Source organism: Lutra lutra, chromosome 14 (assembly GCF_902655055.1).
Source record: "Lutra lutra chromosome 14, mLutLut1.2, whole genome shotgun sequence".
NCBI lineage: Eukaryota > Metazoa > Chordata > Mammalia > Carnivora > Mustelidae > Lutra > Lutra lutra.
Window position 1 is genome coordinate 84,425,755 of NC_062291.1, and position 284,118 is coordinate 84,709,872.

Consider the following 284,118-nt stretch of genomic DNA (forward strand, 5'->3'; position numbering starts at 1 on the left):
CCCTATGCAATCTGGAGAAGTCTGAAATAGTCCATACAAAGGAGGAAGAAGGTATAGAGTAAGTTAGTGTGTGATTGGACTCTTACAAATGACTGGAAAAGGAGCCCTTTTCTGCTCTGGTCTTTTTCTGGAAGAGTCGGTGGATAAAGCTAATTCAGAACGAGCACACCCAGATCTTTGTCCTGTGTTTTTGCTCTTCCTGGGGCTAGTTCGACCTGCCTACACTGTTATCTCAGGTTTTCACTGATGGAAGAAGGATAAGAAAGAAGATAAAAGTCAATTTCTTGGTTCTCCCAAGATCTGTGTAACTTCTCTGTAAGCACACAGCAGAATTCCTTTAACACTTTCTGCATCATATGCACCCCACTGTGGGGATCGAAAAGCTCTGGAAGATGCAGCCGTGACCTCCTGACAGCAGCATGACATAAAATGTAAGTTTAAACCCCAGCCTTCTCCTGTCTCGCTTCTCCTGCTCCAGGCCCTCAGCTCTCAAATGTCTTAGCAGGACGAAGGGGCCATGAGATCTGAGCCCTGAGAGCAAGGGTGATCTAGCAGGAGCAGGGTTTCTGTGCAAAATAACTGAGTCTCAACGTTCCCTAAACTTTACTCTGTGGAAAACCATGATCAGGAGCTCAGGAAGTCAACAAATTCTCATTTAACAAAAAAGTCTTGGATGTGTTCATCACAATAAAATGAAACAATCCTGGGAGAGATGACTGGCTGGGACCGCAGTGTGGTCCCCAGGATTTAAGGAGTGAGGTTGGGGTACGCCATGAGGTTTTAGGAAGCGTTCACACATTTGGTCAGGGACTCCAGCACAGACGACGTCCCTGGACAGTGACCTGGCATCCCAAGGAGATTAACGCGGAAGACTTACCCTCCTCAAGCCACTCCTGGTGAACAGGGGTTCTCGACTGTTCCAGAAGAACTGCTGCACCCACTTCACAGCGATTTAAATGAAGGATTCCGAAGGGTCTGGGCACTTTGAGTCTGAGGTTTGGTTCACTGGACACACTCCGCACAAAGGGGCTGCATGGGAGCTCCGTGTTCAGGGTTCCGGGCCATCCCATCTCTCCTAGTCCATATTTCAGACTTTGCTCGGGATTGCTGTATTTACTAGCCAAACAGTATGTATAGGGTCTGTTTACGTAGGGTGTATAATGGAGGGTAGGTATTAGCTACTAGATCCTTAAAGGTAGGATTAAAGTCTAATTTTTGTTCATTCATTTATTTATTCATTCACTTATTCATTTATTCAGCAAACATTAGCTAAGTGTCCGTCACAGGAGGGAACTTTGTAGAGTTGACATCCTTGCCTGAGTTCTACCTCCCTCTGATCATGACTGGCCAAGCTAATAATTTTCCAAACACGTCTACTCACACCCTCCTTTCTTTGTTTTATTTTTTCTTCACATATGCAAAAAACCTTTATCTTACTTATTAATAACTGAATACTTTTTTAGTTCTTTTTTCCTTTTTTTAAATTATATTTGGTTAGCCGACATATAGCACATCATTAGTTTCTGATGTAGTGTCCAACGTTTGGTTAGTTGTGTGTAATACCTAGTGCTTATCACGATATGTGCTCTTCTTAATACCCAACACCCAGCTACCCCATCCTCCCATCCCCTCCCTTCTGTAACTCTCAGTTTGTTTTCCAGAATCCAGAGTCTCTCATGGTTTGTCTCCCATTCGGTTTTCCCTCCCTTCCCCTCTGGTCCTCCGTGTTATTCCTTATGTTCCACAAATGAGTGAAACCATATGAGAATTGTCTTCCTCTGCTTGACTTATTTCTCTCAGCATAATCCCCTCCAGTTCCATCCATGTCGATACAAATGGTAGTTATTCATCCTTTCTGATGGCTGAGTCATATTCCATTGTATATATGGATCTTTTTTATCCATCTCTCTGTTGAAGGACATCTCAACTCCTTCCACAGTTTGGTTATTGTAGACAATGCTGCTATGAACATTGGGGTGCATGTGCCTCTTCTTTTCACTACATCTATATCTTTAGGGTAAATACCTACAAGTGCAATTGCTGGGTCATAGGGTAGCCCTATTTTTTATGTCTTGAGGAAACTCCATACTGTTTTCCAGAGTGGCTGTACCAGTTTGCATTCCCACCAACATCAGTGGAACAGAATAGAGATCCCAGAAATTGATCCTCAACTCTATGGTCAACTAATCTTCAACAAAGCAAGAAAGAATGTCCAAGGGAAAAAAGACATTCTCTTCAACAAATGGTGCTGGGAAAATTAGACAGCCACATGCAGAAGAATGAAACTGGACCATTCTTTTACACCATATACAAAGATAAATTCAGAAGGTATAAAAGACCTCAATGTGAGACAGGAATCATCAAAATCCTAGAGGAGAACATAGGCAGTACCCTCTTTGACATCAGCCACAGCAAATTCTTTCAAGACCCATCTCCAAAGGCAAGGGAAACAAAAGCGAAAATGAACTTTTGGGACCTCATCAAGGTAAAAACTTCTGCACAGCAAAGGAGTCAGCAAAACTAAGAGGCAACCCACGGAATGGGAGAAGATATTTGGAAATGACACTACAGATAAAGGGCTAGTATCCAAGATCTATAAAGAACACCTCAAACTCAACACCCAAAAAACAAACAATCCAGTAAAAAGTGGGCAGAAGAAATGAACAGACACTTCTCCAAAGAAGACATCCAGATGGTCAACAGACACATGAAAAAATGTTCACACCCTCTTTTCAACCACCTTCCCCATCTTTGCTCTTTCCCTAGACCAGACAGCGATTCGTTCCATAAAATGTGCACAAGGCATAAAACCCACAGATTAGAAATATCCATTCAATCGTGTCCGCGGGGTCTGTCTGGTTTCTCAGACACACACGGGCCCCATTAGGACAGACTCACAGCAGGAGAATTTCGTTTTATTTTTATTTATTTTTTTTTTCCTGTTTTGCCCATTCTGGGCATCAGAATCTTGATTTTTATAGTTAAATGGAGATTCCTTAGGTAAAAATAGAAATACTTCCAGAAGTTCTTATTTAAGGATTCAGGGGTGAGGACAGAAGGATCTGTAGTTGCTAGTAAGGCTCCAGGCAGCTCTCACTGAGAACCCTGTGTGTTTCGCTCAGTGTCCCTTTATGTGGGGTGGTGTGAAGGTGACAGCAGGTTCTGAGGGAAAATCTGTTGCTTTCTCGGAGGACCCATGCTAAGCCTCACCAGCGGTGGAGGACTCTGTGCTGTGTACTCTGTCTGGGCCTCTGGACTTGTAGGCACATGGCAAGGGCCTCTCAAAGCACTACATCTATATCCTCACTTCAGGTGACGTGCGTGCTTCTGTCACAGCAGCCCTCTGGGATGAGCCCTCTCTCAGATCTGCTGTGAGCCTGGTTCTGTGTGCTGTGGTGACAGGAGAGACACCGTGAGTCGCCTCAGAAATCTCTGTGGGGTCCGGGTGGAAACTGGGCTCTGGGCTTCACAACTTAGGCAGCTCATAGAACTTTCTGTGTCACCACTACACTCTCCTCCTGTCCTGCCAACTGATAGCTAAGGGCCATTCCTTCTTTATCATCGCATGTCTCCTTGGTGCGATGGGATGGAAAATCCCATCGGGAGCTGCTGGACCTTTTGCAGAATGAAGAAATGGGGAAAGAGCACAGAGCAGAGCTGTTATTGGTGCTCCAGGCCCCGGGACCTTCAGTTTGTAGACATGTGACATCACATCTTTGCCAGCCAAGTGCACAAGGACCGAACTCCAGAAAGCTCATCTCTAGCTCATTTTAAATGGTTAATGTTGGTAGCTGTGTGTGTGCATTACGTGAGGCTTGAAAGGAACTAGGTGTTAATGGAGCTGACCGTGAACCAACATTGCCCTGCCTTATGCACATGAGACACAGGCCATGCCTACCAGCCACAGTGAAGTTAGAGACTGGATTGTGAGCTTGGTTGTGTCATGAGGGAGGTTCCATAGGGCAACAGCTACAAGTTCAGTCTGGTCAGTCTGAGGGTAGGCTCTACTTCTTCTTTTTTTTTTTTTTTTTTAAGATTTTATTTATTTATTTGACAGAGAGAAAGAGATCACAAGTAGTCAGACAGGCAGGCAGAGAGAGAAGGGGAAGCAGGCTCCCCGCTGAGCAGAGAACCCAATGCAGGACTCGAGCCCAGGACCCTGAGGTCATGACCTGAGCCAAAGTCAGAGGCTTAACCCACTGAGCCACCCAGGCGCCCCGGTAGGCTCTACTTCTTAAAAGCCGCACAACCTTGGGCGGACTATTTAACCTTGTTTTCCCTAACCGTAGAACCAACATGAGACACGTGGGGAAAAGCACTTAGCTCAGAGAGGTGGATTTAGGAGGCTCTCAGTGAATCTTAGCTCTCTAGGCTGTATTTAGTGTTGGAAGCCAGTGGACTATTTCCCAGAAAAGACATCCTACTTGATTTCTCCAGCAAACTGCTCAGACTCTTCCTGAGTGATAATATCTTTCCTTTCCCCCTCCGCCAGTCTGATTCCTACCCACCTCCCCAAGCCCTGCCGGGGCCTTGCCCTTGCTCCCTGAAGCCCCTCTCACCATACGAATGGTGCTCGCACGACCCCACCCACTGGAAGCACCTGGGTCGCTGTTGGTGAGTCTAGACCCTTGTGCAGAATTCTGCCACAACCAGGCAGCAATCGTCCTGAGGGGTTCACGGAAACCCCTGCGGTCTGTGGACAGGTGAGGTTTTGATGAGGAAGCCCCCATGATTCTCATGGTCCATGATAAGGGAAAGGCTAATATTCAGGGGCCGCCTTCATGAGTCACAGATACAAATGGCAGCGTGAGGGACCCGTGCCAGGCACGACGACAGTGGCAGTTTGGCTGCCATCCTCTCTGTCATGATGTGTGATGCTCCCCTGACGGGCAGCTCAGTGGCTCAGAGGGTGTCTTGCGCACCTCTCCATAGCTGCTTGCCATTGTGGTATCTCTGCAAACATTGCTGAAATTTAAAGCCCAGAACAATCAGTTCTGTTTGCTAAGATAAAAAAAAAACAAACAAACAAAAAAACAAACCAAAAAACAAACAACAAAACAACAACAAAAAAAACCCTTCCATCATCACAAAGGCAAGTGTGACCTCTGCTGGAAGATTCTTGAGACTGACCATTATTAGGAAGGAAGGAAGGCAGGAAGGAAGGGCAGGGACAGAGGGCAGGAGAAAGGAAGAAAGGAAGGGAAAGAAGAGATGGGGAAGAAAGGGAGGGAAGGCAGGGAGAGAGGGAAGGAAGGAAGGTGGGAGGAAGGGAGGCCCTTGATTCCAACCCAGAGTCCATTCCATGTGAAACGCCAGGCTGACAAGTCTGTCTGGTTGACCTCTGGCCCCTGGCCTGTGTGTCTGCTTTCCCGGAGCCCCTGGCACGCCTCCCAGAGGTGAAACCAGCTTTCAGTCACCCCCAGGAAGCAGAGTTTCTGTAAGCTAATCCTAACCATTCCCTACTGACCATTTAAAAGCCTTTTTTTTTTTTTTTTTTTCCAAATAAGGTTTTGGGGCAAACCATTTTATTACTGAATTTGGTGGTGGGGGGGGTTGGCATGCAGTCAGGAAACACAGCCTTTATGTGCTGAAAATTATGCTAAATTTTTGAAGTTTCTTGTCACCAAACCTCCTGGGACAGGGTGTGCGAAGCAGCTGCTTTCCTTTGAGAAATTCAATCTTCATAAAGAGCTCTTCCCACGTTTTCCTGCATGATAAGTGGTCAGTTAACATAAATGCCATGAGCATTCCAGACCCTAGGCTCTCAGACACACCTCACTTCCTTGATCACTGAGACGGCAGGACTTCTCAGGTGTCCATCAGCCAGGAGCCCGCAGAGTCTTGGATTCAGTTCTACCTTCTGGTGCAAAGACAATAGCCCCAGGAAGGTGCCCACAAGTATCTTTGGAAAAGAAAACCCTTTGTTCCCCACACAGACCCTTCACATCTTCTGGGTCCTCTGCGTCTAGAGAGCTGTCCCCTCTGTTTGCAATTCCATGCATATCATGGTGGGCTTGCTTCAGAGCCCCAGTCTGACAGGCAAAGTGGACACAGGAAATAGGAGAGCTGTTGCTGTGGGCCGTTAAGAGGCCCCAGTTTGAATGTGGACGGGCGTAGGATTGTGGAAGCTTTTGCAAACGGAATACCTCCATTCTGGAAGCTAGATGCCACTGGGAGATATTGGACTGCTAAGATGAGGGGAGGAAAGAGTCACTAGCCAGAAGGTTAAATGCCCCCCAAACTTTAGATGAGCATAACCTGGGAAGGTTGAAGCCTTATTGCTAAAACAATTTCTCAGATCCCTGTGTGGCTCGGGTGTATCTTTCTGCTGACAGACTCCGGTCCCCGAGGTGAGCAGAACAGACACAGGCAACCAGAAGGGGGGGCCCCCATCCCATAACTGGAGCCCACGGGTCAGGACGGTCACACCCTGGCCCCACTGGTGTTCTCCCCTCTTGTGAATGGTTTGCACCCACACATGCTTTCCCTCTGTGCCAGGTTTAGAAGGCCGTGTGGACTCAGGGCCTAGGAAACAGACAGAATAGGGAGTGAGAAACAGGGAGCAAGTGGCCTACTGCCCAGACCCAGTTTCCCCTTTTCTCAAGTGGTGACAATCACAGTATCTACTTTGTAGTGTTCTGTGGGTACTAATGAGATCTCGTCATTACTTTGATTTTGTATTTGTTATTTGCTGATCTAGTGCCTGGCACTACATCAATGTAAGCCATTTTTGTTTTGTTGCCGTTAACCTCTGTGTCTCTTGCCGAGTCGAAGCCACCTTCCTCACTCCCCTGGAAGCTCCAAGAGGTGGGCCGCCGAGCCTCCATCCTGCTCTGTCTTTGCAGCCCCTGCATGGCTGTGGACGATGGGCTAGAGTAGGTGCTCAATAAAGGTTTATCAACTCAGATATGCTTCTTGGCAGCCACTTTTCAAACTTCAGAAACAAAAGTAAAACAGCTCTTAAAACAGTACAAAGGGAGGGGGTGACTGCAGCAGGAGAGGGAGGGACAGGCAGCAGCAGGCCCCTACCCGCGGAGAGCTGCCAGCTCGGGAGGGAGCCCGTTCCACCCGCACTCCGGGCTGGCACGATGAAGGCTGTAGATCAGACCCCGTAATTACATTCCGCTTCCTGAGAGTGCAAAATTGATCACCAAAATAACTCCCTCTCTTCCTGGCATGCATCAAAAATGTTTGTTTACAGACAGCCGAGGGGCTACTAATTACCTCCTGACACCTTTTGACAACACTCATTCATTCTCCATGCCCGCCCCGACAGCCGTGAAGTGTATCCCTGTCACCCGACGTGGCCAAGTAGCGATGTCCCCCGTTGGGGCTGCCAACCTCGCTCTCCTTTGAATGACAGAGATCAGGGGGTTCCTCACACGCCCAGCCCGACCCTCACACAACCTAATCTGTTTTTTGCAGAATCCTTTCAGCTAATGAACACTGTGCTTACGGGGCTGCGGCCTCCCCATAATTGCCGTGTGATTGTACATCACAGCCCTTGGCACCTCATTATGAGAAGGAGGAAAAAAAAAAAAAAGGAAACAAGCCTCAGGATCTGGGTGAGTCCCACATCGGGCACTTCTCATTTTAATTGTCACATTGAGCACTCGTGGTCCATAAAGTATTTCTCACCATTTAAGGTTATAATCTTCCTCTTAGCCTATTTATAACCTTGCCAATTTTGACGTTCTGCCCCTCATCTTAAAGTAGTGGATCTAACAGAGAGTTAATTCGGGCGGGAAGGGGTCTTCAGAAGTCCCACCTGTTTCCTAACTAAGGGATGCCCAGGGAGCTCACGGAGATTGAATGCCCGCCATGAGCCGGGCGTTGAGTGGCACCTTGGATACCATCTTGGATGTCATCTCAGCCTTGTCAACTGCGACTGGTGGGAGTCTAGGTCCTTTGGAAATATGCCCTCGTCTCTCACCCTTCACTGACTACTGTACAGAAGCATGCCCTGGGCCAGTGTTTGGAGTCTTGTAGAATCACCCTGTTCTTGTAGACCTTCCTTCCACTGAAGGTCATTCAATCTTAACAAATATTCCCTGAGCACCTACTGTGTGCCTAGCACTGTGTTTAGCCCTGGGGCTCTAGCAGAGAACAAATCGAAGCCTCTAACCTTAGAGACCTCCCAGTCCAGGACAAGAAACAAGCGTAACAGTGTGGATCCTTTGCTATCAAGAGGGAGTCCGTGTTATGAAGAAAATGAAGCGTGTTGGAAAGACCAAAACAACGCCTGAAGAGGGAGTGAACACATCAGGAGTATCCGTCAAGGTTCTGGAAAGAAGCAGGCAGAGCTCGCAAACAGATTTAAGGAAGGAAGGGGTTCGGAGTTGTCGGTGGGCTGAAGGGACCACAAGGAGGCTGAGGATCCAGCAACGAGCAGGAGTGGGGAGCCAGAACTTTCCAGGGCCTGTAGGAGTGGAGAGGGTAATGGAATCAGCAGGGCCAGAGGAGAGGCTGGTGGTGGAAGTGAGAGCCCTGGGGCCCAGGGCAAGCACACAGGTCAAGGCCTGCTCACCTTTAAAGGGATATGTCAAGCTAACAAGTTGTTAAATAAAACGTTTTCTATCCTCCTGTTATGATAAATTTATCTTCATGATGATGAAATAGAAAAATACATGGGGAGTTATGGTTGTTTATGTCTGAAAACCAACAAACTACAGGTCATAACTGAATTTAGTTATCTGTCTCTGGGCTCTCTGTTGAGGGGTTAGCAATATTTGGATGAGCGGCAAAATGACTTTAATATATATATGTTATCCACAAGTGTATTACACTTGTATGGAAATACCTTCTTTCCAGGAAAACCACAGATTGTATTTTACTTCAAGACTTTTCCATCATTTGTGTTCTATTGACAGTGATCCCAAAACGGACAACATTTCTGGAGTTGCTGTCATTCCCGGTTATGTCTTAAGTTGAATTTCAAGGACGCTCGCCCTGCTGAAGCAGAAGCAATTGGAATTGGCAGTAAAAATTTAAGCATTACTTAAATTCACAAGTGAATCATGAATTTTACACAAACATACTCAATAATTTATGATGGGGTCTCATACGATAAATGATTATTACAGAAAAAAATAACTCAAAATATGTTAGATTGACCACGTACATCATTAAGTAATGAAGCAATCAAATGAAGCAATTTTGCGGTCTCGTGAGCAATATCCAGATATGTGTTTTATCAAAATGTTCCATCGTGGACAGATGCATGACATGCGATTTATGACTTTCGAATGGCGCCCCGTAACCAGCGTGGTTTTGGCAAAGCTGTGGCCATATCCTGGTAGCAGACGTGTGGGTGCCTGCTGTGTGAGGCCCAGCAGAGCTGGGGATGGGACAGGAGGAGAGGCGAGAGGAGAGGTGGGGGACATCGCCGATCACTCCGGCTATCTTATGCTGGAATGTCCACATTGCCCCACTTGACAGGAAGGACTTGATAGGAATTAACCTGTTTTTTCTCAGTCTGAGAGCTTCTCCCACCCAAGACCCCCGGTTCTCTGAAGCAACATCCATCTCTGCTTTGATGATGGCCCAGTTGGCAAATCCAGATGGTGGAGGCCAGGGCTGTCTTCCATTGGGGGAAGGGATGTGGAGGTGTGTCCCCTGGGCCCGTTGGCTGCTGTGCAGAAATGCAACATCTAAGCCTGGCTCAGTGCATCATTCATTCATTTGTTTGTTCGTTCACCCATTTCCTTAATACTTTCCATCATCCCCCAGAGCCACGTGGCTGGGGCAGCAGCGGGGCTCAGAGCCACAAGGCCTGTCTCATAGCATGGAGGTCACACAGCCCCGTCTAGGTATTTCCCTCTGCCTGGGCATAGGAGAGCCTGTCACAGGGGAGGAGACAGGAATTTTTTTTAAGTTTATTTATTTATTTTGGAGAGAGAAAGAGAGAGAGATAGAGCACCAGTGGGAGGGAAAGGGAGAGGGAGAGAGACTCTGAAGCAGACTCTGTCCTGAGTGTGCAGCCTGATGTGGGGCTTGATCTCACAACCCTGAGATCATGGCCTGAACCAAAACCAAGAGTTGGACACTTAACTGACTGAGCTGCCCAGGCGCCCTGACTGGGACGCCACTCCTAATGGAAGGTGGTCAGATGAGGCTTCCCTGAGAAATTGATCTTTGAGCTGAGTTACCTGGCATCTGGTGCCTTTGTTTCCTTGTCTGAAAATGGTAATATAATAATCCCCACAGTGACACCTGGAAGGGCTCCCCAGAACTTCTGCTGGGAGGGGCTTTGCAGACCAACTTAGGCCCCCTGGACACAGAATTGCTGAGGCTTGGGAAAGAATGCAGGATCAGGGGCCACGTGGGTGGCTCCATCGTTGGGCGAATGCCTTCAGCTCTGGTCATGATCCGGGGGTCCTGGGATCGAGCTCTGCATCGGGCTCCCTGCTCAGTGGGAAGCCTGCTTCTCCCTCTCCCACTCCCGCTTGTGTTCACTCTCTCATTTATCAAATAAAAAATACAATCTTTAAAAAAAAAAAAAGAATGCAGGATCAGAACTTCATACCATCTTCTTCAAGGCCCTTTGAAATACCTTCTCCCACCTTCCCTCTTCCACACACCCTGAGCACATCCGCTTCAGAGACTGGGCTCTCCTCAGGAGTCTCTGTGAGGGCCCTGAACCCCAGCTTCATCTCCACCGTCCTCCCTTGGTCTCTCTGTGACTTGATCCTCAGGCCTGGGCTCTGTAATTTCCTGTTCCCTTTCCTTCAAGCACTAGGTGCCCTCAAAATGTCCTTTCCCACATACATCGAGGAATCTGGGGACCCCTTACCCTGTCACGTGCTCTTCAGAGCCTGAGGGGAGGGGATCCCAGGTGTTTACAGCCTGGTCCTTCCTGTCAGTACCACTGCCTTGAGCCCTGTGGCTGCTGGGTGAGTGCCCTCAGCGGGGAGGTCAGCTTACATCCCAGGCACCCAAGCCAAAATGTGGAGGACTCCTGCCAGTCCAGGGTTTCCAGAGACACCCCTTCAGGACCCCCAAAGCACCTTGTCTCCCAAAGAGGCTGGAAAGGCCACCTGAAAGCCGCTGCACCCTCCCTCTGGGTGAAGAACAAAGCCCCATTGGTTTGAGCTTTATTCCTTTAGCTTAAGAACTTGTTATCCCTGTGATGGTTTCAAACTATGCCCACAGGGTTGTTAACATTTCCCTCTTCAAGAGTTGGAGACTAACACTTTTCTTGAGTGTGGGCTGGACCCGGTGACTGGCTTCTAATGAATGGACCAGTGGATGTGACTAGGTTATGAAAGTCATGAAGAACTTTCTTTTTTTGTTGTTTTTGTTTCAGATTTTTATTTAAATTCTAGTTAGCTAATATACAGTGCAATATTGGTTTCAGAAGTAGAATTCAGTGATTCATCACTTACATACAACACCCAGTGTTCATCACAGATGCCCTCCTGAGTACCCATCCTCCCTCCAGCCCATTCCCCATCCACCTCCCTCCATCAAACCGTCAGTTTGTTCTCTATTGTTAAGAGTCTCTTATGGTTTTCTTCCCTCTCTCTCTTCCTTTTCCCCCCTTCCCATATGTTCATCTGTTTTGTTTCTTACATTCTACATATGAGTGAAATCATAATAATGTTTGTCTTTCTCTGATTTATTTCACTTAACGTAATACTCTCTAGCTCCACCCACCTCCTGCAAATGGCAAGATTTCATTCTTTTTGATGGCTGAGTAATATTCCATTGTATGCATATCTATCTATCTATCTATCTATCTATTCTACATCTTCTTTATCCATTCCTCAGTCAATGGACATTTAGGCTCCTTCCATATTTGGCTAGAGTTGATAATACTGCTGTAAATATCAGGGTGCACAGACCCTTTTGAATCTATATTTTTGTATCTTCTGGATAAATACCTAGTAGTGCAATGGCTAGATCACAGGGTAGCACTATTTTTAACTTTCTGAGGAACCTCCATACTGTTTCCCAGAGTAGCTGCACCAGTTTGCATCCCCACCAATAGTATAAGAAGGTTCCCCTTTCTCTACATCCTCACCAACATCAACTGTTTCTTGTGTTGTTAATTTTAACCATTCTGACAGATGTGAGGTGGTATCTCATCTTGGTTTTGATTTGCATTTCCTTGATGATAAATGATATTGACCATCTTTTCATGTGTCTGTTAGCCATCTGTTTGCCTTCTTTGGAAAAATGTCTATTCATGTCTTCTGCCCATTCCTTAACTGGATTATTTGGTTTATGGATGTTGACTTTGTTAAGTTCTTTATAGATTTTGGATACTAACCCTTTATCTTGTATGTCATTTGCAAATATCTTCTCTTATTCCACAGGCTGCCTTTTAGTTTTGTTGATCATTTACTTTGCTGTGCAGATGTTTTTTATCTTGATGAAGCTCCTATGGTTCATTTTTGCTTTTGTTTCCCTTGCCTCTGGAGATGTGTCTAGTAAGATGTTGCTATGGCCAGGGTTACAGAGGTTGCTGCCTGTGTTTTCCACAGGATTTTAGATGGTTTCCTGTCTCACATTGAGGTCTTCATCCATTTCAAATTTATTTTCGTGTATGGTGTAAGAAAGTGGTCCAGGTTCATTCTTCTGCATGTTGCTGTCCAGTTTTCCCAGTATCATTTTTTGAAGAGACTGTCTTTTTTCCACTGAGTATTCTTTTTTTTTTTTAAAGATTTTTATTTATTTATTTGACAGACAGAGATCACAAGTAGGCAGAGAGGCAGGCAGAGAGAGAGGAGGAAGCTGGCTCCCCGCTGAGCAGAGAGCCTGATGTGGGGCTTGATCCCAGGACCCTGGGATCATGACCTGAGCTGAAGGCAGAGGCTTTAAGCCACTGAGCCACCAAGGTGCCCCTTTCCATTGGTTATTCTTGTTGGGGGTTAGTTGACCATATAGTTGTGGGTCCAAGGGATTTCTTTGTACTCTCTGTTGTATCACTCACACCAGGAAAGACAACTGCCATATTGTGAAGACACTCAAGCAGCCCTGTGGAGAATTTCAGGAGGTGAGGACCTGAGGTTTGTGCCAACAGCCATGTGAGGGTACCATCTTGGAAGCAGCTCCTCCAAACCTAGAAAGGTGACTACATGCCCCTGTCAATCCATGAGATCTCTGTTAGTCTCTACAAATTTCTGGAAATCTTGACTGCAGCCTCAGGAGAGACCCCAGGCTGGAACCATCCAGCAAGCAATGGGCAAATTCCTGCCCCACAGACACAGTGTGAGGTAATAAATATTTATTCAGATTTAAGTTGCTAAATATGAGGTCAATAATTGATATGTACCAAGTTAAAAGAAAATTCTGGACAAAGTTAGCCTAAAACATTCCTTTCAACATTCCTTGAGGAGTTGTCACACTGGATACTAATATACCGTCTTTCTGAAGTAATTTGGCATTTCCATATTCCCCTAGAAGGGGGACAGAGGGCTGGATGGATGCCTGAGCAATGCCTTATGTTCATTGTGCCACATCAAACAACAATGCATCTGCAGGTTCAGAGACCAGAATCCCACAGCTCTCCCCCAGTGAGAGGCCTGCAAGTCCCTGGGCTGTCTCAATGCCTACACTCTGGAGAACACATATGGGAAGAGCCTGGCAAGAGGCATTACTCACACTATCCTTCTCTCCTAAAATGTTTTTTTTGACTGAACCCATGTAGTTACAGTCCATATAACTTGCATAAATTAAGTGCTTGCTAGATAATATGCAACTGTAGTCAAATATCTTGAAAATATATTTTGACACTTTAAATACTGTGATGTTTACAAAGTGCATACTCCTTTATCAACACCAAATTTTAACCTGTTGGTATTTACCAAAATATCAAATTTTTTTTCTAATTATTTGACTTTGTAATAAATAAATGTCAGGGGGCCTGGTTGGCTCAGTCGGTTGAGTGTCCGACTCTTGATCTCAGGTCGTGATTTCAGGGTTATGGGATGGAGCCCCGTGTTGGGCTCAGCTTTCAGCATGGAGTTGCTTGGGATTCTCTCCCTCCCTCTGCCTCTCACCCTCCCTCTTGACCCCTCTATACTCATGCTTTCTCTTCCTCTCTAAGAAACAAAAATAAAATCTTCAAGAATAAATAAATAAATGCATTCTCATTAAAGACCATATTCATTTCCTAGGGCCTATAAAAAAGGACAACAAACTGGATGGCTTAAAATAACAGAAATGGGTGGCCTCACAGCTCTGGCTGCTAGAAGTGTGAAATCAAGGTTCAGGCAGGGCTGTGTTCCCTCTAGAGTCTGTAGGGGAATCCTTCCTTGACTCTTCCTAGCTTCTGGCGCTTGCAAAGGCCGGCATTCTGGGGCTTGCCAGGGTGAATCCCAGATTCTGCCTGCACGATCACATAGCATCCTCCCTGAGTGTGTCCTGTCTTCACGTGGCCTTCCTAGAAGGACACTGGTCATATTGGGGTAGGGGGTCTACCCTACTCCAGCAGGATCTCATCTCCACTAATCACACCTGTAATAACTGTTTCCAAATAAGGTAACATTTTGAGGTCTGGAGCGGGGATTTCAACATCTTTTCTGCAGGGGATACAGTTCAACCCATGACAAATACTCTTTCTTTTTTTTCTTTTTGTTTTTTGTTTGTTTTCTTTTCTTTTCTTTTTTTTTTTTTATGTGAGAAAGCTTTGTTGTTTCTGCTTCCTTCAAGTTTGACAATCACTGATCTATTGGGAAAATCCTTGGGAGAAGAATGGGCCCCCAGTAAATCATGGTTGAATAAATGTGTGGACGGACATCTCAGCTCTGTCAGAGCCCACATGCACTAAACGAGTCTTGGTCTGCTCCAGGTCTTGGCTCATGACAGACAAGATGGGCTAATTTCCTTTTGTAGGATAAAGCCAGGTAGCAGCATGTGTCCTGGGAAGAGATCAGGAGTCAGGTCTGGTCTGCCCTTCCTGCTGGAAAGAAATTCAGGAAATCATTCAACAGTTTATTAGATGCCTACCGTGTGCAGGCAACTGTCACCAAAAGATTGATCAAACATGGAAACGCATGTGATGTCTTCCCATGTGGAGATACAGTCTAAGGGGAGAGCCCCTGGTCACATAATCCCACTCCACAAATATCGCACCTGCGAAGTGCCTTGAAGGACAGAAGCTTGGTGCTCTGGGTGCCTCCAAGTGGGCATCTGCCCTCCTTGGGGTGCACTGAGGTCTGAGGCTGAGTGCAGTTTACATGATCCTGTGACATATGATGGACTGGATTTTTCCCTCCCCATCAAATCCAAATCCGTATGTTCAAGTCCTAACCCTCACTTCCTGAGAAATGTGACTGTATTTCGATCTCACATCTTTAATGAGGTAATTAAGTTAAAATTAGGTCATTAGGACGGACTTGAGCCCATCATGGATGGTGTCTTTAAAGAAGAGGAGATCAGGACACAGACACATACAGAGGGGTGACCGTTTGAAGACACAGGGAGAAGGCAGCCATCTACAAACTAAGAGAGGCCTTGGAAAAAGCCAATCCTACTGACAACTTACCCTTGGACTTCTAACCTTCCGAACTATGGAGAGATAAATTTCTGTTGTTTAAGCTGCTCAGTCACTGATACTGTGTTATGGCTGTCCAAGGAAACTGATACACATAAGGAAGGAAGAAGAGAAGAGCCTCTTGGTCATTACACAGCATCTGCTAAGGCCCTGGGGTAGAGGGAGGATACAGGGATTCAAAGAGCACTGTAACTGGGGCACAAAGAGCAAGGAAGGCTACAGCACAAGCTGGCAGGGAGAAGTGATGGGCCCGACCGACTCTGTGATGGGGCCCAAGGGCATTAGTAAAGAAACTTCTAAGAAGTGTGAGAGTGTCGGGTGTCGTGATGAAAGAGGACAGGCAGGATCCGCTTGCACGTAAGAGGTCTGTCTCCCTGTGGCTGCTGCATGGAGAAGAGGCAAGAGAAGGCAAATGTGGGAGATTGGTGAGGCCCAGGCTGGGGGATGAGGATGACGGGGAGGGGTGAGAAGTCAGGTTTGGTTTCCACTTGTGGAATGAGGGAAGTGGCATGCCTAGTGCTTTCTCCAAGGCAACTTCCTGTATAAAAGGCCCATTTGTGATTCATTTGCTTGTTTGAACCCATTAGAGAGGGAATGGGGTCTTTTTGGTTTTGTAATGTATAGTTAAGCTATAAATGAATATAAATGTTGATATTAGCATAATTGAGATAATCTTAGAAACGTACACAAATGTCTTAGGTTTTTGTTGTTGTTGTCCTCGTTGTTTTTACAAATCCCCTTTTTTTTTTTTTAAGATTTTATCTATTTACTTGACAGATCTCAAGCAGGCAGAGAGGCAGGCAGAGAGGGGCAGGGGCAGGGCGGGGGTAGCAGGCTCCTTGATGAGCAGATTCCAGGACCCTGAGACCATGACCTGAGACCATGACCGGAGCCAAAGGCAGAGGCTTAACCCACTGAGCCACCCAGGCGCCCCAACAAATGCCTTGGGTTTTAAGCTTGACAACTACTGAGTCACCAAACAGGCCAAGAAAGTGTTGGGTTTGGGTGAATCTGGCTCCTGGGAAATCCCACTCTGTGTCCATTGGTTCTTTCTTTTTATTTGGGGACTGCAGGAAGGCTGGATGCTCCATTCCCTAAGTGACGATGACCAAGGTTTCCACATTTTACAGACCGAAATCTCATCTATTAAACACATTCACATCAGAACTTATTGACCAACTCCACCTTGGTCAAAACACTGGCTGATTCAGTTAAGAAATAAATAAATGACCTTTCTTAGAGGCAGTGTGGCAGGCCAGGGTCACCAAACTGTATTCCAGAGAACAGTGATGTCTTCCAAATAATAGCGTTAATAACAATTCACTACATGTCCACTTTAGGTTGAATTTGCATTTGGGGTCTGCAAGCATACTTGTTGTCGACAGGCAGTTTTCCTTTGGAAAAAGTGTTATAGAACATTTTCAGTTTCCTCTTGGCAAATTCTTAATGCAGTTTTTTCGGAAGAAAATATATTTCATTTTGTTTAACTTGCTGTTGTCCTAAAGAACACAGTTTGGGGGAAAAATGATGTTGGATCCAAACACTTGGTGGCTTCACTGAAGGTCTTGCTTTATATCAAGTCGCATAGGCTTTACTAAAATGGATAGCACAGCAAAAAGCAAAGGGAAATAAATTGTGGGTGGATAATTTTGGAGATGGCCCAAGCAAGTTTTCCTCGTGCAAAAGCAGAGACCGAGAGGTGAAGTGGCCCATTCCAGCTCCTTGGCAGCTGGTCACAACGAGGCTGAGCCGGACACCCATCTCCCAGGCTGCAGCCGAGGGCCCTCAACTACCCCCCCAGGGTGACATTAGGGGCTTCCCTCTGAGTCTGCTGAGGCCAGGCTCTTGGTGAGGGTGCACATGAAACTCAGGATGCCTGAATTAAATTGAAATTTTTATAAATTTGAATGTGTTTTTTTATAAATAACGAAGGATTTTTAGTCTAAATATGTCTTACCTATTATTTATCTGAAATGCAAATTTAATTAGGTCTGCTGCACCTTTTTTTTGTTCAGTTGGGCAACACCACTGCTCAAGCTTTGGGCTGGCCAAGGCCTCCAGAGGCAAAAGACTTTCCATGTGAGCTGTGTAAGATGTCCCATTCCCACTGTCCTCTGTCCCCTGACCAAGGCACTGCCTTAGATGAGACCCAGACATCAGCCCCCGGGGAGCAGGGATAAGGAGAAAATCTTCATGATTTATAGATTTACAGCACGTGTAGCCATGCATACTCCCGCTGGTAGTTAGACTAGTAATTCCTTCTCTAAACAGCCACTTGCATTCCTCAGCAGGGCCAGCGCTGCCCTGCAGGGCCCTCCCCCGGGGAGCACAGAGAGACCTGGGTCTCTACCCACCAGGCTCAGATCCCCCGCCGAGCTCGTCCAGGCAGGGACAGGGAGCTGACCTCACCAGGGGTTGTGGCTCTGAGTTACCTTCCAGGCTGTGTGCTGGAGGCCTGGTCTCCCTGTGGGAGGGCTTCTGAGAGGGGCCGGTGCTATCTGTCTTCCCACCTCTGCAAGGGGCCCAGCGTCGGGCAGCCGCGGAGCAGATGGTCTACCCACACGCCCCGATCTCCTGATCCCTGAGCCCCCGCATCCTGGTGCCTGGCACGATGCCTGGTAGACAAGTAGTCTACGACTTGCCACTCAACTCTGGATGGATCAACGAGAAAGGCCTGTGGAGACGCATCTGGGCCTTCTCACGCCTTCCCTCACACCCCACCCCGTCTGCACAACGTGAAGTTCCATCTTCAAGGCTGGGACGGACGCTCACTCTGCTCTGTTCTGGGGTCCGGTCCTCCAAGAAGACGCGGCAGGGAGGGAAGCCCAAGGGGAACATTCCGTGTGCCTTTTTTCACCTGTAGACAGCGCCAATCTCCGGCTTTGTGGAGGCCAAAGGGAGACGGAACAGGTCACCTACCACGGCGAGGCTGCCTGTGCTCCCGGCGCGGTGCTGACTGAATCCAGGGCTCAGTTTCCCTGCCCAGTGCTGACCTTTTACAGCTTTATAACCCATAGTAACAGCCCTCAGGAGTCAGAGTGCACATGGCTCTTGGGGCCAGGAGCCTGAAAAATGGTGGCCTGGAGCCTTCCTCGTTGGGTCTGCGAGAAGGCCAGCTGGCCACGGCCCCGAGGAATGCGGGATGTGAAGGCAGGGGCTGTGCCCTGAGGCAAACTCTCCCTCATCCATCAGGAAAGCGGTGTCAGGTGCTATGGGAAACTGGCCAGGTGGGTTAGGGCCGAGGCGGGGGACCCAGGTGCGGAGTCCTGGGAATGGCCCACGGAGCCCCTTGAGCTCATGTATCTTCCGAAGTCAGCGCTCCTGTCACCATTGTCCCAGAGGTTCCTGGACCAGGTGGGGGTCCAGGAGAGGGACTGAAAGGGCAGAAGGCAGAACCCTGAAGGCAAAGTGAGCGGAGCTTCTTCAAGATGGATCTGATTAATATTTCTCAAGACACCAGCTGTCCACCTGTTTTGTCAGGTAAACAGGAAAAGAGAAACGGTCCTGAGAACCACTGTCCCTTAGACAAGTACCAATTGGCTTGGAACCGACCCCACGGAGGAGTGTCTGGGGTATGCGTGCGGCTGTGTAACTTCCCGTCACGAGTAGCCCACATTCACACGCACACACACACACGCACACACACACACACGTCTCCACACGGTGGACTGCACTCGGGGTGAGTTTGCCCTTCAGGGACATGTGGCAATATCTAGACACGTCTTTGGTCACCATGACTTAGGTGGCAAGGGAACGCTCCCGGCATCCAGTAAGTATCAACTCAGGGATTCAGGGAGACAACCTGTGACACAGGACAGTCGCGCCTGCAAAGAATCCTCAGACCCAAAACGTCAGCTGTGCACAGGCTTAGAAATTCTGCTCCACGGGGCGTCTGGGTGGCTCAGTGGGTTAAAGTCTCTGCCTTTGGCTCAGGTCATGATCCCAGGGTCCTGGGATTGAGCCCCACATCGGGCTCTCTGCTCAGCGAGGAGCCTGCTTCCCCCTCTCTCTCTGCCTGCCTCTCTGCCTACTTGTGATCTCTGTCTGTCAAATAAATAAATAAAATCTTAAAAAAAAAAAAAAGAAATTCTCTCTAAAACAATGAACCCGCCCACAGACTTCTGCTGGAAAAGACCTCAGGATTTCCTGTCGGCTTTGCTGGCTAGACGGCTCCGAGGCTCTGTCCACCGTCCACCTGCCGTTGGGGTCAGGTGATGCAGCTGCTCAGGAAAGCTGCTGCTTTTGATGAAGCCGCCCTCCAGGTCTCAGCTCTTCCGCCAGTAAAGATTCTACAGGGACACACACAGCCCCGCTGGCTACGCAGAGAGTGACAGCAGAGGCACCTTCAGAATGCTCAAAGCTGCCATTACCCTAGGAGACCAGAAACACGCATGAAGGACACGTGTGTGAGGACGTCGTGGCGTCGGCCCTCACGCAGACTGGAGACAGGATCCTGGAGCCCTTTTTCTCTCCGGTGTTCAACACCTCGTCTCCGTTTTGAAGCACCGAACTTTAAGAGACAGACAATAATGTAAATGCATTTGAAGTGTCACATGATGGATGGCAAAAATGTGTCTTTTCAGTAATTTAGGCTAATTTTTCACCACCATTGTACTCCACGCTCCTGGGGACTCTCGCAGGGGTCCCCCAGCTGTTAGTGCCAGGGAAATATTAGTGCAAAGGGAAATATTCTGCCTCCCTAGCTGGCTGACCTCCCCTCCGCGCATCGTCTGCGAGCCTAGGGAAAGGCCGAGATGCAGCGGCGAACAATTTCCTTCACGGAAGTGGGACACAGATTTTACAAATCATGAAAGTGCATTTAATTTGGGGAAACCTGGAAGAGACAGTCCATTCCTTCTCATTTCTGCAAGCTGGCAGGGTGGGTTATGGCAGGGGACAGAGGCACGGTGGACCTGATGTAGGCTGGTGGTGATGGGTTTCTGATGAAGGAGATGCACCACAAAGGAGCCCGCAAGCTGTCTCATTTGTCTACTTTTCCGTTGCTGACAAGCTTGTCAACTCCTCAAGACAGCAGTCGAGAAAGGCTGAGGAAGCCGTCCTGCTGAAATTATGCAGCCCGTAGGTCCTCGGATGCCTGCCTATGGTCTCCCTTTTAAGGAAAGAAATGTCTCCTTCGCTGGACCTTTTTTCCTGGAGCACAGGCCCACACGGGGGGCGTCTGAGGAGGGTGTTTTCCTGCCCTCTGTGCTAGCAAGTGACACAGCAGCCATCGGGGTGGGAAGAGCAGGACGGACCCAGACGGAGGACGGGATGGCTTCCGTTCGATGGGAAAAGTGCACTCCAGTCCCCAGAGCTGAGCCTCCCGTGAGGCAGTTGGCTGGGTCTGTGTTGAGGAAAATAGAGGATTCAAGGGACCACCGGGGTTGTCAAAAGTTGACACCGAATAAAACCAGTCAGCCCTGTTACACAGCGGGCAGGTGTGGGTCAGCTCGCCGCCTTCCGCCGATGCGGGTGCCCCCCCTTCACCATCCCCCCCAGCTCACCTTGCAGCACCGCAGTCTGGGCAGCACTCTGGGTAGCTTCTGCTCTTGTTTTAAAACAGCCCCCATTCCACAGGTTCTCAGCCCCAAAGTGTTCGTATCAATTTCACAACACTAACAACCAGGCCTTGGTCTGGGAAAAAAAGATGTCACTGTGTTCTACTAAATGGTCTTATTAACATCGCATCTCAGCAAAACGATCTTTACTCAGGAGAGCATGGAATTGTAAATGTTTGCTTCGTAGACCTTCCTCTTAGGATAGGTTAACTATGATATTCTTAAATATAGATTTAAATGTTTTGAAAACATTCCTCGTCTCTCAATTTGTAATAGGAACGGTGGTGTATTTCCTGAAGATTAAAACAAGGAGTGGCATGAAATTAGTGGAACAAGAGGGACTATTTTCATTTCACTGTGTCTGCGGGAGAGTGCAAGCCGGGAAATTATGTGAGCAGTCACCATCAAAGGTTTTGTTTTGTTTTTTTGGGGGGGGGGAGGGGGCTTCTAAAAACCACTTATGGGGGGGAGGGGCAGGATAAGCTGAGGACCCAGGCTGAGTGGTTCTCCCACATTGTGAAAGACAAATGAAGAATGATGAGGGAGGGTGGGCAGGTTCTCCTGTCGGGCTGATGTAAGGTGCCACGATGTGGCCTTTCACCGAGCGGCCAGGTAAATCAAGCAGCACAGGTCGATAAGGACATCGGAGGGACTCCCTGGCTCTTCATCCTGAAGCCATTTGTCTGCTAACTGCTGATGTCTGTCAGGGTTTGGGGAGGTGTTCACAGAGCTGAAGCTGGGTTTGCTTTCTAAGTCTTATTATAGAAATAAAACTTCATTCCCTGGAGGACTCAGCTGGATCCTAGTTCCATAAGCCTTTGATGAGTCAAGAATGGCACCCGTGGGCAAATGGGTCATTGATGGTTTTCCTAGGCGGAGGCCTCACCTGTTGCCAATCAGTGTCTCAACAATCAGGAAGCCGGCACCCAGGTCTACAGCACGAGGCTTCCTCAACTCTGCAGAGTGAACAAGGGGAAGGCAGGCGAGTTGCTCCAGAACATAAAGCCAGGAAAGAATGCTGGAACATTAGTAACCTCCTTTGGTCAGTATGGCCCCAGCAGCAGAGGGGGAAGCGGTCCCACAGGAGCACCTGAGAACCGTTGAAAAGGATGTGTGTTCCGATCGTATACCCAGGATTTGGACTCACGCCTCTGAGAGCAGATCAGCCCCCAACAAGGACTCTCCACAGGGAGGGTGGTCTGACTCTGGGCCAGCAGCTGGAATGCTCCTGAGCCCAAAGCCCGGGAGCCCATCTGGGGAGGAGGGATGCTCTCTCAAGGGCAGCTCCTGGACATTTGGGGAATGCGCTCGGCTCAAGGCATTGACCGCAAGCGAAAATTCTTCTTGGAAGGTGTCATGCGAGTCGCGTTCCCTGTGAGCAGCCACGGACCACACAGCTGACTCTGAAGTTCTACCGACCCCGTGGCTGGCTTCAGGGCCACTCCCCTCTGAAGACAGGCGGGAAAAAGGAATGAGCTTATTTCGTTGTGTTTTGCCAAAGGCCCAGTTTGGACAAAGACCCCGGGGTGATGAAGCCAGTTTAGATCAATAGCTTTCAAGGCAAATGGGAGGTCACTGGGGAGGGACCAAGGGCTGCAGGAGCCCAGGCGGTGGCTGCATGCGGACTGTGGGCCCCCGAGTGAGCCGTGAGCAAGGGTGGAGACGGACACGCAAGACATACATCCAAAGCTGGTTCGGGTCCTCTTCGGATTCACCCCATTGTCATCCCGCCCATGCCTGTCATTGTGGCTCCTACAGAGAGATCCTTGTAGAAAGCCTGGGTGCTTCTCTGCTCCGCTGCTCCACAGGGAGCCACGGGAGCTTGTGTGTGCCACTAAACCTCTGTGGGCCTCAATTTACCCATGTGGGGATTGGAGATCATTAGAACACATGCATCACATTCATCATAGGTGACATCACACGTAAAACGCTGAGGGTGGGGCTAGGACCTAGGAAGAGCTGTCTAATTGTCAATCATCATTATTTTAATTTGTTGGTGTCAACCAGATGAGAAAACGGCATTGCTGGAACTGACCCTTAATTATATCCACGGGAAAACATATGGGAGCCACAGAATTGACATGCCCAAGGTTCCAGGCCTGGCAGTCGGCAGACCCAACACCAGACTCAAGGCTCAGTTACAGTCCTGGGCCTTCCCAGCACGGCTCCTTCTCCGCGCCGCAAACCCTATTCTGCTTGTTCTGTCCATAGGAAGGCTCCGTGGGGAGCCAGCGGCATCTCTGGGCAAATAGCACAGTGATTTTAGAACTATGCCTTCTCCACGGGTCAAGTCTCCGTCCGTCAACTACTCTTTTCCAGGTAGGTGACCCATCACTCCCTGGCATTCTGTGGACACCTGTTTCCATCTGCTGATTTCACTGCAGCTAACATCAGTGCTTTGGGGGTTGGGGCCTGATTGTAAATATCATCTCATCAACAAGGTGGTTCGTCCCATGAGAATGGAAAAAGAGCCTGCTTTCGGGAGATGGTGCAGGATCACCCTTGAGGGTCCTAAAATGCCCTCTCGCAGGAGCCAGGGCGGTAGCTCCACTGCACAGACCACAGCCCTGAGGTATCCAGGGCTCAGCTGGGAGATGCCCTCAGGAAGGCAGGGTTGGTGGTGCTGATGGGCTGGAAGGGCTGTGAGCAGGTGTGAGGGGGTATGACCTGCCCTCTTTGCGTCTCTGCGGTAGAGTCAGGGGTGAGAATCCTCTGTCTGAAGCTCTGGAGAGGTGATGGGCATCTCCTTTGGACACGTGAAATGTCCCCCCAGGTCCAGGATGCCGATGATGGCTGGAAGTCTGTAAGCTGAAGGGCCATCGTCCCTGGGTGACCTTCAGAAATCCAGTGCCCCAGAAGAACAGGTGTGCTAGATTTCCCACACTGTGCAACCTTGGGGTAAAGCCAGTCATAAGCAGAGTTCCCACCTCCAAGCCCAGATGGCGCGGGTGATCACACCCACAGATCCACAGACACACATACAAAATGGCAGGGGGTGCCCTGTGTCCAGCAACTACTGTCCCCAACAAGGGCTTCTCAAAGTCCCCAGGGGCCCTGACAAGGAGCTAGCCAACCAGGAGCTAGCAGAGTTTGTAACCAGGCACGGGTGACCTGGCTCATCCACGGGAAGCCTTAGCTGAGCGCACTTGGCCTTGTGTCCAGTGGTCTCACTTGCGGAAAGACATCCCAAAGCAGGACAAACTTCCCTGTGTGCGGTGGTCCCCAGTCAGCTCAGTGGGGTGATCCCCTTCAGAGGATGGACGTGAAATGGGGTGTGACCATGTTGTGGGGAGCCCAGCAGAGACGTCCCTGAGACACAACAAAGTCTCCCAGTGTCTTCTCTGTCCCTGATGAAGAAAGAGAGGGTGTCCCACCTGGTGGAGGTGAGAGAGGGCTACCTGGGCAGGCCACCCGGAGCCTGGAGACCTACGAGAGGGAGCCCCCACCCGAGCACATGCTACAAGGCATTCTGCCAACTTAAGAGGCTGTTGGCTTTCTCCTTCGGCACCTTCTCCAGCGGTTCGCCTCCAGTCCCGTTGGCATATAGACCAGGAGACAGGATCTCAGGCACACACAGTCTTACGATTGCTCGGGACTAAACCGGGTCTTCGTCCTCCTCTGGGAAAGAGGACAGCCTGTGCTCGTGTTCGTTTGTCCACGACCGAGTCTCAGCACTAACCCTGGCTGGGGCTCTGAGGCACAGGTCAGAGCCTGGAATCAAGTCCCCGCTGGGGGCTGGTTTCCAGGCACCCAAGACTCCTCCAGGAAAGGACAAAGCCCCATGTGCCTCTCACCTCTCTTGGGGCCTTCTGATCCCTGTTATCTTCTGCTTAAATGAAGGGGCCTCAGAGGAAGAGATTAGTGGGGTACTCAGTCCCTGCGGGTTTCTGCTGACAGGTAAATAAGGAGAGATCTCTATCAAGGCCTGTCACTCATCCACCGGGCACTCCGTTTGCCAGTTTGAAACTGATCTGGGGAGACTTTCAGGCTTTATCTTTCCTGGGCAGTCAGGGTGGGGCGGGGGCACCCAGCACTGGGAAGTTCCCGGGGTGGGGGGGCTGGAGGGCGCCTCCCACTCTCTGTCCCACTCAGGGCTGCAGTGCCCTGGGGCTGCTTCCTGGTAGCTTCACCCCAGAACCAGGCATAGGGAAGGAAGTCTGGTGATTTCTGGGCTCAGCCCTCAGCTTGACCCCCTTTCATGCTCCGTGCTTTTCCAGGCATATCTGGTCCCTCCCTTCTCTTCCTCTGTTGCCTGTCCCCAGATGCATGACTCCCCAAGCCTCAACCAGACCCTTCTCTGGGCTCCTGGCTGCCATAGCCAGTTGGCTCCTGGATGGAGTCCCTCCATGTCCCAAATGCCCCTAAACACTGCCGTCCTAAATTGAGTTCTTCCCCACTGACCCATACCTGCTTCTCCTTAGGAACCCCTTCTAAGTGAAGGGCCTCCCGCACCCCCTTTCCCCCGTCCCCAGAAACCACGATGTGGTGTTGTCCTGCCTTTGCCCTCCAACCCACTCCAGAACCTGTCAGTTCCATCTTCCTATCTTGCTGACTTACAGTCTCCCCTCCCCCTCTGCATCCGTCTGTGGCTCAACCATCCCCCGCTGTCCAGAGACCACGGCTGCCATGTCCTCATGGTCTCCTGGCGCCTTGCTGTGTTCACTCTGCCCCCCCATCCCACTGATTGATGGCCACAGTGTCTGCGCAGACCCCCAGATGGCCCATCGTAATGAGCCACTCTCACGGCCACCCCTCCCAGGCCGGATCCTCCCCCTCCTCACTGCCCCTGTCCTCACACCTGAGTCCAGCCACCACCAGTCCCCACCACATGGACCTTCAGAATCCCCCCTTTCCTCAGGGCTCTGATCCTGTGGCTCCTTCTACCTGAGTGTCCTTCCCTCCCTTAACTGCCTGGCTGGCTTGACCAGCCTTCACATCACCTCCTCCAGGAAGCCTTCTCTGATATGCCCCTCCATCCCATCCCACCCTCCTTGTCCCCCAGTGTGCTGCACTTTTGCCTTCTGTGCCCTAAAGTGTAGTAGACACCTTCCAACACTAAGTTAATCTAAGCGGGGGCTTACACACTAGGCCACAGTTCTGCTGGTCCTTGGTTTGCGGGTAAGGGAGCCCATCATCAAGGTTAATATCACTGCAGCTTAAAGGATAACCGTGTTTTTAAATTAAACATTTTAAACAAATCATGCATTTAAGAGCATAGCTGTGACCGTGGTACAGGGTTTGTATATTATGTGTGTGCTATCTTATTTTCTTATATGTTTACATATGAGGAATGGTTTATTATAGCACATCTTTATTATATATATTACCTATATGCTTATATATAATGTAAACTATATATACATATAAGTATAAATGCAAAACAAAACATGTATGTAATAAAGATGGCCTGCCAGGAGCTCTGGCTTTGAAAAGCACAATTCTGTAGTTTTGTTCCTTTATGCTAAAATCTGAGTTCCTTTGTAGAGCACCTCCTCACGGTGGAACGTGGGGGGAGTGGTCTGTGCCCCCATATCTTCTTGAAATCCCACATACTCTTCTCAGACCCCAGTGTCAGGTGCACGGCAACTTTCATCCAGCAATTATTGAATTATATTTTGCTCAGCGAGTGATGCTTCTCCTGTTTCCCTCTCTAATGATTTTTACTCAGGTCCCACCTGTACGGGAAACTGGGAGGCACGTCCCTGCGGCAGAGTGGCACAGGGCTGCGTGTCCCCTGGGAGCCACCAGAGGGCTGGAGCGACAGACAGTGGCCACAGGCTCCCCTGGAGGGGAGAAGACACAGCTCTGCTGGGAGTCCCTGGCTGTGTTCAGAAAGGAGGCCCAGCCCCTCTCCCCGCTGCTCCCCGACGGCGCACAGACACGGCGGCCGCAGGACCCCCCCCCCCCGCCAAACATGTGCTGATTCAACAGCAGCTGGCGGGGCCTCCTGCCTGCCCCCCGCTCTGCTGGGCACCAGGGACACAGAGATGAAGGAGACCCCAATCCTGTGCTCACGGAGGGCGGGGGGTCAACACCGATGACATCGCTGTGTGACATGGGTGCCCCGCGGTGAGCCGGGTGTCCTGGGAATCTGTGGAGAGCTGTCCCCTGGAGATGAGCCCTCACCCCTGTCGGGGCATCCGTCACCCCCCCGCAGAGGGCAGGGACCGCTGTCATCTCTGGAGCAACTCACTAGCCCCCCCGCGCCGGCTGGCAAGACAGGGTTGAGATGCCAGACAGTTCACCCGAGCATCAGAGGCTGCAGGGCCAACCTGAACTGGACCCCAAACCCGCTGCCCCCACCGCCCCCCGTCACAGGGCATCGGCTGTGAAGCCGGGTCGCAGTGGGGGCCTTCAGCCCCAGGTCTGCCCTCACAGAACTTCTATTTTAGGACGGAAGGTGGAGATGGGGAGTCAGACAGATCCGAAAATGAAGAGCCAGGCACTCGGAGAAGGGGGTTGGGGACACAGGGCAGGTCGGGCGGGTTCTCTCGGCGAGGAGGCGAGGAGCAGGGCTGGGACGGCGGGGAGGAGCACGCCCAGAGGCCCGACCCAGGGGAGGACGTGGCCTGTGGGAGCAGGAGCACCCAGCCTCTGTGGGGGACAGTCCTTAGGTCTCTCCCAGGGCCAGCTCGGAGACCTCTGACAGTCACAGCACGTGGATTCCAGTAAGACACTGTCCTCCGGACACTGGGAGACACAGGTGAAGCCCACGCCATGTCCACGCCCAGCGTCCAGGAAGGGTCTGCGATGTGACGGCAAGGCTCGCTCTTTAGCGGACATTGTTTATAGAATTAACCCACCGTGTTACTTCAAGTAAATCAGAGGCAGACATTGAACACCCAACAAGAGGGGCAACAACAAAAATCTACCTTCTTCCTAGAGTTCTCTTTGAGAGGAAGATAATCTTACTTAGCGACTGATACTGACGCTGTCCAAGAGCAGCAAATTTACGGGAAATCCCTGTTGAGAAAGGATGTAAACGGTCTGCGAGAAACCATTTTTCAAGAAGAAGAAAAAGAAAGAAATGTGTCTCCCCCAGGCGGTGGGATGTTTCCGGACTGACCCCGCCAAAGGCCATCGGTCAAGCCTATTAGGTGAAACGGAGCCCCAGCAGCCCCAGTAATCCCATCGAAGGGGAAGAGGGTTGACGGGCCCGTGTGGCGGCCCCCCCAGGGCAGGAAGGAAGTTTGCTCAAAACGCAAACAGGGCTCCGCTCTCGGAAGGGTTCAGCCCGCCCCCCGCTAGCCCGGAGGTCCCGTTAGGCAGCCACCGCAGCTCTCATCTCCTCGGAGACGGGCAGGGCCCTCGACAGTGTTTCCTTCAGGAAAACCCTCAGCTTCATGAGATTCTTCCTGATTATTTTCTTTTAAAACCAGGGAATTAATTATCAAACAAGTTGCTGTGTGGCCTTCCCTGGTCAGCCCTCAAGCGGGGCCGGGACACAGATCCCAGCCGGAGACAGTCACTACCATGTGAAAACTCGTTCTGAAAATAAATCAGAAAAATTGGCCAGTGGTTGTTCTTCTTCTTTTAAGTCTAATAAAATTATTAACTTTTACATCTCAATTTCCACTGCCAGAGAGCCTGTTTCTCGAAGCAACGCTCGGGGTGGGGGGAGCTCTGCAGGGGGGTCGGGAGGGTGAGAACCACAAGGGGACGCAGAGGCAGCCCCCAGCAGGGGTGTCTGTGCGCAGGGGCTCTGGGGCTTTGTTGCTGGGGAACGCACTGCTCCGGAGGCCGGGGTCCAGCCATGGCCGCCGCTCTTCAAGGCAGTAAGAAAGGGGTTTTTTTTGTTTTGTTTTGTTTTTTAAAAGATTTCATTTATTTATTTGACAGACAGAGATCACAAGTAGGCAGAGAGGCAGGCAGACAGAGAGGAGGAGCAGGGTCCCCGCTGAGCAGAGAGCCCGATGCGGGGCTCGATCCCAGGACCTTGAGTCCATGACCTGAGCTGAAGGCAGAGGTTTGAACCCACTGAGCCACCCAGGCGTTATAACTGTCCTTCTCTGAGACGGATACCGTGAATGCGCAAAGCTGAGTGTGAGCACTGACACACTCCTTAAGTGCGGTCTGTGAACCCTGCCTGCTAATTCGGGGCCCTGCCTGTCCCTCTCTGTCCACAGGGCATCATGGGACGTGGCCAGGCAGGAGGACACGGCTGAGCTGGGCTGGGTTGGCTGGTGGGGGTGAGGGCGGTAGGTCCCCAAAGTCCAGAGCACTGGGTGGCTGCAGGTGGGCAGGCCCGCCCGTGAGGAAGCGGCCCCCAAAGAGCCCCCAAGAGCACCCCAGGGGCTGCATCTAGTCCCGAGCTCCGGGGGAGGAAGATGGAGGAGGGGCAGGCAGGCAGGCCAGGAAAATGCTCCCGGACAGTGTGAAGTGGGTGGGAGAGGGGAGGGCCAGAGACACTTGTCTTGGAAACGGAGCCCGCAGGACATGGAAAGCTGGCTTGGGGACACGGAGCTGATCGTCTCAGCTGAGAGGAAGCAGGTCCGACAGGCTGGGGTTGGCCGGGGAGTGTGAAGGGCGGCTCCCCTTCCCCAGGCTTCTCCGACTGGACCTTCTAAAGAAGAGCGTTTCGTGACTCCCACTTAGAGCGGTGAGATTTCCCAGAGGAAGGAGAGGGGACCAGCGTCTGCTTTGGCGGGGATGTCCAAGAAGCGCAGGAAGGAGGGACGGAGCTGTGGCCAGCAGGAGAGGCCACAGAGGAAGCCACAGGGACGGGCGGGCAGGAGCCGGCTGCGTGGGTCCCTAAACAGGAAAGTGCAGGAGACGTGCCAGGCCGAGGGGGAAGAGCTGCCCAAGGTTGCGGCGGAGAGCCAAGAGGAGCTGTGCCCCTGCCTGAGGTGCGACCCATCCAAGGGGAGGTTGGCCAGGTGGGAAGGGGTGGGGGCCTGGAAAGGAGAGCCCAGTGCCGTGACGCTCACTCTTCACCGGACAGGAGATCCGCTTCCTTGAAGAGGGTCTGAATACCTCCTCTTGCTACTTACCGAGGCTCTGGTGCCTTCTGGCGGCTGCGAGGAGTATGTCCCTGCTTAGCCATCACCCAGTTCCAGGGGAAACAAATAATTTCACTGACGCATCCTTAATTGAACCCACTTAGTCTGTACAAGAAGGATCCGGTGCTGGGATCCCCAGCCTGTCCTGGGGTAGGATGGATGGGATGCCAGAGCCCAAGAAATGCAAAGAAAATGCTGAGGGTGAGCAGCAGAGGGCACTCTGGAGGGCTGCATGAAGGAGGTGGCCTGATCTCAGGGCCTAGAGCAGCACAAAGTGGGAGAAGTACGTAGCTTAGGTTGTCACGGGTCCGTGGGTAGGGTTGCGTGGAGGGGTGTTTCCCACACTAGGAATCTACAAGGATGTAATATGCTTGGAACTGAAAAGGATTTCAGCCAGAAACAGTGTGGTGACACTTGCTGACGATGATGGGGACCCTCACTGCCTGAGTGACCTTCCTCATCATGGAGTAGCAAGGTTAATGTCACTGCTCAGGGCTTGCGTTTCCCCCCGGCTACGTCCACCCCAGGATCTCGTCCTACAGCAGGGGACTGTGTTCTCAGGCTGGGGGTCGGTGGAGAAGAGGACCGCCCCACTGGGCCCCCCAGCCTCCAGCCCAGAAGCCAGTGGTCCAGCAGCGAGATGCACCCACTCAGAGCCTAGATCTGGGGCCTCTGCATTTCTTAAATAACTCTCCTGGGTTAGAGTTATCAACACTTGGCTGTGTTTGTCAGTCTGCCCAGACACGGGGTCCAAGGGAGACCCAGGGATCAGAAGAAGCAAACTCGCCCACAGGTGTGACAGGTACAGTCCCAGTGCACTTAGAATCCTTGGACCCCTGCCCCCCCCCGCTCTGGGCACACACCCCTTCACCCCGAGTCTGCTCAGTCCTGTGGGGGAGAGGCAGGACTCTGTGTGGGGAAACCAATATCCTTACTGGCAAAGATGGCTTGAAAATGAACAAGATCCTACTTTAAAAAAAAAAACAAAACAAAAAAGGACTAAGCCAGCATTTACCAAGGCCTGCTTCGTGGCCTAAATAGTTGCTACACACACAGGCTCCCACAAAGAACCCGAATGTCAAATAATTTGGAGAAAGGGTCAGTTTAGCTGAGTGCGCAGATTTCTTTGTTGCCTGGAACCAGGAGTACGCAGGTGTGCACCAGGGCGGCGGGAGGGAACGGGGAGGCGGAGCCCTACGCGAGGGAGCGGCTCCGAGGACAGGTGCGTCTCCCTGGGGTGGGGGTGCGGGCGCAGGACATCCAAGCACCGGCAGCGGGCCTGCGCCTCCCCCATATTTATCACAGACTAGAACATCTCTGCACGGTTCGGACCCCCGCTCCGAGGCCCCGGACTCCTGCTGAGAGCTCGAGACCAGGCCGCAGGGGTCTCGCCGCACCCCCGGGCGCCGCGAGGTCCGCGCTGGGCGCGGCGGGGGCTCCAGCCGCGCGCGCGGGCTCGTGCTGCCCTCTCGTGGTGGCGCCTGGAAACGGCCGCGCTGACGCTGATGGGGCCTTTGTCCCCGCGGTCTGAGGCTTCCTGCAGGGGAGAAACCCCCTTCACTGCCTCCGATGACGTCCGTCGAGACTGTCACCTGCTTGGGCCCCAGATCTCAAAGATAAATATGAAGACTTCACTCTCCATGAAGTGGAACCGCAAGAACGAAAAAAGTCATTTTTTGAGTTTCTATTACTATTTCTGTTACCCATGGGGCCAGTTCACATGGAGGGGGGGCGTTATGTTTGTCCCAGGGGCGCGATCTAGTGATTCAACAATTCTATATATGCTCAGTGCTCGTGGCGACAAGGACACTCCATCCCCATACCCGGTTTCTCCCATCCCCCACCTCCGACCACCAGTGTGTCCTGTAGAGCTGAGTCTGTTCCCTGGTTTGCCTCCCTGTCTCCCGCTCTTTCCCCTTTGCTCGTTTTTGTTCCTTCAACTCCACGTGTGAAAGAAATCGTGCGGTATTTGTCTTGGTCGGACTTCACTTAGCCTATAGCCTCCAGTTCCATCCATATTGTTGCAAATGGCAAGATTGCATGTTTCTTTTTATTTTGGGGCAAGATTTCGTTTTTAATTTTTTTTATTATTGACGTATGGTTGGTCCGCAATGTTATATTAGTTCCAGGTGCGCAACGTAACGATTTGGCAATTGTGTTTTCGGAAGATGCCACAAGGACTATTTCATGGACTCACCAGACTGCAATTTCCAAGTCTCCCACCAGGAGGCGGTGTTGCTCCTGTAGAGACGCGCTCCGCTAGAGCAGGGGTCCCGGGAAATGATTAACGGGTTTTGGGGCACAGGCTCTCCGACAAGCTATTCCACCTGCGGGGTGCCCCACAGCAGCTAGAGACCCTGCGTAAAGCACGGGCGTGGCTGGGTTCCAGGGAGGCTTTGTTTACAAAAGCAGGTAGTCTGGCTGGATTTGGGCACAGATCGCCGCTGTTTGCTGAGCCCTGGCCTAGGGCAGCCCCTTCAGCTCACAGGTAAACATGCTGGGGTTGGGGAGGGCAGGGGGTGGCAGAGAGTGGCCCAGGCTAGGACAGGAGACCCTGACCCAGTAAGAGCAAAGCCAGGTGCCCTGACCCACCCACCCTGCGTGGTTCCTTGCTGAGTCCCCATGCCGTCACTCCTCAGCTGTGTGTGGGGTGGGGGAGGGTAGGGAGATGGGGGGACGGGGAGGGGTGGTGGGATGCAGAGAGAAGACTTGTGGTCAGCTCTGACACCTGCGGTTCCCTCCAGCTGCCCAAACACTCACTCACTCATTCATCCTCCATGGATTCGTTCGAGTCACGGCTGAACGCCTGCCCGCCGCACCCCACAACCGTCCCACCAGCCGCAGCAGCCATGGGGAGCCTCCCCAGGGCAGGGCCAGTTATCTCAGAAATGCAGCACGAAAAGCCATCTCGGTTTTCCTAGAGAGCCCCGCTGCATGGCTCTGGGTCTCTCCTATTTGTCTCTCTGGCTCCCCAGGGCATTTGCTTCTTCCCTTTATGTCCACAGAATGGGTCCTGTGAGGGGCACTCAGCACCAGGGCCAGAGGACAGAGCCCCATGGGGCCAGGTACCTTCAGTCATACCCCCAGGGTCCCCTGGATCTCTGGCAGCTGCTTGTCCTTGGGCCTGGACGCGAGAGTTGCACCTGGAGCTCTCAGCACCTGCTGCACCGGCCCCGCCAAGGTGAGCGAGGCCCCAGGTTCAGGGCAGGGAAGCTTCCTGCCAGATGGAGGCTCGTCAAGGGCAGGGCCTTCATCATCAGAGGGGCCGGAGGCCCGAGGTTCCCCCAGCTGCCTGACTCCTCACCCCGTCCTCATCTCAGAGGTCTGGACAAGCGCTGGCACCAGATTTCTGGAGAGAGAAGGCGGCAGGGGACCAGGAAACATCGGGATGGTCCTGCAGTGACTGGGGCTGGCTGCGGCCAGGGGCTCCTAGGGGCCATGGCATGGGCACCTTCCATGAGCCTCTTGGGTCCTGGACATAGCTGACCGGTGTCACAGGCCTGGGGGACTCTCCTGGACCTTCGACTCAGACCCTATGATTAGTCAGGAGGTTGATGGGACTTGATTCTGTGTCCTGTCCGTGACAGAGCTTCTCGGAGAGAGACCACAGACAACTGTGGGGGCAGAAACCCAGGATCCCATCTTGGGGGCTCTCCGAGGGGCTCTGGGGTGAATCCAGGCCAGGTTCGTGCAGACAGGGAGTGGTCCCAGGCTCAGGAGCGGGGGGCAGCCTAGAACAGCAAGGGCGGGCAAGACTCAGGTCCAGGATCCCATGCTCCACAAAGAGAGGGGTGCCTTCAGCTTTCTGTGGCCCCAGATGTCCCTTGGCTGTCATCTTGTCACTCCAGGCCCTGCCTTGGTTCCACGTTCTCTCTTGTCCCAGCATCTGTGCCTTCATGGAATGGTGGTCCAGATTTCTCTCTTCTAAGGACACCAGTCGTATTGGACTAAGGGCCCATCCTCCTCCAGTCTGACTTCCTATTAACTGACCACACCTGTAATGATCCTATTTCCAAATAAGGCCACCCTCACAGGTACCGGGGTTAGGACTTCATATCTTACTGGGGGACACAGTTCAACCCATAACAACGAGGTTCTCACCTAGATTGCCCCGGGCAAAGCTGGGTTCTCTGGCCAGTAGCTCATCCACCAAACTCCATGGCCTGAGATGCACCCGTGAATTTGTGTGTCTCTGTTCCCGGGTGTAAAGGGTGTCTAAAAAACCCTGCTACGGTTCACTATTATGGGCCGGCTTTCAATAGGAAGCAATTCGACATCAGTTAATATGTAACATCACACGGGAGGCAAGGGCCAGACCTCGTTTGTCATTGTGTCTCCCATGACACTTCGCAGATACGGGGGACCCAGGTACGCTGGTAGGCTCCGCTGCTCGTTCCAGGGGCTCAGGGCCTGGTTTCTTAAAGCAAGCGGTGGAAGTGGGGCGTCTGGCGTGTCGGCCTTCCAAAAGAGTTTACGTGTCGACTTCTCCCTTTTGTCATGGCTCCGAGAAGGTCCGTTTCCACCATGACGGGGTGTCTGGGATGCAAGTCATCTCTGCTCCGTGCTGCTTTTCATCCTTTGCCGACAAAAGCAGTGACATTTTCAAGACTCATAGGGAGACTTGTGACATTTGCGGGTCTGGGACGTGAGAATTAGTTGAGTTCTGCTTAAGAAGTCTAGACCGTCTGCTCGATCTGTTCGGAATAGCGATTTTTCACCTTTTAGACAAGGACTTATAAAATCACCTGGGACTATAAAAATGTTTCCTGGAAAATACCAGAGATGCTTTGGGATTTCTGAACACAAGTATTCACAGCTAATGTTATTTGCAACGTTTTTTTCAGGGACACAGATTGATGGGGACCATTTGTGAGGTTTGGCCAAAGAAGCTCGCTGGGAAACTAGGGAATGGAAGTTGGGTTTGTAACACGGAGATGGACCAATAACATCGGCCCTGGCCACCCTGGCTCTTTGACCTTGGGTAGCTCAGGTGCGACCTCTTTCACACCAGTTTGCTCATCCGTCCAGTGGAGGTAGACGTGGCCCAGTCTCACAGAGCTCTCGTGGTGGTTAAGTGAGAAAGGGAAGCAAGGGGCATGGGGCACCTGACCAGTGACCCCAAGAAGACCGGAAGGGAATCCACGCTCCCGGTAGCATCAGGATGAGGGCAGTGCAGACAGGGAGGGACAGAAAGCGGATTTGCACGTGTTTAGCAATATTTTGTTTTGTTTATGTGAAAACGTTGGAGGAGAATATTGTAGACTTTTAAGTAGCTTTGTTGGAGATAAAATTCACATACCGTTCAACCCATGAATGTGCTCAATTCAGTGATTTTAATTAATTAATTTATTTATTCATCAGATTTAATTTATTTATTTGAGAGCGAGAGAGAGAGCACAGGTGGGGTGGAGAGAGAAGCACACTCCCCAGTGAACAGGGACCCCGATGCGGGACTCGATCCTCGGACCCTGGGATCATGACCTGAGCTGAAGGCAGACACTTAACTGACTGAGCCCCCCTGGGCACCCCAGTTCGGTGGTTTTTAGCCTGTTCCCAGAGAGGTGCAACCATCACCACGGTCAATTTTAGGACACTCCCATGTCCTCAGCAAGAGCCCGGCACCTTCCCCAGTCACTGCCCGGTTCTCCCGCTCCCCTCCCCTGCTCTAAGCAAGCCCTTTCTATTGTTCCCGACTTCCCGATTCTGGACCTCTCACAGGAGCAGAATTACAGCATCTGCGGGCTTGTCTCTCCGAGCAGCATGTTTTTCCCATCCATCCACGTCGTACGAGGCTTCAGAACTTCCTTCCTTTCTGTGGCCCTGGGCACGTTCCATTGTGTGGCTGTGTGACATTGTTTATATGTTCCTCACCCAACGGACAGTTAGACGTTTCCACTGTCTGGCGACGACGAAGGATGCTGCACGGACACGCACATACGAGTCTCTACGTGGACGTGGGCTTTCAGTTCTCTGGGGTGGCTGTCGAGCCGGGCTTGCTGGCTTGTGTGTGACTCTCCTTCGTTGTCTGAGCAGCTGGCGGACTGTTTCTCGAAGTGGATGCCCCGTTTTGCATTCCCACCCGCAGCGCCTACAGATTCCAACCCTTCCGCATCCTCTCCAGCTCTCCCTGCTGTCTGGCCCTTGGATTTCAGCCCGACAAGGGGGTATGAAGTGGTATTTCACTGTGGTTTTGGTTTGCGTCTTCCTGGGGATGAGTGATGTCAAGCAAAGTCTTCTAACATTTTGAATTCGAAGTGGTGGGAGCAGGGGCTTTGGGCACATTTATTGTCCGTATCGTCTGTGTGTCTGTGTGTCTAAAACTGGGTTGCTTGTGCTCTGCTTTACAGAGTGTTTCTGCATTGCCTCGCCCAGAAAAGCGGAATGATGCACTGCCTGTGGAGAAGCTGGGGTGCGAGCCAGTTCCCCACACTTGCCCTGGTTCCTCCTCACGTGGGGAGGAAGCTCAGTGAGGGTCCTGCAGGGCCCAGGAGCACCTGTGGCTGCGTCTCTGCGCTCCCCCCCACCCCTCGATGGCCCCACGGCCTGCCCCAAACCACAGGCGTGGAGGGAGGGAGGACCCTTTGGAGGTTGGGTCTTCAGCAATAAGGAGTCAGCGCTATGGTTTTCCACCTTCCTCCATCGGCCCCTCTTTGGGCTCCCAACGGCCCTCAGAGCCCTGGCCCCACCTGGCCCTGCGTCCAGCCCCCTCCTCCCCTCCTTCCTTCCGATGGAGACCCATCTGGAAATGAGTCAGCGGCGGGGAGGGCTGGAGCTGATTCACATGGGAGCCGCAGTGGTTTCTCAGGACTGTGTACGCTGGTAACAATAGGCCTGCTGCGTCAGGGGCTGGCCATGGGCCAGGCCTCCCCAGGGACCGTCCCATGGAACCTTGTACAACGTACAACGGTCTGAGGAGGGCCTGCTCTTACCCCCTCTTCCCAGATGAAGAGATAGGGCCAGCATGAGATAACCCCAGGGCATCCCTTGAGGACCTCCCAGGGATATGGCTGGGACACAGGCTCTCGAGGACAGAACCAGGCTCACACTCAGGGCTGCAGAGCCCCAAATTCCAGATGGCCCACACCCGACTCTCCTGCTCCCTGTATGTGAGTGCCAAAGCTGGCAAAAACACTTTTAAAAAATCTCTTGTTTCTCTTCATTATGTTTATTTATTTGTTCCAAAGAACACTCTTGGCCCCACTGTCCGCCTTCAGCTAGACAACAGCCATCGCCTCCCACCTGAGGTGCCTCAGCGGGGACAGAGGACACGGGCTGCAGCCACACACAGACCCCCTGAGAGCCTGTCCATTGCAGGGCCTGATGCTCCAGCGCCCTGGGAGTGGGACGTCCGTGGGCCCTGGGGTTCCGTCTGTGCACGTGCGGGAGGCAGAGTGAAGTCTGACCCTGGGCACTTTCCCCATCATCTGGAGGCGATATGTTATCTCGGGGAGGTGCGGTGGGTGCACGTCAGGCAGGTCCTACGAGGAGAGCGTTGGCCCACACTGCTACCTTCCCTCGAGTCCCCACACAAGAGGGACGCGTGGGTGCTGTGGGCCCCTCCCGCGGGGAGCCAGACGCCAGCTGTCACCACCAGGGACAGCCATGCTACAGCTGTTCCTCCAGCTTGGTCTCCTACTGACTCGGGTCGAAGGGCATCAGAGCATGACATCTGGGTGAAGTTAGGCCGATTGTGGTCGTCCCAAAGTACAGGTGACAGTACTTTGACAGTAAGTCTTAGGCAAGGAAGCAGGACTGTTCCTCGGAGCGGGTATTCCCAGGGATAAGGAGCACATGGACTGATGGGCTTCTCCACACCTCTGGTGAGCACATTGCTAAGGTGACTTGCAGTAGCCACGACGAATGGAAAATGCTTCCCCTGCCACCACCCTTGGTATCTTGGTCCTGCAAAAATTGTGGCTGTCTCTCCTCATGTCTAGCTGGTCATGATCAAGATATCCAGTCTCCTTTGGAAGCTCTTGCTGGATTTCCTTTCTTCCCTCGTTGGGCTCCAGGCAGGCACAAGCCCTGTGCTCTGTCCTCCTCACATGCTCACAGCTCAAACAATGGTCTTTGAAAGGCTTTATCTCTCTTCTCCTGACATGGGCACTAGCTGCCCTCCCTGAACCTGGGCTGAGTCATGGGGACAGATAACAGCAGCCAGGTGTCTTCTAAGTGACACAGGGGAGTACGTGCCAGCTTCCGGAGCTAGCATATGCTGCTGACCGTCTACCTGCATGGACTGTTCTTTTTCCTCTTCACTACAGTCTGTCCTCACTTGGAGGATACGCGCCTGGGTTAGCTCCTTGCTTCTTCCCTCCGTCCCACTCAAGGGTCACAGGCAAGTTCAGTGCTTTCCTGCACCTGCTGCTACTTACCTATCGGTGCTGATGGAAGATAGTTACCTCTGAGCCTGCCTTCTGCTCAAGTTCCCTGTGGCTCCTTTGGTGAGCGGGTCCAAAGAGCCCCCGTGGTCAGCTAGGGCTGCTGCCACCAAGTGCAGCGGACTCAGGGGCTGGAAGAGCGGACACTGGTTTCGCACAGCTGGAGGCTGAGATGTCCAAGTTCAAGCGGCCGAAAGGCTTCGAACCAAGCCCAGATTCATTAAAAACATTTTCTGCCTTTTAAGGAGTCCCTAAAATGATCTTTTCTTTGTTTTCTTCATTTCCTGCATTTAAAGATAGAAATAAAAGAGATTATGGATTACCTTGACCTAAAACAAAGCTTACAGAAGCCAGAGGCTTCGGAGAACATTCTGGAAGAAGATTTCCCTCAAGTTCCAATGAAAATCTCGTGCCAGAAGGTCTTTGGGTGAACCTCCCAGAGGAATCATCCGCTCCAACAGAAACTGGCTTGTGATTTTAAAGCCTAAAATCAGGTTCCACATGTGAAACGTGGCTGATTTCTACATCACTCCATACACTTCCCATTAATTCCAGGCAGGTTCTTTAAGACAAAGGAGTTTTGACTGTAAATACTTTGCCACAATATGAATTTTTATAAAAACATGCCAAAGCCCTCAAAAAGAAAGTTAATTCTACTTTACAGAGCAGAGCCTTGGGGTGGTAAACACACAGGGACTGACAATGTCGTGGAGCAAACCCACCCGATGGCGGCCAGGCCCCACAGACTGGACGCACCCAGACCAATTGGAGATGTTTGACTTCACGTTTCTGTGTTGGAAGTAATGAACTGGTTTTCTCTAAATCAATGGACAACTCCTCAATGCTTTTGGAGATCTAACTTCAGGTCATCAGACTAACTTGGATTCTTGACTGGTCTTCATGGACCACCTTTTAGGGAAGGGGCATTTGCCCAAAGGCTCAAAGACACTTACTTACCCACTGGGACGTGAATAGCAACAAACTAGATAGAAGATTGTCTTAAAGATCCAGAATACTTTCAACTCTCAAATCAGTCCCACACTGAAACCTAATCAATGGAAGACCAAAATCAGATGTGTGACATGTATCTAATAAGTTTTAGTCAACTCACTTGTTCTCAAATGGCAGAGTTTTGATGGGGAATATCTACAGAGGCAGTTCTCAAAGAGTGGTCCCAGACCACTCAGGTGGTTCCTGAGACTCCCGCATGGGGTCTATGAGGTCAGAACTATTTTCGTGATAATATGAAGACATTATTCGCCATTTTTTTTTTTTTAAACTGGGTTGATACTCGAGCTGATGGTAGAAAAGCAGTGGTGGGTCAAATTTCTTACACCTCAGCCCAAATCAAGGTGTGTGCATCCAACTGCACTAGAATCTGTGTTCTTCGCCCCCATACATTGTGTGATTTGTTGAATTGTGAGCTCTGCTGCCTTTTCCATGGAACTCCATTTTTGTTTGGATGAACGACTAACAAACTATGGTTATTCAGCATTGCGTACTTGGCAACATTTTCTCCAAAATGAATAAAGGGAGTCTGTCACTTCAAGGAAAACAACTGACAGTATTTGTTGCCAATGATAAAATTTGAGCTTTCAAGTAAAGACGGGAATTTTGGAAAATGCGTAATACCTGCCAAGCTGAACTCACAAACTCCCCAATACTTACAGATTTTTCTGATGAAATTGGCGGCAGCATTTATAAAAGTGAATTTTCCAAGTTTATAATGAATTTATCAACTTTTGGAAGATCCACGTAATTCAGTGAACTGGTATTTTTTAAGTGATCACTATTTGGTGTTCCAAAGTCATGCATGGCTGAGCGGTCCTTTCACAGCACAAGAGACCAATACAATGTTTGCATGTAACAGAGAAGGAAAAATTTGCTCATGTGGTTTCAGATTTTACATAACAACTGACCTTTAAGCAATGACCCTTTGTCGAGTTTTGGTGTAGTATCAAAAAAGGATATCTGTGGTTTTCTAAAAAGACCAATACTCCTCCCTTCTCTGACTATATCTCTATGTGTGGTCGGATTCAAAATAACTCGTTATGACAGATGGAAGAAAGAGCAGACATGAGAATCTAGCTGTCTTCTTTTTATTAAGCCAGATACTGATGAAATTCATGCTTTTTGTTTTAAAATTTTTCACATTTTTCATTAAAATATATTAGCATTTAATGTGTTTATTGATTTTATTTTTATCCTTCTAAAGATTTTATTTGAGAGAAAGAGTGAGAGGGACAGAGTATAAGTGGAGGGAAGGAGGGGGAGAAGCCGACTTCCTGCTGAGCAGGGAACCCGACATTGAACTTGATCCCAGGACTCTAGGATCATGACCCGAGTGGAAGGCAGATGTTTCACCAGCTGAACCACCCAGGTGTCCCTGTTTATTGATTTTTAAATAAATATTATTGTGAATACTTATAATAATTTTGATTCCTAGTGTAAATATTGGCAGAACCAACCCAAGCACACAGAAGCTTTGCAGGGTCTTCAATGCCACCGACCTCTCCTGCCCTCTCCTGAGGTGCTGCGTCGCCTAACTTGGTGCCAAACCTCTGTGCGCAATTCTGTGCGATTGGACAAGTCCACGATGGACACATTTTCGTGCAGGTATTAAGCTGGATACTTGACATTGGGTGACACTGGACTTGGCTGTTTCTAAGCTGGTGTGGCATTGATTGACTTGGTCAGAGAGGAGCTGTGAAGGGCTTGCCAAGAAGCTGCATTTCGAGCTGGCCGTGAGAGGTCCGAGGGTTGGGATGCTCAGTAAAAAGCCAGGGAGCTCCGTTTCCCAACAGCACATGTGCCACTAGCTCTGGGTGCCTAAGCAAAAGTGAAAAATGAAGGAAGAGTCTGAAAAACAGACTCTGTTTTTTTTTTTTTTGTTTTTTTTTTTCGTTGTTGTTGTTCAGAGATCCCCTCCTCTGGAGCATAAAAAGAGCTTTTCACATCCTGTTAATTGTTGTTCCTTCCTTCATTCACTGTTTTTGTTAGGCAAAAGCTGAAGATGACAAGCACACTGTGAAGGAAAGTAGATCCCCACCGCGTAGGCTCATTATGTCCCTTGTGGAATGACAGCATTCGTGAAAATAAAATTTTAAAGGAACATTCTCTGGAACACGCCTATTCCACCTGTGTCCTCCATATTTGAAAATCGGACCCTACCGCATTTGGTGTTTTTATAAATGTTTCTTTAAAAAATCAACTCCATGAAATAAAAAGGAAAAAAAAATTTAGAGGTTCCTAAATCTTTTTCTACGCACGTTATTTTTATTTTTCCAGTGAGGAAGCAGAGACAAAGCAGTGCCTTAGCTCACCATGTTCCAGCTCCCCCGACTCCATGCGACTGGCAGCTTGGGTTAGATCCCTTCCAAAGTCTGTTGCTGTCCTTGCTCAAGGTCACAGAGTGTGGAGAAGAGCGAAGGCCATGACTTTCTCAGGGAAGCCTTCTGGGTCTCCATCAGGATGCTCCCACGGCACTCAGAGTTTCTGCTTCGAAAGCCACCTTGTGATGGCGGACTTGTCCGTCTGTCCAGCTGCACTGAAGCTCCAAACCCATCGTGCCTTGCAGGGTCCTGAGCTCCTGCTCCATGTCTTACGTCAACAAAACCTTCAGTAAATATCTGTGTGCTGCGTCTTCACTAAAACCTCGGTCTGTTAACACAGAGGCATGTTCTGTACTATCCTGCCCGCCTTCAACAGAATCCTTAATCCTTGCTCACAACTGTGATGGGGCCATCAGCAAGAGGTGAGTCTTACCATAAGTACATCAAGGTTACACGCAGTGTGTAGTGAAAATGGTTAAATTTTTTATCAAAAGGTGAATGATTACCCAATTAAACACTTGGAGAATCCAGCAGACTCGGTCACCCTAAATGCCACATGCCTGGGGGACGCCCAGTGGAGGCCAAGCTCTAACGGTTGGAGGCGCCCTTGAGACTTCTTCCAGCCCTCCCTGCGCAGGCGCGGTGCCCTGTAAGATGATAGGTTCCCAGCCACGTGCAGACCTGGGCTGAGGCTTCAGGATGCAATTTCTGCTCGGCCTCCCCCAGTTGCCTAAAAAATGGGATTAATTATAAACCAACCCATGCGTCTGCTGTGAGGATCCAGTGGAGCCTCGTGGAGAGCCCTTCGGGGAGGACACGCTCGGACATAGTCACAAGGACGGTCATGTTTGCTGCGGCTGCTGCTCCCGCAGACCCCGGAGGCCCCTGACCCAGTCGTCCCTGAGCTCCGCCTTGCTGTGCGGAACTAGAGAAGCCGCACCCACCCCCCCCGACCCTTCTGGAAGAGTGACTTGCCCGTTGAACACTTTGTTGAAGTAGCGCGCTGCCGCATCACCCGACCAGCAGAGCATTTCACAGAGGGTCAAGGTTAAACAGTAAAGTCTAACCCTCTTGGTGAGGAGCGAGGTGGGCGGCAGGAGGAGCGTTCCTTAACTCAGAGTCATAAAAGGAAATGCACTTCTACCTAAATTTTTCTTTCTGACGAAACAATGAAAGCTTCTGGAAAGCGGACCTGAAGGCCGGCGCAAACACAAGCGCAAACACGGGTGCCTTGTGGCCGTAGTAGGAGGCTGTCGGACATTCTGCCGGCATAACTCATTTTCAGTCACTGGGCTGGGTGAGAACACGCTGCGGGAAGAGCATGGGGAACAGGAACAGAATGTGGGCGTTCTTGGGGCTTCCCGCTCCGGGCATGCAATGTGTCAGGCTTCCTACATATCTCAGTTCCTCCTTGAGCACAGCTGTAGGAGTCAGTGACCCTGGTCATCATGAGTAAACTGAGCCTCTTTCTATTTTTAGGAGCACAAAGTCCCTTGGCTGCAGGATGTGCTGGCTTCTCAGGGCGTGTCCTGTCCCCCCACACCCCACCCTCCCCAGCTGGAGTTAGCACCCAGCCCTGCGGAAGGTTAGCGCCCTGTGCTGGAGCCAGCCAGCCACCCCTTTTGGTTCTGAGCCAATCAGATCCACCGTGGGACTCACACATGCAGAGAAATGTGCTGGGCACACCCAGGACGCCGGTTTCTGTGGGAACCACGCTGCTTTCCCACTGTTGTCCCTGTGGGCACCCCCCAACACCCGCCACCCTGCACACCTGGGCCACCAGCCCGATGCGAACAATGCTCGTGGAACTGAGTCAAATACAGGCAAAAAGAAGAGGTGTCCGGGGTCTGCTCTGACCTCTGCTTTGCCACCTGCCGGCCTCGGACGCTTGCTCAAGTTTCTTAACTTCCCTGGGTCTACGTTGTTTGTTGCTTGCTCATCGATGCTCATCGACAGAGTAAGAGAGTCGTGGGGCCCGCAGTAGCTGAGGGAGGCAGCATGAGCTCCCCTTCACACGTGATCACGTCGCTTACGTACTGAAGGGTCCGTGACGGAGGAGGACGGCCGCCAGCTCTCAGGGCCCGGGAGCCCTTTGCAGACCTTGTCAGGTTCCTTCCCTCAGCCCAAGAGCCAATCCTGCTTTGTCAGCCCCTCTCACGGATGATTAGGATGACGCTCTGGGAGGTAACTACCTTCCCCACCACTGGCACCCTGCCTCCAGCATTCCCTCTCCGTCCTACTCCGGAGGTCATTTCTATTACTTATGTTTTATTTTTTAGTCATGAGAAAACAAACTGAAGTTCAGAAGGGGCCACAACGGGGCTGGCCCCAGAGGACAGGGAACAGGGCTGCGATGGAGGGATCCGCCTTCCCCACCCCCTGCCAAAGGATTTATCTGCCCTCTGCTCCCCTGGCAGGGTGGGGGGTGCTTGGTGCCAGGGTCAGGAGGGCACAGTGTGGGGCTCAGGGACCAAGGTCTCTCCGTGCTGCAAATTCAGAATCAGAAAGTCTCCTGCCTCTGAACCATCCATCCCCACACGCGACGTGCCCATGTCCTTATTCAGGCTGTTTTCAGAAAGACGTCGGACCAGGCAGCTAAGAACCCGGCTCCCAGTCTGCACTCGGTGGTGGGTTTCACTGAAGGAGGACGATGGTCATTGGGCGCATGAGGTACAGGCAGGGGGACCCGCTCCGGAGTGTTGCTTGGTGCCTGCCTGCCCTTTGCAGCATCTGCAGTCTCCCAGGACTTCCAAGAGCACGAGCAGCCCCCGGGGAAAGAAGGCCACTGATAGGTCTACCTTGACGGCCCTGGGTCACTCACAGGAGTACCACGACTGTACGGCCATGTGGGGCCGGCTGCTGGATCGCCATAGAGACCCCAAAAAACGTCACATCTGAGGAGACAACGCTTCCTGCCCTGCTTCATCCACAGGATATTTTGAGATGATCAAATAAAATTACCATAGTGGCAGCAGAGCTTACCTGGCGGGTATCCCTGTTTCCCATCGGGCTTTGCAAGCATCAACTCACGGGGGTGAGGCATTAACCACATGGACATTAGTGTAGAGAATGAATTTCTCTAGAATTATCATATAGACCCTGTGTTCTTGCAAAATCTTAGAGCACAATATTCTATAAGGTTTATTTATTTTGCAAATGTGGATGAACCTTGTCATCCAGCTCATCGTAATAGGGCCACACGGGTTGATTAGTGGGTCATATCATGACTGCTGGAACATTCTAATTCCACAGAATCGTTCAGACTTTGAAAATGGTGTTTTACGTGGTTCCACTACAGCAAATGTAATGTACTTCTATGAAGTCACGTCTGCGTCTCTGAGTAGTCTGCAAACTTTGTTCTTCCTTAACAGAATTTCTAAGGAACACACACACACAGTTTCATTACCTTCTACCTTCAGACACAGTAAGAGAGGGTTAGGCTTGTCATCTCCAGAACTGTGAAACGTACTTCCCTGTAGCTGTTCTGAGTGGTTCCCTAAAGGTCATCTGTGGTATAAGGATTGAGACAGTTTGTGCCCTAAAGAAACCGAGGGCCGCTCAGACTCTGAGACGAGTAAACATGTTTTCTGTATCTTGTAGTGTCCTTTGCACTAACCTGGCCTACTCAGCGATCATTTGCACGGATTGTCACCCATACCCGTTTCCTCTTCCATTACTTTTCCACACTATCAAAATCTGATCCAAAACGCAAACTTCAAAGAACATAAATGTTTTTAGCTTCAAAGAATTTAGAACTATTTTCACTGTTGAGAATCGTAATTTTAATAGGTTCCAAGTTTCACAAGTTAATTTATTAGAGTGACCTTGACTTTGGGGTGGGCGGTTATAGAGGACTGACCTTTCAGAGGATGAGCACAGTCTGGTGACTAAGTCCCTGTTTGATGTGGAATTTAACAGCTGCTCTTGGAATGCCTGTCTTGACTTCTCCACAGTAAGCCCAGCCGCATTAGCACACGGCTAATCACATCATATACATTCAGTGGGCGTTTCTTGAATGAAGAATATTAATTCTAAGACAGATTGTTAAAAAATAGTAGATAAGAAGTTGTGAATCCCAAATAGCTTCATAAAGGAGATCTTTCTGTCCAAAGAGCAGCTGCTTTGTAAGTTAAACTAAGAGTGTAAATTACCCTAAATTTCCGCTCAGTTTGACTTTGGTTCAATCAAGACATGACAGGTCATGATTTCAGAATCCTGTCAATGTTCAACCGGGCTGACTTGGGGGAGAGTTAATCACAAAAGATCCTCAAAGGGACTATCTGGAAGTATATCCTACCAGCAAAGTAGGTCTAATCCATTCCAGAGGTCTTTAAAATTTTCCTGGTGGCCCACTGAGTTCTTTTGAGTCTGCAAACCAATCTGACCCACCCGTTCTTAGAGGGCAGTCCAGAATCTGTGTTCTCCATCTGCCCAGACTTCACTGCAAACCCAGTGCTCTAGACTTCTGGCCGGACTGGAATTCGCTGATGGCTGATCTACTCCGGCCAACTCTACCATGTCCACAGCAAAGGCTTATTTCCTAGAACTCATTGCAAGGTTATATTTCCCTTTTGACTATCTCACCATAATGCTTTTAAACCAAAAATACATTTAGCTTCCCTAGTGTGAAGGCTATAGGCTTATAATTTTTATCTTAAATCTTCTCACTTCCTCCTCTCTTCCATACCAAAATCTGCTCCTTGGAACCTCAAAAATGGGTTTGAAGGTCATATGTCAGCACTTCTACCCACCAGTGGGTTTGAATTATGTCAGGAACCAGGGGTCCAGAGGACCACGGTGTTTATTCCAGACTTTCGCCCACCTTTTGCCTCCAACACCTGGTCCTGGATAGACGAGTTCTGAGTCTCTCTGTACCTGAAGTCTTTATTCATACAGTGGAATAAAAGTACCTGGTCCCTGCTGAGGAGAAAGAGGTGCTAGGTGCTCACATGCTTTGAGCTACTTAAAGGGAAGGTGTAGGCCACCAACCTTTATTGTCTTAGAGAGTGGGACCAGGTTGGGGGGTTCCATAGCCTTGGGGTCATTCTACTGCACTGAACGCTGCGTGGACTGGAGAGATTTCCCCTTCATCTTCCCCACCCCAGTGGGAAGAACCCTTTGCAGGGTGACATCATTTATGGGACGTCATGAGATACAAAACGATCACAAAGTGGCTGTCAACCAGGGCTGCACTTAACCTTGCTGATTGTCCAGACAGACAAGCGAGCCAGTCACCGCTCCGGAGCTGACGTACCATAGAATAGACCTAATGACTAAATAACATAATGTCAAATTCAGAATAAAATTCCATCTCTTGGAGCACATTCCATGGGCTTTCTCTGCTCCTGCTTTCGCTGGTATCTGGCTTTCTGGTAGAAAATGACGATGACCACGGAGATAGTACTTAGAAGAATGACGAGCAGCGTGAGCCAGAACGAGTACCCGTAGCTGTGGGTTGTTCCTCCGTAGGCGGCTGCTGGATACAACGGGTACAGCGTCTGGGCCAGGTCTTCGGAGAGATGGTTGGATTGTGTGTTCCCCACGAACAGTATCATGGCCACGAAAACGAAGAAAGCTGGAAAGAAGATTCGGTCTCGTAAATTATATGGTGATATCTTTTTTAATGTCACTTTCTTTCTTAAAGGAACCTGTGCTCTGTGGGCACGCATGGAATCTCTACACGGGGGTTATGGTCGTCTAGGTATTGGAATGCAAAGCAAGTGTAAGACCGGAGCTAGATTCTAGGCACAAACCGCTAAAGACTGAGGGCAGCGTCCAGCCAAGAGCAAACATATGGCTCAAGTCCTTATAGCAGGGGATGTGTGAAATGAACTTGAGAATGAGAAGACAGGAGAATCAAGCTTTCTAGAGAGGACTGGATAGATGACAAGGACTTGAAGGACAGAGCACTGCAAACAGAAGAGGCAGCCCATGCAAAGATTCCCCCGGTGGGGTGGGCTGTGAGCTCAGAGCCCCTGGGACCCCAGGACAAGACCTGGCCCCTGAGAAGCCTCTCTGAGGGTCCTGAGCACTGACTACGGAGGAGGAGACCACCCTGGAGAGCCTCAGACACTGGCTCAGAGCCTGGACTTTCATTCTGCTCACAGTGGAGTGTGGCGTTTAACCAGGAAGGGTATCTTCGCTAAACTTGTGTGAGAAGAGAACTTGTTAATTGTCTAATTGTCTTCTCTTCCTTTTTTTTTTTTTTTTTTATTCTTCACAATGTCCTCCCCTGGAGAGTGTGTCTTGGTAGTGACTTTGGACAGTCACCTTGACCCAGCTGGAGAACACAGTTCTGGAGTCAGAGAGAGCCGGGTTCCGCGGATCCAGCCACACGGCCCCCGGGCCTTCTCTGGACCGTATCCTTCCTGACCAAGGCAATGGGCAGATTCGGGGTTGGTTGGAATGGGGCTGGGCTAGCAGTGGAGAGGCGGCGGTGGTCAGAGGGCACGGGGTGTTCTCTGAGCTGATGGAATGTTCCAAGACTGATGGAGGGGACGGTTGCCCATCTCTGAGAATATTTACCCACAACTGGAGAGATATGTTGGGGTCAACGTGTGGCCATCGCCCACACCCGGAGACTTTTTCCCAATTCTCCAAAGGCCCTGCCATGAGGGCTTTTGTGTGAGGAGAACACTCAAACTGTCCTTGATGACAGATTTTCATGTTCAGGGTGATGGTTTTACTTCTCAATAATTTGGACGTACAAGAGCCTCTTCCTCTGATGCTCTATGCATCTCACACTCCTTAATTATCCTTCATTATGCTCTTGTGAAATTTCTCATAAATGGTTAGTCACAAGGGCCAGGGTGAACACAGGGTTACACACTTTTCTCTGCAGTGGGATGGGCTTGACTTTGATCTGAGTCGGGAGGGGCCGCCGCTGATACTTGACCTGAGCCCCTGCGGGAAGCGGCTGCCTCTCCCTGTGGCTTCCTTGGCTCTCTGGGACGGGGGATTTACAGAGGGATAAAGGGGGCTCCTTGGTAGCAGGGGGAGCTCATGAAGCCTCAGGACGCTGTCACCAGGCCTGGCCTGTCCGCATGAGACCATGTGACCTGCCCCATCACCTTCTGCTCTCGGGTTCCTGGGCTGAGGCTCAAACAATCAGCAAAGTCCTGTCAGGCCCCAACATTCTCTCAGTCTACAGTTACATCCCCTGTGGTCAGGGTCGGGACACTCCAGGCTGCTGTGGGGCGAAGGGCAGGCCGGGGTCAGAGGGCACAGGAGTCTGGGAGGCTGTGATGTTGTGTGTTCCTCCAAGCAGAATCTGATCCTGTTCCTTCCAAACCACACCAGGAAGCTCACATCCTCTTCCCCGGAGCCAAGAGTTTGTTCAAATGCAGCCTCTAGAAGGATTCACAGCACTTCCCTCTGGTCCAAGAGCCCCTGCAGCCAGCCTGACCAGGGGGACCAAGTCCACAGCCAAGATGACCCAAAGCAAGGTTGTCAATGACATTGTTGTGTGTAAAAGCCTTCTGCAGGCCGAGCCTCACCTAAACAGAGTTTCCACTAGGTTCTGCACACTCAAAGCTCATGTGAAGAAAATTGGGAGTCCCCAGAGGCAAACTCAGGGCCAAAGTCTGGCTTCTCAGAGCCCTGGGATCAAGAGGCCAGGCCAGGGGTGTCCAGAGGAGGCTGGAGGAGAAGCCCAGTGCCACAAAGATCTCCGTGACCCCTGCCAGAATGCAGCCTTCCTCCTTACCCTCCATATCTCAGGTTGTTTCTCTGCCCACCTGACAACCCCTTCTGTGTGCTGGAACTTGTCCAAGCCCAAAAGGAATGCCACATGAGCTCTCTCACTGTCAGAGGATTCTTTGTTGTTAGAAGTAGGTAGGGGCGCCTGGGTGGCTCAGTGGGTTAAGCCTCTGCCTTCGACTCAGATCATGATCCCAGGGTCCTGGGATGGAGCCCCATGTTGGGCTCTCTGCTCAATGGGGGGCCTGCTTTCCCTCTCTCTCTGCCTGCCTCTCTGCCTACTTGTGATCTCTGTCTGTCAAATAAATAAATAAAATCTTTTTTTTTTTTTTTTTTTTTTTTTTTTGGTCAGGGAGAGAGAGAGCAAGAGCGAGAGTGAGTACAAGCAGATAGAGTGGCAGACAGAGGCAGAGGGAGAAGCAGGCTCCCTGCTGAGCAAGGAGCCCAATGTGGGACTCGATCCCAGGATCTGGGATCATGACCTGAGCCGAAGGCAGCGGCTTAACCCACTGAGCCACCCAGGCGCCCCAAATAAATAAAATCTTAAAAAATAATAAAAAGAAGAAGAAGTTGGCGGGGACAGAGGGGAAGGCCACCGGCCCCGTGTTTCTCACGTTTTCCTCTACAGACGCTCACCGGCCTCTGCCACATGCAAAGTCAGCTTATCCTCCACTGTGGACACAAAGAGCTGGAAACCCCAGGCTTGCGGAAACAGGGTTTATGAGGCAATGGGCTTTGAGCCCCACGGGCTGTAGTGGGGCGAGGTCATCCCGTCTTGTCCCTGCGGGCCCACGTCCAAACGTCCTTTGGTGTTGGAACCTGATTTCCCTCTTGGGGCTGCCCCAGCTCCATGGGGTCAGGGGTCCCAGCCATTGGGTGGGTCTGCCAGTGAGTTCAGCACCACTGACGGCCATGGAGATTGTTCCAGGGGCAGGGGGAGGAGGACAATTCCAGGGCAAGTCAGATTTGGGGGAAAAGGAAATAAAACCCTGGGGTAGTTGGCCACCATCCTGCCTCTGCGGGGACCAGCCCTCTGCTTAGCCCCAGAGAGACCACTGGGAAAATCAAGAGACAAGCACCAAAGGGAATCAGACTGCTGATTGTGTGGGCCAAGATCCAGCCGTACCCGAAGCTGCCACTTTCTTTAGCTGCTTAATTATATGAGCAAAAATTAAAATAATCCATTTTTAACCCTGGAAGAGTGCCAAGGAGTCTTGCCTTTGGTTTGACTGAGGTGAGCTATAATCCTAGAAATAGCTTGGGGAGAGGAAGCCTGGCCTTCGGGAGAGGATGTCTGAGTTTGTAACCAAGTCCCTCAGCCTGACCCCTGGTGCGTCTGGGAGGTCAGAGCGCTCCACAGCACTGTTGTGACTGGCCCACCACAGGTGCCCAGTGCACTGGGGGTAGGGGCAGGTTGTTTGTTTTTACCACCAGGTAATAAAACCACAGGAGGAAAGGAAAGTGCAAGTCATGTGTGGATGCGACTAACCCAGCCCGACCCCAGATCCTCAGAGCCTAGGAGCCTGCATGCAATGTGGCCAGACCTGTGGTCCCAGGTCCCACCACTCGCCTGGATGAATGATTATGAATTGCATCCCTAAAAGTATCCCCCTTTGTGGAGTGAGTTGCACAGACTTCCCTTGATCCCTGCCACCCGGGGCTGGCTCTCAACTCATTTCCACTGTTAGCTTCCAGAAGGCCAAGTGCTACCCGCTGGGCGCCCCTCCCCCGAGAGCCGGATGTTCCTCTTCTCCAGGGCCACACTGCGGACGGCTGAAGCACAAAGACCGGGGATCCCTTCCTACCACCTGCCCTGGGCTTGTGCAAGGACGGTCTCTCACGGAAGGACAAGCTGCCCAGAGTCCTGGAGGCTTCCTGACACCTTAATGTCCAGACCACCTTTCCTGTGCTTGAAAGTTCCTGGCCTCTGTTAAAATGCTCTCCCTGGCCCGGACACGAAGCCGCCTCCAGAGGCATTCCATAGGTGGGACAGGCTTCTTCATGTCCTTTCTCAAGATCAGGTTTTCATGGTGGAGAGCAGGAGAGAGCAGAAGACCTCTGGCCGCCTGGCGAGGGCAGAGGGCCCCCCACTCGGCCACACCTCTGGGCACTCACGGTCGCTGCTGAGCCTCGCGACACCCCAGGGAGAGCCACACATACTGTGACCGAAGCTGGGGTCTGCTTCCCACCTGCGCTGCACCCCCACCCCAACTGTGACCAGTGCATGAATAGAGTAAGCTAGCCACACCCCAGAGAGTCCCCCGGAGCTCACAGGTCACCCACAAGAAGGGTGTTGCCCCAGTTTCTCTAAATGACCTTCTTTGTGGCCCTCTGAGGGACAGTCACAGAGATGTGTCATGTTTGGATTTTGACCCACACTGACTGTTATTTGGAGGTGAGGAGAGTAATTATGTGTGCATGTATGCCTGTGTGTGCGTGTGTGTGCATATGTGTATGTGGGCGCCTATGTGTGTGTGCGTGTGTGCGTATGTGGATGCATGCATGTGTGTGTGGGTGCACGTGTGTGTGCATATGTGTGTGTGTGTACGCACGTGTGCGTGTGTGTGTGTGTACTTCCACATGGTATGTGCACCCTGATCTGGCGTTAAGAACACAGCAGGAGTTGCCAACAGTGAGTGTCTCGTGGAGTTAGGGACATTGCATTTGACTCCTTACAGTTCCATACTCAACAGCAGGAGCTGGTGTAATTATGTATTTTAACACCTAACACCCAGCCCGCATGTCACTGCCCGCCTCTCCACCAGGGCAGTTAAAACCATTTTATCTCCAAGATGCTTCATAAATGCTGTTGGTTTGCAGACATAAATCCCGGGCCCTGGTGCACAACTTGGCAAGTACCAGGTCTGCGTAATCTCCATGGCTCCCCCGGGATTGTGTGCGTTCCTATGTGGGACCGAGCTGCAGAGGGACAGAGACCCAGAGGCCGTGCCCTTCAGCAGTGGTGTCCCCGGGGATACTCACCACCAAGTCCACTGCCGGTGTACACGCCCACGGGCCCCAAGAACGTCTGATAGGGGTTGCTGATGCTGTTGTAGAAGGTGAGCCCAGAGCTGAGCAGCAACGTGCACAGGCTGAGGACCAGGACCAGGATAACCACCAAATGCAGCGTTCTTTGGGAAGAACTGTTCAATTTCTCTAGAACTAAAGCAGTGTGTGGTAAGCATGTAGCACAAAAAGCAGACACCAGTCCTAGACCCGAGGGCTATACCCTGCCACCCTGGCAGTCCCTTGCACTCTCTCTGCCTGGACACTGGGGGTAGGAATTGCAGGAGACACCTCGCAGGTGTGCAGGGGAACAGGAAGAGGTGGGAACTCGGGGTACTCATTCCTCCTTGAATGTGTGTAGCACAGGACTTCGGGTAACTGACCCTCCACCCCAATTTTAGTTTCCCCAAGAAAAGAGGGTACCCTTCTTGATAAGCTGCGGCAGGGCTGGGCACCCCTCCTCTGTGCATTCTGGCCTCAGAGGTCTGCCAGCGGGCATCGCCACTTTTCCCCATGGGTGGTGTTCCTTTGCTCGGAGCACTGCTGTGCTTCCACTCCGGGACACTTACTGAAAACCTGCGATCGAGAGGATCTGGTACCCCTGGAGATTTTGGAGGTGAATCCATTACACAGAAGGCAAGGAGGGGAGGGAGACAAAGACAGCCTTGGGGACAGGCAGATGACCGCTGTGGGTGCCCCTGAGGTGTCGGCCACACTTCCCTCGTCACTTCCCTGGAATCAGAGGACCTAGTGCCCGTGTGGCTCAAATGCAGAAGGTGATCCGTGGGTAAACGATCAGAATTCTTCCCAAGCTCAATTCCTCTGAGCTCAAACAGCATTTTATAAAATGTGCCTATTTCTTAAGTGCAAAGGAGCCCCAGGCATGGATACGCACTTGTGCCAAACAGAACACAGATGCCCTGGGCTGGTAGCCCTGAGTTCCAGCTTTTGCTGTCCTCCTGTTTCTAACCACAACCCGCCGCCGTCCCTATGCATCAGCTTCCTCTGCTCGCTCCTGTGTTTATAACACAAGATGACCACACGGGAAGGGCACGCTGGCCCCACACTTACCTGTAACCCCAGCCACGCACTTATAAAACATCCCCAAAGGTCGCCGTGTGTTTTAGGGCAGTAGGCCGTTGACAACACATTAAGTAAACTGTTTACCGCAACAATATACAGCAAAAGTAATCAGGGGAAAAGACTTCAGACTTCACGGTAAGGGCAACGAAGTCATGGGGAACTGTGAGACTAAGAACCGCGATGGGCGGGGAGGACGGTAGGAGAAAGTAAAAGGCTTCTTCTTTCCATTCCTGTTTCCCAGGCCTCTGGGAGAGAGTGAGGAGCCCCTCCCAGCCTCACCGCAGAGCCACTTTAAAGAACAGAAACCAGAAAGGCCAGGAAAGATGGCTTGTTCCAGGGCTTGGGGCTCCTTCTCTCTCTCTCTCTGAACCCGAGTGCTCCAAAAAATGGGGCCCCTGTGAACTGGAGGGGCCCCCGGGACGTGGTACGCACCAGGGGAGGAACTGCCAAGCTTGTGCCTGACACGTGTCCTGGCAGCCAGGGGCCCTCTCTTTGCGAGGGTGGCCCTTTTCATGCCGTGCTGCCTTTGTCATTTAACAGCTCTTCGCTGAGTCACTGAGCTCGACTCCAGAAACCAGCATTGCCCTGTATGTTAGCTAACTAAAACTTAAATAGAAAAAATAAATAAATAAATAAAATAAAAAACAGCCCTGCCCACACAAATAAATAAATTAAAAAAAAACGCAAGCTCTTCACTGTGCCGGACCCAAACGTGCGTGTCTCCGATCCGCCCGGCGTCCTGCTGCTCCGTCGGGAGGAGTTCAGTGTCCCCTCGCTCCGCTCTGCTGCAGCCTCTCTTGTCACTGAAGGGAGGCCTGAACCCCAGCGCGATTAACAGCCCGCATCTGCAGAATGCGCTTTGCGAGGCACGATTCCAAAGCTCCTGCCCACCTGTCCCTGGCTCTGTACATACTTGACTCTGACTCCCAGCCCCAAAGCACACGGGCCAGAGTGGCACAGCTCCCCCGGCTCGGAGCGGATACGACCTGCACCGGGTCTCTCCCCTCTTCAGTCCTGAGCATCTAGATTGTTCATTCTGATTTTTATTTTTAATCGGCAGTACTCTAGAAGGGGGACAGATTTCCTGCCATCGGAGAGTGGACAGCGGGAGGCTACAGAAAGGGAACTGGTGGGAAGAGGAGAGGGCACCGAGACCTGCAGCCACCCCCTGGGAACTGCCTGGGAGAACACAGAGGCCAGAAGAGGGGAGTGACCAGCCCAGCAACGTGGGCCCAATGACGTCACCTCCCTTGGCCCGAGAACATTTTGCTCCTCCATGAGAGGCAGTCCTGGGAGCAAAGTTCAGCTCACAGGGACCCAGCAGTGACTGGACTGTTCACAACATCTGCTAATGACCCACAGGCTGGCTGGGCCAAGTCCTCAGCACAGCCCCGTGGGATGCATCCCAAGGAAGGACTCTGAGCACAGAGTTCAACTAAAACTGTGCCCCTGCCTGCCACTACCTATGGCCTGGGCGAGGAAGGCTGGGGTCTGATGGGCGACCTGCCCTCTGGGAACCGCGTGGGCTGGGCTGTTTGGAAGGCCCTGAGCTCAGGCTAAGACTCTCGCTCTTCGGCTGACCGTGGGGATGCCAGGGCGGGGCAGTTCTCTAACGGAGCACACGTCTGTCTTGACACGAGCGGATCATGACCCCAGAGGAGCAGGGAAAAGCCGGAAGCAGGACGCACCTGTCTGACGGTTTCCAACCCTCACCGTGAGGAAGGACCACTTCCCATGCCACCCATCCTGTTCCTTCCAGGCCACCCAGGGGGAAAGCTGAAGCTCTAATCAGAAGTGTGCTGGGGACCAAATAAACTCTGGGTTTAGCCAATAAGAAATAATTTGGATACTTAACTAGAAAATAGACATTTTGGTGTGGGGAGAATGTCATCTCTGGCGTGCCCTGGAGAATATTTCTGCTCTGTACACTTACTAAAAGCTGTAAATGGATGTTTGTTTGCAAATGGTGAACATTCCACTTTTTCAGAGTAGACCAGAAAGTGACAATTAGGTTAGGCTTTGTTTTTGACTGTTGGTAAGACCTAACAGACACGATTTTCCAAAAGGGTGCCCATTTGGAGCCTATTGACTCATACTTTTCTTTGTATTAATGCAACATTTTATCTTAATTTTAACAGCCATCTTTTAAAATTCTTTTTCAGCATCTGAATTTCCTGCCACACAGGTATGACAGCTGTATCTCTCAGCCCCCTCCCAGCTCAGAACTCAGACAATGAAAGCTGGAAATTCAGGGCAAGTTAGCAAGAATGAAACAGAATAAAGCCGCCCTAGCATCTGACAGCTGCTCTCTGCCTACAAAATTAGCAAATACATTCCGTTCTTTCCCCCTTCCTTTTCAGGGCCAAGCGTTGGAATCAGGAAAACCACCTCGAAATTGGAACTAATTGCCTGGCTTCTAGCAACCTCTGGAAAGAGACCATGTCTTCCGCAGCTGGGAGGCAGAAGATGTGCTGGGTACAGTGCTTCGCGTATGGAAATGGGTCATCTGGACTTTGGGCTTTCTGTGCCTGGAGATTTAACCCTTTAGGAGCCGCTTGCCGCAGGGTCTTCCTAGCTCCGGTTTTCCACCCGTCCTCAGACCTTGAGGGAGAGCCAGTGGCTTTGCCGGTGGGTGGGAACTGCCTTCCCCTTCTCAAGCATCTGGTCATCAGGGAGCCTGACCTGGTGGAACCCTCCACCCATGGACCCCAGTACACCCCTGAGAAGCTGAATGCTTGAGGTCTTCCAAGAAGTCCCAGGTGGCATGCCCAGCCTCTGGGAAATGTATCTGGGTTCTGTCACAGAGAAGGAGGGGGAGCGCATTTTCCGCCCTGTTAAACTCCATCACCCAGCGTGGTCATGTCTCTGGGGACAGAAAATAAGGTGCTCCTCCTTGGAAAAGTATAATGCGTATTGGGGGGGTGGGGTTGGTGAGTAGGAATACTAAGGAAGAAATAAGTCTCTTTTGTTTGTCTCCTTGCAATTAATTGGTTTTTGCAACAGATTTATTATTCTAATTATTATTATTATTATTTTTTTTTTGTCTTGGGCCAATAGTGCAATTTTGAGCCCCCTGAGAACAAACAGGGTAGGGGGAGAAAAGAGACTGGTGGGTGGGGTGGGCAGGCAGACTGGGCAAAACCCCTCCTTGCTGTCATAGCGACCTCCATTGTCTGATTTAACTGAGGGGGGGGCCTTTCTCTAGATTATGGTGATTCACATAATGTAATAAAAAATTATTTTTTTTTTTTTTAAAAGGAAGCTATGGTGAGTTCACCAAGCCCAGGAGTCATGGGCAGTTCTTCCTCGCAGTGTGCCAGCCCCTCCTTCAAGGAGCAGCGCTCCGGGGAAATGTTTTGGACCGAAATTCAATATCCAGAACTTTTGGAGTAGCAAAATCAAAGTGTTTACTGGTGGACAAAGGGGCTGTAACTTTTTATCTGGATATTAGACAAACCAAGAGGCCACCAGATGAAGCTAGTAGATCTCCTGGTCAGGCTGAGCTGGCCACATAATCTGGTCACATATGGGAGAGTTTCCTTGCCAGGTCTGACGGATTATCTTCCCCACCGGTGGACCTATTGGCGGCTGGATTCTCTTGGCGTGTTGAAATCAGCCTCGGTCACTTGGTACTGTGCTGTCATCTCAAAATCTACAGCCAAAATTGGCACAACGTCCTAAGTCCTATTCAGAAATAGAGGAGAACTTTGCGATATTCACGCCTCTTTGGAAATTTTCATTGTGACCTCATCCTGGGCAAGAAGCTGATATGTTACCGTCTTAAATGGAAACCTTAATGCATCATTGCTGGGGAAGGAAATGGCATTTATACAGATTTTATTTTGCTGCCAACAATCAGTTTCTGACCGGAGATGAGCCCCATGCGGCCCCAAGAAACCAGCAGAGCAGCAGCTGGACCTCAGCCTCTGGTTCTGCTCTCCAGGGAGAACATCCACGGGTCCGCAGCAGCTGAACCCAGGGTACGCCCGGCTCTAGTTCTGACTTTCCCCTATCCTAGAGAACAGTTAATAAATGTCCCTCATCCAGTGATGGCTAAAACCCTCAGCAGTGAACATCCCCTCGACTCTGTGGAGCCCTGAGCAGACATCAGCCAAAGCGAGTTGGGGTGCACCCTTGTCTGATTGTGGGCACAGCTTATCTTCTGGACGCGGGGCAGTGACTTCAGAGAGCTGACCGTGGCTCTGCGGTGACGAAGAATATAGTAGGGAGCCAGGCAAAGCAAATGCAAATAGTGTGCCTCATTCCCGCTGCCGTAGGGTGCCATGGGGCCCCCTTGGCCCTGCGCCCTCAGGGTTGGTCTAGGCTACGCCTCTCCCTGCGATCTCCACGCCATCCCAACCCCCCCCCCGCCCCCCAGGGCTTGAGAGCCAGGCTCAGACCTTCCCCAGCCTCCCCGAGCTTTGCTGATACAGGTCACCAGGGCTGTCCCTGAAGCCACGTAGCTCAGATGGGAACCAAGTGGTTTCAACCAGACAGCATGAAAATCAGAAACTTCACCGGCTGTTATCTCATAGTTAAAATTTTTTTTTCAGTGTGTCTGGAGGCTCAGGAACTAGTACACATTCTGGTTTTGCAAATGCTCTTCACATATTGAATGTGCGACTGCGTGTTCGAAAGTCTCTGTTTCGGGTTGCAGCAAGGGGAGTCCGCCTCCAATTCCCCAGGAGCCGCGGCAGGGCCTGGAGGAGGCGGTACCATTACTGCGCGTGACTGTGCAGCTGGAGGACATGCTGCTTTCACTGATGTCTAGGAGACAATTTTCATAACTTGGACGTACACCTATGTTGCTCAGGGTTTAAGGCTCAAACTCAAACTGAATATGACATCTTATATGCGGTAGGAAATGATGCCCAATTACAAGACAGCAGGAAATGGCTGAGTCATGGCTGATAATTCCTGTCTATCCGTATGCAATGCTGCTCCGTGCAGAGTCCATCCCAGGGGCTAAATAACAGACAAATGTTGCTTTTAGGGGCACCTGGGGGGCTCGGTCAGTTAAGCGTCAGTCTGGCTCAGGTCACGATCCCAGAGTCCCACATCAGGTTTCCTGTTTGGCAGGGAGATCTGGTTCTCCCTCTGCCCCTCACCCAGCTCATGCTGTCTCCCTCTCACTCTCTCTCTCACATAAATAAATAAAATCTTTAAAAAATAAATAAAAATCTGCAGTCAGTACACCTAAAAATACTGTTCCTACTATCCTCCTATGTTGGATACCATATTCCTGCTAATTATTTTCTTGTCAGTAAACTTGGGAATGCTGCTTCCACAGAGCGTTTGCCAGAATTATTTAGACTGAGGTGCTAACAGACACAACCAGAACCGAGCAAGCTAAAAGAATAATGTGGGTGAATTTTCAAAATTAAAATATATGTTCATATTAATTAAATCAATTAAAGTATATGTTCATATCTGTAAGCCATCTCAGAGCTTATGAGGACATCATTGATTGGAGGAGCTGCTATTTGGCCCAGACAGAGGTTGACATGAGTCTTAACCCGTTAACGCACTCTCGCTGTACCCACTCAAATTAAGTTCTCATTTACCTCCAAAGCCCTTCTTTGACTCCTCAAGTCCATGACTGAATTCCTGATGACCGTTCCCACGAAAGAGTCCGTAGACGATAATGAGACTACCATTTGAAGATGAGTCGCTGACGGCGATTCTGCTGCTGACCCATTCTTGGGTCCCAAGCATAGCGCAGACTACGATGAACGCCCCAAAGCTTGTGAGAAAGCTCGATAAGAACGTCAGGGTCTTCTTCGCTGTAGGCATTCTTCTCAGGAAAGGAGGGGTCCTCTGGTAAACAAAGAAAGCAACGATCTTTTTGTATTATGTTTGGACCTTATCATTTGGAGTCCAGTATTTAGAAATGGAGTCGAACGGAGTGAACGCTTCTTGTAAAATATAAAAGCTTGCTCTTCAGGGGACAAAATACCTCAAGGAACATTGGACTATGAATATGGTCATAAAGATTTACAGTGGCTGAACTTTGGTCTGGAGCTAGGGGTTGCTGTGGTGACAGCCAACCAGCAGAAACAAGGGGCAGGTGCGGTATTCCTAGGGACTTCCTCGATCACACAATTAATTTATAACTCTTTGTCACGTGCTGCGAAGCACACTCAGCCTACCATGTCAGGACTAGAATCCCTAAAACATAAATGAGGTCCTGTCCTCTGACCATCGCAGATACTGTGGATTCTAGCGGATTCTAGTGGATTCTAGCAGCCAACCACCTAGACTAGCTTTACCTGTTAAAGACATGACCCTAACAACAGTTCAGAAAGGAACGCTCAGAAGATCAAGCCTTTTCTGAAAACGCTGTGAAATGAAATGAGTAAACTTGTCCTTACTTTTAGACCTTATTAGAGAGGTGCACCTTTCCAATTCCCTCCTCCAAACCAGATTATATTTGCAAATTTTATTTTATTTTATTTTTTTAAAGATTTTATTTATTCATTTGACAGAGAGAGACCACAAGTAGGCAGAGAGGCAGGCAGGGAGAGAGGAGGAAGCAGGCTCCCAACAGAGCAGAGAGCCCAACATGGGGCTCAATCCCAGAACCCCGAGACCATGACCCGAGCCAATATTCGCACATTTTAGATGATAACTTGGGAGGGTACATCTTTATTTGTCCTTAGGGCTCTGATGGACATGGTTCTGAACATTCTTGCTTTAGGTCTTCATGCCGCCTCTCCTTCCTCCCTGTTGAGTGGCTAATGGTTTATAAGTGGTTCTTTCTGTCTCTCAGAGACACTCCTCCATTCGGCAAGCACGTCACTTCTCAAGATAGTAAATAGATGTTCACAACTCTTTTGCACTCTTTTTTAAAATTTCATTCTTTGATTATAAAGTAATAGCGTGTATGCACATTTGTGTCCCGTGGTTTCCTTGAATAACATCTACCTTATGTGGGGTGCAATGAGCCCACCGTCGGACGTCCCCCTCCGAGGAACTGGACTATGGGCTTCAGGAGGTGCGCCGTGTTTGTTTTGCTGAACGGTAGACCCCAGGGTCTGTCCAAGAGCAGACACCCAGCGAGTACTTGTTAAATGAATTATTGGAGACATACAGACCAATGTTCCAATGTCATGGACATGTGTGCTGTTTCGATTTTTTAATACACGATTAAAAAACGTGTACGAATATCCTTCTACATAACCCTTGTCCATATCTCTGGGTATTTCCTGCCTCGGATTTCTGGAAGTGCGTCAACGCATGTGAACCTTCACTGGCGCGGTTGCTACGTCTTGCTCATCGGCTCTTTAGAAAAATTTGTACCGATTTGACCGCCCACCTTTATGCGGTTGAATGCCCTCTTTACCCTTTTTTCACAACATTGTATATTATTGGGAAAACTGATTTTTTTTCCCAAGCAAGTCTTTATTCTGACTACATTTTTAAGCAGTTATTTCAGTAGTTTCAGGAGTTCTTTCCTTGGAGTCCATTTCCTTTTCTTTTTCTTTCTTTTTTTTTTTTTAAGATTTTATTTAGTTATTTGTCAGAGAGAGAGAGAAAGAGCAAGCACAAGCAGGGGCAGTGGCAGGCAGAGGGAGAAGCGGGCTCGCCGCTGAGCAGGGAGCCCGCTGTGGGCTCTGTGTTTGTGCAAATCTAGAGATGCTTGTTCCTGTATGATTATACGGTCAGGAGAGTGACCTGCGTCATCTCCACGTGAGCGTCATTCCGTGGTTTGTATTTCACATATCGGTGAGGGTTTTGTTTTTTGGTTTGTTTTTTTTTTTTTTTTTTGTTTTTTTTTTTACATCTTTATGGATGCTTTGCTGCCTACAGTTACAAAGGTCTATGTAGTCAGTCAAATATTTTAGTCTTACACTGTGAGTCCTGGATTCGGCATCTCAACTCCAAAGCCAGAAGTCTGTCTACACATTCAAACCAGCTCAAGCTTGCTTACAAACATAAAAACGATGTACTCGTAAGGGTACACAGTTACTTCACAGGTCCCGAGGGGAGGGTGACATGAGGACTCTGGGAATCCCCCAGACTAGCGATTTCCATTTTCTCTGCTCCTTTTTACACATATTCCATTCTTCTGGGTTTATTTTTTTAAAACATTAAAAGTCATTCTTGTCAGTATTGAATTTCTGTCCTCACATTTAATTTGCTTTTCTCTTTCTAAATTTTCTGAGGTAAATGTTTTGTTTCCTTAATTATTTTGCTGTTGGATTAATAATGAAAGTATTTAAAACTGAATTTTCCTCTCAATATAGGATGTTGGCCAAGTCCCACAGGTTTTATGCAGAATCTTTTGTAAACTGATTTGTAGTATTTTTTTTCTTCCTTATTGAAGCATAAGTTTGTAAAATAACTGAATGATAGGATTGTTTCTATTTTTCATTATTTATTTTTAAAATTTTCTATAATTTTATATTTTACTTTTCTATAATTTTGGTGAGAGGTTGTAGTTCTCATGATATTTACTCTCTGATTTTATTGATATTTTCTGTGCAGGCCCATTTAGAAGCCACTTTTATAAAGGCTTGTAGCATTTCATGTCACTTGATGCTAACCCATTTTATGGATTTACCCTCGTTCATTTAACAATGTCCTGTTTTGGACATTTAGAGTATTACTATTTTTTTTTTCTTTTGCCCATATAATCTTGTTAGATTATGGATTGTTAATAATAGCCTCAGGATAAGTTCCTGGAGAAAAACTGCTGGTTCAGATAGCCATTTCAGGATTTTTTTATACCAAACGCAAATAGGCTTTCTGAGTGGTCTCCAGTTCATAATCCCACCAGCAACGTTTGAGAAAGCTCTCTTGTCTGTGGTGCAAGAAAAAGCTAGCTATTAAGGTTTTAAATTTTGGTCTTTCTTTTAGGAAATCTTGCATTACCTATACATTTTACCTATGCAACAATACTACGATCCACTTTTCTGGGTCACTACAGTTTTGCCTTTTCTAGAATTTCATAGAAATGATATACTACAGTATGCAATCTTTGGTGTCTGCCTTGCTTTGAGAGTCATCTGAATATTCACAAATTTGTTAATCCATTCAGCCATTGGTGGACATTTAGATGGAGTCAAGTTATCAACTATTACGAATAATGCTAGTATGAAAATTTGTTACAAGTCTTTGGGTGGTCATTTTCTTTCCTTTCTCTTGGATAAATACAAGGAATGAAATTGGCGGGGCCCATGACAAATGCATTTAACTTTAGAAGAAGCTGATGGAACATTTTCCAAAGGGGTGGTGCTAACGTGCATTCCCAGGAGCCATGAGCAGGATGGTCCCAGTTGCTCCATATCCCCTCCAACACCTGCTGTTATTGGTCCCTTATAACTGGGCATTCTAATGAGTGCTTAGTAGTGTCTCACTATGGTTTTGATTTGGATTTTGTTAATAGGAATAATTGAGCATCTTTTTATATGCTTATTTGCCACTTGTATGCTTTCTTTGGTGAGGTATCCATTTAAATCTTTTGCCCATTCTCTTAACTTGATTCGTCTTCTTATCGAGTTCTATGAGTTCTTTCCTTTGTTTTTTCTTTTTTTTTTTTAAGATTTTATTTTATTTATTTATTCGACAGAGAGAGATCACAAGTAGGCAGAGAGGCAGGCAGAGAGAGAGAGAGAGGAGGGGAAGCAGGCTTCCTGCTGAGCAGAGAGCCCGGTGCGGGGCTCGATCCCAGGACCCTGGGATCATGACCTGAGCTGAAGGCAGAGGTTTAACCCACTGAGCCACCCAGGTGCCCCTCCTTTGTGTTTTCTGTATGTCAGTCTGTTATTAGATACATGCTTTGCAAGTGTTTCCGCCCCAGTCTCTGGCTTATCTTCCCATTTTCTTAACACTATTTTTGGAAGAGAAAAAATTTTTAATTTTGGTGAAGTTATATTTACCAATTTTTCTATTTATGAATTGTGATTCAAATGAGATACTTAGAAAATATTTTTCTAACCTAGGATTGCAAAGATTCTTTTCTGCTATGTTTTCTTCTAGAAGTTTCATCATTTTAGCTCTTACATTTATGATTATTGCATATTTTAAGTTATGTTTGTATATACTATAAAACAAGATCAAAAGCTCCTCCTTACACATGTGGATATGCAACTCTTCAAGGCTGACGTCATGAAAAGTGTATTTCCTAGTGAATTGCCTTGGCATTTTTGTTGAAATCCAATGATCACATTTGCGTGGGTCTCTTTCTGGATTCTCTGTAACGAGGCCTTTCTTCCCAGCTCTGCATAAGCTTCAGGAAGGCTTGTCACCTGTTTTTCAGTGGGTCTTTTGCTGGCCCCAAGTAGCTTCCTCACAGGTGCAGATCAGCACTCCACCAAAGATTCAAGGGACCCCTCTCTCCACGAGGACTGTACTACCAGTTCTAGCCACTTTCGCCTGCCCACTTTCTCACTTCCCTCTCTTTGGTCTCGCTATGGTTCCCCTCTTTCCTTGGAAACCACCTGGGGCAGTGGGCAGTCTCCGCTCATTTGTTTTTCTCTCAGGAATCACAGCCTATTCTGCCTGATGTCTCGTGTCTAGAGACCTTTCCTTTGTATACCATTTTCTGTTCTATTGATTTCTTTTTATTTCACTCTATCTTATTTTACTTAAAGATTTTATTTATTTATTTGAGGAAGAGAGAGACCAGGGGGGAGGGATGGAGGGAGAGGGAGCTGCAGACCCCCCACGGAACAGGGAGCCTTACACGGGATTCGATCCGAAGACCTGGGGGTTACAACCTCAGTTGAAGGAGATGCTTAACCGAATGAGCCACCCAGGCCCCCTGTTCTAGAGATTTCTTAAGTCCGGAGGGCCATTCTGATCCCTGTTACTCCATCATGGTCAAAAAAGGCTTTATTTTTGAATGATGACACGGCGTCCACATTGTCTTCCCCTAAGGCTTTTGTACATGTTTGTCTGTTGTCTTTTGACATTGAACAGCAGTTGTGGAAGAGCTGGAGGTCAGCATTCTTTCTTGCTTCTGACTGGGACTTACTTGTCCCAATAGCATAGCTCCGGAAGTCTTCATTTGTGAGATCTAGTCAGCTGGTAACCTGGGTAAGTTTTGTACAGATCCTTCTGTATAATTCTTTTTCTTTTTCTTTTTATTCATGGGTTCTCTTTTCACTCTACTCACACAGTTCATTGTAAAGATACTTTTCTGTGCTATTTCTCTGAGTCTTGAGCGGCCGCTGCTGAAATCTTACCATAGGCTCCCTGGTTATTCTTGAGGTGATCTTTGACTCCCCTTTCTCTCTGATCGCTTCAGTGGCCCGTCTTTTTCTCTGAATGCCCTGAACTTCCCTCCATAATGATAACTTGTCTTTTAGCCAAGCCTTTTTCTAATTTATGTGAAAATGTGAAATACGTAAATCTGAAATTGGGTGGTTTGGAGTTCTAATTTGTTTTCTTTGCTCTGAAATTTCCTTTCCATCTCATCTCAGTTGTTTTATTATCTATTACTCCCTTATTTTATTAAATTCTTCTTATTATAAGTTCTTACATAGCACAGTGTATGCACGGGGAACTGCTTCTGTTCATGGGATTGGGTGTTTTCTGGCCTGAAGAGGGTTTACTCTGCCTTTTCTCTTGCTGTATAGTCGCATTGTTCCCTTGGTGTTTTTTCCCCATTGCTTATACTGAAAGTGGGCAGTCCTGTCTAATCATTGGTTCGTTTCATGGATTTTGAGTGCTTCTTCCTGACTCCTGCTTGCCTTATCTGGCCTACTTGGTCGTATCCTCTCCAAGCTTCAGTTTTGGGCTGGATGTCTTTCTATCTTGTTTTTCTCCAAACGCATCCAGGAAGGAAAGAAGGTCTAGAGCTCTGACCCAAGTCAGGTGGCTTCAGCTCATGTTAATCTGGGGCAATGGCAGCCTCAGGCGGCACCTGCCACAAGGCCCCAGTCACGGTCACCTCATCTGACTCTGTTTCCACCGGCGGCTTGAGTTTCTTGAGCCTCTGCTCCTGGGTTCCCCGGCTCTCACCCTTGTCCAGAACTTCTGTCAGCTTCAAGTTATTGCAAAACAAAACAAAGCAAAGCAAGCAAGCAAACAAAAAACCCCAGAACAAGGAGCAGCATCCCCCTCATATCTCTACCCCAGAAATCTGTTGGCATTTTATTAGCTTGAATGTTGTCAGACACCTGCAGGTCCGGAGTTCCGGGGAGGAGGTCTTGTTAGTGGAATTGCATTTGACTCATTTTGAGTTCGACGAGGCAGAAGCTGGGACCTTGTTTCAAATCCAGAACCTTTACCAAAAACGTTTGGGAACCCCCCACCCCCGGGGTGTGATGTGTACATGATCTCACCTTTTTTTAGGGAACAAGGAGGCCTGGCACTCCTTTGGAAAGGGGTAGGGAGGTTACTTAAAGGCAGACCAAGCCTGGGCAAGGGGGACAGGCAGAGGAGGCCACTGCACATAGAACACAGAGTCTGCAGCACGAAGCCCTCATGGGTGGGGGCAGTGCCAGACCCAAACCCAAGATGGTGGTTTTGGAGCAGCGGCCGGCAGGTGGCTCTGGGCTGGTCATTTCAGCTGCACTCTTGTGTTCTTTGACACTAGCATCTCTGTATCCTTAACGTTTCTATCTACATGAATTGCGTCTAAATTAATCGAGGGTGACACATGACTGTGACACATCGACTGTAATACATGAGCTTAGTCCTAGCAAAATCTCAAGTGGTATTGCCAATAACAGTTTTCTAATACCTGAAAACAAATACGCAACTTGCATACGAAATAAAATTTCTAACATCCTCCCCATACAGGATTTTACTTTGGGAAATGCTAGTCCAGATGATACGAAGAAGGAAATGCCCTCTGTGTGGCCACAAGGCACCAGGACAAGCTGTTACCTTTTTTTCTTTTTATTCCAATTTGAAGCTGCTGATTCCTTTCGCTGTTCATCATGGGGGTCATCAAATTTGAGTGGTGTTGTTGTTTTAATCACAAATATGCACCTCGTGGCACACAAAGTTCTAGAACATGTGATAGGATTCGTTTTACTTTTTAATTCATTCATGTCCATGTTGCTTTTCTTATAGAATGTGTGTAGTTCACACATACTTTTGGGATATTTCCATAGAAAGACAGCCTTGATATGATCCGAATGTTCCATTGAAGAGCCAATCTTTTTTTATACATAAAAGCCTTTCTTACCATTGCAATGCTTCAAGGAATCAAATATTTAAAATTTTTTATCTTGCTTCAACCACTGATAAGAAATTGCTACCGTATCCTATTTGCCAAGAGTGTCTCCCTAGGACCTCAGTGCCGCAGTATGTCTGATCCCCAACTTTTCCCTCAATTCCCAGAGCAAAGGGAAAATACACACAAAGCAAAAACTAGAGGGAAAATAAACCATTTCCTACGTGATAATGTTCTGCGGATTTCATGGTGAAAATGAAGCAATGAAATCATTTCCTTTTGTTAAAAATCTTGTTGCCTGTCTCTCGGATTTTCAAAGAGGTTGAGGGAAGAAATACACTTTGCCAGAATATAAACATTTCTGAGAGACCGTGATCTTTCCGTGAGGAATGGAAGGGTACGCCGTGCAGTATGAAAGTACGAAACTACTTGGAGCATATCACAGAACTTCTGTGTGGGATTGTGTTATTTTTTGGCCTTCCAATGGTATCAAGCACGATTTTTAGAGATCAGTTTACTTATGGGACTGAATCAAAGGCTCCTAATGACGTAGGAAGTAAAGTAATTAATGGTATTTTTTACTGGGAATGGAACCCTAACCTGCCCTCATACTTACATATGTGAAAACTTGTTTCAGAAGAATCACACATGCGCGCACACACACTCACACACACACACGCATGCGCGCGCACACACACACACATGCACACATATGATGTATTAATCATCTCTTAAAAAAAACACAACCTGTATTCTCTATTCACACATACTCTCATATGCGGGAATGACACAGGGACAAGAAGATTCCTCACAGAATCTTCACGTTAGAAAACGGTTGCGAATCACCTATGTGACTTATAACAGAAACGTATTTGAATAAATGTTGGTGCATCTGCATATCGACATTGGTGATTAAAATGGGCATGAGTATGAAAAATACCGACGGAGTACAATTTAGGTGGCAGAAAATTCATATGTATATAGGTTTGTAAATGCCTAGGATTTTTCTGGAAGGATAGAGAAGAAAGTGGCTACTGACCTTGTCTCAGGAGAGGCGAACTGGTTGTCTGGGGAGCAAGGAAGTAGGCAAGACTTACGTTTTTTCATTTTCACTTTTAAAAAATTCTGTATTTTGAGCTGTGTCTATGTATTCCCTATTTTTTAAGCATAACATTAACTGCCATTTAAATGACATAACACATAACTTCACTGTATATACTAATTGCAAATCTGAGCAGCATGTAACACAGAACTAGAATTGCTACATACATGTTTAATGTATATAATATTACATTTAAATTATTTAAAATTTACATGACTTAAAATCTTTCATTTGGTGCCATTTAAGGTGCTTGCCAAGTGTTAAAGATGCAAAACTGAGGGGGACTCAGCCTCTGGGGAAGTGATCCATGTCAAGAACCACAGACCAATGTGGTAAGTGCTTGAAATAAAGGTGGCATGGGGCGCCTGGGTGGCTCAGTGGGTTAAACGTCTGCCTTCGGCTCAGGTCATGATCCCAGGGTCCTGGGATCGAGCCCCACGTCGGGCTCCCTGCTCAGTAGGGAGTCTGCTTCTCGCTCTACCCCTTCCCCTGCTCGTGCTCTGTCTCTCTCCCTCTCTCAAATAAATAAATAAAATCTTAAAAAAAAAATAAAGGTGGCAAATACAGTTACAACCATGATAAAGTGATAGGTACCAAATGTATCCTCCTGCCATTAAAAAGTATGAAACAGGAGAAAAAATATCTGGTAAAGGGTTTTTGGGTCGATGGACTGCTGTGATCCTTGAGAGGAACAGAACAGGCAGATGGGCATATTAACCCCTTCGTGCTGCCAGGGACGGTCTCTGAAGAGGCCACGGAGAGGTAAACTCATCCAGGGAGCAGCTGTGTTTCTGAGCCGAAGACAGAAATCCAAGTTTGCAGCCAGGAAGACTGGCATGTGGGAGGCAGGGTACAGAAGCAGAATGAAGCTGTGCAAAAACGGAAGCTCCAGTGTTCTGCACAAGACCCCCTAAAGTCTTCCATTTCGTAAGAAGCAATGCATTTCCAGGATGAAGTAGCACGTCATCAAGGGTTTATGGTGGGCTGAGAGGTTGGGAGATTCTAGGAGTTCCAATCAGAGAGTGGAAAGACCTTGCCAATGCCTCGCACATTCAGCTCAGCCCTCAAAAAGGCCATGCCCTAGGACTGGGACCACCCTAGCTCTGGAGAGGGGTTTCTATTGGCATATCCCTAAAGAAGCCCAAACCAATCTAGACTCTCAAGAATGTTGCATCCAACAGACAATTAAAAAATTGGACGTGTAAAGGAACAGGAAAATAGTCAAGATGCATAGATGACACAGATGTGAAAATTAGCAAAGAGCTTGGAAATGCTATTGGAAGTACATTCTTGGGGCATTTGCCTGGCTCAGTCGGTTAAGCTTCTGCCTTAATGCTCAGATCATGATCCCAGGGTCCTGCTTCTCTGTCTCCCTCTGCCTGCTGTTTCCCCTGCTTGTTCTCTCTCTCTGTCAACTAAATAAATAAAATCTTAAAAAGAAGAAGTTTAAATCCTTATTCAAGGATTTAAAGGAAAAGATGAATGAACGTGGAGAATCTTGACAGAGAAATAAAAATTACTTTAACACTAACCAAATAAAAATTCTGTGACCTAAAAAAATAAAATATCTAAAATGAAAAATTCACTGAATGGACCAAACAGAGGATAGAGCAGTGTGAAAGGAAAGATCAGTAAACCTAAATATCCAGAAGTAGAAACTATCCCAACTGAAACCCAGAGAGGAGGAAGGACTTAAATGTTTTAAAACCTTGATGACCTGCGGGACCGTATCAGGAGGTATCACGTACCTCTTATTGGAGCCTCAGAAATGGGAGGAGGTGGAAAACATTTAAAAAAAATAATGGCTGAAAAATGTCCAAATCTGACAAAAACCGTACACTTAAGAACAAAGCAGCATAGTTCCAAGTATGATAGATACAAAGAAAACCACAGGAAGACACATTTTAATCACATTTCTTTTTAAATAAATATTTATTTATTTATCTTAGAGGGGAGGGTCGGAGGGAGAGAGAGAGAGAGAATCTTCAAGCAGACACCCCGCTGAGCATGGAGCCCAATGTTGGGGCTTGCTCTCATGACCCCGAGATCACAACCTAAGTGGAAACCAAGAGTTGGATGCTTAACTGTACACCCAGGCGCCCCTTAAATCGCATTTCTAAAAAACAATAGGGAGAACGTCTTAAAAGGAACTAGAGAAACCAGATACAATACCTGAACTACTGGTATAGTTAATAAAGCATGAATCCCCCCCCCCAATTTTGCTACATGAAAGAAATCGAAAGTAAAAAATTCCTGTAAAAAAATAAAAAAATAAAGGATAAAAAAATCATAAAAATTTATGATTCCATTTATATGAAGATCTAGATCAGCTGAAATTACCTAAGGTAATAAACATCAGAGCAGGGGCTGGTTTGGTGTGGGTGGGGGATTTTCTGGGGAGGAATGGGGGGCTACATTCTAGAGTGATGGAAATGTTCACTGTCTGTGTAGGATACGTGTATTTCACTTTTTTATGTATTTGTCTTTATTCATTAAACTGTCCACATAGGATCTGTATAATACATGTATATTATTCATCGTGAAAAGTAATCCAAGGGAAAAATAGTTAAAATTCTCTGAGCACCTGAAGGAGGGGACAACTACCCGTTTTGGGGGGATAGTAGAGAAAACTCCTCGCACAAGTCACTGCTTAATAACTCTTATTACTTGGGCATACCTTGGAAAGGATATTTGGGTAATGTGATAATAGGAGGATTTGTACCCATTGGAGTTGTTCATTCTGGAACATTCTAGAGATCAGAGGAGCCATCCTGCATTTCCTCATTTTGTGCATAGGTCCTAAAGTCAGTTTTCCTTGCTGCCCCTGCGCTGTAGCCCATCAATCATGAAAACCTTCTGATTTTATCACTTAAAGTCGTGTGAGTTTATGCTAATGTCTCTGTATGATATTTACAGGCAAGCTCTGATGTGATTTCAACATACCAATTCTACCTTTCTTGTTTGTCTTCCGGGAGAGCATTTCTGGCCTGAGTGTTTTTAATTTTCACTGACATCTATCTGGCCCTTAATGTGCCAAGAGCACAATCTGGGTTACCCAGCCTTGAGCCCAAAGCCTCAGTCCTGAAATAGAAGACATGATATAAACATGAAATAGAAGACAAGTTGCATTGAACTATGGTTCATAGCAGCAGTCTCAGGAACACTGCCCCAGCCTCCTGCCTGTTCAAGGAAGGGAGCTGCGGGGTGTGGTGGAGAGGAGGGGCAGGGAGGGCCAGTGGGAGCACGCTCCAGCGGGGAGCAAACAGGAATGCAGAAGGGGGATCGTTTAGCAAGGGCCTTGGCCTGGGGTCCTAGAAGAGGAGGATGGCTCGGTGGTGAGAGGTCCTTGAAGCCCAGGATGAGAGTAGGGGAACTGACTCATGGGTCAACAGGGGCCTTGAGCTGGAGAGAAGCAGAAGGAAGGGAAACAGAAAGGAGAGGTTAAGAAGGATCAAGGGGCTTCCGTATGGGGATCAGCCCTACCCTGGCATCCAGGCCTCTGACAACATGCTTTTGTGTGACAGTGATGAATGTAGACTTAAGAAGTTAAGGGATATTGCTTAATTTCTGGAAGAATCCAACAGAGAGGATGTTACCAGGAGAGAGGAGCAGTCTGGCCCTCCTCATGTTACCAGGGCTGTTGACTTTCCAGTAGCAGATGTCTCACAAAGGCAACTTGCTTCTCTCTCCTTGCATTACAGACTGTCCCCGCAGTCCCGCAGCGTTAACAAGCACATCTGTGCTCACCCGAGCTCTGGAAGCCTGGCCTTCATGGGCACAAGCCTGGCACCCTAGGCCTCTGCAGCAGGCCAGTTGAGAGCTGGGTGAGGTCACCGGCCTACCTGGCTCCTCCCAACCTGGGCTGCTCCCTGCAGGCACCTGGTGGGGTGGGAGCTGGGGAGCTCCCTGCCCTGCTGGGTTCTCAAGACAAGGCTGCCTGGCGCTGTGTGTGGACGCCCCCCCAACCCCGCGATCTGTCAGTCCACATGCTTTCATGGACACCTCCTGGCTATTAGGGTTGTGTTAGGAGCGGGAGATGGAAAAAGGATGTAGTCCAGCAAGGTTGGACCGTCTTGGAGCTCAAAGCCCTCATGGGGCTGGCGGGCCAGAATGACTGCCAGGAGCAAATGAACACCCGTCAGCGAGAGTAGCAGAGGACAGGAGTGCGGGGCGGTCTTGCAGGGGCTGTCAGTCAGAAGGTGCAAGCCAGGTGAAAAGGGGGCAGAGTCCAGGTGGGGAAGCGCTGGGCTCCCGCACAGAAGTCACGCTGAGGGATGGGTCACAGCTCACAGAGGTGTGGGCTCAGAGCAGCTGAGTTGTCATGCAGGCAGAGCTTTCTGGGAGTCTGGTTTTATTTTGAATGGAGGCTCTTACTCAGGGGACTGGCATGACTTGGTCCCCCTGGATGGCCGGTAAGGAACGGAGTATCTGGGGGTGAGTCTGAGTTGGGCACCATTGCAGTCACTGGAGAGATGAAGACAGTGGAGAGAAAAGAAGGGGTCAGAATCAAGAGGTATTTCAGAGCTGAGCAGGGGGTAGGCTTGGGGTGAATCAGAGGTGGGGGGAGAGGGAGAGACAGGGATGCTCGGGAAGAGGCTGAGTAAGAGCAAGGCTGGTCTGAGATGGCGAGAGAAGGGACAGAACTTGCGGAGGGAGTTGTGCTTTATTTGGGTTCCCTGCATATGGCTGGTGTATGAAGCCCGGAAGTGAGATGGGGTCCCCCAGAGACAGTGTGGGCAGCGCAGGGAAGGAAAGATGAGTTCAAGATCTCCACTGGTTTCAGGGGTCTTTACCGCCTGTGGAAGGGAAGTTGCGCTCAGGTTGACTGTGGACAGTCTCAGCCAGTAGATGCCCATCACTCCCCAGTCTTTTGGGGTCTACAGCTCTGCCTGGAGCAGACCCTACGGCCCTAGGAGCTGCTTGCTGCCTCCTGATGCCAGGCGGGCTACCTTGACCTTACCTTCCCATCTGCATTCACAAACTCAGATGAGTGAGGTCCCCACAGCAGGGAAACCGGATCCCTGGGGGAGGCCAGGTCTGGGACCAGCCCAGAGGGCAGGTGCAGCACACAGGTTCAGAACCAAAGGGGTGAACATGCATCGTATCTGCTCTTCTGACAGAACCTTCTTTACCCTGACACCTCCCTACACAGCTTCCAGGAGGTCACCTGGAAAGCAGTCCTGGGAGAGCAGCAGGTTCAGACCCTTCCTAGGAGTCGCTCTTCCTCCCATGTGTAGATGCGTTTAGCCTTTGCCGCCTTCAGGGCAACTGAGCCCTTCAACACCCGCGGGGTCACCCCCATCCCCTCCTTACGGAGGAGGGCACCGGCTCAGGAGGGTTCACGGCTCTCTATACATCTTGGAGCCAGAAGTGGTGCAGGGCGCCCCACGCTCCCCTGAACCGACCGCAGGAGCCAAGGCTCGTCCCCAGCCAGGCCACTTCCTGGTGCCCAGGGCCAAGGCGGGAGTAGGAAGGGCCTTTCCCGCCTGTAAGAGTGCGTGTCGCACCTGCCCCCCTCGGCTGGCGCCCGCGTCGGGACAGCGGGGGCCCGGCCAGGGCCTCCCCAGAAGGGGCACCGGCCTGGGAAAACGGCCGTGCAGGGCGGCGGGGGGCTTCCCGGTGGGGCGGGCGCCGGGATGCGCTCCCCGCGCCGGACACCAGGCGTCGCCCCCGCTCCTCGCCGCGCCGGCCCCCGCCCCCGCCGCGGAGCCCGAGCCGGAGCCCGAGCGGGAGCGGAGGCGGCGGCGGGACCCGGCCGGACAAATTTCCTGCTCGGCTGCGGGCGGCAGGAGGCGGCGCCAGCGGCGCCCGGACCCCGCGGCCTCCGCGCGTCCCCACCACCGTCCTTCGCGCCGGCGGGGACCCAGGGGCGCCCCGGAGGGCGGCGGGCGGGCGCCCGGGAGATGCGGAGCCGCCGCGGCGGCGCGATCGGCGCGACCGGACCGGCCCCCCCGAGGTGAGCGCGCGCGGGGTTCGGGCGGGGGCCGTGCGCCCCTCGGGTGGCCGTGCGCCCCGGGCGGCCGGAACAGGCCAGGGACGCCGCCTCGGCCGCCGCGGCGGGAGGGAGGGGCCGCGCCGGGTGCGGGCTCCGGGACCCGGGTCCCTGGCGGCCCCGCGGCGCGCCGGGTGCCAGAGGCTGGGGACCGCGCGACCCTGGCCTCGGCGCCCGGGACCCGCCGCCGGACTTGGCCGCCGGCTCGGCAGCTCCCGCGTCCCCCTCGGGAAACGGCACACAGAGAGCGTGTCTGCGGGTGGCGACGGGCTAGGGGTTGGTGACAGGGACGTAGGTGGAAGCGGGCTGAGAGCGAGAGGGGGTCCCGCAGGGTGTGCTGGAGGGCGACACGATGCAGAGGTGGAGACAGGAGCCTTCTGAGAAAGTGACTCGGAGTTGCGCCAAGTCTGGGAGGGGCGGGGGCCTCAGTTCCGATGCTGCCCCGAGGGTCCCGCGCCCTTGCCCGGGCAGGGAGCGGAGCGTGGAGTGGGGGGGGGGGGGGGGGGTGGTGTCTCAGACATGTTGCCGGGAGGAGCCCCCGGTGGCGAGCGCGCCGCCTGGCCCAGACAGGAGCGCCAAGATCTGCAGTGTCAGTGGTGTGGTTGACCTGTCAGAGCTCCTGGACCAGAGGTCAGCCCGGTGCCACGCCTGCCGGCTCCTGGGGACCAAATGGGGAAGGCTGGAAAACCCATCCGGTAGAGAGGCAGAGCCAAACCCTGCCAGACCCTCCTGGACCTGACCTAAATTCCTTCTTGGTGGGCAAACCTTTCTAGAAAGGTTCTCGTTCCGATTGCAGAATTGTACTGATTTGTCTGGAGTCAGGACCACTCTCCACCTGAGTTTCAATGCAGGAAACTCAAGCAAAGAACGAGGCTCTGTGCTCGTGTTTAGAGCGAGGTGAATGGTGCCCCGCCAAGGGTGGTGGCGTGTTTCAGAAATCAGCGGGTCTGTGTTCGGTCAGCTCTTGACCCCAGGTGCCCCTTGACACGGAGTGCCTGGAGGTCTGCCTTTGTGTCCCCACGATGGGTGAAATTCTGTGTCTGTGAAGTAAAGACTCCTTCCTGTTTAAATGGTGAACAGAGGGAGATGTGTATGGGGCGTCTCCCAAACCCATGCACTAAGCCAAAGGAGGGGATGCCATGGACATGACGTGGTGGGGGGCGTGCGATGGCTAAGGCTGGCTCCTGACGGCCATGGTCATCCAGCCTGATATGGGACAGAGCTTTGTGTGCAAATAGCGCTGGGGTGTGTGCTTTCTGAGCCCAGGCTCTGGGCCTTCAGGGAGGAAAAGGCTGCTGCTGACATAGGAACAGGCCCGAGAGATGGGACCACGCTGTCAGTAAGAGGGCACCCGGCTCTTCCCAGACATGGCTTTGCCTCTGACCGCGACCTCAGGGACAGAGGTCTTTTGATACTGATACCTGTGGATCAGTAACCCCTACGAGGGAAAAAACAAAAACAAAAAGACCTCGACTCCCCGTATGCTGACATGAGCTGGGGGCTGCAGTGGTGCCTGGAGGAGGCCAGGTCACTGCGTGAATCGGTGATTTTGATTTGAAAACATACCAAAACCCATCACATCGGCCCCCTGCACCAACTCAGTTGGGAGATGTGGATGAGGGAATGACTGTCACCGTGACACTTCTGGGACCCCTGGGAGGTCCAGAGTGAGCATGGGGCGGTGTAGCCTCGTTCCCATGCTGTGCACAGAGGCCACTTCTCACACGTGTGTGCAAATCATCAACCCCTGAGAGGGGCTGTAGCAGCCGTGGGAGGGGGCGTGGGGGCCGAAGGTGCGTGAGGGGCACAGGGAAGGCAGATGCCTAGGAACCCACAGCAGTTGCTGGGTGGTTAGTAATGAAGCCAGAGTGAGTTTCAATTGGTCAAAACCTATGGTTCCTTCACACTACGCCCCACTGATCATCCTGGCTCTGTCTCCACGGCTGTCATCCTGGTCCAAGGTAACCCCTTTTATCAAAACTCCCTCCTTGCAGGTCAGAGGTGAGTCTCTAGTCCAAACCACTCCTCGGTAATTCCCAGACCCAGCAGCCCCCTTGACACTTCTTCTGGAATATCCGCTGCCCCAACTCAACAGTTCCCAAAGTCAAACCCCGACCCCCACCAGCCCAACACTTTCCCACCGTTTCCCCACCTTATCCATCTGACCACACCAGCCTCCCCAGTGCTTTGGAAAGACGGGCTGGATTGGAGTTTCCCCGAGGACAATATTGTACCCTCAGTACCCAGCCGAGCACCCACCAGTAGGCTCTTCGTAACGGTCATTGGGCAGATGAACAAACGGCCAAGTGGAACATTCTGAGTTCATCTCTGAAGTGGATGAATTTTACTGGATGTCCGCGTGTTTGGTAGGCAGACGCACACTTCTGCTGGTGCAGATCGGACTGGGTCATGGAGAGATGAGAGAGATCCATCTAGGACTTTGTGGCCAGCTCTTCTGGTGATACTGAGCACGTGCCGAAATGACTGAGCTGGACCAGGCAGACTCCAAATGACCTGTTGGAGGCAGGTTTGGAAGCAGGGAGGGAACGCCATGGAAGCCTCCCCCCATTCCTTTACTAGAGTTACACTTGCAGAGCTTCTGCAATCAAAATAGGAACAGATGTGTCCATTAGGATAAAGATGGGCCTTCTTAATATTTGATTATCGCTAAGGAAAAAACTGTTTCAAGAGCATCTCCAGTTCTTTTGGCGGGCTCTGTCCTAGTGAACCAATAGCTCACTGCTCCCCGAAGGCACTCCCCCTCCGCCCCCTGCTTTCCAGATCCTCAGACATAGGCTGCTCTATCTCCTTCCCCTTTTCTTCTTAGAAACTCCTATTCACACCTCACAGCCCACTTCAAATGCCTCAGGCTCCTCAAAGCCTTCCAGACCCCTCGACCTAAGAAAATCTCTCTTCCCTTGAGTTCTGTAGAAACTTAACTCTACCCATCCTAGAGCACGTATCAGACTCAATTTTGTGTCCGCCTGACTTCTTCAAATAGTTTCTCTCTTCCACCAGCTGGTCAATGCTTTTAGGGTAGAAGGTGTGTCTTTGAGAGTTTGGATTTGAAGTTGAGGTATAGGTTGACATTAATCATGGCTCTGGTGTCACCTTCCCTAAGCTCTCCGAATTTGCTGCCGCAGTGTTCTCTGTAGAATGGGAGTGAGAATCTGTACTGCGCGTGGCTATTCTGAGAGTGACGGGTGATCCGTATAAAGTATAAGGCAGATGACTGGCCCTCGGGAAATCATGTCAGGCTAAAACCCTAAAGTTGTGCCCTGCATGCATTAGGAACCAATTTGAACGAATAAATTAACCAAGTCAGAACTCATATTAATAGATAGGTTTTGCTTGTCGTCCAAAGCACTAGGTCAAATCAATAAGGTGTGACGTGCTAGCTAACTTTATTTTTTACATGATAATTTGAATAATTATGTAAATTATGTAAATTTCGTGTGATGAAGTGTTTTAATCTCATAATACCACCACTTACTTGCGCTTCAAGACCAAGTCCGTCCTTTAACGCGCACCATCGACTCTTCGGTGTTAGCGTGGTTATGGGGCCGAAATGCAATTGTTTATGCACATTATTACCCTGTGCGCATGGACTGAATGAAACCAGTCTGTGGAAAAGACAACACAAAAGGGAGCTAAACCAGAGCGCAGAAGCAGGGTGGGCTAGCGCCCAGGTGTAGACCCAGGCTCAGAAGAACGACTTCTAGATGGGAGCGCTGGGTTGCAGGAGTGAGGACCACCCCCGACACATTCCCAGGCTGTGGAACACCTGGTGGTGGGAAGTGCGGCCCGGAGCCACCTCCGAGCCCCTCGTGGCTCCCGCGCACTGACCAACCTCACCCTCGTCATGGCTGCTGCACGCGTATGTGATGACGCCGTGGGACTCAGTCCATGGCTGGGGCCTCCTCCCGAGCCCAGCTCATCCCTTCAGCCACAGCTTTCTCCACTCTGGTCCTGGAGCTACCGAAAGGAACATGTGGCTCGTGGGAACATTGGGCATGCTTACGTTTCGAATACTGACCCTATAGCTACCCAAACTTTATTCTGGAAGGGGAGCTTCACATTCGTTTGTCACCTGTATTTTTCCCCAGAGCAGAGTGCTGGATGAAATACTAGCAGGTGGAGGTTTTGGACCAGCTTCCTCTGAGCTAATAGGGGTTTCGCTGAATGTTACTAATGCTCGAGCAGACACAGGTGCGCGGTGTTGGGGGTTTCTGCCAGATGGAGGCTGGGAGATCCCTAGTTTGGGGATTACCAAGCCAGCTTCCTTTTCTCCTCTTGGTCTGGCTGCTGTTCCCCAAATGTCATTTGTCAAGGTCCGCCCCATCCAGGTGTTTTACTCGGGGAGTTTTGATGTGGTTCACGGGCTCTTTGAACTTGAACAGCACCCGGCTCAAAGCCAGAAATGTGAGCATTATGCCTTTCTTTCAACTCCACAAATACTTCAAAAGGGCTGATGACGCTTATGAAATAGAAAAAAGTTAACACTGTGTTTCAGACAAACAGCTTTTCTATTTTTCCCCATGAAATGGGAACCAAATAAATATTTTTAAAAGGATGTCTATTTTAAAAGGTCTTTCCAATACAAATCAAGACTTTCTGATTCATATGGCCCATGAGTGTATATTGTATGAGATAATCAAAAGGATGAAAAAAAGTCTTCTTTTGCCCGGAAACAGATATGAACTCCATCAGGAGGTGAGGAAAAGTTTGCGGGGGGCGGGGGGTGGGAATCCTTGATTATATGCTAAAAGCCTGATGTGTTTCTTTGGGCAGGCATTTTGATGGCAATGATTCTTGGGTGGAGAATGAAGACTTGATAGGAAAACTTGCGGCTAGACCCCAGGCTGGGGTTCTGACGCCACTAAATTCGATCCAGCAAGTGGCTCATGCTGGAGTGGGAGCTCAGCATTCAGACGTGCTCCGGAGGCTTCGTGGTCCTCTCCGGGGGTGGGGGGGGGGGGCTATGTGATGCCTGGGACTCCCTGGCATCCAGCACTTGGATGTGACATGTGGACGGTGGCGGATGGAAGAGACAGACCGGGAGCCGTACCGAGGGCACTGGAGGATGCTTGCAGAGGGCTGTCCCCCTGAGGATTTTATTTTGTCTGAGCACCAGCAACAAATGTAGCCAATGGGATTTTGCTTTTCAGTACCAGGTTCCCAATCCCAGGCTTGGAGCGCAGAGCATCAGGGTGGGGGCTGGGGTCCAACTGAGACTTGTGGAATGGAGGCTTTGGACAAGTGACTGACCCTTTCTCAGTGAGATTTCTAATCTCTCTAATGGGTACAGTGACACTTCCCAGACAGGGTTTTCGTGTTGCTGGTTTGAGGTCATGTGTAGGGAGCCCAGCCTACAGCTCGCCGGTCAGCCCGTGGCCGGCTGCCGTATCTAGAGTCCGGGGACGGCCGGCCTGCAGTCAGGGGACTGGCAGAATCTGGGCTCGTGTTCCTCCTTCGCCACGTTTGCTTTGTCCTCGGGGCAAGTCACTTAATCCCCATTCTATAAACGCAGACATAATTTTTGGTTATTAATGTCCGTAGATCTATTTGGACATTTCCAGCTGAACATTAGTCACAGAGTTTTGTACCAGGGAGCAAATTAGTTCCATTTTTCTCCTCACTCAAGATTTTAGAATGTCCGATCACATGGCTGCTTGATTACAATGTATTATTCAAAGTGACCTTTGTACGAAGCCTTTTTATTTTCTTCCTCACTCCAAAAAGACTTTGGATTTTTCAGGCTGTTTCCCTGTAGTAGGACTTCCGCGGGCCTGTTCCCTGGCTTTCGGCAGCCTTGGCCCAGACTCCTTTGCCAACACACTCGAGTGCCCGAGGAAGGTGGGGGCACAGCCCCTGGCGCAGAGCCCAGGGAAGTGGGAGCTCCTGTTCTGGCAGGTTCCTCGTTAAACTGCGGGCACTCTGGTCTTCCTTTCTTCTCCAGTTCAAAAGGCCAGCCTCAAAGGTGGACACCCACTTGCCTGATTTGATGTCATGGCCCTGAGGCCAACCCCCACCTCACCTCCCCTCTCCGCGTCTGCTTGTCTGGATTCTTGTCATGGGATGAAGCTTTTATTCTGTTGTGTAAAATATGGCATAGTTGGAAGTCCCGCCATGGGAAAGACTGTGACTTCGGAGTGGGCTCATGTTAGAGGTCTGGTGCTCACTCACTTCCCGTTTCGGGGCTCGGGGCTCGGGTTGAAGGAGACAGAGGAGGAGAAGGCAGTGAAAGGCAGGGCTCTTTTTGAGGTAAGATGGGATGGGTCTTTGGTGATCCCATGTTTTCTCCTGGAGATGAAGTAGATCCTTCCTACAGAATACTCTGCTCATTTTCTAGATTCCAGAAACAGGTGCTAGTGAATTAAGCTAAGAGCTCAGTATTCAGCAGAACCATTCCTACAGATGTCCATATTTCTTCCCAGAGCTTTCCCGTCTATAGCGCACTTCTCCACTGTTGTACAGTTTCTCAGAAGAGAAAGTAAGAGAGGAGAGAGAGACAGCAACAGAGACAAAGAGAGACACACAGAGAGACACAGAGAAAGAGATAAAGACAGATTCAGCAGGAGAGGCACAGTGAGGCTCTCAGATACCGAGGTTTCTTCTTTTGATACTTGTCATCCGCGGCTACCTCCAAAATCCTGGTCAACCCAGAGTGGGAGCTGGCGATCCTAGACTCGTGTGGTCAAGAGTTACAGGCCAGGGCAGTTTCAGAGGGCAAAGGGGTGCCATGCTTGGTGGCATCAGCATACAGAGCTAATAATCAGAGCCAAACACGGAGTCTCTGAAGCCGAAGCTTGCCTATAGTAACAGGACAAAATTGGTATGAACGGACAAAAGCCAGAAAATTTGGGTCTCTTAATTACATTCAGGGATTTATAGGAACTCTATCTGGGCTAACAAAATGTTGCCTTAGGGCACCTGCTTTAATGACTAGAAACCATGCAAATGCTCTTCCAAAGAGATCAGAGTTTTCCAGCTTCTTAAACAGGTAGATTCCACCCCCCCACCCCGCCCCGTGCGATTTTGGCTGCCCCACGACGTTTGCTAATCAAACAGAAACTGGCCTTTGCTGCCAAATTAATTCAAGTCATCCTCAACCCTGCGTTGTTACTAGTAAAAGTATTCCTTATAATTAGTGCTTTTTTTTTTTTTTCAGGATGTGGTTTTTCTGGCTCTGGGAATAGCTTTGGTTTCATAAACAGCTGAATGTTTAAGTACTCGACGTAAAAATCCTTTGAAACAGGAACCCAACCCTGTCCTTAATTTTGGAGTGAGGCTGACTCAGCGGTCCGTCTCCCTAAGCTGGTAGCAGCAGTTACAAAGCCCATCGGTAATTCAATAAATTACTTTTTGCTAATGTTGCGAACATCAGCTAAAGTTCAGCCTTCCATGGGAGATGTTATCCGTCTGCCCATTTAGATTCCGTTGAGCAAAGGCCTGATGTTGGCCCAATGTCACATAAGAATGCAAGAGCCAGACATTTAATGATTTTGTACTGCTTCGTGCCAAGCGAGGCCCGCTCTGTGCGAGCCAACAGTATTCTTTCAAAGGATATTTCTTGGTTTTCACCGAATGTGTGTAGTATTTACAAGAGCCTGTAAGGTCACTTAGAAGGGACAGTTAGAGAGGTTAAACGCGTGATGAGTACCTACAGTGTACGTGCTCTGTGTTTAGTAGCGAAGTTGCAAAACCAAGTCACAATGCCTACCCTGTGGTTGTTCCCACGGACACGGGAGGCTTGCAAGAACTCGTCACTTCCATGGTGTGTTAAATGCAATGCTGGTTGCAGAGGTGGGCATGCGGAGGGGATCCAGAGGGGGTTCACCAGGTAGAACAGGCTTGGTTTCCAAGGATATTTTCTTGGCTGCCAACAGGGCTAGAACATTCAAGACAGAGGGGCTCCTAGGCACTTGTCCAGAAGTGAGGAGTGACATATACTGTATGGGGAGCAGCAGGTGTCTGGGGGCAAATCTGGAGCTGGGGAATGGAGGGGATGAGAGAAGAGGACTGGGAAAGTCTTTGACTTTCCAAACCCTCTTAGGCCATTGAGGAAGGTGGGTCTGCTTGATGCATTAGTAGTTCTAACCTGTTGGACATCGTGGCCGCCGTTGAGACTCCGAGGAAGACTGCAGATTCGTTCCATAGGAAAATGCATGTGTGTACACAGGCTTTTTGGTTTGGTTTGGTTTGGTTTGGTTTGGTTTTTATGGTGTCAAGAAAGTCTTGCCTGACCAAAGCCCACTGGTTTTCAGCTAAGGAAGATGGCATACATCTGGACCAGACCCAGATTTAAGAGATGATGGCCTCAGATTTTGGGCTGAGTTTGAGGTGCCTTAGGGGAGCAAGATACACTTCTCGAATACAGGCACTTGACTCTACTGGGGGCTCTTCACACTGGCAGGGATGATGTCCGGGCTTCACTGTGTTAACCATTGTAGTTCTTCTTATTAAAACTTTGGTTACCGTGTACATTCATGGGTACTGGATGGTATTCCCAACACGGTAACATGGAAAAAGTCATTTAATTATGGCGCTTGTCATCGGAAGGGCCAGGAAGTGGACTGAGAGTGAGCTCCATGGGTGGGCCATGTTGGCCTCTGCAGGTCCAAATTCATTTCTAGTCATTGTCTAATATCCTTGCTTGTAAGTAACCGAAAATATCTCTTCTGTACCAGCCTTTCCGTTCCTCAAAACCCAAAGTCGGTTCTCCCTTTTCACCTTACATGGCATCTCTGAGGTTTGGTGGACAATTGGACATCCCTGTGTAGAGTCTGAATGTGTCACCAGCTGTGACGAGGAGCCTGAGACCTGCCCAGGGTCACATTCTCTGGTGCAGGTGCCACGGTCCCGACCCAGACACGCCTCTTTTCCTGTTCTCATTGCCTTGGTGGACCGACCCTTCATCCTCCCTCCTGTGTCTGACACACTGTCTGTGTGCGGTGGGCGCGGGGGGTGGGGGATCTCAGGACATGGAGGGCCCGCGTCTGCTTCCAGGAGATGAAAGCCCATCTTAGCTGTCTGTCTGGGTGGAAGGGCGTCTAACCTGGAGCAGGACCCAAAGGTGAGGTGTTCCTGGCTCACTGCTGTGCATCCGTCTCTGTGGTTTCTGCCTGGCAAAGTGCTTCCAAGGGGTATCTTAGGAGGCCGTTGCATGTATGTCTCCTGTTTGGCATGCTTTGGTTTAGCCAGTGATTTATTATTTGTTGCATGGAAAGGCACGTCCTGAATGGACGGCCAGTGGTCGCGGGAATCGATGACGTCGATTCTGGTGATTCTCCTTTGTAATGGAGTCTGTTGTTTCGTGCGCAGCAGGGATCTATAAACATTTTGAGAAGGTGATGCTTTTCTTCATGGCTTGGCATCTGGGCAGGTGGCGCAGCCTGAGATCCAGCTGGGGCCGAGGCTGGGGTGCAGGTCTCGGGAGCAGACGGTGTGAATGCCGCATGGCCTGCAGCCGGGCTCCCCCTCCCCCACCCTCTTCTGTCTGTGCAGTTGTGGCACTGGGCAGACAGCATGAGCATCCCTGACCCCTTTGCTGGAAACCTAACTTCGTTTTAAAAATTCAGACCTGAGAACCACCAAGTCTGGAGACACAAAGCCCAGAGTGGAGCTGGCAGCACCCCCTTCTCCAGGTCCGGGACTCAGTGAGAGGGGTGGGGAGCGGTCATGGCCGTAAATAAAGCAGCAGATGTGACGATACTAGTAGCTGCTGTATTAGCACTTCCTCTGGACGGTCCTATTCCAAGGCCTTTCGTACGTGAACGTGCTGCACGCGCAGCATCACACAAGGCCAGAGGAGCATTAGGATTGCTCTGGAAAAGAGGAAATGCAGACCCAGAGGGGCGGGGCAGGGTGGGGACTAAATCCACGGAGGAACCCAGTGGTCCCCAAAGTAGAGGAAAGGTGTGGGGGGCACTGGGGGCTGCAGGGAGGTGGACCCCAGCTTCGCTCAGGGAGCACAGTGATGGGAGGACACCCAGCCTGCCTGGGAAAGGTCTCTACCTGAGGAGGGCCCAGACCCCATCTTGGGGCTGGGGAAGCCATGAAGAGCTCTGAGGAGGGAGGGGCTGTCACACAGGATGGATGGGGACGGGCTAGTAGGGGAGAGTGGGGCCGTGACAGGCTCTCTGGTGCTCTCCTCTGCTGGTCGTGCATCAGAGTCACGGGGAAGGTCCCAGTGTGTGTGTGCAGTGAGGTTGGGGAGTTGTGTGTCTTCCAAAGCACCTCCTGGGAATCCCAACACCAGGGAGAACAGTGGGGCTTTCATAGGGGCCCAGGAATGAGGTCAGGACTTCCCACCATGGCGGTGGGCAGGAGGGAGGCATGGACGTCTCGCAGGACCGACCAACACGCTGGATGGTGCCGACCGCTCTCGGGACCCAAGTGGAGCCATCGGGAAGGGACCAGCTGAGTGTCTCAATCGAAAGAGGCTCCGTCCTGGCGAGTCTCCTGATGCTCTCTGCTCTCCCATAAGCTTCTGCTCTGGCCCCTTCTGTCCCAGCAGAGAGCTGGTGATGGATTACATACCATGTGGTGTTAGTGACTTCACCAGGGCCGGTTCAAAGGGTTGCTTTCATTTTAACTTAAAGATTTTATTTATTTATTTATTTGAGAGAGAGAGAGAGCACGTGCATGTGCAAGTCGTAGGGGTGGGGGAAGGGGGAGAAGCAGACCCCCCCCCCCCCCGCCGTGAGCAGGGAGCCAGAGCTCCATCCTAGGACCCCAGGATCATGACCTGAGCCAAAGGCAAATGCTAAACTGACTGAGCCCCCCAGGCGCCCCCAAAAGGTGGCTTTTAGAAGGAGGACAGCTTGGGGCAGACGAGGCCTGAACCAAAGAAGCAGAGAGCTGAGGCGGAATTTCTGCACCGGTTGCTCCAGGCAGGCTCCTATCCCCGGGGGCGGCCAGCGTGGTCACTGACACGACGCCCATGCATTCGTTCCGTCACTCAGCAGATACCAGTGGGAGACCTGCCGGGTGTGGGGAACAAAATCCCCAAGTCCCGCTCGGCCTCCTTTCCCTGGGGCCTGGCATTCGTGTCTGTCCAAGCATCTGCCCCTGGGATTCCCCTGGAAGGCTGGTCATGGAGGTGGTGTGTGGTGAGTGGGCCGGGGGCACTCATCGTGGGCGGCCCTGAGGCCCTTGGGCCATGGAGGGGCACCAAGAATGGCTTTGGTGCTGGGACCCCCTCCCTGTCCCCTGCTGTTCAGACCCTGTGCTCACTGGGGGTCCTCTTGCCACTGAGGTGTTCACGACCGAGTGGCCGCCCTCGGAGCCAGCAGCACAGATGAAACCTGAGTGCGGGGCACTCTGACCAGCCTTTCTCTTAAAGCCAGCCATCGTCGGTCTTGTGGTCAGCTCGCGCTCCTGTGACTCTGCTCCTGACCTTAGCGTACAAGGAAGACTGAGGCCAAGGTGGTAGGGGGCGGCAGCATCACGGAGACGGGGTGGCTTGGGGCCGTGGTCGGGGCCTGGCCTCTCCCTGGCTCCCCTCCCACCTTCCCATTCCCCCTCCTCTGTCTGGTTTTCCCCATTCACAGCCTCACGTCTAGGGCGTCTTCTTCCAGAACCCCAGAGCCTGCCAGGCTCCCACTCCTGCAGATGGGACACTAGAATTGAGGGGTTACTGCAGCGACCCCAGACGCTGGCTCCTGTGGCTCCGGCGTGGCTCTGCCAGTGGCTGTGGCCACCGTGGGCCTCCGGCAGCTCTCCCCGCCCCTGCACTCCAGCCCGGGCCCGAGGCCTTGAGAGCGGGTCCCTCACCCATCAGAGCCGCCGGCATGCCGTTGTTTTGAAATGAGTAATAGGAAAGCTAGTCCGAGAAATAGCCAGTGTTTTCTTCCTGCTGTTGCCCAGTCTCAAGGAGATAACCCAGTTGCCTCATCGTGTGACGAGTCCAGGGGATGGAGAATCAGCGTCCCCCACCCCTAGTGCCCAGGGCCAGTGCTGCAGGTCTGTGAGGAACAGCACAATGGGATGATTTGCCCTTTTGCTTCTGATTGAAAATCATTTTGAATCCTTTTGAAGGGCTCTGTAGAGAGTTTCTGTTTGAGAAAAGTTCTCCCAGGACCCCACAGTCTTTCTTCAAGGTGGTGTCCAAGCCACATGCATTTTACTCCTGGGTATCTCCTTTTTAAAATTTTTTTTATTGATCCATTTTCTTTATTTTATCCATTTTTGATGGTTTACGTATAATACCCAGTGCTCCAAGCGATCCGTGCCGTCCTTAATACCCATCGCGGGGTTCAGGCATCCCCCCAGGCCCCTCCCCTCAGTGTGTTTCTCCAGAGTCCACGGTCTCACGTGTTTCGTCTCCCCTGATCTCTGGCAGGAGCTGGACGGATGGGGGTGGGGATTGACCCTCCGGCAGTTCTGCCTACTTCCAGGTGCTCCTTCCCCGCTGCTTGATTTCTGGTGGGTGGACGCCAAGTGCCTTGAGGTTGCAGAGCAGGTCCCTGGAACTCTGTGTGAACACTGCCTTGTCTGGCCGCAGGGGGATGACTTCTCCGCGGGAGGGCTTCAGCGCATTTTGGGAGGAGGTTTAAACACTGCATCGAGATGCATGAAAATCACATTAAGTGCCAGGCACCAGGCAGAAAGGTCTCTGGGAACCTGGGTGTCGGAAAAAATTGCAGGAAGATGTGAGAACGAACTGTGGAGGGTTTTTATTGAGAAAGAGTTGGTGCCTTAAATGGGGATGAATTCTAAGGGCACAGAGAGGGCTTCTCTTGTCAGAAAGGCCAAGGGATGGTGGGCCACATAGTTTTACGACACAAGGTCACATAGCCGGGGGACAGGTCAGCTGGATTTCGCCATCGGCCTGCAGTCCTTATGTTTCCCTCTGCCCACCTCCCCTCACTGTACTCGAGGCGTGCTTCATAACCCGAGCCACGAGAACTGCGGGGTTAACCAGGACAGCCTGGGCGAGTGTTCATAGGGTCCCACTGGGTAACAGACCATGGAAGACAAGGCACGAACCCACTTAACTTGGTGCTTTCATCGTTCCTAAAAAACTCTTGGTTAATATATACCTTTTAAATCGAGAAGTTATGGGTCATTGTTGCAACCATAGCCGAGCTTGCTACAGAGGAGCTGTTGTGAAGAATCAACAGCCAGAAAACCCCACTCGACAGCACCGTCTCCGTGTTCCGCAGAGGCCTTCAGAGGGGTCCCTGGGATTCTGGGAAATGCACATTCCCAGGTGTGGAGGAGGCTGTTCCTCTGAACGAGGCTAATGAGGTTTTCCGGCCTCTAGAATGGAGCTGGCCATCTTGCCCCATCCCACCCTACAAAGCCTTCACACCTGAGGGCCCACTTCCGTGACCGGCAAGCTGAGGTTGGCTGTGGGCAGGGGGCCCCGTTTCTGCCCCCACCCCCTGTGGATCCACCCATAGAACTGTCTGAGCCTCCTCGTGACCCAGCCAGAGAGAGAGCGATCCCAGGGGAAGCCAGGCAGAAGCCAGGACATCTTTTGGGACCTCATGTCAGTAGTCCTGGTGTCTTTCCTGCAGTGTTCTCCTGGTCACGCAGGTAGGTCGTGTTCACCGGGGGAAGAATGAGCCGCCCTTCCCAGAGAGCACGTGGTGGTGAGGGGCCCTCTCTAAGGGTCTGGGAGTTGTGGCTTTTAGCTGGACAGCACTGAATCTGACTCCGGTTAACTTCATGAGAGCAGGAACTGGACAGAAGGTGCCTGGGTAGTTCAGCATCAACCGGAAGTCTGGAGAACGCGGCTCAGGAAAGGGACAGGAGCCCAGGAGGCTCTGGACCACAATTAAGGTGCGGCCACCAGAAGCTTTTGGTAAGGATGTGGCCTGTGGTCTGTGGCACTGACGCTGCCGGGCATGGCCGGTGGCAGATTCTCGGGGCCGTGGCTTCCGTGAGTGCTTCTGGAATATCCTTGGATCTGTGACTCCCCCTAAAGAGCCGAAGCCTTGGATGGGACTGATGGTCGGACCCCCATCCACGTCCCTGCCACAGTTTGGCTCCAGGTATGTGGAGGGTGGGGCCGGCAGGCGGGATCCTGCCCCGGCAGGTGTAAGGGACGCCAGGAAGTAGGAAGAGAGTGTAGACAGTGAGGGCAGCCCCCAAACAGCAGACGTTCACTCTGCCTGCTTTGTACTGAGCTCGTGTTATTTTTCATCTCAATACCGTACCCAGTAGTATGACATTAATATATTCCTGAAAAGTTACATTGATTTGATTTGTGGCTTATAGACATTGGCTAAGCTTAATACCTTTTAGAAGTCTGCAGATAATCCTTTTGTAAAGCAGCTAATCCTTTTAGAGAGCAAATAATCACTTCTTAACCCTTTTATTTTTGAAGATCAAGACTCTATATATTGGGTTTTCTCAAGGCAGAGTAGCCAACACTTAAGCTTCCTCTTCTGCTCACAGTGAGGAAGTGTTTCAGGTTTCTAGATAACTGCTTGAGATCTCGCATGCTGTGTGAAACACACACATACACACACACACACTGAGGGTTTTTTTGTTTTTGTTTTTTCCCTTCTCCACTGTAATTGATTCTTGTCTGGAAGGAAGTACAGGCTATTAAAATTTTCGAAGAGCTTCTATTTATTTTATCTTACCTGCAAGGCTCTTTAAAGAGCCAATTTAAGAAGTAAGACCTCGGAGCATTTGCATGGGTAAGGATGCAGGCGTTGTTATACCTGGGAAGTCACATTTGGAAGCGTCACCTTGCACGTTTTTTTTTTTTTTTTCCTTCTGTAAGAGGCTTTGGCATTACAACAGAAATATTTTTTTCCATTTGCTATTTTTTTCCATTTCCTCGAGCTGCTTCCTGGAAAACAGAGAGGGACCCCCAGGTGACAGCGGGGCAGGAGCCTGGATGGGGTGGGCGTGGCAAACCAGGCTGGAACTAGACGCTCCGATCCAAGCTGGTGACAGGTTCTGCAAGTCTGGAACGGTCCTGATGGCCCTGGGAGCACAGAGAACCAGCAGATGGGGAACTAGAAGCAGGCAGGGAGACCAGTGGGGCAGCTGCTCTCAAAATGTAATAAAGACATGAGAGAGAGTGTCTGATAATGGCTGCCATTCAGGCGCCTCCGTGGGTCAGGTGCGTTCAGAGTTCTTGTTGCTTTTTGCCCAGTAACACGCAGGTGGAGTGGACTGGCCTCCCCTCTGGTAGGTTCTCACACATGAGACTAATTCGACTCCTTTTTTCTCCAGCCTTAGAACCTATAGGGGTTAGTGGTTGATAGAAATGAAGTGCTGGCTTCTATTTTCAGGGGCTGTGTTACTAAAGTACACGAACCTTTAACTGCTAGAATCATACTCATTGTGGTGAGATGTCCCCCTATGAGAGGGTGCAGGAGGAGACTGTGGGTTCACTCAGTGGGACTGAGTTGTCTTCAGTCTAAGGGTTGCATGAGTGTGAGGTATCAGTCCATTTTAAAGTTCGTAAATGGAGACTTGGATGAGTGAAATGAGTTGTTTGAGGCCACGTAACTCTAAGGCAGCAGGGCTGGGACTCCAGCCTGGGGTCGTCTGCTTGCCAAGCGGGGCATGTGGCCAGAGCTGGATGCTGGGTCTCCCCGAGGAGAAACAACTTGGAGGGGATGCTGCCTGGGAGTCCGGGCAACATGTGTGCGCCTCCTTCTGTCCTTCCAGACCACGATTCTGAATGGTCATGTCTCGGCATAACGTATATAGTTAAAGAAAATACAAGTAACATTTTTGAGTGAGGTGTTTTAGTCATTTGTATCAGAACACAGATGATTCTGATTCTGTGGTGAGGCATAAAGTGAATCACTTTCCTGACTTACTTTTATTATTAAAGGAGAATGATAATTCCTATGTACCTGGTGCATTTTAATGTACTTTGTATTATTACACTTGATCTTGGTCGAAAGGCTGAGAAGCTATGTACTATGTATTATTATTGTGTTACCATTATTATTCGAAGCATTATGGCCTTTTTCCCTTTAGGTGGCTTTCCCCATATTTTAGATTGTATTTAGCCATAAAACACAGAAAGCACCATCATTTTTTAGCTAAGAAAATTGATGCACTCACAGAAACTATTAGAGAGAATATTGATTTCCTACATACGGTAATCCTGAATTGCTTTTTTTCCTCAAGATTCATATTATCACATTAGTGGTAACCTTCAGATTTATGGGTAAAACAGAACTTCAGTGAAGATTTATTTGGGACATTTGCCGGTTTTCACTTATTTTCAACCTGTTACAAAAGCATCTGTACAAAGTTTAAACTTCCCTTCACCGAATGAAGAAACCGCATGATGACTCTTGTTTTGTGGGTCTGGGTGTCTTGCCAGCGCCGGCTTCCCGGCCTGCTCCTCTTTCGGTAAATTACGGCTGTTACTATCGACGGGACGCTGGGTGCTTCCTTAGAGCTTGGACTTTGTGAGCAGGAAGGAAATAGTCAAGAACTTCGTGCAGATGGAGCAGCGCTTGAGCTGTTTGGAAATGCACACATTATCATGGCTTCCAGTCGATTCCATCCGTCCTTCTGGCGGAGGTTTTCCCTGTGCCGATCCTTTTCCTTTTTTCATGTTTTTAATGGTCTTTCGCAGTGCACTGAGAACCATTTCTTCTGGGCGTGTGACAGATTTGCTGCGCTGGGTTAGATTAGCATGCTTGTCTGATCCCGAGTCCATCTGCACTGACTGCCTGATGAAAAGGGAAAAATAGTAAACATCCTGTCCTGGATACAGACTTGGAGGTGTGTGCTGGGAATGCGCGTCTCCCTTCGAAATAACATTTTGGAAAGCACAGTGTTTGGTAGATAAGGGCCGCACTCATCATGTCACACCAGAGAACAATTGTAGCATTTAGTTCCATATCGTCTTGCTTTCAGCCCGACTTTCATAGCCGAACAGAACACTGAGCGCTGTGTGAGAGGTCAAGGTCAGCACAAATCAGCTTTCACCCTGGGAAACGAAAATGAGCTGGATAGCCTTGCAAAGTGGCATGTTTATTAAATACAGCGATTGTTGTGAGTAGATTTATGCATTCAATTTGTTTGCAGTTGTCAAAACCTCATTAATTGTAAGCCTGATGACATTGTTTGCTGTTTCAAATCAGTTTTAAATTACACATGTACTGCTTAATCTTGAAAGCAAAATTAAACCTTGGATTGGTATACATTTCAGGTTACAACACTAAGCCATTCTATTTGGGGGATGGAGTTTAATACTCGTTATAGAATGAAATCAGGAGGTCCTTTGCATCCACGGTGGCTGGTGTAATTAGGTTCTGTCAACTATAAATTTTCAGGTTAATTTCTTCCACAATGTATGCTGTATAATAATAAAGCCATAAATCCCTTTATACATTCAAATTATTATATAAATCCTTAGTATTAATGCAATAAAGTTTTTAAAGCAAATTTCTTGGAAGTATGGGTTGTATGGCAAGTAAGTAAAATTGATGTGTTTTTAGAAGTCCGTGAAGATTGGTATTTTATTTCTCTAACAAATATGGGGATTTATCAAGTCTCTAGGCCAGGTGCTAGGGACGCAAAGGTCATGTGGTCACTGCCCCCCAAGAACCTGCTAATGTAGCGTGACCTTTTCTAAATGTTTCCTGGGACAAGCCTGCCCTAAGGCTTTCTGCCGGGCATGGTCAGATAGGGTGAGAGCTGTGGCCTGAAGTGGGGAACCCCTGAAGGTACAGGGAACACCAGCCGTTTTGGCCTCAGGTCTCGATTCCCTGTCCCATTTGTTGGTCTGGGCTCTGGAATTCTTAACCTGGGGTCTCTTGAGAGTTTGTGAATAAAATCCAGCAGGACTGTAAATTTAGATGGTGAACAAATTTACCCCTTCCTTTCCAAATAATTAACTTCCTTTGCCATCTTATATCCCTTGTACCCAAGCCCAGCCCTAACCCGTGGTGACCACTGGTCTGTTCTCCATCCCTCTAATTTTCCTTGTCAAGAATGTCATGTTCTTGGACTCACACAGTACGAAGCCTGTGTACTGGCTTCCTTCCCACGGCGTATGGATCTCAGAACCATTCTCGCCATGATGAGTATCGATAGTTCATCCCATTTATTTTACTGAGTACTGTCCTGTTGTACGGAAGGACCGCCGCACCTTTCGTCTTCCCCCCAGCTGGAGGTCATGTGGGTGGGTTCCAGTTTGGGGCACATATGAATAAAAATGTCTAGAAATGTGCATGTAAGTTTCTGTGTGAACCTAGATTTTCAGTTCATTTGGATAAGTCAGTAGGATGGGTTTGCTGGATTGAATGTCATGCGTGTTTAATTTGGTAGGAAACTTCCAAACTGTTTTCTGTAGCTGGTGTACCCTTTGCTTTCCCACCAGCAGAGACGTGAATGTTCCCATTACTTTGCACCAGCATTTGATATTGTCAGTTTTTCCTTTTTTTTTTTTTTTTTTTGTTTGTTTTTCTCTTTTTTAGTTTCTGCCTTTGGTATGGGTGAGTAGTGGGGTCTCACGGCAGCTGTAATTTGCATATCATTTGCATATCCCTAATGACTGCCCGTGTTGAGCATCCTTTCCATGCTTGTTCCTTCAGTGCTTATCTTTGGTCGTGTCTGTTCAAATCTTTTGCCCATTTTGAAAATTGTGTTGTTACTCCTCTGTATTTTATTTTAGGTCATTGCAAGGAGTATTCTGAGAATGAGCTCACTAGCCGGCCCAAAGGATCCATGTCACCAAAAAGGTGAAGAGCCCTTGAAAGACACACTATCCTTAAAATATCTTTATTCTTTACATTTTTGTACTTGGCCCATGTTCTTGTTCAGAGTCTGTCGCACACCATCTCCAGGGTAGCAGCCTGCCTGGAATAGACTATCTTCCTTCCCCATCATTCTTTCTGCTCTGTGTACATGAAATGGGATTTCAAAACATCACCCTCAAGTGTGGGCGGGTTTCCTTACGCCCCCTCCTCTTCAGTGAGCAGGGAGGCATTTCTTCTGTTTTTATTTATGAAATTCTTGGCCCTCTTGGATTCTTTTCTCAAATGGAAGGAATCTTAATTTGCAGGAAAAATGTGAACCAATATATTCCAGGAAAATGGTTTTATTCCAGCGTTTGGATTAGGAGCTCTTCGTGCAGGACATGAGCGTTACTATGTGCTTGTCTCTGCAACCCTGGGCACGGACAATTTTCTGCCTCATCCCTGTGTTTCCGTCACAGCTCCTCAGCAGACCTCAGGTCCCAGCAAAATGCTTTGTATCTGCTTGAAATATTTTTTAAAAGTCTCTTATGGACTCTTAAGTGGACAGCGAAAGTGTGACTTCGTCATTACTGAATCTGTGACTCAAATTTCAATACCGTCCTCCATGGCTAATATGTGTAGGAACCATAAGCTTATTTAACAACGACACATTTGTTTTGTTTTGTGCTTCTTCTGTGAAGGAGCACAAGGTACAGAAATGTTGTGTTCTATTATTTTATTTTAATTTAACGAAAGGCCTGACAGAGGAGTCTCTTCTTCCCCATCAGAAAGAAAAAAAAGAAATTGAATGAGAAAATTAAATGTAGTGTGTATGTTGAGAATTCATGTTTGGCATAGACGTAAAAATATGCCGCGGTGGGGAACTCTGCCATGTGTTAATTATTGCTTTAGAAGGCGCACTCGTGATCAATTGATACTCTGAATTTTATATTTGGCACACTCAGCCTATGCAAATGCATGTTAAGTGCTTATGATTTGGGGAGTAAGAGATAGCAAAACGCTTCTCACCTTCCGCCTGTGCGCAGTCCCTCTGTGCCAGTGAAGCTCTCTGTGGGCACAAAGCCCGGGACAGTTCTAAGGAAAGAGGCGCCCCGGGAGTCCATTGCAAGTCCTCTGAACTCAGTAGGCGGTTTCCATTTTGATGCCACTTCTATGGTTTTTCTGTAGCCTGCAGAGAAAGGAGGGTGGAGAAGGCATCTTGCTCCTTTGCACAGGCATGTGCTCATGGCCACTCTCCCACTCAGCCGTCTCAGGTGCCCGTTGCTGCTGTGACGACTTTGCACACAGGCAGCAGCTCGCAGTGATGCCAGTGGCTTCCGGCTGGTTCCGGAGGTCAGAGCCCAGCCGAGCTTCTGTCTGCATCTTGCTGGCTCACTGCTCAGAGGCTCACAGGATGAATTTGGGGCTGCTGGCAGGGCCCTGCTTCTTACGGGAGGCTCGGGGATGAACCATTTCCAAGGTCAGTTGGTGGGGTCCCTGTTCTCACACAGACTGTCGGCTGGGTGACCCTCCGGTCTAGGTACACCCTCTCTGTGGCACCTGGTCCCCGTCCTCCAGCGTCAGGCCAGCACGTAGGGGAGTCCCCTTCCTGCTCCCCGCTGCCACATCTCTCTCACTAGTGCCCGTGAGGGGCACACAGGGCCCACTCCATAGTCCAGGATGCTCTCCTGGGTTAAGGTCAGCTGATCGGGAACCCTAATTCCATCTGCACTCTCTCTTCCCAGCTGCACCGAGGTTAGCATTGGATGGAGAAAGCCGAGGGGTGGGGATCTTAAGGGATGTTCTCAGAATTCTGCCTCCCAGCACCCCACCCCTGCACATTAATAGAAAATCACAAAACTCAAGGTTCTCCTGAGTGACTGTTTGCAGCCGAGGGATTTGTTTCCATTTCTGAGACAATATGTGCTGAGATAATTCTGTGATATTTACACATTTGGTGTTTACGCCTCATGGACTCCATTATACATATCTTTAGGAATTCTCTTTACATAAATTAAGATGATTTTTCTCCTTCCTGAAAACATGGCAACATGCTTCATATTCTGGATGAAAATGAGGAATTGTTTACACCATGAGCCAAATTAAACTCTGGGAGGATTCTGATGCACAAGAGATGAAACTGCTCAAATGTATGGCATAATTTAGGTTTCCTAGGGATTTCTTTGCAAGCACAGCACAAATTAATATTAAGAAGTGATTTGATTATAACATCAAGACTATGTCTGAGGTTCCCTGGCATTTAACAGAGAAAGTAATTTTAAACACACATCATTGTTTTTCTCCGCGGGGCTGCCCAGGACACCCTCTGCCACCTGGGAAAGATGGGTCTGCCCCATGTGTAGAGTACAGGAGCTCAGGCTTAGAGTGTGGGCTCTGTCCTCTCTCCCTGCTCCCCACTCCTCCAAGCTGGGCCATTTTGGGTAAGTTCTGTGGTTTCAAGCGTCACTGTTCCTGCTATGGGGATGGTAATCTTGCCTGTAGGATTTAATGAAGTGACGTCTACGAACGTAATCTGTAGAGCGCCTGGGTGGCTCAGTTGTTAGGCACCTGCCTTCAGCTCGGGTCATGATTCCGGGGTCCTGGGATAGACCCCCGTGTCAGGCTCCCTGCTCGGTGGCGAGAAGACTGCTTCTCCCTCTCCCAGTCCCCCTGCTTGTGTTCCCCCTCTCACCATCTTTCTGTCAGATAAATAAATTAATTAAAAAAAAAAAGAACATAATCTGTCACTTGGGGACAGCCCGGTACTTGCTGTTTGGACAACTCAGTACGCATGCGCACACGCACATGGAGGGGGGTGAGGGGGAGACTAGTGACCGCAACTTAGTTTTCTCACACTTGTTCTGAGAAATTTGGGAACCACTGTAGAGAAATGAGGTTTTTGCAATAAAGGTTCTTTGCAGGGGATAATCTTGTAATTGAAAGCAAAAAAGATGAGGCTCGCCTTCCCCTTTTTCTTAGTGCTATTAGCAGGTTCCTGGAGCTGCCGGGCGCCCGCCCAGTCTGCAGCCGGGGACGTAGCTCACAGGGCCCATCGTATCGCGTCCCCATCGCCAGCCCAAGTGTGAACACTACTGTGTTAACATGATGGTCCTGTCCTTCAAGGGGTTGGAATATTAATTTGCTTTGGGGACAAGGTCACACACATTGGCCCTTTGGGACGTGTCTGTCAAATCCACCCACAAGGGGTAAGATGCTCTCTGTCCTCGAAACTTGGCCGTGTTGTCCAATGGGAAAACCTAATCGTGGCTGACTCGGTGGTGGTTCGAGTTTCCTGGGATGCTGTGTTCCTCCCCAAGCAGAAAGCACGTTTTTAGGATGTGACGGATGCTGGACTTTGTCACTTCCCCAGCTTACCCTGACTCTGCCCAGCTTACACGGGACATGTGCAGTGTGCCCTGTCCTTTTCCATGGGGAAGGAGGAGAAGCTGGTTGCCACCCCATGGTCCAGCGAGATTTGGCAACATGGTGACACAGTGGCTGCCAGCGCTGGGGGTGGTGGCCCGTCCCTAAGACACAGCCCCAGGAGGCAGCCAGGTGTGTCCGAGGCATGGGGGCAGCACCCCCTGGGAGGCCTCCTTCTTTAGGTCTAGATGCAGAGAACCACCGTGTCTCTCACTGGCAGTGCTGAGCACGGGGCTGGTGTCTGTGCCCCCGCCCCCAGACACCCTCCTGAAAGGGGATTTCCTGCTGACCCTGCATCCCACTAGTTCTGCCCTCCTCCTCACTATCACTGCCTCCACGAACCTTTGCAGTGCTTGCAAACCCTCCAGTTAGCGGGGGCGCCATCTGTGTCTGTCCCCCTCTCCTCCAGTTTCCATGGAGAGGCTGGCAACGGGGACATAGGACTGACAGTGTCATCTCCTGGCCCACCAGCAGCCCTTCCGGCTGCTGTCGGGTATAGGGGCTCCCCTCCTCCTTCCTCTGCCCAGGAGGCTGAGCTTTCCTGCTCGCATGGTTCAAAGGTGGCCCTGGCCGCAGAGGGGTTGCTGTTTGGCCATGAGTAAGGCAGAGATTTTGTGATGAAAATCCACCCAGGGGCTTCTCAGGCTTTGGGTGTGAGATCATCTCAGGCCTGCTTACTTCTGAGACTCACACCCCTGTGCTGGGGCAGCCCTGCCCTCCTCGTCCTTCCTCCTGATGACAGATGCTCACTGTGTCCAGACATAACTGGCAGGTCTGCATGCGCTTCAGCATGGAGCCGTGTCTGGGCCCTTCACCTTCATCTGTGTGTCTTAGTTTGGCCCAAGGTGGGGGGTCCCCTTCTTTGGTCAAGGCCATCTCCACACAAGGGCACCTTCTCTGACCTATTTTGCAAAACACTCTGGGCTTGGAGATGCTCCCCGCACCCCACAGGGTCATGCTGGAGACACTGAGGGCTACAGTCTCCCACCAGTGCCCAAGAGAGGGTCTGCTAAGAACCCAGGAAGTCATAGCACCTTCCCTAGGGCCCTCACCAAGGTAGGAACCTCTGGAAAAATCTCCCGGTGTCATTCATTTAGACTAAGCCTCAAAACCATGTGATTCCTTTCTGAGACCATGAGGCAAATACATAGAGATTTTGCTGCTTAATGTTGTGACCTTCTTCCCTCTGCCCTTCCTCATCTTCCTCCTTGACATGCACAAGGCCTCTGAGTCCCAGCAGTGTAGCTTCTAGGACCCATTCCCCTCACAAGACCAGAAGTTTGCTCGTGGGGCAAACGACACTTTTTCTGCAGCCCCCTGCCCCCACAGCCCAGCCCCACGCACTCTGCTGAGCACAATACACCTTCCAGTTCTTACTTAAATTTGAAAATTACTCTCTATTTATAAAACCTCCCAGGGGGTTGATGTCTACCTTATACTTAAAAGCAAAAGTGGGAGCTACAGGCTTTCAGTTACGGAATGAAGAAGCCATGGGATTAAAAAGCACAGCAGAAGGAAGAGAGTCCGTGGTACTGTCCTAGTGTGGTCTGGTGACATGTGGCAGCTACGCTTGTGAGCATAGCGACACTTATAGAGAAGTTGAATCACTGTCTTGTACCCCTGAACCTGATGCCCCATTGGGGGCCAATTACAATTATAATTAAAGAAAAAATAAACATAAGTGTACCAACCTCACTGATCATGGCCCAGCAGAGGCAATCCCATGGTCAAGTTTGTATCAAGACTGTTTTGTAACCTGACATTATTTGAAACTTGACATTATTTGAACTGTTTATTCAGTGCTATGGTATTGAATTAATGGTGGCTAGTTTATATATATGTAGATACGTCTGGGCTTTCCTGGATCCATCACCTTACGGAAGCACTGATTCTGAAACCCAGCCCAATGGGTGTTGCGATTCCCCAGCTCACGGAATGTTTACACTGTTCCCCCTGCTGGTATTCTCATGGCTAATTAACTAAGTGCTTCTAACTTCAATTCCGTTTAAAGATTTATTAATTTATTTGAGAGAGAGAACGTGAGCATGGTGGGGGAGGGTTAGAGGGAAAGAGAGAACTCCAAGCAGACACCATGCTGAGTGCTGAGCCTGATGCAGGGGTTGGTCTCATCGACCCTGAGATCAGGACCTGTGCTGAAGTCAAGAGATGGATGCTTCACTGACCCAGCCACCCAGGAGCCCCCAGTTCAGTTTAAAGATGACCGTGTGTTTGTTGTTGCTGTCCTTTTAAAAGATGTAATAATGATTCTTGGTAGTGCAGTCAGGTTTAGCTCTCTATCTAGGAGCTGATAGAGGTAGGAGGAGATCTGGACTCCGAGAGTCTGCAAGCCCGTGCCCTTCCCTCCAGAGACAGTTGCATTCTCCAGCAAGCAGGATGCTGAAGTTTTTATTCCTGAAAATACTTGAAAAACAAACAAAATGCAGAATCACATGAAGGTATTGATTCCAGTGACCTGGCTCCAAAATTTTTATTAATGGGAATCAAGGTTTGAAATACTTGACTTATGCTGTATTTCACATGACGATGCCTTTTTAAAAATCTGCATTTTCCCCCACCTCAGGAAGAAATAAAAGACACCTCCTCGTGAATCATTTGATTAAAATTCCTCTGCAACACCCGTACTGCTCACTCATCGTGGAATTGTTGACAATCGGGTGATTTGCAACTCTACACTTGCCCAAATGAAACCAGAAGTGTGATTGATCATTAGAATCCTGGACTCTGTGAACTGAAACAATTGCCCAAACCAGGAATGGCATTTTGCAGACAGGGAAACAGAGGTCCTGGGGCCGTTTTTCATCCAGGTAGAATCAATATCTCAGGTGGGAGAAAGGGAAGAATTCCCGACTTGTGCTTTTTTTTTTTTTTAATAAACTACTTAGAAGTGTGCGTGTGCTTGTGAGTTAACCCTATGATTCTTCCCTGGATGTATTAATAAAGATGTATGAATCATATTCAAGTAGGTAATATGATCTCACATATATATAATTTTTAAGCTTTCATTCCCCTGGACGTCCAAAAAGCACCCTTGTTGGATTCTGGCTTCAAGTCAGGAGACCAGCCCTCTCCCCATGTCTGCCATCACTCGTGTGCAAAATCACTGTCCTGTTGGGAACTCAGTTTCTTTACTGTTAAGGAAATTGACCACATGAGATCATCGCTGCACGAGCCGGCACAGCAGCCCCTTCATTAGAGGCCTGTGCCAGGGAGCTGCACAACTTTGGCTCCTCGGGGAGTCCGGCTGCGTCATTTGTTGCTTAAACAGACATTTTGTAAAGAGTAATTTTGTATTTTCTTCAGCTCATGGTATTTTTAGAATTGATGTTACTTTTTATTGTATCTGTTTGAGGAGTACAACTTGAGGGTTTGATACACATATAATGAAATGATCACAGTCAAGCTGATAAGCACAGCCATCGCCTACCATCCTTACCTGGAGGAGCATGTGGTGAGAATACTTAGATCTGCTCCCTTAGCAGCTTTCGAGAATATGGGTTCAGTAGTACTGACTGTAGTGGCCGTGCTGTGCAGTCGTCCCCAGAACCCGTTTGTCTTATGGCTGGAAGTTTGTCCCCTCTGAACAGCACCTTCCGCTCCCCCCAACCCGAGCCCCCAGCAGCCACCACTCTACCCTTTGCTTCTGTGAGGTTGACTTTTTAAAACTCCGTGTGTAAGTCAGATCATGCAGTATTTGTCTTTCTGCGTCGGGCTTATTTCACTCAGCATAACGTCCTCCCGGCCCATCCAGAAGTGGTAGGGTTTCCTTCCTTTGAAAGGCTAAATAATATTCCGTTATATATAATGTATGTACGTGTACTGCATTATGCACATATAATGTATATGGGTATATAAGATATGTGTAATATATTACATGCATGTAGCGTATTATATATATAATGTACATATAACAGAGACACGTATGTGTATAATATATAATGTCATATGTCTGTCTGTTTCACATTGTCTCTATCTATTCATCCGTCAACACACACTTGGGTTTTTCCTGCATCTTAGCTATCGTGAAAAAAGCTGCAGTGAACAGCAATGACACTGGGGATATAGCTGTCTCTTCCAGATAGCAATTTCATTTCCTTTGGCCATATACCCCAAAGCAGGATTTTTGGATCAATAGTACTTTTTTTTTAACTTTTTTTTTTTTTTTAAGTTTTAAGATAGAGTCACATGATGTTACCTCTTTATATTCTTCTTTTGCTACTGGAGGGAAGTGTGTGAGTTAGTACAATTCCTACTGTAAGTATTTGGAATTGGAAGAACAGGAACAGAGCCAGAAGGCAGTGATCTCCATCCTCAGGCCCCCAAATCTCTCCTCCCCGGCCCTGTCCGGACCTGAAGATCCCAGGGTGCTCCGCACTGGGGTGAATTAAGACACCGTGTTTCAGATCTTCTGCAGAGCTGGAGGAGCCCGGTTGCGCACTAGCTGCCTGATGTCGAGAATTGCTTCCCTTTCTGCGAACCCAAGTTCTTGGATGGCTTTCTGAACAAAGGCTATGAACTAATCCCTATCATTCATGATCTTTAAATAGCCTAACATTCCAGTGAAATGCTTTTCCAGATGTTTCAGCAAGTGAAATCATTTGTTTGTGGTTCACATTATAGCTTTCTCAGTGAAGTATGACTTGAGAACTTTTCCCTCACGCTCGCAATCCCTCCATCAGTTACAGAGTTCCTGGGACGACCCTTTCTGGATTCCTTCATCGCTCTTTATTTTTCAATTTCATACTTTCCTAGAGCAAACATCCAACGCATGTTAAGTTTTATCTTTGGAAGATGAATGCGTTTTGCGGTCTCTAAACAGGCTTCTCACATTTTAGGTCTAGTGATTCCAGAAAGAAAAGCAAGCCAGAGGCCCAAACACAAGATTCTTTGTCATCAGGAGCAGTTGTAGCACACATTTCGGAAAGGTCAGCTGGGTGCAGACCACTGTAGGTCCATGTGGGGTGGTGGCAGGGGGATACGGGGAGAGAGGAAATATGGCCCAGTCTTCCCTGGGATCCCAGGACAGATGGAGGGGCCATTCAGATACACGGGAAGGGGAAGAGCAACCCAAGGAGACGTATTCCATATGCCAGGACTGGGACCAGGGCCCAGATGAGTAGAAGGAAGAGATGGGTCCCAAAGTAGAAGCTGTTGGAGGTGGGCCATGTGGAGTGGCTGACAGTCCAGCCCATCTGGGGTTCTGGTCTATTCTATACAACCATCCCCAGGACATCTTTCTATCAACCCTGCTCTGACTTGGATGTCTCCTTGATTCAGTACCCTAGACGATCCTTGGTGTCTTCATCCATTTGCTCAGCCTAGAGAACAGGCCGTACCAGATCCTAGCCAACCTCACACCTCCCGTCCTGCTGTCCCCCAGCTGTGCTCTGGTTCACACCCCTCCTAATGAACTGAACTGACTCACTGTGCTGTCCATGCAGCCTGGGAAGGCCCCATGCCGTGCAGCCCTTATCCAAGTCTTGGCTCACATAGCACCTTGTTCCTTCCTCCAAGAAGACCTCAGGGACTTCTTCCCTCACCCACAGAACAGGGTTCCTCCTGCTGCCCGTGCCTCCAGGACATTCCCTCCTTCACTGAGTCTTGCTGTAGCTCCTGCTGTGAGCCAGGCATCGTACTAGGAGCTGGTGCCCCAGAAGGACTCATCTAGTGCTGGAAGACAATAAAGAAGTGTACAGATCTGCTCTCTGTCATCGTTCCTGTTCTGCATCGTATGACCCCCAGTTTGCTTCTCTGTGCCCCTCAGAGACTGTGCCCTCTGCCCTGTACTCCCAGGCCTGGCAGCCCCTGGCACTCAGAAGGGCCCCAGTGTATGCTTGGACGTGAACTCATGAAGGGCTTCCCACCTGATCCTGTGCAGAACAGAATGTGGAGCCAGGAGGAGGCCCTGAGCTGGCAAAGGCAGGGTAGAATAAAAAAGAGGAGCAGGGTTGATGGAAAGAGGAGGCCCCACAATGTCTGAGAGGTCAGGGTCAGTGCCACTGAAAAGGCAGGGCTTGCACTAGGCTGTGGACGGTGCTCTGGATTTGAATCGTTCCGAAGGTTAAACATAACTTCAGATTCAACTTTCCTTCCAACCAGAACTCAGCCTCCTCTGTCTCCATCCCAGGATCCTCAGGCAGCCGCCATTCAGCGATTGTGGGAACAACACATATTTATGGAGTGGCCGTCCAGTTCCCCGCACTGGCACAGTAGCCCCGGCGGGGTCACAAACAGATGCCCGGCAAGCAGGTGTGGTGGGTGGCCGAGGAGAGCCAGGCAGGCCTAAGCTGGGAGGAGCAGCACTTGCCGTGGCCACAGGGGGCGCTGCTGCTCAGGTTTCCCCACCCTCCCCCACAGGTGCACAGACTGCAGCCCCAGGGGGTCCGTCTGGTTGTTCCTGTGAAGTTGTGTTTGGGAAATGCTACAATTTAAAAACGTGGGCAACTAAATAAAAATTTTCTGACACCACATGAGCTAAGGAGGGAATGCTTCCTGCTGCACTAGTGTCTGGGCAGTTAAATTTCCACTCTAGCTGATGCATTCTTGGTTCATTTCTTATTTCCAGAAGATACCTATTTCCATTTCGTCCATCTCCCCAGAACTACGTGAGCCGAGTCCCCTTCGGCACACCTGAGGGCTCTGTCTTTATGTCCAGGCTTCCTGGTTCGCGGACACCAGCCCTGGAGCCCTCACCTATGGCCACATGATTTGCAGAGCAGGGAAGAGATAAGGCAGTGGGACCCGTCTTCCCTCCGGGCCATGGGCAGAGCCATGGCAAAAGTGTGGATACATGTGGATCTCATCAACGCACCCCAGATTGTGTCACCAGTGGGGAAGAATGAAAAGAAAACGGGCAAAATGTCAGTGCTTCTCTCCAAAGCTGAGTGTCCTTTTATAATATCTCACAGGGAAAAAAAATAGGTCAGCATCACCCCAAATGCAGGCCAATTTTCCTGCGGCCCAATCAAGAGTCTGGAGATATGCTGCTTGACGTGCCAGAAAGCTTGAGATCACCATGTCAGAAGTAAGGAAGATGGGTGGGAATGGAAAGAGAGCCTTGAATCTCAGGGAGTTATTTTAAGCGAAAGGGACCAAGGAACCCTGCTCCATCTGCTAGCAGTCCGAGGCTATAAAAATCATTAGCAATGAAAGAATCCTGAGGAAATGAAGAAGTCAGAGGTTAGGGTACTGTTGGCCTGACTATCTAAAATGAGATTTTAGGAAATGAAAATTTTTCTTTACATTGTACAATATCCTTGATTTAGAAAATCTCCTCAGCTAACAAGCCTACGCGTTTGACAGGCCAGCTTAATCAAACTCAGTTTAGATCTGAAAACTACATCATAGGAAGGGCCCATCAGCAGATGAAGGGATAAGCAAAATGTGGTCCGTCCAAACAATGGAACATTATTCAGTCTTAAAAAGGAAGGAGAAGCTGCCACATACTCAGTGTGGACAAACCTTGAGGACGTGACGCTGAGTCAAGTAAGCCTGTCTCAGAGACACAAATATTGTGGGATTCTGCTTACATGAAGTTCCTAGAAGCAGGCAGATTCACAGAGACAGGCAGCAGATAGAGGTTGCCCGGGAGGGGTGCGGCGGATGCTGTTTGATTTCAACTTGCTGCAGGAGCTCAGTTCGGGGGGTTGGAAACGTCAGATGATGGTGGCAGTAGTCACCCTGTGAGTGTACTTGGGGCCGCCGAATGGTACACCCGGAAAAGCACGAAAATGGTAAATTTCGTGTTATACAGACTGCCTCTGCGCTTACAGGCCGAGACTGCTTGAGACAAGGAAGTAATTTTTATCACACGGGCCAGGATACCTGAGTGACTTACTGCTTTATCTCTTGGGTCTAACAGAAACCCTAACACATTTTTCATAATTTTGTCTGTCATTAACCCTGCCAGGCATCGGCATAGTCTATCCTAATGAAAATAATGGGGTTCTTTAAACTTGAGGGGTTATTTAAGGAAACCATCCCTGGGCGTGTAGTTCACGTATATTCATGGTGTCTATATCAAGTACTGTCAGTGTGTATTTTTCTGAGTACTCCGGCGGTCCACATTCATCTCTCGAAGTCTGGACTACATCAGGATGATTTAACATTTTTCCCCTGGCCTGTCTCTGCCCCTCTGTGGCCTCTGAGTCTAAGGAAAAAGACTTTGCTAGTCCTTTCCTAGCATGTAAGGCCTTGGGGATTCTTCTGAAGCTCCTTGATTCCTGACTTTTCTTGGCCCATGGAAGGATGTTTGGGAGCAGCCTGTGGCCTCCTGCCTGCCATAGAGAGCCTCACACTCGCCAGCCCCAGCTTCGACATGAGGGCTGGGCATGGCCATGCCCAGAGCTGAGCCTCCCCACTGGGGCGTGCGGTGTTGGTTGGGGTGTACGGAGGAGAGGGGATCTGGTCTGACCTGGCTGCAGACTTCGAGGAAGGAGGAGGAAGTGGTTCCCATTGGTACTGGGCAAGGGAATCTAATAAGAAGTCATGGGGTTGTCCCAACAAATTGGGAGTCTCCACACTATGGAACCCCAGAGCGGGAGAAGGTGCTCCCTTCAGGGAAACAGGTCAAGCCCTGGGGGAAGGTTGGAGGGCAGCAGCCGACAGGAGCCCGGCTGCTAGAAGGGCCGAGTTCCAGGGTGAGTGCCTGTGTAGGGGCAGGATGAAGATCCAGGAACAGACTGGGGGATAAAGCAGGGCTGGGGATGAAGAGTAAGACCACAGCTGTGGTGACATAGTGACAGTGTGTGGTGGTGACATAGTGACAGTGTGGTGGTCAAGGCTGGAGGAGCAGCGCTAGGAGATGTGCCGTAAGGATTGAGTGGATGGTGGATGAGTTGGTGGATAGGTGGATGGATGGGAAGATGGGTTGGTGGGTAAGTGGGTGGATGGGTGGAGGGTGGATGGGTGGGTGGATGGGTGGGTGGGTGGATGGGTTGGAGGGTAAGGGGCTGGGTGGGTGGGAGGGTTGGTGGGCATGGATGCCTAGGTTGATGAAGTTACTAAAGTAGACAAAGATAAGACCATGAAGGCCTTATGAGGAGCTGGTACAATGTGGAAAGCCACTTAGAGTTTAAGCCGAAGAGTGACAAATGGAGCTGTGTGTATGAAAGATCCCTCTGATTTCATGTGGATAACAGGGTAGTGCAGGCTGCAGGGCTACAAGTGAGAGCCCAGTTGGACCTTTGCTGCAGCGGAAAGATAAGAGTGCCTTGAAATCAGGTGATTGACAACAGGATAAAGAAAGTGAGCGAATTCCACAAATTTAAAAAAGACACAATTCTCAGGAAATAGTGACTTAGGATTTCAGGGTATGAGGGTGGGCCCCAGGATGACCCCAGGATGAGGCAGCTGGGAGGATGACAGCACCTTCCATCACGTTTGGGGGACAGGGAGGGTCAGGTTTGGGAAGAGGGAGGAATTGTCCTGGCAGTCACAGTGCCTGTGGCGCCTGGTGGCACTGGTGTGTCTGCAAGCCGTTTCCTCCACTGGAGCTGAGGGCAGGCCCCACGGCATCCTCACCCCTTCCCTGCAACCCCGGAGCTCAGCACAGTGCTGGCACGTGGCTGGTGTTCAGGTGGTTGGACTGACTGGTGAACGTGGAACTGGGATCGGACAGTCTCTAAAAGCCTTCCCCTCTTACTGTGTCCCTTCTGCGGCACATACACAGAGCTTGACGGGGGGCGAGGGGCTTGAGGAACTGGCAGGTCAACGTGGAGAAGATTCCAGAGCAAGCTGGCAGTGAGGAAATGGTCCGTGTCTGGGCTGTGTCTCAAGCCTGAGGCCAAGTGCCAGCCAGACTTCCTGCTCGTTGCCCCTGGGCACCGGTGTTTCTTTCTATCTTGTCTGAGGAAGCCTCTCTCTCATGACAAATGTCACAGACGCTGAATGTCACCCTTGTTGCGAAGGAAGCTGATGTGGATGGACTCTGTGTTGCCTTCCCCCGACAGGAACAGGGTTTGGCAATAAACCAAAGACTCACTGTTACAACATATCCTCGGGGAAGTAGGTCATGTGTCCCCAGGAGAGTCAGAGGCCAACGAGAGGGAGAGGCTTGGGCTGAGAGGGGCTTTCTTTTTCTCAAAGCTCCATAGGGGGTGGGGGATAGGAGCCATTTTGTTTTCCTGTCAGTGGCGTGTTTTTGTCCCCGAGATTGGTCAACCCTGTCCGCACCTCTTGCTGTGAGGTAAATGAACACAGAAAAGCACTCTCTGTCTCACCCATAGTCCTGGCTGACCCTGCCGTTGTGGGTGCTTTCCTGGCCCCACCTTGTCGTTGAAGGAGAGAGGGTGGTCGATCACCTCTGCGGGACATTTGCTGTTGATGTAGTGTGACTCCATGGAGTGTCCACTGGGGAACTTTCCACATGTTTCTGAGAGAGGCCTCGAGGGGGGCAGGGTGAGTCATCACCTTGAGGTGGGGGTGGCCTGAGATGGACCCAGGAGGAATGCAGCGGACCCAGGGAGATGGTCAGAGGACCAACTTCAGATGCTGTGGGTCAGTTCGAGAAATGTCTGTGGAGCTGAGGTCGGACAGAGGCTGGTCGAGGGGCACAGGAAGATGGCTTCCTCCTGCTGGGCTTGGCCCTTAAGGGTCAGGAAGGTGGGTGGTTGCTTCAACAACTGGCGTGTGAAGGGGACTCAAGCTGATAATTCAGTGTGGTGATGGGAGAAAGGGGGACCCTTCTCTTGTTCTTTGCCATTGTTCTAGAAGTACGTTTGCTTCCTTTGCACTTCTGAGACAGTCACGGACAACTTCTGGGGTCACCGACTCACCCTCAGAATGAAGGAGGTGTGTGTGCTCTTGCATTCTGCTGTCAGACTCCAGTTAGAAAGATTCCAGAGCCCGGACCGTTTGGAACGAACCCACAATAATAAACTTTCCTTATGTTGCCTCAAAGAAATTTCCATTTTCTTGATATACTGTTCCCAAGATATCACGTTGTGGGTGCTCTTTATTGGGAAAAGCATCCCTGGGACAAACTATGGTGGTATAAAGGAAATGATAATTTTCCCTCTAAACGATTCCAAATTTATGTTAAAGGATAAATACATAAAATGCATTGAAGTCCTCAAGTGACTGGAAATAAATATGTGTATTTACTTAATTCAGTTTTTTTTCTTAAGATTTTATTTATTTATTTGACAGACTGAGACCACAAGTAGGCAGAGAGGCAGGCAGAGAGAGAGGGGAAGCAGGCTCCCCGCTGAGCAGAGAGCCCAGTGCGGGGCTCGATCCCAGGACCCTGGGATCAGGACCTGAGCCGAAGGCAGAGGCTTTAACCCACTGAGCCACCCAGGCGCCCCACTTAATTTAGTTTTTAAATAAAATAATTTAATTGGAGACTGCACCAGGGCCAAAGCAAAAAGACAAAACCTGCGTTAAAACACACAGGAGAAGGTCCGTTCGTGCGTATACCGCTCTGCCGACACCGGTCACGTCCTCAGTGTCTGATGCTGCTTAGCTGCTGGGAAGAAAGAGATGACAAGTCAGACTCTGCCCTTATTCCAGGGACAATAAGTAAAGACATGTACAGGGATGTTTATTGTGGCAAAAGAAAAAAAAAATCAAGTAAGAAATGCGAAGGCCCATCCATTCGGAAAGTTAGGAAAACGTTCGGTTCCACTGACACGTCAAGGAGCAACAGGCAGCCCGTGGGGGCCAACTTCAGACCCAGAAGGGCCGACAGGTGGGATTCCCACGAGGCATCAAGACGGGAGACGAACAGGATGCGCGAGCCCGTGGTCATCTCCCCCGAGCCTACGTCTGGGGGCGCGAAGCCGTCGATCCTGTGCACGGGGAAAGGTGTGCTGCGATACGTTGCGAGTTATCACGTAGATTATTCAGAACATGCAGTTACGTGCTCGAGAGCGAGGGCGTGCGGCGATGCGCCGCGGGTTGGCACGTTTGTACCGGCCCGCACGTGCTCACGGAGAGCCCCTGCCTTGAGCACCGAGTATACGAATCAAAGCGGCGTTACCCCAGAACTGGGCTTGCCAGAAACATGGTTGACAGTGGCTCGCTCAAATTCAGTGTCCCTGGAGTTCAGGGGTAATGGGCTGTGGGTGTGCAAGGGGCTGTGCTCGTGGCAAGCGTGCGATGATGGCCCCATCAGGCCACACCCAAGGCTCCGGGCTTTATCCTGCGAAGGCGTGGCGAGCGGTGGAAAGGACGAGTGTAGAATCAGGAGACGGGCAGAGAGTTTGAGGACGTGCATCCCATCTGCTTTAATAGATGTTCTTCCTAAGGGAAGTTTTACTTCCACAGCAAAACGGAGTGGAAAGTAAAGAGATTCCTCGTACAGCCCCTGCCCCTGCCCCCACGCACACCGTCAGTCAGCGCCCGGGAATCAGAGCGGTGCACGTGTCAGCATCGGGGAACTTAACCTGGACTTTGACTCTCAAAGTCCGTGCTGTGCTTTAAGGTTCGTGCTCGATGGTGGGTTTCTGTGGGTTTTTGACAAACGCCCAGGGCATGTAGCTATTGTTTTCCTGAATCATGAGATGACTCACCCCTCCCTCTCTGCTGACCTCTGGCAACTGCTCTTCTTTTTGACTCTTTTCATAGTACTGCCTTTTCCAGAAGCTCAGACAGCTGGACCCATACTACGTGTGGCCTCTTCAGACTGGCCCCTTCACTGAGCAGTGGGCATTTCAGGGTCCCCCGTGTCTGTTCTTGGCTTGGCACCTCACCTGTTTTTAGTGCTGAGTACTATTTCGTTGCCGGGGTGTTCCGCAGTTTACTTATCTGTTCACCCACCAAAGGGCGTGTCAGTTTCTCCCTGTTTGGGCAATTATGACTAAACATTCACAGGCAGGTTTTTGTGTCCATGTAAGTTTTCAGGTCCTTGTGCTCAATACCAAGGAGCGTGATTGCTGGATCGTACGATGAAGGTTTTGGTTTTGTTTTGTTTTGTTTTGTTTTGCTTTTTTGTTTTCAGAGAACATTGAAGTGTCTTGCAAAGTGGTTGTAGCATTTTGCGTTCCCAGCAATGCCGGAGAGTGTCTGTTGATCCGTATCCTTGTCCGCACTCGGTGTTGTCCGTGTTCTGGGTTTGGGCCGTTGTAGCACGTGCACAGTGGTGTCTCCTGTTTCGGTTTCCATTTCCTGGTGGCGTTCGTGTGGACCCTGCTCTCCTGTGCCCATCCGGCATCCATCTGTACTCCCTCAGTGAGACAGCTGCCTGGCCTCTTCCCGATTTTTCAATCGGGTTGTTTATTCTCCTGTCATTGAGTTTTGCGAGTTCATTGTGTATTACTGATAGCAGTCTTTTATCAGATACACCTTTTGCAAATGTTTTTCTCCCAGTCTGTGACGTGTCTTCTCATTCTCTTGATGTTGCATTGGGCAGTAGAAATACTTTACTTTTAACAAAGTTCAGCTTATCCATTCTTTCTGTTGTGGATTGCACCTTTGATGGTGTCTAAATAAGGCATCACCACACCCAAGGGCATCTCGATTTTCTCCTGTGTGATCTTCCAAGGAGTTTCTGGTTTGCAGTGTTACATTTAGTTCTGTGATCAGTTTTGAGTTAATTACTGGGATGTGCATGAGATCTGAGTCTGCAATCAGTTTGGTTTTTTTGTTTTGTTTTGTTTTTTTGTTTTTCTGTTTGCAAATGGATGTCCGGTTGCTCAAGCACCATCTGTTGAAAAGACTTTCTTTTTTTCATGGCACTGGCCGTGTTCTTTGTCAAAGATCGGTTGACTGTATTTACGTTGGTCTATTTTTGGACTCTGTTCTGTTCCTTTGCCCTGTTAGCTCTTGTGCTCACCTCACATGGTCTTGATGACCATAGCTTCATAGCACGACTTGAAGCTGGGTAGTGGCAATCTCTCAACCTTGTTCTTCTCCAGCATCACATTGGCTACTCTGGGTCTTTGCCTGTTTATGTAAATGTAGCATGAATAGCCACAAAATAACTTGCTGGGATTTTTATTATGATTGCGTTGGATTTATAGACCAAGTTGGGATGAATTGTTGTCTTAATTACATTGGCTCCTCTGATGGTGTGTGCTGGCACCTGGGGACTTGGGTGCCTGCCCCTCCAGGGTCGGAGGGTGGCATCTGAAGTGGACATTGAAGGTGGAGGGGGATGCCCATGGGAGTGCAGGCCTTCCCCCCTGCGGTCCCCAGCGTCTACACTCTCACGCCCTTGGAGCAAACACCTCCTAAGCCATGCTGGGTTGAATTCCAGGGCGAGGGAACAGTTCAAGAAAATGGACTATGAGGAAAGCCTCCACTGTTTGCTAAGAGCCATGATTTCTTATCTGCTCATTTGAAAGATCCTTTATCAGCTTGTGCTGCCCTTAGGCCCTTGTGTAACTTCTTTGCCTTCCCTACTCGGGCCTCATGGGATTCTTTCTGCTCTGTTTCATCCAGGCCCAGCAGTCCTATCTCCTTGGGGTCTGGTCTCAGCTCTGACTTTACTCGGTGGTCTCTGACCCTGAGCTTCTAAGGATACATACACACACACACACACACACACACACACACACACACCTTTTCACAACCTTAGCTTTTGTATCCCTGGACCTCTGCCTTGTAAGTGTGTGAATTTGCCATCCCCTACATCTTACTTGAATGTGTGAGCATTGGGCTCCATTAGCCCCCAGATGCAAGACTTTCTCTATCCCCTCCTGTCGCCCCTCCTCCTCGCTGTGCGTGTGCATTCAGACGATGCCAACAGATTGGCTTCTCCAGGCAGAGCTGTGGGTCGGGAGAAGTCTCTGCTCAGCCTGCACGTGTCCGGTGTGTATGTGGCCTTCTGCAGGGCGTATAAGTGCTTTTTTCAGCTCACACAAAGGAGAACGATGCGACATTCAGCAAAGCACCCCAGCTGTAGGGTAGCTGTCCCATGGCATTATCGGTGACAGCCTCCCCTTTTTGGAGCCGGGCAGGCGGGAGGTGAGAGGAGAACAGTGCTGGGCTTGTGGAAGGGCTGTTTGTGAGGCACCCAGCGTGGAGACTTGAGAATACTTCCTTAGAGACCTTTCTGTGTGGAGGGGGCTGCACTGAAGGGGGGGACTGCCTGGTAAAGGCCAACGTGCACGGGGAGGGGGGAGGGCTGGGCAGCATGGCAGGGAGGGAGTGTGGGGCTCTGCCAGGAGGTCACAGAATGGCCTGGGACCTGAGGATGACCAGAGGCTAGCACACACCATGTGGAGACATCCTAACTGAGGCAGGGTGCTCCTTGGTCTGCTCTGCGGTCCCCTTGCCATCGAGTGCCCCGGGCGCGGGAGAGGGAGCTCAGTCCCTGGGATTGGCATCCTTCTACCCGGCCCTGTGACTCTGCCTGCCCACAACTCTGTGTCCCCTTCCAGCTTCACTGCCCTTGGTCGTCATGAATCTCTCTGTGTGTTCCTGTAGCTCTCACCCCTGCTCCCCATGTGGTGGTAAGCGGCACCAAGCAGGACCTAGATGGTCTCGCCCGCACTGTACTCCACACCGCAGGTTGCTGCGGGATGAATGAATGCGTGGGGAGTGAATGAATGAATGAGTAGAGAAAGAAGTCATGGCGCAAACCTTGAGGGGTACTTAGTGCACAACCACTCGGGAGATGCTCGTTCTTGGGGGTGGGAGATTCTCCATTTTTCCGCAGGAAATACTGGGTTGTTTTAATTTCACTGACCCAAGCATTTACTATCTTTGTATTTTCTAAGTTCTGGGAACCTCGGGAAAACACAGTAAGCATTCAGTCCCTTCTCTTTGCTGGGCTGCAGGGGTTCTGGCCAGTCTGGCCATCCAGGCCCGTGGGGCCAGCCCCTCTAGGGGGAGGCAGCCCCTGCTACAGCTCCCGGCAGCTGCCCAGAGGCCGACACCCCTGGACTGCGGCCCCCATGCCGGGTCTCCCGCGCCCTTTCCTGGGAAGGAAAGATCAGGGTCGGGGCAGCCTGCACTGGCCACAGCCATCCTGCTGTGCCGGGCACACGGGCACAAACTCGCCCTCTGGGAGACAGAGACCACCTTCCTCTGGGGGGATGGACTGCAGGAGCGTCCCCTGGGGCGCAGGGTCAGCTGGGGACTGGGGAGCCTGTGGGCCTCCCGCCGCACTCTGCACCAGCCCTTCCCGTTTGCCCCGTCCCGGCCGCGTGCCACCTGTCAGCTGGCTGTCGGCACAGGAGCTGTGCGCGCATAATGGGCTGCGGTCCTGACATCTGTCAGTATTTGTAGGACACGTGCCACATGCAAGGCACAGCTCCGGGTGCCCTGGGGAAGACCAAGCAGGCTCCATCTCTAGGACCCCCACCTTCTCCAATGCCCCACAAGGTACGGAGCTGTGCCCAGGCTCAGAACTCTGCATGTTTTGTAAGAGAAGGAAAAACAAAGCCCTGATCACAGGAAGTCCTCCGACTGCTCACATCTCTATCCCCTGCAGATTAATGATGCTGCTTATCAAAGGACTGAATTTTTCCTGCACTCTGACTCTGGGGTCAAGCCTACCTGAGAGTCTCTAGTGAACCCCTTCATAGGTCCAGGCAGAAAAAGTGCTCTTGGCCAGTGTTTCCTTTTTCTGGTTAGTTAGGATGGCTGGAGCTATCATCTTCATGGCTAACACAGCTTTCCTCTAGAGAGTCCTGAAACTCCCTTCCCTCCCCCCATCCGTCCCCTTCATAAATATGGGCCAGGCCACTGCCAGGCCTCTCTCTGGGATCACAGGCACTAATCACGAGGGCAAGACGAGGTACACTTGTGAAAAAGCAGCAGTTCATTTTGGTTGAAGGTCGGTGCAGGGTAGACATGGGGATGAGTCACAGGTGGTTTGGGAAAGTAGTCTGGCTTCCTGGTGCTTTGAGACGTCAGTAGGGATCCACAGAATGTTTTAGAACAAGGTCATGGCATGATCATATCTTAAAGCTAGCCGTTGGCCGAGCAACGAGGCTTGGGGATTACTTGGGATGCTGCTCCAGGAGCCCATTCTTCACGCAAGTGAACATTTATTAAACACAAAGTATGTACCAGGTTCATGTTGAGCGTTCGGTGGTGGGTTGGAAGTGTCCGTGTCCTTGACTGAATGCAGACAGAAGTAACCAGAATTGAACTGAGGCCAGAGCTGGTCAGGAAGAGCGAGTTCTCCGTGGTGTCACAAGCACTGGGATGAACCTGAAGATGCCTCGTGCTGTCAGGGGCAGACGAAGGCAGCGGTTCTCAGTTGGGGGCAATTTAGCTCCCCCTCCCCAAAGGACATTTGCAAATCCAGGAGACATGATTTGTGGTCACGACTGGGGAGCAAGTTGGTGTTACTGGCATTCACTGGGTAGAGGCCCACAGTGCACAGGGCATAGCCTCATGACAAAGGACTATCTGGTCCAAAGTGTCATCTTGCCAAAGCAGAGAAACCCTAGGCTCGGGTAATGTCTGGATGGGGAGGAAGGACGGGAACTTGCCATCCATAGAACCAGGGCCTGGGAGAGGAGGTGGGCTGGGATCTTCAGATGCACCCAATCGAGGTGACTTCAGAGTCTTATAGAGAAGTGGGAATGTGTGTCTAGAGACCTCTGATAAAGGCAGTGGGGGTCATTGGCTGAGAAACATCCACAGAAGTGGGAGAAAAGATATGTGTCGAGGGGAAGGGGTCCATGGAGGACTGTTAGGACGGCATCTAGTCCCCACCGAAGCATGCAGAAGTGCAGACTACCAGCAATACTGAGGGTCCTTCTCTTGCCCTTCTCCTGCTGGGGCGAGCAGACAGCCGAAGGTCTAGTCTCCATACTGCACACACACACACTGGCCAGCCAAATGTCTGGAACATTCCCCCATCGTCCTTGCCTCTAATCAACTCCCAGTCTTTAGCTCTCTGCCAAGGCTGCTTCCTACAGGAAGCCCTCCCTGACTGCGAGTCCAGCTCAGGTTGCTTTCTTTCAAAGAACCATGTTTGTTCATGTAAACATGCGATGAACCTCTGTCTCCCCCACTCCGCTAGAAACTGCCCAAAAGACAGAGGAGCTTCTGAGCTGGCCCATCAGGACATCTTCAGAGGCCCACACAGAGCCAGTGGTTGGAAACTGTTTTGTACGTTAGTACACTTTGTCTATGATGCCAAAGCAGGAGTCTTTGCGCTGCTTGTATGGCAAAACCAAGTTGATAGATCCAGAGTGGGCTAGGGAAGGATTTCCGTCCTGGAACGGTGTAGAGCGGGTGAGTCTCCTCCTGCCTCGCACAGGGGAGCAGCAGGTGTGTGCTTGCACGTGTGCACGTGGCAAGGTGTGAAGCCCCGGGGGCAGAGATGGCCTCCAGCTGCGTACGGCCGCCAGCCCTCGTGCAGAGCACCGCACAGGCTCGCTTTCTGGGAGAGCGAGGAAGGAAGCAGGGTGTGCTCTGGGCTGAGGCAGCCGTCTCCAGCCCTGGCACCCATCTCCAGAGCTGCCTTGCCCTTCTGGGCCTCAGACAGAAGGACGACTTCACCCTCTCGAAGAAGCCAGGCCTCCTGCTTGAATCTCTCTTACTTTCCATCCCTTGGTGAAAGCGTTCTGTGTTCCTTCGTTAAAGCAAGAGTCAAGGTTAGCACTGGTCCCTAGGTCTTAAAATCATCCTCCTGGTGTCATTGGTCTCTTTCTTGCTGAGACCCCTCCTTGTGAAATTAATTATTTGAAGTTGAACCTGTGTAACGGCGGCCTATTACCCACTCTGGCTGCAGGGGATCCTTTTCTTTTATTAAATTTAAACTTCTAGAAATATATTTTGGTAGATGATGCTTCCAGCTGTCTCTAAGAATTAATGAAGTTCTTAATTCCATTTTTTCGGCCTTTGGGTGTGGACAATTCTCAATTTTCAGGGAAAGATTTACTTCTTTATTAATAAGTGTGAGTGCCTTGGCAATTCATTCAGATTCGGGGGGGGCTTTGCATTAGGTGGCAACTAATCCTTCTGGTGAGGTGCAGGTTGCTAACCCCGGGGAGTATCACTTTGGGGAATGCAAACTCTGTGCGAGTCGTGATTTTTAGAAACGATCTCTGTGCCAGAAAATGCCGTGAAGAATTTCATTTTCACTAAGCACTCACGGTCGGTTGTCCAGTCTTGGGGTCACCGGCTTGTGCGCGGTCTCCCGCACGTCAGCAAGTTGCTGGAAGCTTGGAGGGTTCTCCGGCTCACGCTCTGAAACTGTGCTCTCGATGAGTGACACGCCCAGCCTTTCCCGTCTTCTCACACTGAAATGCCGTGAACACATCTGGGCTCTGACGGCCTCTTTTCCCAATTTCTCAGAACCCTTTGAGGATCCGAACTTCCACTTGTAAAATTCAGCCTCCGATGGATTTCCTTAATAAATATGTCACTACTACAGTGGGTGGGTTTCACTTCTTCAGAACTTTCCTTAATTGGAACTTCCACGTGATATTTTTATGCTCATCCAGTAGCAGGAACGGTTACCGGCTCCCTGAATGTTCTCATTCCAAACGTCACAGGAACGGCAAGGATCTTTAGAAGACAAAAGACGGGCTCCAATTAATAATTCCCATGGTAACTAATAGAGCTCCAGTTTTTTCCCCTTTTCTCTGGCTATTTTAAGTTACTTAAATTGATTTACATCCCTGTGGAAATGTGAAAAAAGCGTGAATTGAGTACGTCCAGTCTGCCAGGATTTGTTTTTTTTTTTTGTTACACATTGTGTTCTTCCCTCCAATCCTCGTTGGGTGTTTGCAGGAGAAGGCAAAGGCCAGATCCCATTCAGAAGTGCTTGCCTTCTCTTAAAGCAGGAAGAACTCGTGATTCCCTTTTGTATATCTTTTCTAATTTATATTAGAAATGACGTTATTTTGCATTCCTCCAACAGCTTACGTTAAAGCATAAATATGAATGTAATAGTGCCCAGACATGAGAAATAAAACTGGCTTAATTTGAGCTAAGTTTGGGGATCCCTCCTCAGGTGCAGTGAGGGGCTGAGCCAGAAACCCACTCTTCAGGCCCTGGCTGGCTCAGTGGGGAGGCCGGTCTCTTGCTTTTTCCTCCCATCCAGGACCTCAGACACCGAATTTCATGACAGTGGGCCAGCCATACACCCACACTGTTGTCCCACACTGGCCCCTTTGCCTGCTCTGCTCTCCTCCTAACCTTCATGCTGAGGTCCCTGGGGCTCCAGATGCTTCTCTGTGGTCACCCCTCCCCAGGGTGGTCTGCAGGCCTCCCTGACTGGGTGCAGTGCCAACTTCCACACTCACTGAGCAGGGGACTAGAGTAAGTGCTGGTTCTTCATCCCCCTCCAGCAATGCCGGGAAGTGGAGGGACGTTTCATCCTTGTTTATCACTGGCAGTGGACTCTCAGGAGCCCAGATACACCACGTCTTGGGTCAGTGGGGTTCGCGGCCTCTGACCGCTCTATGCTCCCCTCAACAGGTGTGTGGAGCCCTGGGACACTCATGTCCTGGAAAGACTTGCTCGAAGGTTACTAATCATTTCTGTTTTGAAGTGGGTCAGGAAACTGAAGGGAACTTGGGACAGTGGGAGCTTGTGTGGGCATAATGACAGATGTCACAGGCAGGCACACCCACACGCAAACTTTCTAGAGAAGGCTGTGGTCATGGTAGTGCTAAGAAGCCGGTATGTACCAAACACATGACGCGGCAGAGACCACAACAGGTGCGTGATGGACATTGCCTTGCACATCCTGCACCATCCCGGGGGGGTACCGGGCACTTGCTTTACCAGGAATTGAGGGGTTTACTGGCATGCGGGGTTTTCAGTGTGAAACTAGAACGTCCTGGGCAAAGCAGGTCCAATTGGTTACCTCGCCCAGCACCCCGGGGTCAAGATGGACTTCTCTCCTTTTGTGAACGGAAAGCCTATGGCTCAGAAAGGGGAGGTAACCAGCCGAGGCTCCCCCTCTAGCCTCGGGAGGACCCATGCAGGCCAGACCCTGAATCCTCATACTCTGACCACAGCACCCAGATTGCAGCCGTGAGAGGCGGTCCTTCCACAGCGGAAGGCTCAGGGTCCTTCTTATACCCAACACTTTAAAAAGATTGAAGTGCAAATGGAAATGATAAAAACTCAGAAAATTATTTTTAAACCAAGGCCATGCCTAAAGGTACACAAGCTCATTCTGTTAGAAATCGGGTTTTTGGTGGTAAAGAAACAAATATTCCAAGGGCAAAGTTGGGCCAGTGGTTCTGTTCCCTTCCATCCCTTAAGCCTATCAATGCCGATGGTCAGACGTCACCCTATTGTGCTAGGAACACACATTTCTCAGTTGACCGTATTTGTAAACTGACTTTTTAAAGATAAATTCGTTCATTTGTTTGTCTCTTTATACGGGATAAAAAATAATTCCAGTGACAATCCAAAATAGTAGAGCAAGTTAACACATACTTCCAGAAAGTTTGTATATGTTCTAAATGCACGAACCTTGGATTTTCCCAAAGTGGGGCAGCTATGTCAACAGCACCCAGATGAAGGCAGCCTGACCAGCCAGGCCCCCGTGCCAGCCTCCTAGTGCCCTCTCCCAGTCCTTCCAGGGGTGACCACTCTCCCCACTTCTAACACCATACATTTAATTTCTCTGCTTTTGAACTTTAAGTAAATGGACTCAGAGTGTGTAAAGTCTGTTTTTTTTTTAAATTTATTTATTTATTTATTTGACAGAGATATCACAAGTAGGCAGAGAGGCAGGCAGAGAGAGAGAGGGGAAAGCAGGCTCCCTGCTGAGCAGAGAGCCCGATGTGGGGCTTGATCCCAGGACCCTGAGACAATGACCTGAGCTGAAGGCAGAGGCTTAACCCACTGAGCCACCCAGGTGCCCCATGTCTGTTTTTTTTTAAGGTTTCTTGAATACCGACGATATCCAAAGAGCTATGATTTTTTCAATTAATCTTTATGCTTTGACTTTGAGTGCATCCCAGTCTGCTCTTATGTGAGCCTGGGTGTCCCTATATGGGTTGCAGATTTGTCTTAGTAGCCAGTCCTCAAAGACTATTTTCCCCTGACGATGACAGCTCGCGTGCTGTGGGCACTTGGGATGGCATTGCCACTATGTAAATCAACCATGTAACTGAGTTCAACAGAGTGTTTGGCTTCTGTGTTGGGAAGTTTTCCAGCTGCTGAAGCCCTCTGCACTCTGGGCTCCAGCAAACAAGTCAGGACAATGAGGGGAAGCTGCGGTCAGGTTGGAGGGGAGGTAGCCTTCCAGAGGCATCTTACCTGGCAGTCGCCAGAGGGGATGTGGTGGGAAGGCTCAGCTGTCTCAACAGACAGTCTCCTTCCAGCCCCGGGGTCTGCCCACATGCTTGCCCATCCACGAGTCCTGCCTCTAACATCCTGGGATCCCTCAGCCAGTGCCCGAGGCTGCAAGCTTCCTTCCACCATTTCCAGCCATTGTTCTGTCTTGGTAATCTCTGCTTTTTATCCCCAAGAAGGGCTTGGGGAAATGTGGGGAGGGGAGGCTGCTACGTCAGGACGGTCCCGGTAAGGCAGGGGGTTTGGGTCTGATGGCAGCGTTACCATGTGCTAGCTGAGTGGCTGGGCTCTGACCTTCTCCCTCGTCAATGCCAGTGCTCTATCTGTGCACTTGGAATAGTAAGGACTGGGCAGTTGCAAGCATTCAATTAAAACTGTTTTGTGCCGGCACCTTGCACAAGTAAGCATTTGGCCACTGCCAGCGCCTTTCCCTGGAGATAAGATGTGATTGCAGTTGGGCTTTCAATTCGGCCCTAAGCTTCCTGGCTGACGAGGCAAAAATGAAAACACAGTGGCTTGTATTGTTCTAGTCTGATGAAAAGAATGTTCCCAGTTTTTCAGGATATATAAACACTTTCCTGGTGCTAGATTCGAAGACAACTTTATTTTGAAAGCCTGAGTAATTCAGTTAATAGGGTTTGCAACCATTTTTTTCTACCAGAAGATGGAGAAATCGGCTTTTTATCTCCATAGCACGTATTAATCCTTCAATTAAAAAAAAATACTGGTCTGAGGCTGTAAATAAAGTATGGAGAGCTAATGTGTTGCTGTTAGGATTCAATGAGTTCTGTTTCTGCGTTTCTCTTACTGTCTCTTTCACTGGACTTCTTATAATAATGACATGATGCTAAAGGGTGATGGGAGGGACTCCTTCTTGCACTTGCACTTGCCGCCTCTGGCACATTTGCATGTCTCTGCGAGGATGGAGGAGATGACATACTTTGCAAGGGTTGTGTGCACTCTTGGCATCAGTGTCTCTTAAAGATAGAAACAGACCTGGGGGCTTTTCTGCTCTAAATTTACATGTCTGGAGGATCAGAGTGTAAACTTAGCTAGTCAAAAACTGAGGAATCTGCTGACACATGTTGCGAGTGCTTTGTGAAGATGGGCTGCTTCGTCCGTGTGTGTGTGTGCTCCGAGGGCCCGCGGGATCCAGAGCCAGGAGCCTGGTGGGGCTGCCAGGGTTAGGGAGGTGCGGATACCTCTTCTCTTACCTGCCTGGAGACTCCAGAATGTGGATTACTTTGCAACAACTTCAGCCTGAATGTTCAGAACATTTCAATTGAGTTAATTGGCTTTTTTCACAGAGGAACTTAAAACACACACACACACACACACACACTCTCAGAGAGAGAGAGAGGAGCGTGAAACCAAGGTGTTTCCCCAGCCCTCAGTGGTTGGGAATCCACCACACACAGACTCTGGACTGGGAGATGCTGAGCCCAGGGAGCTGTGGAGGCAGGAGTCCACTTCACACTGGGGATCTTGGGCCCCTGTCCTCCAAGGGCCTTCAGGAACTGAGCTGCGACGTGGCACCAGGAGCATCCTAGATCTCAGAGCCGGCCTTTACAATGGAAGGGCCGTGAGGGGCCCTGTCTTTAACCAGAGCTCTGCATAGAAGAAGTCCGCATTTGCAGAATTCCTTGGCATCAGAACAAGCCCTGCCCTTGGTCGCTAACCACCCAGGGCCAGATATCATCCTTTAAGGGAGCTGGTCTCTTGGGTCTCATTCTTGGGGCGGAGCAGGGGCTGGGCAACTTCCCCTCAGACACCATTGGTAAGTCACCTGTTTTACTTTGTTGTGTTGCCCAAAGCACCTAATTAAATGAATCAAAGTAGTAGATATTCCATCAATAGATCAAAATCTGCTGGTCACCGATGACCTATCACAGCCATGTGGAATGATACCTACCAGGCTCCCACCAACTCTTTATTTATTCTCAACACAGAAGCTTGGTTATTCTCACTATCCTTTCATTAATCCTACAGTGGGCTGTTTTTGCTAGTGGATGCTGAAATTTTCCTGATAGCTGCCTTCATGAACGAGGTAACTTGATAGTCTCCCTTCCTTGTTGAAGATTTTAGATGGGTGACATTCCTATTCATGTCACAGGACTCATTTCTTGGAGAAAGGCTGTTTCATTTTAATTATGAATATTTCAAAGACTTAGTCATTTTAAAAATAAACCATCCCTCCAGGTGACATTTATCTGGGGCTGGTGGTGGCATAGTTAGGCTTCTGTGGCATTAAAATTAATTGCTGTAGCAAAAGCAACCGGAATCATTATCCTCTCCTGAATCTGTGACAGAACCACAGAGAACTGGCTGTCTAACACACAGCAGCAAGGATCTCTGTGTCCTTTGTTACGTGCGGAGGGCCTGCCGCCACGGCATGCAGAACCGGACTGTCACATGAATACCAGTCCGACGTGAATTGTGAGTTTCGTTCCCCACGTATGTGTACCGTGCTCGTGTGGCCCTCGCCACATCGCTGGCGTGTGTGCAGATGTTCACACCCCACCCAAGCGTGCGGCACGGAGGGCGCTGTTGGGCACAGATGGTCCAGCCCACGACGAGGGATCAGGGAACAGTTGGAGTACGGGTCTGTCGATAACAGGCTTGGGTTGCAGACAAAGTTCGACATGAAATTCACAGATGTCACCTATGTTCTTGGAGCTTCTGTTCCCTCCCCTGTAAGGTGGGGAAGGTGACTCCCAGCTCTCTGCTCTGTGGCGTAGGTTTGGAGACGTGGTGCCTGCCTGGAGTGTAACGCGTGTTGTGGCGGTGGGTCAGGAGAACCCCTCTGCGGGAGCCCTGGCCTTGCTGTTGACATGGTTATGGTGCGTTTCAGTCCTCTGGTAGAATGAGCGCTGAGGGAAGGAGTTTCCCATCGAGTCCTGGGATGAGTGCAAGGTGGTTCTTGGGGGAGCTCTCGAAAGCCTGTCATTTCCAGTTTAGTTTAAGCAGAGGGACGCTTGTTAGCAGTGTGGTGGCTCTTGAGTGGGACTCCCCACTCCCCACGGGCCGGAGATGTGGCCAGAGATGTGGCTGACTCAAGAAGGCCATGGCCGGGACTCCCGTGGGGACAGCCAGACCACAGGGGCTTCCATCCGTGCTCACTGAGGCTCCTGCCAAGTTCAGACATTGAGCTCCAACCAGTTTTCCCACATTCAACTCCCAGAGCTTTGACCTTGGCAGAAACCAAGCCCTGCTTTCAATGAGCCAAACTTTTCTCTTTCTTTTCTTTTTTTAAACTTTCTTTGCATTTGTTCCTGAACCCTAGATCTGAGTTTAGGCCTGGGTGGAAGATATAGCTCTGTGTCCTCAGCCGGGACGCAACAGGAAATCTGTTGGCTTTTTAACGACGTGGTGCTTCTTGACCAGGAGGGAAGCTTTGCTACAAGTGTCCTTCCTCTGGTCACTGGGTCATGAAGACTTCCTCCACGGTGGCCCCGGGGGCTGCTGCTCTTCATGCAGCTTGTCTCCTGGGAAGTGGCTTCAGGCCCAGGTGGCAAGATCATGGGGCTTCCCTAACTCGGGGGCATTAGTGCCCAGGGGCGGATGGCATTTGCCTCCGGCTGGATTGTGTTTCAGACTCTGCCTCTTAACTGACTGCGTGACCTCCTACAACCTGCTTCGAGGTCCTTATGAGGATTGATTGGGTGACTCCTGCATGTCGAGTGTCCCATGTTGTGCCTGAGAGATCATCAGTGCCATTCTGACCCCTGTGCCTGTGGCCCCACCTCTCTGCCCAAGGGGGCAGGTACTGGACTTGCTGTCCCAACATAGCTGCCCCTTCCCTGGACCTCACTTTCTCACTTCCATGGTCTACAGGCTCCATTATACAGCGCTGTGTCCTTGAATCATCATCTGAAACTGACTGTGACCTCATGTATGGAGGCCATTGGTGTGGAGAAGATGTGAGTCCTGCCCAAGGTCACCCAGCTCGAAGGTCACCCACCCTTCCATTATGGCAGGGTGCAGGGCTCTGGCCTAGGGAGCACACACTCTGGGTCTTCCTCCCTCAGATGTAGGTTACAGGAGAGACCACTAGCCATGCACGTGGTAGGTGGGGTCGCGTGGGGTCCCTGCCGCGGGTGTAGACTCCCTAATCTGGCTCTATCCCCAGGCTCTCTCATCTCCACATTTACCCAGATGCCCTACACTACACAGATTGTTGAAGCAACTCAAACCCGTATATTTTAAGAGGATGCCTTGAGCTGTAGGGAAAAATATATATACTTTTTCCTGAGAAGGATGGGTGCAGTGCCTTTCAGTGGAAGAGGAGGGCTGACCTTTCTAGGTAGACAAAGCAGAATGCCGGTCCAACATTACACTTCTGTGGCGGTTTATTGTTCCAGAATGGGGTGCCGCATATTTGTGTCATAATGCTGTTTTTGTTTTCAAGAGAATGCCGCAGTGTTCCCTCGTGTGGAGGAGGGATTCATTACAAGTTCACAGAACTTTTTCAGTGGTGACAGGAGTGGGGGGGGGAATAGGTGCCTGTCGTCAGCAGAGTATACCAGGCCTGGAGACAGCTTTGTTCATAGCTCAGTGATGGATGAATTCTCCAGAAGCTCACCTTTCCTTATGAACCTGACGTTAAATAGAGATACTTAGTTTCTCCCTTTAAGATGCTATAAGGTATCCTCTGCCACGCAGCATTGCCACCCAGAGCTAGCCTCTTCTCTGGGCACAGGCACCTTCCGTGGATTCTTAAGGATTCTTAGTGATGACCTAGTTTAATGGGTCAGATCAGACAGTTGGGTTGGGGGAAGTTATTAACTTAAAATATTTGAGTGTTTTCTTTCTTCCTTCCTTCCTTTTTTTTTTTTTTTTTGGCAGAATAACTGGCAGATCTTTCACTTACCTAGTTCACTAGTTTTCAAAGTCTCTCTTAGGAATAGCTAACAGATTTCTGGCCTGGACACCAGGTTCCTGGAAAAGAACTGTGCTATTTTCAGAGTGGTTTTCTCCCTTGTCTTATGATGCTGATGTATTCTTTTGAGTCTTTCAGAGAAATCCTCTGGTGTTGGTGAGAGGCGCCCATGCCAGTGACTTCCAGGGAACTCTGAGACTGGGACCCCATCTCGAGGAATGGCCCACCTTTTACCTGGGCCCTCAAGTCAGGCCCAAGGTCTCCCTTGATTTCTTCCTCCTCCTCCATTCCATGAGGCTGCAGGGCTTGACCCCCTTGATCTTTAAATAGCCACCTACTCCCAACTCCCTCCCTCCTGCCACAGCCTTCAGGAACACCTCCCCACCTCCCATCTGGACCACAGAATGGCCTCCATATTGCTCTTGGGTCCATTGTCCATGCTGTGTCACTCCTGGGCTTTCTCCCCTCTGCAGTCACCACAGTGGCCTTCCTTGTAGGGTGCGTTGTAGGGTTGTAGCCTTCTGCTTTTACCTCACAGCTGCTACCCAAATCCATATGCCTTTGCAGCATTCCAGGCCCAGCCCACCTCGCATTCCAAATCCATACCTGTGATTGACTGGGAATCCTGTGATTACGGAGCTCAGCACCGGGTCGCTTACGTGGATGACCGAATTCGTTAACCCAGCACAGTCAGGATTATTATTCTTGTTTCCCAGGTGAGAAGGCTAAGGCTCAAAAAGGTGAAGTGACTTGTTCCAAGTTCAAAGCCAGGATTCAAGTTATTTGCCATTTCTATAAAGTCCTATGTACTCGCTGGCTTCCCTGCCTTTGTTTCCATTGTTTGCCTAGGAATCGTACTCTTGAGAAAGATGCCCTGACTTTGGCCAAACATGGGTTAGATGCCACTGTTTCCGCCGTTCAAAGCCCCCAGGATGACTGTGAGGAGAGCACCTCTGCATTTCAACAATCTGATCGCAAGTCTATCTTTTGGAATTCCTTTAGGTTGAAGATCTCGAGTTCTCATCCGTGTATTATTTTTTATTTTTTTCTCTCGATCTGCATTCGGCACAACATGAATCCATAGTAGCTACTTGGTAACCGGCCACCACTGGTCTCATCTACTTCTTCACTCACTCGACTAGTATTTTCTGAGTTGTTCATAGGTGCATGACAGGACGGTTTATGTAAGAAGTTCCAGTTAGAGATGACAGGATTTCCCATCAGAAAGGACCAGACTTACTTGTGGAGCATAAGGAATAACACGGACGACACTGGGGGATGGAGCAGAGAAGGGAGTTGGGGGAAATCGGGTCGGGGGGAGATGAACCATGAGGGACTGTGGACTCTGAGAAACAAACTGAGGGTTTTGGAGGGGAGGGAAGTCGGGGGTTGGGTGAGCCTGGTGGTGGGTATTAAGGACGGCATGTATTGCATGGAACACTGGATGTGGTGCATAAACAATGAATCTTGGAACACTGAAAAAATAAAATAAAATTTAACTAAAAAAAAGAAAAGAGAAAAAAAAAGAAAGCACCAAACTAGCTACAGATTACATATCTTTGGGGTGAGCATCTGACCTTGCTTTGTCATCGGTAAAATAAGGTGGATTATGCCTGGCCACAGCACAGGGCAGTGGAGAGCTGGCCAACTTAGGCTTAATCTGCTGTCCTCCTATATTATATTGCTGTGAAGCTGTGGTTGGGAAGGCTTCACAGGCAGCTGGAGGGAGCAGCAGAGGACAGCTTTGTGCTTCAGGACCACCAAGAGGGACAAACTCAGGGTAGTCTGGAGGGCTCGGACCAGGGATCCAGGATGGGGCTGGACGTGAGAAGCTCCTGAATTTTTTGGGTGAGAAAGAAAGCTTTCTGGGTCAGGGAACAGTGTCAGGAAAACAACCAATAGGAAGACCATGGTGTGTCCGGAGGTTGGTAGAAACTGTTCCTTGTGGGTGAAGCGCCTCTAGAAATTTCCTACCCTGGTCGCCATTGAGAGGAAGCATGCTGTGGCTTTTGGCAGGGCTGCTGAAAGCAGGGCTTGATCTTAGAAGTGGGGAGGGGACTCCCGAGAGGGAGGGTGTCCGTGACCCTGCGTGACTGGCTTGCTGCCTCTTCATCACCCCGGGGTCAGTCCTGGGAACTTCGGAGCTCTGCGAAGCCTCCAGAGGGTTGTTTACCAACACATTCCTCTCCTCTTATTCATGCCTATCTGATCAGAAGAAGTGCCCTTTGCTTCCCTCGTCAACAGTAGTTATTCTCATAGGATAACGACACAGCATTTGTTAGTACTGGGGAAGCAGCACATTTTACTCAGTCCTATGTCATTTGTGTAGGGTTGGTGGTAGCTGGCCTTTTAATTAACAGCAACAATAGATAATCTTAAATTAAGGAACACGTTATACGTTGTCTTTCATTCTGGGTCCCAGGGAATAACGATCCTCTAAATCGGTATTTAATGGCACGACTCATCCATTACGCGGTCTTGGGACACGGAGATTGGCCCTGGGCTTCCGCACTGTGCCGCTGTCCACGGCCGAGTGTCAGCACCATGAACCAGACCTTCCCGCACAGGTTAGTGGGCTGGTCACAGGCCCAGGGCCACTTGGTGAAAGGCAGCAGCCTTCCAAATTGACACACAAACATCAGTTGACTATCCGGGTATTAGAGATGGATCATTTTCTTTGAAGTTCACTTAACCTTAGAAAGCCATCTTTTGAAGCAGATTCAGTGTTTGGTTATCATTGGCATCACACACCCAGCAAGCCCATCCTGAGTACGTTTCATAGTCTGAGTGCAGTGGGAGGAGGGAGACAGGCGTTGCTCTCAAGGAATGCTCCCTTGCTGACCCCTGAGGTAGGAGAAACAGTGTCAGGTAAGATGTGATCAAGGCTCTGACAAAGGAGAGGGAAGAAGCACAAGGCGTGTGGATGAGTTCTTGCTCCGTCTCTGAGCCGGTTCTCAGTGTCATCTTCCTCCCTGCCTTACCCATCCGGTGGAGACATTTCGGTGTGTTCGGGGTGGCCCCTGGGACCCCTTCATACTCTCCTGGCCTCGTGTTTCACCTGGCCCCTGACATCCACCTTAGGGGAGCTCGACTTAGGGCATCCCCGGGACAACGAGGCTGGTCTTCAAGCAAACGGATGTGGATGCCTCCCCCGAGCCAGTCACTCTTCTAAACACGTGAGTCTCTCCACTGTCGCCAGGAAAGACATGGCCTTACGTGTGTATTAATCAGTTTTATCTCTAAGCACGTGAGTCCACAAAAACAGGCCGAGAAATAGCGGGGGATGGCTGGTCCCCATTTGCCCATTAATGGTTAATTGCTTTTCACTCCTTTCGTTCCACTACTACTTGCCAGCAAGCAGGCAGTGGTGGATAAACAGGAAAGTGATTGAATTAATCCGCCAATTTCATTTTTCTGCAAACTGGAGAAAGAGTCTGATGTTTGATGTCTCTGGGCAGCAAGTCTTGACCCATCACGAGGTTCCTGGTCTCCCTGGGTGCAGAGCCCATGCTACAGGCCAGGATTCTGGGGTCCAAAAGGGTGGGAAGGGAATTGGTCAGCTTTGTCTGGAACATGGCCGAGCACGACTTGGCTTACTACCGTCGAATGGGATGGTGTGGGGGGACAGGAGCCACCATCCAGGAAGCAGGGGGGCTCTGGGGCCAAGGTTTAGGGTGGGACCCTGTTTCATGAGAAGAGCGTGGCGAAGTCAAGTCAGGCTTGGTCACGGGTGTGTGACTACAATCAGAGGCGAGGGAGGGGTGGGCTCGAAGATGACCCCGTTATGAAGTGGCAGACCTCCAAGTAGGGGGCACGATTGAAGGACGAGCACCTGCTGGCAAGCCAAGGGTTCCTGGGTTTTCCGGGTCTACGAGAAATTTTTGTTTGTACATGACTGCAGAATAGAGAGAACCATCATTTATATAGAAGGGATTCTGTGGGTTTGATAGCTCAGTACATTTCCAACAATAGCTGCTTTGTACAAGTTTTTAAGGGAAGACGTGAAATCCTCACCTCCCACATCTGGGCAGTCGGGAGCTCTGGATGGTGTCCCAAGAGGGAAGCTGATTCCTGACATCAGGACTGGATTCTACACGCCGGTGGGAGCGAGCATCCAGAGGGAATGGAGGGCGCAGAGGCTGTGTCTCGGGGGGCCCAGGCCCGCTTTGGTTCTTCAGATTTCTCCCAGGTGTGCTGGCTGAGGAAGGGGAGGGCATGTGGGAACAGGTGCATCTGGGGATTCGTAGCTCCCCACTTCTGCTCCAGTGCTCAGAATCCAGCCCTCCCGCCTAGCCCCAGGGCTCTGAGCTCAGCTCTGCACAGTTAGAGAGAAAGAGGCTCATGGACAGACGCATGCATGTGCGAGGACAGCCAACCTACCGCCCAGGTCTAGCCGGCTAGGTGGACGGAGAGTTCAAGGGTGAGCCTCTTCCTCCTGCTTTCAGGCCCAGGTTTCGCTGAGTGTGCTGTGGGCGCCTGGCCCTGCTCAGAGCCCCGGCAGGGCCACACAGCTGTGGGTTGGCCTGGGGACACTCACAAACCCCAGGTCAAATCCACAGTCCAGGCAGAGGGCCCTTTTGCCTATAAGTACTTAGTGGAGCCAGTTGCGTTCTCTGGGAGCTCCGGAAGGCAAAGAAGCCGGTGCCCAGGCTCTGGAGTCCCAGTGCAATGCCCGGTGGAGGGAGGCCCAATGGCAAGTTGCTTAACCTCTCTGGGCATCAGTCTTCCCATCTGCAAAGCAGGTCTAAACCAGACTCTCTTGGGAGTATTGAGAGAATTCAGCAGTCCCTGTGAGCACTTAATGAGATATCTGGCAAGAAATTCCTGTCCTTACAGCATTGATTCTCCAAGGATGTTTTCATACTGTCCCTGCCCTTGAGCACAAGAACCCCCCCAAAGTAGCTACTCATGAGGCAAAAACTTTTTAAAACATGACCGTGGCTGACTCTCACTATCTGAGAAGTGTTTATGCTGAGCGCCAAGAGGGGGACAGGTGAGGAGGGGGGCAGGTGAGGAGGGGGGCAGAAGGACAAGGGGTCCCCTTGTACCTTTCACAGCCAGGTCTACACTGGCTCTGGGCAGCGGGAGGGGCCTGGGCCTGTTCTAAACCTGAGCATCTGGGCCCTGGGAGGTCCGAACAGGAGAGGCCACCCTCCGGTCTGGGGTTGGGAGAGTGCCCTGTGCCTCCGAAGGGAGCACAGAGAATCAAAGTAGTGTGTTCCCAAATTCCATGTCGATGATCATGGCAGAGATGGACGTGGACATATGGAAGCCAGCAGCCGTTTGAACGTGCAAAGTAATAATAGAGTTTTTGGCTTGCTAATGGAGAATTTCCTAATCCGAAGAGGCTGCCCCCGACTGTGGGGTAATTAGGGAGGTGCCATTATGTGCCATTATGTTCGGAGGCTGGGGTTTGTGCTTCAGAAATACTCTCAAGAAGCAGGAAGGGATGCGCGTGGGTCTTGCTGAGCAGCTGTCCATGGATAATTTTTTAAAAATTTGCCAGATATTTAGAAGCCCAGCCTGATGGTCGTAGGTTGACAAAATGGGTCGAGAAGGCGGATCTGTCCTCCAGCCTTAGCAACGTGTGGTCTTCTGGGACTCCCGCCCCTGCCTTTTCAAGGTGGCTTGCTGTGGGGTGGCCAGAATAGGGTTCTCCCAGACTCGTCCTTCGGGGAGGTTTCCCGCCCCCAGTGAGATCAGCAGCCCCTTTCAGCCTCTCATACGTTAGGAAATGCAGAAATTAACAGCTTTGAGGATGCCTGGAAGGTAAACAAGGAAACTGTGAGACTTGGCAGTGTAGGATACCCGTGAGAAGCTGAAGCCCAGAGGATTTAGAAGCATTGTGCAGGGTCCCCCGCCCGCCGTGTGAGTTACCGCGTGGAGGCAGAGTGAACTTGCTCCTTGACTGATGCCAGGGCGGCCGGTGCTCCGTGGCTGGGGCCCCTTGCTTTCCCACCGCGGGCGGCGTGCATGATGCTGTCTCGTATTCTCTCCTTTGTAGTGGTTTTCTGCCCTTTGGGCAGCCCGTCTAAATTAATTGCACCCCTCTACGTGCTCCAGAGTCCCTGTGCCTGAGGGGGAATGGCTCTGACAGTAGACGGGCCACACCTCAGTGTCTCCAGAAACACCGGGATCTGAGGGAAGGCAGCCCGGACGGAGGAGCTCCTCTCTGGGGCCTGCCCATCCAGATGAGACCGCGGCAAGCCCCGATTCCTGGAGTCTGATTGCATGATTTTGATTTTCCTCTGTGCGCCCTCGCTTTATAAAATTTTAACCTATCAGCAAAGTTCAGATTTTAGATGCACTATACATGTGGAAATATACATGGGGTCGTTTTTAAATTAAACAAAAAATGTGCATCCCCCAGTTTCATAAATGCTGCTGCCTGTTTAAAAGAATGGCTTGCAGATTCCCCCTTGGCAACGCACCTTCTGCCCACCTGAATGTTTGGCGCGTTCCTGGCCGACGGTGTGCGTGGAAAACAGTTAACTGTTGTCTGAGTTTGGAAAGATTGCCTGGTTCGGTCCGTCTGAGAGCTTGACACGTCAGAATAATTTTAATTTCTTCCCTACATGAAGCAGTCCTGATGGATTGATTCTAAATGCTGCAGTTTTATTTTCTTCTTTGGGAGGTCTGGATGCACAGTAAGGTGGTGTGGTCTTTCCATATCTTGTGAGGCATCAGGACCAAGCCCTGCCGCCCGGAGCCACTTCCTGCTGGAGTGCCCGCCCGCCTGACCTCGCCTGCCCGGCTCCCTGCCTTCTCAGTGGATTTCCCCCGTTCCATGTCCTCACACCACCTCTTTCCCAGGGTCTAGCTTGGCAGGCGTCCTCCCCCCACGCCACCTCTGCCCCTTGGAAACAGCAGCTGCATCTGGATGCCCCAGGGACAGAGCTCCATGCTTCTGTGGTCAGGCTGGCTCGGGTTTCTGGGAGCCAGGCCACTCCCACAGACCCCCTTCTCCCTCCAGCCCTCCCCAGGAGGTATGTGGCCAGCCTGAGCCTTTCCAGGTCTTGCTGGCACACAGACCACAGTGGAGCTTTCCCTGAGGTGAGAAGAGATTTTAGGGACTTGCTTTGTTAGTGTCGTCCTCAGCGCACGCCTTTCATGGGTCCTCCTGGGGCAGCCACTGGTAGACACTGGGAGTGTAAGAAAAGACTGACTGTCCCTGCCTTGAAGGAATTACAGCTTCACTTCGGGGATGGAGACCCAGGAAGAAAAACAAGCAAACGAAAGTAAGCCACAAGGCCGGCCGGATTTCCCTGTGCAGCCCAGCCCAGAGTGGTCTCCGCAGTCTTGGGTTAGCATCCCTGCTGCCCTGCCTCCTTGTTCTGTGTGACACTGACCAAGTCAAGGGGCTGTCCAGGCCTCAGTGTTCACTTCTTTAAAATGGAACACATCTTGCCTATTTCATAGGACTGGCTGTAGTCGCGGGAGAGACATCGTAAGCGGCGCTGGATAGGATCCCGAACCCAATAGCTCTTCTCCCCTTCCCTCGTTTGGAAGATGGTGCCATTCCTGGCAAGACCAGGAAGCTTTCTGGTTGTGGAATGCTGCTGTGCTGGGGGACGGCCCCTCCTGACACGAGCAGACCTGTCCATGGGAACCGACCCCCCACCCCCAATTTTAAACATGCTTATTTCATCTTTTCAGGCTCAATATTAGAGCAGCAGCTGCATCGGGGCCTGAGGCTACAGGAAGGGCTCCTGCGATGAAGGCTGACTTCTGAGTGTATTCTGGTTGCTCGGTGTTTGTTCTAATTCTGTACTTTGAGAAACTGATAGTTGTGGTTTCATGCTAACACGTGGGCGCCCCGACCCATACGGTCCACGATCTCTCTGCACGGCCATGGTTCCTGGCGTTCTTGCTTAGTTTAAAAAAAGAAAACAACAGCAGTTCAAGGTTGAATTCAAAATGACTGTTTGCGTTTGGTTTCTTAGTGAATTCTGCATATTCGTTTGTTCAACCCGCAGTTGACGGAGTGCTCACCTGCTTCTGCAGCCTACTGGTTTTTTCCTGTTTGGTTTTTAGTTTGGTTTGACTCAGCCCTGCAGTTTTGCTTCTGCCTGTGATAGCCTTCTGCATCTTACTGGTCTTCATTTTGCACTAAAATGACTCAACATTACTTTGGAAGGTAGTTTTGAGCATTTCTCCCAATCCTGATGTATTATGGGTATCTCCTGCTCCTGCCTTCGCCCCGTGTGCGGCCCCAGCAAACACACGAGGAACTCTTCCCCGCACTTTCCCAGGTTCTTTGAGGGGATTGGAAGGAGTGGGCTCGTGTAGTAAGTTATCCATATGAGAAGCAGTTCCCCTAACCGCCGATGACCTTACCTCTTACCCAGCCGTCAATGCCTCCCCCACCTTCTTGCCATTTGCTTTGCATTACTCGGGGCTCTGCCGTACTCTGGGAACTCTGTGACTTCATTCGTTACCCAATACACTGATCCCTAGTTGATTTTTTTGTGCATTCTCTGGAATTTTCTGAGAATGAAGAAGTCTTACTTACTTTCTTTCCAATCTCTGGGTCTTTGCTTTCTCTTTCTTGCCTTATTGCTTTGACCCAGCGTCCAGCACGACGTTAAATGTGAGTGGTGAGAGTGGGCATCCTTGCCTCATTCCCAGAATTAGTGGGGACGCTGCCACCAGAGATGACATTAGCTGTAGATTTGCCCAAGTAGATTTAAAATTCCCTGGTATTACAAGAACTGTTTCTTCTGCTCCTTTGGCTCCTGACCGACTTCACAGGTCAGCTTTTTAATGAGTGCCACAACCTGCTGTAACTGTGTGCTACAGAGGATTGTCTTTGGTTTTCAAATATCCAGCCTGGCCGTTGCTAAGATGAGAAGTATTCTATTTTGGTGGAAAACACCGTAGAGTGCGTTAGCTATTTAAGGGTAGGGTGACCGAAACGTGTAGCAGTACAGGTGCACAGTGACAACTGAGCGCGATCTCCAGCGTGACGCTGCCCTACTGACCACCTGTACAAGAACCAGAGGTTCGTGTCTACCAGCCAAGGTGTGGATAGACAGGACGTGGTGCGTGGCGTGTGGAAAATGGACTAGTATTCATCCACAGAAGGGAATGAAGAACCAGCCTGTGTGATACTGTGGCTGAACCTCAAAAATCCCAAGTAAAAGCAAGCAAGTCACAAAAGGCCACATATTGTAGATCTCACGTTAGTGAAATGTCTGGAATAGCCTGATCTGTGGACAGAAAGTAGACTCGTGGTTGCCGGAGGACAGGGTGGGGAGAGGATGGGCTGGGGAGCTAATGAAATCATGGGCATGGGCTTTCTGTTAAGATGATGAAAACGTTCTAAATTTAGGTGACGGCAATGGTTGTAAAGTCTGTGGTTATGCTACAAAGCCCTGAGTCGCACACAGGTGGACGTCAGGGTGTGCAAATTTTATCATAATGAGATGTTAAACACAAAAAGGACATAAAAGCTGAAGTGTTGGGGAATGAGCGGGCTGGAAAATGATGCAGCTGGAAACCAGGGGAAGGGGCCAACCTGCGAGGGTTTTAAGAGGCGGTGTCTAGGAAGAGGGACCAAGGATGCTGGCTTGGGGGAGGGGCATGTAGACCTGGGGCTAGACACCACGCTACCCCATCACTGACACCAGAATTCACAGGAGAGTTTGGGGACAGGACACTTTTGAAAGCTGATGTCCGCAGCAAAAAAAGTTATCACATAAATACAAAGACCTCAAGAAGATCCCAAAATGGAGCGAAACTGAGAACATTCAACTAGTGCTATAGAGAACGGGGCTGGAGTGAGCGGCTGTCTCCTGGTAACCAGAAAACTACTAACCCTGCCTTCCCCCCCGCCCCCTCTTTTCTTTTGCAGACGATAGCCTTCGCTTTCCCTGGGTGAGTACAGAACCTTTTCAAATTTTTTTTTTTACCTGATGTGTTGTTAACTAACAACAACAACAAATAAGTGTGTGGGATTTAATTGTTAGAGAAACATTATTTCTAGAGAGAGAAGACCAGTATGGTCCACGTATTGTAGTAGGATTTTATGCCTGAACTTGCTTGAACAGGACTGTATCACGCCAGATTTGCTACATCGTTCTGTGTGTGCGTGCCGCGTGTTTAAAGTCTGGCTCAGTGGTTCAGGCTCCCGAGTGGGGCTGGTGAGAACGCGGTTTCCGCGCGCTCTCCCTTCACGGATGTGTCCATACTCTCGCAAGGGCCTTGCTTTCTCTCGCTGCGCCCATGGGATGACTGCTGGGAAACACAGAGGCGCATAATCGCATCGATGGTAACTGCCTCTTAAATTGATCTGCTGTGGGAAAAACCTGCTGAAAAGGAGCTTTTCTGGATTGCACTTCGGGTTAAAACAGAAACAAAAAACAATCGTGTCATCATCACATACTTTTATGCCTTTTGAGATCGGGCACCATTCCACAGCCTTGACGTCCCAGCTCTCAGAAAAACAAACACCACTGCCTCTTTGTGTTTTACTCCATCAGCTTCCTGGTGTGAAGTTCCCCAAGGAGGTTGAGGGAGGAAAATCGAAGAGCTTTGGAAGGGGTTCCAGCATGTGGGCGAGCAGCGCCTTGGTGCATGGTGTGTGCTCCCCCCGTGAGTGTACCAGCACGTACGCGGCCAGGAAGTTGGGTTTCCTACATGCATCACCTTGTTTGGCCTGCTTTGACGGTTTCCTGAATTGTTTTAAGGTCAGCAGGTCGCTGTCTGGCTTTGGCTGGCCCCCTCGGTTGCTGTCGTGATGCTGTTCCCGCTGGGCATGAATGCTTGTAGTCTCCCCGGTGTGATCAGATGCATTTGGGGTGTATGCACTGTTGCGCCCTATCTCAAAGGAATGCAAACACAGTCAGAGATTTATCAACAGAGAGAGAATGGGAAAGGCTCCGTTGGCCACCTACTAAGCTAATTGTGTTATCCCCGTTCTCTATCATGCCATTATTGGATGTTAGCAATCTTGGATGGCATGATCTCCTTGGGCATATGTCCACAATGGGCTCCAAGAGGAGGAATGTTACTGGCATAATATTACCGGATGAGGCTTAAGCACAAGAAGTCTACAATCCCTTATTGCCTCAGAATCCTAAGTGAGAGGTGTTGCCTCATCCATACTGGTTTGGAGAGATATTAAACATGCTGCTTTTCAAGAGCAGTGGCTCCCTTTCCTATTGGAATGAAACACTGGAAGGTCATGCCCCACAGTCTCCTCTTCTTCCCAGATACAAGATCTCGATTATGACCTGTTAAAAGCATCTGCCTCTTGCCTTCCTTGGCTCTCCGCTCAGCACTGGCCCCCACACCCAGTCTTGCCCTTTGCTTGTTGGAAGGTTTCTTGCCTCTTGGTATGTGGGCCCGTAGCCTGGCCTGTCGCTCAACCAAGGGCCATCCTTCGCCTCCCTTTCAATAGGACAGTAAAGATTGCTTTGGGAAGCTGTGAGTTCTTAGGTAGAAAGTGCTTCTTATTTCAGGAATTTTCTCTTCCATGTGAGCAAAGGCTGTCCCAAGCATGACCCCCCTGTGGTAGCTACCTTATTTGATGCTTTTGTTTGGAACCTGCTGCTGGGAGGAAGGGGTGGAACACCACGGTGATCTCATGGCCTGTGGCAATTTCATTGCTAAACATTTGAGTTTTTTGCTCCAAGAGCTTCAAGATTTCAACTAATAGAAAGGAATTTGTTTCTAATTTGTGGGATTAGAAACCGGCTTTTGAGTCCATTAGAATGAAATAAATAGCTCCCTTTGGGCAGGGCAGGGGAGAGTAAACTCCCTGAACCTGGCCACTGTCCCAAGCTGTCATCCGCAGGTGGTGGGCGAGCCGTGGGGCAGGAGCCCAGGAGATGCCTGCTGGGTGAACACAGGCACGTGTGGGAGCCCCTGCTGAGCCCCCGGGACTCAGCCGGCAGTCCCTTCTTAGGGTCACTGTGATGTGTCAGTGAGCTCACCCCGAGTCAGCGGTTAATAGGATCATTGTAAATAACACCGTCACATAATTTAGGCAGTTGTTTCTGTTTAAAGAAGGCGTTCAACTGTATAGCAACGTATGCGCCATTACTGTAATGGGGGTCCAAAGGTGTTCTCTTCTCTAGCAACAATCTCTGATTCTTCACTTAAAAAAAAGGCACCCCGGGGGCACCTGGGTGGCAGTTGGGTGTCTGACTCTTGGCTCAGGTCATGATCTCATGAGTCATGAGACCGACCGAGCCCTATGTTGGGCTTCTCGCTCAGCATGGAGTCAGCTTGAGATTCTCTTTTCCTCTCCCCCCGCCCCTCCCCCCACTCATGTGCATGTGTGCTCTCTCTCAAATAAATAAATAAATAAATAAATAAATAAATAAAACATTAAGAAAAAAGCCATTCTATGTTAATATCTGACCTTAAAAAAAGAGAGAGTCAACTTTTTGCTCTTTAACTGGATTAAGTGGGACCTTTTTGGCATGACCAACCACCATTCTCATGGTTCTCTATTGTTTCTCATTTCTCCTTTTTTGGAATACGTAAATATGGACTTGGGAGGGGACACCATAATTTATATCAACCATCAAACATGACCAAAGTTCCCTCAACTAGTGGACGCTTGCGACTCTGCGGGTCTCAGTTGCGAAACGTAGTATTTAAATAAGGGGATGGGATGTCAGAATTAAGAACTTATGCAAGACACGCAATTAAGGTTTAACTATCTTTTCCAGGCTCTTTGAGGTCTTATATTGTTATACCAAAGGGTATCCACCAGTAAGTAAAATTAAATGATACTGTAACTTGACTATTTCCACTTTGGCTCATGGAAATACCAAAGGAATAAAAGGCAACGAAATTAAAGTGCTGATGTTAACAGTGAATTTAATTTTAAAATTAGCTTAGAACATTCCGTCACTAGCTGTCTCCTCCTTAATGATCCGTCCTTCCTCCTTTGTCAGTTTCAACAATGTGTGATTTTTCTCTTCGAAGTCATTTATCTTCCTTGGTATTGATTCCAGTGGCCACCATGGCACGAAAAGAGAAGAATCTGAAGGTTTTTAAATGTTCGGCGAGGCAGAGAGCAAACCGCTCGGAATGTGCTTTCTGGCCGCCTTAGCTAGGGCTGAATTTCTGCAGGTGAAATAGGGCATTCTTGTGTTGGTTTCTGAGTCTGCAGGAAAAAAATGAGAAGCTTCACGAATGATGTGCAAAGCACAGAAGACTTGAAAACGTTCTCAAATATGTGATCCCTCTTTCTTGCTTTTGCCCTGTTCTTGGGTTTTAATTAGCATCGATGGATCCTCTGGGTTTCCCACTCGAGCAAAATGTGTTTCTCCCAACAGCGAAGGAGTTATTCTCCTGTAACTGACACTGGAAAATGACCGTAAGTTGGAAGAACGCCTCTGGACCTGCTGGTGACAAACGGATTGATCCCTCCTTTATTTCCACTTCCATGTTCCCCCCAGGAAAGTTTCAACATTCTTCCAAGAAGTACCTCCTCCAAGAGTCTACTAGCTAATCGTTTGTCATATAGCAAAGCCATGGATATTAAGCTGTCACAGTTTCCACTTAGAGGAAATAGGAACACAGCTTTTCTATATAAGCTCCCGGCTCGCCCCTGAACTCCTGCAGACCCAGCTCAGAGCTGGAATTCTTTGAGAAATCCTTTTCCAGCTGACAGGAAAACATGGATTCTCTCGGGCCACGATGGCTTCCCGGCGTCGTCCCAGCAGGAGAAGAGGTAAAGGCAAGCTGGAAGGGGAAACTTCTCGCTTTGTATTTAGGTCGTGGTTGCTTGTAATATAATTTCTAAGGCATTTAAAAATTCGGTTCAAGGAAGCAGTCATTAAATGAGCATTTGGCAAGCGCCTCAGTGAACTCTCTCCAGCCCTGTGCAGGAAATCTGGGATTTAGGCTTCAGGAAACTGTTTAATGCACGGCAGCCTGGCCAGGCAGTGGCCGGGGACAGTGGACAGAAGCCGCCTCGGGGCTGGAGGGTTGTCTGACTGCCAGGAATCCAAGGTGAGGTCCACCTTTTAGGAAAAACAGTTATTGTTGACTGGATGACACATCACGATCCCACCCATTGAAAGTTGGACATTTCCTATTTTTATAATCAAATCCACCCTCTTCACTTTCCTTATCAGCTGGATTTGTGAAGCGGCATTTCAGTTAAAAGGGACGCAGTGAGAATCTGGCAGTACCTGGTCTGCCGGACCGTGAGCTGGTCCAGGAGCTGTGGTTCAGGTTCATGGGGGGGACCGACGTTTTGTGGGCAGTTTCTGTTGCGAGAACAGACAGCATCCGTGCCCACTGCCCGACCAGTGGCATCGTTCACACAGGGTAGGGGGAGAGGGAGGAAGACGAGAAATGTAGAAATCCGTTTAGGTGTATGACTTACAGAGAGATTTCTCAGACCCCCTGGGCACTGGAGTCAGGAATGAGGGCTGCTACCCACTGGAAGAAACATAGACCTGTCCCCATTTGATGCAGGAACCACCCCCCTCCCCCACCGCCTACAGTCCTGTTGACTGGAGGATGTTCCCATGTGAATCAGGACAGTGAGCCACAGGAGGAGAAATCCTCCTGTTCAAAGATTGCCCATTCATGGGGCACCTGGGTGGCTCAGTGGGTTAAGCCTTGCCTTCGGCTCAGGTCCTGATCCCAGGGTCCTGGGATCAAACCCCACATTGGGCTCTCTGCTCAGTGGGGAGCCTCCTTCCCTCTCTCTCTCTCTGCCTGCCTCTCTGCCTACTTGTGATCTCTGTCTGTCAAATAAATAAAGAAAAATCTTTAAAAAAAAGGGGCACCTGGGTGGCTCAGTGGGTTAAAGCCTCTGCCTTCGGCTCAGGTCATGATCCCAGGGTCCTGGGATCGAGCCTCGCATTGGGCTCTCTGCTCAGCAGGGAGCCTGCTTCCTCCTCTCTCTCTGCCTGCCTGTGATCTCTGTCTGTCAAATAAATAAATAAAATCTTAAAAAAAAAAAAAAGATTGCCCATTTGACGTGACTTTTTTTTTTAAGATTTTATTTATTTATTTGAGAGAGAAAGACAGAGATAGCTAGAGAGAGCACAAGTGGGGAGGAGAGGGAGAAGCAGACTCCCTGCTGAGCAGGGAGCCCAGCGTGGGGCTCAGTCCTAGGACCCTGGGATCATGATCTGAGCTGAAGGCAGAAGCTTAACTGACTGAGCCACCAGGGTCCCCCGAGGTGACTTTTTTTGAACGGCTTAGTATGATACAGAGTTTGGCATAAAATATTGAAAATGTTGGAAGATAGATGATCTCTATGGAGTTGCTGAACAAAACTATGTCTCTGAGTAGCTTTTCTTCTTGTTTAGAATGGAAATGAGCATAAGCGACAAACCAAACAAATTGGATTTGAGTTATTTTAGGGAGGGGGCTGACTGGATTCTAACAACTTGGAAAAAATATGTTGATGGTGTTTAACTGATTTCAAATAACCCTAGCAAGATTGGTGTGCTATCTGAAATGACACAGATTTCGTGTTCGAGTGCTGTCTATAAAAATGTGCTTAAAACCTCCATGGTACCACACTGCTGCTGAGAAAGGGATTTTCTCAAAAACGTCATGTTGGTGGAAATTATTATTCACAAAAACAGGACTTGATCTATTTCCTGTTTTGCCAGATCACTTAAATGCTTTATGCTGAAAACATAAATTGTGTTTATAATCCCGCACACATGCGTGTAGAGCACTTTACAGTTTACAAGTCGTGCTCAAGGTCATTGTTTCGCTCAGACCTCGGGTCTCAGATTCCCGGGGGCAGATGGGTGTTCATCCTCACTTCCACCTTGAAGCTGAGAAGACAGGGACCCAGGCGGGCTGGGAGAAAGGAGTTGGGAGGACAGTGGCACGGGACTCATCAGCCTCCAGAGGAGCCTAAGCTGTGCACGGGTCCCTCTCAAAGCTAAAAGCCAGGCCCCTCTCATTAGCACCACCCACAACAAGGAAGCCGACCTGCCGAAAAGAAAATGTTTTCCATTACGAAAAATATCATTTTGCAGTTATGCGAGTATTAGAGAACAGTAATAAATAAGGACAGTAATAAATAAATAATAAATATGTATTCTGCAAACAGGTTGCTGGTAGATAATTATATTTTGGAACAACTTTATGATCAGTTGAGTTGATCTTGGCCAGAGTTCCAAATGTTTCCGCACGTTATCTGCTGACCAAATCGAGTTTTCTAATCTCTCTTCACACACTTGCCAGGCTTCCTTTCGGCACAGCGCGGGGTTGGTCCATTCCCTCTGCCAGCATTTACCGGGTGTCCCCTGCGGGCTCATAATTGTGCAAAGTCTTGAAAAATGCAGTGGTAAGTCCTAGTTCTGACTCCAGGAAATATCGCCTGTAGGACCTGTGTTTGAGTCCTTTCGGTAGCAAGTGTAATTGTGTATTTTGCACGGGAGGCTAGGAAAGGATTGGACGCACACAGAGTATAGTTCCAGAAAGCTGAATGACTTCGACACGTCCCTTTGTGCCCTGAGTCATAACTTCTTTGTCTCAAAAATAAAGGGCTGGGTGAGAATTTTTTAAAGGCCCCTTGCAGACATAAAGTTGATGTTCTTGGGGCATGCCTGTCTGGATTTTGAGTTAATACGGAAATCGCCCTAACGTCGCCACTGGTGTGAATCAGCCAAGCCTGCACCAGATACATCCATCACCTTTCCTGCTGGGAGGAAGTCTGCACCTCACAGTGTAAATGTTTTATAATCTTAGCTGGAAAAGAAAGCAGCAAAGGATTGCTCCACTCCTCCTGCCACCAGAGGAACAAGGAACCTAGAAAGGAGGGTTTTATGAATGGGGAAAACATTTTTGAAAAGCAGTCTTCTTTCCTTAGTGTTGCTTACAGGCACGAAGTAAAAACTGGGCATCCTTGGGCTTCGATTTTAAAACCTCTGCAGAAGCAGAAGCAGTAGGTGGTAACATAAAGGCACCTTCTCCCCACTATTCCGAGATCCATTCTGGCAAGTGGTTCTGGGGCTGTGTGATGCTCTGCTCCACCTGGAGAAGGGATTCACCAGGAGGGTGGATTGCTGGATCTTGTAGGAAACTATGGAAACCCCCAATGCCCGGTTGCCTCCTTCTCCTGCGAGTCATCAGCAGAAGGCAGGCTGGAAAGTGCCGGTCGCAGAGACGGAGTTAGGGTGCTGCGTGTAGCCAGTGTGCGCGAGATCACACTCAGAGCCATCACTGTTTCCAAGTCCTGTTTCTGGCTTCCTTCCAACCTGAAGTCAACACCGACATTCTGTTGTACTGTTTCCTGTTGTGGGTGGATTTATTTAATTTTTAATGAGTGATTCACAGCCCATGGCTGTGTGTTTTCCTCCTGCTGAGAATGAAGACCTATTTCTTTTAAAAATTACTTTTGCTGTAATCTGGGTGACGTGGTGCTCAGCATGTCTGAGACAAGGGGATACAGCGCTGTGACGCAGAGAAGGCGTTTCGCCTCCCCCGGGGCTCTGACGGAATAACAGTGATGAGGTCATCCCATGCCGAAGGGGGTTCTCGGTTAGAGGACGTCAGACCTCGCGAAACATCCCCAAACCCTCCTTTCTATAAAAATGTTTTTAAACGCTGTGTAGCTGTTTTGAACATTTTTTTTTCATGTTGCTACAAATCCATTCCACTTGGAAAGCCACGTGGTCGGTCTCCCTCCCAGAGAGCCCAGGAACATAATCAGTTTCCACTCAGTCAAGCTTCCTCCCTGTCTGCCTGTTTACTCCAAGTGGCTCTGTCCACCCAGCTGGGCTCACGTACCCCTTCTGCTCTGTAACCTTAATGGAAAATAGCGCCCGGGGTCAGCTTGGCGGCCAGGGCTGTGGAGCTCCTCCCTCAGGGTCACTCCCGGCCTCGGTGCTTCCAGCCCTCAGCAGCTCAGCCCTGTGCCTGCAGATGGATGGGGCGTGCAGCCATCTGGACGAGCGTGTGCCCCACACCCAGCCCCCGGGGCCCCAGCGTGGGTTTTGTGTGCGAAGTCAGAAGTCCGAATACCGCTCCGATATTCAAGGACCTCACCGGAAACCTTAATACTGCATCCGAACTACAAATACCACATCAAGAATCCAAGTACCAGCCAGTTATCCAAGTACGTCTTCTAGAAATTCGGGCATCATGTCAGAAAGCTACGTATTCAACCAGAATCCCAAATACCTGGTCGGAAACCCGAGGAGCTCGTCTGGACATCTGTCATATACTGGGACACAGAGGAGTCTTCATCTGTCACTAGAATGTGTTGACCCCTTTCTGAAATTCATTTGAAAGGTAAAAAGAAAAAAGATAACTTTTTTTTTTTTTTTTTTCAGCATAACAGTATTCATTATGAAAAAAGATAACTTTTATTTCAGCCGGCCTATCGTGCATTTTATGGAAATTTCTCGGTTGTATAAGTCACAGTGTCCCTGGGAAAACCGAACCAGTTTGGAACTGGCCCCAGTCACAGAGTGCCGCAGGCCCGGCGGGGCTGTCAGCGGACGCTGGAGGAAACTGTTCCTTGACGTTTCTGATCCCGATTCCAGGAAAGACAGAGAACTGGTGTCAGTGGCGGCTCAGCAATCCCGGTGGGAAGTTTCCTAAACCCACGGGAAAGGTTTTCTCTTGGAGGATATGATTAAAAGAGAATTAAATCCTCATCTTGGGAAACGAAAAGTCAAATTAAGAGAACTGCCTGATGAAGCCCCCAGTTCGCCTGTGACAAACGCATAGTTCCTCGAACTCCTGTTTTCTACTCTCTGTAATTTGCAGACAAGGTCTGATGTCACTAGCGCCTGGTTGGATCCTTTGCAAAGGGACAGAGAGCAGTGGATTTGGCTGCGTGCCCGCCAGTGACCTGTGGGTGGGGCCCAGCAGCTCGGGGACAGCGGTTTCCTAATGTGGATCCCCAGGCGTTGCCCAGCACCCAGCAGACCCCCGACTCCACGGATGCTGGTGAAGGAGGGGATGAGCGAGTGGTCGGGCAGAGGACGTGGGGGTCAGCAGGCAGTCAGCGGAAAAGAAAATGCCAGCTTTGCACCCTACACAGCACCTGGGGGGCACTTAGCACGCACGCGGCCAGCCGCATAAGGTGCTTGATTGCTTGTTCAAAAAGCAGGATAAAAAGCTTTTTCCTTTCTTCCGTGGTCTCTCTCTTGGACTTGTCACACTGTTGTTTCTTTCTTTTCTTTTTTTTTTTTTTTTAAATCTTCTATTTAATGTCATGCTCAGTGGGGCACAGACATACTCTAGGCCATATAGACCCTCACGGAAGCCTGAGACTGTGCCCCTGCCCCTTGGTAGGGAGGTGACTACTTCAGGGCTAGGAAGCAGACAGTCAGGAACCTGTCCTGGAGAGGTGGCAGAGGCTGGGCCAGGTGCGACGAAGGCTCCAAGCCCTTGGATGGGGCACCATTGTCCCATCAGACTGCACTAAGTAGAAGCTCAGAGAGAAAGTTAGTGCAAAGTGGGCGTGAAACCCCCTGCTCTGCGCCCTTCTGAGTAGCGGGCTCTTGGGGACGGCTCTGGTCTCACACCCCCGAAGCAGGCCAGCCACAGAAATGATGGTCAGAGCACTGGAACATTCACCCGTGGATTTCATAATAAGGGGCTTCTGTTCCCAACTAGCGTTTCAGTTCTCTGATCCTGTCCTTTGATTCTGGGAAGGTGTGTCCTGCCCACCTGGGGCCAGCCCTCCTCTCTGACTCCCAGTCCCACTTCACTGCTTCCTGCCACCCTCTTTACATTGTCATCAAGCACCTCCTACTCCTCGGAAGGGGGCACTGATGCACTCGGGCCCCTGCTGGAAAGTAGGCACGGAAGGGAGCGCACAGTAAGCATAAATAATGCTTATGCCACATTCTGGAGCAGGGGGTACAGCTGAATAAAGAAGACTTGCCCCTTCCCCCCACCCCCAGTATAGAGCACAGAGCAGGGGTTTGCCACGACGTGGCTGTGGCAGCCGGGGGACGGGGTTCAAACACCAGCTTGTCCTTAGCGGACTGCCCGACAGCAAAACAGTCAAGTGTCTTTTCCGGCCTCCATGGGAAGGGCTTCGGTGGGTGCCCGAACCCCTGAGTTCTCGGGGCCGGTGGGTCAGAACAGCAGCACCCAGTTACCCGGCCAGGGCTCCGGGGATTGCCTGGATCCTGCAGGCGGGTTTGGAGTTGGACAGCCCCAAGGTTTCTGGGGCTCCATAAATAATGTCGTGCAGTAGATTGTCACAAACACCTATGTGAAAGCCTGGTTCTCCTGTGACTCTGCGGGGTTTGGCCAGTCCTTCTGGATGTCATAACAGGACGACTAAAGGAAGCATTGCTTGGGGCTGTTGCGAGGCTGCTGAGCGCTGGAGAAAACTGTCCAGTCAGGAGTCTCGTCCTTCCTACGACCCCCATGGAGCATTTCTCCCCGTGTTTGTGTTCATGCTACACACGCACTCACATTGGAAGAAAAAACCCCAGACCACCTTGAACTAAATGGACTTGACCTCTATTTCTCAAATGTGTGTTAGCATGAAGTCGGCGGGGGGGCTTTCTTGGAGAGTTCGCGAGCGGTCTTCTCCCCCTACACCTGCCTTAGCTGACAGCCCTGGCATTAAAAGAGTCTCGTTTCTCTGGGAAAATTCATGTCATGGACTTCTTATTGTCAGGACCAGTGCAACTGGCTTCTCATTTCAAGATGATGTAAATTCTTGTGTGTTATTCCCGGTGCAGACGTGGAGCCATGAATGATGTCTAATTATTTCAAAGGGAGAGAGCCTGTCCAAGAAGGACATGACATTCCAGAAGCTTCCGTTGCCTAGCAACGTGTCATTTTACCTTCGTGTCACCAAAGGCAGGTAAATGGACCAAAGCCCATTTGATATTGATAGTGTATAAAGGGAAACCTGCCCTGTTCGAATCAGGGCTTCTGCTGCAGAAAGGCACCGGGGCAGAGCGGATCTGGGCAGGCCAGTGGGCTGAGGGCTGCACACCGGTGCGCACCACGTGAGGGCAGAGGGCTCGGTGGCGACCCCTTCTTCCTGCACCACACTGACTTAGGAGTAAAGCATAGCAGATTGCTCAGGATTCTAACTGTACGATCTCCAACTTAAGAATCGCCTTCATGGGGTTCCTGGGTGGCTCAGTGGGTTAAACATCTGCTCAGGTTATGATCCTGGGGTCCTGAGATCAAGCCCCATGTTGGGCTTCTTGCTCAGCAGGGAGCCTGCTTCTCCCTCTGTCTGCTGCTCCCTTGCTTGTGCTCTCTATCTCAAAATAAATAAATAAAATCTTAAAAAAAAAAAAAAAGGAACTTCCTTTAGAAGCTTTCCTCCTGAGGCCAGCCCTGTTTTTTTAGGTGTGGTCCCACAGTGTGGAACCCCGATCCGTGCATTCCCGTCCATCCAGTCCCCCCCGCCCCCACGCCTCGTTGCACGTGAGCAGCTCAGCTCACGAAGTCTCTGCTTTCCTTGGGAAGGAGGATGCAGAGAGCCGCTGGGACAGCTCGGCCCACACCCCCTCAGGCTCTGAACTCACACAAACCGTCCAGGGCGTCCTGGCTGGGGAGGGCAGGGGTTACTGTAAAAGGAACCACCCTCTTTCTTCGTGGAGTGGGTGTTACAAGAAGCGTGTCTATTCATCGTTGTAGCCTAGACTGAAGGCCCCATGACATTCTTTCCTATGTGGGGAGAGTTTTCTTTCTGTTCCTAAAACAACAAACCTTCTCAGCTTCAAGCCTGGCCAATCTTAATAGAGTCATGGCAAAAAAAAAAAAAAAAAAAAAAAAAAAAAAAAAAAAAGAGAGAGAGAGAGAGAGAAAGAAAATAAGGGAAAAGGTAAAACAAAGCAAAAACCAACCAAACAAATCAAGGGCATTGGTGGGGAGGGGCGATGTCATGGGGAGAAGATACCTACACGCCCAAGTAACCTGACTCAAATTCGGGTTAACCTTGTGATTTGGGGCCAAATTTCGATTTGACCTTTTCCTTGAAGTTTGGCTTTAGTTAATTACCAGCTTTTCCAAACAGCAGCCTCTGAAGTCCAAGCCAGGTTATTTCTCCCTTTTGATTAATATCCAAGCCAACTCTTAGGACCATTTGTAGTAAAAGCTGAGCACGGCCAACTGCTGGCCCAGTGTCGCAGCGGGTAAAGCCCTGAAATCCACAGGCTCCGAAGGGAGGTGTCCACCTGCCACCTTCAAGGCCGTGCCTCCCGTCCCTACTCTGCTGTGGGGCCGTCAAGGGATCGATCCCTTCTCCCAGCCTGAGCTCCAGGTTAGAGCCTCAGGGCACCAGCACCCTCGAGTTCAGGGGGAGTTCAGCATGTGAATAGAACCTCCCTTGTTTTGTGGAAGCCAGACCTCACAGTTAGAGACCTTAGGAATTCACTGCCACGCAGGGGCTTATGTTTGTGTGCATATATGTGTGTGTGTGCTAGTTACAAGGGAAACCCACGTGGGAGCTGCACGCATCACCGACCTCAACCCTTGCTTCAAAAATGAACGTGGCAGAGGTCCAGTGAGCGTGACCTCCCTACCCGGAAACATTTATTTTTGGTGATTTCGAGTTATGTTACTTTTGGTTTCTGAGAAGCTCTTCTGGGGTCATTGGAAACCGTAAGAAATTCCTCCAGCAATTAATCAAGGGGACTGCATCGAGGTAGCACGAGAGGTTTCTGCTGTTTGTCTTTCATCTCGCCGCCCCGGTCGATGCTGGGTGGTGTGCAAGGACACTGTTGGCTGTCCCCATCCATCCCACCGCGAGATGAAGCGAGGAGTTCCGCTAAGTTTTACGTAGCCAGGTGTTTGTTTTCCAGAAAAACCTGTGCCGTGTGAAACAAATGATTTGATTTAAGTGTGCGGTATGACTGCGGTGAAAGCAGCTGAGTGCACAGCCGCGATGCTGTGGCATCTCCATGGCAACGGGCGGAAATAACGGCCCCTTCGGGGATAGGAGAGATCTCCATCGTGCTGCAGGCGCGTTGCACTGGCTGTCTGCAGGAGAGATGGTTTTCAATGATTGTCGCAGAAATTCCTTATCAACAGAAAATGAATGAGAAGCGGCGTTTTCAGAAAATAAATGGATTTACCGACAACTAACGTGATCCTCGAAGTCACCAAGGACAGCGAGGCGGAGATCTGAGAAGCTGGTGATTCTGGGCCCAACACTGTCCCAGTAGTTGCTCAAGGCCTGGTCACTGTCCCTGCCACACAGAACACATCTCCAGGCCTGTTGCCGATTTTTTCCTTATTGGAGGTGAACGCAATCGGGCATTAATTGGAGCAGAGTAGGTAACTCCCCAGCACCGTCCTTGCCCACAGCAAGTACTCAGTGAACAGTACTGGAAATCAAATTCCCGGGACCGAGTGAACGTCTGTGCCTGGAGCTGGACAGAGGAATTGTCGTCGTACGAATAAAATAAAGTTAGACGTTGCAGCAGACCCCTGTCCACGTCGTGGGCCGCGTCGGTGCACCCGTGTGAGCGTCCGTCTGCAAGACTAGACTAAGCGTTACACCTGTCTGTGCACGTGTGACGCCACCACAAGTCACACACACACACACCCCCCACTGCTGGGAAGGGCACTCTCTTTAGGAAGCCACCGCTTCCCCAGGGAGGTGGCTGAACCCGCAGACTGTGAAATCAAGCAACTTCCACGGTGTCACAGGGAAAGGAGAACTCGGTCAGAACAGGCCAGCGGCAGGAGTTTCGGTTTTTCGGCTAACACACGAGAGAGCCGTGTTGTGGGTATGTTTCCCTTTTTATTTTAGGAAGTGCCGTGGAGGAAAGCAGAGATATTTTTGGGATGAGAAGTTGACTCTGCAAAGCTGCACCGTTGCCTGAAATAGACTTGCTCTTCGGGTCGCACGAGAACTCCAGGATGAAGGAACGTTACCTTCCCACCCTCTTTGGGAGAAAAGCACTCGTAGCATGTGTGCCCCCGGGCGTCTCGCTTCCGCGTGTGCACGCGGTTGTGTTGTGAAATGCATCTGAAGGAGCTTTGAGTTCTCGTTCTGCCTCGAAGGAGCCCGTTTGAAAGTGTAGCATCAGCAGTAACTTGGGAGAAGGAAACGTGCAGCGTGGGGGCTGGTGACTGGGGCTGCGCGCTGTCCACTCCTCCCGGTGGCCTGAGGGCCGTGGATGCTCTCCCAGCCTCCGCCCTGCGAGCTCAGTGCACCCCTGCGGGCTCTGCTTCCCCGGCCCGCACTGCTGCCCGCCGCGGCTCCACACTCGTGGCAGCCAGCCTGGGCCGTATGCCGCTTTTCTTACTGATTTACTGTAAGCTGGAAAAACAAAAAAAAAGTCACTATGCCGCCGCAATTATAAATTTATTTTTAAGTGTTTATTTCAACGAGAGATGAGCGAGTTCTCCGGTCCCTCTCCCCTGCTGGATGTTGGGCTCTGGTTTCTGATGACATCGCCTGCGTGCCGGCAGCCGCCAGCCTCTGAAGGAGAATTCCAAAGGGAATACGGTGTGAAGAGTGTGTGGCCTCTGGCCTCCGCAGCCCGCGTGGAGATGCTCATCTTGTCAGCCAGGGAGACGCCAGAGCTGTGGACGTGCGTTTGAACAAGGTGACCCCCTAGGGGCTGCTCAGAGACTGGCTGCTCTGTGAGTATCCCTGGATGCGGAATACGGATGGGAAAGGGGATTTCTGGAAGGTTCCTCTGTTTCTCACTGGAGCTGTGCGTTTGTTTTAAGACTTTATTTATTTATTTATTTGTCAGAGAGCTAGAGAGAGAGCACAAGCAGGCAGCGCGGCAGGCAGAGGCAGAGAGAGAAGCAGGCTCCCTGCCAGGCAAGGAGCCCGATGTGGGACTCATTCCCAGGACCCTGGGATCATGACCTGATCCGAAGGCAGAGACTTAACTGACTGAGCCACCCAAGCATCCCTCTCCAACAGCTTTTTTTTTTTTTTTAAGATTTTATTTATTTATTTGACAGAGAGATCACAAGCAGGCAGAGAGGCAGGTAGAGAGAGAGGAGGAAGCAGGCTCCCCGCTGAGCAGAGAGCCCGATGCGGGGCTCGATCCCAGGACCTTGAGATCATGACCTGAGCGGAAGGCAGAGGCTTAACCCACTGAGCCACCTAGGCACCCTCTCCAAAAGCTTTTGAAGTTTAATTGCTCATGTCGTGACTTCCCAGTAGTTCAGGAATGTCGCGGCAGCTGTGTTCTTGGCCCCGGCTGTGTGGGAGTGTAAAACCGTCTCGCCGGTTCGTAAGATGGAGCTCCGCGGAGACGGTCACTCTGCAGTTTTGTCCAAGTGATTCATGCCAGCCGTGTGCCTCCCTGCTTCAAACGCGGCTGTTGAACGTACGAGCGCTTTCTCCTTCACTTGAAATCGAGAAACCAGAGGTACCCGAAGCAGGGAGAACGGGCTGAAAGTTTTGGACGCGCATCTTCCAACTAATGTGAAAATTAAGGCATTTTAGGAAATATTTAACCCAAAAGCAGACTAACCAGTAACTCGGAACATTACCCCAGAAAGCTGGAGGAAGCGTTTTCTCTGCCCGCGTTCCTTTTCTCTCTGACTTTTAAGCAGGCTGTGGTCGAAGGCTGCGTCACAGCGAACGGTACGCACTCTCACAGAGACCGTGTGTGATAAACACGGTTTATCAATTTCGAGGGATTTATCAAAAATTACGTGTCAGTTGTAAATCTCCTCCCTGGATAAACCCAGATACGACTCACCGAGGAATTATTCGGATACGTATGACGGGAAGAGCTTTCCTGCCGGGGGGCTGACAGGTGGCATTCCCTGTGCTGCTTTGTTTCACCCGGTTTATCCCGGAACGCCCATCTTTCCTTAGTGTCCCCACAAGTTCTGTTCTCCTCTCAAAGGACAGCAGTCATCCCTCAGAATGCCACCAGCGCTGACCTGGGCCCCTGCCCCCGAGCGCTCAGCCATGCGGAACCACCGCATGCCCCAGGAGGGGACCGTGCCCAGTGACGGGACAATTCTCCGCCAGCTGCCCTTGCAGCCCAGGTAGAAGGGGCTCCCTGCCCATCTGGGCTTCCACACAGAGCAGGACAAATGGGAACCAGGTTCACTGTAAATATAACGTTGGCTTTATCTTGTTTGCATTCGAGAGAAGCTTAGACTATCTTCTGTTGGAAAGTCTAGAGGGAAGACCGTCTGGGCTTTGTCTACGGTGGGAGCGGGCTTCTGTCACCTTCCTGGCAACTATGAGCCGCCCCAACTGTTCTTTGCTAAAGAGAAATCTTATTGGGTGCCCGTGCCTGTGCCTGCGTGTGTGCTGGGCAGGGAACAGCGTGCAGGAAATAGGGGCCCAGCTCAGTGTGGGTGGGGGGAGGGAAATTCTTAAAAAGCGTTCGGTTTTGCGTTTGCTTGCTTTTCCCTTGGGTGGCGTGGGTGCTGGTGTGCTGGAGAAGGGCCTGCCGTGGGCGAAGCCCGAGCTTTCTGTGTGGAGTATTTTACCCCAGGTGAGCTGGGGGGGTGACGGCGGTCTTAGGAAGTTTGTATATGGGTGGCCCCTGCGGGAGAGCTCCAAAGGGGAAAGCACAGGGAGGAGAATGCTCTGAGGGAGGAAGTTGAGAGTGAACGTCACTGCCTGACTCCAGGGCCTCCTGCGATAGAAAAGGGTCTGGCGGGGGAGGAGGCAGCGATGGGGTCAGCGGGAAAACTTGGTAGTATCAGAGCCCAAGAGTGCAGAGGGACGATGCCCGCTTTTGCTCATGGTCGTCTTCCCAGCACCGGGCACCATGCGCGGCACACAGCAGGTGCTCCCGCAGCCGTTCTGAAAACATGGGAATGAGCTAAAGGACAGGCGGCGTCAACTCGTTCTTGCAAGATCTGGGGGTCATCTGTCTTATGTATGACGTGTTCTGTCCCTTTACATACGCCACACACATGGACCCACATAGATGTGGGCTTCTTCAGACACTGGGTTCAAGTCCTGGCTTGTCATTTCCTTGCTGAGACTTCATTTAAAGCAGTGACCAAGAGGCCAAGATGTGGCTGTTCTTCTGATGCCCTTGACCCGCCACCTGCCTGGGAGCAGACCCCAGCAGCATCGCTCCGACTCCCGTGCCTGTCCTATCTGCCCTCCTGTCGTCCCGATGACACTGGAGGGCACTGATTTGTATTTCTTTGGGAAACAAATTTTAAAAGCCAGCCATGCTCTGGGAAAACAAACTTTCAAAAATGTTTTCTAATGCATTAAAGAATACGAGCCCTGTCGATTCCAAAGCATGCTGTGAGATCTGTGTTTTTAAACTCTACCTCGTTCTATCCATCCTGATTACGGCGCAAAAAAAAGGGGGGTTGGGGGGGGGAAGAAAGTGGCATAATAAGGTCAGTAAGCAGATTTTAAGGGTAAAATAGTCTTTAACTGGAAAATTAAAAGGACATTTTACTCCATCCGTGTGTGGCAGCTTGTGAATGGACATAAGGCACTGGCGTTCTGCCAGTGTTTTAAAATTAGAGCTAAAGAAATGCGACCTAACTTAATTAGTATAAATGTTGCCATGTAACTTCTAATAATGAGTGTAATTTGCAATGCAGGCTCACCATGTAATTTTGCACAATGGGACCCGCAGTATGTAGGACTAGTATTTAATCAAGAGAAATGATTAATATGGAAGAGGGAAGAGGTCCCATGTGCCCGCCGGGAACCCCCACATCTTCAGCAGCAGTTCCAAGGCCCCACGCACCCCACCCCAGAGGGTCCGCCCCAGCCCCCGAGGAACCGTGAGACTGCCCCACGTCACTGGGTGCTTCTGCTGTTTCCTCGCCTGAAAAGGGAGGATACTGATGGTCCCACTCTCTTATTCCTGCAGTCGGGGATTAAAGGGGTGAATGATGCAAAGTACTTAGCGCTGAGTACGCAGCACTCAACGGATGCTTCTCACCCCCACTTCTGCAAGTGTTCTTGTCCATGAGCATCTTGGAAGCCGAAGTGGAGATGGTGCGGTGCCTTTTACCCCAGACCACAGGATGCGGGGGTCCTCAGGTGATCTGTCCTTACTGAGATAAGATTCATGTAACAGAATATTGTCCATCTTAGAGAGAATGATTCAGGATTAGTACACCTATAACGCTGTGTAACTACCATCTCTACCTAGTTCCAGCACGGTGCTGTGTAACTGCCAACTCTATCTAGTTCCAAGACGTCGTCCTCGCCCCAGAAGGAACCACCTGTGCCCTTTGTAGTTGCTCCCCCTGCCCCCAGCCCCCGGCAACGACAAATTTGCATTCGGTCTCTATTGATTTACCTCTTGTGACTATTTTACATAAATGAAACCATATGATCTGTGACCTTTGTCTGACTTCTCTCCCTTAACAATATATTTTGAGGATTATCCATGCCCTGGCTTCTGTCCATACTTCCTTCCTTTTCATGGCTGAATAATAGCCCATCGTATGATAGACCACACGCTTGGTTTATCCATTCATCCACCGATGAACGTTGTTTTCTGCCTTTTGTCTATCGTGGATAGTGCTGCTAGGAATTTTTGGCTACAAGTTTTGTTTGAGCACCTGTTGTGAGTTCTTTTAGGGATACACCCAGGGCTGGGGTTAATGGGTGCCACCGAGACTGTTTACCTTTCTAAGGGGTTGCCAAAGTTGACCCCAGTGGTTGCGCCATTCTGCATTCCTGTCAGCCGGGAATGAGTGTTCAAGTTCTTTCATATCCTCACCAACCCCTGTTTCTTCTTTCTTGCTTCCTTTTTTAAAAATTATAGTCACCTTAGTGGGTGTGAAGTGGTGGGTGTGATTGCGGGTTTGCTGTGCGTTTCCCTACTGATCAGTGTGCATTGAGTGTCCTTTCTTGGGCTTGCTGGCCATTCTTTGGTTTTCTCTGGACACACGTCCACTTGAGGTCTCCGTTCGTTGTTTTGACTTAGTTATTTGTCTTGCTGCTGTTGAGCTGTGGGTGTCTTTATACATCCTGGAAGCCAGATCTTTACCTCATATATATCATTTGCAAATATTTTTCCTGTTCTATAGGTTGTCTTTCCCCTTTCTTGATAGTATCCTTTGATACACAAAGTCCTTGATGGTTTTCTTTGGAAACTGAGGGAACCTGTGAAAAACTTTGAATCACAAAGGAAGAAAGTCTTTCCCTTCTTTAGTCTCCTCCCGCCTTCCTCAGACTCAAAGCGAGGCTCGCTTTGGGTTCAGTGTGTCTTGAACATCTCTGAAACCTGCTAATCCACCGCTTTAACAAAAGGACAACAGGCTTTGACCCAAGAGCCTCCGTTTCACTGCCCACCTTCCTCCCCATCCCTGAACTGATTAATTAAGGTCCTCTCTGGATATGGCTAGCCACGACGCTTTTCCCACTTACACTAATGAAAAGAGTTCTTTTTTAAATACACATATTTGGTTTTTTGGATAAAAACGAGTGAGGGATGCTTGGCTGGCTCAGTCAGAGGAACATGCAACTCTTGATCTTGGGGTTGTGAGTTCGAGCCCCGCATAGGCTTTATTACTTAAGTAAATAAAACTTAAATCAAAAAAAGAAAAAAGGAAAAGGAAGGAAGAGAGAAATGAGTGAATGCTGTGACTGTGACAAGCTTGTGAAGGTGGTCAGAGAACTCGACAGCGGCTGGAGGCCCCAGGGGGAGCCCCGAGCAGGTGGCAGGTGAGGGCGCGTAAGGTCCAGCAGTCTGGGGATGGGGCCCAGAGCGGACAGACGGTGCAGGGCAGGCCCGCCGTTACCGACTCGTCCTTGCCATGTTCCGGGACTCCTACCAGGCTCTGTGCTTCCGTGTTCCCCCCTGACGCCTCACTGCTGTCGGGTGAGAGGAAGAGGTCTTGTCCTTCAGAGCACAGAAAGGTGTGAAGTTTGCCTGAGAGAAGAACATGGTGGGACGTGGTGACTGATGGATATGGGACATGAGGAAGGAGGAGAATCTGGAAGGATCTGGAAGGATCCCACAGCCAATGAAGGGAGAGACACGGGCAGACAGGAAACCGGATGCAGTTTTAGAAACCGTTCTTATTTTTTTCGGGCTGTTGTAAGACATTAACGCAAACTTCAAGGCTTACAACAACAGAAATGTGTTCCTTCATAGTTCTAGAGGCTGGAGGTGTGACACTGGGTGTCAGCAGGGCCGCGCCGCCTTCGAAGGCCCCGTGAGGGACTCCTTCCAAGCTTCTTCCAGCTTCAACAGCTCCTGGCCAGCCCTGGGTTCCTCAGCTCATGGCCGAATTGCCCCATCTCTGCCTTGTCTTCATATGACCTTCTCTTGGGGGCATGTCTGTGTCCTCTCCTTTCTTCCAAGGCCACCAGGCATTCGTTTTAGGACCTATCCTAACCCGTCATGACCTCATTTTTATTGAACTAATTACATCTGCAGAGACCTTATTTCCAAATAGGTCATATTTTGAGGTTCCAGATAGACATGAATTTGGGGAGCAGGAGGACGCAATTGAACCCATACAACACCCATTGCTGGTTGGTGATTTCTCCTCTTCCACTGAAGGTCTTAGGGGTGGTGATGACACCACTGGGTTTCCTGAGACCAAGCCTAGTGCATCCACCTTCTCCCTGGAGTCCTGGCTTCAGCTGGGGCCCACACCACCAACATCCCTGGGTATAGTTTCACAGACCAAGGGGAAAGTGGATTTTCACCGGCAAGGTTAAATCAGAGCACAACAATCAACCCCGAGGTGCTTCTTAGACACTTCAATAACTTCGACATGAAAATCACTGCTTAATCTACGTTTCTTTCCTCCTGTCTGAGTCAGATGGAAATTAAGAGGTTTACAGTCTTTCAACCTTGTTAAATTATGTTTACATAGTTTCCAGATGCAGATAAAAGAGGAGCGGGGTTTGTGCTGTGTTAGTCCCGGGTAGCATTTGCATCGAAAACTCCCCCACGTGGCGCGGGGAGGCTCCTTGACGCAGGGCTGCGATCCCCCTGCTTCTGACTGCCTGACTTTGCTGGCTCTGGGCTATACCAAAGGGGAGGTCAAGAAACACTTGGGTGGATAAAAGAATGAAGAAAGCCTACTCCAGGACACTCGAAAGGGGCCTTTCTGAACCCCAGAGACGGTGTCAGATGCCATGAAAGAATTTTCCACCAAAAAGAGCATTTCCGGGAGGGCTCTGCCCATCCCTCCTCCCCGTTGTCCTTGGATTTCAAATAAAAAGGATGTTCCTTGCTGGAACGGGTCTGATACGGCTGATGTCCAGTCTGACTGTTCTTAAAGAGGTCAACCTTTATTTGACCTGAACATTTCTAAACACAATCGGATAAACTCCATTTCACATGGCCTGTTTCCTATTTTCCTGTTACCTGACTTTCTAGCAGATTGTGACATTCATTTTCTTGACGTCTCTTTCCTTGCCTTTTTTTTTTCTCCTGGTAACAGAACAAGGAATTCTCAAAGGCCATAAAATTCTGTGATTCCATATTGATAAATATTTGAGGAGATACAGCTGGTGTTTATAGAGACATTGGTTGGGGAGAAACAAAGCTCAGCTTGGGCTTTTTTTTTTTTTGTAAACCTTTTGGCCATTTCATTCACTCGCTGAACAAATATTTATTAACTACCCGTTTTAGGAGGCAAGGGCATTTCCCGGGTATTGCAGAATTAAAATGAAGTTCTGAGTGGAGATATTTGGAATCCCAAACCCATAAAACGCTAACATAGGTTAGTGCCAAAACAATTCATACATTTTGGGGGGTGGGGCAGAAGTGAAAGTAAATATTTTCAGTGAGTTTCCGGCATTTACAGAATGTGTTCTCTTTGTCCTGAGAGGAAATGTTTCTCAGTTTAGACAGAGGCCCATGCTCCCCCTGCTTGTCCTGTAAAATCTTACAGCGTTTCAGAATAATTCCCGGGTCTGATGAGCTCACTGTGACGGTAGAGACCTGGTTTTCTGAAATCTGGTCGTGTTCAGACTGCCTGAGTTTGAGTTCAGGCTCTGTCAGTTGACAGCTGGAAAGCCTGGGGCAGGTTTCTTAACTTCTCTGATCCTCAGAGTCCTTCACGGAAAGGTATGAGGAGAGCCTTATATGTTTCTGAGAGCTGCTGTGAGGGTCAGGGGCGTATGTGTGTAACGTGCTTGGAGCAGCGTCCACACCAGAGCACGCACCCTGGAAATGTCACTGTCATGGCCAGGACCGTCACTCGTCCTCATCTGTCTCGCTTCTAGAAATGGTCGTCTCTGAAATAAGGGTGCATGTTCCGTCCCAGGTACCCAGTTCCTCTGTAGGTAAACTTGCAGAGTCCCAGTGCTGACTTGTCATCCTTCCTGCCGTTCCCAGAGGTGGGCTAGCACTGGGGTGGGAGCAGTCTCCCCCGCTTCCCCGGGAAGAAGGCATCCTTCCCCCTCTTGGGAAATGAGGCGAGTTCTGTGTCAGGGCTGCCTGCGGAGTTCCCTGGCCTATGCACCTGCCAGGGGACGAAGCAGGGTTCCCTCTGCCCGAAATAGCTTCCATTCAGGAGGGAGAAATCCTAGAGATTCTTAGCAACTTTCAGGGACCAGGAATAAGGCCTTAAAACCCAGTCCTGTTGTCTCTCAATCCAGCCGATCGGCGTCCTTTCTCCCTGTGGGCTGCGGGGCTCTAAAACGGAGGCAGCAGCCGACCTGGGCTAGTGGGAGGCGAGCACCCTTCCGTGCTCCCAGGGTGGCAGGGCCCAGCTGTCTGGTGTGTCTCAGCCCTTACAGGCTGAGCTCACATCTTCTCTGGTCTTTCTGTCCTGACCACGGCCGCTGGCCAGGGGTGTGAGAAGGAGATGGAGCAGGGGAGACTCGGGAGCAGAGGCTGGAAGGTTCTGGCCCTTTCCCAGATGAGCAAGGTATGATGCTTCCAAAGGCACAAGGCAGCCAGGCCACATTCTCATCCTGCCACGTTCCTCTCCTCCTTCTGTGGCCGTGTGGCCAGCCAGCACGCCAGTCACCAGGCCCCGCGCGAGCGCCAGGCCCAGTGCTTAGAGAGACAGGAGGGGAGGGCTCTGGTCTGGCTGGCACTGGGATGCTTCATGTGTCCTCTGCAGGTCTTACCAGGTTAAGCCTCTCCATCCAGGACTGCTGAGAAAGCCACTGCCGGCACCTCCTCTGGGGTGTCCTCCTGTCCAGGCCGTCAGAGCAGCCCTTCTCCTCGTGTCCAGGAGGCACAGTATCCCGGCAGGGTCTCAGGCGTCCAGCAGGGGACACGTCCCCGGCCACGGCCCCATTAATGCTGCCAGAAGTATGAACCCGAGACTTCTCGCTGCTCCGGAACTGCCTGGTTCTGCTGAAGGCTTATGTCTCTGGGACTGAAAGCTGCCTTAGGTTTCCTTCCCGGACTCGGAACCCCAGAGACTATTGTAAGGGAAGGAAGAGTGATTCTGTTGCTTCTGGGTTGGCTGCCTTTGAGCTGAACATATTGTAAAGTGTTTATTCACATTCCAGAAAGGGTGTGAAGGGCTTTCTCCTTATCTTGCAGACTTTCCCCCCGAGGCTCCATGAAGTCACCGTTGTGCTCATTTTATAGACTCAGAGAGGGAAAGCGCTGACCCAAGGTCACACAGCCCGTGGTCGCGAGCCCAGGTCCCCCTGAACGTGTGAAGAAGGCTCCGTGCCGCTAGGAGAGCGGCAATGGCTTTTAAAAGATGCTAAGAAGAATTCGGTAATTTGGGATTTCAGACTTGGGATTCTCCAATTCCTAATGCTTAAATAGATTGATTGATTACATCGAGGGGGATTTGTTCAGCACATTTTTGTCTGGTGAGGTTTCATACTGAGACACAAAATGTCTCTCTCCGTTGGGCATGGTGATCTCACATCCACCCATCTGTCCCCGTCGGGGGACATACAGTGGAGCATCCAAGCCTAAACACCTTCGGAGAGAAAGGGAAAGGGGACCCTGCTGGTATTACGCCAGCTGCGGGCAGGAAGCGAGACTATCCGGGACAAGCAGGCACGTGGTCACTCCGTTCAAGGACCCTCCAGAGCAGTGGGGGTCTTCTGTGTGTCCCTCAGTCCTTCATTCAGCAGGCTCTCTGGGCAGCTCCCACATGGTCCTGAAGCCTTCTCCCCGGGGGTTGGGGACTGCTCCCACCCCCAGTGCGGCCCTCTGCTGGCCGAAAACCAGGCCCACCCCTCCCAGCCTCAGTGGGTCTGTAGTCCTCTGCACACCCGGCCTTACTCATTCATGACCTCCCTGGATCCTTGAACTGGAGATCCCTCTGCATTTTACTGCGGAGACGACTTGCCTGAGCTCCCTCACACGGCAGATGGCAAACCAGCGGGTCGGGGGCTCCCAAACCAGCGTCTTGCCACATGCCCTGGAGGCAAGAGAGGCCTGGCCTGGGGGACTGACACTTATTCCTTTGACCAAGGAGCAGGATAACTGCTTCCTTCCCTGGGGCACACCCCTTTAGGGAAGGGCCATGCCGTTCACCCCAGTCTGGCTCCTGGGCTCCCCTCCTCTCAAGGACCCCCGGGCTCCCCTCCTCTCAAGGACCCCCGGGCTCCCCTCCTCGCAAGGACCCCCGGGCTCCCCTCCTCGCAAGGACCCCCTCTCCCTTCCTGCTTTTCTCTCTCCAGCCTTTTGCCCCTGAGGCCCCCCAGATGCACCTAGTGGATGACATCAGCGGGGTTGTCACGTAACTGATAACTGTCCATTAAGCCGAGGGCAGGCAAAGAGACAAGTGCGTCCCGACGTCGTCCGTGTTCATGGCCATCTCTGTCCTGGCACAGCACTTTGTCTGCATGAACTTCGAGTTCCGGTCGCCAGTGCACATAATTTCGTATGAATGGGAGAGTCTCTGCAGTGAGCACCGCGTCGGCTCCCCGGACGTGGCGTGCCATCTGATTCATTAGCTTTCCTCTCGCTTAGGGCAAGGACAGTCCCTCCCAGTGTTGAGCTTCTTGGCTGAGGTAGAGAGAACGGATCCACAGATTATAAAATAAATTCCAGGCTGGGAAACGGTGTGAGAGCGCCTGTCCAGGAAAATTCAGGTGAGTCTTATAAGATGCTAGTTAATCAGCATCACGAATGGAGAGAAAAATTGCTGAAGAACAAATGTTTGCCCAGGCATCTGGGACGCCATTACTTGGGGGCGTGCAGGTACCAGAAACCTGGTTTCAGGAGTGTTGCAGGAAGGACGCCGGGTGCGTGAGAGCCTGACCTTGCAGGAGGTGGGGTCAGGAGCACCGGCAGGGGCCCGTGGACCTTTCTCTGGCTTCCCGCCGGCGCCACCTGCTGGTCGTCTCTGCCATTGCACCCGTGTCCAGCGACGGCGCATGCGTGGAGCCTGGGTCTGTCTCGCTCTGCCAGGCACCCCCTTGCCTGCATCCCTCACGGATGCTTTCAAATTCGAGAGCAAGCTGAGCCCATAAAACAAAATGTGAATTGTGATACTTTCATCACTTGAAACCCCCTTCTCGGAACTCCTGTCACTAGGCTTCCTCTTTCTCACGCCGTGCTTGTGATTAGGAATCCATCTGCCCTGGGCGGCTGTGTGGCTCCTGGGGGCACAGCAGCCTGTCCCTGGGGGTGCCTCAGCTGGTGCCTGCAGGAGGAGAAGCTCAGCGGCTGTGGGTGCCGCCTACTTTCCGTGCCCTGAGCACAAGGATGTGGCTGCTGTTGCCCCTCCCACCAACTCTGAGACCCCACATGTGTCCCCACGAACCCTGACAGGGAGGCACAGGGTCCCCAGGCCACAGAGGAGGAGAGTCTCAGAGAAGAGAGCGACTTGGCCCAGGTGACAGATAGAGGAGCCCGGGTATGAACCAAGGGTTCCCCCTACCTGTCTCCTGGGTTGGGGCTCTGCACTGGGCTGACTGCCTTGTTGGGCCTCCCAGTGAGTTGCGAGGGCTATTGTGGGCCAGTGAGATACCTCGGGATAGCTCTGAGGTCACGGTCACTGAACAGCCCAGCAGGTCCCTGACCCATAAGCCCAGCTTCTCCTCGCCCTGTCTGTGAGAGCAGACCCAGCCGCCCCAGGAGCCCAGACACGCAAAACATCCATGGATAGCTTCTCCAGGCTTTGCTGAAAACCAGTAAAGCTCTTCACCAGGGCAGGAGCAGCAAGAGAGCCTGACCTTCCTCCCGAAGCCATGCCACTGACCATCTGGATTTCTGCTCAGTTCGGTGGTCACTGTGCACACTTAGTGCGTGGGAGTAGTATCATTTCCTGCCGCTGGAAGCTTCCCAAGGCAGGAATGGGGTTTTAGTCCCCGAGGCATCTCCAGCAGCTCGTGTGTCTGTGTGGGACACAAAGGGTGGAGGCAGCCTTCAAGTGGTTTGGCCGCGGCCAGTCTCCGCACCCCCACCTTGAACCCACTGGTGTCCTTGTGCAGGGATAACTGGTCTCCCTCGTTGGAATCGAAATCCCTTGAAGGCAGCATCTCTGTCTAATCTTGTTGATTAAACAAGGCCTCCTTCCATGCTCTGTGTCCAAAAGATACTCAGTAAATATTTGTTGAATGAATAAACAAACAAATCTCTATTACTGGCTCCTGGTCGTACTAAAATCTGCGTTTCTTTAAAAATGCATGAGTGTCATAATGCTTCCCAGTGTGAGAGCAGAGCATTTTATGAAATAGGCTTGAATTTTCTATTAAAGAGAAGAGTATCTATTTATTAATATTCCCCAAGGGTAGCTTTTTTGGCTTACTGCTGTGTTACTGTTCTAATTTTCCGTAATTATATGCTGTTGATTGTAGTTTACTGACAGGGCATCAATAAAGAAAAATGTAACCCCGGGAACTAGATCACTTGAAGTGCTTAGCCTTACCAGATGGAAACTGATCAATGAGCCGACTCAGAGGTGCAAAGAGAACATTCTCCCCTAGAGCTGTAAGCAGAGGGAATGAGGAGTTGCTCTGCAGGTCTGGGTTTGTGGGGTCAAGATACACAGCAGGTAGAGGCTCCTTTGGGAAGGGGGTTGGAATGATCTAGTGCTATTTCCAAGTGCCCTGGGGGCTGGTGGTAGAAGGACTTGGATGGACGTCAACACTCTGGGTTGCGGCCTGTTGAGAAAGGCAGTCCTGTGAAGAGTCCCACAGTCTTCCGAGGAGGTGTGTGCAGGGAGGTTGCTGAGAGCTGGGTTACGTTTGTCTCTTTGGCCATCGTCCAGCAGGTGGGGGCAAATCACTGAATGAATGAATCTAGTTACGGTGGATTCATTCACTGAGACCCACCCGGGAAACTGTTTCAGCCATCCTCTAGCTGCGTGACTTGGGCCAAATCGATTTTACTCGATGGTTGTGGTCATCTCAGCTCTAGGGAAGGATCTTAATTTCTCATCTCCAGATTGGCATAGGATAGGATAAGGATAAGGATAGGATAGGATAGCATAGGATAAGGGCTGGGAAATTGCCCACCCCGTCACATACAGGGCACTCGGGAGGCCCTGGGGTACACGTTTGCAACATAATCCCGTGGGCGCTCAGCCTGAGGTTGTCAGGAGCCCGTGCCCCTCACATGTAGCCAGGAAACGTGACCCTAGTCCTCAGGTCCCCTCCAGACACAAATGGGACTGTGTATCCATCTCGTGGCTGGGGTGTCCAAGGAGATACTGAAGCAGCTTCATTGAGGTATAAAACGTAGAGAGTTCTTTTCTTAGTTGCAATTTGTGGGCAGACTTTTCTCCCGCATAACCAGAGGTGTGGTTGTAAAGAACCCATGCTCATTATTTAGCCCAGTTAACATTCCTCCGAAGATGGGGGCTGTTCTTTGAAGTTTGTTCTTCTTAAGGGACAGCGACACACCCTGCTGGGCTGGGCCAAGCTTCTGCCCTAATTAGATATGGACACAAGAGACTGGAGTGATGACAGTGGATTTACTTTTAATAAAAGAAGATTAAAAACCGTGTATACGTGGCACATTAAGGAAAAGTGAACCAAATTAAAGTCTTCCCACAACTATGGACAGTGGTGACCTGAGAAGAGAGATTTCACTTGGAATTAGTAAAATTTCTTGCTTTGAGACCAGAGGACATTCAGGGGTCCCCCTGGCTTCACTATGCCCTTCCCCCACCCCCCGTCAGCACCCTCTGTTGGAGTCCTGAGTGAGGGAGGCGGTGATGGGGAACCACTTAGAATCCGAGGACCGGGGCTGTGTGATGAAGGAGCGGGGGGTGGGGGTGACCCAGCGGGGACTGGGGCTGAGTGGGGACACGCGGCTCTGCACATCCAGGCTCATACCGAGGGCCCTGCGGCCACACCCAGATGCAGACTGGACCTGGGAAAACCAGCTCTCCAGCCTTTATGCGGATGCCCCCCTCTTTTTAAATATGTCAAACTTATTTAGAAAGTGTTTAAATGATAAGCGTGCACCCGCTCCTTGAACTTGGCAGTCCCGCTTACAGACATTAAGCCCCAAATAAATGAGAACTGTGCGTCCGCAAGACTTGTAATCAAGCTCCGAGCGGTTTGGTTCATAACAGTAAAACACAGGGGACGACCCAAACGGGTGTCCAGGGGAGACCGGGTAAGCCCACCGTGGCAGGCACACATGGACAATTCTTCCCAGTAGAAAGGAAGGGACACAGGTACGAGCATGAACCTCCAACACCTGCTGAATCAAAGAAGCCAGACACAAAAGAGTGCGCGCCGTACAGATCCATTTTTATGACATTCAAGAGCAGGCAGAGCTAATCATCTCCGCCGATGGGGATCAGAACAGTGTCGGCCTCTCAGGGTCGGGGGAGAGTAGGCTGACATTACAGCCTGGGTTACGGGGGGCAGACATTTGTCAGAAGCCCCAACCATCGGCTTCAAGTGTGTGCGCGGACTGTATGGGGATCAGACCTTTCAAAAAAGGAAAAGCTTCTGAAACACATCACGGGCTGAACGCAGGCTGTCTGTGGGTCACCTTGGGTCCGCAGGCTCTGATCTTCGACCTCTGGGCTGCAGTGAACTTTCACACTTAGAGCCCCTGGGACCCTCCGTTAGCAGGCGGAGAACCACATTCCTCCGGAACAGGTATCTGTGTGGTGTGGCTCGGAGCAGGTGTGCAGTCAGGCCCCCATCCCACCAAGTCACGGCCCACCCAGTGGTCCCTGAAGTGGCACTAGTTTGAATTCACGGCTGTGACTCGGTCTTCCAGAGGAATGTGCTCCCCTGGTTCAGGCCCAGCTGGAAGCTTCTGCTGGGTAGACCTGTTGCTAGAAGCTGCCTGTGCCAGCTGGGGTCTCAGTGGGACTGGGATGGCCAGGCCTTTCGTGAGGTCCTTCCTTTTCCTTCTTTACTCTGGAAGTGATTAGGAAATGTGGGCAGAGGATGGCGTACACCTGAAAAATGGAAGGTAGACACATTCGTGCATACGGGTTGAGCGCCTCCTGTTTGCCCACCAAACGCCTGAGCCAAGGGAGCTCAGATGCTGGGGGGACAGACAAGTGAGGAAGTGGCCTGGGTACCAAGCGCCCAGATCACCTGGGGATACAGGCTCCTGGAGAGTGTGGCTGGGGTCCCAGAGATGAAGGCTGGAGGGGGCTTTGCCCGACAGGGCCCGTGGGAGGGGCGTTGCAAACACTGAGAGCTGGGAACAGCGGAATACAGAGGGTGAGAAGCCTGGTATGCGTTTGCTAGGAGCGGGGGGCACCATGCACAGGGTGGGGGTGGGGGCCGCCACCCCAGTTGGCCCACCGAGGAGTCTGGGCTTCACCCTCCAGGCAGCAGAAGCTGCTGAAGAGGAAGACAGGCTGAAATTCAGCCTTGTTGGAAATCACTCTAAAAGTTGCAGGAGCTGTCCAGGGGGACACCCTGGGGCCCGAGGCGCACTGGGGTCTGCTCTTCGTTTCCCCTGGGACGCTTAAAGGTCACTACAGCAGGCAGGGCCACAGAGTCCCACATGCAGATTTGGCACAAAACTTAGTGGGCTCCTCATGCCCACCACATGGCCGTTTGAGACACCTGGTGTCTGCCCTCCACGCTCACCCCAGCCAGGTTGAGAGGGTTACAGAGATTTCCGAGAGCAAATGACAGTAGTGTATTCCAGAGGTAACCAGAGCTTTGGGGTAGCGAACGTGTGAGTGACGTCTGGGATCCCTCCTGCCCCATCTGTGAACCCAGCTGGAGGGCAGACTCCGATCCCGCCCACCTGACGCTGCTCCCGGGGGCTCAGGGCTCTTCCGGAGGCTTCCAGGCATCAAATAGGAGGACCGGTGTGCACAGCGGTTTCCAGCTCCAAGCCACACTGGAGTCACCAGTGTCTCCCAGCTCATGCCATTCTTGCTCTTGGACTTTCCATCTCGAGGTCCAATCAGAACAGGTCTCAGGGACCCAGCCAGCATCTGCACTCGGGTGGTCTCCGAGATGCGCGCGTTTCTGCTGTTCCCAGAAGTTGAATAGGACTGGAGGCCAAGTAGGTGAGCTCCTTGATGGCAGACAGGAGAAGAGGAGTCTCCCCACAGCCTCCTGTTCTTCTGTGATTGGGACCCCCAACTCCCCGGGGTTAAGTCTCCAGCTGCCCCTGCCCAGTGCCCCCTGACCAGCCCTCCAGGCGTGTGCTCCCCCCTAGAGATGACTAAAATCAGAAAACAAGACAGCTGGGAAGTGGAGGCCTCTTGGCCTTGGGGGTGTGCTGCCCACAGGCTGTCCCAACCTCCAGTCCCCCTGGATTTCCCCCCTTATGTCCCTTTCCCTCTGTCTCTGTCTCACACAGACACACATACACACAGCATTTTTAGTGGGTTTCTAGAGAATGATTCTGTGATGTGTGTGCTGCACTGGGGAGACACCACCTTAAAACCAGGGTTCTCACAGGTGCCGAGCTAAGGCATTTCAGCTCAGCCTCTAGGGATCTCCCCAGTCCCTGGGCTCCACCTCCCAGGCAGGACTGTGCAGTGGTTCAAACAGGGCCTTCGGAATCTGGGAGATCTGGCCTCGAGTCCCAGCTCTGCTACTTACTGGAGATCTGACAGCCTCTAGGCCCGTGCTGTTAAAGAGATGTTGTGCTGGGCTTCCTGGGCCTGAAGCTCTGGGGAGGGAGTGGTTAGGGCCAGACCTGGTCCAGGTTTTTCTTGTTTCTCCAAGATACCATAATGCCCAGGTATGGGATTTGCCTCCAGGCGGCAGATGTGACACCAAGAGTATTAACCTGGGCTTGGGTTTGCCATTCTGTGGTTCTTTGATTGTGTGTCCTGCTTAAGCCCAGCCCATTCATTCATTCATTCATTCATCTAGTAATTTGTCCCCCAAACATTCCTGAGTATCCACCATGTGCTCTGGGGTTGTCCCCAAGGTGCCTCCTGGGATCTCAGACCAAAGCCAGATTGGTGAGTTGAGGTAGGCATTGGAAGGGGTGCGAGGCTGGGGTCCTATCGGGGGTGTAGAGCACACAGTGTGCCTCCTGGGAGGACCCGAGGCCCTGTACCTGTGCCGGGAGGATGGAAGGTCCCAAGAGGGACAGTCTGCGTCTCCAACCTTTTGTGATGCTCCCTGGGGGAACCTTTGTTAAGTCCGAAGGCGAGAGTCCTCCCCGGGGGATCCGGATCCTTCCCTGGGGCTCCCCAAAGACTTTGCTAAGAGCTGAGGGTGGTGCAGCTGTGTGGCTGAGACGCAGAGAGATTGAGCTCAAAGCAGGGGTAACTGAAGGCTGCTGGCAGACCTTCTCACTGAGGGGTCAGGACTTGAGCCGTGTCGGGACGTAACTTCAGACACCGGGAAGCGTGTGACTGCTGCGTCTGGCAGGAATGTAAATCCATTTCTAACTGATGAATGTAACCCATTTTCTCACTGATTGGGTTTTGCTGATGGATCTCTTGATCCCAGTTTCAAATATGTAAGCAGACCACAAATAGAAGCAGTTTTTTCACTAAATTTCTGCTGTTTGGCTGATCATAACCGGAAATTTACTTAAGGGCATTTTAGCATAAAAAACAAAACAACCTGCCTAGTGTCACCTTGGCTCAGTATTCAGGTTTTATGATTTTATTTATTTATTTATTTGTCAGAGAGAGCGAGAGAGAGCGAGTGCACAAGCGGGCAGAGAGGCAGCAGAGGTGGAGGGAGAAGCAGCCTCCCCGCTGAGCAAGGAGCCCGATGCGGGACTTGATCCCAGGACCCTGGGAGCATGACCTGAGCCAAAGGCACTGGCTTAACTGACTGAGCCACCCAGGCATCCCAGTATTCAGGTTTTAGAGCATGCATCAGTAGATAAATCTGGATATATCCTCTCCTCCATTTATATTAAAAAATGTATGTGTGTGTGTGTGTTTGTATCCAAATAAAATACCGCAAAGCAAACTATTTGGCTTTGTAACAACAAAATGGCCAGTAGTCTCATGGACTGGCTGCACTGGGACGCACCAGCCCTCCCACCAGCCCTCCCCAGGTCTGCCCAGCTGAGGCCCTCAGTTTCCAGCTGCATGTGGTCGAGTGATGGAGAAAGATCACAGTTGCCACTGTTCTCCTCCGTCCTGAAGGCTTCAGTATGGGCTCCCCAGGGAGTGATGGAATTTAGTGGGGACCCCGGGTTTCGCTAGGACTGCGTTAGCCGAATTTCAGCCCTGCAAGCGCGCCGTCTTTCTTCACGTGGAGTTGTAGTGAACAGGGGGAGAGCCTTGTGCCCGCCAGCAGACCTCGCCTCTCCAGTGGCAGAGGACGTCCGTCCGTTCGTCCGTCCGTTCCCCACATCCTGTGCTGGCCACCGAGGCGTCTGTGACCTCAGTCGGCAGGGGTGGGGTTTCGGACATCCCTGAGCCTCTGCGGTGTGAGCACACCCCGCGTGATGGAAAGAGGCGCTCCGAACCGAGGCGGGCGGGAACTAACGGAAGCGGAAGCACTGGGGTTGGCTGGCACCTTGTCCTGCAGCTACGTGTGGTCCCAGGACACCTCCTGTCCTCCGGCCACCTCCATCCCTCCCCCTGGGGAGTGGGTGCTCAGGCACGTAGGCTGTTTCCAGAATTGTAGCACAGCCAGAGGACTGGTAAGAAGGTCCGGCTACTGCTGTCAGCCTCCCCGAGGATGGGACGCCTGCGAAGCCGGGTTCACGCTTTCATTCCGTGCTCCTTCGCCCTCCCTGTCAGGGCCCCCGGCACACGGAGCTCTCTTCCTGTTGCGTCGCGCCCCAGAGTCTTGCCGCAGCCCGAGATCGGTGCCTGACACAAGGGAGAGGACGGGGCTCCGCGGGCTCCTTGAAAAATGCTGTTGGGGGAGAAAAAAAGGGAAAAGAAGAGTATTAGAGTTCCCAGTGTCCTCCTGGGTCTTTTAGTGCTCCCTTCCCACGAGGTCACTTTTGGGTGAAGGTTCAGCGTCTTTATTCGACTTCAACGTCGACTGCACGTTCCTCTCCCAGGACTTGACTTCAGTGTAATCAGCTGCAGTTTTCAGGAACGATTCTAGAATATGCATTTAAGTATTGATCTCTGATAGAACGCTGTGCCCCAGCAATTGGCGTATTTGCTGAGACAAATTAACCCAAGGTTGCAGCGAGACGATCTCACCACGGTGGGGGAGGACGTTGGTTTATCGTCCCACCTCGGCATCAGCCCTGGAGGCAGGGCTGAAGGTGTCGGTTCATTCATGGATCCTGTGAAGGACGGCAAAAATTTATTTACTGACACAGCCCAGATGAAAGTCAAACGAAAGTCTGATAATATTTACCTGATTACCACCTTGAAGGTGTCCAGATCATATTCTGAAGCCCTGAAGGTCTCAACCCACCATGCTTACAGCCCAGCTCCCTCCGGCTGCAGGGCCTGCCCTCCCCGGGGGCACCCAGGGCACCCGCTCCCTGCACAAGGCCCGACTGAGAACGTGGGGTGGCCCTGACTGCTCTAGGCCTCTGTGCCTGGGGCCACCTTTCTACTGTGCATTATTTGGGGTTTCCGTGAAATGCAGGTCCAGAAAAGGAGGTGTCTAACAGTTTGACAATGGATGGCCTGCCTGAAGAAGGTGCACGGGACCTCTCCTGTTCCTCTCCAGGCTCTCCTGCCTTCCCAGTCACAGGTGTGGCCTTCCACCAAGTCTTGTTCTGATACGCCTCTGCAGACTTACCGGGTGTTGCTACAGACTCTGCCCTCCGCCCGCAGGGCCCCTCCAAGAAGTACAAGGCCTTGGGCTGATCTCAGCTCACTGGGAGCCCACATTCAAGTTCAGAAGGAAGAGGAGACAGAAGATTCATGGAGCAGAGACCTCCAGCTGTGGGTCCCAGCCCAGACCTCCAGGCCCGGGGACTGTCATGGAGAAAGTAGGGCTCCCCTGAGCAGTGGTAGGTGCCGGGCCCTGGACGTGGGCTAGACGGGGAAGCGGCGTGGGCTAGGCTGGCATCTGCCTGGGACAGCCACGTGAGCAAGGGTCAGGAGATGACAGCTGGATGGAAAGAAGCCACCATCGCCCCAGGGCCCCCCTCCAGGCTCAGTGCTTTGGCAGGCTGTTGCCTCTGAGTATCTCTGTTAAAATTAAAATATAACATGAAGAGAATGAGGAATCCGCTGAGCCCTTTCCCGGGGGGAAAGGTCGCCGTTCAGATTTGCTGCAGAAAATTCGGGAGCTCCTCCGCCAGGGCCGAGGCCATTTCTGATCGAAAAAGTGACGAGAACTGATAATGTATCAGGGGCAGCGTCCTTGGTTTCTGTTAATTGTTGTTTACTTTACCTGTTCACGTCAACTTTCTGTCCTCTGGGCCTTCCCCCCCTCCTCTGAATTATCGTCTACTCTCTAATAATTTGGTTTGGGTAAAATCAGCAGACTCTCCCGAACACAGCTGTCTTGTCACTGCTGAGGTGGTAATTTTTAATGAATACGGAATTCAGTGACGTTATATCGTGTAGGAAATGACAGTCTACGGGCCGGTACAGGTGTAGAGAAATTAATCACTGCTCGTTTGTGATGCTCATGAGCCACGGTGACACGCTGACGTGGTCCACAATGTCTGAGAAGAGACGGCGAAGGCTTCGGCGGCGGCGGCTTTATGGGAATGTTTTCAGGAATGAAGAGTTGCCAGTTACAGGTTTCCAGGGTTCCTTCATATGTTTGTTTCAAAATAAGAGGGATGGTTTTCTTCAATGGAAAAAAATGTCTCCGTAAAGTCTAGCTGCAGTGCATTCTTGTCTTATCTGCTCCCATCAGTGGAAACTGGGTAAGTTTCCTCTTCGTTCACGGCGGGTGAGTGGTCAGTGGGCTCGATGATGAACTAAAGGCAAGCGTGGCATTGGACTTCATGAAAATGTGCCCTTGAGAAGCTTCCTTGCATCTGTGGTTCTCTTGTTTTTACTGCGGTGGAGGACTTCATTCCTACAGAATAAGCCCTTCTCTTTGTACTCATCTTCGAGAGGGCAAGTTGCATAATTGGAAATATGCAAATTAGCGTGTGGTCCATAGGAGATTGAAATTGAAATGGTCCCTTAACAGACTTACTGACATGCGGCATTCTTAAGAGGCTTTGCTGGTGGGGCCCCTGAGGGCTCAGTGGGTTAAGCCTCTGCCTTAGGCTCAGGTCATGATCTCAGGGTCCTGGGATCGAGCTTGGCATTGGGAGGGGGGTGGTCTCTGCTCAGCGGGGAGCCTGCTAGCCCCTCTCTCTCTGCCTGCCTCTCTGCCTACTTGTGATCTCTGTCTGTCAAATAAATAAATAAAATCTTAAAAAAAAAAAAAAAAAGAGTCCTTGCTGGTAGCCTAGGCAGAGGGCTCTCCTGTCCTCAGGATGGTCCAAGGCCCTGCTCAGGAGGGACCGGCAGGAAGCCCATGTGGGCCAGGAGTACAGAAGAGGTTGTGATTTGCTGGGGCTTTACATTTTTCTTGCATATGTATGGGTCTTTTTTTTTTTTTTTTAATTCTTTGATGAAATCGGTTTCAGCATGTAATCTGGAAATGTGCCCATGGGCCTTTAGCAGTGTGTAATGTAATAAAGCACAGAAATGAACGATAAAGGACCTTTTACTCCTTAACATAAAGGATTTTCTAGATTCTTTGAAGACCAGTTGCCGCTGTGTTACTCTGTCAGCATCAGCGGGGAGGGTCAGTGGACTCCCAGTGAGGAAGCTTTGCTTGGCCTTCTCTGTCCCTTCCTTTGATGGAGCTCCTCCTTGGCTCAGGGAAACGCCTTCTGCAGATTCTGAGCCTCCCATAAAGGAGGGAGGTTCTGCCCCTGGCCAGCTGGGGATGGCATTACAAAAGATACCTGCTGGCCTGCTCTGTGGAAGAGTAAACTGAGACCTCATACCTTCAGCCGCCCGCTTCTTCTGTTTTTCTGTTTTCTAATCTAGTAGCGTGGGTTTCCAGGAGACCAGTCGAATCGGGGCAAAGGTGGAACTTAGAGTCAGTTCTCCTACATTTTTAAAAATATTTTATTTATTTATTTGACAGAGAGAGAGAGAGATCACAAGTAGGCAGAGAGCCAGGCAGAGGGGAAGGGGGAAGCAAGCTCACCGCTGAGCAGAAAGCCCGACGCGGGGCTCGATCCCAGGACCCTGAGATCACGACCTGAGCTGAAGGCAGAGGCTTTAACCCACTGAGCCACCCAAGCGCCCCAGATCTCCTACATTTTATGCTCTCTCTTCTAGAATTAGCTGCTCATTTAACACGCCATTCTTGTTTTGGAACGGAGACTAAATTACAGGGGTCAGCTGAGGAGTCAGGTGGACCTGGGAGTGAATACAGACCTTCCTCCCGGCTGCCCCCCTCCCCCTCCCCCACCCCCGTGCCCCTGCTTCCCTGCAGACCCCTTGGGTTCTGCATGCTGCTCCCTGAAGCTTGGAGTTCCCGAAGCTTCCTGGACACAAGACATGAGTGACACACCACCGGGACAAGAGAGAACGGCGAAATTAAATGTCATGTGCTCTCTGTCCTTTCTTAAAGAACAAGTTGCCCATTTGTTCAGGGAAAAATAAACAACAGAAAATTGAGTGGATAAAGATCCACGTTCAATCACGAAGTCCAGTGCTACTGAGCTTGCTAAACAAGATATCTCCGGAGACTTTTAATTTCAGTTCGAGCAGTCCTCAAACCCAGCCTGAGGTGTCTGAGAACTCCCATTCTGCTGTGAAAACATCCAGACTCCCCAGGAGCTGCTTCTGCTTGTGAGGCTTTTGATCTTGGTAACCTGAAACCAGACGTAGGGAGCCTTTAAACCATTTTGCACCTAAAAACAGGCGGTCCTGTTGTCTTCTAGAAATAGCTCTTTGTCATTTACCTGGCAAAGTGCATTTTCAGATGCTATTTCATGAGCTGGTTTTATTTCCCCCAATTCCCAGGAAGAGTAATGAGCTTTGCTGAAGAGCCTTTCTCTTTCCTTTTTTTTTTTTTTTTTTTTCTTCTCCTAATGAGTTGAGAACTAACAGCCTAAAAATATGAGCCTATCCATTACTTCGGGACCGTCTAACCTGGCCCAGTGCCGGCAGTGAGGTCCCCTTGCCTCCCCCAAGAGGGCAGTGCCTCCTCCCAGAGCCGCCTACTCACGAGGAACCACCTGTGGCTCCTCCAGGAGCTCTGGTTCTCTGTGGCTTGTCTCGGGGATGCGCCTAGAAGCAGGCAAGGTCCCAGGAGGTCCTTCACGAACTTGGAGAAGAAGGCCCAGTAGTTCCACCTCCAAAACCGTCTTTTCATCTTGCCCCGTGGAGGAAAAGCAAAATCAAGAACCCAAAGAGCCCTCCTTACTCTCCTCTTCTTGGTCTGCTTGGCCAACAGCTCTCTTGGGCGCGGGCATTCCACCCGGGCTGGAGGCCCGAGCCCGCGGTGACCCGAAGAGAAGGAGCTTTCCTGTGCGGGGCTCATGGTAAGGTTGTGGGCAGGCAAGGGCAGCCAGGGCAGGCGGCCTGTTTGGAAACGACTGAATCCCGCGCTCTGCTTGGAAGGCGCATCGAGACCTCCTAGTGGACTCTCTGTGCTTAGTTTATGTCACGGCTGCGTCGCGCCCAGTGATTTCAGTGTAATGCGATCAGCACCAACTTGTGAAAACAATTTCCATCTCCTCATCTCTCTTTTAAGAAACACTGCCCCTTGGTGCTTGCATAGTAAGAGAAAATGCAAAACAAGAACAAAAATGCAGTTTTCTGGGAAGTCGGTTCATTCCCTGTGCCTGGTTTCCTAACTGAGGACGGAACTCTGGCCGGGCGTTCTCAGAATGGTCCCTGCGTTGGTGTGTCCTGCCCAGTTTCCATGTGCCCAGTACCCGGTGGTCGCAGGGCCTGGGGCTGACTCGCTGCGGTCCGGTGGGGGACACAGCGTGCGTGAGGAAGTGGAGATATTCTTGGGGCAAAGACACAGCACTAAGCCCCCCAGCATCTTGGCTCCTGCTGCCGTGCTCGGGCTGAGACCCTTTCCCTGGGCTGGGCCAGCAGCTGCCCCAGGGGCTTCACGCCACCTCCCGGCCACCTTCTCCTACGAAGGCCTGCCTCCCAGGTCTCCTCTGGCGCTGTGGGCCGAGAGCAGCGCCATCCCCAGGGACCTGGATGACTGTTCCCCCAGGACCAGATGCAGGGAATCTGGGGGCTCTGTGCCTCCCCAGCTCCCCTGGCCTCCTGGGCAGGCCCCTTTTCCAGGGCATGCTGTGTATTCCCCAGGGACCTCAGCCATCTCTGGACACACCTGGTCTGTGTCTCTGGGGGTCTAGGGGACAAGGGTGTTTGGGGAAGGAAGCAAAATATATGCCTGACTCCTTTCCACTGGTCACCCCCAGCCCAGTACTTCGGGTACAGCCATACAATTCTATGTGCTCACAGTTCAGGCTCCTGAACCCTGAGGGTTCTGTGTGTCCCAGGGGTCCCCAACCAGACTCTGTGTGTGTGACTAGTGGGGAGCTGTGTGGTCTCACCCCTGCAGAGCCCGGGATGTGCCTCAGTCTACAAAAAGAGCCAGTGCTCTCTGTCCTGAGAGTCTGGGCATGGTGGGCAGGCACCTCACTGTCACTGGCTTCCCTGTCCTCGTCTGTCAAGGCCAAGGTGGCCCCTGCCTCTCTGAGTAGCTGTCTCTCAGGGGAAGAGCCACACAAGGGGCCTCTGGAGGGCACTAGGGGGGTGTAGGCCTCTGCCGGGTGATGGTCAGCCAGACCAGGGCAGGGACACGGACGGGCCAGCAACTCCTCATCTCCTTGTCATTTCTGCATGTGGGTTTTTTTTTTTTTTTCATGTTCTCTCTTAAAAGGTGGACTTCTCTGCCCATCTCCTCTTAATAATGTTTCAGTGGTTCCACATTTAGAGGTTTGTAATTATCTTTGTTCAAAAGCAATTAAGTTCCAGCCTTCCCCAACTCAGATAAAAAGCATGCCCTTTGTACCTTTTCCAACAAGCAAAACCTTCTCCAGAAAGGCAGGATCATGACAGATGCATCTGGAACATGCCGAGGCTGCATGTTGGCCTACTTGAGGGCTTTTACTATTATTATCTGGACCTTCCATTCATGTAAGTGTGTTCACACCCAAAGCTCGGGCAAGTTCTAGATTTGTCCCTCCTTTACTGTGAAAACACGTCTTTGTTCTTTGAGATTCCGTTCTTCCCCAGCATATAACAAAATGATAGTTGCCCTGTGAGTGATGGTGCCTTGCTTTTATGGGAAACAGGTAAGTGTCCGTAGGCAAGGCCCCCAAGGCTCACCGGGGTCCCTGGTCCCTCGAAGACTTGCCAGGAGCCAACGGGTTAGGAGGGGGTGTGGGGAGCTTAGCTCGGTGCTTGGGGGTGGGACGTGTTTGACTTGTGGTTTTAGCCGTGATTTGAGAAAACTGGCGCTGTCCTTCCCAGTCTGTGCCTAGAGTCAGCGGGCCGATGGGGCTTGTCCACTCACGAGGGCCTGCCGGGACCATCTCCCAAGCATGGTCTGTTCTCGGCTGCCGGCTGGGTGGAGGGATCCGCGGGGCCCAGAATTCACCCCGTGCACACCTGAACCCCCACAGATGTCGAGGAGATATCTGACCTGTGGGTGCAAAGAAGGGCTTGTCCGTCTTCTGGGAACATTGGGGTCCTGTTTGTCATCATCCCTGTTGAAGTCAACTGACTTCCCGCTCTTGAGATGTGTCAGTAAGCAAAAAGATTTGGCTCCGTCTTCTTGCCTTTGCTGTACTGACTAACCGAAAAGGTATGGGTAGCGCCTGGCTTGATTTTGGTTGCCCCATAAAGTGGGCAGTGGGGACGTTGGGGAAGGTACGGTGCCCTTTCCGTGTCTGCACTCACGGGATTTCTTGGTGCACGGAGCGCCCTTGCAGGGTCTATAAAGCAGCCGGGGACCACCTAAGAGGGGCCATGGCTGGTCTCTCTCGTTCGGCTCACCTTTCACTGAAAAAGCCTGGAAAGGCTGGAACAGAAGGAGACCCCAGTTGGGACCAGAAACACCACCCCTGCTGGTTAGGCAGACCTGGCTGCTAAGGGGCTGTGTTTGGGCAGAAACACGGAGGCCGAGCGGCCTGGCTTGCAGGGACGTGTCAGAAGAGTCAGCAGCCTTGGAGCGGCCCGGGCTTCATCGGGGAACCTGGGAGCTTCTGCTTCTGCTCCTTCTGCTCTGGAGACCAGAGGCAGCGACCATGTGAATCCTTGGATTCAAGGAATGCTGAACTTCACCAGGCTGTCATGTCCATTATCCCCCGAACCTTCCAGAAAGGAGCGGTGAACATTCTTGGCCACCGTTTCAGGCTCAGCCACGGAGTGAGGAGCTATCCCCATCTGCAGGTAGATAATGGATCTCGTGTCCCCGTGCCTGCCTCCTGTTTCCATGACATAAGGTGGCCGCTCTTGGGGGAGGCACACAGGCAGCCGTGCCCGGGGATCTGAGCGCCGCCTGCCCAGACTGGGAGCAGTCCGCTGTCTTTTTTCTCCAGCTGCCTCGGAAGGTCCCTGTGACCCACATTCCCAGGAAAGATTGGGGGTGGGGGGTGCAAGGCGCACAGTGAGCTCAGCTCTGCATCTGCTGCCACATGTGGGAAGGGTTCTGCGGGCTGCTGGACACTGTCCAGCTGGACAAAGCCCACCCCCAGTGCCCAGTGGGACGGGGGCCGGTTCTGCTCCTGGGGCCCTGTCTCCCACCATGGCGAAGTGGCCTACTGGAACACCAGGGCCAGAAAGGCAGGGTTCCTGGCTGTCGGCTTCTGGCACCTTCACAGAGCAGCAAACCCAGGCCAGGAGTGGGGATCTGCTCCAGGAAGAAGCCCTCCCCGGAAGGCCCGGAGAGCCTGCCACCAGCTCGTCCATCCTGCCCACGTGTGGGTCACCTGCCTGCGCTCCCTGAATGCCCCTCCTGCTCCATTTCTCCTTGGGTCTCGCAAGCGGCCCCGCAGGCTTCCCTCCCGCCCTCATTACGGTGGCTTCTGCTCCTTTTTCCCTTCTGACCTAAAAGCCCCGCCATCCTGTGATTACTTACTCTACAGCCCTGTTGATGGTAAATTCTTGAGGCAGAAAGAAAATCCTGGCCTTTTCCATCCGTGACTCTTGGGCTCATGCTGAGCCGGGCCAGGTGGCTGTGCGACGGCTGATTGAAAGGGTCACAGGACACCTGGGCTGGAGCTGCCTAGTGACTTGGTGTCTGAGCCGGAGGGAGGAGCCCCGAGGACACCAGGGACCCACTTTAGCACTGGCTCTTGGAGACTTACTCTGGGGCAGAGCCGTGTGGTTCCCCAAACACTACGTTTTCCTAGTACGCGGTGGGGCCACGGCTCACGGGACATCACTGTCCGCCATCACAGACTGAGCACCTGCTGTGAGCCAAGCCCAGCGTGGGCACCGACGCCAAAGTCAAGACGTCACTGGGCTCATGGGGCATCTGGAAACAGGCGACACCTCTGTCCCACCCAGCATGAGTGCTGAGCACCCTAGGTCACTGTCCCTGACCACAGTCCCTGCAGATAAGATGGACATGGACGGGGCCCCCCAGGGGAGATGCCCAGAGCCTCCGGGTGCACTTCCCTCTGGGGGTTGTGCTACTTAAGGCCTGTGCGTCTCCTTTCTGGATAATGCCAGATCCCAACAGAAGCTCTAGTCTATTTCTGAATACCGAAAAATGTGTTGAATCACACACATGCTCCAGGGGAGTCACGAGCCTTCTCAACAGAGGATGGGGAGCAGATAGCGTGTGTCCAGTTGGGGCTGAGCTGGCATTCTGAGCTTGGGTGCCTCTGCGGTCCCTACCAGGTGGGGGCTGGAGCTTTCGGGGCTGCTGGCCTCCACCCCCTGCATTCCTAGGTGGCCCCGGGGCCTCTGCCCAGCCCCAAGGTCTGTGTCCATTATTTCTGAAACTGTCCTTCCTCAAGGGGAGAGGGCATTTCTCTCCCCCAACACCCACCGTCCAAAGACCCAATCTCCCCAGAAGGGGACAGAGCAGACATGGGTGCAGACATTCTCCACGGGGCCGCAGAGTGGGCTCTGTGGTGGAGACAACGGGCTCACCCACAGCTCTGGCTGCTCCCAGAAGGGAGTGAGAGGCCACCATCTGTGCTGAGTTCAGAGCTCCCCAGAGGCACGGCGACGCCTGTGGGGCCGATTGGTTGTAACAGCTCAGTCTGGTGACTCGGGTTGACTGTCCCTGGGTCCTTCTGTTTTGCTAATCGGAAAACAAGGTCAGAGAGGGGACGTGTTCTGGCAAAGGCTCTCATTGGCTTAAGGAGAGGAGAGGAGAGGAGGAGGGAAGCAAGGATGACAGAGACAGAGTCAGAGAGACACTGAGCCCAGCTGGGCCTTCAGCCTCGGAGGCCCAGGCTCTTTGAAACCTGACATGGGCTGATGAGATGGAGAGAAATCGGCAGTGAAAGCCCCTGATGACCTATTTCCTTCAAGAATGTTCATCGGGCGTCTCCGCGGTGCCAGATGGACGGGCCTGAGAGCTGCTCCTGCCCCCAGAAGCCCTAGGGCCTGGAGAATTCTGCCCAGTGTCATTAGCTTCTGCTTCAGAGCAGTCCTGCTGGGAAGCTTCTCTCCCCTGCCCCCACCCTTAAACACTGCCATCATCAGCCCTGCCAGGAGACACTAGGCATCTCTGGGCCCATGTGTAGGCTCCGGGGCTTCCTGGAGCCGCAGTGTTCCCCCCAGAGCCCCCCAGCTCTAGCTGCCCCTCCCTCTCCCTCTTCCTCTCCCCTGGACCGGTCGGCCACTGCCTTGAGAAGAGACCTCTTCACCCAGGCAGCCTTGCGACCCCTCTGGACTGGCTTGTCCTGCCTCCAGCTCGGGCAGTGGTGGGTCGGCTATACGGTGACCGATACTTTCATCTCTCCGGGCGGGACGCAAGCTCTGGGGGAACAAGGGTGGTGCTTGTCTTGTTCACGTGTCTCTTGGCGAACAGTCAGGTCTCCTAAATATCGCCGAATGAACGAATGAGCAAATAAACCCGCAGATACTTGAAGTCTACAGTTCCACTTGTTTCTTTAAAATCAAAAATCTGCTGTATACCCAGCCACGCAAGTCTAGTCCCCCTGCATCACCCAAGGTGGGTGGCGGAAGCATGGCCCAGGGCTCACCCAGAGAGGGGGCTGCCCTACCCCCGGAGTTGGCCAATGTCTCTGCCATCATCCATACTGCCAAGGGGAGGGTCAGTGGAGGCGGTGACCCTCTGTGCTGGGTGCCTGTTCCTGGGGACAGGTGGGGAAGGGGCTGTGCGGTTCCAACATTTATCATTACCTTTTACCCCACTATTGCTGGGTCCGAAGGGTAGACGGTTGGGGCTTATGTCTTGTTTTCCTGCTCAGGGACTTTGGGCAAGGGCTTCCGTCTCCATATGGACTTTCCCGAGGGGTCAGTCCGGTGGTCCTCTGATAAAATGCATCTCTTCTGAGTGTTGGGTGAACAGGCCTTTGGGGAACATGGAGGACCTGTGGCTGTGAGTCAGATGGGGGAGGGGTGGCAAGCCATTGGTCAGATGTGAGCGTGACTGTGCTCTCTATGTGGCTCAGCTGTGAACCTTCGGAGGAGATTAGATAGGGTGACCCCCAAGGTGTATTTTGGCGAGAGAAGGAAGAGCAGAAGCTCGTACTGATGACACTGGCCTCGGACAATGGCGGTCCCAGAGAGCTCACGCTCCATTCCTGACACCCTACCATGTTCTGTCCATGTGCCTTCCCAGTTCCCTCCGGGGCTGTCGTTACCTCTCTCTGGGACCCGCACGGGTGTTTTTGCTTCTTGTCCCTGCATCCTATCCATTTTCACGTTTCTTCCATAGTTTTCATCTCACTGTAATTAAAAGTGAGAATTTTAGTTGTGAAAAGCTGCGGTGAAGGAGTCCAGGAAGGGCTTGGTGGCCCGTCCGCTCAGCTCCCCCAGCTTCTCCATGGTCTCGTATGAGGGCAAGAGAGCCACGGGCAGGGATTGCCTCTGTTTACGGGCAATCACATCTGAAAGAGGAACCCCTGTGCTCTGCACTGCTTCGCCACCTTTCCCGAGCATGGTGGGGCCAACACTTCCGTTTCAAAGATGCGCCGTGGTTAGAAAAGAAAGTGAGAAAGCATGCGGAGGCGCCTGGATGGCCCAGCCAGTCAGCGGCAGCCTCTGGATTTCGGCTCAGGTCATGATCTCAGGGTTCTGGGATCGAGCTCTCCAGGAGCTCTGCGAAGCGCGACCGTTCATTTAGATCAAATGACTGTCTGTAGTGATCCCTGCTCAGTATCCAGTCCAGCTCTCCTTGAGCATTTACAGGAGGTGAGGCTCACAGCTGCTTGTGCTCCCGAGAGCAGGTGCATTTCACAAACGGCCCAATGATGCTGTAGGTCCGTGTCCTTTTCAAGCCGTGATGTTTCCAACAGGAAAGGAGATGATTCCAAGACTGGTTCTGCTGTTTTTCATCCATTTCATGGAATCCAGCCATAATTGGGAGGCTTCTTCTGTGAAAGGTGAGCGCTTGGAGTGATTGCTGATGTCCCCGGAAATGCAATGGAAGAATTCCGCCCCGACGCTGTGGCTGTCTATTTTCTGGGATAACGTAAATGCAGACATGTTCGCGGAGCTCAGTGTTTGTGGTCAACGCATCACACTTAAAGCTGATGGAGACGCACAGATCATTTTTAATTGTGCCCACGCACCAACTAAATATTCTGTCAGTTAAAATAGAAGCCATGGATGGATGTCAGATTTTACCAACAGTTCCGCATACTGAGTAACGGAACTACACATTTACATAATGAAGCTGATGTTGAGTTTTTAAAAATACTTCAACTTGGGAGTGTACATGTTCTCTTCTCTGCTCGCCAGATTATGGAGTGTTGGGGCCTTCCAAAAACTTGCTCTGTAAATCAACCCAAGTGTCCTACAGAGATGGTGAACTTTTCTGTAAACAAGGCCCTATGTGTTGGTTGTGTTTTGTTCTTAATTAGTTGAATAAAAGTATTCAACAGAGCAGCAAAAAAATACAACCACAAAAAAAAAGGGGGAGAAACAAAAAAACTCTCAACGATTTAAACTTCGGTAGAACTACGACTATTGAAAACATAGGTTGGGAACAGGAAGACATTATAATCTTTTCCTGTAAAAGCCAAAAAGGGATAAAGCAAATGAAACGAGAGATCACAAGATACTCATTTGGAAAACTCTGAGACGATTTTGCGAAAATGTTTAAATAGGAAGGATATCGTAAAATATATTAGAAGTGAAACATATTAAGAATAGACAAGGCTAAGATACTGATTGAAGCAGGTGAATATGGACTGCGAATAGGTATTCTGTTCGTGTCCTCATTTTATTTTCATATAACCAATTTAAAAAGGGGTTGTTTTATTAAAAAATAGTGCTTTAATGTGCCCTGATAGTTTTATTTTCTAGGAAGGTTGTTTTTTTCTTTTTTAATTTTTTAAAAATAGTTTTTGAATAAAGCTACTTAGTGGGTTCCCATTTTAGTAAAAGCAACTGCTGACCAATAATGAAGTCTTGTGGGAAAGCGCATGACTTAAACTATTTCAGCTCTTGTTCACATTCAAGAGTCCTGTTTTGGGGGCGCCTGGGTGGCTCAGTGGTTAAAGCCTCTGCCTTCGGCTCAGGTCATGGTCCCAGGGTCTTGGGATCGAGCCCCGCATCAGGCTCTCTGCTCAGCGGGGAGCCTGCTTCCTCCTCTCTCTCTGCCTGCCTCTCTGCCTACTTGTGATCTCTGTCTGTCAAATAACTAAATAAAATATTTAAAAAAAAAAAAAAGAGTCCTGTTTTGGATGAGAAATTGCACGTGGTCCATCCCCGGGGCTCTGCTCAAAGCGGGAGCAAATCTTTATGTCTGTTCCTTTGTGGAGGAGCTGAGTCTCTTTTGTGAGATCGGAAGAACCCGGCGTTTCTGCCACACCTGCTGGGCTTGAGTTGCAGGGGGGCAGTCTGGCACGCTCTGCTCCAGAAACCCAGCGCGCCTTTCCATCCCTTGGGACAGGAGGGGTCAGCCGGGCGGCCCCTCCCCAAAGACACCGGCTCGGGGTCTGCTCCACACCCTCAAAACCCGGCAGTTCCCAATCAGCTGGGAAGGCCAGCTTGGATGTGGCGGGAGATGGCCCCGTCCTCGGGAGGCTCAAGGTCTTGGTGGGAGATGCAGCACCCAGATGGGTTCAAACAAATCGGCGTATCCCGGATGAAAGGGCGCCTCACTGGGCAGAGCATGGGAGCAAGGGCTGGGGGGAGTGGACAGGGGTGAGGAGAGTCCCTGCCCTGCCTTGGGGTCTCTCCCTGCACCAGCCTCCCCTGAGTCTTCAGCACCAGCTCCAGCCGAGCCCTAGGCCCTGAGTGTGATTCCTGTTGGCACTCTCCACTAGAATGCTCCAGAACCCCAAGATGCAGCAGGCCACCTCTGAGGACAGCAGGATGTTCGTCATAGGATGGCCGTGAGGACTGGGGAGGTAGCTTACCACGGAGCCTCAGACGGCTTGTCACACTTTAAAGGAGCTCAGTAAATTGGAGCTTGTATTATTGTTTTATACCGAGCCCAAATCTTCTCTATCCCTAAACCGGGGACCCCATCCCCCCGATGTCAGCTAATGAGTGATCCCCTGGGATTCCCCAAGATGGAAATCCCAGTACCTCTGATGCCCTTACTCATCACCACGTCCAGGTGAACACCGTTCCTACAGATTCTGCCTTTGCACCCCTTTCAAATCCCTCCCTTCCTGTCATTCCCATTGTCCTGGCTTAGTCCAGACCTTTCTCTGCTGCAGAGCCGGTGTGTGTCAGATTGCATGTGCATGGGAAGCACGCAGGGGTCTGGTGAAAATGTGGGGGGTCCGGTGGTTCCTGAGAGGCTGCCTCCCTAGCAAGGTCCCAGGGGATGCCCGTGCCCCCAGCCGTTCTGGGGCAGCAAAGCCTAATGCCGGGTGTGTGGTGGCTCCTGACCGGCTCCCAGCACTCCCTCTGGAAACTCCAGTGACAGCTCACAGCCGAGGTTGTCAGCCGCAGTCCATACAAAACCTGTCACTTGCCCTATATTTGGATTCTTTGCATCTGGAGTTGGGCCCAGGAATCAGCGTCGTTTTGTCATGCACTAAAGCGGTCCTGATAAGACAGGTTGTTGATGGAAAAGGAGACCATAGCACCAAATTAAACTCTTGAACATGACACTCAAGGGCCTTCTGGACTCGGTCCTGGGCGAACTGAATCATCGCCTCGTCCCCTTCTAGCTCGGCACCGTGGACACTCGTCTCCAGAGCAGTGCGGCTGCTTTGCCTCGCGTCCTTCCAGCTCCGCGAAGCTGCTATGCGCTTGCCCAAGAATGAGTGTTAGAAAGGCGCCAAACAGAGTAAAAAGGCGATCCTAATCAAACCGATAGCTGGTTGGCTTTCCATAGGAGTCAAAGTAAAGCTGCTTTGTTGCAGGCTACTGTAATAATCTCAGTTCTGAGACCCAGCATGGAAATGCCCAGAATACTTCACTTTTGGTAGATTCAATACAAATCCTTAAAATTCACTATGGATTTAACTACTGTTTCCAGGATTACTTTTGTGTGGACTCGTGTCTGTGCTTATTGGTAGCTTGCACAAACCCTTTGAGGGTGAAGAGCCAGGGACAGGAACGTTGTCACCCGTCTGGAAATACAATGCCGCAATTAGGGGACTCCTGGGGCTTGAATTCAGCAAGGTTTAGTGCCCTCTCCTGGCCATAGTGGCCAAATCACCTGTGGACCCAGGAGATGCGGCGGATTCCGGGGGGTCTGAAGGGTGATGAGATGGTCTTTGTCTGGCTCACAAATGTCAGCGTTCTCTTAGGTTGTGGGACATTTGGAGAGGAAGGTTTTGAATGAATGCACGTAACAAGAAAATACGCTTCGCCTAGGAAGTCTGCGTCTCTGAGTTGGATTAAACCAGTGGGTACTTCCTAGTCAATTACTCTGCAGCTTATTCAATTACGTAATAAAGTAATTACGTAATTAAGTTGTTCAGGAGCAGACTGTTTGATGCAGCCTGTGCACAGCTGCCTGTCAGGGCTTGAGGGCTTTTGGCTCTGGCCGTCCTGGGTTCGAATCATGACTCCTCCATCTCCTCTGCCCCGATGTTGGGTCAGTTTCTCAGTCCTGGGGGTTACCGTGAGAGCAGTGCCTAGACGAAGGGCCCGGTGCTGGTAGGTGCTCCCCGGACACAAGCATGTGTGCGTGTAGTGTGCGTGTGTGCGTGTGCGTGTGTGTATGTGTGTGGCTCACTTTAAAAGTCTAAAATGTATTTGGTAAAGGGACAAGAAGAAGGAGGTGAAAGGATGGATTGTGGCTGTCACTGTCCCGGGATAATTGCAGCTCAAAATGGTTCCGTTTCAGCTGAAACATGACAACGATTTTTTGCTCTCGTTCAGATGTCTCCTCTAATTACAAGGGACGATGTTTCTGGGCCTCGGTCCATTTGTCTGCGTCAGCGAGGCTTTTGCAGGAAAGTCCTGTGTGAGCGGATGGGCAACCAGGCTGACCGTGGAGTGGAATAGGGAGTGTGGGAGGGAGGGAGCCCAGGAGGGAGCCCACCCCTCAACCTACCGCATCACCATCACCACCGCCAGGTCTCCCTCGGCTCCGATGGCCGTGCCCCTTCTCTGGGGGCCAGTCCCCCTCTCCACCACCAGGAGGTCGATGCCACATTTCCTCAGGATCCAAGGCTATTTTGGAAAAATGGGGCACCAAGTGGGGATCTGAGGTGGGCCTTACAGGTCTGGGTAAAAGAACATTTTCCTGTGTTGAACCTCATCGCATTAGCCACCCACCCAATAAAGACTGACCTCCGTCCCCAGCGTGCCCACATGACTCCATCAGAAAGGAAATGATGGTGGCCCCTCCTGGCGGACGAGGGGTCTTTCCTCTGCCTCACCTGGGGGCTCAGACGGGAGGCAAGGCCGTGTTCCTGGAGGCACGCGTGAAGTTCAGGAGGGCGGCAGAAGTACAGGGCTCAAAGGAACACTGACCAGGCGGGCCGGCCCATCCCCATTCTCACTGTTAACATCTCAGGCCCGGGGGGACGGGCTGGCCTTTGGAGGCTCCATCAGGCTCCAGAGTGTGGGAAAGACCTGCACTCAGAATAAGGGTCAGGGGTACGGGTTGTGGTTGTGGCCAGGGGGACAGCAGAGGTGGGCTCTGTGCAGGGGGGCCTCCTCGCTTCCAAGCCCCCCCACCCCTATGACCACCTGCCAGTGAACCTGACTCCCAAGCCCGCAGTTCTTCCCAAGGGGGTGCTCTTCTCTTGGCTGTCGTGATGCAGAATAGAAATGCTACACCCATGTCACAGCAGACACCGTAGAATGTACCCGAAATATTGAACAGATCATTCCATGTGGCAATCCAGAAGCTGTGGGTAAAGGGCCTCGCTGAGGCTCCGTGAAGCGGCCTTTCAGAATCACTGATCTGGTATTTTCAGACTTTACCCTCCCTGGACACCTCCACATCCTTGTTCACTTCCCCTCTCCCTGCAAAACCAGACAAACACACAAGAAAGGGAATTGGGGCACCTGGGTGGCTCAGTTGTTAAGTGTCTGCCTTCAGCTCAGGTGATGATCCCAGGGTCCTAGGATCGAGTCCTGCATCGGGCTCCCTGCTCCCTCTGCTGCTCCCCCTGCCTCTCTGTCTCTCTGTCTGGATATAAACAAATGGGTGAATAAAATCTTTTAAAAAGTAAAAAGAAAGAAAATTAACCTGAACAGCAAGTGCTTTTCTAATGTGGGAATAGCTCTTGGAGTTGCTAACTTTTCTCCTCCCAAGGTGAGATCACTTCCCTAGTGCAGGAGTAAACCGCGCTGGGAGTGTCCCCAGACCCGCCTCCCAACCCAGTGCTCCAGAGCACGCCCACCGGCATCCTGTCCCCAGTCCGCCCTGTCCTCCATGAGTGGCCCTTCTCAGCAGGGGGCCTGGCCACCCAAGACGGGTGGGGGGCACCTCTGAGGCTGTCCCTGCTTCCTGCAGATTTGCCATGGAGCCCTTCTGTCCGCTCCTGCTGGCCGGTGTTAGCTTGCCGCTCGCCAGGGCTCTCAAGGGCAACGAGACCACCGCGGCGGTCAGCAACTGGACCTCGACGACCTCAGGTGAGACCCCTGCCGCATGCTCCTCCTTGGCCCTCCCCTGCCCCTCCAGGTAGGCTCTCGGACTGGGATGACATGGCTGAGGGAGGAGACGCAGGGTGCAGCTGACTTCCTCAGCGAGCAGAGCATCTCTCGCGTCACTCCTGTCCACACCAGCTGGCCGTACAGGCCAGTTGTGCGGAATTGGAGCAGAACAAATTACGGTCCGGGGGCAGCAAACACGACCCTGTGCTGATGGTTGGTGTCAGCTCCGGTGGGAGGCGAGAGAGCAACAGTGACTGTTCCTGAACCCCACTCCTGGGGATCTGATTGAAACAAGCCTGAAGGAACAATGATGAGTCCGCAGGGGATACTGACCCACTGACATGACCATTGCTGCAGTTGAGAAGTTAGCATTAATATTCTTGGGCAAGATACTGGTATAGTGGTTAGATTATACTTTTGGAACAAGAGCCCTTACATTTTAGAGAGGCATGTTGACGTCCTTGTGAGGTCCAGGAGTGACTCGAGAAAGAGCAAATGGGGAGCAGGTGGTGGGGGGGGCTGGAACAACAGAGCCTTCTAGTCCTGATCAGAAAGGTGGGTGGCAGACACACAGGGGTTCATTGCTCTGTTCTCCTGCCTTTTCCATATTTTGAAAGTAGGGGTAGGAAAGAGTGAACAGACATGGGTGAACCCCAGAAACCCTCTCAGTGGAAGAAGCCAGACACCAGACCCCATGTTGTGTGGCTCCATTGAAGGGAGATGCCCGGAATAGAGAAGCTGATGCCAGAGAAGGGACAGGAGTGCTGGGCCAGGATTGGGGGGCAAACACCAAGTGACCCCAGGTGGCCGAGAGGTGGATGGGAATGTTCTGGAATGCTGAAAAAAAATCTGTGAATTAGCTGAAAATCACTGAATCGTAGGCTTAAAACAGGTGAGTGTGCAGTATGTAAATTTTACATCAATGAAATAAGATACATGCCGTGCAAAGGTTAAAGGAGGCGGCGGCGGGAGGAGGAGTGGCAGTGAGAGCGAAGGCTCTCGAGACACGTGGCCTGAGTTCAGTTCTAGCTCTGCTGGCCGTTCATTGGCCGAGTGATCTGGAGTAAGACCCTGAACCTCTTTGTGCCTCAGTGTCCCTGTCTGTGAGACGGAGGTCGTAATAGTGCCCGCTACTCAGCAGTGCAGATTAAGGTGACAACCAGCCGGGGTTCAGGAGCTCATCCATGGGGCTGCTGCTGCGCTTGGCAGGAGACCCCGTCCGAGGAGGCCTGTCTGTCCCCCGGCCAATCTCTGACGGCCCAGACATTGGCTCTTCAGTGTCCCTTGATCTCTCCTCCTTGGATGTTTGCCCAACACAGAGGCCCAGCTGGTGTTTTCAGGGTCCCCAAGGACTGGACACGGGGTCCCTGGGCCACACCTCCCTGGTAGACGGAGGCCCATCTGGTTGCCAGCTCCGGCCCGTGGCCAGGGTAGTAGGAATCTGTAACCAGTAAGACCTATTCCCCCAAGGGTGCCTCAGAGCCTCTTGCCAGTCCCCATATGCCTTCTCCGTGCCCCCTTCCCTCTCCATTCCTGAGACTCCCAGACACAAAACTCAAGGACTTCTCTGATACGGTATTACTTGGTGAATTGGTTAGTGTTCTCCAGAGACACAGAATCCATAGATAAATATTTATATTTTCATTTATATCTGCACCTGTGTCTGTATCTGTAGTTATATTTATTATAAGGAATTGGGTCACACAATTGTGGATGTTGTCAAGTCCAAAATACACAGAGCCAGTGTCCTAGTTTGAGTCTGAAGGCTGGCAAGTGGCTACAGAACCAGAGAGAGTGATGTCCCAGTTGGAAGGCAATCAGGCAGAAAGAATTCCCTGTTACTCACAGAACGCCTGGCACTTTTATTCTATGTGGGCCTTCAACTGATTGGATGAGGCCCACCTGCAATGGGGGGAGGGGCCGTGATCTTTTTTTTCTTCCTGAGACACGAATTTTAAATGCTGACTCTCATCTGAAAAGCACCCCCCTGCCAGAAACACCCAGGACAATGTTTGATCAAGTATCTGGCAGCTCGTGACCCAACTAAGTTGACACACACACAAGAAATGCTTATCACAAGGCCTTGGGGAAACAAAAATGTTCAACATCCCTCTGGAAGAGAAAGCCTGGGCGAGGTGACTGGAAGTGGTGCCATTTGGGCTGTTGTCAAGGGTTCAACACCCATCCAGCTCAGGAGCTTTGCATGATTTTCTAACCCCACACACATCCTACAAATGCATCCTTAGTCCCCAAGAGGAGGGAGAGGTGGGGCTCAGTCTCTAATGCCCACCCCCAGCAGGGGGTGGCAAACATAGCATGGTCCTTGCACGGAAAGCCAGAGAAATCTAGAGCCACATGAAAGGAAAGACAGATGCTCCCAGCACATGGAAACTGCATTTGTCATCCCACATCACTGCCAGCTGGTCTCCGGGAGCCGGGGCGCAGGGGTCGCTGGCACTGTTCCCCAGCCCGGACCGTCCAGACCCGCCCCGAGGACAGTGTGTCCCTGCAGCCCGCAGAGAGGAGCCGGCTGCTGCTGGCCCGAGGCCGGACACCACCTGCAGCAGCGCTTACAACAACAGCAACAGATCTACCAGGCAGAACGTCGTTGGCCCAAAGCGGAGAAGCGACGTGAGGCTGTGTGGGCGCTCCAGAGAGGACATCTGTTGGGCGGGATGACTCAGCCTCACCCCTCGGCCTCCTCAGTTCACTTGAAAGTGAAATGATTGGCTCATGAGATGTCTGTGGGCGTTGGGGGCTCCTTTCAGGGAGGGGGACTGTGGTGAGATCTCATGCCCATCAGAACGGATGTGACACTCAGCTCTGTGCTGCTTCTGCTGGGGGCCTTCTGGGCGGGGCGGTGGCTGCTGGTCACACAACCAGGAGGGAAATCGGCAGTGGTCCCACTTCAAGGTCTCGGTGTTACCACGTGGACAGGCTCCCCTGACCTAGAATCCCAGGGTGGGGGGGGGGGAGCCTGACTGTGTGAAGGTGCCCTTTGCAACTTTGTTCCCCGAAAGAAGGATTATTTGGGATAATCCCAGCGCACCGCCCTGGTGTACCAGTTAACCAGAAATCATCTCTTTTGTTCATCGTACAGAATGTTTTAAATAATCATCAAGAGACATTCCTTTACACAGGAGTTGAGGGTGAAGATTCACAGTGTAATAAAATGTTGCTGTCCTTGTTACAGGAAGGGTTCCTAAAAAATTAATAAGAAATAGAAAACAGGAAAACGGTGGAGGTTGTGACCGAGCCAAATGCAAATATCGAATTGATGATGTTTTATTGATCATGAGGTGATGTTTAACTCTATAGAAGGTAGGGAAATGCAGATTATTTTACTTATCAGACTGACAAAAATTAAGAGGATTGCTCATAGCTGGGAGAAATCACTCCATCACCCAGTCGAGGTGAGCGTGGAAGCTGGACATGCTGCAGGGGGCTTTCGAGCAGTTTCTACTACAATGCACTGTGTGCGCACACAGAGGCACAGGGTCCCCTTCCGGAGCCTTCTACAGAAGCACTTTCAAGATAAACTGAGATAAAGATAAAGATAAAGCCAAAGAGTTGGAAACAACCTAAGTGTCCATTGAAATCTCAGGTTATTCAGAAAGTGGATGTCCAAGCAGGCGTGTGTGTGCTGGCGCAGACGCTTCCCAGGACAGACGGCCCAACAAGGAAGGCGAGTCACAGAGCTGGCCGATAGCCAATGTCATCCGTTTCTTTTTGTTTTTTGCACATTTCACTTGGCACAGGGGACACGGCCCGTAGAGGCTTTTTTTCTAGACCGTAGTATTTTTCAAAAACTGCATTTAGCTTGCATTACTTATCTATATTTAAAAATCAGATCATTTTTTACATGAAAATATGAATTTCTTCTTTTGGCAAGCTGGAGGAACTGGAGAGTGGGGCGGGGGGGCACTCAGTTCTCCAGGCCCCGTCAGGCCCTCCAGCTCCTGAGGGTTCCTGCCAGATCTCTGCCTTCCAGAAAGAGGCAGCTGCTGACATGGGTCCTTGTGATCTGCAGATTCTGCCTTGCACACAGCCCCACGCCGGATCTGTGGGTCGTTCTGCCTGGGTCCTCAAGGGTGTGCTGTGGAGACATCCACCTCTGTAACCGTAGCCTTTACTGGAGGCAGCCTGAGCCTGGAGGCCAGACCCTGGAGCCTCCTGACCCTAGGGATGGTCTGTCTGTGGTCCAGGCGCCCTTCAGACCTCCAGGTCAGGCCAGGTCCCCACAGTCCTCAGACGGGCGAGCTAGCCAGGCAGTCACTGCCAAGATGGGAGCTGAGCTGGGGCAGCCTGACCTCTGGGCAAATGCAGAAGTTGGGGGAGGAGAAGGGCACCCACCCACACTCTGTGGTTGCATTTGGCAGGGCAGGGATAGAGCCCTGTCTGGGGTGTGGGGCTGGGCCCAGCTCTGCCCCGTGGTGTCAGGCATCTCCCCCATCAGACTGTACTTGAGTAGGCGCCAGTGCCGAGCAGAGCAGGGAGGGTACTCACTGGATGTGGAAGTGTGGGAGCCTCAGGCCAGATCTGCTCCCTGGGGAGCTCTGCAGTGGAGGGGGCGGGGAAGAGGAGAGGACTCAGGGCTCTTAGCGGCTCAGCCTGGGTCACCCTGGCTTTGCCCTCTCGCTTGGCTGGTGAGGTTGCTAATCAGAGGGGAGAGACATTGGCTCAGCCTGGAAGGAGGGTGTCTTGTCAGTTGGCCCCCTTCTCCTCACAGACCCACTGCCCCCCAGGGTGCTTCTGCATCAGCTGGTCACTCGAGTCATTGACATGCTGTCATTTATTAGAAATACCTGCGTTAGCCGCTTACAGGGACGGGAGTCAGCATGAGGCCCTGGGGGAGGTTGCTTAACACCTGGGACATGAGATGCACCGTAAGACCTTTAGAATACACCAGCACTGGGGTGTGGGAGAGGGAGGCTGAAGGCCTGCGGTGCCCCCACTGGGCTCAAGGCTGTGCTTGGTGCTTCTGGGAATTCTGAGCCAAGGAAGCTGAGTTGTTGCCTTTGAGGGGCTTCCACTGAATCTGAGGGAAGGCAGTCACCTGCCAGGGCTAGTTCATTCCAGCAGAGTGGGGTCTGTGCTTATAGTCTTTGGGATCCACAGGAAGAAAGCCAAGTGGGCTTCCTGGAGGAAGAGGCATTTGATATGCTCCTTGGGAGCGAGTCCATTTTGATGAGGAGAGGGCAGCACGGCAGTCTGGGGTGGCAGGGGCTCAGGCAGAACTTCAGGGGGAGGGGTGGGAGCGAGGCCACCAGAGCCCCTCAGAATCGGGGTTCACTGGGCCGGTCCCAGGGAGCCACAAGGCAGCTGCTTTTGGCCTGAGGACATGCGACCTTCTGAATGAGGAAAGTCAGCCTGGACCAGTAGGACTGGGAGCTTGAAGCTCCAGAAGACATGATCGTGGCCTGGCCACAGACCACCTGACCCAAGGCCCAGGCTGCACCCCGTGCCCTGAGCTCCTGCCCGAGGCCCTGGGAGCTCCCCACGCTGTCCTCAGAACAGAACAGCGGGCAACTCATCCCCCACCGTCCTCTATTCCCCACAATGGGGAGAGACAGGTGCCCCAGGAACGTGGGGGAACAGGTTACTTGAGGGTCAGGGGCTCCCCACTGTGCCTTCACTGCCCCTCTGGGAGTCGGGGAGTCTGGGACAAAGCCACCAGGGCCTCAGTTCAAGCTCCCTTGCGTGGATCAAAACCACTCATCTCTTCAATGGGGAGCGCGGCGGATGGGGCCGGTGGCGGGCTTTGCAGACTCTCAAATGTGGTGCTGGGGTCCAAGAAGAGCTGAAGAAGGTTCTGGTATCAGGGAAGAAGTTTGAATGGGACAGAGGGGCAACAGATTTGCAAACTGTAAAATGCAGCCTAGTGTTGGGGATCTTTCCTTGCCCAAACCCCACTTTCCCTGTTATCTGAGTCCTTGCCTGGGGTCTCCCATTACGATGGGGCCCGGCTCCGCCCGCAGGCCCTCCTGCCCGGGGCGCACCGCAGCCGCTGCTGGCCTGGCTTCTGTTACCTCTGATGCTGCTCGTCCTCCTCCTGCTCCTCGCCGCCTACTTCTTCAGGTAGGAGTGTCCCCGGGGCGCGGGCGGACTTGCCCTGACCAGCTCTGAAGAGGAAATGAGCTGCTCGAGGCTGCAGGGCGGGTGTGGGCCCAGACAGAGGGTGGCGGGGCTGGTGACGGGAGGGGCTGGGGACCCGCGGGGCTGGGGACCGGAGGCCAGGGTGGCTCGGCCCAGCCATGAGCAGCAGGAAGAGCTTCTCCCGGCTCACCTGGTGGGTATCGCCGTGCAAGGTCCCTGTGGTCTGGGAAATGCCCCCGGGCCCGGAGCTAACCGGTCTGTGTCTCCAAGGTTCAGGAAGCAGAGGAAAGCCGTGGTCAGCGCCAATGACAAGAAGATGCCCAACGGGATCCTGGAAGAACAAGGTACTGCGGGGAGGGGGGGTGGGGGGCGGGGGCTGCGGTGGGTGTTGCGCTCTTTCTGACCTCACCGGGGGCCCTTGTCTGCCTTTTGTTTTAAATGTTAAACTCCCTCAGCTTCGAGACTCCCGTCTCGCTCTCCCTGGTTTGACACTAGCCTTTACGATGGTAGAATTTTACCATTTCAAGACTTTTCTCCATTTCTCTCTGGTGGGAAACAGACACTTGCTTTCAGTTTGTGGCTCTGTTGGAAACGCTGTTCACATCCTGTCGTTTTTTACAGGGTTTTGACATGTAACGTTTTTCAGTAAGCCCTCATAGCCCTTCTAGAACGAGATGGCCTGGTTCTTACTCTAAAGCGCTCTGAAGGGTTTCCCTGAAATTTGCAGTGTTTTCGGGTCGCGATGCAAAAAGGGAGCCGATGTGTGTGTGTGTGTAGCGGGCATGGTTGCTGTCGTGGGGGGCCTTCCAGACCTTTCTTTCTCCGCTCTGAGTCCAGTTCAGAAAGCGTTAATGCAACTTACAAGGCACGTTGTTTCTTTGCCCCCCACACATCCAGATGGCCGGGAAAGTTGTCTGAGGCAAAAGCTTTCAAAAGTATTGGTTCACACCAGTGGCTGTCACTTCCTCTGGTCGCGCGCTGCCGGCTTGTTCCATGCTAGGAGGGAACAAACACGCTCTCAGACTTCAGACGCGGTGGCAGGAGTGGCAGCAGGGACGGACTCGGGAGGGGCTCGAGGGCAGTTTCTCAGGCTTGGGGCCGGGCGTACCTTGTTAGGTGCTAGCGTGGCCTCCAGGGGCCCCCTTCCTGCCCCGTCTCCCCGCCCAGCACCTTTGAGCAGCCTGAATGGGAGGGAAGAAGGTGTGGCTGGTGAGCCCCGGAGGCCCCCGCCAGACTCCTTCTGACGCATCTTCTCTCCGAGGAATGAGCCTGGGGAGGAGTTCTTGGCTGGGAGGCAGAACGGCGCTGCAGGTGGGGACAGGCCCTCTGCAGGCATGACAGCAAAGGCTCCATGTTAACCCTGTCGAGAGCATCGGCGCATTTTCCGGGGAGGGAAGCACATGCCAGGGATTTCTCCGTTTGTCTCACTCTGAGTTGATGGAAGGAGTTTGTCCAGGAACTGCCCTGCAGCCAGCCCTCCCCAGTGCCTCCCTGCGCGCTCACTGCCGAGCAAGGGCAGTGTTTGCCTTGTTTCTCCCCGAGCTTACGGGCTGTCCGCATCCAGGACCGTGTGTGTCACAAAGAAGGCGAGGCTGATGGAGACTCATATCCTAACCGATTCCTGGTCTCTTCCCAGTTCAAACCAAAATGATTCTTGCTAGTTTATTAATATAATCATCCTCCTTATTTCAATCCTGGAAAATTGAGCTGATGGGCAAACTGCCCAAATCCTTTGCAGAAGAAGCTGAGGTTAGGGGACTGAAATAAGGCGCCTGTGGCGGGTGGGAGCTGGTCACCACCCCCCACCCTGAGGAACGCCTCTATTTGTAACTGGCGTGGGTGTATCACAGGGGACAGGTCTCCGCACTCAGGTGCTCAGACCCCCTCCCCGGCAGCCCGGGCTACCTGATCTAAGAGCAGTGAGCCCCCCCCCCCCCCCAAAACACACACAGCTGTGTCTGTCCTCCAGGAATGCTATCAGTCCATCTGGTTGAGGAGCCAGCTGTTCGGGAATGTGGCTCAGTGGCCCCCATGTTTCTTTTGGTCCCACAGAGCAACAAAGAGTGATGCTTCTCAGCAGGTCCCCCTCCGGGCCCAAGAAGTACTTTCCCATCCCCGTGGCGCACCTGGAGGAGGAGATCCGAGTCCGCTCCGCAGATGACTGCAAACGCTTTCGGGAGGAGTTCAATGTGAGTGGGGAGGGTCCTCTGTCTTCTTGCCCTGGGGTCGAATACGCGGGCAGGTGGTACCGTATTTCAGGACCCATCGCCGGAAGACGGGAACTCTTGCATCAGTCACGACCCTGTTCCCGAAGCGGGTTCCTGGAGACCTGATTTTTGCCACAGGACGCCTCCCCGCCCTTGTTGCTCCTTCCTAAGATGGGACTCTTGAGGGAGATGTTCCCGAAGGCTCCTTCCGGCGCTAACACTCGGGCTGCCGGATCCTAAAGTCCCGCATGACGGAGACTCGGGAGTCTTGTGAACATGGAGGACCAGGGCCTGAGCAGGCGGCGGAGGGACAGTTCCGTGTTGAAAGCGGGGAGCCCCACCCCACCTTTCATGGGCTTCGAAGAGCTTACGCGTCTCGCTGGCAAAGGAAATGGGCCTCTTTTGACCCAGCTCAGAGCATGAATTAAGCAGCCGTGGGTCTCCCTGGGGGGCCGTGAACTCTGCCTCTGAGAGCCCTTCGGTTTGAGGTCTGCTCCAAACCCTTGCCTTCATTCGGCTACTGTGACCTTCTCGGTGACCTCAGTGACGCCCGTCAGGACAGTCCCCATGGTAGCAAACCGATTCTCCTGACTCAACAAGACTGCGGACGTGTGTTCACCATGGTCCTCTGTGCTGCTCGCGTTACAGTCAATGCCTGTGACTCCTGAATGTGTTGGAGAGACAAGGGGTGGGGTGTGGGGGTTCCGGCAGGTAAGACAGACACCGGCAAGAAGCCGCTCACAGTCGATCCTTGACCGTGTTTTGAGTTTCGTTTTATGCATTTTCCTGGTTTCGTGCACAGCCGTGTGCCGAGCGTGGAGGTCGCAGGACGAGGGGCCGAGCGGACCGGCTGTGGCCCGTGGGTCCGCTGCACCTGCTCCGCTGGCCTCCACCGTGGGGGTGCGCCTTGGGAGCAGAGGGGCCCATCTTAGGAACCTCACGGCTCCCTGCGAGGCTCCGACAGCGGGCTTCGTAAAGAGCAAAGCGTTGTGCGGTCATTTTACCCAAAGATGACACTGCTTCAGCCCAGGGGACGTTTCACAAGGAAGCGTCCGGTGAGGGTATGAGAGGTGACAAAGCATTTCACCTGCACTTGGCTTGTTTTTTAACCCACACCTTGTCCGCCTTTATCCTGCTTCCTTTTAATTGTTTCCAAATGTATCCCCCCCACACTTTTTTTTGAGAAATTAGGTCATATTGAAAGACAACTCTAAGCCATATTGTTTTGCAATCTGTCAGCCGCATGAGCGAAGTGAATTCCCCATGTCCAAACTCTCCAGGTTTGCAGCAGACTTTGCCCCTCCTGCCTGGTCCCAGTTGCCCTGGCACTGGGGTTTCTGCACGCGGTGGGGGGGGCGGCCGGGCCAGCAGGAAGCCGTGGTCAGAAGCAGCGGGCTTTGCTGCCGTCTCAGGGAGGAGTGAGGGCCACTCCGACGGAGCAGGGCCAGAAATAGGGTCAGGCAGGTTGCCCCAGGTACAAAGAAACCTCCATTCCTCGGGAAAATAAAATTTAAGGCAACAAGCAAATATGTCAAAATCAGCGTGAACGATCCATGCTGAGCGAAGTAGCGCAATTGAGAATAAAGACGAGGCCATGCTGACAGGTTTCTCCGACGTGGCCTGTCTCCGCAGTTACCCATCCTGACAGTATATAAAAGTTTCATGAATGGGTCATCAACAATTTTTTTTTTTGGCTTTGATTTTGACTTTAGAAAGAAATTAAATATTCAAAGGCATTGGAATTTTATTTTACTTGATTCTGGGGGCAGTTTGGGGGGCACCACTTTAAATTGGGTGCCTTACCCTTCTCGCCCTGCCCCACCCCTCCCACTGAGTGGCTTCCCCGTGGCCCCCTGGAGGCCTCTGTGCAGGGCAGGGTGGGCAGATAAGCAAAGGGGAGGAGGGCCTGGGCCTGGCGCTGGGGGACCTGGGGAGAGCTGCCGGTACTCTCTGGACCCGTTTGCTCCTCTCACGAGTGGGAGCCGCTGGGTCCTCAGCCACGTTTATGTGGGTTCCCCCTTGTCAGGGCCCAGGAGCCTGCCAGGACCAGCCCAGGTCTAGCTCCACACTTGAGCTGGACAACTGCATCTCATCTCCCCCCTTGGCGCCCGCTGTCCTGAGTTCCAGTCCCAGAAACTGTGGAAGGGACAGACGAGTCTCAGAGTCGTCCATCCAGACGAGTTTGGATGTGTTTATTTGCCGACCCAGAGCTTCAGTGGACTGAAAGCGTTTGGCACGGGGGTCAGCTCGGTGGAGCTGCCAGGGAGGGGACGCTGGCTTTGGCCTGCCCGGATTCCTGGCCCAGCTCTTCTCTTAACAGCCTGGAGGGCTTTGGGCCATCACTTAACCTCTGCTTACCTCAGTTTACTCACCTATAAAATAAGGATGCTGCCTGCCACAGGACATCCCCTGGAGTGTCCTAATGTGTAAGAGAAGTAGTCGTGGGCCTAGCTTAGCCGCGTGTCTGCACGAGGGGGCTGGGGCTGCCATGCTTCCTAGGACCCCTCCTGGGAACACCTAACCTCAGTCTCCACCCCTCCACGCGCAAGAGCTCTCCCAGGGAAACCTGTTCCAGGCTCCCAATTACACCCCATCACGGGAGTGCCATTCAGACCCAGAATAGCCCACTTCCCCGGACAGAATCTTCCCAGTTTCAGACCAGCAGGCTAGCCCAGGCCAAGGCCCGGATGCAGCCTGTCATTACCACTGTGGAAAGGCACAGGGGCGGGGCCGCTAGGAGAGGGCCCGACAGGGCATGCAAACCAGACCTGTCCCCCAGAGCTTGCTGGAACAGCTCCCACCTCGCACCTCTCTGCCCTTCTCCCCACTTCCCCAAATGCTAAGCATGGAGGAAGGGGAAGGGGTGGGACCTGGAGTTCTTCCCGTGTGTTCATGGACATGAAATCTCACCTTGAGGGAGCAAACAAACAAACCTCCTTCGGCCACTGTATGTAACTGGACGATCAGTCATGGTATTTGGTGACCAATTAGCACACGCGCGGCTCATGCCCGGCACCGCAGGGGTGACCCAGTTACGGTGGAGCCCTCCCCCGGGTGCTGTCCCGCTTCCCCTGTGCCATATGAGCAGCTCGGAGTAAGGGGTCCATGGGCACAGGGACAGCAGGAGAAAGGGATGGGCCAGCCCCTTGCGGCTGTTACTCTGTGTGCTGGGCTACGGAGACGTGTTCCCTACGCAGAGCACTGGGCCTCTCACGCCAGGTGCCCCTCTGCGCCGCCCACGAAGCCAGTGTCGCCACCCCAGCTCTGTATTCCGGGTCTCAGGTCCCTGTGGTGGGGAGGGGTGACAGGGCTGGGTCCACGCTCGCCACCGAGACCCCTCCGGCCTCTCTACCCACCATGCTGTAGCCGTTCACCTTCCAAGGAAGAGGGAGGCATCCCGGGTCCTCTTTTTCTCTGTCTTTTAATGTATTATTTGTATAGACTTTGATTTGTAGAGCGGTTTTAGGCTTACAGAAAACTCGTGCGGGGGTAGAGGGTCCCCACGCGCCCGCCCTCCCTGCACACGGGTTCCTCTGGCTGTTTTTGTCTCCGTGCGCTCCGTGCGTTCCAAACGGTGACTCATGCTGACGTGTTGTCATGCTCTCAAGTCCAGAGCTGGGGTTCCTGCGTCATCCATCGCACGGGTTTTGCCGAACACGTGACATCATAGTAATATACCTCATTTTTATTTTCAGGGCTGAGGTCAAAAACAGCTTTCAGGTGTAGACAATGAGAAGTCGTAGAACGTTATCACCAATTCCCTGTCCAGGGCGGGTCCAGGAAGTCAGTGTCAAGACAGCTTTGATAAGAATCGGAAACTCTAGGCAGAGCAGGTGCCGGTCCCAACCACCCCCCACCACCTGCCCCCCCCAGGCTGGCCTCCACACCGGCCCTGGCAGGTCCTCTGCCCATGGCCAGCCAGTGTGGTGACCCCAAAACGGGGAAAAGATGACACTGGCTGGCGGGGGCTGAGTCAGGGATGGAAAAGCCCTGTAATCCGGGAGAGGGATGCTCTGGCCACCTGTGTGTGGCAAGTTCGCCCCTCCCGACTCACGGGGTGAGCAAGCCTAGAGTCTGGGCTGCACTGTGAGCCCTGCCCCCATGCCCTTGGGACTTTATACTTGAAGAAGGAAGCACCCTCCTCGTGGCCTCTGCCCGCTCCAGGCCAGACAGCAGACCCCGACCCCCTGTCTGCCCCTTGCAAGCCAGGGCATTCCAGCTGCATCTGCCGCAGCTGTGGGGGTGGGTTTCCTCATCTGTAAAATAGAGGTGACACTCGTGTCATCTCAGGATCACTTGTGACAGCCGGGGCCCCTGATGCAGCTCCTCCTGCGGGGCCCGACACTCCAAAGATGCTGCAGAGACTCACTTAGTGCTTGAATTGCTGGGGTTCCCGGTCCGGTCAATGTTTAGGGTAATGTTGAAAGGCATGATGTGGGGGTTCAAAAGACTCTTACCCTCTGTGCACTGCAAAGGGGCTCATCTGAGTGCACAGCATGGCCCAGCAGCCCCCAAATGCAGGAGCACGGCCCCAGCCAGCAGAATGGGAGGGGCCCCAAGTGGTCGAGGAATGGAAGTCAGGGAGCCCGGGTTCGCGTCCACTGAGCGGCACATCAGTTACAGGGTCCGAGTGTCCCATTCGTGTCCTCATCTGAGGCCGGGGGATTAGGACACCAAGGGTGCACACAGGCCCCCTAGGGATCTTCGTGCTGGTCCCGGGTGGGGCTGGGGTCGGCAGTTGCCACGGGGCCCCTCTGAGCTCTCACTGCTGGACCAGGAGCACATGGCGTCGCAAGCAGGGGCCCCATGGCTGAGTTCCTGGTGCATCACTGTGCCCATCCCTCAGCCCAGCCCCAGAGGCAGAGCGTACCTTCCCAGCCCCTCTGCACAGACGCCCTTGCTCTGCCCCCTCCTGGTCCCAGGCTCTCCTGTGATTGGCCGAATTTGTAGTGGGCCTGCTTTGGGCCCAGACATGTGGCTCCAGGGGACTGGGTGTCAATGCCCGGGCAAGTCCCTGACTTCATGTATCTTCGGGTCCAACCATGGGGTCATCACTATGTCCACGGCTACCTTGGCCTGCTAGCCAGAGTTCCTTTCGACATGGCTCTGCCCAGCGCCAGGCACAGCGCACGGGCAGAGAGGGCCGCAGACTGGGGGGCGGGGGCGGGGCTTGTCCAGACAGAGTCTTCCTCCTGCCCGTGCTCGTTAGGGTGGCTGACGTGCACACAGTGTCTGGTCCATCCCTTTTCATGCTGTGTTTTCTTTTCTAGTCGTTGCCATCTGGACACATACAAGGAACTTTTGAACAGGCCAATAAGGAAGAAAACAGAGAAAAAAACAGATACCCCAACATCCTTCCCAGTAAGATTTTACCTTTCTTGCATGATGGGTGGCATCGGAAGTATGTTCGACTTTCCCTCGTGGCTCCCGGGACTGTGCCTGTCGGGGCAGCATGGTGGTCGAGGGCTCGGAGATGGGGGCCCGCACCCGCACCGCTGCTTGGCATTTGCACTAGAAGTGTAGATGCCCATCTCCCACGGGCGGCCTGGGCTACCTCTGTCGTGGTGGGTCTGGCCACCAAGCCTGTGCTTAGTGTTGAGACCTGTGCTGCCCAGGGGCCAAAGGGAGTGTCACCTGCACGGGCTGGTGGGGCCCTCCTTCGGGATCCAGTCCTGAGCCTATCTTGTGCTGGTGGCCCTGGCCCTCTCCTTGTCTCAGACTCTGTGCTCCTGGTACCATCAGCAGGTCCCCTGGACTAGGGACAGAAGCAAAAGAATGAGAAATGCCTGGGGGGTTGGCAACTTTGTAGGAAGGCTGAGAAACCCCAACCACTGCGGGAATCCAGGGGGAGGCCTTTGGGGCCAGGTTGGCTGACCAGTCTGTCCAGGGATGTGGCTGGATGGGCCATGCCCTGCGGGCAGCTCTCACAGCCTCCCTTGGTGCCAGGACAAACCTGGAAGTTCGTAGTTGCCCTTATACAAGCTGGCCGAGGAGGGTTTCCGTACTCTTCGTGCAGCTGGACGCCCACTGTGAGCTTTGCCCATTGGGCTGACAAAACGGTAGCCAGGAAGGGTTTAAATCCTGAAGCCCAGGCCTCCCAGGCATGCCCAGAGAGCCTCCCTTCTCCGACAGAGCCTCCGTGGGAGCAAGGAAGCTAGCCTGTGCGGTGGGCTTCAGGCCGTGGACTCTTGGTTGCATGTTCAGGATTAGAGTCTTCTGTAGGCCGGAGAAGCCATGGTCTGCCCAGTTTGTGTGGCCTCTGGACTCTCAGTGCTCGATAGAAATAATTCTTCCGAACTTCGCAGAGGATTGACATGTGTTGTTTGCAAAGGCCCCCGTGAGGCTGTGATCCAGATAAAATGAAAAATAACCAAATAGCCATTGGGCCAAATCGTATTTGTATAAGCCGTCAAGGGAGCAGCAGGGATATTCGTCAGGAAGCTGTGTGGCCGTGCCGCTGGGTGGGGGAGGGGACTTGGGCCCACGTTAGACTCTGCACAAGCAGGGGGACGGTTTGGGATGATCAGGCGTGGGGTGTCAGAGAAGGGAGGAGGCCAGCCACTGGGCTTGACCAGGTCCAGTGAGAGGAGAGTTGTGGTGGGAGGTTTGGGTTCTTTGGGATATTTTGTGTCAAATAAAAACTGGGATATTTGGAAAGTAATATTATTATTATCAATTATTGGCTTAACTAATTAGCTTCCTTAATTCGTTTACTTTATTCATTGAGCTGCTGAATGTGTAGGTTGAGGACTTAGTCAGAACCAAGCGCTTTCCCGGGTTCCTGTCCCCCATTTGTCTCTTGCTTACTAAACCCCCATAGTTTTTATTTTATATTATCTTTTACTTTCTTATTTATTTATTTGTCAGAGAAAGGGAGAGATTGAGAGAGAGCACAAGCAGGGGGAGCAGCAGGCAGAGGGAGAAGCAGGCTCCCGGCTCAGCAGGGAGCCCGATGGGGGACTCAACCCTAGGACACTGGGATCATGACCTGAGCCGAAGGCAGATGCTTAACGACTGAGCCACGCAGGCGTCCCACCCCTCTAGTTTTTAAAAGGTGACATTGGGGCACCTGGGTGGCTCAGTGGGTTAAGCCGCTGCCTTCGGCTCAGGTCATGATCTCAGGGTCCTGGGATTGAGTCCCACGTCGGGCTCTCTGCTCAGCAGGGAGCCTGCTTCCCTTCCTCTCTCTCTGCCTGCCTCTCTGCCTTCTTGTGATCTCTCTCTGTCAAATAAATAAATAAAAATCTTTAAAAAAATTTAAAAAATAATAATAATAAAAAAGGTGACATTTACACTGAAAATTAACAGTATTTTTGGTGAGGCCTCAGTGGGGGTGGGACTAATGGCCAGGTGTGGGAATTAGCTGCACCCACCCCGCTTTGCAGAGGTGATGGGCCAGGGTGGGGGACTGCCTCCCCCAGCAGCAGAGCCCACCCTCTGCACATTTGCTCTAAGCTGTGTTCTCCAGCTCGTGCTGTTGAGGGAAGTGGGCCTTTTCTGCTAGTGTAAACATGGGACGGGGCCAATCCTGCGTCCTCCCACGCTGGGAGAGGGTCCAGCCCCAGCCCTCTCCTGCCCAGGTACCCTATGCCAAGGAGGCAGGGTGCTGGCAGTCATCAGGGGCCAGGACGTTCTGCCCAGATGTAAGGTGTTTCGTGTGGATGGGACACTGGGTCTCTGGGATGGTGGCATGGAGACACTTGGGATGTGCCCTAAAGATCACCAGTGGGGGGGATCCGGCATCAGCAAGGCACAGGCTGAGGGAGGGGGCATCTCCTTAAACTGAGGAGTTGGCCAGAGATACCCCTGGGGCCGGCTGGGGGCCCGGGACAGGAATGGGCTGGTTCACTGGAGGTGGTTCAGAGGGTCTCGGGTCCACGAGGCCGGGCTGTGGAAAGCCTCAATGGCTAGTCAGGAGACAGCATCCTCTTCTCCGGAAAAACAGCAACAGCTGATCATTTCAGGAAATAATGTTTTGAAAGTGAAGTGTGACTTTCAGAATAAAAAGACAGGAAGCTCTTAGAAACTGTGAGATTCTAAATCGAACCGGGAGTCTATTTTTTGCCCTCTGCTCTCAAAGCGTAAACTGTAGTTGCTCTCAAAGAGTAAACTGTACCAGATGATTTTCAGCCAGCTTTACGCACGTTCGGGAAGAGCTATTTCTGCGTCAGGGCTGTCGGCCCCTGGGAGTGGGAGGGTCTCACAGAAATGTCTGCCTGAGCTGGACCTTTGGGGTTTGATACACTGACGGCCCCATATAGGTCATGACTTTCCCTGGGAGCCTCACTGGCCCGTCATGCTAGGACAGGACGGATCTGGCCCAGCAGTGTGATGTCCAGACAGCGGTTGTCTGAGGCCGGCCCGCCTTCCAGGCTCGCGGGCAGCAACAGCTAGGATTTGGGGTCCTTGCCCCAGAGCCACACCACAAACACAGCCTTCTCAGTTAGTGTCAGTCCTGTGGGGACTAGGGAAAATAAAGCAGGAGGAGGATACAGAATTTCTCCAGAATCCATGCAGTAAATGCCTATGAAGCCCACATCCTCTACCAGTCTCTGTGCCCGGCACAGCGTGACTAACCCCAGAAGCATCTGTGACCCTTGACCCGGGCCCTGGGCTGAGTCTGGGCAACCCCACTATCGCTCCTCCCAGGAGGAATAGGAGTACACCAGCGAGGAGACCCAGGCCCGGGCCTGCAACACTTTTAATGTCTCATGAAACTATCTAATTTCCTTTAAAATCAGAAAATAATATACACGTAATCCAATCTGGGTTACATTAAGCTTCATATTAACTCGTAACGCAGTCATAAAATGAAATGTTTCTTTTTTTTTTTTTTTTAATGGAGGACATGGCCTATGAAGGTAGGAGTGACAAGGGTCCACCGAAATCACAAGGGGACCCTGGCTGAAACCTCCCTGAGGTGTGTGTGCACACACACCCCCCACAAACACACACTCAGAAAGAAACAGAGAAAACACACTTACCCCACACACCCACATATCACACCCTCACACACAGAGAAAACACCCCACACAGACCTCTCCATGGTCACCCTCCCACTCTGGGCACTGCTTGTACAACAAGCCAGAATCTTCCCGGCAGGTGGCCCCCGCTGTGCTCAGCCCAGGTCTGTGTGAGTTCTGCCCACTTTCCATCCCTAGAGATCTGAAGGCTGATGGTTGGAGTGTGGAGTCTGCTTGTCCTTTCCCTGAAAAGCCTGGGAGAGGGGGGACCCCGTCCTCCCGTCCAGGGTTATCCTGAGTACACCAACTGGTGCCCAGCTGGGGTTTCAGAGAAGCCTATGGTGATCTCACTGTAGGGTCCCAGCACGTGCTGCTGCTCCGGGTCTAGGGGAGATCCAGCAGTCCCCACTTGAATCCTTACCTCCGCTGTCATCCCGCGGGTTTTACTGAGCAGCTGGCTAGGGTCTGGCACTGTCCTCCATGCTGAGGCCCAGTATTCAGTGAAACAGATGTGTTCCCACCGTCATGCCACGCGGGGTCTCCTGACGCCTCCTCGGTCCCTGTGATCACCGTGGGAAACCCGGTCGTGTCCTTTGCAGTGTTTAATGCCATAGATGGAAGATATGTACGTGTTATGTTTTGTTGTTTCTTTTCCTCGTGTCATGTTTTGTTGTTTCTTTTTTAAACAGATGATCATTCCAGGGTGATTTTGAGCCAGGTGGATGGAACCCCGTGTTCAGATTACATTAATGCTTCCTACATAGATGTAAGTCTGCCATTTTCCTGTCCCCTCTGCCCAGCATGATGTGCACATCTGGACCATTTGGGGCTCAGTGTGAATCATGACTTTTCTCTGGAGAGCCAGGAATTAAATTATCACAACTTTCGTGGGCCATTTGGCCATAGCACGGATGGCGTGGATGCTACCAGGCCTTTTGAATTAGCATCTGTCCGGGGATTCATTTTTAAGAAGCCTAGAAGCACACGGGACATTTGTTACAGAGTTCTTTGTGTTACTGATAAAACAGGTTAGGAGGGACCAGTAGGACAGGTTTATGGTCAAACCATATCTGCTGGATTAAGAACCCACTTTAACTGAAACTTAAAAAATCATTTAACAGTAATTATAAAATCATCATGAAAACACAGTGGAGGAGAATTTGTATCTATTAACCAGTTAAGAATATGTAAATGTGGTGTGTGTGTGTGTGTGTGTGTGTGTGTGTGTGTCTGGGCAAGTATTAATGGAAACTCGACAGAGGGACAATCAAAAGTAGCACAATTTCTGAAGTTGCTAGTGAGTTTTCTTCCTATTTCTGTGTTTTCCAAGATTTTCGTGATTACTATGTTACCTTCCAAACAACAATGAAATCCTTCAGCAGAGGCAATTACGAAAACCTACCGACCCGATTTTATCATTCTAGGGTTACAAAGAGAAGAATAAATTCATCGCCGCTCAAGGTAAGCTTCTCACTGTGACTTGCAGAAGATAATTCGGGTAAAATGATGAGGACGGTGACCGTGTCCTCATCTGATGGCTGGAATGCGGGGGCTCCGTTTCGGCTTCTTGTCTGTGTGCCGTGCTGCTTCTCTGTGGCCTGAATGCAGTCTGTCCCACCTGTCCGGTCTGTCCCGTCTGTCCCACCTGTCCCTGCATCTCTAATCTCACAGAGCCTTGCGATGCAAGGCAGTGCTCTGCTGACTCTGAGTGTCCTGGGAGCTGGGCAGAAATGCTGGGCTAGAGTCTGCGTCTTTGAAAGCGTCCCGAGGTCGTTCTGTGCATCTGTGTGCGAAGCCCGTAAAGCTCATTCTGTGTACAGAGCTTCGAGAACGCAGACACGTTGGAGCCTCTGGGCGCTTTGTCCCCCTCTGTGGTCAGGGCCGACTGATAAGGAGCATGGCGGGCGAGGTCATTTCTGAGTGTGGGTATAACAGGCATGTCGGGTGCTCATCCACACAGTGTGTAGGTGTAGACAGACAGACACACCTCTTTTCCACATCTGCCTGAGTCAAAGCCAGGGCACGCAGGAGCCCAGCAGTGACCGTCTCAGCGGGCTGCTTAATTTAGACAGACTCGTATCTCTTTCAGTTGGCTGAGCTCTGTGTGGCTCCCACGTGGTGGTTGTTTTTTGGGGCGGGGGTGGGGGTGTGAGTAGCTTTTCAGATCAAGGCCATAGCCATGAGGGTGCTTCAGCCTCAGCAGCAGGCCCTCAGCCTTGCCCACAGGCCACTTCGTGTGTCCGTGTGCATGTGTGTGCGCGCGCACGCGCGTGTGTGTGTGTGCTTCTGATCTGGGCTACCATCCACTGCCTCACGAGCCGGGGCAGGCCAACAGCCAGTGTCTTCAGCAAGAGTTGCTCAGAGAGCAGGTCCCAGAAGTCAGTGTACATCAGCGTCACTTGAGAACTTACCAAAAATGCACACTCCCCAAGAAACAGGGCAAGGCACATGCGCGTACACCCAGAGGACAACAATGTTGGAAAACCTGACAGACGTTAGCTGACACAGATAGAGGATCCTATCTCTCTCTCTCTCCCTCTCTCCCTCTCTCTCTGTCCTTGTAAGCAGGGGAGGCAGCCCAGGGCTGAGGCGGCAGCTGCAAGGAGAGGGGCCTCTGTGTCTTCCTGCTCCGCCCTCCGTGACGTGTCACTGTCTTCCTCCGGGTCACAAAATGGCTGCTGCGTCTCTGGGCTCTGTGTCTGTATTCAGGCAGGAGGGAGGGCAAAGGGCAGAGGACTTTCTTCTGGGGATGCTTTATCTCCCTGGACGGCCCTGAGAACGGCCCGCTGCAGGGGTCTGGGACGCATGGGCAGGGGCTCAGACACGGAGGGCGGTTCGGCCAGCCTGCAGTCTGTGTGTGTGTGTGTGTGTGTGTGTGTGTGTGAGACACACGGACACCTGTGCCATTCTGGAGTGGGCTCTGGTCTCCGCAGGCTTGATGAGCCCCAGATTGGGTACAAGCTGCTGTGACACACAGACTGACCCAAGCCTCATCTGAATACCCTCTACTGCTTGTGAACAGGGTCACCCCCCAGGTGCAGATGTGCAGCCCCCCAGGACTCCCCAGCCCTAGCAGGGTAGCGGGTGGGGTGCTGCGGCAGGACCGGGCGGGGAAGCGGCAGATCTCCAGGTCCGCTGAGCAGCACTTTCGTGCCTCTGAGCAGCAGGGCGGTGGTGGCCTCCCCGGGGCCCCACAGCCAGGGTGATGGGGGCTGGGACCCCCAGGGACCCTCTTCAGGTCTGACTTTGGGATCATCCCCTATCTATAGGCCCCAAACAGGAGACAGTTAACGACTTCTGGAGAATGATCTGGGAGCAGAAGTCCGCCACCATCGTCATGTTGACGAACCTGAAAGAAAGGAAAGAGGTGAGCTTGGCCTTCTGACTCACGGAGGATGCTCTTGTGCTTCTGGGGCTTCGCTGGGGGGCGTGCTCACCACATCCTTTTCCTATTCCTCGCCCTTATCACCACAGAAGAAGAAGAGAAAAAAAACAAAAAGCAAAAAACCCACCATTGGCTCATAGCAATTTTATCTTGAAATAAATGTGCTGTGTCCCCAGCATCTCCCTGCTCTAGACCATGACACAGAAATGTCACGCTGTTCATCCTTTCCTCAGCCAAGGTTCCCTGGTCAGCCGACTGCTCTCACGCCTCGGTGGGAGCCACAGACCTCAGAAATGAGAGCCTCAGAGTTTTCAGGCTGGTAATATAGTGGGCCTCAGACTAGAATTAAAGATGGATTTACTGCTTCTTACCCAGACGAGAGAAATGAATTTGGAAAACAAGGCGCATTGAAGGCATGTCACTCTCATCCCTGTGTGAGCTTTTCTAAAATAAAACGGGATGTACGTACTTTATAAGAACTTGAAACCTCTAGAAAGAAGAAGGATAAATGGATTCACTTCCTAAATGTGACAGATGTTCCTTCGCGTCCACTCTCCTGGACAGACAATGCGGGGGGCGAGGTGCGTGCTGTGAACCAGCTCACAGACCCTGGCCCCCACGATTTCTGTCCCCCTGGGCAGAGCAGACGCCAAACAGAAAGCAGATCAAGCTAAACTGTGTCAGGAGGCGACATAGAAATAGCAGGGGGCACAGGGCCAGTGGTGGGCAGGGCAGGCGGAGCAAGCCCAGCGGACAGAGGGCTCCGAGGGTGGGGGTGGGGGGCGTGCCAGGCCTTCTTTGCGCGTCCAGCCCTTCCCTTCTTACCCCCGGGAATAAGGCAGAGCACAGCGTGATTGTGGCTTCGGGGGCAGGAAGGAGGGAGACCCCCAGAGGAAGTAGCACTTCCCTTCCTTGGGTATGGGTCAAGGCAGGGCCCGGAGTGGCACCGTATCTCCAAGGCTGGAGGGAACTTGACCAAACACAGCCCCAGAGAGGCAGCACCCGGCAGGGTGATGGGACTGTGAGGCCAGGAGTGATCTGCTGGGCCCGCAGCCGTGCTGGGAGGAGAAAGGCGAGAAATGCGTCAGGGAACCGGGCTCGGGCTCCGAGGGGAGGCCGAGACGGGTTCCGTGGGAAGCTTCTCGGCAGAAAGAAGGACCTGAGTTATAGAAAGTGAGCTTGCTCTCCAGATTAGAAGAATTGGAGGCTAGAAGGAGACTTGCTAGGCATGGGGAGACTGTTCTAGCATGTTCCAGTGTGCGGGCCAGAACAAAGTGGTGGCAACAGGTGGAGAGGAAGGGCCAGCGTGCTGGGAGACCTCTGTCCTGCTGGTCCCTGCTGTTCCCCACCCCAGCCCTGCTGTCACTCACTGGCCTGGGACCCAGGCAGCTAGGCTCGGGCTGTGTCCTCTGAGACAGAAGTCGTGGGCCGGGCCAGGGGAGCTCAGCTGGGGCTCAAGGCAGACACTGGTCCACAGGCAGGACAGGCAGGGAAGAGCCCCTCCCGGTGGCCACCTTCACCAATTTGTTTTATACGTGCCATGTGGCACAGGAAGAAGCCTCCTGTTACCATTTCCTGTCGGGTAGGACGGGGTTTTTGTTTTGTTTCCAAGGGGGCTGGGACTGGGCTGGAGAGGGCCACCGCCTTCCCACAGAATGAATCCTGCCCCGTGGATGGAAAGAGTGACAGGAGTCAGGGGATTTGAAGCAGGCACACTGAGCCCTTCCCACACTCCGAGCAGATGCCTGGCCAGGACCTGGCCCCCAAAGAGAAGGAGGACGCTGCCCTGGGAGCCCCAGGGTTCCCTGGGACCAGCGTCCCTCCTGCTGCCACTTGAGCAGTGCAGGGATGGGGGTGGTGAGGAGGAGGGAGACCCAGTGAGACCAGCACAGGGCAGCGGGTCTCAGAGTACGCCTCCGTTTCCTGCAGCAGGCATCCTGTTGCATGTCACTGGACATTTTCTCTCTGATCTGTCTCCGAAGACTCCTACTGGATTTTTCCATTTCTGTGACTCAGAGCTGGCCGGTTTCTGTATCTTGATTTTCACCATTTCAGATGAGATCATTTCTCAATAGAGTTCCCTTTTCTTACTTGGTTACACTTCTGTTGTCCTCTCCCTGGCTTCAACATTCTGGCGAAAGGTTGTGAAATGCAGTTGCTCCAGCATCTCATGATCTGACCAGAGGGAGGGGACTGTGGCCGCAGCGGGACCAGGAGGCCGAGGCCGAGGGCGGAGAAGCTTCCACATGCACAGCCCTGTGGGGGGCCCTAGACTCAACCCTCAGGCCCAAGTGAGGGCCTTTCAAGGGAAGCATCTCAGGGGGTCCTGGAGGGTCCCCAGGGGGCCAGGAATGGCCCAAACCAGCACCTTTCTCCTTGGGATGCTTCAGAGATGTCCTGGAGGAGGGAGGGGACATTGTCCTGTTAGGACGGTGTCCTCACGCTCTCCTGTGTCCTGTGCTCACAGCAGCCTCTTCTGCCTTAGGCTGCAGGTTCACAGTCTCCCCGTGTAGCCACCGGAAGCCCAGAGGGAGGGCGGGTACTGAGATGGGCCTCTGTGTGCAGGGCACCTGTCCTCTGCGGGCCCCTGCTTCAGCCAGAGCACAGAGTTGGGACTGCCCCCTACTAGCTGCACGGCCTCGCATTCTTGGCCCTTTCCCAGCTCCGGGAACTGCCTGAGGGAAGCTGGTGTGTGCCGGTGGCGGGGCTGGGGGCGCCCCCACACCTGGTTATCTCTGTGCAACCATCCCGTGTAGGAGAAGTGCTCGCAGTACTGGCCGGACCAGGGATGCTGGACCTACGGGAACATCCGTGTGTGCGTGGAGGACTGCGTGGTTCTGGTAGATTACACTGTCCGGAAGTTCTGCATACAGTCCGTAAGCACTTTCAGTTACTGGCTTTCTAGAAAGGCCGTCCTGCGGAGAGCAGTGTCAGGAGCAAATATGCGTCTAATTTTTTTTAATATGAAGACTTGCCTCACCCCCCTGCCGGTGCTGTAGGAGCTCTCGCTGAGTGGGGGCTGGGGAGGGCCAAGTGCAGGGAGGGGACGGGGTCGGGCTTAGTGGACTGAGGATCTGGATCTACGCAGGAGGAGACAGGTGCCCAGGGGTCTTCAGGCAGCCCCAGGCCCCCCTCACCATCTTGGGTGGAGGAAGTTGTCACTTGGGGGAGGGGCACCAGGACTGGTGGTTCTCGCCCAGTAGCATGATGTCATTTCACACGCCAAAGTGGTAAGGTGGGATTTTTTTTAACAGTCTCAAAAGCATTTCTGTAGCGTCCTCAGTGTTTGTCATACTTATTTCCTGCTCATCCCTGCCCCATCCTTGCCTAAAAGAATGCAAGGCATTCTTCCATACAGATGCCTGTGTCCAAAACAGATGAGCAGAGATCTAATATATATATATATATATATATGATATATATAAAAGGGAAAAACAGAAGGTCATGGTGTCAGGAGTCAGAGGAAGGGGAGTTGGCATTGTGACTTGCACGATGAGGTTTCTAGAAGCCACAGCAAAGAAGGGAAGAGGACGAGCTTTATCGTTTTTACAGTCCCCTGCTTGTGACCCTCACGGTCACACTCACACGTGCACGTGCACTAGCTAGCCCTCCGTGATCTGGGGCAGAGAGCCGCGCTCACAGGCCGTGGGTGGGTTGGCCATCCACATCATCTTCTCCCTCCAAATTAAGGCACCATGGGGAGTGAAAGGGCGTGCTGCTGCAGGAAGGAAGTGGGACGTGGCCGCCCCGCTCATAGTGGGGCCTGGGAGCCCGAGGGCCAGCTTCTGGATGTGTCTGGCTGCCCGAGGCCAGCCTGCCGTGGGCCTGGGACAGGCTGCAGGTCCCGCTCTGCCAGTCCTGCCCGCAGGTAGCACACCACCCATGTCCTCCTTGCTGCCCAGGGTCTAGACGGTGGGGTGGGGTATGGGGGCGGGAGGGAGCATCCTCAGAGAGTGGTGTTGGGGGAGGGGCCCTTGCCCCCACTCACACCTCCCCATCTCCCGCAGCAGCTCCCCGATGGCTGCAAAGCCCCACGGCTCGTCTCCCAGCTGCACTTCACCAGCTGGCCCGACTTCGGAGTGCCTTTCACCCCCATCGGGATGCTGAAGTTCCTGAAGAAAGTGAAGGCCCTCAACCCCGCCCATGCCGGGCCCATCGTGGTCCACTGTAGGTATGTCTGCGTGGGGCCGTCGTGGGTCATGCCCCGTGGGCCGCTGCCGGCGTGGGCAGGAGGGCAGGCAGGGCGGAATGAAGCAGCCTCTACTCACTGGGGACAGAAGTGACACCTCAGAGACCCCCTTGGGGTGAGAGTTGGGGGGACGTGTGGCCCACTCCGTGAGAGCAGAACCCTTTGCTTAGCGGCATCTGAGGGGGAACCCCAATACCCAGCACAGACAAAATCCAAGAGGCCAGGTAGAGGGAGCTAGTGGGGCTCTGGGCAGGTTCACTTGGCCTCCCCTCACCTGCCCCCAGAGACCCTCAAGTCACCTCTGAGGATAGAGGTGGAAACCACACTTCTATGGGGAGCCTCCTGTGTTGAGACAAGAGTGCTCAGGGGAGCTGGGGGCCACGGTCCAGGCCCAGTGAATAGCAGCCCCGAACAGCCGTACAGGGCTGGAAGTCCTGAAGGCCTGGCTCTGTGGTCTGGGCTGCCCCTTCTCCTGCCAGCTGCGTTCTCCTCCTCTGCAGTGGGAGGGACCATTCTGGAGGGCCCTGGACTTGCCCCGGGGGTGAACTTCGCACAAAGCTAAGATCGGCATAAGCTGTCAACACTGTGATTATTCCTTGGGTTGTGGAAAAGCAGCTTCTGAAAGTGAGCCCTTTTTCCTGAGCAAGTTGCACACCTTCGTGTCCCTGGTGGTTTTCATACTGAACTTTCATTTCTTCTGGACTCGTGAACCATAGAGGCAGGGCATAAGTTATTCCCTCTGTGTCTTACATCCCATGCCCAGTTTGGCTTCTGGTGCAGAAGGTCATGTCCGAGAAAAAGGCCTTGGACTTGGAGTTGGTAGACTGGCCTGTGCCCATTCTGGCTTTGGAGACAAAAGCAGAAAGACGAAGAGTGCTCCCTTGCCAGACTCCCCGTCCTCCCAGTGGGTGCTTGGTTAGAACCTGCAGACAGGTTTTGGAGATCAAAGGGAAAGCCTTGTCATCCTGGCTGGGAGGGAGTCCTGGACCTGCCCCTTGGGAGATGAGGGACCCTGGGGCAACTGTGCATTTAATGAGGTGGCGTCTAGGATCACGGGGGCCGGCCCTGCCAGCCCCGCCCAGGAGCTGTACTGGGGCGGGGATCTGCGGGCCAGTCCTGCTTGGCCCCAGCGTGGGGTCCTTGTCGGCCACTCCTGTTCTTGCCCAGACTTCACGGAAGCCAGAGTCTCCATGTGGCTTGCTTCCAAACACCTGTGTGATGGAGTCAGAGCATCTGGATCACCTGTGCAGGTGCCTTCTGTCCTTTGTCCCCTTTGGTCCTTTGGCAGTGCCAAGATCCTCCCAATGACCTTGTCTGTAATGGCCAAAACAGGTGTAATCAGGGTGACAGCCTGGTGAGCAGGGCCCTCCCTCCTTAAGGGGGGTGCAGGCCTGGACAGAAGGGCCTGAGTCCCTGCCTAGGGACTTCCAAGACCCCATCAGAGATCCGGCCCTGGCCTGCAGCAGAGACCGTGGGGACTTCGGTAGCCTGTCTTCAGGATCCAGAATCTGAGCCAGAGAAGTCCTGGCAGGAGGGGCCGACAAGACCCTTCCCGCTGCTGCCTCTCCCTGGCTCAGGCTTCTGGTGGTGGCTGGCTGCTCAGCTCCGGATGGTGGGCGTGGGGGGAGGATAAAGAAAAGGCCTCTGGGTTTGGGTCAGGGCTGGCTGCAGGGAGCAGGCTCAGTCCTGCTTTGTCCCCGATGTGTCCAGGTCTGTCATGCGTGGGGGACCTTAGGGAATGACACTCTCCTTCTTCCACTTACTTCCTCCCCACCTCAGGGCCCCAGGACACCTGCACTTGCCATTTATCTTATTTTCATGCTGGGTCCCCGTCCGTGGCCTCAAGTCTCTGCCTTTGCTGTTGAACATGCAGTTGTCTCCCTGTGGCAATGTTTTACTTCCTCCCAGCTCCTGCGCCTCCTGGGTGCTCTGGCCTTCTTTAATGTTCTGTTTGGCCACCGGGGTTTTTAGTATCTGGGAAGTGGGAGGAGGGGGCACTCTCCGTCTCCGGCTTCCCCAGGTCCCTCTCCTCCCTGGTGGGTCCTTCCCCTCCCAAGCCCAGGCCCCTGTGAGCCACCCCGGATGGTGTGGGCAGATGGGCGGATCTGGACGCCTGCCTGACTGCGGTCATGTGATGACAGGAGTTCCTGCCAAAGGGTACAGGCCTGCCAGGAACTGGCAGGGTGGGGGAGAGGGCTCGTGCTGGCTGGACTCCCCTCCCCTTCCCAGAGACTCAGGGTGGAGTTGACTTCACGTCCCGCCTCCAGTTTCATCCTCACACCGGAGCGCCTCAGTTCTAAGCCGTGTCGGGCCCAGGGCTCTGGCTCTTCCTGGTTTCCATCCCCGCTGACACACTCGTCCGGAACGACATTCTCTGCCAGAGTCCTCTTGGGAACCGCATCCCCATGGAGGCTGGCTGAAGGACCACCTGGCCTCAGCCTTTTCCTGGGACGCAAGCGCAGCCCCTGTCCCAGTGGCAAGGCGGCCTCTCCCGCGTGCACCCTGGGCCAGGCGAGGGGTCCCGTAAGTGGCCCGGGGACCCTGACCCGCCTGCACTAGGCGATTTTGTGGCCTCCTCACATACATATTGGGCAGGGCATCTCACGGGGCTCTGCACCTGTAAGAGCTAAGACTCCAAAGGGCGCCTTGTGTTTGAACCTGCTTTCCCCCCTGAGATGAGGGGGTCTGGCCCGGAACAGGGTCTTCGCTGCTGTTCTCGGCCAGATTCGAGACTGACTAGAAAGAACAGTATCTCCCCCTGACCCTCCCAAAGGGGAAAGTGGGGGGATGTCACTCTTTAGAGTTGTGAGTCTTTGTTAGAGAGGTGACTTTCCTTTGCTACAGAGGTTAACACTGCAGGGGCCGAGGGGCAGGCCCGCTCTCACGACAGACACTGCACACACCAGCCTTGCCTCACGAGGTTTACTCGTTCAGTGAGTGTTGAATGAGCGCGACCAAGTGTCAGCTCTGTCCTGGGCACTGGGGAACAAACATGTACAGCCCACCAGCAGAACCCACCCGGGACAGCAGGTGGGGGGAACAGACCCGAGGTCCCAGAGGTGCTGTGGGGCGTGCGTTGGGAGGGCAGGAAAACTCAAACCAAGAATCTAGTCGGGCTGCTTCCGAGCCGGAGACGGCAGCGCAGAGACCCTCCTTCTCGTGCCAGAGAGCATAAGCCGTGCCTCCCCTTCCGGCTGACCTTGGCTCAAGAGCCATCGACCTAGCCTGGGAACCCCCTTTTTGTAAAGAACCCGGAAAAGCCATTTCAAGTTGTGACATTTCAAAAAATCCACTTACACACGTGACAGCAAGATAGCATTTGGCAATGGAAGAAGACGATTCGCACAGTGTCACGGGACAGCAGCTACAACATATCATTCCCACGCTCCTTTAACAGTTTCTGTAGTTCCTAGAGAAGGATTTGGGATAATTTCACTGAGACTATGGTGCCCTCTGGTGGCTGCGCCCAAGATTTACTCTTTATCGATGGAGGAAAGGGGGTGTTGAGGGCTGGGGTGGGAGTCCACCAGGGGTGGGCGGGGCTGTCCTCCTGTCCTGGCGCACAGGTAGGTCGGCTCTGCGGTCCCGTCATTTGCTGTGGGCGGAGTGGGGTGCTCTGTGCCTCACGATGGGACATCTCCCCTTTTCCTGAAAGCGCTGGCGTGGGCCGGACAGGCACCTTCATCGTGATCGATGCCATGATGGACATGATGCACAGCGAGCAGAAGGTCGATGTCTTTGAATTCGTGTCCAGAATTCGCAACCAGCGCCCTCAGATGGTGCAAACAGACGTAAGTAGCGCCTTTCCCCGGCCCCACACCCGTCCTGGTGTGAGCGGTACAGAGCGAAGAACCCAGAGCCTTGGGCCACCCCCAAACCACACGACTGTCCCCGATGCAGGGCAAATAAAACAGAGCCTGGTGGGGACAGCACACTCAACAGTGCCAGCTGACCTACTCCCCTTCCTCAACACCATAAATGGTCATCATTAATAGCTGTCAGCCTGAATGCCCCCAGACCTCCTTCCCCAGGCAACGTGTGCAGAAGGGGAAGCCCCCAGGGCAGCAGGGCTCACGCGAGGGTGCTGGGGTGCTCTGGGTATCCCTGCAGATGCAGTACAACACGTTCATTTACCAAGCCTTACTGGAGTACTACCTCTACGGGGATACCGAGCTGGACGTGTCCCTCTCTGGAAAAGCACCTGCAGACCGTTACACAGCACCGCCGCCCACTTTGACAAGATCGGCTGGAGGAGGAGTTCCGGTACGTGGGAACGGACCCCGGGGGGAAGACGGCTGACGGGTCGGAGGAGCCGCTTTCGATCACTGCCCTCCTGCTGGACCCCAGAAAAAGCAGGGTGGCTGCCCCGGCCATGACGTAGGGGGAAGAACAATCATCGGCTTTGAGGGGGGAGCAGCAGCCTGCGTGGGGGAGGGTGTCATGCCCATGGATGTCTTTCCCCAGATTAAGGAAACAGCTGGAGGAGGAGAAAGATGAACACATGCCCTTGAGAGAGGTGCTGTGCGGGGCTGAGGGGTTCGCTCGCGAGTGTCAGGGTTGTGACTGCGTGGTTCTTGGCTGCAGAAACTGACCAATGTCCGGATCATGAAGGAGAACATGAGGACGGGCAACCTGCCTGCGAACATGAAGAAGGCCAGGGTCATCCAGATCATCCCATGTAAGGCAGCCCTGGGGGATTTCAGCCCTCAGGACAGGCGGGATTGGGGTCGGCACCTGTGGAAGTCTTTGACCACCCACTTCCAGGAGCCAGGGCCCAGGGCAAGACACCCTCTGGGCCTGCGGTTCAGGGCTCCTGGGGGTGATGGCGAGGGCTGGGAAGAGAAGCAAGGACAGGTGACCCAGACAGTCCTGGGTGTCAGGACTGATATGAGACATAGATGACGGGAGAGGGAGCAGTTCCTGGAAGTGGAGAGATTTGCTTTGGCCATGACTCTGGGGCCACCAGATTCCCATGTCATCCAGTCATCCCCTAAGCCTGTACATGGGGGAAGGGGTCCTGCTCTAGGCCTAGGGGAGGTGGGAAATGGGCAGGGGTGCCGTCAGGACCCTAGCCTACTGAGGTCCCAGGTAAGGGGGAGGAAGGATGCCTACGTTTGAGGGGGGAAGCAGAGAACTTCACAGGGATCAGAGGAACTGCAGGAAAGGAAGAGAGAGGGTCTGCTTTGAGGAGAGGGAGCCCCTCGTGGCAGGTGGACCCCAGGCCCCAGACATGCCCTTGTGGTCACTGAGCATCAAAAGTGCACTGGGGCTGGATGAAGCCTGCCGCAGCCTCAGACCCCGGCTTCTTGGTGGCTGTGGCCACCGCCACTCCCGGCCACCTGCCTGGCCACACTCCTTTTCCTCCTGAAATGTGATTTTTTAAAAGATTTTATTTATTTATTTGACAGACAGGGATCACAGTTAGGCAGAGAGGCAGGCGGAGAGAGGGAGAAGCAGACTCCCTGCTGAGCAGAGAGCCCCATGCAGGGCTCGATCCCAGGACCCTGGGACGATGACCTGAGCCAAAAGCAGAGGCTTAACCCACTGAGCCACCCAAGTGCCCCTGAAATGCGATATTCTTAACGCTCCTCTTGTGGTCTGAATTACTTCAATTCATGACAAATGAAAATGTTAACTGCAATATTTTCAGAGTTTTCTTTCCTACCAAAACATAATTTTCTGGGCCAATTTAATTAACCTATTTTATAAAGTAAACCTTCCAGGGACTTGACTTGACGCAGCAGTTTTATTCATAAGTTTTGTATTTCGGAAGCTGGTAGCAGCCGAAGTTTGCACGGCAGGGCTGGCGTGCGTGCTCACTGAAGGCACATCCTGTTTCGTAGATGACTTCAACCGGGTGATCCTCTCCATGAAAAGGGTCAGGAATACACAGACTACATCAACGCCTCATTTATAGATGTAAGTACAGGGGGCCCCGGACGTGCTTTGCAAAGATGCATGTTTTCTTCGTCTGTGATCACAGGGGCTCCTAATTAACTGCTTTCGACAATCAGGAAGGAATCCTGAAATCCAAAAGATTTTGTTAGCAGAATGACTTGCATAAAAAAAAAAAAAAAAAAAAAGGAAAGAAAAGAAGGGATAATGAGTTTTGGGAATAGAGAGCATAGGCGCCCTGCTAAGTAATTTGCTAGTTTCCGTTGTGTTTTTAAGACACAGCATTTTTTCCGTTCTATCCCTAATACGCTCGGGTCACCCACCGGCACTGCGTGGCTCTCTGTCCTGCACTGTCTGCGACCCGCTCCATGGGGACAACGTGCTGTGTGTTCAGGGCATGGTCACCAGCTGTCTCCACGCACGGTGGCGTTAGCCGAGGAGTGGGTAGGGAAGGACACAGTGGCCGAGTGTGCGTCAGAGCTCCCCTTTGTGGATGAGAAAACTGTGCTGGAGGTCACTTGGGCTGCGTGGAGGAACTGGGTTTGAATTCATTTCCTCTAAGTCCACACCCAGTCCACCCCCACAAGGCTAACTGAGCTGAAACACAGAAAGATGGGAGAGTAGAGCCACGGGCGCTGTCGCAGGGACCGGTGTGTGTGTGTGTGTGTGTGTGTGGCTCGCCATACCCCCTCAGAGGAGACCCCGGGTGCTGCAGGGAGAGAGTGGGCGCCCTGACCTGTCGCACGGTGCACGTGTGCATGGCGTGCCCACTGGGCTCGGCGCAGCCGGGGAGCCAGAAGATGCTCTCCATCCTCGGGGCCCTGGGTTCTCCTAAGCCAACCCCTGCATCTGCACAGGAACCAGCATGAGAGGAGGCATGACTCTAATCTCTGTCCCCTGTTCCAAGGGCTACCGACAAAAGGACTACTTCATCGCGACCCAGGGGCCGCTGGCGCACACAGTGGAGGACTTCTGGAGGATGGTGTGGGAGTGGAAGTGCCACACCGTCGTGATGCTGACGGAGGTCCAGGAGAGAGAGCAGGTCAGTGGCGCTCGTGGCCGGCCCGGGCCCTTGGGGGGGGCAGTGTGCACCCCCAGCAGCCCAGCCCACCGGCGGTCCCCTGTGATGGGCCCACCCTTGGTCAGCTGCGGAGGCCAGGCCACGGCCCAGGGCGGGAGACAGGCAGGAAATGGAAAAAAGATCCCGTTTGCTTAGCCATGACCACCCACACTGGCTTTTGGTCTTACCCAACGTTTTACATCGCCAGCCTTGCAAGTCTGTCATTTTGTTTTCCGCAACTGCAAATTTAATCAAAACCTGTTGAACAAAACAACATTTACCTCGTTTTCTTCAAGCCGTAAGGACATAGACATTGACATGGGCACCTTACGGACGGTGTCCTGGTTGAACGGAATGAGTCAGTGTTTCGCTGTCCCCAGAGCTCCATCTGGCCCTGTTTACGGAGTTCAGTTAACAACACAGTAAGTGCTCATGAACCCACTCTCCAAACGAAAAACCGAACTTTGGTCCGTGATGGCCACTTATCTGGGGGCTCTTTCAAGACAGAACCACTACCCTGAACCCGTGTTTTGATTTCTTTGCCTCTTTTAAAAACAGTACATTGAGTTATAATACACGTACGATTCCATCCATATTTTTAAAGGGTACAAGTCAGCAATTTTTAGCATATTTACAGAGTTGTGAAACATCATCATTATTTAATTCCAGATCATTTCCATCAGCCCTTTTCCTTCTGTTAAATCAAATGGGGCTTGGTCGGTCTCAGAACAAACCCCCTACCCGTGAGCAGCCAGGCCCCGTTTCTTCCTCCTCCACAACCACTCCTCTACTTTCCACCTCTGTGATTTGCCTGTTCTGGACATTTCCTGTAAATGAGATCATACGACCTGTCTTTTGTGATTGAATTCTTATGTTTTCTAGTTTTAACCATGTTGTATCCAAAATAGGTTCTTTTTCTCTTGACGACTTGCCTTCCGTTGTATGGGCCGCCTTGTTTGGGCGTACCACACTATCTCCCATTCGTCTGTTGATGGACGTGTGGGTTGTTTCCCCTCTGGGGCTATTATGAATCACATTGGAAATGTCCATGTTGGAGTTCTTACATGGATTTGTTTTCGTTTCTCTTGGGTAGACACCTCGGGGTGGAATTGCTGGGCCATATTGTAACTCCGTCTCTCGAACTTATCTGGCTGGATGTTTGGAAGAAGGTCCACAGCAGCCACCCCGTTTCCTGCTCCCACCAGAGTATACAGGGTTTCCAGTTTCTCCACCAACACTTAGTACTGCTGGTCTTTTATGACTTTAAAGATTTTTCTTTGAGACAGAGAGAGAACAGGGGGAGTGGCAGAGGGAGAGGGAGAAACAGGAGCTCCCTGAGCTGGAAGCCCAATGCGGGGCTTGATCCCAGGACCCTGAGATCATGACCTGAGCTGAAGTCAACCGCTTAACCAACTGAGTCACCCAGGAGCCCCACTACTGATCTTTTTAAAGCCATCCTTGTGGATGTGGTCTTGGCTTTTCAGAAATCCTATATGTGTATGTCTTAAGCTACTGTTCAGTTTGCTTGCTATCGAACTTTCTATAAGGGGGTCATTACAGTGCGTATTCTTCCAGGACTTGCTTTCCACACTCAGAAGGATGCTTCTGATGTGCTCCTGCGTCGATGCCTGTGGCCGTGGCTCATTTCTCAGTATGTCCTTGTGTCTCACTGCACACAGTGCACCCTGCATCCATTTATCTATCTCTTCTCCTGTCACGGCATTTGGGTCAATTGCGTTTTTTTTTTTTTTTTTTACAAATGGTGCTACTAGTACATTCTCCTACAGTTCTCATGCTGCACAAGGAGTAGCCTGTTCCAGGGACAGAATGCTACATTGGAGAGTGACAGTTTGAATTGACAGGATAGTTCCTAAAGTGGACACTGGCAATGGAGGAGAGAGATCCTTCATTGACTTCCCTAGTATTGTTAGGGCTCCTCGTGTTTGCTGACTGACTAGGCGTATGTATGTGTCACCCCTCCTAGGCCCTGACTGGCATCCCTCTGATTGCTCTGAGGTCAAGCCTCACTTCATACACTTACGGATGGCATGTTCCCTCCGTGCAAGATGCCTGGCCAGGCCTTTCCCCCGTTTTGCTAGTGAGTGGTTTGTTCTTCTTGTGTTGACTTGTAAGAATTCTTTACATATTCTTGATTCTAATCCTTTGTCAGTTGTGTGAACTACAAATATCTTGTCACCATTGATGGCATGTCTTTTCACTTTCTCGGCCATGTTGGTTGATGAAGAGAAGTTTGTTGTGTTCTTTTTTTAAAAAAAATATTTTATTTATTTATTTATTTGACGGACAGAAATCACAAGTAGGCAGAGAAGCAGGCAGGGGGACGGGAGAGAGGGGAAGCAGACTCCCTGCTGTGCAGAGAGCCCAATGCAGGGCTGGATCCCAGGACACTGGGATCATGACCCGAGCTGAAGGCAGAGGCTTTAACCCACTGAGCCACCCAGGCGCCCTCATTGTGTTCTAATCTGATGTCATAATCTTTGTGTCGTGGGTGGTTCACTCTTTTGAAGTCTTGTTTTTTAGTAAGTCCTTCTGTACCCCCCCAAAGAAAAGATATTTTCGTCTAAGGCTCTCACAGTTTTGTTTTTGACTTTAAGTTTTAACCTGTCTGGGTTTACTTTTATGAAGGTTCAAAGCTACCAGATATGGTAGGGCATGTTGTGCACTGCCCAACTCCAGGAGGGCTGGACTGTTCCTATCAGTCCTGGTAGAGTGTGAGTCAGGGACCCACCCCTTTTCCTATATGGAAAACCAATTTTCACAGCTCCGTTGATTGGATAATCTCTTCCTGTATCCGAGTTCCGAATACACACCTGTTTCTGGATTCCCTTGGTCAACAGGTGCTAGCCGGCATCCATACTCGCGTTTGTTAGTGATTTGCTGTGTCAGATGAGATGCGCTAAACGGTCCGAGAGCCATCCTGCAGCATAACGTCAAACCGCTAACAGGGCATTATTTCTTGTGAGGCTTAAAGTTTCGTTTTAATCCCCCAAGGATAAATGCTACAGTATTGGCCGACAGAGGGCGCCGTGACTCATGGCGAAATAACAATTGAAATAAAAAGTGATACGCTTTCGGAAGCCATCAGCATACGGGACTTCCTGGTCACCTTCAATCAGGTATTGTCGCCGGTGCTGTGGGCTCTCGTAGACAGACGGCCCCGAAGTGGCCGTCAGGGGCTCCTTTCCATGGTCCCGGCACATCCCGCTCCTCCAGGCTTTTCTAACTGGTGCATTCGGATCAGTGGCCAGCGTGTGAATAGGGAGCCGTGTCATCAGGGGGCAGATCTCCTCTACATTAGGACCTCCGTGGTCCTGTGCGTCCTTGCCGGAGCACGACAGAGGGAGGGGGAGCAGAGTGACCAACTCTAAGAGGCGTTCCACAGCCACAAACACCCGCTCAGGAGAAATGGCAGCGGCGGGGACAGGAGGACGAGGGGGTGTGGATGAAGCTGCAGAGGCCTCTCCAGGCTTTTCCAGAGCGTCTGGGACAGGAGGGGTCCTGGCTTCTTAGGAAAGAGACGATCCTGTTTTCTCAAGCAAAGCTGCCAGGATCCGTCCCGTGTCCGGCGGGCCCTGGCGGGGGCTCTGGGGACATCCTCTGCATATCCTGCTCCTCATTCTGCGGCCTTCTGCTCTGGGGTGCACTCGGCCTACAGACAGGCTGGCCGGGACCCCCAGGCCAGCCAGAGGGGGGACTGTGCCGGCCATCGGAGGACCCAGGAGGACCCCAAGCCTGGGCCCTGCTCCGTGGGAGGGTAGGTCTGTTCCTGGATGGTCGGGGCTGCGTGAGCAGAAACGCCCTCCCCTGCCCGCAGCCCCTGGCCCACCAGGAGGAGCAGACCCGCGTGGTCCGCCAGTTCCACTTCCACGGCTGGCCCGAGATCGGGATTCCGGCCGAGGGCAAGGGCATGATCGACCTCATCGCGGCTGTGCAGAAGCAGCAGCAGCAGACGGGCAACCACCCCATCACTGTGCACTGCAGGTGAGCCGCCGGGGCCGGGGCGCCCCTCCTGGTGAGTGGTGGGATGCAGACCCCACGCCCAGCCTGCGGCTCCCAGCCGCGTCGCATCGTCCTCGAGACTTTCCCTAGACAGAGAGCTTTAGGTGCCTAAATGTCATCTTAGCTACACACAGGAGACCCCGTGGGAGGAGGAGCCGGGAAATGACTCAAACACATGTTTCCACGAGCTTCTGAAGTCCTCCCCAGACCAGCCAAACATAGCTCAGACTGACCCGTTCCCCAAATTCAGCTGCTTGTGTTCGCTTTGGAAGATGTGCTGGCTCTGGCTGATGTGCTCACCCCTCCCTGTCGTACCCCCCACCGCCCTGGGCTCCGGAAACCGAGGCAGGGCTACAGCACGTCCTCACGGAGGGCAGATTTTTCTGGAGCCCCCAAAGACGTCCTGGCTGGGACTGCTCCCAGAGGCCTGCTGCCCACTCCAGCCCCAAGCCTTTCAACCCAGCTCCCAAGCCAGGTGCCAGGGAGGCCCGAGGAGGGACATGTGCTCAGGGGAGTGCCTGGAGACAGTGGGCGTCCCCATCAAGGACCTTGATAAGCGGTGTGGTGAGCGTGGAAGGGGAATCTGGGGAATTCCAAATCCAAAGACATGCAGGCTCCAGGTCCTGGTCAGGCCAACCCCTCCCCCATGCCAGCAGGAGGCCTTGGCCTCCACTCCAGAGCTCTCCCCAGCAGGAGTTTGGGGCATTTTCATTCTCGGGGTGCTGATTTGCTTCTAAAGCTGTTCTTCTGTTTCTTCTTCCACTTGTGGCTTCCGCTGGCTTTTGTGCCTGCCATTGCCCCCTTACTCCTTGGAGCCCCCAGAGCCTGCGCTGAACTTGGAGGGTTCCGAACGCCTCACGTGGGACCAGCCTGGGTGCAATTCTGGCCTGGCCAGGAGGGGGGAGCACAGAACGCGGTTTTGGTTCTTGGGGGGCTTTGTAGGCGTCCTTTGGATTAAACTAAAAATCCATTCCTTTGCGTTTTGCCTCCAGAGACCCAGACAGTTTAGCACATGGAAGGCAAAGGTGAACAAGGTCCCACAGGGCAGAGGTGGGGACAGGTCATCAAAATAGGTCAGGAGCCTCAGAACCAGCCCACGTGCAGGACTGTGGGCCTGGAGGACTCTGGAGGAAGTCAGCGGGACCTGCCCACTTTAGGCCCGCTCTCTTGGCTCTCCGGGCTCTGCTCCTGTAGGCTCATCCAGCACAGCAAGAAGACGATCATCTTAAAGGTAGTAGACCCAGATCTCCACTGCTGGGAAGCGTTCCTTGTCTAACCCTTCCTGGCAGGGGCCGCCCTCTGTCTGGCCTCACCCTTTGTAAACCAGCGCCTCTCCGAAGGCAGCCACTAGCACAGGGAGTCTAGCCAGAGAGGACCTCTCCCTAGTCCCGAACCAGGAGGGTCTACGATTCTGACAAGTGGTTCTGACGCTGCTGGTCCTGGGGACTGCACCCTGAGAACCACCGGTCTCCACGAGGGAGGAGGGACATTGTCGCCCTGGTTTGAAAGCTTGTAATCGGTCTCAGTCCAGCTCCAGAGACACATTTCTGCGCAACGGGGCAAGTTTTAGGAATTTCATGTTTCCTGACTCTTGTTCCATGTATGAACCTTAGAAACGCAGACTTGGATCGCTTTCAGTGGTGATGGCTTCCGCGTGGATGTGTAGGGATGGGCTGTGGGCTGTCCCTTTCCTCATCCCCACGCATGAGTGTGCTTGTCTGCATTAAGCACTTTCCCTCCCCAGTGCTGGAGCCGGGCGAACAGGCACCTTCATAGCGCTCAGCAACATTCTGGAACGAGTAAAAGCCGAGGGCCTTTTAGACGTGTTCCAAGCTGTGAAGAGTTTGCGACTTCAGAGACCACATATGGTGCAAACCCTGGTAAGAGATGGAGCCGTGGGGATGTTTCTGGAAGGGTCAAGAGTTGTCTTACATTGGGTTTGATGTCTGTTTCATTAAAGGAGCTCGAGTGTGTGGGGAGGGAGGAAGGTGAGTTCCCACGGGAGAGAGCTCACGGTCCTCTGCACAGTGAAGCTTGATGGACCCCCTTCCTTCCTCGTCTCTGCTGTGGACTGTCCCCTGGGCAGAACGTAAGAGGAGGGGTGAATTCATGGCTTCAGACTGAGACCCCTCAGACACATGCATCGATGACGGCAGCTTGCTGTGTCTCCGTGGCTCCTCCACCATTTTCTGGCGCCGTTCTCTTGCGTCCTGTGACAAATCCACACACTTCCTGGTTTGCAGAAGACATGCCTCCTCACCAAACTTGGTGATGGTTCTACCCCAATAAGTACAATTTCAGAAACTATCAGAACCCGTCATTTTTCTCCAGTCTTCCCGTTTTTACATGTGCGCCCCACTGTGCACTCACTCTGCGTGGCTAACGGGATCCCGACTCCAACAGGCTTAGAAGGTGGCAGGAGAGACTTCCAGAACCTTCCCATCGCGGGGGAAGCTGCTAGAATCACCGAGAGAGCAGGGTTGCCCTCCCACCCCCAGGCTGGACAGAGCATGGTTCTCACCCTGAGGGCATCCCAGGGAGGCCTGGAGAGAGTTCACACTCCTCCATGGCCAGGCCGCCCTCATGCTTTCTGGGGCTCAGACCCAGGCAGGCATCAGGATAGTTAAGGCTCTTCCTGGTGGTCCCAAAGCACAGACAGGTTTGAGAACCACTATGACTGAAGGAAACGGGGTGGCTGCCGGGTCCCCACACCCTTGCCTCGCGTGCCCCTCTTGAGGCCAGGCCATGACTGAGAGCAGGAAGGAGATGGTGCTGGGGGCCCCTCCGCTCTCCTTAGAGCCCTAATCCCAGTGCAGACAGTCCTTCTTGCTAGAGCTCTGGAAGATGCTAGAGGGGTCCTTCTAAAAGCCATGCCTGCCTCCTGCTAGCTAATACCGCCTAGCGGCATCACAAAGGTGAACGACTTTGGGCGTGGAAAAACCGGAGGCAGACCCCTCCATGGAGGGCTTTCCAGGTCAAAATAAAATAATGAATGGGAACATTCTCCAAAAAAATTCCGTTTTGAATTCTGAGCCACAGTCTTTCATTTTCTTTCCTGACTGCTTTTAAGTCCACTACGGGCTTTCCCAGGCAGAGGTGGTAGCTTTAGTCCTGCACGGCCCCCATTAAGTAGGAAAGCTAAGCCAGGGCCTCCCTTCGATGCTTGGACTTCAGGCTGTCATCCCAAAAGCAGGGCTGGCCCCCTCGTGCCTCTGCGGCCTCAAACAAGCTCCTTCCACTTTCTGGACTTTAGTTCTTTCTCTGTGGAAAACGGGGGGATGGCACCTGCCTCTAGTTGACATGCACGTTGGCTTTGTGTGTGTGCATCGGGGGCCCACCAGTGCCTGGCCCGGACAGGCCCCTGGCGACGGTGGCAAAGAACATCTCTAGTCTGGCTCAGCATGCAAACTCTCCCTCCGCTTTGAAGGGACCTCAGCTCCCACAGATTTGTTGGGTCTGGCCCACGTGTCTTATCTCCAGGAGCCTGTCCTTCTGAACGTCCCTGACTCAGCTCTGCTCTTTCCACTGCCACCTCTCCCCGCACCCCTCCCTGGGAAGCTGCCCATGGCTGTCGTTGAGCTTGGGTCTGTACCCTCCGGTCTCGGTGACACAGTTTAACAGAGTGTTTGTAACCTGACTTGGAAAGTCAGCCAATTGCTGTCCACTCGGCAGGACTCCTGAGACAGGCTTTAGGGCAGCACGCATTCCAGGGCAAAAAGTGTTTTTGTTTTTATTTTTTTCCTGGGAGCTTTGTGCCTTGGGAAATGTCTGTGACCTGAGGTGTGGCCTGTGTCATCTCAACACATTGCCAAAATACACATCATTGATCACTGGGCACCAGTGACTTGGACTCGAGACACAGCGTGGATGGGTCACAGTTGGCGCTTGTGTCTGGACTCCTCTCATGGTCATTCCAGCAACACCTGTTTTCCAGTTTAAATATGAAAACTGCAGACCTTTTACTCAGACTGTCCTAAAAGACGACAAGTTGAAGCTAAATATCGACATGTTCCATATAAAACAATAACTTTAGGGCCGCCTGGATGGTTCAGTCGGTTAAGTGTCCGGCTCGTGGTTTCGGCTCAGGTCATGATCTCAGGGTCCTGGGTTTGAGGCTCGCGGTGGGCTCTGCGCTCAGCAGGGAGCCTGCGTGGGACTCTCTCTCCTTCTGCCCTTCCCCCCCCCTGCTCACTCTCTAAATAATAAAATCTTAAAAATAACAACAACAACAACAAAAATCCAGCTTCATTTTGAAGTGCCCAAAAAGTAAATTTCGTAACCGGTCACACTCTTTTATGTCTTCTTTAAAATGTTTCTCCAATTAATTAATGGATTTTTAAAAATGTACCATTTTAATGTATTCTTGTGTTTTTTTTTTCAGGAACAGTATGAATTCTGCTACAAAGTGGTACAAGATTTTATTGATATATTTTCTGATTATGCTAATTTCAAATGAAAATTCCTGCCTTAAAATATTTTTTAATTTAATGGTCAGTATATTTTATAAAATCATGTTAATTATTTCATAGTTGACATTAATGCCCGTCCTAATTTCTCTGTATATATTTTGTTACGCTTTGAAGGCCACTTGCTGTAAAAACTGGAACCGTGTATTAAGGTCAAGTAATATCCCATAAAATATATTTCTGCTAATACCAGTAAATATGTTAATTTTGCATCAGATGCATCCCATTGTTGAATTTCACACGTGCAGCACTTCTAAATGTTAAAAATCTGAACATGCAACGTGTGCTTACGCAGGAGAGAAAACAAAAGCCTGCGCTGTTAAGAAAGTGGTTGAGACTCAAGAATCAGTTGAAAATTCTCTTTCCTGACAACATTTTTACAGTCCTGGGCAGTGGCATTTGGGGGAAGGTGAAATGTTCACGACGCTACACTGTAAATAGGGAATCCTGTGAAATCCTCTGTTGGAACTCGTGTGCTTGATTTTCACATTTTAAAGATCAAAGACTACAGCCTGATGGCAGGTATAGAACACGCTAGCGTCATTGGTGGCTGCGGGGTGACACGTAGACATGCATCTACTCAAGGCCGGGTCCCTGCCGTCTTGGCCGGAAGAGGGGAGATGTAGGCATGGGTGGAAAGGTTCCCCCACGGCTCTGGGTCCAGCGAAACCAGCTCTCAAGCTGTGCTTCCACGTAGCCACTTGCCGTCTGTCTGTCTGGGTGTCTGACTCAGACGACCCCCTGAGAATCCAACCGACTGCCTTTCTCAGCCTTGCCTCCCACTCTGCCCCCTCCCCCCGGCTGGTTTGAGCTCTCCCAGAGGCTCAGCACCAGCCACTTCCCAGTCCTCACGTTCAGATAAAGCTGGACGGGCAACTCGCACAGCCGCAAGGAGCACATGCTTGGGGAGAAAACCACAAGCAATTACGCTTTCAACTTTCTGAGAAACATTTTGGTATTAAAAAAAAAATCTTGTAAAAGCTAAGATTGTTTGTAAGAAAAGAAATCTTAAAATCTAGATTTATACAGTTTTTATTTAGAAGTCCCACTCCCCAATATTTAAATAAAAGAAAAAGAGAAATCCTTAAATCTAAAAGCTAACTTATTTTTGAATGGAAATACTACTGAGACCTTTGACACTGGTAGTAATGATCTCACTGCCGGACAGGATCGGCTTGTGGGGCAAAAAAAGAGGGGGGGGGGATGAATGTAGAAAAGTTTAACTCAATGACAGTGATCTTTCTATGCCATTCGGGAGCAGATGAGCACTATATATATATATATATATATATATATATATATATATATATTTATTTATGAATGACACCTGCTCTAACTTACTAAAAGCATTTAACATGTACATTTGGGGGTACTTTCTTTTCTTTTCTTTCTTTTTCTTTTTTTTCTTTTTTTGCTTTTTAAAAGAAATATAAAGGCCTTATGTGACATTTCCACTGAGAAGTGATTGCCCCCTCCCATTGCACTGTTCATCCTGTGTCCATCCCTGGTGTGTACCCTGCAGCTCCAGGGCTGGTTACCTGCTAACAGCAGCCTTGTCGTAATCAAGCCTCCGCTGCTCCTCTGAGCCCCACCCTTGGGCAAGAGGAGGGACCCGCTGGAAGGGCACGAGCACAACTTGGTGACCACTGCCACCACCGCCGCCAGCCACATCCCTGGGCCACGCACGCACTGCTGAATGCAACCCTCTCTCTCCTTCCTGGTACAGTTAGAATGCATTAGGGTTAAGGAGGAAAATGGAGGGAACTTCACAAGATGCACCAGTTGGTCCCATATGTTTTCATTGTTAAAATCCCAAGTCCAAAGCCTTTCTTTGACTGAAGGAGAAGAGAGGGAACCAAGCTTTCATTTAGCACCAAACCCTAGAAACGGAGTGGGCCAGTTGTGACGAAGGTGACTAATATTGTATGTGAGGGTTTAAAGTCAAAGTCAAGGGAATGGATCTGGGTCTAATTTAGGAACCCTCATTAGAATCTGACAGGCCTTTTAGTGGCCTGCCTGCCATCTCTTGGATGGAGATTAAGATCAACCTTATCCAGGGTGCCCTCGGGAAAGTGCCCCATGTGTGTGTTCTTCTCTTTCCCTTATCCACTGCAGGCATCCTGGCACCCACTGTGGCCCTTCCAATTCTGGAGACAAAGCAGAAGCCGCGGTCCCTTGGAGGGACTTTGCCTTTCTGGGGGGTTGGGAATTGCAGCCTCATGGCCTCCGCCCAGCTCCCGCCCCCAGTCCAAGGCCCCCCAGTCTCTTTGGGCACTTGGGAACTGGCCATGCTCTCTGCATCAGCCAGGAAACTGACCTCTCCTTCCCCCTCGGTCAAAGTCGGTCCATTGTACATAACGAACAGCCCCTCCCCCCACAGCGCCGCCGCCGTCGCCGTCCTCCTTCCCTTCACGTTTTTGTATGTTGCATGCGGTTGCATTCAAATGCCAAATAGCGATTAGGAGCCTACCGTTCTGATCGACAAGCTGTATGGTCACTGTGTGACTCACTTTACTGTTTCTCTCCACGTGCTCAACGAATGAAGAATGCATACCAGTGTTTTAAAAGGTATTTTTATGTGTTTTTAAAAACTTTTTAAAATGAGCCTGACATGTCTGTTTCAGCATTCCGGGAAATGCCCATGTTATTTTTAAAATGTATGATTACTGATACTTTTGTTTAACTCAGTTGTGTTTAATTTATGTGCAATCTTTATAATGTATGTATGTATTCCCCTTTCAACGATCATATTTTCTTTTATTACATCTATAATTTGATCTTGCTCTGATTATAATGCCAGTGAATGTTGCTGAATTCTTTGTATATGCAAATTGCAAGATCTAAAACATTCTGATGCAAGGATAAATCTTTACTGTGACTTCCAGCCTGTGTCTCTTTCTTCTATGAAATCTCTTCTTTGCATTCAAACGGTGCCTTACTTCCTTTCAGACAAGACATTCATTAGGAGGTAGACACTGATTTATGTAGACAATTAATTTAGGACTTTTAAAATCTAGCTCACTCTGGCATGAGGACAGCCCGGACACTGGGCATGGTGTCCAGGGGGTTGGCCCAAGTTCCCAGCCGCTCTTCAGAAGGCGTGAGCTGTGTGTGCAGCACGGAGTGATAACTCGCCCTTCTGGGAGCCTGTGCTCCTCTTGAGTCCAAAACAGGGATCTGTGCTCTGAGCAGTGGGTTCTCCGAGTCCCTGGAAAGAGGACAGAATGCTGGAAGTCCACGACCAGGTGGAATCTGAACGTCCTTCCAACGCTGCTGCTTTTCCTCCTAAAATCTGAAACCTTGTCAGACCTCCCTTTGCACATCCGTATGTCTCTGGTCATCCCTACATCTCTGCACCCCTCCACCTTCACCCTCCTCCCGGACCCACACACCAACATCCTCTTTCAGATATTCTAGGAATAATGTGGAATTTAAACATATGCTTCTTAGTTTTTAAAGATTTTTATTTATTTGACACAGAGAGAGAGAGAGAGAGTACAAGCAGAGGAAGCAGCAGAGGGAGAGGGAGAAGCAGGCTCCCTTCTGAGCAGGGAGCCCAATGCAGGGCTCGATCCCAAGACCTGGGGACCATGACCTGAGCTGAAGGCAGAGGGTTCACTGACTGAGCCACCCAGGTGCCCCCTTATGCTTCTTATTATTTGTTGTATTTATTTAATAAATGTTATAAAGCTTGTTATATTTGTTAAAATGGACAATTTTATAACCTTTTCTTTCCCTCTCCCCTTCTTCCCGCCCCCAAAATCACCTGCTGTGAGATACCATTTGCTCCTATGGGCCATTTAATTATTGGGTGTTCCTCATGGGTCTGTCTGCCTGTCCCTTCTCAGCTCTAGGTACAGCAGGACCTGGGATAAAGGGACCAGAAAAAAGTATAGGTGCAGACAGGAGAGGTTTGGGAGAGGGATGGTGGGGGGCAGGAATGGTGGTCAACCAGACAGCAGGGGACCAGGTGACTCAACCAACCTGACCAAGCCCACAGCCTCAGAAAAGGAAGAAAAGTTAGGCTGCTGGGGCTCCCCTCCTCCCCCACCCCAGCAAATGGAAACATTCAAACACGAGCTCACATGCTAATGACCTCGAACAGACTGGCAGGTTAGGGAGCCAGTTAGCCAGGGGCTGAAGGAGCTTAACACCTGGCTGGGACTGAATGGTGTAGATTAGGGACGTGCCTTCTACCAGGCTACGTGGCATTTCCGTGCACTGAAGGACTCGAGGATGGGATACATCCAAAACTTAGAGAACTCCTATGTGAAAACTTTGCATCTTAGAAGTGACAAAACCTGTCCCCTCTGGGCAGTTGTCTGAATCGCCTTTTTGCTCAGCGTTCTGCCTTAACATCTGGCCACGTCTGCATATATGCAGCTTCCTCATCCCCCTTTAAAGGGCTACTTGGAATTCTCCGAACCTCACAAACTCTGATGGTCATCCCTCCATGAAGGACACTGGCTTGTATGCTGCAGGGTCGTGATGGAAACACTTGCACACACGTGCGTTTGCTCTAGGATACAAAGTACTTCTCGTGGAGAGCTTCCTAGGGGTGATCTCTGGGTTATACGGATTTTAATATGTATCATCTCAAATAAAAATAGTAACCGCCAGAAGATGTCCCAACACCTTCACCGCCCACGGCGCAGCTGGGGCCCGTTTCCCTTTGCATCACTAACCCTGGGTATGAGCAAACCTCTTAGTTTTTGCAAAACTGCAAGGCAAAAAATTCATACTTCATTTCCACTTGCATTTCCCTAACTTCCAGTGGGTGGAGCATCTTTTCACACTTTTATTACTTGTAGTTATCTGTGAATCACCAATTCATGTTTTATCCGTTTTCCAAATTTTTTTATCCATTTCCAAAAAGTCACTTGACTTTTCTCATTGATTTATTGTGATTCTTTTTATCACATAGACACCAACGCTTTGTTATTCAAATCAGAAATATTTCCCTTCAATACATTGTAGAAGATTATCGTTGACGGCTGCTTAAAACCCCTTGCCCAGGAAGCTCTGGGACTCACCAGCTGACGGACTGGGCTGGTGAGCACGGCCTGATTCTGCCCAACAGCAGGGTCCTCTGTGGGGCCCAGTAAGCATGCCAGATAGAACTCTCATTCCCATGAAATCATCATGGAGACACAAGGAGGGCTTTGTGCGAACAAGTCATGGGCATTCCTTTCCTTTGTAAAGATCAACAGTCATGAGCTCCCGATTTACAGATACCGGATGCTCACGGCCCAGGGCCGGAGGCGCCAAGACAGGGAGGACCGTGACCAGCCCTCGGGGGCCTGGGCCGTCTACACAGCCCTGGACTCAGGGGCGGGGGGTCTGGAACTGTGGCTGGAATACGGTGTCGGGGAAGATGATTCCAGCAGCTCATCGAGGGGAGCGCCTAGAAGGCCCAGCAAACGGTAGTATCCCAGCCACGTATCTTGACTCGTTTTCAGTAAAGAGGCAGCCTTTGCTTTATGGAGTTGACATCTGTGATGTCCCTCCGTGACAACCCGGAAGCCATGACCCGGTCGGTGAGTGCCGGGCAATGGAGTCCCAGGCTCTCTGTCCTGACTTGTACTGGGATTGAGGGAGGCCTTCCCTTCTGTTCTTCCTCAGCCCCTCCAGGTAGGGATCGTTCCAGACACACGCAGACACCTGCCACCTTCCTCGACCTCCCGGCAGACCACTCTTCCCCGGGACCCAAGCGCTCCCCGCTGCTCCTACCCCTAGGGAACCCCACATTCTCTCTCAGGATCTAGATCGGGCTCAGAGGCCAGAGGAAAGACTGAGTCTGACAGCCGCGGCTCAAATCCTCGTCCCTGGACCCACCCCTTCTGCCCAGACTGATCCCATGTGACCAGGGGCCCGCCGGGTCCCCATCTCTACCTGCAAGGGCCGCTCCCCCCAGGCTAATGGGAGGGCTCCCTGACCAGGAGAAAAAGTCGCAGTCCCACCATGGTAGACTCGTGGAGACGCGGACACGCTGGCAAAGCAGACCCTCTGACTCAGCCCTGGTCTGCTGCTCCCTGCTCTTGGCTCGTGTTTTTGCCTCCATTTCCCCTTACCCTTCCTTTAATAAAAAGCCTAAGTCTGAAAACAACGAATACTGTTATGCTGAAAATAAAAAGTAAATAAATAAAAATTAAAAAAAAAAAAAGAAAATAAAATATAAAAAAAAAAAAAAAGCCTAAGTCTGTGGGTTTTAAAATTTCATGTCATACACACACCTGGCTGGGCACGTCGTGTGGCCAGGGCCAGTGGAACACGGGGCTGGTGAGTACTTGGTACGCCCTTCATGGAAGGAAAAAGCTTCGTCCAGCAGAGGCGGCCGGCTCCCGTTTCCAGAGCCGCGCACCACAAGTTAGCGCAGGCGGCCTCCGGGGCAAGGCATGGGGAGCCAAGCCAGCCTGGGAACAGGTGACCCAGTTCCTCAAGAAGTCTCACCAGGGCCGAGCTCAGGACTGGAGGGAACCTTCTGTGAAACGGGGGTGGGGGGGTTGGGGGTGGGGAGAGTCCTAGGCAGAGACAAGTGCAGTGCGTGTGTGTGTGTGTGTGTGTGTGTGAGTAGTTTGTATGTAGGAGTGTTTGTACGAGAGTGTGGATGGGAGTGCGTGTTACTAGGAATGTAGCGTGAATAGGAGTAGGCATGTGTGTGTGGGAGTTATGTGCTCGTATGAGTGTGTACGTGTGTTACTAGGTGTGTATGTGTGTGCATGGGGAGGGGGTCTGGCCTAAAGGAAGTCGGCAGCTGGCACAGAGTCAGAGCACAGAAAGTCAGAGGCTCCGGGCGGATCGAGCAGAACTGTGGAGGCAAAAACGTAAGAATTAGCAGTCAGAATGGCTAAAATTAACAAGTCAGGAAATGACAGATGCTGGCGAGGATGCGGAGAAAGGGGAACCCTCCAACACTCTTGGTGGGAATGCAAGCTGGTGCAGCCACTCTGGAAAGCAGCATGGAGGTTCCTCAAAAAGTTGAAAATAGAACTACCCTATGACCCAGCAATTGCACTGCTGGGTATTTACCCTAAAGATACAAACGTAGTGATCCGAAGGGGCACGTGCACCCGAATGTTTATAGCAGCAATGTCCACAATAGCCAAACTATGGAAAGAACCCAGATGTCCATCAACAGATGAATGGATAAAGAAGAGGTGGTATATATACACAATGGAATACTATGCAGCCATCAAAAGAAATGAAATCTTGCCATTTGCGACGACGTGGATGGAACTAGAGGGTATCATGCTTAGCGAAATAAGTCAATCGGAGAAAGACAACTATCATACGATCTCCCTGGTATGAGCAAGTAGAAATACAACATGGGGGGTTTGGGGGGTAGGAAAAGAATAAATGAAACAAGATGGGATCGGGAGGGAGACAAACTATGAGAGACTCTTAATCTCACAAACAAACTGAGGGTTGCTGGGGGGAGGAGGGCCGGGAGAAGGGGGTGGGGATATGGACATTGGGGAGGGTATGTGCTATGGTGAGTGCTGTGAAGTGTGTAAACCTGGTGATTCACAGACCTGTACCCCTGGGGATAAAAATACATTATATGTTTATAAAAAAATAAAATTAATTAAATGTAAAAAAAAAAAAGTATACCTACAAAAAAAAAAAAAGTAAGAATAGGGCCGCCTGGGTGGCTCAGTGAGTTAAAGCCTCTGCCTTCGGCTCAGGTCATGATCTCCGGGTCTTGGGATCGGGCCTGGCATTGGGCTCTCTGCTCTGTGGGGAGCCTGCTTGCTCCTCTCTACCCGCCTCGCTGCCTGCTTGTGATCTCTGTCAAATAAATAAATAAATAAAATCTTTAAAAAAAAAAAAAAAGAATAGTTTCTGTTCCCCAAGAACTATCTATCAGACGGGATGTTGTTCACTTGGAATCTCGGGCCTGGAGACGTTACCAACCACCTGGCAAGTAGGTACTTCTGTCTCCCACCCTGTTCTCAGGCAGGAAGTTGGCCTGGTTGGTTACCAGCTGTCTGATGCTGTCCCCCAAAAGACCAAGTGAAACGTGTGCCCTCGGACGGGTGTTGTCAAACACTGGCTCCAAGGAGCTTTCCTAAGCCAGCATCTATAGGCCTCAAAGATGAGAGCCGCCCTGTGCTCTCAAAACACTGCACCGTCACAGAGGCGAGGGGATGAGCCGGTGCACCGCAGTGAGATTTTGGTTAGAACTGAACCCTAAAGGGTTTTTTAATTAACCAGTACGTCCCATTCCCCAGGCATGTGGCTAATTGAAAATTTTCTCTATGCAAGGTTCATAATTACTACGGAATCTGGAGTACTGGCAGAACAGCTTAATCATAGAAAAATCCCATTATTTTACGTTTTCTTGTATTTTGCTGCCACAAGGACACACTCGTGACTCGCACCTTCAAATAAAGAGCTTCTCCTCAGGGCTGCGCTTCCTCAACTCCCCTGCCCCTTCTGCTGCTGCCCAAGATCCCCCACCCTCCGGCCCGGCTCAGCCACCACCCGCCCCGCGGAGCCTTCCAGAGCGCCCTCCCCCCAGCTCCCCCCAGCCGTGTGACCCCCAACAACGCTCTTCGGAACGTGATCATGGCAGCCAGGTGGGCAAGGGCAACATCCGCGGACCCAGAGAAGCGCCTAGACTGAGGCATTCATTCAGCAGACATTTATTACGAGCACCTGGCTCCACGCCAGACACAATGGTGTCAGAGTGGACAGACGGGGACGCTGTAGGGGACAGCTCCCCTACCTGGTCCTCCAACCCCACTTGGACCTGGTTGGACAGGGCACCGGAGGGACGGTGTGCTGTCTTCTCATCCAGGGAACACGAGAGGAACAGGACAGTGGAACGTGGAGGTGGAGATGCCCGGCACGTGGCTGTCTGGGTCTGAGACCAAAGGGGCCGTGGCTTGTGTGGACGGCGCGGGAATCACGGTCCTTCTTTTGGAAGAGGGTTTTGGTTATTTCCTGAACAAGGGGACGTGCTGGGAAGGAAGGCAGCCAGCAGGGACAGTCAGAGAAAGCGCTGGTGGGCGCAGATTCGGGAGAGCTCAGAAAACATAAGAGGAAAATGCGAAAAGCTAGGAGAGTTATGGCCATTCAGAGCGAGGGGTACCCTGGCCCACGGCCCTGGGACTCAGCGCCAGGTGCCTTCTCTGATGTGAGCTGTCCCAGGTCAGAGAGAGATGCTTGAAGCGGAAAATGTAAGACACCAGTGACCCCTACACCCTGCAGCTGGGGCCACCAGCCTCCTCCAGGCCCCACGCGTGTTCCCTTCCATGGCGAGAACCCTGAGAATGGGACTGTCCCATACAGGGGACCAACAGCCCTTGTGAGTAGACCCAGTGTGTCCCCCCCCACCCCCTCCCCGGTAAAAAAATAGCCGAGGAGTTTGTTCATTTGCGTTTCCTGAGTGCCTGCCCAGGGCTGGGGACTAGGGACAGAAGCCCCTGCTTTCACATTCTGATGCGGGACGCGGGCCAACAGAAAGCATTTACAGAGCAGCGCGAGCAAGTGCTGGCGTGTGGGGCCGATAAGGACGGACAGGGGTGACAAACGTCACGGCTTCATTTCACTGCATTATTCTGGGTCCCAATCCCCGCCCCCACCCGTCCCCAAGCCAAGTTTGATATTTTTGTCACTTTATGAGACCAGCAGTCCTCTTTGTGACCTCCATGTGGCCTTTATGAATAGACCACTCGGAGAGAGAAAATTCTTTCCTTAAGCACCCGAATAGCATTATTTACAAAATTCCCTTTCAAATTTACCCAAATATCATACTAGAATATATCACTAGACTGCACTTATTAGTTTTTTTTTTCCCTTCTCAACTTCTCAGCTAAATATCTTCATTGTCCTGACGACTTCTGGTTCTTAATTTCTTGATACACACATTGTCATCATCCTGTTTGGGAAGAAAATAGAGCTCTTAAGTAATTGAAAAGAACAATTTTTCATGACCAACTCTGCGAAAACCCAAATCCTTAATAGGTGTGATGCAGGCTTTTAGTTTGAGGAAATTAATTTTAAGGTTGGAAATGAGTTTTGAGATGTGTCATGTGAAAGGCACTTTGGTTTTTTAAAATGTTGTTACTATTTGTTTTTTTAAATTTAAATAGGAAGCTTTGTAACTTACTTTTAAGTTAATACATAATAAAAAAAGAAAACTTCTACATAAATAAATGCATTTTTTTCACTAAATAAAAAATACCACTCAAAAAAGTGAATTCAAATATATAAACAGGACAGGACGTTTTGGGTCTTCTCAAATAACCCACGTGTGAAGTGCACAATCTGTCCATACTCGATGGGGGTGGTACCCTGCTGGGACTGTCCCAGGAACCCGGAGGAGGCTCATCCCTCTGGACAGTCAGATAACACAGGAGACCATCTTCTCTCTCAGAACCAGGGGGGCGTCTGCTTCTGCCCCTCCCCCAACCCAACAGCCCACCGGAGGCAGTCCCCACCAGCGACCGCACCAAGTGATCTTGATCACCTGCCCTGTCCCTGCTCCCTCACAGCTTAAAAGGGGGCAGGGGAGCCCAAAGACACCCCGGACAGTGCCATCACCCCCATTCCGGCACGCAGGAAACAGATCCCTTCTGCCTTCACAGCCGACACCAAACCAGATGTTGGAACAGAGCTGTGGCCCCCAGCACTGGCCTCTAGGCTCGAAATGCATGCTGAGAAATTTATAGCACTAGGGAGCTGCCGACCCCCCTTCTTTTAAACTAAGAAAATCGAGTATTCCCCAGAAGAACACGGACTGAATTTAATCTTGCTGTGGATTTATTCCAGCGGCAGACGGCTTATGTGCCGCTCACGGTGACAGGACATGAGCAGGCCTGGCGGACCACTTGCCGTGTAAACACCTAGCTTCCCTCCCTTCTAGCTTTTTCCACAGGAACTCCTGAGGAAACCGGACAGGACGGTCTTTCTGCTTTAGGAAGTTTTGCTGAACTAACGGGGAGACGGAAGACCGCTATCTAGGATTTTCTTACTCAGTATGTTGTATGCAGCCAGAAAGTACTGACTACCTACATTCCTTGCTCTTCCTGGATGGTGACTTCACAAGGTCACGTTTCTACCGGAAGTAGAATTCCCAAGACAGAGACAGCTGAATACAGCGCCACAAAATACACGGTTTAGACTTATGCTTCCTACAGTAGTAGAACTAGGAGCCGACAATGTGTTATATTTCCTTGCTTTTGCACATGGGGCAAAAATTAGATTACGATACTCGTTGCTCATAAAAAAAATAAAAAGAAAAACAGTAAATTACTTGCCTTTTTTAGATTTTCAGCGCATCTCTTGGCATTCCGAGTTACCCTCTGCTGGGGTTCACTCTCCAAAGTCTTTCCTCCGGGAGGGACTGTGATTTTTCTAGATCTCAAACGCATGGGGTCTGAAGGTTGCCTTACTTCTTCCTCCTGCTTCTTTTCCTGGACACCCACTCTTTTCTCCCTTTGCTTCTCCTGGGCTACGTCCGGCGAGGGCATCTTAGTGGGTCTCGCAGACCTCAGACACATTCTGCTTTCCCGGGCTTTGCTCCCAGATGCCGCATGCTTGGCCCCGTCTTCTGGGCTTTGTAATGCTGTCTCTTGGGACGTCTTCAAGGGCTTCTTGTCACTTCTTTTTGTTTTCGGCTTTTCTGTCGCTGTTACAACAGGCTCGAGTCTTGTCTCTTCTGCCTCGGTTTTATTTGGACGTCTAGAGCGCAGGGACCTTCCCTAAAAATGACAAGACATCCGCAACGTGCCACTCATGAGTAATGCAATTCTCACAATTCAGCATGGAGAGAGACACTCAAAGTGAGCTAAGAATCTGCCTGAAACGTTAACGGTTGTCTTAGAAGATGCCAGGAAGCACTTTGTCCCAACAAGAAATCCTCTCCACTGGTAAACTGAGTAAGGAAGTCGGCCTCAGTTTCTATCACTGTATCTGAGTGTCGTATATGTCAAATTGGATTAAAACAAGCACTGACAGCGCATTCTAGAAAAGTGCCCCCTTTTCAAGCTGTAAACGATTTCCCAGTCCTTTACCAACCGTTGCTGGAGCAGGACGGAGGAATCGCAATTTCTGGAACCGAATTTACGAGCTTCGCTCCATGCGGGAGTGTCCCCCCACCCGCCTCACAAACCCGACAGGTAGGCTGTTCTCAGGGCGCAAATCCCCACGCAGGATCATCTAACCAAGTAAAGCCTGGGGCAGACACCACCCCGACCCAGGGCTCCTGCCTGGGGGTTCTGGAGTGACAACACGGGACTGAGCTGCCACCTTCTCTCAGCACCTTTCCCACCTCTGCAGAGAAGCATAACTCAGCCAGGTTCCGAGAAACTTGTCAAAATTCGCTGTGACAATTTTGACCAGTTTTTCTCCCCAATTCGTCTATTCTCTCTGTATGTCCCCAAAGGATCCTTTACCTCAGTCTGCAGATACTCAGTGTGGAATGCAGACCCCTTTGGGAAAAGATACTCATCTACACCTTCAAGCCGTGAACAGATGACACCAGACATTAGCCCCAAGAGCACCCGCCCAAGATGACACGTGCCCCAGCATCACCTGATGGCTCGGGGTCGTGCCCGACGCTTCTCCTGCCCTTGGCGTAGCCTCCCTGCTGCTCCTTGGCGGGTCTCCCGGGAGTTGCATCCGCTCTGCCACGACCCTCAGACTCTTCTTCGCTGTCAGGGGTTCAGGTGGGTCACAGCCCTCGCGGGGAGCCGCCCTCCTCCTCTTCTGGGGCGGCTTCTCCTCCGTCGCGTCCTGGGCAGGGGTCGCAGAGCGCAGCCTCTTTGTTCCCGTCGAACCTTCCTTGGTTCCTCCTTCCCTCTTGGAGGGCGGGGAAGCGCCGCCTTCCCTCCCAGACCCGACCGGCTCTCTCCGGTGCCCCGGGTCTTCCTCTGCTGTGGCCCGACGGAACCTGAGGCTTCTCTGAGGAACGCTCACAGCTTTCCTCCGGCCCGGAGGGTGCACGGGAGCGGCCCTACCGCCACCTGCGTCCTCTCCCGCTTCCTCGCTGGGATCCGGCACCGGGGATGGCTCCGGGGAACTGGCCAGGTCTTCCAGGGGCGGGGCCTTTTCCTTAGGTGCTCTTAGCCGACTTTTCCGGACCATTCCGTTCTCTGCAGGGCTCAGGGTCTGCTTTGCGGTGTCATTGACGCATCTGACGTCTCCGTCGCTACCCGCGGGTCCTTGGCCGGAGACCGCACTCGGCCCCCGCCGTCGGGTGGACATCCGCAGAGCTGACGGCTCTCGCCCCACGTCTGCCTGCTGGGGAAGGGTCTTGACTTGCCTCCTTCTACTTGTTGGCCTGTGGACTGGATCTGCTAGTGGCGATTTGCCGGGGACTGTGGTGGTGGTGTCGTCAGTCACTGGGTCCTGGGTGTGCTCTGGGGTTTGGGAGAGCTCCCTGAGGCCGGCCAGGTCTAAGGACGGGGCATTTCTCTTGCATGTTCTTGACCCCCTCTTGCTTCCGGCTCCATTCTCCGCAGAACGCGCTTCCTGCTTCACAGTCTTACCCAACAGTTCGATGTCTTCCTCAGGGCCTCCCGCTTCTCTGCCCGAGTGTGCCTTTGCCCCCCGCGTTCGGGTGGACTTCCTGGGAGATGACGGCTCTTGCTTTATGTCCACTTTCTGGGGAGAGGTCTTGAGTCGCCTCCTTCTACTCATTGGCTTGTGGACTGGGTCTGCTAGTGGCGACTCGCAGGGGACTGTGGTTTTGTCATCAGTCACTGGGTGCTGGGGGCGCTCTGGGCTTTGGAAGAGCTCCCTGAGGCCAGTCAGGTCTTCTAAGGATGGGGAATTTCTCTTGGGTGTTCTTGACTGCCTCTTGCTTCCAGTGACATTTTCGGCAGGGTTCATCTTCTGCTTTGGGGTTTCCTTGAAGAAGTGGATGACTTCTTCACCGCCTCCCGGCTCTCCGTGTGCGTGTGTGGCTTCCGCTGGCGTTTGGACGGGCTCCCCGAGAGGTGCGAGCTCGCTTTCGGAGTCCGCCGTCCCCCGAGGCATCTTCCGACACGTCTTCCTCTGGGGTGCTGTGTTGACTGTTTCTGCCAGAGGAGATCTGCCCGGCGTTACTGTGCTTTTGACAAGAGCTGTTGGTTCCCGGGTGTGCTCTGGGGTTTGGAAGAGCTCTTTAAAACCGACCAGGTCTTCTAGGAATTGGGCCTTTTCCTTACCCGTTCTTATCCCCTTCTTGCTTCTGCTTACGTTTTCTACGCGGTCTAGCTTCTTCCTTGGAGTTTCCTTAGACAACCTGATGTCTTCATCACCACCTCCTGGTTCTCTGTGTGAGGGCACACTTTCCCCTAGAGTTCGGGTGGACTTCCTGAGAGCTGAGGGCTCTTCTTCTAGGTCCACTTTCTGGGGAAGGGTCCTGAGCCGCCTCCTTTTGCTCATTGGTGTGCTGACTGGATCTGCTAATGGAGATTTGCCGGGGACTGTGGTGGTTTTGTCATCAACCATTAGTTTTTCTGTGTGGTTTGGAGTTTGGAAGAGCTCCCTGAGGCCATCCAGGTCTTCTAAGGACGGGGCATCTCTCTTGGAGGTTCGTGACCGCCTCTTGCTTCCAGTGACATTTTCTGCAGAGTGCACTTCCTGCTTCGGGGTTCTGTTAAACAATTTGATGTCTTCATCACCATCTTCTGGTTCTCCGGGCACAAGGATGTTTTCCCCTGGCGTTTGCGTGGACTTCCTGAGAGCTGAGGGCTCTTCCTCTAGGTCCACTTTCTGGTGGGGGGTTTTGAGCTGCCTCCTACTTGTTGGCTTGTGGACTGGATCAGCTAGTGGAGATTTGCAGGGGACTGTGGTGGTTTTGTCGTCAGTCACCGGGTCCTGGGTGTGCTCTGGAGTTTGGAAGAGCTCCCTGAGGCCAGCCAGGTCTTCTACGGACGGGGCATCTCTCTTGGAGGTTCGTGACCGCCTCTTGCTTCCAGTGACACTTTCTGCAGAGTGCACTTCCTGCTTCGGGGTTCTGTTAAACAATTTGATGTCTTCATCACCACCTCCTGGTTCTCCATGTGAAGGAATGCTTTCCCCTGGCGCTCGGGTGGGCATCCTGAGAGCTGAGGGCTCCTTTTCTAGGTCCACTTTCTGGGGAGGGGTCTCGAACTGACGCCTCCTACTTGTTGGTGTGCTGACTGGTTCTGGTAGTGGAGATTTGCCAGGGACTGTGGTGGTTTTGTCATCAGCCATTGGTCTATCTGTATGCTCTGGAGTTTGGAAGAGCTCCCTGAGACCAGCCAGGTCTTCTAATGACGGGGCATTTCTCTTGGGTGTTCTCGACCGCCTCTTGCTGCCAGTTACGTTTTCTGCAGGGGTCATCTTCTGCTTTGGGGTTTCCTTGAACAATTTGATGTCTTCATCACCACTTCCTGGTTCTCCGTGTGAGTGTGTGCTTTCCCCACGTGTTTGGGTGGGCTTCCTGAGATCTTTCTCTAGGTCTCCTTTTAGGGGAGGGGTCTTGAGCTGCCTCCTTTTACTTGTTGGTGTGTTGACTGGATCTGCTAGTGGAGATTTGCCGGGGACTTTGGTGGTTTTGTCATTAGTCATTGGTTTATCTGTGTGGTTTGGTGTTTGGAAGAGCTCTCTGAGGCCAGCCAGGTCTTCTAAGGACTGGACCATTTTCTTGGGTGTTCTTGACCGCCTCTTGCTCCCAGTTACATTTTCTGAGGAGTGCACTTTCTGCTTCGGACTTCTCTTAAACAATCTGACGTCTTCATCACCATCTCCTGGTTCTTTGTATAAGGGCACACTTTCCCCTGACATTTGGGTGGACTTCCTGAGAGCTGAGGGCTCTTCCTCTATGTCCACTTTCTGGGGAGGGGTCTTGAGCTGCCTTCTTCTACTTGTTGGTGTGTTGACTCGATCTGCTAGTGGCAATTTGCAGGGGAGTGTGGTGGTTCTGTCATCAGTCACTGGGTCCTGGGTGTGCTCTGGGGTTTGGAAGAGCTCTTTGAGGCCCGCCAGGTCTTCTAAGGAATGGACCATTTTCTTGGGTGTTCTTGACCGCCTCTTGCTTCCAGTGACATTTTCTGCAGGGGTCATTTTCTGCTTCAGAGTTTCCTTGAACAAGCGGATGTCTTCGTCAGCACCTCCTGGTTCTCTGTGTGACGGCATGGCTTTCCTTGGTGTTCGGGTGGGTTTCCTGAGAGCTGAGGGCTCCTTCTCTAGGTCCACTTTCTGGGGAGGGGTCTCGAGCTGCCTCGTTCTACTTGTTGGCGTGCTGACTGGATCTGCTAGTGGAGATTTGCCGGGGACTGTGGTGGTTTTGCTGTCAGGCCTTGGTCTTTCTGTGTGGTTTGGAGTTTGGAAGAGCTCCCTGAGGCCAGCCAGGTCTTCTACGGACGGGGCATTTCTCTTGGGAGCTCTTGACCGTCTCTTGCTTCCAGTGACATTTTCTGCAGAGTGCACTTTCTGCTTTGGAGTTCTATTAAGCAATTTGATGTCTTCATCACCATCTTCTGGTTCTCCAGGCACAGGGACGTTTTCCCCTGTCATTTGCATGGACTTCCTGAGAGTTGAGGGCTCTTCCTCTAGGTCCACTTTCTGTGGAGGGGTCTTCAGCTCTATGTTCATCCTGGCTTGCACGCCAACTAGTTCTAGTTTTGAAGATTTCTTGCACTTTTCTGTGGTTTTGTTTTCCACGTCCATTGGTTCCTGGGCGTGAGTGGGGGTTTGGGGGAGATTTTGGATGCCCCCCAGGTCTTCCTTGGGTTCTGTGTCCTGCTGTCTCTTGAGGGTGGTCAGGTTGGCTATTGGATCCCATCTTTGCTCTGAATATCTTCTCGATCTCCTCATAGCCACCATCTTTTCAGAACTACCTTCTGATTTGATAGCTTTCTCACATGTGTCAAAACAGCTCTCTCGTTCCTCAGTCGCTCCCTCTGGTTTCTGTCCTCGCTGTGGAGTTTTCCTCAGACATTGCCCTGACATGTTCTCGGCAGTGTCTGTGTTTGCTTCTTTGTCGCTGTGCCCTGAACCTGGCATCTGTGTGTTTCTGAGCTCCGTAGACCTTCGAAACCTGTTTGCACTTGACGTCACCTTCAGAGGCTCTGCCTCCGACCCTGGAGTCTTCTCGATGTTTGCGTTTACTCTAATAGCCGGTCTTCTGAGGGCAGGGCTGGCAGGACTGTGATCGGATGGCTCTTGCGGTTTACTCTGAGTCACGCGGAATACATTTTCTCCTATAGGAAACAAAAACACACATGAGAAATAGATTCTCTTCCCCACATTGTGCCGATCTGGTATTTTATGTTTATCATAACAATGTTGTCTGGTGACCAACAGTGGGGTCGTACTGAGGTGATAATTCTACAGGGATCAGATATAAGGAAAAAAAAATCCTTAAGAAGGGTCTCCCGTAGGGCACTGCACTGCATCTTGGGCACCGGAACACGGTCATTCTTTTCCTCAAACATGAGAAGCAAACAGCTATGTCACCTGACGCCATAACATGGCTTCCGTTCAGTGGGCTTGGGGTCCACACTGCACAGGAAACACCTGCTTCTCAGTGGGGGAGGTACCGTTAAGGTGAGCTGTTCCCTCTCCCACAGGCGGTGGGTGCCCAGTATACCCGGTATTCAGTTGAGAGCGCGAGATGGGCTCATTTCTCCCACCAGGGGCTCACAGCACCACACGGGCCACCGAGAACAGCAGCAGTGATAATCACACAGTGAGCAGTCTCTTTCCCTTTCGTTATTTACACTTATTTTGAGTTTGAGAAATTGACGTAACTGTGATGAGACATCATTTTACTTCTGTGCTGCTCAACCTCTTTAAATTAAAAGAAGGCAGAAGCTGGGGTGCCTGGGGGCTCAGTCAAGCGTCTGCCTTCAGCTCAGATTATGATCCCAGGGTCCTGGGATGAAGCCCTGCATTGGGCTCCCTGCTCAGCGGGGAGCCTGCTTCTTCCTCTCCCATTCCCCTGGCTTGTGTCCCCTCTCTTGCTGTCTCTCCCTCTGTCACATAAATAAATAAGTAAAAATGTTTAAAAAAAAAAAAGGCAGAAGTATACACAGGTCGTTTATAATTGTTATACTACTGTATTAAAATTATTAATATAATTATCAATTACAATTATTAAAAATTATTAAAATTATTCCTTTTTATGCCACTCACTAAATACTAACATTAGTTCAATTGCTAATAGGAATTTCCCCTGAACATGACAGAACTGAGAAGCTACAAATGGTATTTTTTCAGGAGTATCTATTGTAGAGAAGTAATACAGCATCTGTTGTAAACAAAAAAAACAAAAACAAAAAAAAAATCTTCAAAAATCTTTAATTCCTACTGAAAACATCAAAGTGCAAGGGAAAAAAAAAAACCAAAAAGCAGTAAACCAACCAAAATTTACTGAAGTGCACAGCGGAGGTTTTTCTCCCGAATTGGGTACTTCAAACTCCTTTCCGATGAAGTCCTCTGAATTTGAAAAAGCCTTGGGACATAAGCTCATTGTTTGTGGCTTCTCTTTGGCTGGAGTCTTGAACATTTCAGTTAACCCTGTGATGTGAGAATATTGGAAAAGCGATTAGCGTATCGTTCCCCGTGCCATCAGCCACGCCGGCCCTCAGACCCACCAGAGGAAGTGGCAGAGCGCGTACAGGGAATCCCTCCCCAGAATTCTCGGGAGACAGGGTCATGCATTAATAATGAACTCATTTCGTTGAGGAAGAGCGATGAGATGTTGGAATCGTATCTCTTCTCTGTCTTTCCTCTTGGTGAGAAAATCTAATGAAGGCAGTCGACAGCTCAGCCTTCGACGGTTGCCCTGATCCCGAGCACCGGCTGGAGACAGAGCCCGGATCCCCATGCCTCCTGTCCCAACATCTGGAAAACTAGAGTCCTCATGCTGCCTTGAAAAATCCTAACTTATGTAGGCCTGGGTTTTATGTACAAATAAAACGTCCCCAACTTTTAAAAAATGACGTCCATGGGGCTGTCCACAAATAGTATTGTCAAGTGACAATATGTTTTCATTTTACACCAAAACGTAGCATTGACATAATAGAAGAAAAGAACCATACAGTTCTTCGGATGGAAGATTCATCTTTCTGAAACACTCACTCGAATTTCCTCTTTTCTCACTCCGCCATCAATGGGTTGAAATGCTCTGTCTGGTGTGTTTGCAAATTGTGTTTGGGGAGCCTGTTCTGAGGGCCCTCAGATCAGACAGTTCACTTAAAAATCTCAGCCCTCTGCCCCAGTTCTGGCCTTCCATAAAATACCCCAGAGCCAGGCTTGTGCACAGATTGGTGTTTTGTCATGAAAGTCACTCACACCAAGGGGTGGAAGTTGTTTGACTTTCTAGGAAGGTGTGTGGAAGGAAGGTTGAGGAAATCCGCTGTCCTGGGTACTGAGTATATAAATTTCTATTCCTTAGATCTTAAAAATATTTTTGAGAATTGATCTTCAAGGCTCCATGACACAGATTTTAGTTACACTCGTACGTAATTTATAAGGACACACGTATGTGCGTATGTCTGCATATCGGGGGCATATACTCGAAACTTTTTCTCATTGAGCATGTTATCAAAACCGGCAACTGTTCTGCATTATTGTGGTTTGTTTTTTTAAAAGCTAAATGCATTGATCCAACTATGACTGCAATCACAGCGTCCCTTGTTTGGGTTCTACAGAGGAGTACAATGATTCCATCTTAAAATATGCCCGGAAAGAAAAACAAGAACCTTGTAATGGGCGGTGGAGTCAAGTGTCACCTCCCTCCAAAAATGTGCAAGGCAGAAACCAGTGGTCAAACTGTGTGGCATGAAATCCCAACCTCTGGGCTCTTGCCTTAGTTCTAGCCTAGGACAACCACAAGGAGGTCCCATCCCACTTCTGCTGCTTAAGGGAAACCTTTTCACAGGATTTTGTTTCAAGACACAGTTAAGCTTCATGCAAGGGAAGGAAAGTATGAAGCAGAGAAACGTGGCCCAAACCAGTGGCTCTAACTTTGGGGCAATCGGTTAGTAGAGACGCAGGGAAAGGGCAATTTTAAGGGCAAGCCTGCTCTCTTCAGCACAAAGCAGCTTCCGGTTCTCCACACCCATGCTGCAACCCAAGGCAACAGTGTGCGTTTCCCATGCCCACCTGCTCCCCGCAGGACTCATGAGCCTTTTTATTATTGGGGACCCCTTCTTGTTCTCCAAATCCAGCCTTCTCTTGTGCCCATCACCACCCCAGGAGGTCGACTAGAATGTTTATCCTCCCCAAACCCACTCACAGTAAATACAACGGTAGCACCCCTATCCGCATCCTCCCACGGAGGGGGAATTTACCTGAAAGATCTTCATTAAAGTCTATTTTCTTGTTGAACACAAGGTTGTTGAGCATTCTGTAGGGCCGAGCGGGCACGTGTACCTTCTCGATGTGAGCTTTCCCTATTATTATGGTACAAGGAGAGTTGGCATGGCCTGTGCTGAATTGACTGTGAATATCACTAACAGGCTTCTGGGAAAAAAGATAACAAGAAGAGCAAAATGTCAAAGTGTCAATGCACACACCGCAGAACCGTACCAAAGAGCGTGAGGGGAAAGGGCGCCCCCTACCTTTGGAGTGGTCGTTCTCTTGTGCCTTTTGCTGAGTTGCCTCTGGGGGCCATGTTTAACCACTTTAGCTTGTGTTTGTTTGGCTCCGAGTTTTACGACGTCTGCCCACGATTTTGCCACTGTCCGAAGGAGAAAGTGTTGAAACATTTCCAAACTTGTATTCCTGAGGAAACGACCCTGAGGACCTTCTCTGCCAACCCAGCACTCACCGATTAAATTGGCTTCAGAAGCGCCGCTCCTTCTTCTGGAATAGATCCTCTGCAAGATCTCGTGTTGGCTCCGATCGATGGAAGCTCTCTTCGAAGGCAAGGTGCCACTCTTCCTGCCTCCCCTCTTGGGAGTGTCTGTGGGATGAGGAGATGCGCTGCCACTGGAGACCGAGGGCACCTTGCTCGACCTACGGCGGGCCTCATTTGCCACTGGAGAAGTTCTCGTCAGATTCCGAGCTGGAGATCCCTTACGCTGGTCTTGTGCACAAACTTCCAAACGGATTTCTGAAGAATCTTCTTTTCTTGATGGTTGAGGGTATTCCTGATGAGATTTAAATGTTCATAAGAAACCTTACCACAGATATAACATCTCTGTAGGGAACGTGAGAACCCTATTCAAATAAGAATTTCAGTTGTTTAAATCTTGAGACACCAAAGCGTTTCATCCACTGTCTGTCAGGGGTCCGGTAGAAATGGGAGTCTTTCCCCCTCATTTTAGAAAAAATAAAATGGGAATAAAACAACAGATAAGTCTTAGTTGGGGTGTTACGGGTAGAAAGGCGAAAGGAGCCTCCCGGAGAGTGACAAGTGAGCGTGCTCTGATCTGAACTGGAGAAAAGCACCATCCGTAGGTGTCTAATCCCCTTCGGTCTACACGGAAGGAGGGCTGCTCATTTCTGGGAGCCAGTATTAAATGGAAAAGGAGCCAGGCATACCTTACCCTCCTTTTGGTATGAAAGAAATTAAAGACAGACCAGGCCCTCTGACAGGGATGAGCCGTGGGGCCCTACAGGCCTAAAATCAGGAGGACAACACAGCCTAGGGTAGCTGACTCAAAGTTCTACACAGCTGATGGTCAAAATCAGGTGGTTGACCTCCGAGATTTCCCTTTTCACCTCATAATTCTAAAAGAAAAGCAAAAATGCCTTACGGTTATGTGTCATGATGTCTCCAGATTCTTTGTAATTGCTAGTGGGTTTTTTTTTTTTTTAAGATATTATTTATTTATTTTGAGAGAGAGAGAGAGAGAGTCGGAGGGGAAGGACAGAGGGAGAGACAGAATCTTCAGCAGACTCCCCAGCTGAGTGTGGAGCTGGACGCGGGGCTCTATCTCACAACCTTGAGCTCATGGCCTGAGTCGAAGGCAGACATTTAACCCATGGAGCCACCGGGGTGACCCTGTAATTGCTAGTTTTCCTGAACCCCCCGCGTGATACTCCGTAAGCCTGGCTGGCAGGACGGCCCAGCAGAAGGCAACCCCCAGGACTCGCCCCTGTTCAACCTCCTTAGAGTCGTACGTCGAAGCCCCGGGAAGGAACTCAACTTTTGATTTTTTTATTTTCACTTTTTGATTAGAAAGAAAAAGGTCTTCGTAGTAACTATATTGGCGGTGGGGAGTTTGGAAAGGGCATGAGTGAGAAGACTGTCTGCCCAACATACCTTGATGATTTTCTTCAGGACAGCTGAAGTGTGGCTGACGAGAGACCTTCTCGGGGTCTCTCCTCTCTTGAGAGGTGTATTAGGAGGCAAGTTCTCATCAAATAACTCCGGCTTCAGACGACCACCGAAGGAGACCCGCCTTCTTTTCAGGGGCGTTCCCTCAATCTTATCTAAAGAAGGAAACACGAATGTGGACAGGAATGAAAGACACACACTTACGTTGACTCGCTTCAGGCTCCTGTTAAAGACAAGCCTCTGGTGAAGTTCACTGACACCCAACACCCTTGTCACGCTGAGGGCCTGGAGTGCTTCAAGAGCTCAGGAAAGATCCAGGGACAAACCAACAAGATGTCAAGTCCCAACTGGACAGGACAAAGACTTTCTACAAAAGGGTGAGAAATCCTGTATATTGACAAAGGGATCCGGACCGGTGCCGTCCACGCTGGAACTGGGCAATGACAGAGATGGACGTTTCTACAGTGACCTGAGGTTTTTTGGAAACCACGTATGGACTCAGGGCTCATCCAGACCAACCTAGTGAGAAGTCATGAACTGGACAACTTCTCCAGGTGATTCAAAATGGCAAATCATGAGTCCCAACCCCACTGCACATCCTGGTGAACCAGCACGTGACAGAAATCCCTTGTCTGGGTGATGCCTCTTCGGAGACCCCTGGGGACATCGTGACGGATGCATATGGGATGCATTTCTGAGAGGCGAGCACCTCGCCCAAGGGACCTTCTGCAGACGGAGCCCGACAGTAAGCTTGCTACTTCAGGACACGCTCAGAGCCCTGGGAAGTGTGGGAGGGTGCCCAGGGGACGTGCCAAGCCTCCTCCAGAGGTCACAGCTCTGCCACTGGCTGTGTGACATGAGGCTATCAGTGTCCCTATTTGCAAGAAGGAAATCACAGGAATGCCCGTCCCGGGGGCACTCCTGCAGCCTGCTCAAAGGAGTAACAGGCTGAATGTCCGAAAAACACTTACAACAGCTCCTGACGCATAAACCCATGGGCAAAGTCCCCAGTTGTATAAAAAACAAAACACAAAACACAAAACAGAAAAACTGCTCGAAAGAGACCCTGAGAAGAGTATGATTACCGGAGAGACGCCCCATATTTAAACATTTCCGAAGGACTGAGTTCCCTGGACTTCACTTACGGAAGCAAACTCATAGGATACAACGGCTTACGGTTCAGAATTACAACTTTTGTGAAAAGTCATTACGCTTGGGCGCCTGCGTGGCTTCGTGGGTTAAGCCTCTGCCTTCGGCTGAGGTCATGATCCCCGAGTCCCTGGATCTAGTCCCGCATAGGGCTCCCTGCTCAGTGGGGAGCCTGCTTCTCCCTCTGACCTCTCCCTTCCCATGCTCTCTCTCAAATAAATAAAATAAAATAAACCTTAAAAAAAAAAAAGCAAGCCATTACGCTTATTGGGTTTATCTTCCTTCCTATTTTCTCATAGGTGCACCAGGAGACTCCCAACATGGTATTGGACCCCCTTAAGGCCCCTCGCGGTGTTCCTCCCTGACAACCTGCACTCCGCCCAGAGCCCCTGGTAATGACACTCCAGGATGTGAGGACGTGTCTGTCAGGGCGGACGGTGCATATGGCTGTCGCATGAGTAGACCGCCACGCCTCCAGGACCCTCCCCAACACCAGAGCCATCGCTACTGAGGGAAGGAAAGTCTCGTGACTTCCTATCTAGATACAAAGAAGGCGTGAGCCTGTGGGGGAAAGTGAACGCACAGGTAAGTAAACTTACTAATGGAGTCACCAGAGCTGCTGCTATCAACTGAACTACGGCCCGGGAACCCAGAGCTCGAAGGCCCGGCGGTGGCGCCCACTTTCTCAGGCCGGTGCACGGAAATGCTCTGAATCTTCCGTTCAACTTGAACGGGCAGTGGAGCTAAAACAGTGTGAGTCTGAGTTTCCGGTTCTGTGGCAAGAGCGTCCACACTGGAGGGAACACTCGCCCTCTTCTTGGAGAAGAGTTTTTCTGGTGTTGCTCCAAAATTAACAGCATTTTCAACTTTAGTGGGTGTTGGATTGCTGGTTAAGAACTTCCGAGGAGTGAATGTCTTGTTATCTGTCCCGAAGCTTTCACTTTGAGCCAGATTCACGGGTTCACTTCCGCTGGGAACACGCAGGTCTTCACTCCGACGTTTTCGTGAGGAATCGTGAGGAGAATGATGGACCAGGGTCTTGGTTCTTGTCATCTCCTTAGGAGGGATGCTGGGACCCGTGGTCTCCTTGGGAGTCTGAAGGGCCTCCTCATCCTTTCTCCTGTCCTCTGTCTGGCTAATTCCTTGTTCTCCCAAAGCAGGGTCTGCCTTCACTGGGGTGAATCGACCCGACCTGGGTCTGGATTTAAGTGAGACCAGGACTTGTGTCCCATCTTGTAGCTCACCGGAACATTCGTTCTCTGATGCACGATGACTCCGCGACCCCGACTTTTTCCCACTCTGTGTAACATTTCCTTTTCCTGATTTCATGTCAAACTCTTCCTTCATTGACTCGTAAAGCTCCCTAAATGGAGACTCCTGGTTTTCACTATTCTCAGAGGGGAAAGTCTTCAGTTCTCCATGACAGCTCACTAAGACAATGCTGGAATCTTCCTTAAAATCCCCGGCTGTAGGATCCATTGCATTTCTGAAGTTCTCTCCAGGAAGTTCTGAGGAATGGACAGCATTAAGGGATTTTCTAGCAGTGTGATCTTTGGGACCATCTGAAGACGCTGTTTTGCCATTCTTCACGTGTATCAGTGGGCTTCCGGAAACATTTTCTTCACAGAGTTTTGAACGGGCATTGGAATCTTGAACTTTCCCATCTTGGCAATGAGTTATGAAATAAGAAACAGAAAGTTCAAGATTTTCTCAGTGATTAACACTGTGCAGTATTCAAATTTTACAACCTTTTCAAACGGGCTTGCAATCTAGTTTTTCACTTAGCTCACAAACTACTTACTGCCAAAATGCATCATAGAAGTATTCTGATCCTCGAATTACGATGCAGACAAATAAATCACATCGGCCTTCTGTAACCAGTACGAGGGGTCAATATGAGGGGTCACCGGCTATTATCTACTCGATGAAACTGACACCCACGTTCAGTTTACACGTGGACGCTCTAATAAGTATTGTGCCCCATGCATCTCTGGGAGGAAAAATTAACTCAGGTGCCTGCCTGTTGTGTTACATAACACAACCTCCTAACTTGTGTGAACCTAGATGTAGAACGCTGGTGTTCTCATTACCTCTTCCTTGCCCTAACCCTGCACAGAGAGCTGATCGTGCAGGATCCCAGAATAAAACCAAAAACTACTAACCGGGGTCAGAAGAGAAGCTAGACCTTGAGACCCGATGCAGAGAATCCTGTGAATTGGAAAAATAGAAACAGTGAGTTAGGTGCTTGTTCAAATACCCACAGTCATGTTTATGAAAATGTTCTGGCTCTGGATGCCCTTTCTTACCAAACTCTTCTTGTAGGAATTTTAGAGACTTTGAGAAAGGAGCCAAAGACACTTAGGGGTAAGTGCTCATAATACATGTATTTCTCAGCTGATTGTAAAAAAATATATAATGATAGAATAAGAAACAAACTTGAAGCTCAAAACTGTTCCAATGGAACCTCAGCTGAGTTTTGCTAACTTCCTCAAACTTCTTTCTCATCACCCTATTAAAGAACTCAGGCTAAAATTAAACATCGCCTATGTTCAGCGTCTGTGAACCTACCAAGGGCACAGAATTACCGACTTAATACTTTGGTTTGTCAGAAAGAGGCCGCAGGACCTGCGGTGAGCTGGGGCCCCGCTCGGCCTGGGGGCTCGGGTCGGCAGGTGCACCCGGGCCCGGATGTTTAGGAGAAAGTGAAACCAACCGGCACATCACAGGCATCGTGCCCTCTGAGCCCAGCAATCAGATCCAACACTCCTACCTGGCCCCCACGGCTGCCTTCACAATCTGTCAGAAGATTTTTAGGGGGCGAGGAACAACCACAGAATAACAAGGACGTAAGGTACAAAAGTTCAGTGTTGCTTCAGAGGAGGAAAGTATCTCATCTGAATTACGATGGGGAAAAAAAGTCACAAAGTATATCCAAAGGCAAATAATTTAACTTCTCCCTAATCAATTTCAGATTTCTTGGTGTCTGAAACATTGCTTCTCTAACATGCCAAGTGGGGGATCAGTTTCTTATTTCCAACTTGAAGTTGGCCACGGATCTTAGGACCAAACAATAAAAATGAATTAAAATTAAAATATATGTACAAAATATGAGCGTATAAGCCCATTTTTGTACCATTATATTCCAGACATAAAAGTCACCGTCAAACGGCGATAACACATTCTCAGTATTCAGTTTCAACACTGACTTTATCACCCGCCAGACAAGCAGCAGTTGGTAGGCCTTTGAGACCACTTCTAACTCCAAGTCCAGCTTTTTGCTTGGTTCCCTAACACCTACCAACAAAGTGGTTAGAGAACCTCGAAAGCGAGCTTTCCCCCAAAGCCAATGAGGGGCAAGATCACTACGAGGGTCCTTTCTCCAGGAAGGACGCAGCATGTAGCCGGGGCAGAGATCCTCGGTTGAAGGCTTCCTGCTAATTTCAGGCATAGTATCTGATAGGATTTTTTAAGCCAGTGAATTACAACCTGGTCACAGAAGACCAGCGTGGCCAGCTTCAGCAAGCTTCCTAAATCTCAGCGGATGGGCCCAGGACTGCATCCTGACAGAGCCACACTGTTTGGATGGACACAGGTGATAAGATTCTCTGGCACTGACGCAGCACAGTGACGCTCTCGGGCAGCAGGGTTGTCTCTCCATCAAAGTCAGGAAGCATCTCTGGGACTCACAGCTCTGATGTGATCATTTCAGATGCAGAAGGATGGAAGAACACAGTAACTGGGAGACAACACGAGCCACGGATCTAGGTCCGAGATTTTAACTCTATGTGATGGGCTGTCCTAGCCAAAGGTTTGCAAGAAGGTCATATAGTGAGATAGTCCAGGAGCCTTCAGGCCAAAGTGTAGGACTGACTCAGTCCTCTCATTGTGAAGGAAAAAAAAAAAATCATAGTTGTAAGTTTTTTCAGTATGTTTAAGATCTCAGGTATCTGTCCCTCTCTTAACTGGCGAGCAACCTTCCCTTGTGAGATGTCACTCATCTACGTGCATATAAATGATTCCATAGTACCGTGCAGAGGAACCAGAGCCCACAATTGGATCATCTCTGCACCCCCCCCATCACCTGTTTGCGTTTTTGTCCCGGGCATTCCGTTGACTCGCTTCCATTCTGCTGACTTTCATTTTCATACCTGAAATGCACAGAAGGACAGACACACATTCAGACTCCAGCTCTGTGACTAATGGAAAACCTCCTCATCTCATTCACGTCCAAGCAGCGAGGAACAAACTTGAGGTTTTATTCAAGAGATTCACTGTATTCGTGGAAAAAGAGGTGGAGTTAGAAAAGATTTTACACTAAAGACTTGGACAGGTCACCTCAAATTTCTTTTGGAACAGTGTTGTCAGAGGTGGGGACCCAGATTAACTTCTCAACGCAGATTAGCTGTGTGATTTCAACAATATCGGAGCACCTCCTCTGTGAAAACCTGCGCAGGAGAGCCGAGGCCTGAGGCACTTGGTGATGTCACCCTTACTGCAAGGTCACCACAGAGCCACCCTGTATAGAAACACTGTGACCTCCTGTTTCCTGACTACCGCGTCTGCATCTGAACAAAGACTGGCACATTTTTGAAGATGGAGACAGATTTAACAGCATACACTGTCCTTCGACCAGACCCCGGACGTAATTCACAGAACTGTGGGCATCCTGAACTTGGCCTCTGTAAGCTGGCCTGATCTGAAACAGACGGGTGTCTGGACTTACTTCTCATGGCCTCAGAGTTCATGGTCACGTCCCTCTTCCCAAGCCTCCTTCCCCATTCTTGTATTGGAGGTATTTAATTATCTCAATTAACCTCAAATCTGAATGGCATCTCATTTGGGGGAAGAAGTCCTGGTTTCCATTCCACATCAAATGCTTCCTGCCTAGAAGTCTGTTTCCTGGAAGGCAAGTTCACAAGAAGCCATGGGAAGAAGATGACCAACAGAACACATAGGAAATATCTGCTCAAGACGAATGGAAGCAGTAAGGAGGTCAGTGTGCCATCTGGCGGCATGATGGCCAACGTGACCCAGTGTGCGCTGCCTCCCAGGGACCTGAGGCACAATCAAAGGCACCTGCAGGATGAGTGTGGAGGATGGGAGGGGACACGTGGAGCCATCAGCAACCCAGAGCGAGCTGGAGGGGGCATTCGCCATTCGCCAAGGTCAACAAAAGAGACTTCAAGATAAAAATTGCTCCTGAGGATGAAGGACACTTTATAATGATGAAAGGCTCCATCTATCCAGAAGATAAACGCACCTAAAATAAATAAAGAAAAACGCACCTAAAAGCTGGTTGTAAGAGACAACCTGAGCCTTAGGGATTATGACAAGTTGAAAGCCAAGTGCCAGAAACTAGGATAGTAGGTGATTACTGATAAAAAAGGAGGGAAGATACAGAGTATCTCAGAAAGATAAGCCACAGAGCTTCACCCACTAGGACAGGATTCTAAGTTTCAACACTCAACGGAGAGACGCAGAAACAGAAGAACTAAAAAAACAGAAAGAAAGAAAAATCCTCAATGTGTGATTTCAACCTATGGGAGCCACAGGACATATATTCTTTTCAAACATGCAGGAGAGATTAGTAAAAAATTAACCACATCTGGTCATAAAGCAAGCCCTTGACTCACTTCAAAACTTGGAAATTTCCCAAACTTCTGTCCAGAATGAACGAATTATGTATATACCCGGGATTTATTTCGGTGGAATAGTCTGACAGCAAGAAAGAGCAAACCAGACATCTGTGCTTGGCTCTCCCAAGCATGGAGCAGAAGTCAGCTGCAAGGACATACGTCATTATTTCAAATTTAGAGTTTAATAAAGACAGACGAAGCCAGACGGTTAGAGACACATGCTTCCGTAGCACAACTCCAAAGATTTTGTTATCAGAAAAGCCAACTAGGGTGGTTTACTTGGTGAAGGAAAGAAGCAGTGATTAGAAGACCTTTCCCGAAGAAGGTTCTGGAAATACTCTGTCTGCAGCTTGAGTGCTGTGTTAGTTTGCTAGGACTGCCATCCAAAATGCCACACGCAGGTGGCCTCAACACAGAAACATATTCTCTCACGGTTCTGGAGGCTGGAAGTCCGAGATCAAGGTGTCGGCGGGACTGTTCTCTCCCTGAGGCCTCTGTCCTGGGCTGGCCAGGGCCGTCCCTGCGGCCTTCATGCTGCCGTCCCTCTGAGCACCTGCTGCCCTTCTTCTGTGTCCTCAGCTCGTCTTCTTACAAGGACACCAGTCAAATTGATTAGGACCCACGCTAATGGCCTCTTTTTAACTCAGCCACCTCTTTCAAGACCCTGTCTTCAATACAGTAATATTCTGGCTGGCCAGGGGTGAACACCTCGACATAAGGATACTGATGGGGCACAGTTCAGCCCCTAAGAGGTGACAGTCACCCAGGAGCTCATGTCATGATAAGCTGAGCTGGACAGCTTGTCTTGTGTCTTTTCCCCAGGACCGTTTTTTAACTTGAAAATGAAACAGAAACTGAAAAATGCATGTGGCTTCACCCCGCCTGCACCAAAAATAAAACCCCGGGGGGCCCTGGTCACCCGTCTTTGGCCCAGCTGCGCGCGCTCGGATCCTCAAAGGGGGTCACAGAAGCCCCACGTGTCATCCCCGCTATGCCCACGTGACTGCAGACTGAGAACCAGTGGGGAGAGCGGCCGCTCCAAACGCTCTGACGTCATCTGTGGCACAGAAAAGTCACAGACGTCTGCCGAGCATCAGCGCCGAGAGCGACTGGATTCACCTTCACCCACCTGAAAGATCGATCGACAATAGTGATCACATCGCCGTGCTTAAGGTGTACGGGCTCCGCAATGACAGACCCGTTCACTTGGGTCGGATTGGTGGAACTGAAATTAAACAGTATCGCCTACAGAGTAGAAGAAAGGGGAAACTAAATAATTGATGACTAGGTAAAAAGTGCAATGAAAAGGGAAAAAACAAAACAAAACAACAAAACAGACTTCAAACACCCACTTACCTCCTGCCCACTGACTTCAATTTTGCAGTGCTGCTTTGACACCACAGGGAGCTGGATTCGAATGTCACATTCAATACCCCTTTGAGGGAAGAAATTGAGAGTTTGAGGCTGCAGCAACCTTTTTTTTTTTTTTTACACAAATCCCATGAATGCTTCAATATATAACAGCATTTGACCATATGTTTGATCCAAAAATGAAACGGCAGAAAGGGGTAATCAGTCAAGCGATGTGATGACCTGTGCATTTGGCAAATAATTTTGACAAATATTGTGTAAGCGACTATTTTAAATCTTTAAGACTTTGGGTACTTGAAAACAATTATAATGGAAAATATTAGAATAAAAAACTGGATTGCTTTCACTGAAATGGCTGTGTTTATAATACCCAAATAAGGGAGGACTTTCCATCAGTTGGGAGAACTGTAACGATTTCTTATACTCTGTGCTTTTTTTCCATAAAGAAAGGTTTCTGTGTGTTCCTTTGTAATGTTATGTATGTTCAAAGTTTTCATCATCGCTACAGGTGCTGTATTTTATGCTAACACCTGTCTCTTCACATACAAACAGACAATCACATCAGCACCTATATCACGGGGTTGTTCAAATGATGAATGAATTATACATTTCTGCCCTTTACCTGGCAAACTGTCAATACCATTGACTCATGAACTTTTCATTGCTTTAGAACAACGCTGTATTAACGGGCAGATTCACAAGACTATTATTAAAAATATGAATGCAATCAACAAGTACGCATTATTAGATTCAACTTCACTTTCCACACAAAGAACATCAGCAGGAAGCACCAGAGGGGGAATTTCCAAACCAACATGCAAACTAATCCAAATGGTCCTTAGTGAAGTCTCCTTGGGTCTCCGGGGTTCCCTTTATTGTAAGTCTGAGCAGTTATATACTCTCCTCTCTGTTCTCGATACACTGCTCTGCAGCTGGGACTATCTCTTTCTAGAATGTGTATAAAAGTTACAGGGGTATAAAATAATCTCAGAGCTGGACGTCGACTCCCGAGGGCTGACAGACTTGGTTTGTGTGAGTGTGAGTGTGTGAGTGTGAGTGTGTGCTGAGTTTCTTGTCCCTGCCTAGCTGCACGGTGTTCTTAACCTTTGTGGGAAAACGTGGTTTAGTGGTTTCAGTCATGTGGCAAATAGGTTGCAAAGGACAGATCAGTTTGTCAGTAGCCGTGGAGATTAGTGTTAGCTCTGTCTGTCCCTACAGAGAAATGGGTCAGCCACAGAGGTCTGTCTAAACTGTCTAGTTGTCCCACAGAGTAACACTAACCGGGCCTCAGATACACTGTTGTTTTATGTCTCATGGTCTCCTAACCTTGCCAGCCCGGGCACTTTCGGACAAAACTTTGTTCTTGTTTGAGGTTTTGTTCTCGGGTTTCTGTGTTTGTTTTTGTGGGTATTTGCCTCATTCCATCCGTGAGCTTTGCAGGCAGACAGATGTGACGCAGGACTTAAGTGCTAAGGTGTTTCTGGTAGTGGGGACATTGGTTGGCAGGAATAAGTCATGCTTTTTCTCTAAAGGGGGACGGGGGTGGGAATCCACGAGACAAGCTAAAGTTAAGTTGTTGGAAGAATTTCTTGATTGGAAATTTAGGCTTTGGGTTTTGTTGCTCTAGTTCCTAGAATAACTTAGAGATGCTGCTCATTTGTCCAGGGACCACTACAACTCCTGGGATCCCACTCGTTCTTTCCCTATAAGAAAAAACAAGTAATTGGTGCAGAGGTCTCTGTATTCTGCCGCCGTCCTTTTTTAAGAAGTACTTTTCTCAAACAAAGCAAAAAAAAAAAAAAAAGAATATCTCTTTCTACCTATGTCATATGACACTTTTGAATGGGTTTTATTTTTTTATTTTTTTTTTTAAAGATTTTATTTATTTATTTGACAGAGAGAAATCACAAGTAGGCAGAGAGGCAGGCAGAGAGAGAGGAGGAAGCAGGCTCCCTGCTGAGCAGAAAGCCCGATGTGGGGCTCGAACCCAGGACCTGGGATCATGACCTGAGCCGAAGGCAGCGGCCTAACCCACTGAGCCACCCAGGCGCCCCTTGAATGGGTTTTAAATGATAAAATCCCACATAAAAATATATTTAATCACTACTGTAGAATCACGAGAATTACTGACATTTGACACCAAAATGTTTATTCTTTTTCCTTTGAAGAGCAAAGAAGCTACGGAGAGTGAACAGCTACTTCCGACTAAAGAGAATTTGATTTTTAGATAAGAGAATACTGTAGCAAGAGAGAGAAAGAGAGACTATGTCATTAGACCTGAGAATCTGGGGGGCTGCAAACTGCCAACTAGAATCCCTATGGGTCAGTGGCTGTTAACCTGAGCACCGTTGACATTCCTTCCAGTGTGGGCTGTTCTGTACATTGTAGGGTCCTTAGCAGCACCCCTGACCTGTTCACTAATGCTGCTGGCTTCAACCTCCCACACCGTGACATAGAAAATTGTCTCCAGACCTTGCCAGATGTCTCCTTGCAGGGCAAATGAACCCTGGGCTGAGAACCACGGGCCATTCATGTTTCCACATTGAGCCCACGCATCTGTTAGACAGAGAGTGCCGCTGATCACCTCTCTCTCGCCAGACCCCCACCAGGCACTGCATGCCTAATTATGAACGAAACAGTCCCTGTGCTTGACCAGCTTAGTAGTGGGAGTCACAGCCAAAGACTGATCACGCTGCATGGTGTTAGGAAAGACCAGAGCTGTGTTCAGTGAAGGGTTCTCTTTGGGGAACATTTAAACGTATATCTGAAAGCTGGAAAGGAGTCACTCACATAGGGAGACAGAGAGAACATTTCAGTCATAAGAGTTTAAAGTGTCCAAAAGCACCTCGATGAGCATGAGCTCGGAAGGTCTGAGGTGAGGCAGAACACGGTGGGGGCGGGACGGGGTATGGGTAGAAGACGGTCGGGGCCCCACCTCACAGGGCTCCACAGAGAGGGTGACTTATCATTTTATAAGAAATCGCTTGTCACAAACCCGGAGGAGTGTGCCTGTCACACAGGGACCGTAATATTTACCATCAGTGGCACTCTCTGTCTAACAGATGCATGGGCTCAATGTGGAAACATGAATGGCCCGTGGTTCTCAGCCTCAGGTTCAGCAAGAAGAAGAAAGTTCTTAAAACACTAGCAGGACTTCTGTTTTCATTTTTCCAAAAAACCAACAAGTCAAATACAGAGCCTCCTTCCCTCCTTTGCTCAGTAGTGTCCCCCCCAGCCAAGGCACACCAGGTTTGCGGGGGTTTCAGCTGAACATACTGGTCATCTAAAGAAGGCCTACAGGGAATCAGGATTTGAGAATAATCTACATTTTCCTCCATTTAAGGATTTTATCAACTCAATTTTAAAACATGTTTGATTGAAAACAATACTTAACTATATAAACGTTGTTTTCAAAATTCTATTTCCTAATAAACAGCCATGTTACATTGACAATAAGTAGGAAAGTCCCAGCAAATTCAGGGGGGAACCAGTCCTAGGGCGTTTCTGGTGTGTTACTCTATGATTAGGATGTTAATGTCTCTGAAACTAAATTGCCCACCCCTGCGCAGGGCTCACCTTCCAAACAAGCAGGTGCTGAGGCTCAGTGGGAAGTGGGGGCCGTCCACCCCACTCCTTTTGATGGTCACAAGGCGACCCGTGGGACCCATTTTCTAAACAAGACTTTGAGTATAATCCGGATAGGAAGGTCAGGCATCAAAAGGTTTGCTGAAGCAAACTCCCTGCAGGAACATGCCCCTGAATAAAACAAAAACAAAACGCGGGGCAGGGGGTGGAGGGGTTTACTCTAAAAACAAAGAGCTACTCACTTGTAGGTGACCAAATGGGCCAGCCTGTACAATTCGCCATGCTCCTGCCACCCCGACCGACACGCTACTTGGCCCCCTGGGGGAGCCCCAGCCAGGCCCCGCGTTGCACCCCAGAGCGCCCCCCAACACCCAGTAGCCCCCAAAGACCCGCGGCCAGGACGCCGTCCATCAAGGTCGAGGCTCCCGAGACCGCCTCGCTAGAGCCCCGGCCGCGTTGCAGGCGCGGTTCCCGCAGAGCCGGGGGTCCCCACGGCCCGGGCCCCCAGCACACCGCCCGCCCTCGCCCGCCCCCGCCCGCCGAGGCGCCCCGACCCCGGCTTACCCAGGACCCGTCGCCCGCACAGCCACCAGCCGGCCCACCGCTCCGCCAGACGCAGCCCGAGTCCTCACCAGGAAAAGCCAGAGGTTCGCCCGCCGGCGTCCACCGCCCGCCCCTGGCTCCAAGGACGGGGACTGCCCGCGGCCACCTCCGCCGCAGTCCTCACTGCCCCCCGCCGTCGCCTCGCCGGCGACCAGGTAGCCCAGCCCAGCCGCGTCCGGGAGGCGCCCGGCGTTAGCAGCTCCGCGCGTAAAGCCCCCGCCGCGCCCTCCCGATTCAAATGAAAACAACCATTCGAATTTGGCGCTAAGCGCTACGATTGGACGGGGCGGTGCGACAGTAGACCAATGGGCAGGCGCGAGGGCGGGGCAAGGGCGGGGCCAGAAGGGAGGGCGCGGGCCCCGCGGGGCAGGAGAGCGGCTGGCGGGCTCCTTGTGCACCTGCGGAAGACGCGGGGCTCCCACCGGGGACGGAGTGAAAAAGGCGGAAACGGAACATGGTCTTACTGCCCGGAAACCCTCTTGCATCCTTTTCTGTACGGACGAACACAGTTGTACACAGTATGTTACTCACTGCTGGAAGGTTTAAAAACTATGAGAACTGGGGCGCCTGGGTGGCTCAGTGGGTTGAGCCTCTGCCTTCGGCTCAGGTCATGATCCCAGGCTTCTGGGATCACAGCCCCGAATAGGGCTCCCTGCTCAGCGGGGAGCCTGCTTCCTCCTCTCTCTCTCTGCCTGCCTCTCTGCCTACTTGTGATCTCTGTCAAATAAATAAATAAAATCTTTTAAAAAATTATGAGAACTTCCCATATCTCCTCAAAGATAACCAATTATAAGCAATATCTAGTGTCTTCCCAGTTATACATGTTATCAGTCCCCTTCGAAAACACACTAAAAAGATCATAATATGCACATTGTTCTATACTTTGTGTTCTCTGCTTAAGTAATCCTGTGGATATTGCCACTGGGGACATCTCCCCCTTTACTTTCTTTTGGATGGCTGCAGAGCACTGGGCTCCAGAAGCCATGATTTCCGTAATCACTACTGTTACTGTGCATTTAGCTTTACGGTAATTTCCTATTAGAAAAAAAAAAACAATCTCCAACTAAAAGAGCCTGTGTGATACAGAACGGATGGCTTCTAAAATAACGGCAGGATTCCTTTCTAGAGCCACTTGCCTGGTTGGGAGGGAAGGGGAGGATCCTGTGGAAAAAGGTGGTGTGAACTGAATGGAGCCAGAACATGCTTCGCTGATGCCTATCCTCCTTGTCACTCCCCCCCCCCCACCAGCTCACCCTACAACCCACAGAGCTGGCTTTCCTTGGTCAGCAGCTGCCTTTCTCGTAGCGTGGACTGGGGACCCCTGAGGAAGTCTGAGATCCTGGCAGCGGTCGGGGGGTCCTTGGGATCAAAACCATGTTCGTAAGAACACCAGACCTTTGTCCTTTTTAGGCTCCTTTTTTCAGTAGGGTGGAGTTTCCTGAACACAGAGGCCGATGTAAAAAACCAGCTGTCTTACTCTATGAGGTATTACAGATTTTTGCAAAAACAGAAAATATTCCTCTTCGTCTCAGTATCTTAAGAAAAGTAGATGTATCTCATAAAAATATGATTTTATGTTCATACGAGACATTTCATTGTTGCTTTGAAATGAATGGACGAATGAAGTTTGAACCTTTCTGCTCCTGAGTGGAAACTCAGAGACAGAGCGCCTTCAGGAATATGGAAAAGCTCCTCGGAGTGAAGTGTGCATGCATAGGACCTCCAACTCCTAATTGTCTGTGACAAGGCTGATGTAGGTAATTTAAATGCGTGGATGCTATTAACCTTCTTCAGAGGATTAATTTCCATCCCCTGCCTTTCCACCACCGCGGAAAGCTCATCTCTGAACAACCCCATAAAATGCTACTTTTGTCACTCTAATTACTGCTTGTTATCAGGGAGGGCTCTGTGACCTTCCTGGGGCAGCCTAATTAGAACTGGGAGGTGCTAGACTTCCTGTCAAATAATCTTACAAACACGCCCCAGTACATGGAGCTGGTTCTCTAGACAGAGCAGGAGTTGCAGGAAGACTCACGGGGTTGTTGGCAAAGTGATGGGTCTTGGCGGGCCGCACTGCCCTCTTTAGACTGTTGGATGGCAAACATTAGCGGGGGAGCTTTCTGCGGGCTTCAGAGCTTGGCCCACCACCTAAGACTACATTGAAAAACGCAGATATTGGTCCTGCGAGAAGAATCCCATGCCCCACTGGCAGGGTTGGCACCTGGACCCCAAGCTTCACTCCAACACCATCGGAGTGTCGAATAGCATGTAGAATGGGGACCCTGTTAGAGCAACAGTCACCAAGATGGCGGGAAAGGGCTTTGGCCTGAAGAGTTTTCAGGGAATCAATTTCCAAGTCTTTAGAGCCCTCACACACTTCTGTCCAAATCATTCAGGCCAGAAAAGTGTCTCTAGGGGGTTCCCTGCCCCAATGCCCCCTCTCCCTGGCCCTGCGCATTCCCCTTGTCACTTTCACTTGCCTGAAATTTACTTGGGTAATTGTCCCAGGCACCCAAGAAGGGACCATTCAAAAATTCCCTTCAACTCTGTGCCCATCCCCTGATTGAAGAGCGTATTTCCAATAAATGGAGCATATGTTTAAAAATATTTATCAACTTTGAAACATATACATTGTTTTGCTCATCTGTGTTCCAGTAAATACTATATTCTGTAATCCCTGACATGTCGTCCAATAGAGAAGGTGGAGGGAGGGAGGCGAGGGGCAGGGACATCCAGGCTCCCCTCCTGGGCAGGCTATGCCCCCACAAGTGTGGTCAGTCTGGGTTGAGTCCCACTCTGGCACTCTGGGAAACACCCTCGGTAGATGCTCCAAGGCCATGTGTGACTCCCAAGGCTGCAGGAAGGGGTCGTGGTGCCAGGCTTCCCCGGAGCCCCTTGCTTCCTAACTTCTCTTCCATTCCAGATCTCTTATTCACCCCTCCTCAGGCCAGGCTTCCAGTCTCTGGGGCAGAGGAGGGCCTCAAAGTGGGGGCTGCGGGACAGAGCAAGTGGCCAGCCCTAAGTCAGCACTCTTTTCCCTGGGGCCCCAAATTAGGTGGACACTCTTTCTTGAGCAAGATCTCAATTGCCTCTCACCCAGCCCTTTAGCCAGCATTCTGTGGGAGGGCAGTCCGGTGGTCTTGAGGTTGTGGGTCCCATGGGTTCCCAGCTGCTCCCCACACCGGGTGCCCTGGGCCTTTCTTCCTGGCTTGTCTGGGAGGTCAGGTCCACCTAGGTCCAAGCATGTATGGGACCACAGTTCTTCCCACCTTCAAATTCTGTCTGCATTTACCCATTCTCTACAAATCTGAAAGGGAGGTGCCATAATCCTGCTGATCTCTGGGACCTCAGCTCTGGACCATCACCAGCTCTAGAGCCATCACCATGGACAGGGAGTGAGCGGCTGTGCACGTTACCCCCAGATCATATGACTTGCTGGCTAATGCCCTTCAGAGGCTGTTAACTGCTTTTGGGATAGACTCCAAACTCCTGCCAGGACCTAAGAGGTCACAGGAGACCTTGGACCTCCTGCCTCCTTGATCTCCTTGATCCCAATCCACTTCAGTGCCCTAACCACTGAGCTCTTCCTTCCTCAAAGACGCTCAGCTCCCTCCAGCCTGAGGGCTGCTGATTCTTCTCTTCTCTCTCCTGGATGTTCACTGGGTCAGGAAGAGGAGGTGAGCTTTGCAGAGTGATCGAGCCCCTCCCAGAACAGGTAGTTGAAGACTCTACCTGGAGAGGAAGCATCCTGGTTGTGCCCAGACCCGCGAACACCTGCTCCAGCCAAGGTGGGTTTCCACGTCAACCGTGTGTGCTCATCATGGATTAATCTGGAGAAAAGGGGAATCAGAACCGTGATCTCTACTCTCTGAGTTAGGAAAAAAGAAAACAAAACAAAACTGGGACAGAACATGGCATCGAAACCATGAAAGAAATTTTGAAAAACTTCTTTTCTTTTAATTTAAGAAGCTAATACTATATGCTGTCATTATAGAGTATTTGGAAATATACAATTGTGGAAGGAAGAAAAATTTACCCTGAGATGAACAGAAGAAAATCATGTTTTTGTCTGTGTAATGTTTCTTTTGCTTAATAAACATATTTGTGTATACACATTCCATTTTATTTCTTATGCTTTCATTATCATTAAACATTTTCTCTTTCATTCTTGGTGAATGTCAGTCACCTTAAGGACCCTATTTCAGCTCAACATTTAGTTTTTTTTCCTAACATTTGCTTATTACAAATCACGCTGTGATTAACATCAGAAACCTTGTTTTGATGTAACAGATTATTTTCTTAGTTTCTAGCTCCTGAAGCCTATTTGCCGGATCAAATGACATTTGCTTCATATTATCTGTTTGCTTTTCAAAAAGGTTGTAACAATTTATCTACCCAGATCAATGCTTGAGAATGCCTGTCTTACCATTGGCTCTTTGCATTTACATTTTCTGTTAATTTCTCTGCTAACTTGATAAGCTGAAGGCATTCAATTTGAATTTTAAAATTACTAGTTAGGTTGAACACTTTTCCTTACGTGTTTAAACTTTTCATCTTTTTGGCTTTGGGCCAAGAGTCTTTCTGTGTCCTTTGCCTAATTTTCCGGTCATGTTCTAAAGTTTTCCTTATTTATTTATTTCACAAATATATACATCCTTGCTCAGCCAAGTTAGTGAAATTTTTAGAGTCGGTCATTTAGCCAAAGAATATTTAAAGCCATGCATTGGATTCCTTAGATAAATGTGTGTGAAGAATAAAACTCTCCAGCTGTCTGAGAGAGTTCTGTGTGTGGCTGACACACATGGTGGGGCGCGGATTCAATGAAACAGCCATTGTCAGATGAGACCCCAAAGCTCACAGTGAACCCCAGTACTGTCAGAGAAGCCCTCTCACCGAAGTAGCAGAGAGAGGAATTGCAGAGGAATATACATGTATCATAACGAAAGAGAGAATGACTCCCTTGGAGAACAGGGAAAACACACCGGGAAGTCAGGTTCCTCGAGTAGGCAGCCCTGCAGGGGACCGGTGCAGAGACGTCCCGTCGGACCTGGAAGGACTCATGGCCGTGGTGTCTTAGCCTGACTTGGGGAAACTACTGGGGATACGCTTCAAACAACAACAGACTGAGACGCATTTCATAAATTTCAGTGTTGAGTATTAAATGTAGACTTAAATGCAGAACTAAGACCAGATGATAGTTTGAAGGAAGAGACTACTATGTCATGGGGATTTGCTGACGGTGGAGGCATAGCACAGGTGGAGAAGAGGAAGAGACACATGGAGAGTAAAGTCAGTGCCCTGATTGCCTTTTCAGTCTAAATGTGGAGTAAAAGAATGCTATTTCAAATTAAATACTGTAACAGAGAAGGCTTTAGCTAAATTTCAAGACTGCCCATATTAGGGGAGCCTGGGTGGCTCAGTAGGTTAAGCATCTGTCTTCCACCAGGGTTGTGATCCTGGGGTCCTGGGATCAAGTCCCACATGGGGCTCCCTGCTCAGCGGGGAGTCTGCTTCTCCCCCTGCCTGCCACCTCCCCCTGCTTGTGCTCTCTCTCTTCTCTCTGACAAATAAATAAATAAAATCTTAAAAAAAAATAAATACATAAAAGAAACAACTGGGAGACGAACCATACAACGTAAAAATGAAGGAGAGAGGACAGGAAAAGAAGCTAATTTCTTTGAACCCGTCTGCTTTGATAGATTTGACTTTTGGATCACACTAGTATTTATATAAATATAAAACCAATTAGGTCAAAGAAACAGAAAACCCTAAAAGTAGACATTAAAATGAAACTAACTGCATTATCAGGCAACAACACAGCCACACAGAAAACAATAATTTAAAGTCATTTAAATAATAATTTATTTAATGGTACAACCCTTGATAGTCATTCCCTAAGAATAAAATGACTAATAAAAGAATAAAAGAATAAAAAGAATAAAATGATAATAACAGCAAGTGGTTTTCAACAATTGCACTGCTGGTAATACTGAACCATTATTCTGAGCTTACATCTTGTAGTAGGATAAAGCAAAGAAGTAATTTTGTGAAGATCACTCGGAAGAAGGTTTTTCAGTCTAAGAATAAAGGGACATGAATATAAACCCAAGAGTGGAGTCTTCCATGGCTACCCCACCAAAGCAGGAGGGCCCTTACCCCGAATTTGGTTTGTATGTGGAGACTGAAGATGCGATGTCTGCTCTTCAGAGGGTATGACAACTTAGTGATGCACATACTCGGGGTCTCTGTAGGGAGCAGGGCAGGTCTGAGGTGGCTTCAGAGAGCATGGAGAGGGGCTGGCTAGGTTTTTACCATCATCAGGAGGGGGCTGGTGGCAGGGTCTGGCTGCTTTGAAGGAGGGGAGAGGGCCTTGGGTTTTCTCACCAGCTCCCCCCGATGGGGGGACAATCAGGAGCCAGGGTGAGGCTCCACAGCTGTTAGCATTCAAACATCCAGAAATTGAGCCTGATTCCTTATGACACTAAGTAAACTTTTTTGTTTTGTTTTGTTTTGTTTTAGAGAAGGGGGGAGGGATAGAGAGAGAGGGAGAGAATCTTAAGCCAGGTCCATGGCCAGAGTGGAGCCTGCCATGGGGTTCCATCTCACAACCCTGAGATTATGACCTGAGCTGAAATCAAGAGTCGGATGTTAACTGAGTCACCCGGGTGCCCCTGTTAAGTAAATTTTGAGTGGGATATGTCAGTACAAATTCATGGTGTATTATTGGGTGTTAATATGCCAATGATGAATCATGGAACACTACATCAAAAACTAATGAGGTACTGTATGATGACTAACATAACACAATAAAAAAATTAAAATTTAGAAGAAAAGGGGTACCCGGCTGGCTCAGTTGATAGAGCATGCGACCCTGGATCTTAGGCTGTTGAGTTTGAGCTCCATGTTGGGTGTTGCGATTACTTAAGAATAAAATCTTTAAAAAAATAAAAACAAATATGAAAGAAAAGTAATATTTCCTGATATAGTCCCTGAGAAGACCTTGAAATTACATAATAGTTGGGAATGTCCTTACCACCTAGACTGTGGCTGCTTAACACCATTTCCTACTAAAAGGAACCCAAGTTCTTATACAAATGCTAGCCTCCCCCACGAGCAGCAGGGACCAGGCAGGATGATGTTGGGACATGTCATCACACGGAAGAGCGGGATACTCCTTGACGACCACTGAGATCATATCTAAAGGCCCCCGGGGTCACTGGGACGGGTCCCCCTTGCTCCACAGATGGTAAACTTTGATCTTCAGTAGATAGATAGGTAGATAGATAGACAGATAGATAGGTAAATAACCACAGTGAATTGAAAGACCAAAAATACATTGAAATTCCTCCAGTTGACAATGGCCACCTAACCAAAAGAAAGAAAAGAACGTGGCTGGACTTCTTCAGAGGCTGGAAGGAAATGCCCATTCTGGCAAGGAAAGGGAGGAAATCACACTTTTCTCTGCCTTTCTTGTGTGAACCACACAGTTGATTATGGAAAGTCTCTCTTTAGAGATGCAAACAGTAAATGAATAAAAAAAGAAAACTCCAGTAGAAGATCACAACTGTGCAAATCAGTAACGAAGACATAAATCCGGGCAAGGATCATCGATGGCAGCTCATCCCAAAGAGACGCAGAGGCTCCCCTGTCACGTGGACCTCTGCATGGAGGGTTTGGGAAAAATACGTTGGGGTGGGATTCAGTCCCCAGACGGAGCTACCCGGGTACCAGAGACATGCAGGACAGGGGAGCCCTGAAGCAGCACCAGGGGGTGCAGTAGCGAAACCCAGCTGCAGAACACTCTGTAGGACAATGAACGTGGCTTCTTCAGGGTAGGGCAAGGACACAGACGAAGCGTAGGAGGCGATCTACAGACTTAAGGAAAGGATGGGTCAGAAGGTCCTGGGCTTCAGCCAGGGCTGCGCCAACTGGTTCCAGATCTCACTGCCAACAACTGAACAAAGGAACAAACCGCGTAAGGCAGCTCTTTGCTTGTTCCAGGCGGCACGGACTGGACGGCTGTCTTCGAGAGAGAAGGAAGCCCATGATGTGAGCTCCGTGGGTCCAGCCCCGGTTCCTGCAGGGGTGCGGGGAGGTGCCCCGCAGCTGAAAGTAATGACCTCACAGGGCCGAGCAAGCAGCAACGGGGGTTTGGGGAGGCCAAGGAAGGTGGATCTGTGGGGCACCGGGCTGCCCTGGGCCCTCAGCCAAGGGCCACACTGCACAAATGCAGGGCACTCTGCAGGGCAGGACAGGAAGCAGCCACCGTGGGCGTCTGTATCCAAGGAAAACATCCTGTGACAATAAGGGCACAGGAGACACTTGCAGAGAAATAGAAACCGAGAGAGCTGGAGCTCATTGCCAGCACACCAGGGAAAGGCAGTGTAAAACCGCGCTGAGATACCGTCACACGCCCACCGACAGCTAAAATTAAAAAGACCGAACGTGGTAAATGCTGGGGGCGGGGATGGGGGTGTGTGTGGGGCCAATGGAGCGCTCATTGCTGCTCGTGGGAACTAAGAGGCACAACCATGCTGAAGGCTCCTGGATGGGTTCTTACAAAGCTAAACCGACATCTTTCCCACAACCCGGCAATCCCACAACTCGCCATCAGCCAAAGAAAAATGAAAGCAGATTGCCACAAAAGGACGTGTCTCAGCAGCTTTTTCATGACAGCCAGAACCTGGGAGCAAGCCAACACTCATCACAGGGTACTGCCTGGCAGCATGTATCACAGTACGAGCTGTGCTGTGTCCCCATGGCAAAATACTACAAAGGAATGAAAAAGGAAGAGGTGCGGGCATGGGGGCCCTTCCCACCCAATCTCAACAACGCCGTCACCTTCCATGCTCTGCACAGACACAGAGGATATACTGTATGTCCCTGGATGGGACTTTCTGGGACATCATTATCTCTGCAGTGATAGAAGTCAGATCAGCGGCTTCCTGGGGGCTGGGGTGGTGGGGCGACTGGTGGGGGAAGGAGGGAACGTTCGGGGGTGCCGGAAGCCTTTTATATATTGATTTATGTGTCGATCACACAGGTGGTTTTATCTGTCAGAACTCGTAAAGCCATAGCCTTAAGATCTGTACATTTCAGTATGTGGAAGTGCTTATCCCAATTTAAAAAAAAGCATTTTTTAAAATCAAATGCAATTTTTGGTTCTCTTTTGGGCCTGATTTAGAAAGATAAACTGTTAACAACACTTCTAGGAGGCTGTGGGAAGAATCAGAGAAGACCGAATATTGGAAGATACTAAGGAACTATTTTTGCTGTGATAACAGTATTATTATCATGGCCATGGTGTTATGCTCTGAGTCCTTATCGATTTGAAAGCCACGCTGGAATATTTATGGAAGAAGAAATACGATATCTGGGATTTGCTCCGAAATAAACCAGTAGGAGTCAGAGGTGCCTGGGGGTGTCCTGGGGGCATAGAGGACACCCGATGGCCATGAAGATCCGTGGTGAGGCTTGCTGATAGGTGCTTGGGGATGCATTACCTTCCTATTAGTACCTCTGTGTATGTTTAAACTCTCCCACAAGGGAAGGTTTTTAAAATCAAGGATTTCCAACAGGCAGAACATCAGGAAGCCTCTGGGCAGGGCTGGGGGGAGCAGAGGAGGTTTGGCAGGAGTGCGTGAAGTCTTGAGAGGCCCATGGAGACCCACCCCGTTCCTGAACAGGTAATTCCTGGGTCCTCCTTGCTAAATGTGGGCTCTGGGCTCGGTGGGATGTAGGTCCCTGTGCTTTCCTGCGCCTTGGCAGCCTCAGTCCCGCCGCGAGCGCCCTCAGTCACACACGCCTGCGCAGCCAGACCCTGTGCCAAGCCACGTCCCCTCCCGCCTCAGAAAAAGGATTTCTACTTAAAAAATTAAAGGACATTAATTGCCAACATTTCAAACAAAAATTCAGCTTTTCCCCGCTTCTTTGAAAGGAGCAAAACATCAGGCCGCCTCCATCAGGCCGGCCCCCACCATCCGCGGGAGCCCAGTGACCCCCCCCCCCCACAAGTCCAGCGTGTGCCCTGCATCGGCCCCACCGCCCCCTCGGTGAGTCCCGCACAGACCCCCGAGCGCGATGGCTGGGGCCGCAGCGCCACCTGGCGACCAGGTCGGGCCACCGCGCCCTTCGTGGGGAAATGCCCGCTCTTCGGGCGCGTGAGCAGGAGGTGCGGCCAGGGGCAGCCTCGGAGCCGAGCCTGCGCGCTCGGGCTGGTGCCAAAGGCCTGGGTGGTACCAGACGGAGCTGCATTCACGCGACTTTGGAAACCGGACAGCTCCGTGCTTCCACCTCGCCTTTGTGCCAGACGGGTGCAGACCCAGCGGGATGCAACAGGACGCCTTGGTTAGGGCGCCAGATGCCGTGGGCTCCCTGGCAGGGGGTAGGGTGCCCGGGGAAGGTCCCAGAGACCCCAACGGTCCTGTCTGCGCCATTCCTGAAGTCATGGATCCTCCTTAAAGCACAACCCAAACTAAGGGCTTTTGGAATAGGAATGATGGGGATACAAACCATTATCATCCGAAAATCTCTCAGTGAAGTTAAGCCCTAGTCTGTTCCAAACTATCTTGGGAGAAATGTCTTCTCATTGATACCCGAAACCTTGGAATCAACATTTCATCGTGGAACTAACTGCCTGAATTCATTTGCTGCTGCTTTAGTAGTAATAATAATAATGGTAATAATAATAATAATAATAATAATTATTATTATTATTATTATTGGGGCGCCTGGGTGGCTCAGTTGGTTGGACGACTGCCTTCGGCTCAGGTCATGATCCTGGAGTTCCGGGATCGAGTCCCGCATCCGGCTCCCAGCTCCACGGGGAGTCTGCTTCTCTCTCTGACCTTCTCCTAGCTCATGCTCTCTCTCACTGTCTCTCTCTCAAATAAATAAATAAAATCTTAAAAAAATAATAATTATTATTATTATTTGGAAACTTGAATCTTTTATTGTAAACTTACTAATTTGAAAACTTTAGACCTATCTGTCCAATTAGTCATTCTGTGTCATAGCATTTATTAAGTGTTGAACAGCGTTTGAAAAAGATGAGTAAGACAGTCCGTATTGTCAGGAAGTGTGCATCGTGCAGGGGAAAATACCCGAGAGGCTTACTAAGACCTCGCGGGGCGGGCCATGGCCGCTCCTGAGTGCTATTCCGAGTGACAGACGAGTCCGCATCTAGGGGTAGAGCTCAATAGTCAGGCTTCCCCGTAGCCAGCAGGAGGACATAGCCTTGGGATACGGACAGGAACGGATCCCATTTTGCCTAAGCTCTACTTTTATGCTGCTAGAAATATTCTCCAGGTAAACTTTGCAGAAAGATTGAACTGAGAGAGACTTGTGGGACGTTACAGTGTCCTTTCACGAGCTTACAGAGCTGACATAGTTACAATTTTATTGAGGGCCCTCCCTCCGTCAGGCCCTCTAGTCCTAGAGATGCTGGGACTAGGGTGAGGGCACCTGGTGTGAAAATTTTAGCAAGTGCCCCCTCTCCGGGGCTGCTGACCCTCCACTTACGCCAGCCTGAGAGTGAGCTCCTTCTTAAAGTTTGCACCCCTCCCACCCTCCCCTACCTCTTCATGTCCCTCTCTCATCTGGCCCTGGTGGCCATTTTACAAAGGAGGAAACCAGAGCACTGAGAGGTTAATTTCACTTCTGTGATGACACAGCCTGGCTGTTTCTGAGTTGGGAATTATATGGCTTTCTTTGACTTTGGCACCCTTCCTCTTTTTATTTTTTTAAATAGATTTTGTTTATTTATTTGACAGAGATCTCAAGTAGGCAGAGAGGCAGGTAGAGAGAGAGAGGAGGAAGCAGGCTCCCCGCTGAGCAGAGAGCCCGATGCGGGACTCGATCCCAGGACCCTGAGATCATGACCTGAGCCGAAGGCAGAGGCTCAACCCACTGAGCCACCCAGGTGTCCCGACACCCTTACTCTTGACACCTAAGCTCTGTGCTTTCTTCTTGTTCCTCCTCTTGGCCCCCAGACTATGCCCAGAGACTAGCCCAGAGTTTTGAAAGGATGTTTTTAACTAGGCCCCTTTTTAATGAAAACAGAGGTAGCGTCTGTGTACCCAACCCTCTTCCTGGGCTCTTGCTCCCTTCCCCTAATTTTATGTCATTGATTCTTCACGATGGCCCACGCTCCTCTCTCTTCCCACTCTCTGTATGTAAAGAATGTATGTAAACGGGGGCTAGTTGATTAAGACCTGTATGTGTAGTTAATATTTTGCACCACTGTTTTGATCCATTTTTCTCTTACCTTCAGGCTGACCATTTTCTGTTCCAGTTTAAAACCCTCCCTAGTCACTATTATTTTGACCAAAGACAAATGAAGGCAAGATGTTGGGAAGAGCCAGCAAAGAAACTTTCTAAAATCTGCCAACTGTGGGCAATGAAATGCCACGCGTGGTGGGGATGAGGAAGGACACCCACACAGGACAGCACGTGGGAGTCTTGCAAACGTGACCCTGAGCAGAAGGAGCCAGATAGGAAAGAATACGTCCTGGGGGCTTCCTTGTTTGTGAAATTCAAAACCAGACGAGGCCAGTCTATGGGTCTGCGGTCACCCTTGGATGGAGGGGATGCTGGGAAAGGGCAGGAGGGGCCTTGGGGGGCTGACAAGCCCTCGTCTTATTCTGGGTGCTGGGGGCAAGGAGGTATTTCATTTGTTGGAATTTACTGAGCTGAATTCTTGTGATTTGTACATATTCCTGTGTTTGATAGTCCAATAAAACACCTCTAACTGAAAAAAAAAAAACCACACACACACACAAATGAAGCTGAGTTCTCATTTTATTTATTAGAGGAGATGCAGCTTCCTCAGTGAGCCTTTGATAATAGAACCGTTTCAGATTCAACAGTGACTTGAGACTCCCAGAGAAGGTCTTTAACAGACATTCTCAAGGCGATAGCTCCTACAGGACGGAAAAGGGCTCAGTCTGTTTTCTCCTCAGCTCCTCGTTCACCTCCACCTCCTCCTCCCCCACCCTGCCCCCTCCCAGCAGCTCAAGGCCAAGGGCAGAGGAAGGTGGGCTCTGGGAGTTTCAGTCAGCGGTCAGGAGAGGGCCTGGGCCTGCCCTGGAAGCAGATGGCCCCGACTGGTTCAGTCCCGAAGCCTCCTGGTTCACCCAAAACCAGCTCTGCTGTTTGTTAGGAAATCTGTTTCCCAAAGTCATGTTCGGCTTTCGTCTTCCTGAGGAAGGTCCCGGGTTTCTGAAGGAGGAAACACTGATCGGGTTTGGTCAGCGTGTGTTTGACCGGCGTGCTCCAAGTCTGTGCTTGGGTGGGACCCGGGATGTGGTGGGGAGGAGGCCTGGCCGTGGCCACGGCGAGTGCGGGCATTCCCTGTGGGTCTTGGGACGCCTCACTCCCAAGGGCAGCCTCTGGGGACCAGAGGGACACTTGGCAGTCACATGTGCACGCGAGACCCAAGAGCTTCCCTCTGTTTAAAACAATGATTATGGGCATCTCAGGAACCGCAAAATTCAGTGCTGCTGGTGGAACTTGACCATGGACTCCTCTAATAGCTTTTTTTTTTTTTTTTTTTAAAGCCCTGGTTTGCTGGTGTTTTCTCAAAACCCACTCTCAACCGTATTGGCAATCTGGGCCATTGGCTTCCCCCGTTTTCCTTTCAAATCTCTTACAGCGGCAACGTCATGACTTCGGCCCCAGATTGCATCACATATATGTGCTTCACAAAATATCACGAGATTCACACGCCACCGTGGTGAAATGTTCTTACAAGAACGTAATCCAGGGAGGCCTGGGTGGCTTGGTCGGTTAAGACTCTGACTCTTGGTTTGGCTCAGGTCACGATCTCAAGGGCATGAGGTCTCGACCCTTGTAGGGCTCTGCACTCAGATGGGAGTCTGCTGCCCATTCTCTCGTGCCCTCTTCCTCTGCCCTCCCCTGCCCCGGCTTGCACACGCACTATCGCTCTCTCTTGCAAATAAATAAAATCTTAAAATAAAAAGATATTTTTAAAAAAGGAAGAATGTAACCCGTTGTTTGTTTCGGTGGGTTTTGTGGGAGATTCCTCTTTTTTCAGGGTAGAGAAATCCGACAGGTGGGGTTCAGGACCCTGTTGACCTCAGAACTCCAGGAATGTTTTGTGTCCGTTGCTATGCATTATGTGTCATGGTCCAGCGCTGTCTCACTGGGTTTGGAACCCGGCACAGCTTAATTACAATATCCCTTCTAAACCGGCATAGCTCTGTCCAGCTATCACTTCCAGAATACGGCGCTTCCAAATTTATGTTGCTGTGTGCTGAGCTTAAAGATTTGTGCTAATTACATTGTGTAAGTTTTAATTAATCTAATTTTTTCTAAGAATAGTATTTTTCATAATTAAGGCCAGCCAGCGGCCAGCTCACACTCTAGCCTTACGTTCTTTTTAGAGGCAATTCACGCTTCTGTTGGCATCGTCTCCCAGTGCAGCCGTGAGACACCTCTGTGTCTCTGGTTGGTAAACCATCAGGGAACCCATCACTGTGCTCTACTCCAGATAGTTGGGAATTCACCTGCTTGATGGCTGGAGGGCTTGGGACAGCTCACTTTGAGGGTTCCCTCCATGTTGGGTCTTCGTGACCCCGGAAGGAAAAGGTTCTCTCTTTGTCATTCCTTCGTGTCCTGTCCGGACCACTGACGACTAGTCAGACCCCTTGTCTGTGAGCAGGAGTCATGGTGGTGGGTGTCTCAGGGACTCCTTGTGAGGCTTGAATGGGTTAATACATTCAAAGTGCTTGGCAGAGAGACCCTCACAAGCAAGAGTAATATTCGATTAAGAGTATTACTGGTATGATGCTGGTAGTAATAGTATTGTTCTAGTATTGTACTGTATTGGTATACTTGATAATATATTGCTATCACTGTTGATATACTTGATATAACTATACCAGTTATGACTGGTCTAGTCTACTCCGTGCAAACTAGACCCTCCCAGTTACTGATGCGTCTGACCTCTATGCCAGCTGCGGAGGAAATAGAGCCCATGGTTCTAGGATGTAAGGAATTTAACATTTGGTCTGGGAGGCAAGACTCAGATGACAGGGGACTGCAGAGGCTTTTCGTAGTTCAGTGGTAAAGTGAGAAGCCATCTTCACCGTGTTCTGGAAAGTTCCATGGGGAGTAGGTAGGCTTTGGGGAGAAGGAGGCTGCTGGGGAGCAGGGACAGGCGGGAAGTGGAGTATAGGGCGTCGGCGGGGAGGGTAGGAAGGCAGCGGCTGGGGAGGAGTCAGAATCCATGGGTTTGCTCCGGCAGCCGGAACAATCTATGAAGGCTTTCGACGGCTGAAACCACAGAAATGTGTTTTCTCACAGTCTGGAGGCTGGGCATCCAGGATCGCGGTGTCAGCGGGGTCGGGTTCTCCTGAGGGTCCTCTCCTCGGCTTGTGGACGGCTGCCTTGTTGCTGTGTGCTCTCATGGTCTTTCCCCCGCGAGAGCACCCCTGGCATCTCTGAGGGTCCACGTTTCCTCTTCTTACAGGGGCACTCATCCTGCGGCACTGGGGTCCCCCAAGGACTTCGGTCTACCTCAATCACCTTTTCAAAGGCCTCCGAGTAGAGTCACACTTGAAGCAGCAGGGGGTCTGGTGTGTCAACATATGTTCAGTCCATAACAGAGTCTATGTCCTTATGGAGACCCTGGGGGCAGGGGGGGTGGAGAGGAGCGGGTGGGGCTGTTAAGGGTGGAGACTTTCTGGGGCCCAGCTGGGACCCTGCAGGGCAGAGGCAGCTGTGATGGCGATGCAGGGGTCCAGGTGTCCTTGAGCTTCTGGGGCAGCAGAGAGGACAAGAGGCAGAGAGAGGCCTTGTGAGCTGGAAGATAGTTCTGAGGACTGGAGGGGAAACCCATGAGTCAAAGCCTCGCAAGGGGAGCTCCCGAGGGGAGCTCGTCTGGAGAAGGGGCTCCAGAGATTGGGCACGGGAGGGGAGAAGCTTGGCTTTGAGCTTTCTTCCATCAACCATTTTCCTTCTCCCTTGGCCTCCCGCCTGCCTACCTGATCTATTTTTTCCCTTTTTTGTCAAAACCGGGAGAGGACAACTGGCCATCGGGTGCCGCTGGGAGCAGTCTCCGTGCACGTCCCCTCCTCCAGCCCGCCTGGTCTGTCGCCCCTTCGAGGCTTTGTTCTGGCTTGGCTCCGATTTCACGTGTCACAAGCAGATCCCACCGAGCACCCCCAGCCGGGCGGCAGGCAGGAAAACCGCCTCAGAAGCCAGGCGGCCTCTCTCTGGTTCATAACAGTTTGCATTTCTTGGGCTCTGCGACCAGCTCCGACTTGCCCCTAATTGCTTGGGTAGTGGGTGTCATCATCAAAGCCATGATGAGGGGCGAAGCCGTTGCATGAGCGGCCGCCTGCCGGCCACGCCGTGGGGGGCCGCGTCCCAGGCGGGGCAAGAGTCTCCTCTCCCCCAGCAGGAGCCCCTGCGTTCTGCGGCGGGAGACCTCTGGGCCCCTGCGGACGGCACGCAGTGTGGCCGGGGAGCCCCCCTGCTGCGGAGCGGCTAAAGGTCGGTGACCAGGCTGGAGTCGTCTCCTCGTCATTAGATGCTTCTGCCGAGGCGAGCTCCTCGGGAAACACAGAAAGTAATTTTATCCTTTGCTCTCAGGCAGCGGAATGGGGGCTGTTTACTTCTGCATTTTCACTGCGGCTAAATCACCACTTGGGCTTCTCAGAGCTCAGCAAACCGTCATAATTAAAAACAAAAGTTATTAGTTTCAACGCCAAACAGTAAATTAATGTGAAGGCTTTACTGGCTCCGTGAAGGAAGGTCTCTGCACCCTGGGTCCTGGGGAGACCCGAGTGCCTTGGGCAGGGGTGGGGGCGGGGATCCTGGGTGCGTCCCGCCGCCTCCCGCTGGGCTGCGCCAGCTGGCATGTCTACAGGTTTCAAGGTGGGGAAGACGTGGGCTTCTTGGATTTGGCACCACGGTGCTTGGTCTCCCCCTTCAGTTTCTGCAAAGTCATCGATGGAACGGAAACATGGAAGAAACAGAAAAATGAAATGAGTCTGGAACAAGTGAGCTAAAGTCCCTCCCCTGCCTCCCCACTTTCTTCCGGCATCCCCTCTTCCTAATTCTCCCGTTCCTGTTCTTGTTCCTGGTCTTCCTTCCTTGCTGCGGTCGCGGCTTCTGTGGATTATCCCCGTCTCAGGATATGCACGGGGAGCCTCCTGTCAGCCCTGAGCCGCGAGGGGCGCCCGGCAGGCCCACAAACGGTGGTTAGTAGAGAAACGAGCAAGAACATTGGGCCCCAGATCTCCAAATGACCACGGGTGACGCACACTGGGGGTTCTAGAATGATTCCAAACCAGCTGTGGTGGAGGGGAGGCAGTCCGTGTTCTCTCTGGATCCCAGTTTCCATCTTTAAGCCTGGAAGTGGATTTCCATTTTACCCATGTTTTCATCAACTCCTTTTCTCCGACAAATAAAAGCAGGGTTTGTTTGGAGTTGGGTGGCATGAATGAGGGACAGGAAGCAGACCCTGCTGTCTCGGCCTTTCCATTGTAGCTCCGTCCCACCTCTGAGGTCTTGGGGATGGGGGTGGAATGTATGCAAAAGGGCAGAAATCTAGATGTTTCCTAAGGGCCTTTTGCAGCTTTGCACCCCCTGGGCCTGCGAGTTCACACCCATGACCTAATGCATCAATGTCACCTCAGGTCAGTCGCTTCCTTGGACGAGCTGCGTTTGTTTCGAGGTGCCGTGTCTTCCTGTCCAGGCCCTCTGTGACTCTACGAGGCCACCTTCACCCGGAAGGGTCCCCATGGGAGGGGCATGCAGCCGTCCTGTCTGCCGGCGGCCAGGTCTGGCCATTTGTCCGCCCCAGCCTCTTCCTCCTCCTTGCCACTGTCCCCTGCCAGCTCCTGCCCTCGTGGTCAAAGATTGGGCAAGGCCAGTGCCTCCTTACAGGCTCTTTTTCCCCTTCCAACCCCTTGCCTTCCCTCCGTGTCATGAGTCATAAATGTAGCTGCCAGAGTAGACCTTGGCCAACAGAACTTTTTGGGTGTCACATCCCTCCTCAGAAACCTAAATGCCCCCTGGGACGCATGAAATTAAGTCCCCCATTGTGGGCACAGCACTCAGGGCTGAGCTCCTTCGAGTTTCTACTTGTCCTTCCAGATTTGTGTATCAGGTGAGCGGTCATCACAGGCTGGCTGCTGGCTGCCTTCCACGCATGGAGGAGAATGTGATGAGTAGAAGGAAAAGCAGAGAAAAGGAAGGAACAGTGGAAAAACAGGAGAACTGCAGCCCCCTCTTTTCATGCCAGCTCCCTCCTCTTTGGAGGGACCTCCCAGGATCAACCTCCCTGCTGGACGGAGGCTGCCGACCTACACCTCTTTCCACTAACGATGGGGCCCCTGGAATTCAAAATTTCATAGAAAGAAAGAAAGAAAAAGAAAAAGGAAGAAAGAAAGAAAGAGAGGAAGGAAGGAAGGAAGAAAGGAAAGGGGAGAGAAGGGAAGGGATGGGAAGAAGGGAGGAAAGGAAAAGGAAGAAAGGAGGGAAGAGGAAATGAAAGGAAAGGGAGAGGGAAAGAAAGAAGGAAGGGAGGAAAGGAAAAGGAAGGAAGGAAGAAGAAAGGAAGAAGGAGGGAAGGCAAGCAGAGAACAATGGTTGTGACCAAATGAGCTGACTGGGACGTAATCATAATTTATTCAAACTCTCAAAGTATTTCTCCATGTTACTTGGTGTGTTCTATGTGACCTGGAATGTGCCAGAACAGATGTGAATACATACCCTTGCTCACCGGGCAAGCTGGACACGTGTCCCCCAGCGCCTACTAAGTCAGCGAGGTTGGCAGTCTTGTCACGCCTTCTGGGAACAGGCATGTCAGGCAGGCATTTCTCGTCTGCCTTTTTTTCCCCAGTGCCACACTGGCACCCAGGGGTGTATGACCTTGAACAGCACAGAGAGGGGCTGCCCTCTGGGGCCTCACTGCCAGGCTATTGGCCTGTAACCCCAGCTTCCCAGGAAGGACAACCCCCACTGGGTCTGGGAGGTGACTGGGGTTTGTGGGTGGAGTGGGCGGTGTGAGGCCCAGAGTATCGCCCCTGCCGGCTGGTGATCCGAGCAGGGGCTCGTGCTGGAGCGTGTCCTTGGGTGCGGCAGCTGGTGGAGAACAAGGGGCTCAGGCTGAGTTGGATGCCAGCTCCCCCACCTTTGGCAGCTGTTCCACCTCTGTTTTTCTATCCCTAAAATGGGACGGCACAGACTCTGCAGGGTTGCCAGAGCCTCAGGGGACTGGATGGTTTCCTAGAGGGGTTCCCAGCCCAGCTGTCATTTCTGCTCAGGTGTTTCCAACTCCTACGGCCCTGGCTTAGTTATTTACCAGATCGCTGGAGGAGAGGGAGGCGTGTGGGTGCCTGTTGTTCTCACTTGGAGGGGCTGGTCCTTACCCACCAGCGGGCCTGCTGATGGCATCTTGGACAGGTTTGGGATCCGCAGCGTGTCTGGCAGAAGATTTCGATATCCGAGAACTTGGGCTGGAGGCTTGCTGGAAGGACGGGTTTAGGAACAGAGCTGTGGTGTCTGTTGTGAGTTTCTTAGCTTCCTGGAGCCTCATTTTCTCCTCTGTGGAAAGAGCAATCGGCTTCTCAGGGCATCTCTGAGATGGAATAAGTTGACCTAGGTGAGGCCACAGTGATTTCTACTCCCCACCTCCCTTAACCCAAAGTGTCCTCTGGCTTTCTGCCCATAGTGTCCCCCGCAATGCTCTCTGGGACCCCACAGATTCCCAAACTCTAAGCTGGGATGCGGACGGCATCCATGGAGGGAAAGTGGTGGTTCCAGAAAGAGCAGTGGATAAGAACAGGAATTAAAGCTGACCAGTGTCTCACTGTGTCTCTTGGCTCTGGGCGACCTCAAGGAGAATGTGTGGTCACCCCCTGCAGCGTGAGGTTCCAGGAAACTTGTCCTTGCCAGCACTCGAGGCAGTGTTAGAATTTTATGTGAGGGAAAACTGCCAACCTTAGATCACTGTTTTCTCATAATTTATAAGAAAGCATTATTCAGACTCAAAAGGAACGACTGCTTTATTAATTTAAAAGCCAGTATATGAAATAAGCAAAACAGGGAGCTCCTCAACATTTTTTAAATCTGGCTTAGAAAGTCTCCCTAAAACTCCAGGTTATTTTGAGAAACTGCTCTCATAGAATGAAGAATTGTTAAGATCGTCCCTAACCGTTCAGTGATCTAACCGGCCATGTATAAGGTCTTTGGTTAAGTGGAGAAAACAGTTTCTAAAGCCAGACCGTGCAGTGTAATTCTACTTTATAAAAATATACAAGAAAGACAAATGTTGTATCTAGACAGTAAGACACATGGAAGGATATATCCTTTTGTGTTTCTTCTTTTGGATTATTTTTAGCGGTTTATCGAATATACATTGGTATATTGTATTGAATATACATTGGTATATTGTATTGAATATACATTGGTATATTTGGTAAGAGGAAACAAGTAAATTAAAAAAATCCTCCTTTCGTTAAACTCTTGGGGGAGACACAAGCTCCTATGAAATCGTCTGGCCAGAACAGTTCAACCCGAGTGTTGGTACATGTGGAAGATTCAACAACTGATTTCCAAGACAAGACTTGGATGCAGGTTTGCCTAACGGGAGTGGGAGGGTCCCCCCAGGGCCAGGATCAGCAAAATCCAGACGGAGGGAAACTGTTCGGGCAAGTGACCTGGCTTCTTCAATAGATACACAAATGGAAGAATGACAGAGATAGTGACAGGAAGAAAAGAGAGATCGAGAGACGGAGACAAAATGTAGAAATTAAATACCAGCCAATTAGAACACGGAAACTTGTTTGCATTTTGACTTGAACTATATATATACATATATATATATATATATATATATATATATATATATATATTTATAGTCGTCTGGGACGTTTGTGGGACAATCTGAAAGTAGAGCTTGACCTGGCTGTGCAATGTTGTTAAGGAATTCAGGAATTCTTGTTAGTGTTCTTTGGGTATGATAATGATATTTTACAGGTTAAAATAAAATATTTTACTTTTTCGAGGTATATCCTAACTGTCTACAGTGGGCATGACAAGCTGCCCAGAATGGGTGGGAAGGATGGAGGGAGGGAGGTGGCGGGGGCCCAAGGAAGCGGGGTCAGCTGTGACTTGAGCAGGGAGCCTGGGAGGAGAGACCCAGGGATCATGGCACTGTCCTCTGTACTTTTGCACGTGTTGCTATTTCCTGTGAAAGAGAAGTTTGAGGAAGCTGCTCTTGGTTCTCTGGAGTGACTCGGGCCAGCACCGCAGAGTAGACATCTCTGCCCACCTCTCCCCGGAGGCCCTTCCCCCTACCACCCCTTCCCGTTCTCCATTTACTCCTAATTATCTGGAGAATGCCCGGGGCAAGACCCACAGGAAGCTGGCCTTCTTGGCAAGGTGCTGCGAGGGCTTTCCATTTCCAAAAGATTTATCCCTCGAGCACCCGGGGACCGGAGCTTTCTGTGACGGAAGGTCCCTTGCCTTCGCAGCCACGGCCTCTCACGGTGGGCAACAAGGCACCACCTTTGCGGTCCAGGTATGTTATGAGCGAAACCCAAATTATTAGCCTGAATACAATTTTAAAACAATTATTGAGCTAACCGGATGCAAATTAAACAAAATGAACCTATAAATATATGTGTTTTTCAAATTAGTAATTGGATTTTTTGATGATCTTTGGCGTGACATTGATAAGCTGCCTCTCATAACCGTCTAATTAGGCAGTATGTAAACTTTGGCATTCGGTTCTGTCCTGGTGGCTTTTTCAAATGATGTTTGTAAAATTTGCAATTTCATATTACAGATTAAAAATTAAAAACTGCAGGAGGCTAACATTAAAATGAGAATTCATTTCAGGGAAAGCCCTGTAGACAAAATTCACCCTAATAGAATTGTGCATAAGGGGCCGCAAATCACGGTGTATGGTTACACAGGGGAAGGCTTGTCAAAACCAGTATTGTTGGTCTGTAGTTCTATTCACAGTATTAAAGCCATCAGCAAAGCCACTTTGGGGAAAATGTGAACATTATCAAAGAACAGTAAATTAGCAAGAAATTAAAGCATATACCCTTGCATTTCCAAAACAAAAGATCCCTTCATTAAAAACCTTTCATCAGTGGTTTAATATTCATAGCAGTAATTTGCATAACTAAATCAGTTTTCACTGATGAGAGACGACCAAAGTTTTTTCACTAATTTCTTTTTTGAATGAGCTCTCTAGTTTTTTGATTAAAATTTCACACCAGTAGTTGAACAGAATTGAATACACGGCTTAGCCGTATTTGCAAGTGTCATCTTTTAAAACACCAGATTAAATGTTGCTTCTTAGGAAGGAAGGTATTGTTCAGATAGCTTTGTTTACTTTAAATGCACGTGTTTTTCTCGCCTTGACGTTCAGGCCTTGCATACACAGGCTTCGTGAGGGCCAGTAGCAAGCGGACGGATTCGGGTTTGGTTCTTGTTCTTTGGGAGCCCTGTAGGTAGGCATTGTTGTAAAGCAGATACCGTCCCCTACTAACTAGGGCAAAGGCATCAGCCTGCCCACGATAGGAATTCCAAGGTCTCCGACGAATGTGCAGCTATCTTCCGGGACATGCTGCTGGTCTTTAGAAAAGGCGGGTTCTGGGTGCCGAGGGGAGGGGAGGCTCGCTGTCTACACCCTGGGGACGGCTCTAACCTGGACCTGGTGCTGTTACGCTTGTGATCTCCCCAGGACGAAACACGGTGACTACGATCTGGGGCTCTGGGCTTTCCCTGGGACCCATCCTCCCAGGTGTCTCACCATTTAATCGAAGTTAAAAACACACTGGCCGCCCATGTTCTGAGTAAGGTGGCCCACGATGACTTGCTTTTCACCTCCAACCAGAGGGGCTCAAAGGTGAGGCCGAGCACATTTTGGGGAGGGAAGGTAGTTATGGGACTTTAATTAGTCGTAGGTGATTTTCAAACTTTAATAGGATGGGTGATTGAAATTCCGGTGTCTTACCTGAGTGGGCAGCATTGCTGCTTGCTTGCAAAGATGTGTTTGGAAAGACAGTTGGCCCTTCTGCTGGGAGCAGTGTCTCCTGCGTTTCTCTGTCCCAGACGACCCCGGCTACTCCCAGAAAGTGGTTGAACAGTCCTAACTGTAGAGAGGTGAACTCTATCTAAAAGCACCTGTGGTTGTCTGTACACGTGGGGTAGCTGAGTGACTCTGAGGGACAGGAGATTATATAGGCCAGGCAAAAGGCAAGTTAAATTTTTTCTCCTCAGATTAGGAAGTCAGTACATCAGCCTCTTGGCCTGACATAGCCCAAGCCTGACTAGCAGCCCGATCTGAATACTTTAGGAATCAGTGGGAAGCATCCCGTTTCATGAGAACTTAAGGAAAAGCTCTTTTTCTCCCCTTTAACAGGCCTGTGTTTTTCATTTCATTGTCATTCCCCCTAAACAGGCGTTGTCATGCGCTGGTCACTCTTGGCTGCCCCCCGTGGCCTCAGGAGCCCTGGCAGGTGGGGTCAGAGACAGGGGACATCTCCACTGTTCCGGAGCAGGGGAGGGGGGCTGAAAGCAATAGTGGGAACAAAGGGGAGAAAATCAGGAGGGACATGTCCTGGGCAGAGACTTGGCTGATGGAGGACAGGAGACGTGGCAGGGATATTGATGGAGGGTGTCCTGCTTGTGGGGTGGGCTATGTCCCTTAGGAGGGAGAGAAGACAGTGTGGGGAGACTCTGGCTTTCCCTCCATCAGACCTGGTCTTGGACAAGCCCGTCTGAGCTCAGAGCATCCTCGTCCTCCGACCCTCCTGCACAGAGTGCTGATGACCGGCCAGAGAACACCGAGAAAACCGCAGAAGTCCAAGCCGAGGAGGCCTTCAGGTGGAGATGAGCCTGTGGGGCACCGGGGTTGCCCTGAAGGCCTCGCAGGTCTGGCTCTCCTCTCCATTCATGTCCTCATTTCCTGGCTTTCTGTGACGTTTCCATGGGGGTACACATCTACAGAAGTCTATGAATTGGAGAATAGCCCAAACTTCCTGATCGGTAGGTGGTAAGGTATTAAAGAGAATTTTTAGACAAGATGCGGGATAGAGAGGGCCATGATGAAGCAGAGAGCAGAGCCGAGGGAGGAAAACGTCTGAAGTGTGACTTCAGAGGTGAGCTGGGGGTTTGGACATGAACGCTGATGTGGTGGTCAGGAACAAGTCTGCCCTCACTGTGTCGCGGCTCTGCACGGAGGCAAGGGTCCGTGATGGGCTGACTGCAGGAGCACCCTTGCAACAGTCACATTTGCCTTTGGCACCAAACTGCTAGAGCACGGCTGACCACTCAGCACAAGTTCCTGCACTGAGCTCCTCTGTGCCGACGTCCACCTCGATTTTAGCGACGGGCATCGGCGCAGCCTGGGGTCCCGGCCCGTGCCCGAGCTGAATTTCTGGTTGCAGGGAACCTTCAGATCTCAGCACCGTGGATGCCTGATGCTTCTAATCTCTGACACCCTGCTAGCTCAGGAAAGATTTCATAATTAAAAATGTAAAAATGTTAATTACCTGAAGATACTTCCTGACGGGTAGCACTGATCAGGAGGGAAATTGATGGTATTAAAACAGGGACAATTATTAGATGAAGCAATATTCATGGGAAATGTCTCTCCTAAGAACCCTGTGTGTGGTCATGCGTGTTTGGTGCTGTTTTCGACGTTATGATCTGTCAGTAGGATAGGATGCACAGAACTGAAGAGAAAGAGATGAAATGAGGTGGAGAGAAAGGAGGGCATCAGCAAAACACTTGTCAGTGAAACACTTGGAGACACGGGAATGGTCTGGGGAGGAGAAGGAGAACGAGTCTGACAGCTTTGATATTCCTATGGCCCCAGTGTGAGGGGTCGACTGGTGGAACCTGGCACTGGGAACTGGGGGAGCTTCTGCGGGGGATCTGGCTGGGGTCTCGTGGGGGATGGTTGAGTTGTGTGAGGACCTGTCCCTGGAAGGCCTCTGGTCCGTGTTAGGGGGATGTTTCTCCAGCCGGTGTGGACTGAGCACCCCAGCGGCCTGTGGCAACTTCTGCAAAGTATCAGAGAGCAACTGACGTCAGCCTTTGCGGGTCATACCTGCTCTCACACCACCCAGCTCCGACTTGGGGACTCACAAGCAGCCATACACAGCTCATACACAAACAGGCACGCTGTTCCCATCCAGCTTGATTTATGGACACCGAAGTTTGAATTTCATACACTTTTACGTGGGATGAAATATCTTGTCATTTCCTCCCCGTGATTGAAAAATGTAAAATTCGTTCTTAGCCCATGGCTTGGGTTTGGCCTACAGACTGCGGTTTGCTAGTGCCTGATGTGTGGGAATAGTTCAGAATTTTCCCTGGCAAACACACTGTTTGGTCAGTGTCATCCAATTTAAACCCTAGAAATTGCACACAATGTATTATCTGGACGAAACCGCAGCATTCACAAGAAGGCAAGCACTGAGAGGTCTTCATGGTCACAGGTGATAATTCAAGTTGCCTAATAATTCAAGTCTCTCCCAAAATCCTGGCGTATTAACTGATTGGGACTATGTGCCGCTCAGACAAGAGCTTATGTGAAGACTTTCATTCATTGACTCTTGGATTCGTTCATTGAACAATCATTAGTCCAAGGTCTCATTGTGTAGCTGACACTCCACCAGGCCCTTGGAGGCACAGCTGTAAGGCTGGACAAACCCCTTCCTTTCTTGGGGAGTTTGCTGCCTATGGGGACAGACATTTAACAGAGACGTGCATAGATGCCTCTGTCACTAGGATTTTCCATTGTGGTCGTGATGCCTTACCTCTGCCCCAACTTCCAGCTATGAGTGGAGTGTCTGTCTCCCTGTCTGCTCCCCTGCCTGTGGGACATTCTTCTGGCAGAACTGGGGTATTAGTCCCTGAACTGAAGTGTTCAGGGACTAATACACTATCCCACCTGGACCCCAGACTTTAGGATCTGATGTACAAAGATCCAGCTCCCTGGCTCCTTGAGTAGGAACACACAGAGATCTCCGTTCCTGTTTTACACCATTTCCTGGAGTTTCCCCCAAGCGAGTCATCTCTCATCACCTATGCTGGTCCCTGACTGGACAACAGACATGCTGGCATGTGACGTGTGACAGCTGTGGCAGCTTG

At 51.0% G+C, this 284,118-nt stretch overlaps 3 protein-coding genes, 1 long non-coding RNA gene and 1 pseudogene across 8 annotated transcripts; 3 read left to right on the forward strand and 2 right to left on the reverse strand.

Annotated features, from left to right (window-relative positions):
* Positions 1-35,457: 35,457 nt before the first annotated feature.
* LOC125085045 (uncharacterized) lies at positions 35,458-45,031 on the forward strand (annotated as a pseudogene).
* A 1,715-nt stretch (positions 45,032-46,746) lies between these two features.
* On the reverse strand, positions 46,747-59,525 carry CLRN3 (clarin 3). Its single transcript, XM_047703172.1, has 3 exons — positions 59,121-59,525; positions 52,450-52,629; positions 46,747-47,344 (listed from the first exon to the last, which is right to left on the reverse strand). The coding sequence occupies exons 1-3, from the start codon at positions 59,347-59,349 to the stop codon at positions 47,064-47,066; spliced, it is 690 nt and encodes a 229-aa protein (XP_047559128.1). The 5' UTR covers positions 59,350-59,525; the 3' UTR covers positions 46,747-47,063.
* Positions 59,526-73,505: 13,980 nt separating this feature from the next.
* Positions 73,506-226,318, forward strand: PTPRE (protein tyrosine phosphatase receptor type E). The gene is given in 25 exon segments (XM_047701911.1): positions 73,506-73,743; positions 183,014-183,132; positions 189,132-189,231; positions 189,520-189,593; positions 191,302-191,438; positions 196,727-196,817; positions 201,109-201,185; positions 201,844-201,880; positions 203,689-203,786; positions 206,561-206,680; positions 207,812-207,975; positions 211,649-211,784; positions 212,104-212,178; positions 212,180-212,203; positions 212,205-212,238; positions 212,241-212,260; positions 212,578-212,671; positions 213,837-213,866; positions 213,869-213,912; positions 214,796-214,930; positions 217,961-217,970; positions 217,973-218,085; positions 218,784-218,950; positions 220,713-220,848; positions 223,350-226,318. Coding segments are annotated over 25 exon segments (2,163 nt in total). The 5' UTR covers positions 73,506-73,690; the 3' UTR covers positions 223,425-226,318.
* A 5,745-nt stretch (positions 226,319-232,063) lies between these two features.
* Positions 232,064-258,143, reverse strand: MKI67 (marker of proliferation Ki-67). 4 transcript variants are annotated; one of them, XM_047702169.1, is made up of 16 exons: positions 257,932-258,143; positions 257,359-257,538; positions 253,768-253,846; positions 253,541-253,656; positions 250,857-250,923; positions 248,938-248,983; positions 247,375-248,439; positions 245,612-245,781; positions 244,172-244,493; positions 243,963-244,081; positions 243,693-243,864; positions 241,759-241,914; positions 238,353-240,596; positions 235,975-237,257; positions 234,699-235,142; positions 232,064-233,317 (listed from the first exon to the last, which is right to left on the reverse strand). In XM_047702169.1, exons 2-16 carry the CDS (start codon positions 257,448-257,450, stop codon positions 233,252-233,254), a joined length of 6,441 nt encoding a protein of 2,146 aa, XP_047558125.1. In that variant the 5' UTR covers positions 257,451-257,538; positions 257,932-258,143; the 3' UTR covers positions 232,064-233,251. The 4 variants fall into 4 exon arrangements, with proteins under 4 accessions (XP_047558125.1, XP_047558121.1, XP_047558122.1 ...); XM_047702165.1 differs by having other exon boundaries at positions 235,975-240,596; XM_047702166.1 differs by having other exon boundaries at positions 235,975-240,596; positions 258,000-258,138.
* Positions 258,144-258,331: 188 nt separating this feature from the next.
* On the forward strand, positions 258,332-262,085 carry LOC125084234 (uncharacterized). 2 transcript variants are annotated; one of them, XR_007122552.1, is made up of 4 exons: positions 258,332-258,488; positions 259,381-259,455; positions 259,558-259,727; positions 261,285-262,085. It is a non-coding gene; the product is annotated as an uncharacterized LOC125084234 (long non-coding RNA). The 2 variants fall into 2 exon arrangements; XR_007122553.1 differs by having other exon boundaries at positions 259,558-259,723.
* Positions 262,086-284,118: the final 22,033 nt, after the last annotated feature.

What these genes read in the sequence shown, in the direction of transcription:
- CLRN3 (XM_047703172.1), bottom strand. Translation starts at nt 59,349, where the DNA reads ATGCCTACAGCGAAGAAGACCCTGACGTTCTTATCGAGCTTTCTCACA. An exon ending in GTCAAAGAAGGGCTTTGGAG is followed by an intron (nt 52,630 to 59,120) that starts GTAAATGAGAAC and finishes ACACTGCTTTAG; the next exon opens with TTCTAGAGAAATTGAACAGT. An exon ending in CACCGGCAGTGGACTTGGTG is followed by an intron (nt 47,345 to 52,449) that starts GTGAGTATCCCC and finishes TCTTCTTTCCAG; the next exon opens with CTTTCTTCGTTTTCGTGGCC.
- MKI67 (XM_047702165.1), bottom strand. Translation starts at nt 257,450, where the DNA reads ATGGGTCCCACGGGTCGCCTTGTGACCATCAAAAGGAGTGGGGTGGAC. An exon ending in CGGGACAAAAACGCAAACAG is followed by an intron (nt 248,984 to 250,856) that starts GTGATGGGGGGG and finishes TCCAATTCACAG; the next exon opens with GATTCTCTGCATCGGGTCTC. An exon ending in TAGCTTCTCTTCTGACCCCG is followed by an intron (nt 248,440 to 248,937) that starts GTTAGTAGTTTT and finishes CTCATTGCCAAG; the next exon opens with ATGGGAAAGTTCAAGATTCC.